Source organism: Dendrobates tinctorius, unplaced genomic scaffold (assembly GCF_039654945.1).
Source record: "Dendrobates tinctorius isolate UK_male_01 unplaced genomic scaffold, ASM3965494v1 ptg000016l, whole genome shotgun sequence".
Classification (NCBI taxonomy): domain Eukaryota; kingdom Metazoa; phylum Chordata; class Amphibia; order Anura; family Dendrobatidae; genus Dendrobates; species Dendrobates tinctorius.
In genome coordinates, this window is record NW_027361684.1 from 2,603,583 (window position 1) to 2,820,711 (window position 217,129).

At 44.7% G+C, this 217,129-nt stretch overlaps 2 protein-coding genes across 4 annotated transcripts; one reads left to right on the top strand and one right to left on the bottom strand.

The window, feature by feature from the left end:
• Positions 1 to 22,955: 22,955 nt before the first annotated feature.
• On the bottom strand, positions 22,956 to 109,491 carry CLTRN (collectrin, amino acid transport regulator). The gene is made up of 6 exons (XM_073565264.1): positions 109,359 to 109,491; positions 105,479 to 105,537; positions 46,761 to 46,843; positions 41,068 to 41,184; positions 27,781 to 27,972; positions 22,956 to 23,762 (listed from the first exon to the last, which is right to left on the bottom strand). Exons 1-6 carry the CDS (start codon positions 109,426 to 109,428, stop codon positions 23,612 to 23,614), a joined length of 672 nt encoding a protein of 223 aa, XP_073421365.1. The 5' UTR covers positions 109,429 to 109,491; the 3' UTR covers positions 22,956 to 23,611.
• Positions 65,687 to 209,481, top strand: ZRSR2 (zinc finger CCCH-type, RNA binding motif and serine/arginine rich 2). Of its 3 annotated transcripts, XM_073565263.1 has the most exons (13): positions 136,985 to 137,062; positions 153,573 to 153,607; positions 153,772 to 153,851; positions 155,822 to 155,888; positions 156,992 to 157,097; positions 157,258 to 157,341; positions 171,226 to 171,264; positions 172,046 to 172,161; positions 172,301 to 172,514; positions 173,912 to 173,967; positions 174,247 to 174,356; positions 183,035 to 183,768; positions 205,403 to 209,481. In XM_073565263.1, exons 1-12 carry the CDS (start codon positions 137,030 to 137,032, stop codon positions 183,754 to 183,756), a joined length of 1,662 nt encoding a protein of 553 aa, XP_073421364.1. In that variant the 5' UTR covers positions 136,985 to 137,029; the 3' UTR covers positions 183,757 to 183,768; positions 205,403 to 209,481. The 3 variants fall into 3 exon arrangements, with proteins under 3 accessions (XP_073421362.1, XP_073421363.1, XP_073421364.1); XM_073565261.1 differs by lacking the exons at positions 136,985 to 137,062; positions 153,573 to 153,607 and adding an exon at positions 65,687 to 65,813; XM_073565262.1 differs by lacking the exons at positions 136,985 to 137,062; positions 153,573 to 153,607 and adding an exon at positions 135,722 to 135,993.
• Positions 209,482 to 217,129: the final 7,648 nt, after the last annotated feature.

Consider the following 217,129-nt stretch of genomic DNA (forward strand, 5'->3'; position numbering starts at 1 on the left):
AAGATGCAGAACAACAAGAGACAGAAGACCAAGAAGCATAAGAACAAAAAGCAGAAGGACCAAAAGCAGAAAAACATTAAGCATAAGACTAAAAATCAGAGCAAAATATATTATCTAAATTATAAGCAGAAGAAGACTAAGCAGTGTATGGGGGTGAGTCGGTTCCTTCTCGTGGTGCCCCTGGAAAATGCCTGCTGCTGCAGGCCAAACTGAACGCGGACAAATCCTGTTGTAAATCTTTTGTGACAGGCAAAACGGAAGGTGTAATCTTCAAACTTTTATAGATAACAACTACAGGAATGCCTGTCACAAATAAGAACATGATGAAGAAGAAGAATAGGAAGAAGATGAATAAGAAGAATATGAAGAATGTACAAAAAAAGAATAATAACAAGAAGATGAAGAATGTAAAAAAAAGAATAATAGGAAGAAGGTGAAGAAGAAGAAGATGAATAAGGTGAAGAAGAAGTTGATGAAAAAGATGCTGCTGCTGAGGATGATGAAGGAGAAAGTGTTGGAGAAGTAAAAAAGAAGGTGAAGAGCATGGAAGTAGTGAAACATACATATCTAGCAAAATATACAAAAGGTTAACATAGTCAATATCTTAGGGGGATGTGTCACAGCGGCGGTGACCCGGTCCATGGCCCTGGGCGCCCAAATCAATGGTGGTTTGTGGTTAATGGAATAGTTTGTGACGCCACCTGTGGTGTTCGGCAAGGGAGGTGTTAAGCCGACGCCGCATGCAGGTCCGCTGGGACTGATGGTGTGGTGCGGCAAAGATGGGGTAGCTCCCCACAGGTGGAGCCATAGTCCCAGGACAATGTAGGTGCTATGGGTGAGGAGAGGCACAGGATGGTAGGGATGCTGGTACCCAGTTGTAGCGGTGCTGAAGGTGTTAGCGCACAAATGAACAGAGGACACCAGAGCTGTAGTTTCAAAGCTTTACTCACAGTTCGTGGTACACACTGGTGCCTGCCTCCATGCCGTGTCCTCCGGGGTAAAGACTCAACCAACCTCCCGGGCAAGTCAGGGCTCTCCTCTCCAACACTCCGCCAACATGTACCTTCCTGAACGACTCCGCCAATGCGCCTTGTGGTGTGAAGCACTCCAGTACTTAGTAACCCTGGAATGCCTCCTAAGAGATGTTCCTAGAACTCTACTTGCACGGCAGACAGCTGTAGCCTGCTTCGGGGATGCCTCACTCCCGGCTCTCTATCTGTGTTGCTGTTGTGCCTCAAGTCTTGGATGGGAGTAATGAATTTACAGCCAACTACTCCACCGGTGTCTGCTGCAGAACCATAAGTGTCCATACAACCTCGGGGACCGGGCCCCGGCCTTGCACTGAGAACTTATAGGCAGGGTTCCTTTTCCAACCCACTCCTCCTCTCTGTTCTCTACTCCTTTGTTCCGTACTTGTCTTTCCTTCCTATGGATGCTTAGGTTACAGCTCTACGTCTCTCCACCCTCCTTACTTTCCCGTGGCAGCTGGCTCAGGTCACTGAGACAGTTGCAGCACTCCGTCCTCCATCCCTTCTTCCAGGGATCCTCACTCCTCTCTGAGTGACTTCCTACTCCGCCGACCTTCTGTTAGACTGAACCTGTAATTCTAAACCTTCCCAATCTTTTATATGGATCTAAACTCCACCCACCTCCCAAAACATCCAGTGTTCCAAGCAGGGAACCACCACAGGTGCTCTGCTACTCTCTAAGCACTGAGCCGCAATGTGGTTGTGCAGAACTACCCTGTTGTGTGGGATGCGAGTGTTGGAGTGTGGAAAGGAGCTCCCAACTTACCCAGACGGAGGGGCGCCACACCTTAAGAGAAGGTGCAGTACCTCTGTGGCGACTGAGCCTCAGGGGCGCCACAGTTGTAAGGTGCACGGAACTCCGTCCTGATGATACGTGAACACGTGGAGAAAAAAGAGGGTTTAATGTTCCAGTTCTTTGTATAAAATTCAAAATGTATTTAATATATACACACGTAGCCAAAATTGTTGGTACCCCTCGTTTAATGAATGAAAAACCCACAATGGTGACAGAAATAACTTGAACCTAACAAAAGTAATAATAAAGGTACTGTCACACTAAGCGATGCACCAGCGATCCCGACAACGATATGGATCGCTGGTGCATCGCTAAGTGGTCGCTAGTGAGCTGTCACACAGGCAGATCTCATCAGTGACATAGCAGCGGTCGGGGGTCATCACTTACCTGTCAGACGAGGCAATCCTGACGTCCTCCCGCCTGCGTCAACGCGTTGCTCGTCGGCGCCACAGGAAGCTGACGACGAGAAATGGCCCAGGCCGTTCTCGCGCGATCAGCGACAGACAGCGGGGGAGCCGGTCAGAGGTAAGTATCACACATAGCGATATCGCTAGCAATATCGCTGCTATGTCACAAAACCAGTGACGTTATAGCGATATTGCTAGCGATATCGCTTAGTATGATGGGCCCTTAAGTCAAAAATCTATGAAAATGAACAAATGAAAGTCAGACATTGCTTTTCAACCATGCTTCCACAGAATTTACATAAAAATAAAATTCATGAAATAGGCCTGAACAGAAATGATGTTACCCCTGAAAATAGTGTGACAAAAGGGACGTGTTAAATCAAGATGTGTCTACTAATTAGCATCACATTTTCCACTTATCTGCCTGCGCTCCCGGCGCCGGGTGCATGTGCAGATCCGGTGCGCTCATATTAAAATGGTCGCCGACCTAGCAGAGGCCAGTGGCTGTCTTGTGTATACCCGTTGCATGCAGTGCATAAAAGTTAAGTCATACGCCGGTGACGTCAAGTACACACTTGTCAGTGTTCATCAGGACGTGTGACGCGGCGGTTCAGGTAAAGAACACTGCGTGCACGTGCCCCTGCACATACTCTGCCTATGCTTTTAAAGGGCCCTAGCCCCTAGAAACCACAGACTTTTTTTTCCTGTACTTCTGGACCATCTCGCTGGTCCAGTTTAAGGGCCCACCAGGCCAGTCTGACCCTGCATTGCTGTCACCTTCATGACAAGGCCAAATTTTACAATTTGGACCCATGTTACTTTATATGGTAATAACTCTGGAACGCTTCAATGGATCCCAGTGATTCTGAAATAGTTTTTTTTGTGAGAAATTGTGCTTCATGATAATGGTAACATTTTCTATATGACTTGCGTTTATTTGTGAAAATATCTGAAACTTAGCAAAAAGTTTGAAAATTTTGCAATTTTCAAAATTTTTATTCTTATGTCCTTAAACCAGAGAGCTATGTCTCACAAAATAGTTAATAACTAATATTTATGGTACCACATGTCTTCTTTACAATTGCAACATTTTGATACAAAATTTTTGTTAGGTATTTGGAAGGGTTAAAAGTTGATCAGCAATATCACATTTTCCAACAAAATTTTCAAAACCACATATAAAGTGACTTTGGGGGGACTATTTGACAGAAAATACCCAAATGTGATAACCTTGTAAAAAATACACCCCAATAACTGCTCAAAACCACATTCAAAAAGTTTATTAACCCTACAGGCTGTTCACAGGAATTAAAGCAATGTGGTAGGAAAAAATAAACATACTTTTTTTCACAAAAATATTACTTTAGCCCCAATTTTTTTTATTTTCACAAGGGTAAAAGAAGAAAATTAACCCCAAAATGTTTTGTGCTATTTCTCCTAAGTACGCCTATACCCCATATGTGGAGGAAAATCACTGTTTGGGTGCATGACAGGGCTCGAAAGGGAAGGAACACTGCTTGTCTTATTGAACGCAAAATTGGCTGAAATCGAGGGCAGATGCCATGTCCCGTTTGGAAAGCCCCCGATGTGCCTAAACAGTGACCCCAATATGGAAACAACACCGCTCAAGGAATGTAAATGTTTGGTAAGTTGTTTTAGCACTTTTTTATTTTCACAAAGATAACAGGAGAAAATGGATCCCAAAGTTTGTTTTGAAGTTTCTTCTTTGTACGCTGATACCCAATATGTGTGGGAAAACTACTGTTTGGGCGCACAACAGGGCGGAAGGAGTGACGTTTTGGAATGCAGACTTTGATAAAATAGTTTGCGGGCGTCATATCGCGTTTGTAGAGTCCCTGATGTGCCTAAAAAGTGGAAACCCCCATTAAGTGAATACATTTGGGAAACGACTCCCCAAGGAATTTATCTAGACATGTGGTTAGCACCTTGAACGCACATGTGCTTCATAGAATTTTAAACATTGAACAGTAAAAATGCAAAAAAAATGATTTTTCACACAAAAATGTTGTTTTAACCCCAATTGTTTTTCATTTCACAAGGATAGCAGGATATAATGAACCATAAAATATGTTTTACAATTTCTCGTGAGTACATCAATGCCCCATATGAGGGGGAAATACTGTTTGGGCACATGGCAGGGCTCGAAAAGAAAGAAGTGACCTTTTGGAACTCAGACATTGATGAAATTGTCTGCAGGCATCATGTTGTGTTTGGAAAGCCCCTAATGTGCCTAAACAGTGGAAACTTTCCCCCCAAGTGATCCTTGAATTTGATTAAGAGTTTGTAATTTGTCTCCAAGGTTTGGAGGGCATTTTGCACGCGTCTGGGGATCCATTTGTCATTTTTTTCTGCATTTCACCTGCACTATAATGGGCAGATTGAACAGGCTAAACAGAATCTAGAGACATATCTCAGGAGTTTTGTATCTGAAAATCATGAGGACTGAGTTACCTATTTACCGTTAGCTGACTTTGCTGTAAATAATCGTTGTCAAGAATCGACCGGTAAGTCCCCATTTTTCAGGGCATATGGGTTCCATCCTCAGTTTAGTTCATTTAATGGATTACCGAATGAAGAACAGTTTCATCTTCTATATCAACCATATGGCGGGGGTTACGAATAATTTCAGGAAGATGGGTTCCAAATATAAGTGTGTCGCTGATCGAAGACGTTTGGTGGGTCCGGACCTGTGTGTTGGTGACTTGGTGTGGCTGTCCTCTAGAAACATTAAGCTGAAGGTCCCATCTTGGAAACTGGGTCCAAAGTTTTTCAGTCCTTATAAGATCGTAGCCATTGTCAATTCCGCAGCATTCGCCTTGTTTTACCGCCTACCTCTAGGATCCATAATGTATTTCATCGTTCTCATCTCAAAAAATACATTGCATCTTCAGTACCATCACCTCTACCACCATCTCCTGTCATTGTCGATTGAAATTTGGAGTTTTAGATTACGAAGATCTTGGACTCTCGTCTTGTTGAGAATCTGGTACATTGGAGGGGGTACGGTCCTGAGGAAAGGATGTGGGTACCAGCATTTGATGTTCAAGCCGCCAGACTGGCCCAGACTTTTCACGTGGCTCATCCCAATAGGCCTGGTCCTGAGGTTCTTGAGGTCCCTCGTAAAAGAGGGGGTACTGTCACGGGGTTACTGAGACAGTGTGGAGCCAGAAGACCACAGCGTCTGATTGCTCCTACTACAGCACTGAGATGAGGCACTTCTTCATTTTAAATGTGTCTATTCCTTTTGGCAGTACAGGGGTTAGTCGGCCATGTTGGAAATCCCTGTGCTCACAGCTGAGCTTGGATAGCCACTCCTTTCCCTTTATAATCTGGGTTCTGATACTGCTCCTTATCAGAGAAAACTTTATTGCTACATGGCTAAAGGAGGGAGAGGAGTTCTTACGAGGAGAGTTGGAGGAGTTATTAGCAACTGTTGCTTGGTTTGTATGCGGGGTAATTCCTTATCCTTCTCTATTTTGGTTTATTCCACTACCTTCACACCCCAGTGCATTCCTCTGTTATATGTGAGTGAATATTTTGTATGCCTGGAGCTTTCTGTTAACCCTTGTTTGTGTTGCCTTGTTCGTCGGGTTGGTGTACTACGGTGCACAGTAGCGCTCCTCTTCCCTGGGTGGGGGAAGAGAACAGACGGAGGGCTAACTCAGGAGATAAGGAAAGGTCGGAGGCCCCAGCATCTTCACCTTCGGAAGTATCCCAGGGAGTAGGGGATGCTAGGGCGTCCCTAGAATTAGGGATAGGGAAGGAGACCTTGGTCTCGGGTCACCCGATATTTGTTGTGACAGGCTCCTTAAGGCAGCTCGAGACACGGCTACTACCACCCCTGGGGATTGTACTGTCCTTGGGGTTCCCCACCTCCGATGCATGTGGAGCCAACGGTGCAGGTGACACAGGGGGCTGTTGCCCATTTCTATATGATGGGGGCTCTGACACTACCTGAAGCTTGTTCACTTACAGCCCAGGCACCTGGAAATCGGGCTTCAGGAAGCAGGTGTAGGCACTTCCCCCAGCCTCAACCAGAAATAGAAGACACCTGAAGAGGATTACTTTATTACCCTACTTATAATTTTTTGCTGGCTTTGTACTGTGCAGTGCTGACAGTTTGTACAGCCTGGGGACAAAGTAAAAAAAAATTGTAAAAATATGTTTTAAAAAATCAATAATAATAATAATAAAAAATCAAAAGATATTGTGCCTATAAATAAATATTTGTATAAAAAAAATATAAGCAATAAAAGTACACATATTTGGTATCTCCGCATCAACAACTCAACCTATACACATGTCCCACTAGTTAACCCCTTTAGTGAACAAACACCATAAAAAAGGCAGAAAAACAATGCTTTATCATCATAGATATCAACAAAAAGTGGAAAAAAAATGCAACAAAAAAGATGGATATAAATAAACGTGGTAAACATGGTACTGCTGAAAACGTAATCTTGTCCAGCAAAAAACAAGCATACAGCTCCATCAGCAGAAAAATAAAAAAGTCATAGCTATCATAATAAAGCGATGCAAAAATAATAATTTTTTCTATAAAATAGTTTTCATTGTGTAAAAGCGCTAAAACATACAAAAAGATATAAATGGGGTATCGCTGTAATCGTACTGACCAGCTGCTTTATCAATGTTGCCTCACACGGAATGGCATAAGCCCCCTCCACAAAACAAAATTAAATTTTTAATTTTTGGGTTTTATTCATATGTCTTCCAAAAATTGGAATAGAAAGCAATCAAAAAGTGTTATGTGCCCGAAAATGGTACCAATAAAAACGTCAGCTAATCCCGCAATAATCAATCCCTCACATGACTCTGTGGGCCAAATTACGGAAAAATTATAGTTCTCAAAATATGGTGATGCAAAAACTATTTTTTGCAATAAAAAGCGTCTTCTAGTGTGTGACAGCAACCAAACATAAAAATTCGATATAAATCTGTAATTGCTGTAATCGCATCAACCCGAAGAATAAATTCACCTAATCAATTATAATACACGTGGAATGGCGTAAAAATTAAATAAAAATATTTCTTAACCTGCTGTTGATTTTTTCATTCTGCCTCCCAAAAATTGCTGTAAGGCTCAGCGCACATTTATCCTGTGCTGAGCGCTTACACCAGGGTTTCCGTGTAAATCTCTGATTTAGACGGAACCTCTGTCTGAAGATTCCCTATAATGAGGCAGATGGAGGCACCGTGGACGCCATCTGACCTGTGATCCAGCGTTGTCCGTCTTTTTTTTAGGATTGCATAAAAGTGCCATCGGCCACAGTTTTGTGCGCTTCTGAAAAGAAGAACATCGCTGAACAGAGGCAAGACGGAGTCCAATGTAACTCTGCTGCCTCATTATAGTGATTGGATCCCTCTGGGGTTTCATCTGAATCTCATCACTCAGATATTTAGATTCAAACTCCAAAGTAAGTGGTCAGCGCAGAATGCCGGATAACTGTGATCCCTAAGGTTATGTACAATGTTCCCAATAAAAGATTCAAGTCAATCCACAAAAAAAGGAAACCCTCACTCAGATCTGTCATCTGTTAAAGGAACTATAGGGGGATTCCAAGTTACTGGTAGTACAAAGGCTATGGAAAAGCGAAATGGCTCTATAACCCTCAAAAAGAAATTCAGCAAATTCTACGCCCCAAATCCAAATGTCCCCTCCCTTCTGAGCCCCTCAGTGTATCTAAACCACATATAGAAATCCACATATTTGGCATTTCTGAAGCGATGAGAGCCCGCCCAACTTACAGGTGCATGTCTCCAGATGCACAGGCTGGGCATAATGTACCGGTGACTGCTACGTACTGGTGATGGCAACGAACTGGTCACTTCAGCGTACTGGTCACTGCAATGGCAGTTTGCAATTTTCACTCGGCAATATTCATTGCTGCTTGCTTCTGGAAAATACCGCTGGAGTCAAAATCAGCACTACACCTGTACATAAATTTCCAAAGGGATATAATTTCCAAAATGGGGTCACTTGAGGGGGGATTCAGCTCTTCTAGCAATTAGGGACTCTGTATATGGAGTCTGCAAACTGTTCCAGGAAAATCTACGCTCCAGGAGGCAAATAGCGCTCCGTTCCGTGGAATTGCCACGTTCATTAGGAATTGTGGGACAAATTATGGTGCAATTTTTACCCACTTCTTGTGTGAAAGTGGTGGTGTCAATATGATCACTGCACCCCTAGATGAATTGACTGAGAGGTGTAGTTTGTAAAATGGGGTCACTTATGGGGGGGTTCTGCTGTTCTGGCACCTCAGGGGCTCTCCCAGTAGGTCATGGCACCTGCACACCATAACAGTAAAATCTGGAGCTCCTTCCTTTCTGAGCTTGGCACTGTGCCTGAAAAATATTTCCCGATTACATGTAGGGTATTGGCGCTCTCAGAAAAAAAATAGACCTCAGTTTTTTGTAAAAATATTTTCCTATTAGCCCTTAGAAAAATTAAAAACTTGGGGCTAAGACAACATTTTTGTGAAGAAAATGTGACTTTATTATTTTCAAAGCTCAACGTTTACAAACATCTGTGAAGCACCTGGGGGTTCAAGGTGCTCATCACGCATCTAAATACATTCCTTGAGTGGTCTAGTTTCCAAAATGGGGTCAATTTTGGGCGGTTTCCATTGTTTAGGCACATCAGGGGTCTCCAAATGGGAAATGATGTCTGCTAATGATTCCAGGAAATTTTGCATCCAAAAACTTAAATGACGCTCCTTCCTTTCCGAGCCCTGCCGTGCGCCCAAACAGTAGTTTTCTCCCTCATATGGGTTATCGGCGTACTCAGGAGAATTTGCGCTACAAATTGTATGGTGCAATTTCTTCAGTTACTCTTATGAAAATGCAATATTCTGGGCTAAAAACATTTGTGTGGAAAATTTGATTCTTTTTATTTTTACAGCTCAACGTTATAACCTTCTGTGTGAAGCACCTGAGGGCTCAATGTGCTCACCACACATCTAGATCTGTTTCCTGAGGGGTCTAGTTTCCAAAATGATGTCGCTTGTGGGGGATTTTCACTGTTTAGGCAAATCAAAGGCTTTCCAAACGTGGCATGGCATATTTTTATGGCTCAATGTTATAACCTGTGTGAAGCGCCTGAGGGTTCAATGTGCTCACCACACATCTAGATCTATTTCCAGAGTGGTCTAGTTTCCAAAATGATGTCACTTGTGGGGCATTTTCACTGTTTAGGCAAATTTTGCATTCAAAAAGTCAAATGGCGCTCCTACCCCCTAGGGAGTCCTCTCTGATTTTTGTGCACAGTAACGCACGCTGCTGTAGTACTGGCAGAGAGGAATTGGGATGCTGGTATAAAAGTTATCTACGTAGAGGTGATAACCTTAATCAAGGAGTGGGTGCAGCATATCCCACAAAATTTTCCCACTCACTCCCAGGATAGGGGGGCATTAAGTGAGTTGAATCTGGGTGGCAGGTATTGTCGGAATGTGACCTTCCATTTGAAATGTATTAAAGACTCATCCACACAGATGTCCCTTTGGGGAGTGTACACCTCAGTAAACTTGTTGCTGAGGTGATCAATGATTGGCTCAACTTTGAAAAGTCGGTCAAAGTTGGGTTAATCTTGGGGAGGACACTGTGCATTATCATTGTAATGCAAAAATTTGAGAATGGCCTCAGAGCATTTGGCCGCAGAGCCATGCAGAACACTGGAGTGTTATATAAAACATCAACACTCCAATATTGCAGAAGTGCTGGCTTCTTCACTATCTCTATGTGAAGAACAAGACCCCAAATCTTTATAATCTCTACAGCATCTATCAGACTCCAGTTAGAAAGTGATGAAGTGGCGTTTTTGGTAAAAAAATGTTGAGCGTACAAATTAGTCTCAGGCACCATGAGGTTTTCAAAATCCTCAGAGAAAAAGACTTTGAAAAAGTCCATTTCTGTGAGGCCGGTAAAGTCAAATTGGATTCCTGATTGCAACACAAAATCTGTGGGAGATGAGGTCCATAAGAGCTAACCAATGGTGGGCTCCGGCTCATTTGCTCTCCTGGAGTGTCTGCGTGGCAGTTCGGTATCACTCGAGGAAGAGGAGGAAAAATAAAGGAGGTGCCATCCTCTCCCTCACTATCAGTGTCGGAGGCAAGAAAGGCGTATGCCTCCTTGCTGAATACTGTGATTGGGACTAGCAGGATATTTTTTCACATGTGTGGTGTGTGTAAAATAATAAGATTTTATTGAGGTGCGTTTGGTGTAAACTTTTTTACTTATTAGAATACAATAAAGAGAAAAAAAAGAAAATAATCTAGAAAGAATAAGATAAAAATAAAATTAAAATTAAAATTTTGTGTAATCTAAAACAAACTTTCCAATCGGACATGAGTGAAAAAATAAAAAAAAATTACTCAGCGTCCACAACTGACATTAATCCTGTATATATTCATAAAAAAATCCTGTAGAAGATGCTGATTACTACAATAAATTTTTACTCTCCCTAATCTAGCCCTATCAACTAATCTAAATTATTATTTTTTTATTCTTTTTTTTACACTTTACTATCTGACACTATCCCTGACTATATTCAGTAAAAAATACCATAATGTACACTGATTACTACAGTATGTTTTTACTGTGCCTAATCTAGCCCTATCAACTAATCTAAATTATTTTTTCATTCTTTTTTTTACACTTTACCAAATGACACTAAGCCTGACTATATTCAGTAAAAAATGCAATAGTATCCACTGATTACTACAGTATATTTTTACTGTGCCTAATCTAGCCCTATCAACTAATCTAAATTTTTTTATACTTTTTCTATAATTTATTTACACTAACCCTGACTATATTCAGTAAAAATACTGTAGTAGATGCTGATTACTATAATATATTTTTACTGTCTCTAATCTAGCCCTATCAGCTAATCTAAATTTTTTTTTTCACAAATCAGTGCTTAACGGATGTAGGATATATGTACGGATGTGGTGCAAAAAAGTTGCCAAAAAATTAGCAATCAAGTACTGATCAGCCCTCAGAGGCAGAAGGTGGGAAGGGGTTAGGGAGGAAGGGGAAGTGGGGAAAAAGGAAAGAAGGGGATTGGGGTGGATTAGAAAAATGCAGGTTACATGCAATGGTCAGGAACGGATCAGGAATGTGTTCTTTCAGCACAGTAGAAGTGATAGCACAGGCTTTAAAAAGTTTGACACCATGTGACGACACTGAGTTCAGTCTTAATTATGCCAGATGTACAGTATTATTCAGTAGGCCCAGGGACATAAACTTTATGAGATTGAAAGTTGACTCTTATTTCAGGTCGTATTGATGTTTGCTGATTTATTGAATTATTGCTGACTACCTATTGTATCAGTCCTAGCAGCTTATTGTTCTGCTATTCTTGAGGGACAAATGCATAGTTTATTCGAACAATTGATGTTTGTTAATACGTTGATTACCCATTGCATCAATTTATGCAGCTTGTTGTTCTGCAAACATTGAAGTACAAGTGTGGTTATAAAAATGGACCGATCTCCTTCTACAGCAGATTCTACAGAACAGCAGTCAGTGAACCATGGTACCAACCAGAGAAATACACCAGCCCGGAAGCTCTGAGGTTGCAGATCTAATTCTCTGCAAGTCAGCGGAAGGGTGAGACTCTGTCACTGGCAGCATCTTATGTACTTGCTGGGACTATACTACATGTTATTGTCTATTGGTGGTTCAATAAAGTATTGCCACACAATGTTACCCTCACCCTGTGTTGTCTGAGTAGTATTCTGCCTACGGGATTGTTGCAAGCAATGAGTCCCGGTGCCCTGCTGTAAGAATCAGTACACAACCCAATGCGATCTGTTGTGAGTTCATTTTCCCCTTCGTCACTGAGGTCTGGTGAACTCCCTATTCTGGTAAAGGAAGGTAATGAGCCTGATTATCAGGCACCTGAGTCTAATGATGATGACTGGCTGAGTGGAGTCACGGACTGGATATAAGGCTGCCGACGCCCTTCTGCCCTGCGGGTGATTTCTCTGTGGACTTCAAGGAAACCAGTCTGATTTCTGCTCCTCTAAAGCTAAGTTTTCTGCTTTGCCTTTTAGCATTTGTGTTTTGTTTTTGTTTGCCTTGCTTTTCTGGATTCTGCCATTCCCTGCTGGGGTGAGCTGATTCTCCTTTTGCCGGTTGCTTTGTCTTCAGAATATTCCTGAGTACTGACATAGTCTTTTTGAAGCCTAGCGTCTTCAGGGAATTTTTCACTGTCAGTCTGTTGGCTCTTATTTTCATAGGGTTTTTCATGGATTGCAGACAGCAGCCTTCCTGTCCTTTCCTATCTAGTTAGCTTGGGCCCCGTCTTTGCTCAGTCTATCTTTCTGTCTGTGTTGTGTTCTTTCTTCTTGCTTCACCGTCATTATATGTGGGGGGCTGCCTTTTGCTTTGGGGTCTGCTCTGGGGCAGTTTAGATTTCCCTTTCTGTCTTTAGGCTATTTAGTTCTCCGGCTGTGATCGAGGGGTCTAGGGCATCGTAGGAACCCCCCACGGCTACTGCTAGTTGTGTTGATAGGTTCAGGGGTCTGCAATCCGATAGCTGCCAACCTCTCTGGTTTTCTGGACTTAGCTAGCATTTCTGTTTTTGCCTCCTACGGTGACTCAATCATAACAGAATCACCCGCCATACCGCAGATCCTAGAGTACTCAATAGCAGGAAAGAATTGTGTTTAAAAATAAAAATAAAAAAAAAAAAGAGTGTGTATATTCTTTCCTCTATATCTCTGAGGCCGTAGGGGGAATTTTTTTTTCTCTCAATGGAGATAAAGCAATTGTCTGATTGTGTGGAGCAGCTCGCTGCAGAAGTGCGGAGAATTTCCACCTACCTTGCTCTTTCGCATGCTGTTGAACCAAAGATCCCTACACCTGATGTATTTTTTGGGGATCGATCTAAATTTTTGAGTTTCAAAAATAATTGTAAATTATTTTTTGCCTTGAAGCCTAACTCGTAAGGGAGTTCCGCGCAGCAGGTTAAAATTGTCATCTCTTTGCTGCGTGGCGATCCCCAGGATTGGGCGTTTTCTTTGAAACCAGATGATCCTATTCTGACTAATGTGAACGCATTCTTTCAAGCCTTGGGGTTGTTGTATGACGAACCTAATGCTATTGATCAGGCTGAAAAGACCCTGTTGGCATTGAACCAGGGTTGAGATTCTGCAGAGTTGTACTGTCAAAAGTTCCGAAAGTGGGCGGTCCTTACTACCTGGAATGATAATGCCTTGGCTGCTCTCTTTCGGAAGGGTTTGTCAGAAGTCGTAAAAGATACTATGGTGGGATTTCCTGTTCCCTCTGGCCTGGACGATTCTATGTCATTAGCCATTCAGGTTGATCGGCGTTTACGTGAACGCAGGATTGCACGAGAGGTGTTGCCACCGGTAGAACAGACGTCTGAACCTATGCAATGTGATAGAGTTTTGTCTAAGGCGCAACGTCAGGAGTTCAGAAGGCGTAATAAGCTGTGTTTTTTCTGTGGAGATGCCTCGCATATTATTTCTGTTTGTCCTAAACGAGAGAAACGCTTTGCACACACGTTTTCTGTTGGTGGTGTTCAACCTAAGTTTCTTCTGGCAATTACTCTGATCTGCTCCCTGTCCAAATTTTCCGCCAAGGCTTTTGTGGATTCGGGAGCAGCGCTAAACCTAATGGACTTGGATTTTGCTAAACGTTGTGGATTTCCGATGACACCTCTGCAGACGCCTATCCCTTTGAGGGGGATTGATGCTACTCCTTTGGCGAAAAATAAACCTCAGTTTTGGACCCAGGTGGTCATGTGGGTCGCCCCAGACCATCAAGAAAATTGCAGATTTTTGGTGTTACATGTCTGCATGATGCCGTTGTTCTGGGGTTTCCCTGGTTACAAATTCATAATCCAGTCTTGGATTGGAAATCTGTGTCTGTGGTGAGTTGGGGTTGTCGGTGTGGCTGTAGTGAGGCTCCGTTTTTTTCCACCTCTCCTCAGTCGCATGATGTTCCTGACTATTTGGCGGACTTTTATGATGTATTTAGTGAGAATGAGTCTGCGTCCTTGCCTCCTCATAGGAGTTATGACTGTGCAATTGAACTGAGCCCGGGGTGTAAATTTCCCAAGGGTCGGCTCTTCAATTTATCTGTACCCGAGCACGAGGCTATGCGGTCCTATATTAAGGAGGCGTTGGAGAAGGGTCATATTAGACCATCCTCTTCACCCTTAGGTGCCGTTTTTTTTTTTGTGCCCAAAAAGGATGGTTCTTTAAGGCCTTGTATTGATTATCGTGCCCTGAATAAAATTACTATTAAATATCAGTATCCGTTACCCCTGATTTCGGATCTATTCTCTAGAGTTAGAGGTGATTGCTGGTTTACCAAGCTTGACCTCAGGGGGGCGTATAATCTTATCCACATTAAGCAGGGGGATGAATGGAAGATGGCGTTTAATACTCCGGAGGGACATTTTGAGTACCTGGTGATGCCTTTTGGGCTCACTAATGCCCCTTCTGTCTTCCAGTGCTTCATGAACGATATTTTCCAAGACTTTGTCGATAAATTTTTGATTATCTATCTGGATGATATTTTGATCTTCTCCAAGGATTGGGATTCTCATGTGGAACATATTCGGACTGTGTTCCAGATCTTGAGGGAGAATTCCCTGTATGTCAAAGGATCGAAATGCCATTTTGGAGTACAGAGGATTTCATTTTTGGGATTTATTTTGTCTCCATTAACTATTGAAATGGACCCGGCCAAGGTACAGGCCATTTATGATTGGGTTCAGCCCACTTCTTTGAAGGCCCTCCAGAAGTTTTTGGGTTTTGCTAATTTTTATCGGAAATTTATATCAAAATTTTCTAGTATTGCCAAGCCATTGACTGATCTGACTAAGAAGGGTGCTGATGTGTTGAATTGGTCTCCGGAGGCTGTTGCTTCCTTTCAGGAGCTGAAGCGAAGATTTACCTCCGCCCCGGTTTTGCGGCAACCTGATGTCTCACTCCCGTTCCAGGTAGAGGTGGATGCTTCTGAGATTGGTGCAGGAGCTGTTTTGTCCCAAAAGGATCCTGTACCATCTAAAATGAATCCCTGTGCTTTCTTTTCCCGAAAGTTCTCTCCATCTAAACGTAACTATGATGTGGGGAATCGGGAACTGTTGGCCATGAAATGGACATTTGAGGAGTGGAGACATTGGTTGGAGGGAGATAAACATCAAGTTGTGGTCCTCACTGACCACAAGAATTTGATTTACCTAGAGTCGGCTAAACGCTTGAACCCTAGACAGGCTAGGTGGGCCTTGTTTTTTACACGTTTTGATTTTGTGGTCTCTTTTCTTCCTGGAACTAAGAATGTCAAGGTAGATGCCCTCTCTAGGAGCTTCTTTGCTGATTCTCCTGTGGTGACCAAGCCTGCTACCATCTTAGGCGAAGGGGTAGTTCTTTCTGCCATCTCGCCTGATTTGAGACTTGCTCTGCAAGAGTTCCAGGAGGACAAACCTGAGCGTTGTCCCAGTGGAAAGTTGTATGTTCCTGACCAGTGGAAGAAGAGAGTGATGTCTGAAGTTCATTGCTCTGCATTGGCTGGTCATCCAGGTACTTTTGGTACTAGAGATCTGGTGAGTCGCTCTTTTTGGTGGCCCACCTTGTCTCATGATGTCAGGAATTTTGTGCAGTCCTGTGGGACTTGCTCCCGGTCTAAATCTTGTTCTCGCTCTAGTGGGTTGTTGATGCCTTTGCCGGTCCCCAGGAGGCCATGGACCCATATTTCAATGGATTTCATCTCTGATATGCCGGTCTCTCAAAGAATGACTGTTATTTGGGTGATTTGTGATAGGTTCTCTAAGATGGTTCATCTTGTACCACTCCCTAAGTTGCCGTCTTCCTCTGAGTTGGTGTCCCTGTTTTTGCAACAGGTGGTTCGCTTGCACGGGATTCCTGAGAACATTGTATCTGACAGAGGAGTTCAGTTTGTGTCTAGATTTTGGAGGACTTTCTGTTCCAAGCTGGGAATTCAGTTGTCCTTCTCCTCTGCTTTTCACCCTCAGACCAATGGGCAGACAGAGAGAACAAACCAGACCTTGGAGTCGTATTTGAGATGTTTTATTTCCGCTGATCAGGATGATTGGGTTTCATTTTTGCCCTTGGCCGAATTTGCTTTAAATAATAGAGCTAGTTCTGCCACTTTGATGTCACCTTTTTTTTGTAACTTTGGGTTTCATCCTCGATTTTCTTCAGGGCAGGTGGAGCCTTCTGCCTGCCCAGGTGTTGACACTGTGGTGGAGAGAATGCACCAAATCTGGGACCAAGTGGTGGATAAGTTATCTCTCTCCCAGGAAAAGGCCCAGCGGTTTTCCAATCGACATAGGACCATTGGTCCCCAGTTTAAGATTGGTGATATGGTGTGGTTATCATCGAAAAATATTGCTATGAAGGTGGCTTCTCCTAAGTTTAAGCCTAAATTTATTGGACCTTACAAGATTTTGGAGATTATTAATCCGGTCTCTTTTCGTTTGGCTCTCCCTGTCACATTTAAAATCCATGTGTTCCATAAGTCCTTGTAGAAGAGGTTTGCTGAACCAGTTGTTCCTGGGGTGGCACCTCCGGACCCTGTATTGGTTGAAGGTAACATGGAATATGAGGTAGAGAAAATACTGGATTCCCGTCTGGCTAGACGGAGACTCCAGTATTTGGTTAAGTGGAAGGGTTATGGTCAGGAGGATAATTCCTGGGTCTCTGCCTCTGATATTCATGCCAAAAGATTGGTGCGTGCCTTTCATCGGGCTCACCCTGATTGCCCTGGTGGCGTGGTTGAGGGTTCGGAGACCCCTCCTCAAGGGGGAGGTACTGTTGTGAGTTCATTTTCCCCTTCGTCACTGAGGTCTGGTGAACTCTCTATTCTGGTAAAGGAAGGTAATGAGCCTGATTATCAGGCACCTGAGTCTAATGATGATGACTGGCTGAGTGGAGTCACGGACTGGATATAAGGCTGCCGACGCCCTTCTGCCCTGCGGGTGATTTCTCTGTGGACTTCTAGGAAACCAGTCTGATTCCTGCTCCTCTAAAGTTAAGTTTTCTGCTTTGCCTTTTAGCATTTGTGTTTTGTTTTTGTTTGCCTTGCTTTTCTGGATTCTGCCATTCCCTGCTGGGGTGAGCTGATTCTCCTTTTGCCAGTTGCTCTGTCTTCAGAATATCCCTGAGTACTGACATAGTCTTTTTGAAGCCTAGCGTCTTCAGGGCCTTTTTCACTGTCAGTCTGTTGGCTCTTATTTTCATAGGGTTTTTCACGGATTGCAGACAGCAGCCTTCCTGTCCTTTCCTATCTAGTTAGCTTGGGCCCCGTCTTTGCTCAGTCTATCTTTCTGTCTGTGTTGTGTTTTTTCTTCTTGCTTCACCGTCATTATATGTGGGGGGCTGCCTTTTGCTTTGGGGTCTGCTCTGGGGCAGTTTAGATTTCCCTTTCTGTCTTTAGGCTATTTAGTTCTCCGGCTGTGATCGAGGGGTCTAGGGCATCGTAGGAACCCCCCACGGCTACTGCTAGTTGTGTTGATAGGTTCAGGGGTCTGCAATCCGATAGCCGCCAACCTCTCTGGTTTTCTGGACTTAGCTAGCATTTCTGTTTTTGCCTCCTACGGTGACTCAATCATAACAGCTATCACTGTGCATTTGGTCATGGTGCCGCATTTTCGCCAGGACGCATCCATACGCCAAGGTCGGGAACAGCTTGCCAGCCAGGACGTATGGATTCGGCCAAGATGGTGAAGGGGTTTAAAATATACTGTCAAGTGTCTAAAAGATAAACTGTCTTTGTTGCCCACAGCAACCAAACAGAAATCAGCTAACATTTTTGAAACAGCTCTGGTAAAATAAAAACTGAGCTGTGATTGGTTGCTATAGCTGTGAATGCTTCAAGTAGGATTCACCTTTTATCCTATAGCATTAATCAGGAGACGGCATGGGTACAAAGGGCTAGCTACTTGATGTTATTTCCTAGAAATTCTTCTCTTACGAGAACAGTGGTTCTCGGAGTTGAATCCTTGGTGCTGGGAGAAGAGTAGAGTCTTCTGTGGTTAAAACTCTATGAGCCCATTCAGTTTTTTCTTCTCATAAATTCATTCAGAAAACCGTCATGTGTGTCCATATATACATATAAAACTGAAGCTGATCTAGATGTGTGCAAGATGCCCAATTGTATGTGCACACAACATTTTTTTCAGGTGGGCGATTTTTTAAGAGAAAAACCCTTCAGGATATGTTGGCTTTTTTTTTTTCCTGAAGAGCCTCTTTAAGGTTTGCTTTCTTTTTTTGCTGTTTCCGAAGCGATGTTTTCACAACTTTTTTTTAGCATTTTCAGGGGATTTTTTCTACTGGCATGTTCCGGACCTTTTTTTTTAACTCCATTTAACAATAAAGAAACTGCTAATGGGTGTTAAAGCATAAGCACTAGCAAATCACTCTAAAAAAAACATCCAGCGTCTTGTGAGTGTCCCCTTTGACTTGTATTTTAAATTACAGAGTGTCTTCAGATTGGAAGTCACCTAAAGAACAGTCAGGTCACTTAGTTTAATCGATTGAAGTCTTTGGAAACCTGAAGTGTTTAAAACATAACTCCCATCCATACTGAATTCAGCGGGATAGTCCTAGTTAGAGGGAGCAGTCCCACTAGGTCAGGACTTTGTCCCGATTTCCACTCTCTCCTTGCGATGTCTTCATTGCTCTGTAGTTCCTCCATATTGGGGATGGGGTGACATATCTGCTCTGCACACAATTACATTACATAAATAAACAATTTATTTTGTAATCTGGTGTCCCAGGGAATCAATCCCACAACCTAGCAAGACTTGGAGGATTTTCCATACTTGAAGCTGCATTGAAGGCTCTGACTCCACAGGCAGATTATACTGATGCATAGAGATATCTCTGTATATATCAGTGTATTTCTATGTACCTGTACAAGTTCTAGAGGGAAAATACAAATTAGATTTTTTTTCTTCATACAAAATTGCAAAAAAATTATGAAAAACAATTACAATAATGCAATACAATAATGGAATCAGCGTGCACAGGCTCGATGACTCCACCACTTGTTACTGAGCCTATGCACGCTACTTCCATTCATTCCCCAGTAGTTTACAGTCGGAGTGATCGCATTAGCAGCGCTCCGCCTGTAAACTGATTAACCTCTGAGATGGATTACGCCATGGGACGTGACCGATCGCCGGACAGGTATGGATATTGTTGGTTTATTATTTTATAATTTTTTACAGGAAAAACAATGGCGTCAATATGGAATTAGGTGTATAATAAAGCTTTAAACACTGTGTGTAGTGTATTCTTTCATTAAAAGACTTTGTTCTTATTTGTGTGTTTATTTAACCCTTGAATAACTCTAGAATTAGTAATAGAGAGGTGTCTTATTGACACCTCTCCATTACTAATCTGGGCTTAATGTCACCTTACAATAGAAAGGTGACAATAACCCCTTATGACCCCACTTGCTATTGCTACAGTGCAAGTGGAAAGAACTCGACAAAGCTCCAGAATAGGCGCATCTAATAGATGCGCCTTTTCTGGGCAGCTGCAGGCTGCTGTTTTTAGGCTGTGGGGGGCCAAGATCAATGGCCCCTTACCAGCCTGAGAATAGCAGCCCTCAGCTGTGAGTTTTGCCGGGTTGGTTCGCAAACCGAGGGGGACCTCACGTCGTGTTTTTATTCATTCTTTCTCTCCTGCTCACTGTTGCCGGCAGAGCAGGAGAGAAGAACAACAGCCGCGTTCAGCACCAGCCGCCGGGGAACAGCGCTTACTGTAGTGCTTTCTCCCTTGCAGCCATCCATGTGGTCCTGATGCGGCACACGTGCGGCACACAGGTGCCACACGTGTGCCACACGGATGTTCCACGTATCCACACAGACACGGATAGCTCCGGTACTGTGTTTTCCAGTACCGGAATTATCTGGACGTGTGAGACTGCCCTCTGACATCGCCTTCTGGCAAGGTAGAAATAGCTGGTAAATGGGTGTGGATTGGGGTGTGGTCAAAATTTGCAGCAATGTTTGTCAATCTGTCATTTAAAAGTTGGGAGGTAAAAGCCTGAACATCTAAACAACAAGGCATTTTAAATTGAAAAAGAACTAGTGTGAACATAGCCCTAAAATCAACAGGAAGGAAGAAATCTGATGTAAGACGTTAGTAAATACAAATTCAGTATAACCAGGATATCTTTATTACTGCAGATACAAATAGCCGCAGATTGGCTCATCTGAGAGAATCAGGTTCATTATGCATTATGGTTTCCATGGACTTATTGACTTGCATGGCAATTTGAATATCTGGTCAAAGTCAGGCATGGTGCATTTTTTTCCTCGGACGCACTCTGTCCGAGGAAAAAATCAGATGTACATGGCCCAATAGAATAACATAGGTCTGAGTGTGTTCTGATGTTTTGTCAGATCACGCTTGGACTGAAAATATACCTATCTGCATAATCCCTAACAATCACTCATATACTCCAATGACTACAAATACTAGCTACTGGTAAACAACATTCAAAAAGAAAAGGCAAGAAATGGTCAAATTTATTTATTAATTCGGATACTACTGCTTATGTAGTTGGTATTAAACTTAAAGGAGCATTTTAAGAAAAATAATATATTGCTGCAATTAAAAAAGGCATACAGTATATACTGTACATATATATACTGTATATACGTATATATATATATATATATATATATATATATATATATATAGATATTTTAAATGATAAATTAATATTTTTTTACATTAGTAAGCTTGTCTCTAATTTACCTCTAAAGGGAAGTTGTCATGTTAAAAAACAATATTAAACTACAGCTATGAGAGTTAATCTGCAGGCTAATAGCACTCTGACATTATGCTGTTTCTGCCCTGAAAGCCCCTCTGCAGGAGGAAATTAACTTTCTTCCTCCAGACGGCCTCAGGCTTTGGTGACATTCACACATTCCGCATTTGGTCAGTGTTTTACATCAGTATTTATAAGCCATAATCAGTAGTGGAACAATCAGAGGAAAAGTATAATAGAAACACATCACCACTTCTGTATTTATCACCCACTCCTGGTTTTGGCTGACAAATACTGATGTAAAATACTGACCAAATACTGAACGTGTGAACGTGGTCTTTTAGTCACAGAAGCGCAGCTTCAGTCACCATTCAGTACATGGCGAAGAGCAGCTTAACCACACCCTGGCACTGACTGACAGCTGTACTGTTGCACTGCTGAGCGGGCTGTCAGTCAGCGCCTGGGTGCAGTTACAGCTGTTGCTCACTATGTACTTTGTGGTGACTGAGGCCATCCCAGTCAACGTCTATGACTGAAAGCTGGAGGCTGTCGGAAGGAATAACGTTCATTGTCTTACGGCAGCGGGGCTTTCAGTGCGGGAACCAAATGGCGTCAGAGCTTTATTAACCTGCAGATTAGCCCCATTTCTGCAGGTTAATAATGTTTTTTCATATGACTGGTTCCCTTTAACACATATACATAGACACTACAGGTCAGTGGACTTAAACAGCAAGGTAGTGGGAGTAAGAACCCACTTAGGGTACGATTTCACAAAGTCAAATGTCATTCAGCAAATAGTGAGATTAATACATGGTATTATCTATTAAAAGATAAGAAAATATAATGTTCTGCCTATAAATATAAAAATTGAAAAAACTCCAGCCTAGGAAAGAAACACCTCTGGCATATGTGGAAGACAATCCTTTTCTCCAGACAGAGCTTAGGAGTTGCCTGTAACACTCTACACTTAAGATGAGAGACCCCGTGTTTGCCTTAGGCCCCCTGAGGAATCAAGTTTGAAGAAACACGTCGGGAAGCACGCAGGGATAGTGCAGGGCCTGTGCATTAGGGCCAGATGTGAACTGTCCTTGTCAGGGTGGGAATTTGGGGAATTAGTTTATTATAGCCCAAATAGGGATCTATAGGACTAGGCTGCCTTCTAAGTTCTTCTCTTTCCTGGATGGAACCATTGGGATTGAACATCTATTAGGGTGAGTGCACACAGTGTGGATTCACCTGCGGATTTTTCCACGCGGATTTGCAGGTAAAGTGACCTGCGGTTTTCCTGCGGATTTGCCAGCGGTTTTCCCCTGCGGTTTGACACCTGGACAATGGAACAGGTGTCAAACCGCTGCGTAATACGCAGAAAGAATTGACATTGACAATCCGCAGCGTGTGCACATACCCTAAGGCTATGTGCCCACGTTGCGTGTTAAAACGCACACTGAAAACTGGACTCCTTCCCAGAAATCGCGCGTTTTTTTCAGCGCGATTTCACCGCGATTTTACCGCAATTCTGTTCGCGATTTTGCCGCAATTTTCTCAAGCACTTTCCAAGCGATTTGAAGCATCGATTGGAAAGTGATTGACAGGTTGGTCACACTCGTCAAACATAGTGTTTGACAAGTGTGACCAGCTTTTTACTTTTGAGGCCGCCTATGCGGCATCAATAGTAAAAGATAAAATGTTAAAAATGATTAAAAAAATAAAAAATCGGGGTATATTTACCTTCCGACGTCCCGCGCTGCCATCCCGGGCCACAGCGTTCCCAGTAATGCCTTGCGAGACCTGTAATGACGTTGGTCTCGCGTTACTATAGCGATCTCGCGAGACAGCTAGAGTCACGCGAGACTACGTCATCACAGGACCTTGCCGCAAGGCATTACTTGGAACGCTGTGGCCCGGGAATGCAGCGCGGGACGTCGGAAGGTAAATATACCCCGATTTTTTATTTTTTATTCTTTTTTTTTTACAGGGGTATGGTACCCAGGGCCTGGAGGACAGTCTCCTCTCCTCCACACCGTGGGTACCAACCGCACATGAGACGCTTAACTTCCCGCATGGTGGGCATAGCCACATGCGGGAAGTAAGCAATTCTCATGCATTCCTATGGGTGCGGAATCGCGGCAATTCTTTGCGATTCCGCACAAAAGAATGATCATGCTGCGATTTTTTCCGCGATGCGATTCCGCCGCTGGAGAAAGCGCAGCATTAGCACAGCATGTGCAGAATGCCATAGGAATGCATGGGGTGCGTTCTGTACACAATTTTTAAACGTTTTCGCACCGAAAATCGCGGCAAAAACGCTTAAAAATCGCATCGTGGGCACACAGCCTAAGGGTGTTTCTGACTGTATTGTTTTAGAAAAGGATTGGCTTCCACATCTGCCAGAGGTTTTTCTTTCCTAGGCTGGAACCTTTTCTTTTTTTATGTTTATAGGCAGCACGTTTTATTTTATTAGTAAAAGCTATGTTTTAATCTTACTGAATCACATACAGGTCTGTGGACAAACAAACAGTATATGGAGATCTCCAGTCATTTTATTCAGGAAAAATGTCCTTCTATAAAGGTGTTATATTCTCAAAGGCCTCATTGTCCACTCCTTCACAAAACTGTAAGCTGTCGATATGAGATCCAGTTTCTACTGCTTCTGTGGATTTCATCCTTTCTTCACATTCTTCGTGGTCTTCAGCTTTTGCACTCTTTCTCTTTCTATTATAAAAATAACAGGAGTCATAAAAATTGTATATGGAGATAATTTTTTTTATATTTTACTCATTTATAATTTGCGATCATATTCCACAGCACTTTACAAACATCATCGCTGTTCCCACTGGGGCTCGCAATCTAGATTCCCTATCAGTAAGTCTTTGGAGTGTGGGAGAAAACCAGAGAACCAGTAGGAAACACATGCAAACATGGGGAAAAGATACAGACTCCTTACAGATGTTGTCCTTGGGAAGATCTGGACCCAAGACCCCTACACTGAAAAACACCAGTGCTAACAAATAGTTACAGCCTCCCTCTTCCTAAAGTATTACCTCAGCCTTTATCAGAGACTATCAAGTACTATTGATTCTGGGAGCCCAATTTACAGCTAAATTCAAACATTATCTGACCTTGTTCACAAATTTTCAGCTAACACATTCTTCATATATTTTAACGGTAAGCTGGCTGTACCTAATCATTTGTACTAAATGTCCATCTGGTGGTCTGTATGTGGGGGAGACAGGGCAAAAACTGAGAACAAGGATGAATGCTCATCGTCACACAATAAGAGAAAAAAGAATGGATCTACCTGTGGCAAAAACATTTTTGTATCCCCGGTCATAACATGATGGACATTAAATTACTTGTATTAAAAGGTAACTTCAAGTCTCAGAGAGACAGGATGATCTGGGAGTATAAACTTATGACAACTTTTGACACACTCAGTGCAGGAATGAATGTGTTGCATGGATTTACGTCTTTTTACATCAATTAAGGAATTTGCTGTCATGATCTCAGTGCGGGTTTGACTCGCACACGTGGGGTTAATGTTTGGAACCAGTGCTGATGACTGGCATTTCTGGGGTTAAAGGTTGTGATCCTGATGCAGGCTTACCTGCACACCTGGGGCTATGATTGTGGCCTCTCCCTGGTTCTGGGGAGGCTTCTTATAGCTTCAGGACGCTCCCATCCCTGTCAGTTATACTCTTGCCCTTGGCATTGTGTGGTGACCCCTGAGTGTGTCTGTGCTGTGTTCTGGTTACTTGATTCTCTGTGTATGACTCGGTCTGTTCTCTGGATATCGCTTTGGATTCTGCCTGGTACCTCCTATGTCTGTTTGGTTTTGATCTCTGCTTGGCCCTGATTATCCGCTCTGTCTCATCCCTGGTACTGTACTGTGATCCTGTGTATTACCTTTAGCTTGTAGCACGCATTGTCACCTCTGCTGCCCTGCTCCCCAGGTAACTCTTAGCACTGCTTCTGTACTCAGGACACGCGCACTGGCTCTATGAGCAAGTGTAGTGCGGTGTCTCTGACATTTGCTCTTCAGACCTTCTGGGGTCATCACACAACACAGAACCAGACCCCAATCAGAGGACGATAAAACTTTCACACTCCTTATCTATGAACTGTTCCAATATTTATGCTTATCCCTCTCCCATAATGACAATTCTGCTTCACATCACTTGTTTTATCTATTGCATTATTTCTGTGCTGTTTTGTGTATAAATATGTGATTCTTCAGATGTTGTACTAGTCTAGCCTGATGAAGAGACCTGAGTAGTATCGAAAGCTTGCAATACGTTACCATCTTTTCTTTTAGCCATTAAAAGGTATCAACCACTGACGACTCTCAATTCTAAATATACCTCTATCTACTGGCTAACATGGTACAAAGATATATATCTTTCCTGTTTCATTGTTGGTTTTATGACAGTAAACTCAGAAACAAAAAAAAATTCCTAGGATTTCCTTGACCCTTGATCAAAAAGTACAAAGGCACATTATTTTACATGCCTGGCAGGGAACATTTGTTTTGAAATAACTAGATAAGAAGCTCACAGGTCATGAATTCTGACTATCTTAAGTCTTTATGACTCAGTAAGTGGAAATTTATACTCTCAGAAATCATTAACTCTAATAGCATTTTCTCTATATTTTGTGTGAACATGGAATAAGTTCATGTTACCTTGATAGGAAAGCAATTAAGATGATCCATAGTTATTTGCTGGTGATCGCATATCAAGCATCAATATTTCTAATTGAGGCCAATTCAACTCTACTCAAAATGAGATCATCGATGACAAATGGAAAATTACATTACGTCATGAATCAAACCTCTTATAATTGAGTGCGCAATATAATTTACCAACAAAAGAAAATATGACATGATCTGGACATAAGCTTTAGGAAAAAATTATTACAATTGTAAAATATTGTGAAATGAAGATGCAAAAGTAATAAAAACTGAAATGTACAATGTATAAATCATTCATGAAAGGAATACCAGAGAGTCATTAATAGGTCCAAATATCAATAGTGCAAAGGTCCATATAATTAAAGACAGATATAGATAAAAAATCAATGTCTTTATTCAAAATTACATAGGTACAAAAACAATCCACAAAAAAGTGGTAAAAGTGTGCAATAGGTTAAAGAACAGGCGGGCAGCTTCATAACCATGCAACAATGGTTAGCAACATCACCATGGACTAATCAATTGTCCATTTACAATGAAAATAGAATTGGTTATAGTAAAAAATACATAATGTAATCCATTGTAAATTGCAATGATATATTTACATAACACGTGTCCACATAGGCAAAGCAATGAGGGCAGAAAATCACAACAGATGCACAATTTAGACTAAGTAATAAGTACAATGATCCCCATGATATGTCCATCCGACACTAGTCAAAAACGTGCAAAGTTTTTGGATCAATAGCTGTCACTGAACAGCCTCATGCAGCACTTACCCATAATAGATGTGTAACCAAAGAGTAGGTGCCCGACGCGCGTTTCGCTGTGGCTTCCTCGAGGGGCAGTGCACTATTGATATTTGGACCTATTAATGACTCTCTGGTAGCTCTTTCATGAATGATTTTGTAATTTTGAGAGTATCCTTGTACTAAGGAATATGTACTTTTCAACCCAATTTTTCCTAAATGCTTTTCAAATGTACAATGTATATAGGTGATGAGAAACAGCTAATTGCTATAAAGTGGAAGACTTTTTTTAATGGCCTTCGGCTCGATTTTGAGCCATGGCGACTTGATGGATGAACGAACTGTAAGAAGTTTGATCTTATTATAGAGCAAGATATATACCGCATTGTAAATTTTACTAATAAACCTAATTTGCCATGGGGGGTGGAATTATTTTTTCTTGATCATACCATATCTCCTGGGCAGGGGAGGAAGCAAAAGAGAGGACACAGACACGACAGCATGGAATCACAAATGATTATTTCAGGTAAAACATTGCTTAAAAAACAGGCAATGAAATGTTTTGCCTCACATAAAAAATAATTTGCAATCCGCTGCTGTTCTGCCTGTGTCCACTCTTTTGCTTCCTCCCCTGCCCAGGAGCTATGGTATGATCAGACAACTGCATGGTCACACATGACCATTACACAGTACACAGCAGGGGCACATGTATAAGATTATCTCAGCACAGGAACATTTTACTTAAACATCCAATTGTGGAAATTATTATTATTCCAAGATCCATTGATTAAAATGTGCTTGTGGGAAAACCCCTTTAATCTATGACTGCAGTGAAGAGGAATGTGAGCTCAGGACCCTAATTTTATTTTTTTGTGGGAGTCCCAGCAAATGATCATATATGTATCACCTATATCTATCCCAGCAAATGATCATATATGTTTCACCTATATCTAGGACAGGTGGTAAATGTGATTTGTGGGGACACTCTTTTAACCCCTCATATAGCTGGCATTTCCTTTTTGTATGAATAATTTTTGAATCAGAGCAGTGAAAAGGAACAGGGGCTGTGTCCCCCTATTTAAGGAACCCTCATCATTCAACATTTAACATCAATCCTGTAGTTAGGTGAAATGTCATTTATGGGGAAAACTCCATAAACCTCTCACATCTGGTATACATCTTAGTTTTCGCTTCAATCATTTTGTGAATCTTTATTCATTGTTAAAAAAAAACCCTTTATTTACAGATATTTTCTACATTGTCATTTCAAGAAGTGATGGATGAACAGACTTACCTCATGCGTTTGATTCCTGATAGCACAAATAAAATGCACACCACTCCGAGAAGGCCAACCACCACCCCAAATACAATCAGCCAGGATTTGCTGGAAGACATAACCTCGGGAGCCAATGTCGGGGGTATAGAAAGGAATTCCAAGGTGTTATCATCTAATAGAAAGGCATTATTTATCCGGTTCCTTCCAAGTCTATAAAAAAAAAATGTACATGAGAGTAAAAGTGGACATGTAATTGTAGTCCAAAACAGTCAAGAAGACACAGCTTAAAGTCCTCAGATCAAAATATAACTTACCGTACATAATTTTTTTCAACTTTAAAATTATTTCATAATATTTAATAATTAAATTATGTAACATTGTATATGGTAATAAAAAATGGTACCAATAAAAACTTTGAGATTCTCCTCGCAAAAAACAAGCCCACAAACCATTAACCATTCCAATGCTCGGAATGCAACAGGGGTTTTTTTTTGCCTGTAATATACCTACACTTTGCAGTTTGAAAATATATTAGAAAAAACTTTAAATATTTAGTATTGTCGGTAACCATATTATGAAATTATGACTTTAGTTACATTGCATGATAAACAGCATAACAAAAATTGCAAAGGAAATTGTTTTTCTCCATTTTCAAGTCCCCAAAGGTTAATAAAAATTAAAACAACAATTTATAAGCAAACCCTAATACAGTTTCGGCACCTGGAAGATAAACTTATGGTGTTGTGAGTTCATTTTCCCCTTCGTCACTGAGGTCTGGTGAACTCCCTATTCTGGTAAAGGAAGGTAATGAGCCTGATTATCAGGCACCTGAGCCTAATGAAGATGACTGGCTGAGTGGAGTCACGGACTGGATATAAGGCTGCCGACGCCCTTCTGCCCTGCGGGTGATTTCTCTGTGGACTTCTAGGAAACCAGTCTGATTCCTGCTCCTCTAAAGCTAAGTTTTCTGCTTTGCCTTTTAGCATTTGTGTTTTGTTTTTGTTTGCCTTGCTTTTCTGGATTCTGCCATTCCCTGCTGGAGTGAGCTATTCTCCTTTTGCCGGTTGCTCTGTCTTCAGAATATTCCTGAGTACTGACATAGTCTTTTTGAAGCCTAGCGTCTTCAGGGCCTTTTTCACTGTCAGTCTGTTGGCTCTAATTTTCATAGGGTTTTTCTCGGATTGCAGACAGTAGCCTTCCTGTCCTTTCCTATCTAGTTAGCTTGGGCCCCGTCTTTGCTCAGTCTATCTTTCTGTCTGTGTTGTGTTCTTTCTTCTTGCTTCACCGTCATTATATGTGGGGGGTTGCCTTTTGCTTTGGGGTCTGCTCTGGGGCAGTTTAGATTACCCTTTCTGTCTTTAGGCTATTTAGTTCTCCGGCTGCGCTCGAGGGGTCTAGGGCATTGTAGGAACCCCCCACGGCTACTGCTAGTTGTGTGGATAGGTTCTGGGGTCTGCAATCCGATAGCTGCCAACCTCTCTGGTTTTCTGGACTTAGCTAGTATTTCTGTTTTTGCCTCCTACGGTGACTCAATCATAACAGAATCACCCGCCATACCGCAGATCCTAGGGTACTCAATAGCAGGAAAGAATTGTGTTTAAAAAAAAAAAAAGAGTGTGTATATTCTTTCGTCTATATCTCTGAGGCCGTAGGGGGAATTTTTTTTTCTCTCAATGGAGATAAAGCAATTGTCTGATCATGTGGAGCAGCTCGCTGCGGAAGTGCGGGGAATTTACGCCTACCTTGCTCGTTCGCATGCTGTTGAACCAAAGATCCCTACACCTGATGTATTTTTTCGGGATCGATCTAAATTTTTGAGTTTCAAAAATAATTGTAAATTATTTTTTGCCTTGAAGCCTAACTCGTCAGGGAGCTCTGCGCAGCAGGTTAAAATTGTCATCTCTTTGCTGTGTGGCGATCCCCAGGATTGGGCGTTTTCTTTGAAACCAGATGATCCTATTCTGACTAATGTGAACGCATTCTTTCAAGCCTTGGGGTTGTTGTATGACGAACCTAATGCTATTGATCAGGCTGAAAAGACCCTGTTGGCATTGAACCAGGGTCAAGATTCTGCAGAGTTGTACTTTCAAAAGTTCCGAAAGTGGGCGGTCCTTACTACCTGGAATGATAATGCCTTGGCTGCTCTCTTTCGGAAGGGTTTGTCAGAAGCCGTAAAAGATACTATGGTGGGATTTCCTGTTCCTCTAGTCTGGACGATTCTATGTCATTAGCCATTCAGGTTGATCGGCGTTTACGTGAACGCAGGATTGCACGAGAGGTGTTGCCACCGGTAGAACAGACGTCTGAACCTATGCAATGTGATAGAGTTTTGTCTAAGGCGCAACGTCAGGAGTTCAGAAGGTGTAATAAGCTGTGTTTTTTCTGTGGAGATGCCTCACATACTATTTCTGTTTGTCCTAAACGAGAGAAACGCTTTGCACACACGTTTTCTGTTGGTGGTGTTCAACCTAAGTTTCTTCTGGCAATTACTCTGATCTGCTCCCTGTCCACATTTTCCGCCAAGGCTTTTGTGGATTCGGGAGCAGCGCTAAACCTAATGGACTTGGATTTTGCTAAACGTTGTGGATTTCCGATGACACCTCTACAGACGCCTATCCCTTTGAGGGGGATTGATGCTACTCCTTTGGCTAAAAATAAACCTCAGTTTTGGACCCAGGTGGTCATGCGGGTCGCCCCAGACCATCAAGAAAATTGCAGATTTTTGGTGTTACATGGTCTGCATGATGCCGTTGTTCTGGGGTTTCCCTGGTTGCAAATTCACAATCCAGTTTTGCATTGGAAATCTGTGTCTGTGGTGAGTTGGGGTTGTCGGTGTGCCTGTAGTGAGGCTCCGGTTTTTTCCACCTCTCCTCAGTCGCATGATGTTCCTGACTATTTGGCGGACTTTTATGATGTATTTAGTGAGAATGAGTCTGCGTCCTTGCCTCCTCATAGGAGTTATGACTGTGCAATTGAACTGAGCCCGGGGTGTAAATTTCCCAAGGGTCGGCTCTTCAATTTATCTGTATCTGAGCACGAAGCTATGCGGTCCTATATTAAGGAGGCGTTGGAGAAGGGTCATATTAGACCATCCTCTTCACCCTTAGGTGCCGGGTTTTTTTTTGTGGCCAAAAAGGATGGTTCTTTAAGGCCTTGTATTGATTATCGTGCCCTCAACAAAATTACTATTTGTCATGATCCCAGTGTTGGATCTGGCGGTATTAAAAGCACAAAGTGAACTTTTTTTACTTTGGTTGAGTTCAAAGGTGTTTTGACTGTCCCCGGTGGTGGCTAGCGGTATCGCACCTTAGGTTTAGGTTAATGTTCACTTAATTAGGGATCAGGTGTGACTCCCTATAAAGGTGTGCTTAGGGGGTTCACTCACGGCTGGTGATATTTCTTTCTGAGTTGTTGGAGAGCCTGGTGGAAGGATGGAGCGGGATAGGAGTCCTGCGCAGTCAGCCAGAGAGGATGAGTGCCAGCTAATTGTGTCTGCAGGAAGGACTGGCATGGCTTGGTGGAGTCGCAGTTTATGGTGTCGGCGGGAAGTGCGGGCATGGCTTAGAGGAGTGGCGACTAGGAAGAGAGTTGCACTCAGCATGTTCGACTTGGTTGCTGAGAACTGGACTCGAGCATGCTTGGATTCTTGGCAGAGGCTGGACTCATCTTGGGACTCTGTGTACTGGACTGCTGCAAGTGGTGATGGACTCTGCTCCCAGGCTGCATGATGGTGACGGATCCAGTTATGTGATGGATCAGGGTGGAGGAGAAGATGCACATAGGTGGTGGGCTCTGTTGCTAGGAGCGCACGCAACAGAGCAAAGATAAGTGGTGTTTCCCCTGTATTGTCTCTTTCCTCATGTGTGTTGTTACTGCAGTGGTGGGATTAGTCTCTGCACCGACCCATTCCCTAGTGAGGGTTTAGGGTCAGGGTGAGCAAGGGCGTTAAGGTACGCGTGCCGCGACAGGTGCGGAGCCTGTTTAGGGAATGTTAGGAGTGCAGGGACACTGGCTCAGGGGAGCTTAGGAGGTCTCCACATCCCCCATTCCCTATCGCAGGGCCCACCATTGTTAAAGTTTACCAGGTTCCCCCCTTATTTAAATTCGCCATACTGGAGGCGGGGTTTCCAGAAATGTATATGTTAACGTGTAATTCCTAAATTCGCCAGGTGGAGGCGGCGTATCCACCTGCACTTTCTATTATTTAAATTCGCCCCACTGGAGGCGGTGTATCCAGGGTCACGTGTGTTATGGGTTCGCCTTGCGGCATCATATGCGTCCTGACACACGTGATCATGACACTATTAAATATCAGTATCCGTTACCCCTGATTTCGGATCTATTCTCTAGAGCAGTGGTCCCCAACCTTTTTTGCACCAGGGACCGGCTTGAACCAAGACCATTCTTCCATGGCCCGGCAGGGCGGGGATGGAGGTGTGACAGGGGCGGGGCTTTGGTCATAAGGGGGCGGGGCTATGGACGCGGTTGTAGTTTAGCAGTGCATATTTATCATTTAATTATAACATTTTTAATGTGACTCAACTCACCATAGGTTTTGAATGAGTGGGAGCACCTGGCTTGTTTCTCTGTTTCAGTGGGAGCACTGGGCTACTTCTACTGATAACCGTCACTGCTAATGATGATTGGAACCTACAAGGAAATGGAGCATTGAGCACTTAAGAACAATTGTACTGGAGTACTGTACATGCTGATTATTTTCTAATCATCAGAAAATGTATGTGTGGTCCCCCCCGTCCAGCTCTGTGTGGCTCCCCCTGTTGTATGCATGGCTCCCCTGTCCCATCCTGTATACATGGCTCTGCTCCCACTCTCCCATCCTGTATACATGGCTCCGCTCCCATCCTCCCATCCTGTATGCATGGCTCTGCTCCCACTCTTCTATCCTGTATACATGGCTCCCCTGTCCCATCCTGTATGCATGGCTCCGCTCCCACTCTCCCGGCCTCCCTTGTATATACGGCTCCGCTCCCACTCTCCCTCCCCTGTATATACGGCTCCGCTCCCACTCTCCCTCCCCTGTATATACGGCTCCGCTCCCACTCTCCCTCCCCTGTATATACGGCTCCGCTCCCACTCTCCCTCCCCTGTATATACGGCTCCGCTCCCACTCTCCCTCCCCTGTATATACGGCTCCGCTCCCACTCTCCCTCCCCTGTATATACGGCTCCGCTCCCACTCTCCCTCCCCTGTATATACGGCTCCGCTCCCACTCTCCCTCCCCTGTATATACGGCTCCGCTCCCACTCTCCCTCCCCTGTATATATGGCTCCACTCCCACTCTCCCGGCCTCCCTTGTATATATGGCTCCGCTCCCACTCTCCCTCCCCTGTATATATGGCTCCGCTCCCACTCTCCCTCCCCTGTATATATGTCTCCGCTCCCACTCTCCCTCCCCTGTATATATGGCTCCGCTCCCACTCTCCCTCCCCTGTATATATGTCTCCGCTCCCACTCTCCCTCCCCTGTATATATGGCTCCGCTCCCAATCTCCCTCCCCTGTATATATGGCTCCGCTCCCATTCTCCCTCCCCTGTGTATATGGCTCCGCTCCCATTCTTCCTCCCTTATGGCTCCGCTCGGCTCCCCCATCCTCCCCATCATACTTACCCTCACGTCGCTGAACTTCCTTCCCGTCGCTGCACGTCCCTGCATCTCGCGGCGCTTCAGCTTCTTCCTGTGCGGAGCGGTCACGTGCTACCGCTCATTAAGGTCCATGAATATGGACGCCACGCCTATGGGAGATGAGTGGCGTCCATATTCATGACCTTAAATGAGCGGTAGCACGTGACCGCTCAGCGCTGGATGAAGCCGCCGGGGGATGCAGGGTGAGTATCAGCTGCTGCACCGCCCCCCGGCTCCCCTTGTGTCCGCGGACCGGCAAGGGCACTGCAACGGCCCGGTGCTGGGCCGTGGACCGGCGGTTGGGGACCCCTGCTCTAGAGTTAGAGGTGCTTGCTGGTTTACCAAGCTTGACCTCAGGGGGGCGTATAATCTTATCCACATTAAGCAGGGGGATGAATGGAAGATGGCGTTTAATACTCCGGAGGGACATTTTGAGTACCTGGTGATGCCTTTTGGGCTCACTAATGCCCCTTCTGTCTTCCAGTGCTTCATGAACGATATTTTCCGAGACTTTGTCGATAAATTTTTGATTATCTATCTGGATGATATTTTGATCTTCTCCAAGGATTGGGATTCTCATGTGGAACATATTCGGACTGTGTTCCGGATCTTGAGGGAGAATTCCCTGTATGTCAAAGGATCGAAATGCCTTTTTGGAGTACAGAGGATTTCATTTTTGGGATTTATTTTGTCTCCATTAACTATTGAAATGGACCCGGCCAAGGTACAGGCCATTTATGATTGGGTTCAGCCCACTTCTTTGAAGGCCCTCCAGAAGTTTTTGGGTTTTGCTAATTTTTATCGGAAATTTATAGCAAACTTTTCTAGTATTGCCAAGCCATTGACTGATCTGACTAAAAAGGGTGCTGATGTGTTGAATTGGTCTCCGGAGGCTGTTGCTTCCTTTCAGGAGCTGAAGCGAAGATTTACCTCCGCCCCGGTTTTGCGGCAACCTGATGTCTCACTCCCGTTCCAGGTAGAGGTGGACGCTTCTGAGATTGGTGCAGGAGCTGTTTTGTCCCAAAAGGATCCTGTAACATCTAAAATGAATCCCTGTGCTTTCTTTTCCCGAAAGTTCTCTCCATCTGAACGTAACTATGATGTGGGGAATCGGGAACTGTTGGCCATGAAATGGGCATTTGAGGAGTGGAGACATTGGTTGGAGGGAGATAAACATCAAGTTGTGGTCCTCACTGACCACAAGAATTTGATTTACCTAGAGTCGGCTAAACGCTTGAACCCTAGACAGGCTAGGTGGGCCTTGTTTCTTACACGTTTTGATTTTGTGGTCTCTTTTCTTCCTGGAACTAAAATGTCAAGGCAGACGCCCTCTCTAGGAGCTTCTTTGCTGATTCTCCTGTGGTGACCAAGCCTGCTACCATCTTAGGCGAAGGGGTAGTTCTTTCTGCCATCTCGCCTGATTTGAGACTTGCTCTGCAAGAGTTCCAGGAGGACAAACCTGAGCGTTGTCCCAGTGGAAAGTTGTATGTTCCTGACCAGTGGAAGAAGAGAGTGATGTCTGAAGTTCATTGCTCTGCATTGGCTGGTCATCCAGGTATTTTTGGTACTAGAGATCTGGTGAGTCGCTCTTTTTGGTGGCCCACCTTGTCTCATGATGTCAGGAATTTTGTGCAGTCCTGTGGGACTTGCTCCCGGTCTAAATCTTGTTCTCGCTCTAGTGGGTTGTTGATGCCTTTGCCGGTCCCCAGGAGGCCATGGACCCATATTTCAATGGATTTCATCTCTGATATGCCGGTCTCTCAAAGAATGACTGTTATTTGGGTGATTTGTGATAGGTTCTCTAATATGGTTCATCTTGTACCACTCCCTAAGTTGCCGTCTTCCTCTGAGTTGGTGCCCCTGTTTTTGCAACAGGTGGTTCGCTTGCACGGGATTCCTGAGAACATTGTATCTGACAGAGGAATTCAGTTTGTGTCTAGATTTTGGAGGACTTTCTGTTCCAAGCTGGGAATTCAGTTGTCCTTCTCCTCTGCTTTTCACCCTCAGACCAATGGGCAGACAGAGAGAACAAACCAGACCTTGGAGTCATATTTGAGATGTTTTATTTCCGCTGATCAGGATGATTGGGTTTCATTTTTGCCCTTGGCCGAATTTGCTTTAAATAATAGAGCTAGTTCTGCCACTTTGATGTCACCTTTTTTTTGTAACTTTGGGTTTCATCCTCGATTTTCTTCAGGGCAGGTGGAGCCTTCTGCCTGCCCAGGTGTTGACACTGTGGTGGAGAGAATGCACCAAATCTGGGACCAAGTGGTGGATAAGTTATCTCTCTCCCAGGAAAAGGCCCAGCGGTTTTCCAATCGACATAGGACCATTGGTCCCCAGTTTAAGATTGGTGATATGGTGTGGTTATCATCAAAAAATATTGCTATGAAGGTGGCTTCTCCTAAGTTTAAGCCTAGATTTATTGGACCTTACAAGATTTTGGAGATTATTAATCCGGTCTCTTTTCGTTTGGCTCTTCCTGTCACATTTAAGATCCATAATGTGTTCCATAAGTCCTTGTTGAAGAGGTTTGTTGAACCAGTTGTTCCTGGGGTGGCACCTCCGGACCCTGTGTTGGTTGAGGGTAACGTGGAATATGAGGTAGAGAAAATACTGGATTCCCGTCTGGCTAGACGGAGACTCCAGTATTTGGTTAAGTGGAAGGGTTATGGTCAGGAGGATAATTCCTGGGTCTCTGCCTCTGATATTCATGCCAAAAGATTGGTGCGTGCCTTTCATCGGGCTCACCCTGATCGCCCTGGTGGCGTGGTTGAGGGTTCGGTGACCCCTCCTTAAGGGGGAGGTACTGTTGTGAGTTCATTTTCCCCTTCGTCACTGAGGTCTGGTGAACTCCCTATTCTGGTAAAGGAAGGTAATGAGCCTGATTATCAGGCACCTGAGCCTAATGATGATGACTGGCTGAGTGGAGTCACGGACTGGATATAAGGCTGCCAACGCCCTTCTGCCCTGCGGGTGATTTCTCTGTGGACTTCTAGGAAACCAGTCTGATTCCTGCTCCTCTAAAACTAAGTTTTCTGCTTTGCCTTTTAGCATTTGTGTTTTGTTTTTGTTTGCCTTGCTTTTCTGGATTCTGCCATTCCCTGCTGGGGTGAGCTATTCTCCTTTTGCCGGTTGCTCTGTCTTCAGAATATTCCTGAGTACTGACATAGTCTTTTTGAAGCCTAGCGTCTTCAGGGCCTTTTTCACTGTCAGTCTGTTGGCTCTTATTTTCATAGGGCTTTTCTCAGATTGCAGACAGTAGCCTTCCTGTCCTTTCCTATCTAGTTAGCTTGGGCCCCGTCTTTGCTCAGTCTATCTTTCTGTCTGTGTTGTGTTCTTTCTTCTTGCTTCACCGTCATTATATGTGGGGGGCTTCCTTTTGCTTTGGGGTCTGTTCTGGGGCAATTTAGATTTCCCTTTCTGTCTTTAGGCTATTTAGTTCTCCGGCTGTGCTCGAGGGGTCTAGGGCATCGTAGGAACCCCCCACGGCTACTGCTAGTTGTGTGGATAGGTTCTGGGGTCTGCAATCCGATAGCTGCCAACCTCTCTAGTTTTCTGGACTTAGCTAGCATTTCTGTTTTTGCCTCCTACGGTGACTCAATCATAACATTATGGCTTTTGGAACTGAATGGTAATGGCAAAAACATTGGCAATAAAGAAAAAAAATTAGGGAAAATCTTTGGCCTTGAAGGCCCAACAAAGACCATATCCTTAAAGAGGTTATCCAGGACTCTAACACTGAAGGCCTCTCCTTAAGATAGGTCATTAATGTCTGATCGATGAGAGTGCGACACCCAGAACCCCCGCCGATCAGCTGTTCCTGGTGTCGGCCGGAACTGCTGAGTTACGGAACTGCACAGCACAGCTCCATCAACGGAATAATGACTGTGGTTGGTACTGCATCTATTGATTTGAATAGGGGCGGATGTGCAGTACCCGGCCGTAGCCAACAGGGCTGAGCTGTGCAGCTGTGTAACTGAGCAATTTCATCTGCCGACACTGTGAACAGCTGATTGGCAAGGGTGCTGTGTTTCGAACCCCGACCTATGAGACTTTGATGACCTATACAAAGATGACAGCATGTGAGCCAACAGCTGTGACCAGCGGGAAAAAGGTTACTGCCAGACACAGGTGTTGGTTGATGGGAGTACTACTCCATCATCCAATAACTGCTCACGCAGATTATGGCGCTTTTCCCAGCTCTTCCCACTTGCCCCGCTGCAGTGGCAAGTTGACTAATATTTGTGGGGTTGATGTCAGCTTTGTAATATCAGCTGACATCAAGCTAACAGGTTAGTGATGGAGAGGAGTCTATAACCATCACTATTCATCAGTAATATAGGCAAAAAAAGTTGTGAAAGTTCCATCAGTTGTATCCAATCTATATAGTAATATATTGCATAAATATATCACTACAAATACTGTAGGATTATGCAGCCATGCTATTAAAGGGGTTATTCCATTAGACCAACTAATCCTCAAAAACACATCCCAGTCTCAACATTTTCATTCGCAGTAGATGGACTCCTGGTCCCCAAAGTAATTAGAGTTTCTGACAGACATCCTGTGAGCAGCGTATCAACAGATCCTTCTAACAAAATGGTATTATCCAAAATGTACAACCCCTTTAACTACCGTAGGAATCCTGAAACTTTCATACGCCTTTCTGCTTTCTAGAACAAGAAATCGTGAAAACACGACAGAGGGATAGGCGGAGGAAGTTACAAGGTAACTGGTAATTCATACCGGTACCAATAGCACCAGTTTATAGAGAAAACCAACTAGCACCAATTCCATGTTACATGTAGGAAGCTTTCCCCCAGAAACCCAGAACAGGTCATTAAAAACTTTCATGAAGGTGACTTTATAACTACGGCTCTGACAAATCCTTCTCTGTAGATTCTTTTAACATTAAAACAAGGTTTCACTAGAGAGGTGATAGAGAGAAATATTTACAAAAAAATTAAAAAAAAAAAAAAAAGTAAAAAAAAAGTAAAAAAAATTTAGATTATCTTTCTCTATAAAGCATTTCACTAACTTACATACACCATTAATATTTTTACTCCGTTTTAATACAGATTATTTCAGTATTGTAAATATTTTACAAAATTCCTTCCCATGCTTCAGCAGGAGCAGATTTTATCCAAAATTCTTTTTGATGTAATTTTTGTGTAGTCAAAAAAATCTGTCACGATTGACCAATTTTTTCCCCCTAGTTATTATTTTGATAATAGTAAGTCACGTGTCACAGGGCTCACAACTAATGAGTCATAGATGTGGAGTCTCAATCTCAACATGTAACCTCTGTCATTACATGGCTAACTCTATTACCTTTTCCACAACACCTAATATGAAATATTCCATTAGGGCAGAGACACACTGGCAAATTTTTCGTCCGAGAATCGGATCGTAAAACTTGCCCTGGCCGGCACCTCTCCTGACCTGAACTTGACAGCTGCATAGTAATCCATCACGCTGTCATGCTCAGGTCAGGAGAGGTGCTGGCCAGGGCAAGTTTTACGATCCGATTCTCGGACGAAAAATTCGCTAGTGTGTCTCTGCCCTTAAAACAAAACTCTCATCAGATTTTTGCCACCCGATCTGATAGCCACATAATGAAGGGACAGAGACCCTGATTCCAGTGATGTGTCATTTACTGGGCTGCTTAGTACAGTTTTTATAAAATCACAACTTTATCAGCAGGATATTATCACTAGAGGACTAGTAAACCTGCTATCAAATAGTCCTCCATATTCATGAGCTATATATAACCCCACCACCACCACTGATTGTCAATTTCAGCCTATGCACAGCGTACACAGAAAGCTGCCAATCAGTGATGTTGGCGGGGTTATACAGAGCTCAGCATTCAGAGAACTGCTGCATCTGCAGCAGTTAAACAGGGATTTTATCAAAATCACAGCATGCAGACCAGTAAGTGACACATCTCAGGAATCAGGATCTCTGCTCCTACATCATGCTGCTCTCAGATGGGGAAGCAAAAATCTGGTGGCAGGGTGACAGATTCCCTTTAAAACTTATTTCAACTGTGAAACAACATGTGCTATTTATTTGTCCCTATGTGAACGTTTTCATACACATCAAGTTGGCTGTACTTCCTCCCCTCTAAAAAGAATTGCGGAACATACCTAAATCTACAGGGTGGGCAATTTATATGGAAACACCTAAATAAAATGGGAATGGTTGGTGATATCAACTTCCTGTTTGTGGCACATTAGTATATGGGAGGGGTGAACTTTTCAAGATGGGTGGTGACCATGGCGGCCAATTTGGATCCAACTTTATTTTTTTCAATGGGAAGACACATCAAACTTATTGAGAATAAAGGATGGAGGGAGTGATCACCACCCACATCAGCTGACCAGCAACAAAGCAGCTGCCAGCAAGGCCATTAACCCTTGTTGGCCTGAAAGGAAAAAAGCTACATTTAAATCATAGCAGAACCAGAGCTGCCACAAATCCAAAAATGAATCGTGACACAGGAATAATGGGAGTTGTTGGTGGGCGTTCAATCTACTTCATTGGTCTTCAGTCGCAAACAGATTTTTATTAAAGGTGCAAAACGACATGTAGTATTATTTGTATGTCTTTTTTGAAGGGAAAAAAAAATGATTTTTACTCCTGTATTGGTGCTGGATTACAATGTCTACATTTTTTTTCTTTTCATCCTTTGAAATAGATTTAAAACCATACACTTTAGATAGTTGTTGAATGACAACAGGTGTATCTCTACTTAATGCAACCCTACGTATGCACGATCATTTTGACGGAACGTGCATGGGATTAAGCTGCTGCCCCCTCTGGATATCGCTTATCTTATCAGGCAAGGTAAAATACAACTACCTGATCGTTCAATGCTCATTTCTCCCCCGAATCTGCCTTTGGGAATCCCTGCTTACAATAGACAGTCACTCCTACCCGAAATTAATATTAATCCAGTGTGTATGTTCAGCCTAACTCCAGAGAACAGCAACTCAAGTGATCTGTATGTACTCTTAAAAGTATCCACACCAGTACCTAAAAACCATGGAGAAGCTGCTTCATGTAGACGAGAGCCAGCTAATGATTACAATATTTCTTCCCTCAGACCGAGATATATATCCACCACCATTACCTTCATCTGGGTATAGTTCTGACAGACGCAGTCTCCTAGCACGTAACATCAACGGTTCCTCCTCTTGCATTATGAGCATATTTTGCCATATGAGTTCCAGTGCAGAAAGAGAATCGGAAAAAATAACAATGGCCGACAGGTGTAAAATCTAAGGCCTGATTCATCAAAGATTTCATGCCAGAATTCTGAAGTAAAAACTTTGAAAAATTGCAAAGTTTTGGTGCAACTTACGCCACTGTCTCCCAGCTCGGATAAGATTGGCAGAGCTGGTTCGGAGCGCGACGCCACAGCTTGTCTAATTCATAACGAGCTGTGCCATTCAATAACATTTCCCTAATCAAGACCGGTGAGAGAACTGACGGTCTTAATGAATTGGGGCCCTAGTGTCCAAGATAGCAATTTTCATGTCTTTTGATAAACTGTACATTACAGAAGAACAAATAAAAGAAAAACATTTTTTTCTGTGCTAGGTAAAGGTAGTAATGCCATAAAATGCATTCACCGGTGCTGTATTCTGGATCTACCTTATAGCATTCTTCACTTCTGCGCTTTGTAGAGGTTCTGAGATGTTTGATGGGGATGTGACCACAAACCAGAAGGACACTCTTGGAGTTACATTGCAGATCAAAACATTTGAAATCCTGTGTATAAAAAAAACAATATAATAAGGTGTGATGATCTTCATTATATGGTACATTAGAAGCTAATCTGTGTGGCGGGGAAATCTAGTTGAGGTATGTGGGTTTACATAGCAGTAAGTCATGCTCCTAAGGCCTCACTCACACAAGCATATACACGAAACTAGTGCTATCCGATGCTTTATCGGATGGCCTTCGGACCAATGTTGTTCTATGGGGCACTGAAGATGTGTGTATTTCTTCTCATGCCATTTCGACATGAGAAAAATATTACAGTATGTTCCAAGTGGATCCGCTAATTGGATGACATCACGACACAAATCTATGGGACCATGTAAAATATCATCTGAGTACAGTCCAATTTCCGCAGACTCAGATAATAGAGAAGATGGAACAAGTTCTCCATCTTCTCCACAGCTGTGCTCCGATTTTCCCATGCGAGAGAATCAGATCGCACAAAGCTGAAAGTCTGATCAAACTCTGCTCCAAGTTTGAGCAAAGTACAAGTATCAGTAAAATAATCGATCCGATTCTCTCCTAGAGAGAAGATATACGATCTTGTGACCCCGGCCTAAGGGTTGATGAAGTTGTGGAAGATCCTTGCGGCTGTGTCCTGACACTACAGAGTTGCTGTAGCTTCCCTTACGGGTACTAAGATTGTCACTGCTGATTTTCATTAGGTCAGTAACATGGTGGCTTTGCAAAGTAAATACATGACGAGTGATATCATGCCCACTTTGCTTCATCCAAGCTTTCCAATGGGACAGAGAGAGAGAAATTAGGCATGTTACATTATAATGCCCCATCTGTCTGTCCACTTGGAAGATGGGACATCTCGCTTCAGCTTACTCCATCCTCCCTATATAGATCATGTGCACATTTGGCAGAACAAAGTGTAAATGTGAATAGAAGGATTGGAAGATATATCTGCTGGCCAAATAAGCCACAGTAGAAACAGGCTAAATGTACAGTTGTGCTCAAAAGTTTACATATACCAGCAGAATTTTTGCTTTCTTGGCCTTTTTCTCCACTCATGGTTAGTGGTTGGGTGAAGCCATTTATTGTCAAACTACTGTGTTTTCATTTTTTAAATCACAATGACAACCCAAAACATCCAAATGACCCTGATCAAAAGTTCACATACCCTGGTGATTTTGGCCTGATAACATGCACAGAAGTTGACACAAATAGGGTTGACTGGCTACTAAAGGTAACATCCTTACCTGTGACCTGTTTGATTGAAATCAGTGTGTGTGCATAAAAGTGGAGTTAGTTTCTGGGATTCAGACAGACTCTTGCATCTTTCATCCAGCCACTGACGTTTCTGGATTGTGAGTCATGGGAAAGCAAAAGAATTGTCAACGGATCTATGTGAAAAGGTAGCTGAACTGTATAAAACAAGAAAGGGATACAAAAAGATATCCAAGGAATTGATAATGCTAGTCAGCAGCGTTCAAACTGTGATTAACAAATGGAAAATCAGGGACTCTAAAGAAAAACCACGGTCAGGTAGACCAACAAACATTTCATTTACAACTGCCAGGAAAATTGTTCGTGATGCAAAGAAAAACCCACAAATAACATCAGCTGAAATACTGGACTCTCTGAAAACTAGCGGTGTGGCTGTTTCAAGATGCACAATAAGGAGGCACTTGAAGAAAAATGGGCTGCATGGTCAAGTCGCCAGAAAGAAAGCCATTACTGCGCAAATGTCACAAACTATCACCTACAACACGCAAAACAGCACAGAGACAAGTCTCAAAACTTCTGCAACAAGGTAATTTGGAGTGATGAGACCAAAATTGAACTTTTTGGCCACAACCACGAACGTTATATTTGGAGAGAGGTCAACAAGGCCTATGATGAAAGGAACACCATTCCTACTGTAAAACACGAAGGTGGATCGCTGATGTATTTGGGATGTATGAGCTGCAAAGGCACAGGAAACTTAGAATCATAGAATCGTAGAGCTGGAAGGGACCTCCTGGGCCATCTGGTCCAACCCCTGCTCAAAGCAGGATTCGCTAAATCATCCCAGTCAGATGTCTGTCCAGCCTCTGTTTGAAGACTTCCATTGAAGGAGAACTCACCACTTCTCGTGGCAGCCTGTTCCACTCATTGATCACTCTAACTGTCAAAAAGTTTTTTCTAATATCTAATCTGTGTCTCCTCCCATTCAGTTTCATCCCATTGCTTCTAGTCTTTCCTTGTGCAAATGAGAATAAAGTTGATCCTTCTACAATGTGACAGCCCTTAAGATATTTGTAGACAGCTATTAAGTCTCCTCTCAGTCTTCTCTTTTGCAAACTAAACATTCCCAAATCCTGCAACCTTTCCTCATAAGACATAAAACTTGGTCAAAGTTGAAGGAAAGATGAATGCAGCACATTATCAGCAAATACTGGAGGCAAATCTGCAATCATCAGCCCGGAAGCTGCGCATGGGACACACTTGGACGTTCCAACATGACAACGATCTAAAACACAAGGCCAAGTTGACCTGTCATTGGCTACAGCAGAACAAATTGAAGGCTCTGGAGTGGCCATTTCAGTCTCCTGACCTCAATATCATTGAGCCACTCTGGGGAGATCTCAAGTATGTAAACTTTTGATCAGGGTCATTTGGATGTTTTGGGTTGTCATTATGATTTAAAAAGAGGAAACGCAGTAGTGTGACAATAAATGGCTTCAACCAACCACTAGCCATGAGTGGAAAAAAAGTTTTTGTGTTACCATTCATTTTCTCTGAAAATAGGCCAAGAAAGCAAAAATTCTGCAGCGGTATATAAACTTTTGAGCACAGCTGTAGCTCTCCAATGCTGGTATGTATGATATAGGTGCTTCTCACAAAATTGGAATATCATCAAGAAATTAATTTATTTCGGTTCTTAAATACAAAAAGTGAAACTCATATATTATATAGAGTCATTACAAACAGATTGATCTATTTCAAGTGCTTATTTCTGCTAATGTTGATGATTATGGCTTACAGTCAAAGAAAACCCAAAAGTCATTATCTCAGTAAATTAGAATTAACAAAAACACCTTCAAAGGCTTCAAGTGTTTAAAAAGGTCCCTTAGTCTGTTTCAGTAGGCTCCACAATCACAGGGAAGACTGCTGACCTGACAGATGTCTAGAAGGCAGTCACTGACACACTCCACAAGGAGGTAAGCCACAAAAGGTCATTGCTAAAGAAGCTGGCTGTTCACAGAGTGCTGTATCCAAGCAAATTAATGGAATGTTGAGTGGAAGGAAAAAATGTGGTAGAAAAAGGTGCGCAAGAAACTGGGATAACCGCAGCCTTGAAAGGTTTTTAAGAAAAGGCCATTAAAAAATTTGGGAGAGATTCACATTCCTTGTGTCAAGCCACTCATGACCAATAGACAATGCCAGAAGCGTCTTATCTGGGCCAAGTTGAAAAAGAACTGGACTGTTGCACAGTGGTCCAAGGTATTGTTTTCAGATGAAAGTAATTTTTGCATTTCATTTGGAAATCAAGGTCCCAGAGTTTGGAGGAAGAGTGGAGAGGCCACAATCCAAGCTGCTTGAGGTCTAGTGTGAACTTTCCACAATCAGTGATGATTTTGGGAGCCATGTCATCTGCTGGTGTAGGTCCACTGTGTTTTATCAAGACCAAAGTCAGCACAGCCGTCTACCAGGAAATTTTAGAGCACTTCATGCTTCCCTCTGCCGACAAGCTTTTTTTAAATGGAAATTTCATTCTCCAGCAGGACTTGGCACCTGTCCACACTGCCAAAAGTACGAATACCTGGTTTACAAACAACAGTATCACTGTGCTTGATTGCCCAGCAAACTCACCTGACCATAACCCCGTAGAGAATCTATGTGGTATTGTCAAGAGGAAGATGAGAGACACCAAACCCAACAATGCAGACGAGCTGAAGGCTGCTATCAAAGCAACCTGGGCTTCCATAACCCCTCAGCAGTGCCACAGGCTGATCGCCTCCATTCTCCATGCCACGCCGCATTGATGCAGTAATTGATGCAAAAGGAGCCCCGACCAAGTACTGAGTGCATTTACTGAACATACATTTCAGTAGGCCAACATTTCGGATTTTAAAATAATTTTTCAAGCTGGTGTTATAAAGTATTTTAATTTACTGAGATAATGACTTTTGGGTTATCATTGGCTGTAAGCCATAATCATCAACATTAACAGAAATAAACACCTGAAATAGATCACTCTTTGTAATGACTCTATATAACATATAAGTTTTACTTTTTGTATTGAAGAACTGAAATAAATTAACTTTTTGATGATATTCTAATCTTGTGAGAAGCACCTGTATTAGTACTGTAGTCATGAACTATAGGAGACCAGATCTTCTCTTAAATAGTTTTGTACTTAAAGGGGTTTTCCCACAAACAAAGTTAATTTTAATCAATAGATCTTTGAATAATAATAATTTCTACAATTGGATGTGTTTAAAAAAAACGTTCCTGTGCTGAGCTAATCTTATATATGTGTCTCTGCTGTGTAATGGCTGTGTCTGACAGTGCAGGAACATGGTCTGATCATACCATAGCTAGTCGGCAGAGGAGGAAGCAAAAGAGACTAAACAGATGGCACAGCACAGGATCACAGCTTACAAACAGGCAATGAAATGTTTTGCCTCACAAAAAGTATCAGCTGTAATCCTGTGAGGTCCTGTCTGTATACTCTTTTACTCGCCCCCGCTCAGGAGCTGATCAGACCATGTCCCTGCACGGTCAGACACAGCAAGAACACAGTACACAGCAGGGGCATATTTATTTAGAAGATTATCTCAGCACAGGAAAAAAAAAGTTAACACATCCAATTGTGAAACTTATTATTATTCACAGATCTATTAATTAAAATGTACTTTGCTCATGGAAAAACCCCTTTAAGAAGACAGTCTCTTTATCAGGATCTCAGTGGGTTTTGGCCAACTTTTGTCCAATGTACGGTCATTGCAGAGAGTGTTGGCACCCTTGAAATTGTTCCAGAAAATCAAATATTTCTCCCAGAAAAACATTGCAATTACACGTTTATTTCATCGTACTGGCACAACACAAAAAACAGAGAAAAAAAGGCAAATTAGACAGAATTTCACACAAAACTCCAAATATGGGCCAGACAAAATTGTTGGCACCCGCAACTTAATATTTGGTTGCGCACCCTTTGAAATAAATAACTGTAGCAGATCTGGAGCAGTTTACAAAAAAAGAATGGTGAAAAATTCCAGGTGAGAGGAGTAAGAAGCTTGTGGATGGTTACAGGAAGCAATTGATTTCAGTTATCTATTCCAAAGGGTGTGCAACCAAATATTAATTTGAGGGTGCCAACAATTTTGTCCGGACCATTTTAGGGATTTTGTGTGAATTTATGTCCAATTTGTCTTTTTTTTGTGTTGTTCCAATACACACAAAGGAAATAAACATGTGTATAACAAAACCTGTGTAATTGCAATAATTTTCTGCAAGACTTACTTGACTTTCTGAAACAATTTCAAGGGTGCCAACACTTTCGCCCATGACTGTATATGGGGGTCTCAAAAGCTACAGTCTTTATTGTATTAACTATTCATGGAACTTACTGAATTGCACTGTCCACATGAGATCGCATGGTAAATACCATCATAGCTTTAAAGAGAAATTCTTCATCAGCGTTCCATGCATACTGTAAAAGAGGAAGAGACAATGGTGCCACAGACTGTACAGACGGTAATACATGACCAACCATATCTGGCTCAACTCAGCACATGAATCCACAGTATAACTGCTCTGTATATATGGTAATACATGATAAATACATCATTGTTGTGTACTGATCAGCAAAAAAATAAAATACAGTTGAGTACTGTAGCTTCCAGGGGACTAGAGGGTGCGGTCATCACAGGCCCCTCGATCAGAGGGGATACACACGGAACTACTGACACTCTTAACTATAGTTAAGCTCTGTGGTAGAACAGGGGAAACTTGATCTACTTGCACGGCCATTCTCCGTTCTGTAGAGCACAAGTCGCTTTAAACCTGCAGTCTACAAACAGCAGGGTGATACAGTGACACAGGATGTCAGAGTCCCAGCTCGGTGACATCATCGCGCCTCTCCGGGACTCTGATGTCCTGTGCGTGCGTCGTGTTATGACATCAGAGAGTTGGTCCGTCCGGGCCTTTCCTGTGGACTTATTAGGATCATGGACTAGGTGACTATATGATGTTTTTTATATTAATTAAAACTAATGGTGTGACTGAGGGGGCATCATAAACAATGGGGCCCCTCATACAGTGTGGTGGATACTGTGGGAGGCCCTGAAAGTGTGCAGTGCCCTCATACATTGTATGAACTACTGTGGGAAGGCTCTCATAAAATGTGGAGGCCATTAAACAGTTTGGGGGCTAAGGCGGGGGGGTATTATACAATTTGTGGGCTGATACGGGGGTCAGTTTAAAGTTTGGGGCCTACCAAACTGCCATTCAAACAGTGGAGACTAATGTGGAGGCCTTCTTACAGTGTGGGGGCTCTCATAGTGTGGATGGGCCACTGATACATTGTAAGGACATGTGTTGGGAGTCCTCATATACTGTGGCAATCAAAGTCTGGGAAGTTCTTTGAAGGACATTATACTGTGTGGGTGCCATTATACACTGATGGCTTTATTGTGGGTTCCATTATACAATGTGAGGGTTACTGTGGAGCGCATTATGCTGAGTTTTGGGAAAGCAGTGGGGACATCATAATATGTATATTGGAGCTGTGGATGTAGCATACTGTGTACAGCGGAGCTATGAGCCCATTATACTGTGTAGAAGGGAGCTGTGGGCCTATCATACTGTGTATACAGGACCTGTGGGGTTATTATACTGGGTATAGGGGAGCAGTTTGCCCATTATACTGTTTATAAGGTATCTGTGGGCCCACCAAACTTTGTATAGAGGAGCTGTGCTCCCATCATACTGTGTAAAGAAGAGCTGTACATTGGGGTACTCAAGGGACTTTATGAAACTCATTGTATTGTGATTGTCAAAGATGCACAGGAGGCATTATTACTTTCTAGGGGAAAAATGTTTACACTGTTTTCTAGGACATTTGCACACGGCATTAATATTTTCTACTTTTCTACGAGGCAATTTTACCATCTAGAGGGCACGCAGGAGGAATTACTGCTATGTAAGGGGCACAGTGGTGGCATTATTATGTGGTTCAGAGCAGTAAGCTGAGCTATTATTGTCCCAAACAGCAGGTGTAGTAATAGGGACACATAACAGCAGTGGCTCAGTATTGGGGTATCAGTATGATGACGCGTTTGTGTACATTGGAGATAGATGAGGACAGTGCAAATGTGAAGTGAAATATGTCTTTGTTGTAATCTATACAGATGAGTCCTGGCTGGAGAAGTTGTCATGTCGGTCTGGGCCATATGGAAAAGACAGGAAAAGTGAACGACTCCATCAGAAATAACGTCAGCTCTAAGTCACTATCTGTAACTGTACTGTAATCACTTGTATGTTCTGCAAGGCTGGTATCTACCACGATACGGTTACCATATGACGGTAATGTGTGTTGGTCTTTTTGTAGAAATTTATTTTTAGTAACGGTTTCTGCTGAAAGTCCCATATACTCACAGATAGGGTGCGCCAACATAGTTGTAATTAGGGTTACCGGTTAGGGGCCCAATCAGATGTTTCGCCTCTCCCACCCGGATCCGAACCCCTAGCTACGCCACTGATACAGTTATACTTTCTCCCAAAAATGATCAAAGGAAAGACAACTGGAGAAAAAAGGCCATCCTGTCTGGTCCAATCTTACAGAACCACTGTAGTTAGTAGTACAAAAAGCTTTCAGCAGAGTGCATTGTGTACTGTATATCACAGACCTGTCAGAGCACCTGTGTTGTGCGGTTTAGAAAGTAAAGGTAACTTTTAGAAAAGGTGCACATTAAATAATGAATAAGGTGAAAACATAAAAGTCACTAATAGAGAGAATCTTTCTAGCGTTTTTATGTGATTTTTTGAAGTCATTTTTTGCAGCTGACCAGCTTAAAAAAATTCAGTGTGCACATACCTTTAGATCCATTTTTACTCCGGACAAAAGGCACAAAAACAATGGTGAATTCAGGAGAATCACATTTTGTTGGTTTTTGGTAAGGAGGGGGGCATCAAACTATCCCTGGAACTGGGACCCTACCCCAGGGTACTCTTAAAGGTAGAGAGGCCCGAGTCTCTGACCTTACTATGCTTCTGTTAATGTACTAAGCTGTCCCCTCTCGCAGAAGGCCTAGGACAGAAGTGTTAATGTATATACACGTAAGACAAGCAGGGATAACAAAAAGCAACTTACATACAAAAACACTCGCCAAGGGTAGAGAGGAATAAAGGGAAGGATAGGAAGGTACAAACCAAATGGGAATAGGATAATGAAGAAAGCATACACTCCAAAACAGCAGACAATCTCCATCAGTAACTATGAACTCCAACTGCAGCACACCAACTCCAGCAAGCCAGGAAGCAAAACTTTTACATGCAGTTATGAGAAGGTCTGGCCAGGTATTATAGAGAGAGAATACAAGCAGGTCAGGATCAGCTGTGAAACGGTGTCTCTAACCAGCATACAAACATTCGTTAACCTCTTCAGTGTCAAAGGAAACAAAATCCATTTAATGATGAATAAAACACACAGGCTAAAAGGAAGAACTATAATTCACAGTACATAAAGATCGCCTAACTCCAAATTTCCCAGGTGGACGTGACACACTCGTGACAGAATCCCCATATACACTGCAAGGTCATTTGGTCCTATCGAAACTGGTGAGTCCATTTCAGTTGACTTTCACATATGTGTATGGTGGCCTTAAATCATTCTTATATTTGAATATTTTGTCCCCTGATAATAGTGAACATCATAAATAAATATACTATATGATGTACTGTAGATCTCACAAGTAAAGCACTATGGAATAAATGGCGCTAAAATAAATAATAATAATAATCTGCAGATCTCAACCATAAATTTGAAGATTGTGTGCCTCTATGGTAACAAAGCTTCTACCACTGACTATTGTTTTGTTTCTTCAACAGATATGAAAATCGTTTGAAATTCAGATTTGCCAGATTCATCAAATTTTTCACAAAACTTTGATTTGCTGTAAATCAATGTGCCATGAATTAAAAATACTGGAAAGCCTCCAATTGACCAAAAAGACATGTATAACACTCTGAGGTTTCCTACGACTGCATCCAACCCCTTTAAAGCTATTTAATGCAAAGACAGTATTAGTAATGTCAGTGACCTAAACATATATGGCTTTGGGTAAACAGATGGTAACTGCTCTGCACCACTGTGCTGTTACACATTACCAAAATAGTCTCTTCAGTATTTTACGGCTTTCTCTTTCTGTCTGTATGAATAAGCTGTGATATCCTCTCACTTTCCAGATTGTCCACAAAATGGCTGCTGCATTCCCTGCCTCTGCTTTTATACAAGCTTTATGAAAGCCTGCTCAATCATTTCTGAGGTCATGAGATCCTTATTCTGCAATGTGTAAAATGACAGTGGCAGTTTTAGGCAAGTCAAGAAAAGCGAATTATGTATTGTTCACATTTGCCAGGTTCAGCAAATTCCTAAAAGTTGATGCAAATTAAATTTTCATTTGATTAATTCAATTTGCTTTTTTTTTTTAGAATAAATCTGTATACTTAAAACTTTTTTTCCAAGAAGTTTTTTAGCTAGTAGAAGCTGTTAATCATCCATGCTATTTGGTTTTCCTTGAACTGCTGTGAATATCCTGAGTCACAAACATATCATTGCCCCTGTGATTTTCCAGATGAATACAATCTTTATCAATCTCAGCAGCTGAACTATAGTCTATATTTTAACCATTTGCCTCGAGGACAAAACAAATATCTACAGCTATCGAGACAATTTGCCCTATTTGACTTCTTTCATTCGGAAAGACTTAAGAACTCTTCACTTATGTCTGATTTATTAGGGATACAATGTGGATGATTTTGTACAGTAGTTTTTCAAGTAGATTTCAAATGAAAAAAAAAACTCTTGGTGCAGAATTATTGGACAATTTTAGATATCATTGCATGTACAGGTGCATAATAAATAAGTGAATACTTTGGAATATTCTATATTAATGTATTGATTACTAATAAATGTGATCTGAGTGTTATCTAAGTGGGATTGAAAAGGAAAATAATAACACATTGAGCAAACATCCACAGTGCAGGAAAAAAGTAAGTGAACCTTTAACTTTAAAAACCTGTAGATCCCTCGTTAACATCAATCACCAGCACTGAAAATTTTTTGTAATCTGCACAATGTTGAACATGAATTTTGTACCATTTCTCACTGTTAACGTATAGCAATATTTCTGGGTTGTTTGATCCATGTTTCTTCTGTCCTGTGCCTGTATTTGCATTGAATAAAGCACATTTTATCGTTTAAAGATTGGACTTGTGACTGCTGTATTCATTCACTCTTTGCTTCTGAAGAAGATATCGTGTACCTCTTCATCTAATGCCACAACATCTCCGTAGGCTTGAGGTCAGGTCGTTCCGAAATCAAATTCTTCTCTTTCAACCATTCTTTAGTGTACTTACTTGTGAGCTTTGGTTCACTGCCTTGTTGTGCCACCCAATGTCGCTTCCGCTTGATGTATGGACTGCTGCCTCGACATTCTCGATATTCTTTTACAATGGCATAAATTAAAGCTAACATAAAATCTCCAGACAGGTGTCCTATCACAATTCATTAATCGTATTGGTCTTCTCATACGTGTTAGAGGGACATTTTTGGTCCCTTTAGGCTTCAGGGTTTGGGTGCAAAGACGAACCCCTCACTCACGGTAATTATACACCTGTTCTATTCCCTATAGGCATAGCTTTATGTATTTGTGCAAAAAAATGTCTTCTTCTTTCCATAGAACATTATTTCCAGGAGCATTGGGACACCATGTCATCCCAGGCAAATTTGAAATAGTCTGTAAAGTTTGTTTTTTCGCGTTACCCTCCCATGAAAATAAGGTCATTAATTGCCAGTCTAAATAATTCATAAATATCAGTGGTGTACCCCAAGGTTTAGTGCTGGGTCTGTTATTATTCAACTTATTAATTAATGATACAGAAGATGGGATTAATAGGGTTATTTCTATTTTTGCAGATGACACCAAACTATGCAGTCTAGTTAGAAGCTGACAAACTGGATAAACTTAGTGTTTGGGCATCCACTTGGCATATGGGTTCAAATGTGGAGAAATGGAAAGTTATGAACCTAGGCACTAATAATATGTGGGCATTATATGTTCTAAGGGGAATAAAACTAGGAGAGTCACTTGTAGAGAAGAATTTGGATGTACTTCTAGATCACAGACTAAATAACGGCATGCAATGTCAATCAGGCTATCATCATGTATTAAAATGAATACTACCATTTTACAAAGTATTCGTGTCACCCCAGGGATCTGGAATATGCAATTCAGTTCTTGGCGTCAGTTCACAGAAAAGATGCCACGGAGCTAGAAAAGGTACGAAGATAAGCCACAAAACTGCAGAGGGGCATCAGGGCCGGTTTTAGACAAAGTGGGACAATAGTTTAAAATATTGATCACAAAACTAGCTCTTGGGTTGTTTTCAGAAATGATGTAACTATATGCTGTTCAGTTTATGAAAAAAAAATATTGCTCACATATTGCCCCATCACACACAAACATTTTTGTTGTTTTTACATGCGCAGAGTTCAGGCCATTAAACGAGCATGATCGACAATATTGAAGTCGTTCAAAGATTGCCTCCGGACCTCTTTTACATCAGCTGAAGAGTAGTGATGGGTACAGAATGATCACTTGTAGATCAACCTGTCCCCATACAGTATCATGTTAGCAGCATATCTTCAGTATTCACCAGGCCATGTGCTGCTGAGAACAATGAGTTTTGTTCCGTTCTAAACAATACAATCACTCAATGAATAGGCAACATTTTGCTTGTTTAATACAACACATCCCATAGTGCTCCATATAGTACAACGCAGCCCCGCACAGGAGTACAACGCAGCTCCACCCAGGAGTACATCACAGCCCCACAGAATGTAATGCAGCCCCCACAAAATGTAATGCAGTCCCACAGAATATAATGAAGCCCCATAAAATGTAATGCCGCCCCCATAGAATGTAATGCAACCCCATAGAATGTATTGCAGCCCCCACATAAAATGTAATGCAGCCCCCAAAGAATGGTATGCAGCCCCATAAAATGTAATGCAACCCCCCAGAGAATGTAATGCAGCTTCCGTAAAATGTAACACAGCCCCCCATAAAATATTATGCAACACCATAGAAGGTAATGCAGTCAGCCCCTATAGAATGTAATGCATCCCCCATAGAATGTAACGCAGCCCCCATTTAATGTATCGCAGCCCTCATAAAATATTATGCAACACCATAGAATGTAGTGCAGCCCCATAAAATCTAATGCAGCCCCATAGAATGTAATGCAGCCAGCCCCTACAGAATGTAATGCAGCCCCCACAGAATGTAACGCAGCACCAATTTAATGTAACGCAGCCCCCATAAAATATAATGTAGCACCATAGAATGTAATGCAGCTCCTATAAAATGTATTGTAGTCTCCATAAAAACTAATGCAGCCAGCTCCCATAGAATGTAATGCAGCCAGCCCCCATAGAATGTAATGCAGCCCCCATAGAATGTAACGCAGCACCCATTTAATGTAACGCAGCCCCCATAAAATATAATCTAGCTCCATAGAATGTAATGCAGCCCCTATAAAATGTATTGTAGTATCCATAAAAACTAATGCAGCCAGCTCCCATAGAATGTAATGCAGCCCCCATAGAATGTAACGCAGCACCCATAAAATATAATCTAGCACCATAGAATGTAATGCAGCCCCTATAAAATGTATTGTAGTCTCCATAAAAACTAATGCAGCCAGCTCCCATAGATTGTAATGCAGCCAGCCGCCATAGAATGTAATGCAGCCCCCATAAGTAAATATTGTACTCACCTCTCCTTGTTCCTCGCCGCAGCTCGTCTCCTCACCTCAGCAGCTCCACTGCCTGTAACAGCGTGGTGCGCAAAGACATCATCACACTGCCTGCGTCAGAGGCAGAGGGGGATGATGGGAGAGGGATCTGACTAGTCTGCCTGCCCCTAACGCCGACTCTGATGAGCCTGGAGGAAAAGCTAAAATAATTAATTTTATTTAGTCTTAAAAATAAATACCTAATGGTATGTTCACACGTTGCTGATTCGTCTGCGGATTTTTCCACGCGGAATCTGCAGAATCCGTAGGTCAAAATGCCTGCGTTTTACCTGTGGATTTCGCCTGCGTTTTTACACCTGCAGATTCCTATAATGGAATAGGTGTAAAAACGGTGCGGAATCCGCACAAAGAATTGACATGCTGCGGAAATTAAACCGCTGCGTTTCCGCGCGGAATTTTCCGCAGCGGTTTTTGCTTTCCATAGGATAACATGGTACTGTTCATCACATGTCAAACTACTGCGGATCCGCAGGGCAAAATCCACTGACGATCCGCAGACGAATCCGCAACATGTGCACATACCCTAAGTGGGAATATTATTAAAATTGTATCAATACAAAAATGGCCCATACATAAAGTATTGTCAATAGCTGTTGCATGTAAAACACCCTAAAAAGATAATATCTATAGAGATGTCAAAACTTCACTATCATGAGAGCTGTTTATCTATGAAACAATTTAACTTATGCTTTAACCACTTACTGAGCCATGACCAATATACCTGTCATTGATCACGCTGGATTTATCGTCTGGGCGCACTCAATCCTTATGGATTAAATGAAAACATGGGCTTTTCTGCGTTTTTGTAAACTGGCATCCTTTTTATGGGTAGGGGTTTATTTGGGTGTTTTTAATTCCTTTGGTTATGATTTGTTATTAACTTTGTTTATTTATTATTTTTAGTATATGAGCTGTCGTTTTCCAGTCATTGATGTTTACAGTTTTGGACTTGATGTATCGGGAACAAGATCAGGGTCCAAAGTTGGAATCTAACATCAAGATCTTTTCCCCTCCCCTTTTTTATTTATTATTATTATTTTCATTTATAATTTTTTTTTATCTTTATTTTATTTTTCCTAATTTTTAATTTTTTGAAATTTTTTTGTTATTTTTTCTATTTCTTCAATTGTTTATTCATATATTATTAGTTGATGTGTCTTTTTCCATATCAATGTACATGAAATTTTATTACATGGCATATATGTTGTCACTGGTCACTTTAGTTTGGAAAAATAAACTGAATATAATTTTAGGTTAGGTAATTATATGATAGTTTAGCACTATATATGTATATATAATTTTTATATACATTGCACGTTTACTATTAATTATATACTCCTTGATGCAATGGATTTAATGGTAGACATTTATCGAAATACTGTCACTTTATGTATAAGCACTGTCTCTTTATTACATCAATTTTATTAATTTTATCTTGTATCGTGCACAGTACACTTTATGACTGTCATTAATGTTAATGTTTATGTTTGTACACTATTTTCGTGTTAATTAATTATATTAACAGTCATTTGATTAATTATGCACTGTCAGTTTAAATACGTTATGCACTGGACACATAGATATGTCCTTTTATATGTATAATTTTGATATTGGCACTAATACAGCAGTGGATTGATTGGAAGAAATGGATGAATATGATAACGATTGAATATATGGATAATTTTGAATTTCTTAGGGAATTGATCTGTGCATTAAGTATTTTAGCTTCAGAGAGCATGGTCTAGCTTGTGCGCATGCACCTGTATCCTTAGCCCCCGTCACTCCCTATGACGCTCTGACACTGACACACAGGGTTCTGCTTGGTGTCATAGAGCGCTGTGAGGAAGTACGTCACAGGGGGCAGGGCTATGGCTTCATGCGCCGCTACGGCAGACTGGATTTCAGCAACATGGCGTTCATATAAAAACCTGCCGCCCCTCACCTTAGACATGCCCCCTGGAAGAAGCTGGCAGCGAAACGTGCGTCGGGGTGGGGGACGCCACAGGCACCAACATATACTGGTAAATATGTTTATTTAGGATAATATACCTCGGACTTGGATGGTTAAGGGCTGGGGGATTTCCCTTCTCGCTATAGTATCTGTCAGTGTTACCTTACACGTGGGTCTGTATTATTTTTTATTGCCAGCCTTCAGTTTACCGTTAGTCCTATCCTTTAGTTACCAAGGCACTCCCTTATGCTATTAATCAGTGTTACCATCTGGCTCCATATGCTAGCAGGCAATTGTGATATATGTACACCAATTTGGCAGCGATTTGGATGTGTAGTGCATGTGAGATTGGTAGCTCATTTGAGCAATTGTTATTTTTTGTGCGTCTATCAGTACACACATGACTATTGTACTGCTGTTTAATAATATTAATTATTTTTACTGTTTCTATTATTAAGTAAGCATGGATTACAGCGTTACTTACATGATTTATGGAGTGATATTAATACAGGTGTCATATTGCTGTATAATTGTGTTTATGTGCTTTAGCGTCCTCTAAACCGTCATTTTGCTTTTTTAGATGTATTTTAATTTCATTTGCAATAAAAATTGTTTTTACAACATTTGGGATCTCTTCATTATCCTGTATAGCGGCATATGGGATTTGTGTTATATCCTCATGTGAAGTGCCCTCAGTAATTAACATAGGACATTGGTTGATTAGTCTTTTTATTAGGCCATCTATAACCTGTCTCCCCCATATGTCTCTGAACTAATCTCCCGATACCTTCCCTCACATAATCTCCGATCCTCCCAAGACCTCCTTCTCTCCTCCACACTTATTCACTCCCCACCCAACCGACTCCAAGACTTCTCCCGAATAAGCCCCCATCCTCTGGAATTCTTTGCCCCAACATGTCCGACTATCAACCACATTCGAATCCTTCAGACGGAACCTGAAAACCCACCTCTTCAAGAAAGCCTACAGCCTGCAATGACCCCACTACATCCTCACCACTACTGGAGATATCACCTCAACCAACACTGGAGCTGCTGCAACCCCCCAACCTACTGTCTCCTTCCCCACCATCCTGTAGCATGTAAGCCCGAAAGGGCAGGGTCCTCTCTCCCCTCTGTACCAGTCTGTCATTGTTAGTTTGTTTACTGTAAGTGATATCTGTAATTTGTATGTAACCCCTTCTCATGTACAGCACCATGGAATCAATGGTGCTATATAAATAAATAATAATAATAATTAGAACAGTTAATAGCAAAGTGTCCAGAGCCCCCACCATAAAGGAATACATTTGCTGTGCATTTTCTGTCCTTTTTTACTGCAGAAATGGGTTTTAGAATGACAGGAATTTGCAATGGTTCAGGCACACTTTCCATTTTTTGCTGGTTGTTCATTGCTGATTGATTAAAGGTGCAGTTACTTCCAAATATTTGCAGTCTTTCCTTTCTCCATTCAGTAAGGGTACCGTTAGCGATGCACCAGCGATCCGACAACGATATGGATCACTGGTGCATCGCTAAGTGGTCGCTAGTGAGCTGGCACACAGGCAGATCTCACCAGCGACATCGCAGCGGTCGGCGGTCGCTACTTACCTGTTAGACGCGGCGAACCTGGCGTCCCCCTGCCCGCCTCCATGCCTCGCTCGTCGGCGCAGCAGGAAGTGGCCGACAAGGAATGGTCCAGGGAGTTCTCGCGCGACCAACGATGAGCAGCGGGGGAGCCGGTCGGAGGTAAGTATCACATGCAGCGATATCGCTAGCAATATCGCTGCAACGTCACAAAATCGGTGACTTTACAGCGATATTGATAGCGATATCGCAGTGTATAACGGGGGCTTAAGTCTCTGATCAATTCAAATGCACAAAGTTCTCCAAATGTTCAAGGGTCTCCTGTCAAGCCCATCTTTCACTAGCTCTGATAATCCTAGCCAAAATTGACTCCTTTGGGCCATCCAGCGATGGAATTCTGATGTATAATAGGAACAGACCGCCATCCTTGGCGTAAATTATGCAATGTGGTTTTGTTGTGGCACGGTGATTAGGGTAATCAAAACCTGATTCATAGCAGTGATAAAACAATTTAAGTTATTGAGGAGGTCACAGTTCTTTTCCGCATAAGGCGAGTCTCATGCAAGAGCTTCATCGGATAGGAGAATAATGATGAAAAATATTTTTTTCCTTTCACTCGTGAATGAAGCGTTTTGCATTTTGAAGTACATACGACGTTGATTGAGTAATCCTCAGTAATGGTGACAATCCCCACTGAACTTTTCAGGCAGCAGCATGCATGCTGTTGACTCTAAGCCTAGGTTGCGCAATTCCAGAAGTTGCCTCTATAATTCAATAATACATATTTGTTGATCCAATACTGTTTGTAAGGTAAAAAATAAATTTTGGTAGGTGGCACCAAAATCCTGAAGTTCAATTACTTGTTGCCTCAAAGTGGCGTAACGTGGCTTCCAAAGTGGATGGGAGGTATGTATCACAGAGGTGTTTTCCTCTGTGATGTAAACCTGGAATATTGCTTTAGTGCACATAGTACTAAGAAGCTTGTTTTGTGCATCTGGACAAGGTTTTACGTACAGCCTGAGAGATGGGCGGGTTGCCGGGTTTGGCTGCCCACATACCCCACCCATGGGTGTGGTTCACAGAGTAAAATGGAGTCTGACAAATGGTTTGTGTATGTGGAGGTAAAAATGCCTCCTGTGTGATATCTTGAGACTGAGCTGGTATGCTGGATGCTATCCAGCCTGTGCGTCCTGAAATGTCTCTAAAATGACTTTGCTAGAACTGTTTACTTTGTTTTGCCTGCACTGAAAGATTGTTTATTTTCCTTTGCATTTGGCATAGTTTTATGAAGCACCAATAAACCAGCCTGTACATTTAAATGGAAATGTTTCCTGTGTTACCTCACCACGCACCCAAGTGAGGAGCATTCTCACAGAGGTTTCAACTCACTCCATTTTTGTACAAGATTATTCTGTAAGGATCTGAGCCTGGATGGAGTTTGCAGTATTGAAACCACTAGAGGGAGCAAAAGCAGATAGTGTAGTCAAGGAAAGACAGGGGTTGGTACACAGAGCAGCAGTGCGCAGTTGGAGGATTAGCAGTCTGCAAAGTTACAGGATAGTCAGAGGTCCGTACACAGGAAACAATAGTGTGGTATGGAGCGTCAGGAGTTGACAGAGCTCGAGTAAAGGCGGGAGGCACAATAATTTTGCAATGCAGGAAATACAAGGCCAGGTTTAAGTAAGGTTTAGCCTATTAGAAACTGGTACTGGATTAGCAAGGAACTGTCCAGAGAGCTGAATAGCTCAAGTGGAAGAGTTTCTGCCTGGGGTACAGGAGTTACCAGGTCCTGACACATGAGCAGAAGCTTTGTGCCGTTTGTTGAGTGTTTAGTAGGACAATTTGTCAAACCCAGGTCTTCAGCCATGCTTCTGTAGCCCTTTCCATTTTCATACCTCTCTATAACATGTCATCTGTTCGTCATCATTCTTGAGAACAGATTTATCAGTAACCAAGCCACATTTTATTAATTATAAATGCAGACATATTGGTCATTCCAAAGGGATAACTTTTCTTTACAACTGTATACTGCTACAAGGTATCTATAAGACTCTTGGGGTAAGGTTTCTCCTTGTGGGACATACCAGCTCTGGCTTGTCAAGGTAAGGAGGCTTATTCTCTGTGCAATGCTCCTCTGGGAAATTTAATATGCAAATTGCCTCTTCAGGGAAAAAGAGGACCTGAACTCTATAGCGCCACCTGTTGGTAGTAGCGATCCTACAAATCACAATCAATCCTTTAACGAGTCTTGCAATATGACATAGGAGAAAAGCCAAATCAGAATCTCAATTTGCAGACACGGTGTTTTGGGCTATTGGCCCCCGTCAGTGCAAAGTATGAGAACTGATTTGGCTAGGTGAGAGGCTCTGGACTGAGGTCTAAGGGGTAAAGTTTCTCCTTGCGGCCTCCTTACCTTGACAAGCCAGAGCTGGTCTGTCACCCTCCACAAGGAGAACAATATCTATTTTGGGGGAAAGTTGTAGATATCACATGACCTTACGCCCTTGTCCAATCATTTTATATACCCATCTTTTTTTTTTAAAAAAAAAAACCAAAAACCCATTAAATGTCTAATCCACGGGTTATGGTTCAATGGTTTTATAGATCATTTCACAAATTATCTCTGCTCCCTTTTTTTTTTTTACAGGAAATCGTTGTGCATCAGATTATATTATCATGTCAAAGAGCAATAAAACCCTTAATGGACCCTGATGCTGGTATGAATGTAAGTTTATTGATATTACCCTTGTATAAAACGCCGGCATCAGAGTTTAGACTAAACGTTAAAGAAAAAAACCTTAAATGGGACCAATAATAAATGTTATATGGGGTAGTTATGTTTTTTTTTTTTATTATTTCTTAGTTATCAAATCACATCTTGGCTGGAGTAAGCCCAAAAACTAATGATGATGAGTCAATTATAGCTATATGGCAAGGCTCGTAAAAGGGTTGGGAATTGACTTACAAGTTAGTTATCTCCAATAGTTGGTGCTTAACAGACAGCTTTCTTCTTCTTGAAGGAGAGACAATTTATATACCTAAGTCAGCAATACCTAGGCTGTAAAGGGCTATTAACGCTGTAAAATTATTATGAATAAGCGCTCCTTATTATTTTGAATAAGAATTAGTTTCACAATTATCTTACAGTCTAAACAGGCAGTCAGATACCTGAAGAAGGAGCAAAACACTCAATCTTCAGGTGAATTGTGCTGCACAAAAGATCATTGTTCTCAGCAGCGCATCACACTGCCTAAACAGGACTCGCCCTGCCGAGAACAATGGTAGCCTATGTACACGGCGCGATCTAATACTGATCATTCTGTGCGCATTTGAAGAGTGGTCGGCCTTTGAAAACAGGCTATTTTGACTGCCAATCAGAAGACAAGTAGCTGATTGGCGGTGATTTAGTGCCGCCGGTAGGTTTGTGTGAACAGACCTTAAGTCTTCCTGTTCTGTCCTCACTAAATGAAGCAGACTTCAGGTAGCTTATACAGGCAGCTAAACCACTATACCGGGGTCCAATAAGGAGACTGTAGGTTGAATCTGTGTTTTATTGAACGTGATGGTATATTGGCGTGGTGAAACTACAAACAAAAACATATATATACACCGAGTCAATACAGGGTACATCAGGGATACATATCATACATAATACATTATGAATCAACATCTGTACTACTAGCTGAGCAAGGGAGAACAAACTGAGCAGGTTGATAGGAGACAAGAATTAGATACAGGAAGCATGTTTACATACCAGAGATGCTGACACAAGGGGAGAAGAGGAATGAGATGCTTCCAGGATGCAGGCTGAGGGAAAATGGAGAACTGGAGGGAAAATGGAGGCTGAACTAACCATAATCCTTTGCAAACCTTACCAGGGTGCATTGTGAACAGAGGGAAATGGGAAAATGAAAGTAAAACACACAATAACACTGCAGTTATTACTTTGGTCACTAGATGGAGCCAGAAAACACTGAAAACATTTAACAAGCAGATAATCAGAGATTATGAATTAAATGTCGGAGACAGAACACTCCCTACACCTTCTAAAGTCCCCAGAATATAAACAGCACCCACTAAACCTAATTAGGTATGACATTTTTAAAGAAAGTACAATGTGTCCCATTCCAGAAATTAAAGCATAACGGTCATTTCAATTTTAAAAATCAATAATACACATGAAAATAATAAAATCTACATATCTGCCAAGACTGATAATTCATTCACAAAATTCTGAATTCCTGGGTAAAATCTGTGTTTAGTGAAGTCGTTTTTTTTCATTACAGAGATAGGAGATGGCAGTGTTTTTTGTTATAAGATTTTATGTAGAAAAGAGAAGGGAGGAGCGATGAGCTGTCTCCAGCTCCTTTCTTCTCTCTCTCCCCTTTACATGCAATCTGATCAGTAGCAGCTCTCATCTTCTAACTATAAAAATCTATCTTCACGGAATACAGATTCTAACCAAGAATTGAGAATTTTGAAAATGAATAATCAGGTAAAAAGAAAAAAAGAAGCAGATTTCTCTAATAAGATAGATTACAAAAGTTCTAATTTCTACATGTATTATTGATTTAAGATAGGACAGTTACTCTTCAAGGCTAAGTTCATATTAGGCATTTTTGCTGCACTTTTTTCTGCAGTAAAACCTGCACTCTTGGCAGAAAAGCAGCTTCAAAAACACGTTTCGGTGCCGTTTTTGGTGCGTATTGTGCTACGTTTTTTAAGATATCATAGTTCAGCTTTGCTTCCACCACAGAAGCATGAACACAGGTCACCAATACAAGACATATATTCATGAAAAAACACACATGCAACTGTAACAGCTGTGGGATGTGAATTGGACTGGAAGAATTTACCTAAGGCATTGGCAGTGCATTGTTTGTAGGACACGGTTTAACTTTCCCACTTTGATCTGCCATTAAATTGCTCAGGCATTGCACATCTCACACCTTGGTCAGCAGCAGGCATTGTTCAATCTCACACCTTGGTCAGCCACAGGCTTTGTTCAATTTCACAACTTGGTGGGCCAATGTTTACTTTGTACGCATCACTATTTGAATTAAACTGTGCTAATCCAAAATGCCATCTCAGGTGACCAAGACAAGATGATAAACTTGGAAAAATCACAAAAGTACTGATGACAAAAAACACAATGTGTGCGCGTGGTACTGTAAAACGCAGCCTAGTGTGAACTGTGACGGACTCAGCTCCTGCTGAGCCCATTTTTTGAGTGGACCCTCTGGGTCATGGCACCCACCCACCGAGGGCGAGCTTACCTTGTGAGAATCCACCCCCTGTACAGGGAGTGTCAGGGGCAAGACCAAGGGGGTGAGCCACCACGACTGCTGGGACCAGACGGCCGGCTCAGGGGACACTAGACGAGTGTCTGACGACAAGGACGAGCAGGAAGCAAGACGAGACAAGACGTAGGTGCAAGGTAACTTCATTAGGATAACATAAAGTGTAAACAAGCAAACGTGCAAGGTGCGCGCGTGGGCACTCCAAGGTCCATAGAATGGTACGTGCCAGGTGGCACGCCTAGGTACAGGTATCGGCACAATGGCATCGGACTCCGGACTGCTGGCAACGATCGACATCATCAAGGCATCAGGCTGCGGACATCAGCTCCGGACGTCAGGCCGCAGTCATCCAGCTCATGATCTCTGGCAGCGATCGGCAGGTTCCGGGCATCCGGCAGGCAAACCAGGTTCCAGGCAAGGAGGCACGACAGATATCCGGGCATGGTGCGTGATAGGGAACACGCCGAGGTCCAAGGCTAGGTGCGCGTGTAGGGGACACGCCAGGGTTCAAGGCTAGGTGCGCGTGTAGGGGACACGCCAGGGTTCACAGACAAGACACGCCAAGGCACGAGACAGAGTGCGTGTGTAGAGACACGCCAAGGCACGAGACAGAGTGCGTGTGTAGAGACACGCCAAGGCACGAGACAGAGTGCGTGTGTAGAGACACGCCAAGGCACGAGACAGAGTGCGTGTGTAGAGACACGCCAAGGCACGAGACAGAGTGCGTGTGTAGAGACACGCCAAGGCACGAGACAGAGTGCGTGTGTAGAGACACGCCAAGGCACGAGACAGAGTGCGTGTGTAGAGACACGCCAAGGCACGAGACAGAGTGCGTGTGTAGAGACACGCCAAGGCACGAGACAGAGTGCGTGTGTAGAGACACGCCAAGGCACGAGACAGAGTGCGTGTGTAGAGACACGCCAAGGCACGAGACAGAGTGCGTGTGTAGAGACACGCCAAGGCACGAGACAGAGTGCGTGTGTAGAGACACGCCAAGGCACGAGACAGAGTGCGTGTGTAGAGACACGCCAAGGCACGAGACAGAGTGCGTGTGTAGAGACACGCCAAGGCACGAGACAGAGTGCGTGTGTAGAGACACGCCAAGGCACGAGACAGAGTGCGTGTGTAGAGACACGCCAAGGCACGAGACAGAGTGCGTGTGTAGAGACACGCCAAGGCACGAGACAGAGTGCGTGTGTAGAGACACGCCAAGGCACGAGACAGAGTCCGGAGCGTGCAATGGGCACGCCAGGGTCAGGCGAGGCAGAGTCCTGCGCGTGCAGAGAGGCACGCCAGGAACAGGGTTCAAGGACCAGGTTAGGACCTGTGCGTGCAAGAGGGCATGACAGGGTACATGGCAAAACCTGCGCGTACTATTATAGAAGCACGGGGAGGTATGCCATGGGCAGGCGAGGGCCTGCACGTGCTTTAGAGAGCACGCAGAGCACAGTGCGGAAACAGCGTGAAGTGCAATGGAGCACAGAGGGCACGGCTGGGGGCACTGGCTAGCTGATCGGGCTGCGGCACAGACAGACGGGCAAGACTCCAGCGAACCCGGCTGAGGCATGGCAGGCGACACAGCTGTCACTGACCGACGAGCACGGCTGAGGCACAAGCAGGCGGGCACGGCTAGGGCGTGCACGGCTGAGGCACAAACAGGAGGCTAGGAAGGCCAGGCGCATGCAAAGAGCATACGAAGAAACAGAGCAAGGGAAGACAAGACGAGAAACAAGGCAGGGCTTAAGCAGAGTACAGAACCAGGAACGGAAGCAGATCAGAGCAAGAACAGAGCTAGCAGCGGAGCGAAGGCCGAAGCCCAGAGCCGGGCCAAGGGAGAACCTTGGGACTAGCCTAGAAACGTGCAAGAGAGCATAATAGGCAAAAGTCTAGCAGCGGAGCGTAGGCGAAGCCCAGAGCCGGGCCAAGGGAGAACCTTGGGACTAGACATGGAAAAGAGAGGAGGAAGGGTGCGTGTGCCAGGGAGCACAACAGAGCACCATAGGAGAGAGCGAGGCAGAGCAAGCAAAGACCATAGGGAGGAACAAGGCAGAGCAAGGCAAGGTACGGAACAAGGCATAGCGAAAGCAGGCAAGGCAGAGAAACAGAAGGACTACAAGTCCAAGCAGGACAAAGAAGAACATGGCACAAGAGACAAACATAAGACAAGGCACGGGACAAGAGATGGAGTACGAACACAGAGCGTGTGCAGAGACGCACGACAGGGCAGAGTGCAAGGGCACAGAATAGAGGGAGCGCCCCACAGACCAAGCAGCCATACAGGGACACCACACAATACTCAGGCCCAGAGCATAGGAAGGGCGGCCTGATATAGGGCATAGCACCTCCTCTTCCAGGTCAGGATCAGGGGAGCACTTCCGGGTTCAGATCCACAGGATAACAGAGCGTAGTCACATGATCGGAGATCCAGACATGACGAGACTGCAGAATCAGTGCTGAAACCTAGACAGGTCACATGATCATAGTTCTAGACATGAGTGCAGAATCAGTGCTGAAACCTAAACAGGTCACATGATCAGAGTTCCAGACATGACGAGATGATTACTGAACCAGACAGTGCACGATCTTTAGGAAATGTCACATGATCAGCGTTCCAGACATAACGAGATGATTGCAGAACCAGACAGTGCAGGATCCAGGCAGGGACACATGATCAGGGGCTCTGGACAAGACGAGAAGATCACAGAAGGCAGAGCAGAAACGCAGGCATCCTGCAGCTCCGACATGAGGTGAGTGTGCACACTGCTCTAGCGATCATGCAGGACAGCAGACAAGATATGCACATCGCTCCAGCAGTTCTTGAGACAAAACAGACATGGCAGACATGACAAACATGGCGGACATGACATGAACTTAGCCTAAAATATGATTCCTTTCTGACCTCTTAGGTGGCAATTTATATAGTTCCCCTTTTGAAGAAATATTTCCTCTCTTCTTTTTTGTCTGTCTCCATCTCTCCGTATGAACTTATTAAACCAGATACAGAAATGTTTCTCCATTGACAGCTAATCGAAGTACTATAGGCTATTATTCTGTTTTATCATTATAACAAGGGAAGTAAATGGTAGAATACATAAAGCGCAATTGTAAAGAGACTGAATTACCTTCTTTCCCGTCTGCTCAGTTACACAAATGTGGTTGTGCCCTAGGTAATATTTGATGAGACAGAAGGGCATAATGCACTGCACATGAATGACATTACAGGTGACTGAGCCGTGAATGTTGACATTCTGAGATGCGGGTTACAACAAGCACATAGGACAGAGATATTTAATTACACATTTAGAGATTTACTGTTTTGTACAGACTCACACGTTGCATATTTATTTATGTAAAAGCAAACATACACACAAACTTTCCACCCCTCTGCTTTATTACTGCGGAGCACAGAGTTCACAACAGCCAAGCATCACTGGGATTCAGTTGTCACGGGGTTACCGCAACGGAGCGGAGCCAGAAGACCGCAGCGTATGGTTGTTCCTACTCTGCTGCTGAGAAGAAGCACTTCTCTGGTTCATTAAACATGTTTATTTCTTCCAGCAGAACAGAGTTTAATCGGCCATGTTATAAATCCCTGTGTTCAGCTGTGCTCGATTAGCCACTCCTTTCCCCTATAAAATCTGGGCTCTATTACTTAGTCCTTGTGAGGCTGTGTGCCCACGTAGCGATTTTTAAGCGTTTTTGCTGCGATTTTAGGCGCGAAAACGTTTAAAAATCATGTACAGAACGCCCCCCATGCATTCCTATGGCATTCCGCACATGCTGTGCTAATGCTGCGCTTTTTCCACGGCGGAATCGCATCGCGGAAAAAATCGCAGCATGCTCATTCTTTTGTGCGAAATCGCAAAGAATTGCCGCGATTCCGCACCCATAGGAATGCATGAGAATCGCTTACTTCCCACATGTGGCTATGCCCACCATGCGGGAAGTTAAGCGTCTCATGTGCGGTTGGTACCCACGGTGTGGAGGAGAGGACACTGTCCTCCAGGCCCTGGGTACCATACCCCTGTAAAAAAAAGAATAAAAAATAAAAAATCGGGGTATATTTACCTTCCGGCGTCACGCGCTGCATTCCTGGCCTAAGCGTTCCCAGTAATGCCTTGCGGCATGGTCCTGTGATGACGTGGTCTCGCGAGATCGCTATAGCAACGCGAGACTACGTCATCACAGGTCTCGCAAGGCATTACTGGGAACGCTGAGGCCGGGATGGCAGCGCGGGACGCCGGAAGGTAAATATACCCCGATTTTTTATTTCTTTTTAGCATTTTAACATTCTATCTTTTACTATTGATGCTGCATAGGTGGCCTCAATAGTAAAAACCTGGTCACGCTTGTCAAACACTATGTTTGACGAGTGTGACCAACCTGTCAATCACTTTCCAAGTGATGCTTCAAATCGCTTGGAAAGTGCTTGAATATCGCACGCGAAAATCGCAATCATAATCGCGGTAAAATCGCGGTGAAATCGCGCGGGGAAAAAAACGCGCGATTTCTGGGAAGGAGTCCGGTTTTTAGTGTCCGGAATAAAACGCTACGTGGCCACATAGCCTGATGGTGTGTGCACACGCTGCGTTTTTTTTCTGCAGATAAATCCGCATCGCTTGGTAGAAACTGCAGGGGAAAATGCATGCATTTTTCCCTGCAGATTCCTATATTTTGTCCAGCGGAATTGATGGACATTTTATTGCGGTTTGGGCTGTGCGGATTAGAGATAGATAGATAGACAGATAGATAGAGAGATTGTTCGTTCTTCCAGTAACGAAAACTGCAGCTGCGGTTCTGCAAAAAAGAAGTGACATGCTGCAGAAAATAAACCGCAGCAAAACTGCGTGGAAATTTCCGCAGCATGTGCACAGCGGATTTGGTTTTCCATACGTTTACATGGTACTGTAAGCCGCATGGAAAACTGCTGCAGATCCGCAGGACCAAAACCGCTGCGGATCCGCAAAAAACGCAACGTGTGCACAAACCCTTAGAGTTAGCACTTGCTGCATGACAATAGGAGGGAGAGAAGTTGGTGTAAGAAGGAGAGCTGGAGGAGTTAGAAGCAACTGTTTTGCTTTCTTCCCATTCCTGCACACCCTGGTGGATTCCTCTGTAATATGTGAGTGAATATTTTGTGTGTCAAGTTTTCAGTTTACTCTTGTCTTTGTTGCCCTGTTTATCGGGTTGTGTACTGCAGTGCATAGTAGTGCCCCCGCTTCCCTAGGTGGGGAAATGGGGCAGACGAAGGGCTAATTTAGGAGATAACGCAAGGGCAGAGGCTCCCTTGTCTTTGCCATCTGAAGTATCCCAGGGAACAGGGATAGCTAAGGTGCCCCCCAGTGTAGGGCCAGGAAAGGAGCCCATGGTCCTAGGTCACTTGACTGCTGTGTCGTGACATCGGTATTCCAATAATCCTGTTGTAAACCTACTTCAGTCTCGTGCTGCCAGGAACACCACACTGCACTTGCTCACTGAGCCAGTGCGCATGTCCTGAGTACAAAAGATACCTGTGGAGCGGGGCAGCAGCGGTGAAGATGCGTGCTTCAGACTAACAGGGCCTGAAGCACGTGACTGCTGGGGGCGTGGCCTAAGCTCCACAGAGCTAGGAGCTGAAGGAAAACTCCTAGAAAGGTACGGGACAAGTTACCAAGGGGAATAGGCAGAGACGTAAACCAGATTAAGCCGGGTCAAAGCACGAGATAGCACGACAATACCAAAGGGTTAGACAGAGCGGATAATCAGGACGTAGCAATAGATCAGAAAATCAGAACGGGCAATAGACGGTAGAATAGGGACAAACTGTAATGGAGTAACGATAGCCAAGCCAGGAGGTCAGAACCAGAGAAGACGATAGTATCAAAACGTGAGACAGAGAACAGAGTGAGGGGACAGACTGGGTCATACACGGGAAGCAAACAAGCAATGCAGTATACACGCACACCAGGGGTCAGACACACAGCCAGAATAACAGTATAGCTGACAGGGAATCCCTCTTAATGGGGGGGCCACTGGACCCCCAGGTTTCTCAGGGTATCTGGCATGAAAAGCCCGCACCGGTCGATCAGCGTGCACCGAACTGGCTGGAACCCATGACCGATCCTCAACTGAATATCCCTTCCAATGAATAAGGTACTGAAGTCTCCGGCGCACCCACCGTGAATCAATGATGCGCCCTACCTCATACTCCCGTTGACCCTCTACAAACACTGGTGGAGCCACAGATGAGGGATCTTCTCTAACTGTCCCCACAGGTTTTAATAGGGACCTGTGGAAGACATTAGATATTTTGAAGGAGGTGGGCAACTGTAATCTGTATGCCACCGGGTTGATCACCTCTACAATCTTGTATGGGCCAATAAATTTGGGGCCCAACTTCATAGAGGGTATTTTAAGTTTGATGTTACGGGTGGACAACCAGACTTTTTCCCCCACTGTTAACGCAGAACCCAACCCCCTCCTCCTGTCCGCAAAATGTTTGTACTTCTTCTGGGCTTTGGAGATGTTCCCCTGAACCTCCCTCCAGAGGGTTTTTAATTGTTGTACCATCCCCTCGGCACCAGGGCAATCAGAATCCATACGGGAAAATTCCCCAAATTGTGGAACAAACCCATAATTGACCTGAAAGGGAGACTTTCCGTTAGACTGATTAATACAACAGTGAATGCAAATTCTGCCATGGGAAATACCTCACACCAGTCTTCCTGTCTGGAGGAGGCCAGGCATCTCAGAATCTGCTCCAACGACTGGTTGGTGCGTTCAGTCTGTCCGTTGGATTCCGGGTGATAGGCAGAGGAGAATGACAACGTAACCCCCAACTTCATACAAAACGCTCTTGAAAACCTGGCCACAAATTGCACACCCCTGTCCAACACCACGTTCACAGGCACTCAATGCAATCGAACAATGTGCTGTATAAACAAGCGGGCCATGGTTTCAGCAGACGGTAACGCAGGTAATGGCACAAAGTGGGCTTGTTTAGAAAATCTATCAACCACTACCCATACCGCTGAGTTGCCCTTGGAAGATGAAAGATTAGTGATAAAGTCCATGGACAGGTGTGTCCATGGTTTATCCGGAATTGGCAAAGGCACCAATTCCCCGGCCGGCCGGACCTGAGAGCTTTTAAAGCGAGCGCACACCCCACAAATATTTACAAACCTTTTTATATCAGTACCCATAGATGGCCACCAAAAACCCCTAGCTAATGCCCCCCCGGGTAGCTGCAATATCAGGGTGTGCACTTAACACAGAATCATGAAATTCTTGAAGGAGTGTGAGACAGAATTTTTCGGGTAAAAACAATTTATCTGGGAGTTTATTCCTGGGAGCTTGAGCTTGTGCTTCCAGAATCTCTCTCTGTAACTTAAAGGAGATTTAGGCTACAACCATTCCCGGTTGAAGAATGGAGAAAGGAGGTTCTGGAGGGGACACAGAATCAAATCTTCAGGATAAGGCATCCGCCTTTACATTTTTAGACCCTGGTCGGAAAGTGATGGTAAAATGAAATCGAGAAAAAAAAATGTGCCCACCGAGCCTGTCTGGGGGTCAACCTCTTAGCAGACTCGATATAGGCCAGGTTTTTATGATCAGTGATGACCGTAATGGGATGAGCGGCCCCCTCCAAAAAATGCCTCCATTCTTCGAAGGTCAATTTACCCACTAACAATTCCCTGTTACCGACATCATAGTTTCTCTCGGCCGAAGAGAATTTCTTAGAGAAAAAGGAACAGAGTTTGAGGTTAGTCGGGGTAGAGGGGCCCTGTGACAATACTGCCCCCACCTCCGAAGCATCGACCTCGACGATAAAAGGTCTTGACGAATCGGGTTGTACCAACACAGGGGCTGTAGTAAAACACTTCTTTAATGTAAAGAAGGAATTTTTTGCGGCCACGGACCAATTTTTTACATCTGCCCCTTTAAGAGTGAGGTCCGTCAAGGGTTTCACCACCTGCGAGAACCCTTTAATGAACTTCCTATAATAATTTGCGAAGCCCAGAAATCGCTGCAACCCCTTCAGATCATGAGGCTGCACCCAATCTGTAATGGCCTGAACCTTCCCTGGATCCATGCGAATCCCTCCCCGGATACAATTACACCCTGAAAAGATAGTTCTTGCATAAAAAATGAGCACTTCTCCAGCTTAGCATACAAATGGTTCTCCCGAAGTCTCATAAGAACCGTACGTAGATGGTGTAAGGGTACCGTTACACCTAGCGATGCACCAGCGATCCCGACCAGCGATATGACGCGATCAGGAGTGCTGGTGCATCGCTAGGTGGTCGCTAGTGAGCTGCCACACAGGCAGATCTCACCAGCGACATCGCTGGGGACGGGGATCGCTATTTACCTGTCAGACGCGGCGATCCTGCGTCCTCTCGCCCGCGTCCACGCGTCGCTCGTCGGCGCCACAGGAAGCGCAGCAGGAAGTGGCCGACGAGGAATGGTCCAGGAGCTTCTCGCGCGATCAGCAATAACCAGCGGGGGAGCCGGTCGGAGGTAAGTATCACATGCAGCGATATCGCTAGCAATATCGCTGCAACGTCACAAAATCGGTGACTTTACAGCGATATTGCTAGCGATATCGCAGTGTGTAATGGGGGCATAAGTGTGACTGACTGTCCTGAGAGTATATCAAGATGTCATCCAGGTAAATTACTACATAACGTCCAATCAAGTCAGAAAAAACAACATTAATGAAGTTCTGAAAAACAGCAGGAGCGTTAGTGAGGCCGAAGGGAATAACCAGGTTTTCAAACAGCCCCTCAGTTGTCAGGAACGCTGTTTTCCATTCGTCCCCCACCCAGATCCTTATAAGGTTATAAGCCCCTCCTAGATTGAGCTTAGAAAACTATTTGGCACCCATGAGTTGATTACAAAGATCAGGAATCAACGGGAGAGGGTACGTGTTATTAACAGTAATTTTGTTCAGTTCCCGAAAGTCGAGGCACGGTCGCAACCCACCATCTTTTTTCTTTACAAAAAAAAACCCCGCTGCCATGGGTGAGACCGAGGGCCGAATATGCCCCTTGCGAAGGCTCTCTTTGATGTACTCTTTCATAGCTTGGCTCAGGCCCGGACAAATTAAACAAACGAGCCTTGGGTAATTTGGCTCCAGGTACTAAATTGATAGCACAATCATGTGGTCTATGTGGTGGGAGCGCCTCAGCCTCATTTTCGGAAAACACGTCTTCAAAGTCTCTCAGGTACTCCGGAATACCCTCCAGACCGACACACGACACAAATACAGATCTTATCGGATTGACAAAAGGAATTGGGTTACCACACAGACCATTATCATTACATCCCCATCGGGTGATCTCCCCCTTCACCCAATCAATGAGAGGATTGTGGCGTTGCAACCAGGGCATCCCCAATACCAGTCTTGCAAGCAGATTATTCATAATGAAACAGCTTAACTTTTCCACATGAGTGGAACCCACTTTCATAGAAAAAACTTCAGACATAAAGCAAATTCCATCCCGGGTAAGAGGGGATGAATCCACAGCCACAATTTTAACAGGGTATTTTAACCTGACTGTCCCTATTTTATTAAGAGTCACAACTTGGGCATCAATCAGATTAATGGAGGAACCACAGTCAAAGGCGGTGGTCATAACAGGACCACCAGCAAGTTCCAATTCAACCTGCAGCACCATCTTTGTACGTGAGAAAAAATGTACCTGGGAGTCTGGACAACCTCCTCGATTGTTGCCCAGACTCGGTCGTTTCTCTGATGGTTACTCTGAAGAAGGGCAGGAGGGGCAATTCCTTTTCCAATATCCAGAGGCTCCACAGTAAAAGCATAGTAGATTGTCTCTACGGTGCCTTCTCTCTTTCTCCTTAATCGAGACTGACCCAACCTCCATGGGCTCAGATACAGGTGTAGTGTCACACAATTTGGGGTACAAGGGAGACTCTTGTTGCATCATTCCTCTAGCACGGAGTCTCCGGTCCATACGGACCGCCTGCATCATGGCATCCTCCAGGGTATCAGGAGGAGGATGTAATGCCAGAGCATCCTGTAGACGGTCAGACAGGCCCCTGAGGAACAACCCCCTCAGAGCGGCGTCGTTCCAGGATACTTCAGCAGTCCAACGTCTAAACTCTGAGCAGAACCATTCAGCAGAGTGCCTACCCTGAGTCATACTTATCACCATATCCTCTGCCAGACGCACTCTATCAGACTCATCATAAATGTGCCCCAGAGACTCAAAGAACAAATTCACAGACATACATTCAGGAGCAGAGGAAGAGAGAGAGAATACCCATGCCTGTGGAGCCCCCCGAAGTAGGGAAATGACGACCCCCACCCTCTGGAACTCGTCCCCGGAGGAGCAGGGCCTCTTAAGAAAAAAAAAAAGCTGACATCCTTCTCTGAACGACCTGAACTCCCTTTTATCCCCTGAGAAAGGGTCTGGCAATTTGACCGAAGATTCGGGGGATGCCAATGACGCATCTCTATCCCCAGCACTAGGAGCCCCTGCAGCGACAGCCCCCTGCACAGTATCCACCAACTGTTGCTGAGTATGGGCCATCGTGCGCTGTTCCACATTAAGTTTGTGGAACATTTGGGTCAGGTGCTTGACCTGATCTACCAAAGCTTGCATGGAATCCATGAAGATAACTTTTTTTTTTCCCTCAGAGAGAAAAAACTGAAATGGTCAGCTATAATGTCAGGAACACCGCACTGCTCTTGCTCACTGAGCCAGTGCACATGTCCTGAGTACAAAAGATACCTGTGGAGCGGGGCAGCAGCGGTGAAGATGCGTGCTTCAGACTAACAGGGCCTGAAGCACGTGACTGCTGGGGGCGTGGCCGAAGCTCCACAGAGCTAGGAGCTGAAGGAAAACTCCTAGAAAGGTAACTATGGAACAAGTTACCAAGGGGCATAGGCAGAGACATAAACCAGATTAAGCCGGGTCAAAGTGTGGGAAGAAGGGCCCCCGTCGAGTGCCCGGGCCGGAACCAAGGGGGCCGTCACCTAGGTTCCGGGGGAAACTGTTCTCGGGGGACAGAGTTCGGGGACGGACTGTTGAGATGGACAGATGGGCTGGGGGAGGAGCCAGTATAAAAGGGGCGGGGAACACTAGTCACGATGAGTCAGCAGACCGGGACAGAAGCAGCAAGAGACCACGGGAGCGACTGAGAGCCAAAGCGACTTACCAGAGCCAGGAGAGACGTTCACCTAGGACATTAGAGGGACGGCACCCAGATGACCGTCCGAGAGCCGCTGCCCCGCTTCAACCCGCGGCCTCTGCCGCTTCATCCCAGCCCGCGGCTGCGGCCTACCCGCGGTCGCTCACGGCCGTTGCTGCCTCGCTCCGGCCCGTGGCTGTGGCCTGTCTCCCACCACCCGCAGCCGCCCTGCTCTCACCCCTGGCAAGTCCAGTGCCGTCGGCGGCCACCACTGTCCCACTCCGGTTCGCGGCAAGGGCTGGGCCGCTACTCGCCGCTGATTCCCTGTCACAACTGTTAGCTGCACAGGTGGCCTGCCAATCGCCACCCTGCTTCGCTGCCGCTTGCCCCAGTCCGGGGGTTGCGGCCCATCCGTCCAAGGACTCCTCCGGGGCCTCTGGTGCCCCGGTGTCACCGGGGCATCGGAACGCTCGAAGACTACGTCAACTCTTCAGCAGCTGGGCCCAGCAGCTGCTACGCCGAAGAACCACCATCCAGAAAGCCGAGGGACGTCAGGACGGCTAAGTTGACTATATAGTTAAGGACCCGTAGTCGGCCATACCGCGGCCCTATAGTGACCGGCTTTCGCCGGACGTAGTCGTGTTCTACTTTGCTCGTGTTTGCTTGTATTGAGCCCCTGCGAGGGCAACTCTTGTTACCCCTTTGGTTGGTCAGGCTATGACTGAGGACAGTTACCTCTAGGCCTATAAACGTTATTACTAAAAGCACTAAACCGTCTCGCGCCTCGTCACCGCGTCCTGCTAGTACCACAAAAACACGAGATAGCATGACAATACCAAAGGGTTAGACAGAGCGGATAATCAGGACGTAGCAATAGATCAGAAAACCAGAACGGGCAATAGACGGTACAATAGGGACAAACTGTAACGGAGTAATGATAGCCAAGCCAGGAGGTCAGAACCGGAGAAGACGATAGTACCAAAACGTGAGACAGAGAACAGAGTGAGGGGACAGACCGGGTCATACACGGGAAGCAAACAAGCAACGCAGTATACACGCACACCAGGGGTCAGACACACAGCCAGAACAACAGTATAGCTGACAGGGAATCCTAGTCTGGAGTGAGTATAAATACCTCTCCCAGATCCAAAGAGAGGCCGGCAAAAGTTAACCCTGCGAGAACAGGATATTAACCATGTCCTAACCATGACACCTGCGTTCCTCTTTTTGTCCACCTGCCCATCTGTTTGCACATCAATCCATCTACGTGACTGACATTACTATGACCATTATCCATACTTTTTTAGATCACTGTGTGCACTACTCTTATACGTCAAGATAATTCTGTGCATTAGTATTGTTGTCACATACTGACTAGGGACTGTAAGCACCTACCCGATCCCTTGAACTAGAGGCACCCTAGTCTATCCCTGTCCCCCGGATTACCCCAGAGGGTGGAGACGCCGGGGTCTCGTACCTATCTATGCTTCTAACTTAACCTTTATCTGTTCCCTCCCCCACCCAGGGAGGTGATGGCCCGGAGTGTATAGGAAAACAATAACCATACAGACAAGGGTAAACAGACAGGTATAAAAGAAAACTACAATCATACAAACACACTTACAAAACAACAAAGTGAAAATCAGAGGAGGTATAGGAAGGGGAAACCTATGTGAGACGATATGTCAGGAACCCCGCACTGCACTTGCTCACTGAGCCAGTACGTGTGTCCTGAGTGCAAAAACAGTGCTCAAAGATACCTGTGGAGCAGGGCAGCAGCGGTGACGATGCGTGTTTCAGAGTATCAGGACCTGAAGCACGTGACTGCTGGGGGAGTGGCCTAAGCTCCACAGAGCTAGGAGCTGCAGGGAAACTCCTAGAAAGGTAACTACAGGACAATGTTACCAAGGGGCATAGACAGAGACAGAAACCAGATGAAGCCGGGGTCAAAGCACAAGATAGCAAAACAGTACCAAAGGGTTAGACAGAATGGATAGTCAGGATGTAGCAATAGATCAGAAAACCAGAACGGGCAATAGACGGTACAATAGGGACAAACTGTAAAGGAGTAATGATAGCCAAGCCAGGAGGTCAGAACCAGAAAAGACAATAGTACCAAAATGAGAGACAGAGTACATAGAGTGAGGGAACAGACCGGGTCATACGTGGGAAGCAAACAAGCAACGCAGAATACACGCACACCAGGGGTCAGACAAACCAGAACAACAGTATAGCTGACAGAGAACCCTGGTAAAGAGTGAGTATAAATACCCCTCCCAGATCCAGAAAGAGGCCACGAACACTTAACCCTGTGAGTGCAGGGCAAGAGCCCTGTTCAAACCATGACAGTACCCCCCTCTTAACGGGGGGCCACTGGACCCCCAGGCTTGTCTGGGTATCTGGTGTGGAAAGCCCGCACCAGACGATCGGCATGCACCGAACTGGCCGGAACCCATGACCGATCCTCCAGAGAGTACCCCTTCCAGTGTATCAGATACTGGAGTCTCCGACGCACCCACCGGGAGTCAACAATGCGCCCTACTTCATACTCCAGCTGCCCCTCTACCAGCACTGGCGGAGTATTTGATGAGGGATCCTCTCTCACCATCTCCACAGGCTTTAACAGGGACCTGTGGAAGACATCAGAAATTTTAAAGGAGGTGGGCAGCTGCAGTTGGTAGGCTACTGGGTTAACACCCTCCACAACTTTGTATGGGCCAATAAACTTGGGGCCCAGCTTTATAGATGGTATCTTAAGCTTGATATTGCGGGTGGATAGCCACACCTTCTCCCCTACTGCAAATGCTGGACCTGGCCCCCTCCTTCTGTCAGCAAACCGCTTATAGTTTTCCTGGGCCTTCCAAATATTCCTCTGAACCTCCCTCCAAAGAATTCTAAGACGTTGTGTCGCACCCTCAGCTCCAGGACAACCTGAATCCATGCGGGAAAACTCTCCAAAATGTGGGTTAAACCCATAGTTGATCTGAAAGGGAGACTTCCCAGTAGATTGACTCACACGACCGTTGAATGAAAACTCTGCCATGGGCAATACCACACACCAGTCCTCCTGCCTGGAAGAGGCCAAGCATCTCAGAATCTGCTCTAACGATTGGTTCGTGCGCTCCGTCTGTCCATTAGACTCTGGGTGGTAGGCAGAGGAGAAGGACAATGAAATCCCCAGCTTTTTGCAAAAAGCCCTCCAGAACCTGGCTACAAGCTGTACCCCTCTGTCTGACACCACATTCATAGGCACTCCATGCAACCGAATTATATGCTGCATAAATAAGCGGGCCAGGGTTTCAGCAGATGGTAACGTGGGGAGAGGTACAAAGTGGGCTTGTTTTGAAAACCTATCCACCACCACCCATATCACCGAGTTGCCCCTGGAAAGAGGAATATTTGTGATAAAATCCATGGACAAATGTGTCCATGGTTTATCTGGAATTGGCAAAGGCACCAACTCCCCGGCCGGCCAGACCTGAGAACTTTTAGAACGAGCGCACTCCCCACATGCAGTCACACGCACACCCCACATGCAGTCACAAACTTTTTAATATCGCTACCATAGAGGGCCACCAGAAACCCCTCGCAATTGCCCCCCAGGTAGCTGCAATCCCAGGGTGAGCACTCAACATAGAATCGTGAAATTCCTGCATAAGTCCGAGACGGAAACGTTCTGGTACAAACAATTTACCCGGGGGTTTACCACCCGGAGCCCGAGCCTGGGCCTCCAAAATCCCTCTCTGTAACTCAGATGAGATTTTGGCCACCACTACTCCTGGCTGAAGAATGGAGGAGGGAGGTTCTGGAGGGGACACCGAATCAAAGCTTCCGGATAAGGCTTCAGCCTTGATGTTTTAGATCATGGGCGGAATGTGATGGTAAACTGAAATCGAGAAAAAAAAAAGCACCCACTGAGCCTGTCTGGGGGTCAATCTCTTGGCAGACTCGATATAGGCCAAGTTTTTGTGATCAGTGATGACTGTAATGGGATGAACAACCCCCTCCAGGAAATGCCTCCATTCTTCTTCAGGGATGGAGGGATTTTTCTCCCAGGGGACTTCTATTAACGCTGCCAGGATTCAGGTAATGGCCTCAGTAGCTTTAATGCTACCTAGTTTACATAGGTATACCATGGATGTTATTATATAACTTTGGTTTATCTGAGCCGATGAGCTTGTGCTGTGTAGTCATTATACTCTGCATGTTTGAGTAAACAGCAGACATTTATAGTATAGCTTTCCAGGAGCATACATTAATTGATTGCTTATTAGCTATGAGGTTCTATACCATGCAGCAGAAAAATACATATAATGGGAGTTGCAGGTCCCTCTCTTTTTGCACTGATCTTGGAAACTTGTATGTCTTTTAATGTTTTGATATTTGTATTAATAAAAGTAATTATATTTTACCATTTGAAATGCTCTGGTGTTGATCTGTACTCCAATTGGAGGTGATCTTGGATTTTTGTACTCCATTCTTCAAAAGCCAACTTTACCGCCAACAACTCTCTATTGCCGACATTGTAATTTCTCTTGGCAGAGGAAAATTTTTTAGAGAAGAAGGCGCAAGGCCTCAGATTAGTAAGGGTAGGAGGGCCCTGAGACAAAACTGCCCCCACCCCTACTTCCGAGGCGTCAACCTCCACGACAAAAGGTCTTGACGGGTCGGTTTGTACCAATACAGGGGCTGAAGAAAAGCACTTTTTTAATGTCACAAAATAATTTTTTGCAGCTACAGACCAATTTTTTACATCAGCTCCCTTGAGAGTGAGGTCCGTTAGAGGCTTTACCACCTGCGAGAAACCCTTAATAAATTTCCTATAAAAGTTGGCAAAGCCCAAAAATTGCTGCAACCCTTTCAAGTCATGAGGCTGCACCCAATCCGTAACAGCCTGGACCTTCTTAGGATCCATGCGGAACCCCTCCCCTGACAAAATCAACCCCAGAAAGGATACTTCTTGCATGAAAAATGAGCATTTTTCCAACTTGGCATACAAATGATTCTCCCTCAGTCTCATGAGAACCATCTGCAAATGGTGCAAGTGAGATTGACTGTCCACCGAGCACACCAGAATGTCATCCAAATAGATAACCACAAAACGACCAATTAAATCAGAGAAAATTGCATTAATAAAATTCTGAAAAACAACAGGAGCGTTGGTGAGACCAAAGGGCATAACCAAGTTTTCGAACAGCCCTTCAGTCGTCAGGAATGCTGTTTTCCATTCGTCCCCTTCCCGGACTCTTATAAGGTTATATGCCCCACGTAAATCCAGTTTAGAGAACCACTTGGCCCCGGTGAGTTGGTTACATAGATCAGGAATTAGGGGGAGAGGGTATGTATTTTTCACAGTAATTTTGTTTAATTCCCGAAAGTCGAGACACGGCCGCAAACCACCATCTTTTTACTTAACAAAAAAGAAGCCCGCCGCCACAGGTGAAACAGAAGGCCTAATATGCCCTTTGTGGAGACTCTCGGTACTTTACTCCTTCATGGCTAGACGTTCGGGCCAGAACAAATTGATCAGGTGAGCCCTGGGTAACTTGGCTCCATGGACTAGATTAATGGCACAATCAAAGGGTCTATGTGGTGGTAGCGCCTCAGCCTCACTTTCAGAAAATACGTCTTCAAAATCTTTCAGGTACTCCGGTATACCTTCCAGATCGACAGACGACACTGACACAGATTTTACTGGGGTGACAAGAGTTGTCAAGTTACAACATAGACCGCTAGCCATACAACCCCACTGAATGAACTCCCCCGTGACCCAGTCAGTAGTAGGATTGTGACGTTGAAGCCAAGGCATACCCAGTACCAGTCAGCCGGCAGATTATTTAGAACAAAACACCTTAATTTTTCCACGTGAGTGGAACCCACTTTCAGAGAAAAGGTATCAGTCATGAAACAAATTCCCTCCTGGGTGATAGGAGAAGAATCAATTGCCATGATTTTAACAGGATCTTTTAACCTGACTGTCCCTATCTTATGAAAAGTCACAACTTTGGCATCGATCAGATTAATAGAAGAACCACAGTCAACAAAGGTGGTAGTCACAACCGGACCGCATGTAAGTTCTAGTTCCACCGAAAGCAGAATTTTAGTAAGTGAGGAAAAGGGTACCTGGGAGTCTGGGCAACCTCCTCGATTGTTACCCAGACTCAGCCGTTTTCCTGGCGGCTTCACTGAAGAAGGGCAAGAAGGACAGTTCCTTCTCCAATGTCCAGCGGATCCACAGTAAAAGCACAATTCGTTGTTTCTACGGTGTCTCCTCTCTTTTTCCTTCAATGACGTAGCACCAACCTCCATGGGCTCAGGACTAGATGCAGAGTCTCTCAGATTGGAGAATAAAGGGGTCTCCTGCAGCATGACCCCTCTTGCCCGAAGCCTACGGTCCATGCGGACAGCCTGGATCATAGCGTCCTCCAAAGAATTCGGTGGAGGATGAAGGGCTAGGGCATCTTTCAAACGTTCGGACAGGCCTCTACAGAACAAACCCCGGAGGGTAGCATCATCCCAGGAGACCTCCGCTGCCCAGTGTCTGAACTCAGAGCAGAACCATTCAGCAGAGTGCCTCCCCTGTGTCACAGTCATCACCATATCCTCTGCCAGACGCACTCTATCAGACTCATCATAAATGTGCCCCAGAGACTCAAAGAACAAATTCACAGACATACATTCAGGAGCAGAGGAAGATAGAGAGAAAGCCCATGCCTGTGGAGCCCCCCCGAAGTAGGGAAATGACGACCCCCACCCTCTGGAACTCATCCCTGGTGGAGCGGGGCCTCAGAGAAAAAAAAAGCTTGCATCCTTCTCTGAACGACCTGAACTCCCTTTTATCCCCTGAGAAAAGGTCTGGCAATTTGACCGGAGATTCGGGGGATGCCAATGACACATCTCTATCCCCAGCACTAGGAGCCCCTGCAGCGACAGCCCCCTGCACAGTATCCACCAGCTGTTGCTGGGTATGGGCCATCGTGCGCTGTTCCACATTAGGTTTGTGGAACATTTGGGTCAGGTGCTTGACCTGATCAGCCAAAGCTTGTATGGGATCCATGAGGATAGCACACTTTTTTTTTTTTTCCTTCAGAGGAAAAAAAAACTGAAATAGTCAGCTATAACGTTAGGAACCCCGCACTGCACTTGCTCACTGAGCCAGTACGTGTGTCCTGAGTACACAAACAGTGCTCAAAGATACCTGTGGAGCAGGGCAGCAGCGGTGACGATGCATGCTTCAGAGTATCAGGACCTGAAGCACGTGACTGCTGGGGGCGTGGCCTAAGCTCCACAGAGCTAGGAGCTGCAGGGAAACTCCTAGAAAGGTAACTACAGAACAATGTTACCAAGGGGCTGTCTAACCCTTTGGTACTGTATTGCTATCTTGTGCTTTGACCCCGGCTTCATCTTGTGAAGCTGGGGTCAAAGCACAAGATGGCAATACAGTACCAAAGGGTTAGACAGAATGGATAGTCAGGACATAGCAATAGGTCAGAAAACCAGAACGGGCAATAGACGGTACAATAGGGACAAACTGTAACGGAGTAATGATAGCCAAGCCAGGAGGGCAGAACCAGAAAAGACAATAGTGCCAAAGCGAGAGACGGAGTACAGAGTGAGGGAACAGACCGAGTCATACACGGGAAACAAACAAGCAATGCAGAATACACGCACACCAGGGGTCAGACACACCAGAACAACAGTATAGCTGACAGAGAACCCTGGTAAAGAGTGAGTATAAATACCCCTCCCAGATCCAGAAAGAGGCCAGGAACACTTAACCCTGTGAGTGCAGGGCAAGAACCCTGTTCAAACCATGACAGGATAATGATAAACATGCAAACAAACTCCACGCACGCAGCAACCTCCACAAAAACTTTCCAACCGCCAAAACTGAACTTTCCCCTTCACCACCAAACCAGGAAGAAGAACTATTGCTGGCAATTCCCAAGTTCCAGTTGGGAGCATATATAGTAGAGAGGAGAGGCCAACACAGAACAGCTGAGGCAATTCAGGATGAAAAGCTGGAAATTAGTAAACAGATTAACCCTTACCTTGAAAGAGCAAGGGAAAAGACTGCACCATTTAATAGGATGGTGAAGCAGTTCTAACAAGTGCAGGACTTCGTGTAACCAGACACCACGATCTCCTGGCCCCTCTCTGTCGTGGTATCCCCGTGACACTTGTACAGCGAGATCACTGTGTGCATTAGTCTCATACTGCAAGAACACTGTGTGCATTAGTCTCATACTGGGAGATCATTGTGTACACTAGCGATGCACTGCAAGATTACTGTGAGCATTGGTCTCGTATTGCGAGATCACTGTGTGCACTTGTCACTTCCGTCGACATAATTGTGTGCACTTGTCTCTTACGGCAAGATCAATGTGTGCACTAGTCCGGTACTGCGAGATCACTATGTGTATTGGAATAGTACTGGAATAGTGTATGGCATCAGATGTGATGTGTTAATGACCCTTGGCTCCGGCTCTGCTGCGAGCATGAGCTGAGTGTCAGTGCTCTGTGCTGCGATCCTCTCGCATTAGAAAATTGCAGCACAGGTGCAAAGGAGATGGAGAAAGTAATTTCTCCATCTCCTCCATGGACTGCACTGGGATGACATCTGAGTGCAGTCTGATGTTTCACACATACTAAGACTTGTATGGGTGCAAGTGAGCCGAGTTTTGATGCCGAATCAACATGAGAAAATAATCACAGATCTGAGATGCCCCATAGTATACCACTGGGCCGAGTGCCATGTGATGTTTTATCTCAAAGCATACGGCTGTAGTGTGACTCTGGCCTTAGCCTCGTCCTGTGAGATCACTGTGTGCATTTGTCTCATACTGCGAGATTACTGCTAATTAGTCTTGTCATACAAGATCACTGTGTGTATTAGGGTCATCCTGCGAGATTACAGTGTGCACGGGTCACATACTGTGAGGTTGCTCTGTGGATTTGTCTCGTACTGCGAGATCACTGTGTGCATTATTCTGGTGCTGTATGATAACTGGGAGTCATTATTGTATGAGATTACTAATTGCATTATTACTTAAAGCGAGCTTGTCATCAGGATTTTATACTACAAGCCTAATGACATTTACGTAAAGGAGCTTTAACGCTGAGTAAATCCTTACCTTCGCTGTACAAATTTGTTTTGTCATTATAGAGAAATCCATAGCTGAAATTGTATGCTAATGAGTAACATACACAGTGTGGTGGCCCTTACACTCACAGCTCTCCGGCCCCCTCTCCCCATTTCCTGCTCTCTCCCTGCCTCCTGTCTCTGACTGACAGATCACTCATGCTTCAGTGACTTGTCATCAGAGACAGGAGGTAGGTAGAGGGCAGGGACTAGGGAAAGAAGGCAGGGACTAGGGAGAGAGGGCAGGAACTAGGGAGAGGGGGCAGGGACTAGGGAGAGAGGGCAGGGACTAGGGAGAGAGGGCAGGAACTAGGGAGAGAGGGCAGGGACTAGGGAGAGAGGGCAGGGACTAGGGAGAGAGGGCAGGGACTAGGGAGAGAGGGCAGGGACTAAGGAGAAAAGGCATAGATTAGAGAGAGAGGGCAGGGACTAGGGGCAGGGACTATGGAGAGGAGGCAGGAACTAGCGAGAAGGGGCAGGGACTAGGGAGAGGGGGCAGGGACTAGGGAGAGGGGGCAGGGACTAGGGAGAGGGGGCAGGGACTAGGTGTCACGTGCCCCGTCCTGTGTGACACAGCCCGCAGGCCGGTAACTAGAACAACAGGACAAAGGGGAAAGTGAAACAGTTAACAACGGTGGGCCCTGCAATAGGGGAAGGAGATGTGGAGACCTCCTGCACTCCCCTGAGTCAGTGTCCCTCACACTCCTAACGTTCCCTATGCCGGTTTCGCACCGGGCGACGCACAGGAACCTGTGACCCTAGCTCGCCCTGCACCTTTCCCTTACTAGTGTAATGGACGGTGCAGAAACTAATCCCACCACTGCACTAACACCAACATGAGGAAAAGTGACAAACAGGGAAACACTTAGCTTTGCTCTGATGCACTTGCTCCTGGCAAAAGAGTCCAACATCTGAGTGCATCTTCCTCCAACCGTGTCCACACCTGGGTGCAGCTTTACAGCAACAGCGTCCAGCACTGGGTGCCGCCTTGGAGAAACAGAGTCCAGCACCTGAATGCAGCTGTCCAGCTACAGAGTCCAACACCTGAGTGCAACTTTCCAGTAACAGAGTCCAACAAACTGAGTGCAGCTCTATACCATAGCTGCCACTCCACCAGTGAGTGAGCTTTGCAAGAATTCTTAGCTGACACCACAGCTGCCACTCCAGGACTCCGACCGAGCCGCCCTGGACTCTCCTCCAGCTCCCTCCTCCACCCAGGCTGGCAGGAATAGACAAACAATAATATCACCAACGTGAGTGAGCACAACTGACATACCTATATTGAGCAAACACACCTGTTAGTGATTCCCATGCAATTACACTAACCACCACCAAGGGCAAACTAGAACCAAAAACACCAGTGCAATGACCATACTGGCCACCGGGGGCAAAACTATCTCTAAGCAAAGAAAACATCAAGTGCAATAACACTTGTGGCCACCGGGGCAAAACCAAACCTGAGCAAACAGCTCAAAGAAAAAAAAGGTTACCAGTGCTTTTATCTGTCATGATCCAGCATGGATCATGACACTAGGGAGAGGGGGCAGGAGAGCTGGAAGTTAAAACTATTTATTTTTTTAAACAGCTAAATAGATTTATACTAGAAAGGTAAGGATTCACTCATTATTAAACCAACTACATGCCATTAGTGTGGGGAATAAAATCCTGATGGCAGGTTCTCTTTAACTGTGGCATTGTTTACACAATAAAAACTATTTTATGAGGGATGAGATGACATTTTCAGCATTATCATTTTAATTTACATTCAACTTTTTAATTGCGTTTTATTCCACCTTTTGTTAGGCAGTATGATGAAAAAATATGGTTTTGGCCTTTTTTATTTTTTTATGGTGTTCACTGAAGGGGTTAACTAGTGTGACAGTTTTATAGGTTGGGTCATTACAGACGTGGTGATACCAAATATGCGTACTTTGTTTATTTTTGCTTTTACATAAATATATGTGCATATATATATATATATATATAACTATTGTTGTTTTTTTTATTTTGTGATTTTGATTTTAAAATATTTTTTCAATTTTTAAAATTTTTTTTTTTTTTACTTAATCCCTCTATGGGATTTTAACTTTCTTTCATTACTCTGACCGCTGGTATAATGCATTTCAATGCATACCTCTCAGTCCTGCACTGACAGAAGCCTCTTAGACCATGCTCCTGGCATTGTCTAAGGCCAGGGTCACATTGCGTTTAGGCAGTCCGTTAGACGGACTGCATTACACCACGGTATAACGCGGTGTAACGCAGTCCATTAAAGCTGCCATTGACCCCCATTATGTGGCGCACCACGACGCATGCCGCAAAGCGGCGCGCATTCGCGATGTGCCATCATTCAGTGACAGAGCCTCGGACGCGGGCTGCAGCGTCTGAGGCTCCGTCACCACTAGCGCTGATGAATCATCAGCGCTAGCGGGTATTGCAGAACACTATGCGTTGAACGGGCTGCAAAACGCAATGTGAACCTAGCCTAACAAGGCCACTGTAGCTTGCAAAACTAGGAGGTAGTCATGACCTCTCTCAGCCTCCTAAATGTTGTGATCGATAATCGATCTCTGCATCTAGGGGGCTGAATGGCCCGGAGTGGTGTAGGAACTGCTCCTATCATTGACATTCGGGTCTGGGAGTTGACTTATGCATGCATGCACTGCTCCTGTGCCCGCATGGTTGGTAAGACGCAGAAAAAAAAGACTAAGGGCAGTTTCTGCTGCGGTGTACAGTAGCATTATATCCTATGGAAAACGAAAACCACAGTGCAGACGGTGCGGATTTTTCCGTGCGGTTTTGCTGCGGTTTTCAATCCGCAGAAAGAAATGACTTGTCAATTCTTTCGGCGGATTCCGCTGTGGTTTGCCATGTGCTCCATTGTAGAGATGATAAACCGCAGGGCAAAACTGCAGGCTAGTCCGCAGATAAACCTCAGGTCTTCTGACCTGCGGATTTACCTCCTGATTTTACTAAATCCTCGTGGACAAATCCGCAGAGCATTCCGCAGCGTGTACACATACCCTAAGACAACAAACAAATTCATGAAAGAAACAAATGACATTCATGGTGATGTTATCAGCAAAAATTGCTGTAAAAAAACCTGTGTGTGAATGAAGCCTATAGGACTAATCTGCCATCACTTCCCACAATTCCCACCTTTCTAAGAATTACAAACAACCGTATACGGTAATTTTCTTGTCTTAATGACGCATGTATATTAATAGCAAACCATAATGAGAATACTAATGTCAACTTTGTTTAATAAATTAATGTATTACTACAAAAGTATTACTAGAGGTGAAATATGTGCTGACTGAGCTGCTGAGTGAAGTTTCATTAACCAGTGTCAAAGCGGACACCTTCTAAATAATAAAAAAAACAACAAAAAAGCAGCCAAACCCCTGGAAGTAAAAACCAAACAAGGAATGAGAAAAGCACGGCAATGTATCTGGGAGATAATAGAAGGAATCAGCTATCACAAAGCTAAAAATTCCTCATCCAGTATGTGTTCCTATGTTAAACTTTGCCACCTAAATTTCCATCCTTTTCTATTCTCATTGTACATTGATTCAAGAGGAGGCTTGGACTGGCCAACAGGAGAGCAGGGGAATCCTCCGGTGGGCCTCCATGTAGGAATGCGTTCTCCACATCACCTATACAGTTGTGGCCAAAAGTATTGACACCCCTGCAATTCTGTCAGATAATACTCAGTTTCTTCCTGAAAATGATTGCAAACACAAATTCGTTGGTATTATTATCTTCATTTAATTTGTCTTAAATGAAAAAAAACACAAAAGAGAATGAAGCAAAAAGCAAAACATTGATCATTTCACACAAAACTCCAAAAATGGGCCAGACAAAAGTATTGGCACCCTCAGCCTAATAGTTGGTTGCACAACCTTTAGCCAAAATAACTGTGACCAACCTCTTCCGGTAACCATCAATGAGTTTCTTACAATGCTCTGCTGGAATTTTAGACCATTCTTCTTTGGCAAACTGCTCCAGGTCCCTGATATTTGAAGCGTGCCTTCTCCAAACTGCCATTTTTAGATCTCTCCACAGGTGTTCTATGGGATTCAGGTCTGGACTCATTGCTGGCCACCTTAGAAGTCTCCAGTGCTTTCTCTCAAACCATTTTCTAGTGCTTTTTGAAGTGTGTTTTGGGTCATTGTCCTGCTGGAAGACCCATGACCTCTGAGGGAGACCCAGCTTTCTCACACTGGGCCCTACATTATGCTGCAAAATTTGTTGTTAGTCTTCAGACTTCATAATGACATGCACACGGTCAAGCAGTCCAGAGCCAGAGGCAGCAAAGCAACCCCAAAACATCAGGGAACCTCCGCCATATTTGACTGTAGGGACCATGTTTTTTTCTTTGAATGCCTCTTTTTTTCTCCTGTAAACTCTATGTTGATGCCTTTGCCCAAAAAGCTCTACTTTTGTCTCATCTGACCAGAGAACATTCTTCCAAAATGTTTTAGGCTTTTTCAGGTAAGTTTTGGCAAACTCCAGCCTGGCTTTTTTATGTCTCTGGGTAAGAAGTGGGGTCTTCCTGGGTCTCGTACCATACAGTCCCTTTTCATTCAAACGCCGACGGATAGTACGGGTTGACACTGTTGTACCCTCGGACTGCAGGGCAGCTTGAACATGTTTGGATGTTAGTCAAGGTTCTTTATCCAATATCTGCACAATCTTGCGTTGAAATCTTTTGTCAATTTTTCTTTTCCGCCCACATCTAGGGAGGTTAGCAACAGTGCCATGGGCTTTAAACTTCTTGATGACACTGCGCACGGTAGACACAGGAACATTCAGGTCTTTGGAGATGGACTTGTAGCCTTGAGATTGCTCATGCTTCCTCACAATTTGGTTTCTCAAGTCCTCAGACAGTTCTTTGGTCTTCTTTCTTTTCTCCATGCTCAATGTGGTACACACAAGGACACAGGACAGAGGTTGAGTCAACTTTAATCCATGTCAACTGGCTGCAAGTGTGATTTAGTTATTGCCAACACCTGTTAGGTGCCATAGGTAAGTTACAGGTGCTGTTAATTACACAAATCAGAGAAGCATCACATGATTTTTCGAACAGTGCCAATACTTTCGACCACCCTCTTTTTTATTTTTGGTGTGGAATTATATCCAATTTGGCTTTAGGACAATTCTTTTTGTGTTTTTTTATTTAAGACAAATTAAATGAAGATAATAATACCAAAGAATTTGTGTCTGCAATCATTTTCAGGAAGAAACTGAGTATTATCTGACAAAATTGCAGGGGTGTCAATACTTTTGGCCACAACTGTATGAGAAAGAGATTGCACAATACATTTGTTTCGCTATGTACAGAAAAGGTTGTCATCTCAACATTCATTTAACAAACTAACCTGTTTATCTAATATATAAAGCTCAAGTGTGTGTATGTATGTATGTATGTATCTGCATAATGGGGAAAAAGTATGCGTGTTAAGCCCCGCCCCTCATTGTGATGTCATAATGGTTGCCATGGCGACGCGGATTCATCATAGGTTGCAAGCCCCGCCGCTCATTAGGATGTCATAATGGTTGACTATGGGATGGAGGATGTGTGATGGGTATATGGGCACTGGACTATGGGATGGAGGATATGTAAGACGGGTTTATGGGCACGGGACTATGGGATGGAGGATATGTAAGACGGGTATATGGGCACGGGACTATGGGATCGTGGATATGTATGATGGGTATCTGGGCACGGGACTATGGGATGGAGGATAATTATAATTTGTTATAACTAACCACAGTTAGTTACTATGCCCGGGCATCGCCGGGCTCTTCAGCTATATATATATATATATATATATATAATATATTTCTAATATATAAAGCTCAATGTAGTTGTGTATGTATGTATGTATGTGTGTATGTATGTCCAGGATTGGCATCTGCACCGTCGCAGTTACAGCCACAAAATTTGGCACAGTCACACGTCTGGACCCCGAGAATGTTCTAGGCTATGTTGTGAGGCGAAATTTTAACCCCGCGCGTTCCAATTCACCAAATTGGCGACGCTGATTCATCATAGGTTGCAAGCCCCGCCACTCATTATGATGTCATAATGGTTGACTATGGGATGGAGGATGTGTGATGGGTATATGGGCACTGGACTATGGGATGGAGGATGTGTATGATGGGTATATGGGCACTCTACTATGGGATGGAGGATATGTATGATGGGTATATATGGGCACGGGACTATGGGATGGAGGATGTGCGATGGGTATATGGGCACGGGCCTATGGGATGGAGGATGTGCGATGGGTATATGGGCACTCAACTATGGGATGGTGGATATATATGATGGGTATATGGGCACGGGACAATGGGATGGAGGATGTGTGATGGGTATATGGGCACGGGACTATGGGATGGCGGATATGTATGATGGGTATATGGGCATGGGACTATGAGATGAAGGATGTGTGATGGGTATATGGGCACTAGACTATCGGATGGCGAATATGTATGATTGGTATATGGGCATGGGACTATGGGATGGAGGATATGTATGATGGGTATATGGGCATGGGACTATGGGATGGAGGATGTGTGATGGGTTAATGGGCACGGGACTATGGGATGGCGGATATGTATGATGGGCATATGGGCATGGGACTATGAGATGAAGGATGTGAGATGGGTATATGGGCACTCGACTATGGGATGGTGAATATGTATGATGGGTGTATGGGCATGGGACTATGGGATGGAGAATATGTATGATGGGTATATGGGCATGGGACTATGAGATGAAGGATGTGTGATGGGTATATGGGCACTCGACTATGGGATGGCGAATATGTATGATGGGTATATGGGCATGGGACTATGGGATGGAGAATATGTATGATGGGTATATGGGCATGGGACTATGGGATGGAGGATGTGTGATGGGTATATGGGCATGGGACTATGGGATGGCGAATATGTATGATGGGTATATGGGCATGGGACTATGGGATGGAGGATATGTATGATGGGTATATGGGCATGGGACTATGAGATGAAGGATGTGTGATGGGTATATGGGCATGGGACTATGGGATGGCGAATATGTATGATGGGTATATGGGCACGGGACTTTGGGATGGAGAATATGTATGATGGGTATATGGGCATGGGACGGAGGATGTGTGATGGGTATATGGGCACTCGACTATGGGATAGAGGATATGTATGATGGGTATATGGGCACGGGCCTATGGGATGGCGGATATGTATGATGGGTATATGGGCACGGGACTATGGGATGGAGGATAATTATAATTTGCTATAACTAACCACAGTTAGTTACTATGCCCGGGCAGCGCCGGGCTCTTCAGCTAGATATTATATAGAAACATAGGCAAATATATGAATGAGGGTAATGTGATATTTGCATGTAGCTGAACAGTGGACCACCAGAGACAATGTTACTGGTGGGCTCTTGGCACCCCAGTCCGGCACTGCTCTTAAGCACAGTGCACAAACGGCAATGAGAGCAGCTCCTCAAGGTTCCTCTTTCACCTGTTGCTGAGAAATCCTATTACTCAGTCCAGCTAGGTGGGCAGAGATTGAGTACACTTTGACTCATGAGCTATTTAATTCTATAGCTGTTCTCTCATGGATGTTCAAAGTAATTACAGCAGCCTTATCTGGTCTAAAAATCCATTTAAAATGTATGAAGAATGTAAAATCTGTTGACAGATTTGCTCTAACCCATTAACGACCGTTGATATGCCTTTTTTATGGCGGCAGTTTAGGCTACTTATTCCTCAACACTGCTTTGTAACGGTCCTGAGAAATAAGTGTATAGCGCCCTCTAGCGTCGCAAAATCTCAGGGATTTCAGGTACCAGGGGTAGCTGAGACCCCGGATCATGATTCGGGTCATCTTTTACCGTCCTCTGTCGCGTGATTGCCGTTATTCACCGAATAACATGGCAATCACAAAAAAAAAGTCCAATTTTCAATTAATTTCTCTCTCCTCTGATATGATCTTGCATAACAGAGGAGAGAGAAATAGGGTCTCTTGAGACCCCGATACTTTTGCCATCCCCGGGCCCTCCTGCTCCGTCCCCCGGTCCTCCACATCATATTCCTGGAAGTAAATGGTGGACGCATGCGCAGTGCGCCTGCCAAGATCTGCTGGCCAGTATCCGGCAACAAAAGGAGATTTTTCCTATTGGTTCATTTTGGTCACTGTGATATACCCTATCACAATGGTAACAATTTTAAAAAAATAGCAGATCAAACCCTCCCTTCGTCATCTTCTTAGTTAGATAAAAATGATACAATTAAAAAATTGTAATTTTTTCCATTCTTTGTATTTAGGGTTGGAATTAGGGCTGTGGTTAAGGAGTTTTGTGGTTTGGGTTGGGGATAAGGTTGTGATGAGGTTAGGGTTGTGTTGGGGTTAGAGTTGTGTTGGAGTTAGGATTGTGGTAGGGTAGGGTTGTGGTTAGGGTTGTCCTGGGGTTAGGGTTGGGATTAGGAGTGTGTTGAGGTTAGGGCTGGAGTTAAAATTGGGAGGTTTCCACTGTTTAGGCATATCAGGGGGTCTCCAAATGCAACATGGTGGCCGCCTTTGATTCCAGCAAATTTTGAGTTCAAAAACTCTAACGGTGCTCCCTCCCTTCTGAGCCCCGTCATGCGCCTAAACAGTGGATTTCCCCCACATATGGGGTATCAGTGTACTCAGAAGAAATTGCACAACAAATTTTTGTGTTTTCTCTAAAGTAAATGTTTTGTGAAAAAAGTTAAATGTTAATTTTTTCCTTCCACATTGCTTTAGTTCTCGTGAAGCACCTGAAGGGTTAATAAACTTCTTGAATGTAGTTTTTAGCACCTTGAGGGGTGCAGTTTTTACAATGTTGTCACTTTTGGGTATTTTCTGTCATAGTGACGTCTCAAAGTCACTTCAAATGTGATGTGGTTGCTAAAAAAAAATTGGGAATGCTTAGCGCATAAATAGGCAAATTCATGTGTACCTGGCAGCCATGATAAGGCAATTCTCGTTGCCAGGACCTAATGCCAATCATCTCTTAGACAGTCTCAATTTTTCATATTTCTAGTGCAGTAATGCAACTCAATTTTCATATTTCATGTTTGCATGCTATAGCGCTACAGAGTACTGCTTTATTTGTTTGCTTGTATAGGAGTTGGCGGCTCTAGGTAAGTAACTGTTCAGACCTAATTTATGTTTGGATGTGACGGTCAGCTCTTTTGATATTTGTATGTATTAGCCTTCTGACTGAGACCTCTGCCCCTTAGCCTCACACATTTTTAATTACAACAGGATCATACCCCTCCATTGAGATATAGACTTTAGTCCAGGAGAGGATTCACATTTGGTTCCCAGATAGATGTAGTCTGTCTAAGGGAGGATTGGCATTAGGTCCTGGCAACGAGAATTGCCTTATCGTGGCTGCCAGGTACACATTTATTGGCCAATTTATGCGCTAAGCATTCTCAATTTTTCATATTTCTAGTGCAGTAATGCAATTCAATTTTCATATTGCATTAGATTTCAGAAATCTCATTCACTTTGCTGGTACAGTAAATGTTGTGTCTTTTTACAGCAATAATGTGTGTGGCAAAAAAAAAAACCCAGCAAAAACGCAATGTGTGAACATACCTTAACACTGAGTTGTCCAATCATGCCGGAAGTTTTTTTTCCAGAAATTGCAGGTGCTTGGCCTATCATTTATTTAGGGCTGGCACAACGGACATGCAAAGGTAGGTACCTACCTAGGGCACTACCTCTTGTCTCCCTGGGGAGAACAATTTAGAAAAACAAAAATTACTAGCTGTGCCAGTGCCTGCCATGCACCTTCCTCCAGCCGCCGGCATTCTATTCCCTGGCCACTATTCCCATTCAAATGTAGAAGCTATGGGTACCATCATATTGTATGGAATGATGTGGGTGATATCATGCTGTATGGGGGGCATAATACTATTTGAGGGATGTAGGGAACAATTTACTGCATGTGAACTGTTTTAGGACCATTATGCTATATGGGGGACATCATACTGTCTGGGGGCTCTAATGAAGATACTGTAGTCTGGCTGTGGGAGACATACTGTATAGGGGCTGTTGGGGACATTATACTATATATATGGGAACTGTGGGGGCCATTCTGTGTATAGGTGGCCTTTACGGACATCATATTGTACAGGAGACTATGGAAGACATTATACTGTGTATATCATACTTTATGGGGGCAGCAGAGGACCCTCCAATTTTTATGGGGGCTGTGGAAGCAATACTGTATGGGTGGCTTCATACTATATATAGGGGGCTGTAGTGTACATCATACTGTATATGGGGGGTTGCGCAGGATATTGTACTTTGTACAAGAGGCTGTGTGGGACACCATACTGTATAGGGGGCTGTGGTGACCAAACTTTATGGGTGGCTGTGGGGGCCATCTTAATATATATAAAGAGCTGTGTTGGGCATCATACTGTATATGGAGGGCTGTGGTGGATACCATACTGTGTGGGAGGCTGTGGTGACCATTATACTGTGTGTGGCATTGCAGTTTGAGGAGAGGTGATGTATTCATGTAGTGATGGTGGTTTTGGTGAATTATTCATGTACTGATAATGATCCTGGTGATGAATACATTACCAAAACTATCTTCACTACATGATTACATTACCAAAACCACCATCTCTACATTAATATGTCACCAGTACCAGAACCACTATTAGTACATAATTACTGCACCAGTTTTGTTTCAAGCTGTATGTGTTACATTACAAACGCAAACAGCATCAGACATATCCCTTTAACTATATAGGGTCTGTTTGGTTTCAATTAAGGCATCCAGCATTTGATAACTATAATAGGGCCTCCATTTGGGTAAGTTATATTGGTTTCCATACTTCCCATGCTAACCTTGGGTTCGCCTTTTAAAATACCATATAGGTTGTGAGGGATGAATAAGGCTTATTTGTTATTTTCTATAGCTAACTGTGACATTGCACCCCCTGTTAAGTCACACTCTTTAAAGTACATCACTTTTTTTTATTACTTTTGCTGGTACTTGTTGGTGGAAAAAGGTAAAAGTGATCATCAGAGATTATCTGATCCATCTGAGTAGGGGAGGGGGGCAAGGGATGGGATGTGTTAGGGGTCCTGTTACCCTACTCCCTGACCAATTCCTTTACTTGGAGGGCGAAGCGCCACTGTCCTCATCTGCCTGCGGCGCCTAAATACCTTGCTTCAGTCCTCTTATTATGGCATGTACAGGTGTATATCACTCTGTTCAGAGAACCTTGTATCTAAATTAATGTTACAGTAGCCCCTGTAGGAATTAACAAGATACAGCAATTCCTATAATATCTACGTCTTCAGGTCATAGTCCAGATTTGAAGATGACGCTGCTAAAAATCTATTTTGTCACATGAAAATAATATATACATATATATGTACTAGATGGAGGCCGGATGCTATCGCATCGGGAGGGCGGTAATGTCGCGATGGGGGCAGGCTTTGCAGTGTTGAGAATCTTTCCCCCCAATGTGCTCCCCCACCTATCCACGTTCTCTTTCCCCATGTGCTGACTTCTCCCGTCTGTGCTCTCTTCTTTGACCTTTCTACCCCATGTGCTATCCCCCTTGTCATGTTTCTGTGGTAACTTGAATATCCGTCCTTTTCTTTGATAGTATATTCTTGGTATTTTTTTTGATGGTGGCGTTGATATTTGCTTTTTAAAGGGGTTTTCCCACGAATGAAAGTTCATTTCAAAAATTGTCTGTGCCTGACCGTGTACAGAACATACCACATTTCCTGGGAAAGGGAGGAAGCAAAAGACAATACTGACATTACAGCAGGGGATCGCAGAGGATACATTTTGTGAGGTAAAATATTTTTTAAAAACAGTCAGTGAAATATTTTTTTCCGCACAAAATGAATCCACTGTGATCCCCTGCTGTAATGTCAGTATTATATTTCATCCATTTTAAGTTTATGCTTAGAACATACAACACTGCCCTTCACCTCTCCAAACAAACCTATTTCAACACCCTCATCACCTCACTGTCCAATAACCCGAAACGTCTCTTTGACACTTTTCATTCTCTACTCAATCCAAGAGTACAGGCCCCAACCACGGAGCTCCGAGCTGACGATCTGGCCAATTACTTCAAAGAAAAAATTGACCAGATCCGACAGGAAATTATCTCCAAATCCCCTCATACTATGCACTGTCCTCCCTCCCCCACTGCATCTAACTCACTCTCTGATTTTGAACCAGTCACAGAAGAAGAAGTAAGCAGGCTCCTTGCATCTTCTCGCCCAACTACTTGCACCAGTGACCCATTTCCGTCACATCTCCTCCAGTCCCTTTCCCCTGCTGTCACCCCTCACCTAACTAAAATATTTAACCTCTCTCTCTCTTCTGGTATTTTTCCCTCCTCATTTAAGCATGCCATCATACATCCACTACTTAAAAAACCATCCCTCGACCAAAACTGTGCCGCTAACTATAGACCTGTCTCTAATCTTCCCTTCATCTCTAAACTCCTGGAACGCCTGGTCCACTCCAGTCTTATCCGCTATCTCTCAGAAAACTCTGTTCTCGACCCTCTCCAATCCGGTTTCCGCTCTTTACACTCCACTGAAACTGCCCTCACTAAAGTCTCTAATGATCTGCTAACAGCTAAATCAAATGGTCATTACTCCATGCTAATTCTCTTGGATCTCTCTGCAGCATTCGACACTGTGGATCATCAGCTCCTCCTCACTATGCTCCATTCCATTGGCCTCAAGGACACCGTTCTCTCCTGGTTCTCCTCCTATCTCTCCGACCGCTCCTTTACTGTTTCTTTTGCCGGTTCCTCCTCCTCTCGCCTTCCCCTTACTGTTGGGGTTCCTCAAGGATCGGTTCTAGGCCCCCTCCTCTTCTCCTTGTACACTGCCCCTATTGGTCAAACAATCAGTAGATTTGGTTTCCAGTACCATCTCTATGCTGATGACACCCAATTATACGCTTCTTCTCCTGACATCACGCCAGCCTTTCTAGAAAACACTGGCGATTGTCTAAACGCTGTGTCTAATATCATGTCCTCACTATATCTGAAACTGAACCTGTCAAAGACTGAACTCCTGGTGTTTCCTCCCGCTACTAATGTACCTATACCCGACATTGCTATTTCTGTGTGTGGTTCCACTATTACTCCCCAGCAACATGCCTGCTGTCTTGGGGTCATACTTGATTCCGAGCTTTCCTTTGCCCCCCACATTCGATCACTGGCTCGCTCTTGTCATCTGCACCTCAAAAACATTTCTAGAATTCGACCTTTTCTTACTTTTGACTCTGCAAAAACTCTTACTGTTTCTCTTATTCATTCTCGACTATTGTAACTCTTTTCTAATCGGTCTCCCTCTTACCAAACTCTCCCCTCTCCAATCTGTCTTGAATGCTGCAGCCAGGATCATATTCCTCACCAATCGTTACACTGATGCCTCTACCTTGTGCCAGTCATTACACTGGCTACCCATCCACTCCAGAATTCAGTATAAACTTATTACCCTCACCCACAAAGCCCTCCATGGCTCAGCACCACCCTACATCTCCTCCCTTGTTTCAGTATACCACCCTACCCGCCCTCCGTTCTGCTGATGACCTGAGGTTGGTATCCTCAATAGTCAGAACCTCCCACTCCCGTCTCCAAGACTTTACACGTGCCGCGCCAATTCTTTGGAATGCACTTCCCAGGTCAATACGATTAGTCCCCAATCCCCACAATTTTAAGCGTGTCCTGAAAACGTATTTATTCAGACTGGCCTATCGCCTCAACACATTAACCTAACCTATCCCTGTGTGGCAGAGCCAAAAGTTTTACCATAACCAGGTTCCCAGCATCATGTTCCCACATGCTTTATGCATCCATTAGCCCTCTGTGTCTGTACTGTTACACACTTAACATTATGGCTGGTCCATACAATCAGAGCAACTGTTACCACCCACCTTTCGTGTCTACCTCTTTCCTCATAGACTGTAAGCTTGCGAGCTGGGCCCTCACTCCTCTTGTTATTTGGTATAATCTACTGTATGTGATTATTGTTATGCTGTAATGTCTATTGTCTGTACAAATCCCCTCTGAAATGTAAAGTGCTGCGGAATATGTCGGCGCTATAAAAATAAAATTTATTATTATTAAAATTTATTATTATTGTATTTTGCTTCCTCCCCTGCCCAGGAGATGTGGTATGCTCCGCACACAGTCAGACACAGACAATTTTTAAAATGAACTTTCGTTCATGGGAAAACCCCTTTAATGTCACCAGCTTCCTCTGCCTGTAGACACATCGTGCATCTGCCGCCAGGATCAGCCGAATGATTCACTGCACCTGCGCCTGCAGCGTGTTTGCGACGGTGTTCGGCTGGTGGTACCGCGCAAGAGGCTGCGTGAGTGTGTGGGAGTCTGTGAGTGTGTGTGAGTGAGTGTGAGAGTGTGAGTATGTGAGCGTGTGAGTGAGTGTGAGAGTGAGTGTAAGTATGAGTGAATGTGAGTGTGTTTGTGAGTGTGTGTGTGAGTGCATGAGTGTGAGTGTGAATGTAAGTGTGAGTGCGAGTGTGAATGTGAGTGTGTGACAGTGTGTTAGTGTGAGTGTGAATGTGAGAGTGTGAATGTGAGTGAGTACGACTGTGAGTGTGTGTGAGTGTGAATGTGAGTGTGTGACTGAGTGTGTGAGTGTATGAGTGTGAGTGTATTAGTGTGAGTGTGAGTGTGTCAGTGTGAATGTGAGTGTGTAACTGTGAGTGTGTGACTGATTGTGAGAGTGTGAGTGTATGTGAATGTGTGAGTGTGATGCATACAGCGTATAGAGTGTGTGTGTCTGTGTGTGGTGCTACGGTGTTCTGCTGGTGATACCGAGCAATAGGTTGGTACCAGCAGCAGTTTCCATGTTGGGACTATGCTGCCCGGGCATAGTAACTAACTGTGGTTAGTTATAGCAAATTATAATTATCCTCCATCCCATAGTCCCGTGCCCATATACCCATCATACATATCCACGATCCCATAGGCCTGTGCCCATATACCCATCATACATATCCTCCATCCCATAGTCGAGTGCCCATATACCCATCACACATCCTCCATCCCATAGTCCCGTGCCCATATACCCATCATACATATCCGCCATCCCATAGTCCCGTACCCATATACCCGTCATACATATCCTTCATTCCATAGTCCAGTGCCCATATACCCGTCATACATATCCGCCATCCCATAGTCCCGTACCCATATACCCGTCATACATATCCTCCATCCCATAGTCCAGTGCCCATATACCCGTCATACATATCCTCCATCCCATAGTCCCGTGCCCATATACCCGTCATACATATCCTTCATTCCATAGTCCAGTGCCCATATACCCATCACACATCCTCCATCCCATAGTCCCGTGCCCATATACCCGTCATACATATCCTTCATCCCATAGTCCAGTGCCCATATACCCATCACACATCCTCCATCCCATAGTCAACCATTATGACATCATAATGAGCGGCGGGGCTTGCAACCTATGATGACATCAGTGTCGCCATGGCAACCATTATGACATCATAATGAGGGGCGGGGCTTGATACACACACACTTTTTCCCCATTATGTAGATAGGGGCAAAAGCCTAGGACGCTCTCGAGGTCCAAGCGTGTGACTGTGCCAAATTTTGAGGCTGTAGCTGCGACGGTGCGGATGCCAATCCCGGACATACAGTTGTGGCCAAAAGTATTGACACTACTGCAATTCTGTCAGATAATACTCAGTTTCTTCCTGAAAATGATTGCAAACACAAATTCTTTGGTATTATTATCTTCATTTAATTTGTCTTAAATGAAAAAACACAAAAGAGAATGAAGCAAAAAGCAAAACATTGATCATTTCACACAAAACTCCAAAAATGGGCCAGACAAAAGTATTGGCACCCTCAGCCTAATAGTTGGTTGCACAACCTTTAGCCAAAATAACTGCGACCAACCGCTTCCGGTAACCATCAATGAGTTTCTTACAATGCTCTGCTGGAATTTTAGACCATTCTTCTTTGGCAAACTGCTCCAGGTCCCTGATATTTGAAGGGTGCCTTCTCCAAACTGCCATTTTTAGATCTCTCCACAGGTGTTCTATGGGATTCAGGTCTGGACTCATTGCTGGCCACCTTAGAAGTCTCCAGGGCTTTCTCTCAAACCATTTTCTAGTGCTTTTTGAAGTGTGTTTGGGTCATTGTCCTGCTGGAAGACCCATGACCTCTGAGGGAGACCCAGCTTTCTCACACTGGGCCCTACATTATGCTGCAAAATTTGTTGGTAGTCTTCAGACTTCATAATGACATGCACACGGTCAAGCAGTCCAGTGCCAGAGGCAGCAAAGCAACCCCAAAACATCAGGGAACCTCTGTCATGTTTGACTGTAGGGACCGTGTTCTTTTCTTTGAATGCCTCTTTTTTTCTCCTGTAAACTCTATGTTGATGCCTTTGCCCAAAAAGCTCTACTTTTGACTCATCTGACCAGAGAACATTCTTCCAAAATGTTTTAGGCTTTTTCAGGTAAGTTTTGGCAAACTCCAGCCTGGCTTTTTTTATGTCTCGGGGTAAGAAGTGGGGTCTTCCTGGGTCTCCTGTCATACAGTCCCTTTTCATTCAGATGCCGACGGATAGTACGGGTTGACACTGTTGTACCCTCGGACTGCAGGGCAGCTTGAACATGTTTGGATGTTAGTCGAGGTTCTTTATCCAACATCTGCACAATCTTGCGTTGAAATCTCTAGTCAATTTTTCTTTTCCGTCCACATCTAGGGAGGTTAGCCACAGTGCCATGGGCTTTAAACTTCTTGATGACATTGCGCACGGTAGACACAGGAACATTCAGGTCTTTGGAGATGGACTTGTAGCCTTGAGATTGCTCATGCTTCCTCACAATTTGGTTTCTCAAGTCCTCAGACAGTTCTTTAGTCTTTCTTTTCTCCATGTTCAATGTGGTACACACAAGGACACAGGACAGAGGTTGAGTCAACTTTAATCCATGTCAACTGGCTGCAAGTGTGATTTAGTTATTGCCAACACCTGTTAGGTGCCACAGGTAAGTTACAGGTGCTGTTAATTACACAAATTAGAGAAGCATCACATGATTTTTCGAACAGTGCCAATACTTTTGTCCACCCTCTTTTTTATGTTTGGAGTGGAATTATATCCAATTTGGCTTTAGGACAATTCTTTTTGTGTTTTTTCATTTAAGACAAATTAAATGAAGATAATAATACCAAAGAATTTGTGTTTGCAATCATTTTCAGGAAGAAACTGAGTATTATCTGACAGAATTGCAGGGGTGTCAATACTTTTGGCCACAACTGTACATACACACCCACATTGAGCTTTATATATTAGATAGAGATAATGATGAGGCCTTTTCAAACATTTTAATAAAAGGATCGCAGGCATTTTGCTGTGTATGGTGTATTAAAAAGAAATATATCACCTATATTTGATTAATATTAATACCAGATAGTGATTCATATTCATTTTTCCAATGCTCTTATTTTCTATATTTTGTAAAACAGCATTTAGAGAAAAGCTTTCAAACAGATAAATGAACATTAGACAGCAAATAATAAAAAAAACCCTGATCTTTAGTGGTTGTCCATATGAGTAGTATTAGGTCAGGGAGGGTCAGTCTACGTGGAGCAGGGGTGCCAACCTCCACTGTAAGGAAGGGATGATGCACTATCTATCTTCTCTAGGCTCTTCCTTGCGTGTTATTTATTAGCGCCAAAATCCACGCGCTATTTTATGTTTAGTTTTTTGTATCCCAGTGGACAATTTCTCTGGGATTACCCATATCAGACCCTCTACAAACTCCTTTTTTATTATATAAGAGGATTTTTTGGTATTTTTGGAAATATTAATAAAAGGTTTCTTTCTCCACTTTGGTTTTCCCTCCGAATAACACTGCAGCCAAGCAAAAAATGTGACAAATTATTTACATGATGTAATGCACGATTCCAAGTCAGCTGCTATGAATTAGTAAAGTAGGGCAAGCAGCTTTCACACAGTACACATTCGGATATTCACAGCTTATATAATAGATAGGATGAGTGCAGAAACCGAGATTTACCAACTAACAAGGCACACAGATATTCAACTTCTATGAAGTTGAGTTTCCATTGTGTAAAACAAGGGTGCACAACCTTTTTTGGCATACTGAACCAATCCGGGGACCGCACTAACAATTAGGGCGCATACTCACTGGAGAGAAAATCGGATGAGTGCAGCACGGATTGCACTCTGACCATTGTTAGTCAATGGGTGACATCTCACTTGCGATTTTTTTCTCATCCGAAATAGGACTGAGAAAAAAACCTCAGCATGTTGCGATTTGCTGCGATTTTTGCTTGAAAGTCACCAATGCAAGTCAATGGGTGCGATTAAAAAACAGACCAAAAACGGACCATCCGTTTTCAACGGACACATCACCATTCTGTGGCATAGAACACTGTAAATGGTCCTGTAAATGACTGTAGAAAAAGAGTTGCTGAGAAAAAAAAAACGGATTGCATATGGATAGAAAACGGATGGAAAGATTAAAAATCGCATAGAAATTGCATGACACTCACATAACACTCCACCCTTTTTTACAGTCCAGAAATCAGACCGGTTTTTTTTTATCGCAAATGGGGATGAGCCCTTAGAGGTATTACCTTCTGTGATATTTGGGGCATATTGAAAGTGTATACCATAGGCTTGATAGGCACAAATCCAAAACTCAGTACTCTAATGGTAAATTCACACTGAGTTTTTTTTTGTTTTTTTTAATGAGGATTTAGAAATAGATTGTGCTGATAAATCCAGATCACAAACTGCGTTAAATACTATTTGAATAAGTTATCGACTGATTTTAATGGCACAAGCTCCTGTAGTGCACACAGTGAAGGGAAGTTTTTGTTCACGTTATTTTGAACATTTTGCAGTTACATTAACTGGATCTTATTTAAAGAGTATTTGAAGCATTTTTTTTAATGTGGATTTGCAGTAAAATCCACTTCTAAGGGCCCCGTCCACACATAGCGACTCACCAGCGATCCCGACAACGATATGACCTTGTCAGGATCGGTGGTGTGTCTCTACATGATCGCTGGTGACCTGCCAAACAGGCAGATCTCAGCAGCGATCAGGACAGCGACACGCGGGTAACAAGCGACGCACGTCGCTTAGTTACCCACAGTGTACGTTAAGATACCAGCGCGCTGGTGCAGGGAGCTGGTAACCAAGGTAAACATCGGGTTTCTAAACGCCGCGTGGCACTTAGATGTTTACCTTGCTTACCAGCTCTAGCTTGCTGATCGCTGGTCTTCCGCCTACCACATGCAGCAATGCGTGCTGGTCATCGGGAGACCAATGATCAAAGAAATGTCCAGGCCATTCAAGCACGAACAGCGATACCCGGCAGGGGGGCCTTTCGCTGATAAGTGTCACACACAGCGATCTCGCTGGTGAGATCGCTGTTGCGTCACAAAACTGTGTGTGACGGGGGCTTAAATCCTCATAAAAAAACTGTGTGACTAGGTCCTAAAGAGGAAGAGGTCATGGATGCACATGGTTGCCTACAATCATGGTTTATCTGATTACTGCTTAAAGCGAACCTGTCAGTAGGATTTTGCTATGTAAACTATAGGCATTGTCAGGCTGGCGTTGTTATACTGATTAAAATGATACATGGGGTGAAGGGTGATATCTTGTGGCTCTTGTGCAATCAGTGTTAAAAGTTTTCAGTTAAGGTACTGTCACACTTAGCGATGTACCAGCGATCCCGACCAGCGATATGACGCGGTCAGGATCGCTGGTGCATCGCTAAGTGGTCGCTAGTGAGCTGCCACACAGGCAGATCTCACCAGCGACATCGCTAGGGACGGGGGTCGCTACTTACCTGTCACACTAGGTGATCCTGACGTCCTCCCGCCCGGCTCCACGCACGTCTCTCCACAGGAAGCGCCGCAGGAAGCTGACGACGAGAAACAGTCCAGGACGTTCTCGCGCGATCAGCGATAACCAGCGGGGGAGCGGTCGTAGGTAAGTATCAGACACAGCAATATCGCTAGCAATATCGCTATAACGTCACATGTTATAGCGATATTGCTAGCGATATCGCTTAGTGTGACAGTACCTTTAATGATGTGCTTAAAGCCCCCGTCACACACAGCGAGATCGCTAGCGAGATCGCTGCTGAGTCACAAGTTTTGTGACGTAACAGCGATATCACTGTGTGTGACAGGTATCATCGACCGCCCCCCCATGCCGGGTATCGCTGATCGTGCTCAAAAGCCCTGGACTTTTTTTTGATTGTTGGTCTCCCGCTGGCCAGCACGCATCGCTGCGTGTTGTAGGCGGGAGACCAGCGATCAGCGCCGCGCATAGAAACCCGCTGTTTACCATGGATACAAGCTCCCTGCATCAGCGCGCTGGTATCTAAGGTACACAGCGATGCGCGCTCGTCGTCACTGGTGCTGATCGCTGGTGAAGCTGCCTGTTTGGCAGCTCAGCACCGATCATGTAGCGACTCACCAGCGATCCTGACAAGTTCATATCGTTGTCGCTGGTGAGTTGCTAGGTGTGACAGGGCCCTTATGCTCAAACTGATGGTGTCACTGTTGGAAGTAACGTCACCCTGCTGTGACCGAGATGAGTGATGTACCATATATTCCATAATGTCTTCTACTTCCTCTTCACTAATATACTAGAAGCAAAGGAGGTCAATTGTGACCTGCGTTTAGTAGTACTACTGCCCAAATGATTAATGGTGGTGGGTTGCTACTGCTTGTAGCGCCTACATTTTTACTGCCAGATCACATGGTTTGAGTTTTATTCTTTTACATTAACCCATTCATTGACACTTTTTCTTTTAGCATGCATTTTGTTACTACACTATAATTAACGTTTGTCACTGTTTTTGACCACAAATTCCACCTTCCCAAAAAGGACTGAACAAGAAATGCCAAGTATGAAATGCTAGGTACACATCCACAAACCAGCAGCAGCAACAGTCTACAATATTAGTATGAGGTGTATGGATGCCAAATCTGACTACTAAAACAGGTGTGCAAAAAGACAGTAATTTATGGTATGCACACTTTGTGAGGCAGACAATCGCAGTCAAATGTCTGTGGATTTTTTTAAATGCTCTTTTGTATTTTCTAAAATACATTTCCCATTTCCCAAAAAGAAAAAAAAGAAGGCTCCAGTATTGGTGGGGCACGGTTGGTACAGGTATCATATTAGACTGTATAAAAAGTACAAGTAGCTTGTGACATGCATGCTTTCTCTGGCAGACACTGAGCTTTGATTATTTTTTCTTATAGCCATATTGTTGATTTGCAAGCTTCTGCATGAACAATGAAAAAAATGTGTAACTGAAATGCAGCAGGTGCCATATGCACTATAAATATGATCACTGTTGTGATCAATCACTGCTGCTGCCAGATCTCCTCCTATCTCTCTCTTCCTGTCAATTGAATTGCTTAATTATTCTCTTTTCTACACAGACTACCACACTGATCTTCACCACTGCTGTTGTACAACAAACACTGTGTGTAGAATCTGTCTACTGTTCTATAACTTTCTCTCTATGTCTGCTGCATTCCCTGCTTCTGCTTTTATACAGACTACAATAGTCCTGTTTGGCTGTGCTACACGCTGTGATGTGAAAGCAGCAAGCCATTATAATGAAGCCTACTTAGCCATGCCCGAGGTAATGTGAACCTTCTCTGGCTGATAGAATTTTACATATACTGTAAAATGGCAGCGAGTATTTTGGTGATTCACTCAAAGTAAATGGCAAATTGTTCAAATTTGCCAAATCCAGTGAAATTCCAAAAATTTGTCACAAATTCAATTTGCATTTATTTGACTTGCTCATCTCTATTTATTATATAAATATACATTTTATAAACCATGAAATTCTAGTTTCAATAAATCGATACTGTAGTTTTTAACCTGTGGGTCTTCAGTTGATGCAAAACACGTGACATGCTGAGAGTTGTAGTTTTGCAACAACTGCAGACCAATGAAGTGATACACATATCAAACAAAAAGTTAAATTCCACTTACCGCCTTATCCCCCAATGCTTTTTTAATATTAATACGGACTTTGAAGGCCCCTGGAGCATCTGGAAGTTAAACATATAAATATTAAGCACTGTAATAATATTATAATGTAGTTATACATTGTTAGTCTCAAGTCAAAGCAATATTAAGGTGAATCTGTGACAAGGTTTTAGCCACCTAATCTGAGAGCAGCATAGCGTAAACACAGAGACCTTGATCCCAGTGATGTGTCACATACTTGGCTGCTTGCTGCAGTTTTGATAAAATCACTGTTTTAATCAACAGGACATTATCACTGGAGGACTAGAAAACTTGCTGCCATGTATTCCAACCCCGCCCCTAGCACTGATTGGCAGCTTTCTGTGTACGCTGTACATGGGCAGAAATCTTCCAATCAGTGGTGTGGGCGGGGTTATACCGTGTTCAGCATTCAGAGAACTGCTAGATCTGAATCAGTAAAAACAGTGAATTTATCAACATGACAAAAAGCAGCCCAGTAAGTGAAGCATCACTAAAATCAGGGTCTCTGCTCATGCCCTCCAACCCAGCACCATTCACTTATGTGTCAGTAAATTCCCTGCCTAGGCAGCCCTGTATAACGTTTATAGGTAAAAGTTAGATTTGAAAAGCATTTATATTGTGCCTGTTTTCCATGCTAATTAGGGCTTTGACTAGTCGATGGGGCTAATTAGGGCTTTGACTAGTCAGCCCTCTTTCCATGTTATCACGCCCTTGTGGGAGTGATAACATAATTTGTGCTCATCACCAGCCCCTGCAAATCTCACGCATGTGTGCCCATTTTGGCAGCATCGCTGTGTCTCTGAAGCTCGGTGTACGCGTCCTGGCTTTAGAGCCGCACTGCGCATTACTAGAAGATGGCTTCCGGTCATGCACAGTGCGCCTCTGAAGCCACAGAACAGTACACCGAGCTTCTGAGGCTCACTGAGCATTGCCAGTGGTTCAAAAGATGGATTCCAGTTATGCGCAAAGTGATGAGAATTGGTGAATTTTTTACATCAGTGTTTGTAATCTACCGAGCCCCAATCTTACAGCTATCCTACCTCTCTCCTTATTTCTTTGCTGCCACCTGTCTCCTGTCATTGAGTGACAGGTCATTTTTGTCTGAGTGACTTGCTTCTGCCACCCGAGATCTTGCGCATGCGCCGTGATCCCCAAGGAATGATGGCACATGCATGAGATTATGGTTGGGGTAGGCAGGGTACTCAGATGCAAGTGACTTGAGGCTGGCAGTGGATGAAGAAAGCGGAAGTGAGGCAGGAGAACTATAAGTTCAGTACCAGTCTTGCTGGCTTGCACTCAGAGGTTACTCTTGATTGAGTGACCTCCCTCCCCTATCCAGAACCCACACATGCGCCATCATTCCCTGGTGTGGCGCATGTGCAGTAAGTTCCTAATGACATTAGAAAGTCAGACTATCAATCTGTGCATGAACTGCCCCACGGCGTAACAGTGCGTGCATGAGATCTCGGTCAGGGGAGGCAGGTCACTCAGACAAGTGTGACTCGCCAGTCAATGACCGGAGGCCGGTGATAGATGGAGAGAGAAGGAGAGAGCAGGAGAGATGCAAGTGCAGTGTCAGCATCATTCAGCTCATTAACATAAAATTTGTATAAGATGTTTCTAAAAAATGATAATTTTTTTTTCTGCTAGAAAGGTATGAATTAATTCTCCTTTAAAACTTAGAATTCATTAGCTTGGAGTAGAAATCCCTGCTAAGGCTAGTTTCACATTAGCGTTTTTTTGCGCAGCGCATCGGGCGCATAAAAAACGCAAAGAAAAACGCAAAACAAACGCGCGTTTTTTTAACGTCATGCGCACGCTGATGTGTAAAAAAAACGCAGCGTTGTTTGCGTTTTACATGCGTTTTTTGCATGCGTTGGCGTTTTTTATGCGCATGCGTTTTTAAGTGTGACGTTTTTTCCATTGTCTAGAGAACATTCTAGACTTGTTTAACTCAAAAACGCATGCGCAAAAAAACGCAAGCGTGCGCAAGACCATGCGCACGCATGCGTTCCCATAGGCTCCAATGTGGTGTTTTTGCGCATTCCGTGCGCAAGCGTGCGCATGCGTTTTTTTGACGAGACAGGGCGGAACCAAAAATGCAACATGTTGCGTCTGGCGCACCTGGCGCAAAAGACAAAAAAACGCATGCGCACGAAAACGCAAGTATGCGCAAGACCATGCGCACGTCATGTTAAGTATAGGTGCGCAGTGCGCATGCGCACGGGTGCGCACGATGCGCTGCGCACAAAAGCGCTAATGTGAAACCAGCCTAAGGGATCCCCTTAAAGTGACAAAGTGTCAATAAAGAAAAAACTTTCAGAGGATGTGATTTGCTGTCCATTCTATCCATTGAGGCGCTGTCTTTTATGAAGCAGTATATAGTTGAAATCACATCAAATACAATACACTAGTTTACAAGATTAAGGATTAAGCTTAATGATTTATAATGCAAAACTTACATTAGTACAGATACATCCAGTAACCAGCTGGAGGAAGGCAAGCATAGGGTGTCCAGATGTTATGGCCATACTCTCCAAACAGAGAAAGTATAATTGAACCTTTTGAAAACTTTTATCCAGTGAGTGCAGGTGCTGAGATCCACTACAATCTATACAACTAAGGGGAAGAAGCGCTCAGCTGAGCACTGCCCTCCTCCAAGACGGAATCTGAGCCATAGACTTTCTATTAAACCTATCTTCAATTTTGAAAGAGCGCAATTTCTATTTCTTCATTTTAGTAGTTGGTGGATCCTTAGCACCCCATATACACCCTCAGGGCCGGCCCGAGAGATTACGGCGCCCTAGGCGAAACTATTTTGTTGCGCCCCTACTATTCTTGGCAGTAGATGAAAACTTGGGATATAAATTTAGGAGCAAAATAAACCACAACAGCAACGATTAATTAACTATCTCCTAACTCTTTAATCTTCTGAGAAGTTGTATAGGACAAATATATACAAAGTAATCAATAACACAAAACAAAAACGACCATAGGTAATTAAAATTTTTGTTTCCTTGCCTTTTTTTTTTTTAAAAGGATGACACTAAGTCACCGAGATTAATTTGTTTAGCAACTTCAGATTCTATCGAAATTGTTGCCAACCCAACCAACCTCTCTTGCGTCATATTTGCCCTTAAATATGTACACTTTTCTTTCCATCCCTAAAACTTTTTGCCTTTGGAAAAGATTTGTTATAATTTTTTCTATTTTTTCTCTGGCGCCCCCTTTGGGTCGGCGCCCTAGGCGGCCGCCTAGTTCGCCTATACGTTCGGGCCGGCCCTGTACACCCTCTTCTTCAAGTCTGATCATATTATTCACTTTTGCAACTTATTCCTGTAACTAAGGCAAATAACTCAGCATTCAGAAGGCAGCAACGAGCTTCAACGTCGGTTACAGCCTCCGACTTGTTCCAATTTTCATAAGACCTCTATCAATCCGAGGGCTCAAGAGACAAAACACAAATTGGTTCAGCTCACACTGAGCAATTTCCTAATGGAGTCAAGAACTCTTCCCAATGGTCTCCTACCACCAACCATTTCCAAAGCATATGCATCCGCAGGGCATTTTCTAATCCTCATCTGGTGCAGATGGATTATGGATAAAATAGAACAGAGGTCTTCTATTCAGAAACGGTTTTAACCCCCGAAGGTCAGATTATGGGCTCGTTATAAGCAATTCCAGTTGCAACAAACAATCAACAGATATTTGTGAGAGATATACACAAGCAGATATTAATATAAATCAGAACTAACCCCTTCACGTCCCCCTAGGACTATGAAATAAATATCAAATAAAACATTAACCAAAAAGGCTGCAGATAAAATCTCCTTCTATGAGATGCAATAATAACATAATTTACCTGGTCTGCAAAGTTCTGAAATTGCAATGCTAAACAAAGAGAAAATCAGAACTAGAGATTTTCCCAGCATCCTAGTAGAATGTAAATCCCTCCGGAAAAAAGACTCGCTGGCCACTGAAAAGCTGTCTTAAAAACTTTGCCTGGAAAAAAGGCTTAATTATTAATCGCTTTTCCTGCAGCCAAATGATCTGTAAAGCTCGTGGTTTTCTTGCCATTTGTCATTTGATATTAGACACTAATGATACAAATTATTTGCGTTGCTTACCATTGCTCGGTACACCAAGATTAGCCAACAATCATTAATAAATGAAAATTATTACACCATCAGTTGTGATAGCGTTGTAAATGGACGGCGGAGAGGGGGCACTACATGTTCAGACGTTAAAACAGATATTTCCACACTTGTGAATTAACTAAATCCAGATGTTGTAGACCTTCTTTTCCAAAAAGGATGGTCATGTTCCATATCAATCAATTGTGGATGCAAATCTCCTTTTTTACATGGCCATAACACATGAACCATGCTCGGATAGCAATAACCAGTCTTCTGAACTGCCTCATACGCATGTTAGGCAGTTAGCTCAGGTCCGACACCTGCTGAGTATTGCGATCCCACCGTGGTTCATGTTTCATCATGAGAATAGTCTATGTAAAGAAATAGTTTCCTCCCAACTTTGAATAATAAAGAATTACTCATGGCATCTTTGGCCTTTTACTTATGTACAGTCAAGATTTCAGATTTCAAATATGAATACGGTGGAAAATGGCTTGATGGTTTTTTTTCTATCTTTTTGAGGTGATCCTAGATGGCTGAAGAAACACAATTCTGGAGTTTTGATCGTCCTTTTCCTTTTGGTGTTTAGTATATATTTCTAAAGGTGCCAGTTACAAGAAATTCTCACCAGATGTCGGTAACGACCAATCCAATCAAAACAGGCAAAGAAATCAAATCATAGAGTTCATAAATGAAGTTATTTGTAATAATGAGAAGTGACACAAAGAGAAGTATTGAATACATAAAGAAAGAGAGGTGCTAAAAGCCATAGCAAATTATAACACCAGCTGAAATCTATCAGTAATTAAAAAGCAATCCTGCCACTTCATGAAAAATAATAACAGCTGGATCAACTGATGGCCTATAAAAAAGTGTCTCATTACAAAAGGTGTCACACAAGAAATATCTCATAAGGCCGGGGTCACACTAACCGACGCAAAATACGGTCCATATTTTACATGCGTAATACGGATGAATGACCCCTAAATAGTGCTCCGTATGTCATCCGTAAGAAATATGTTAGACAAATTTTTACTTTTGCCTTTTTTGTAACATATTATTGCCATTTGATAACTGTGGCAATGGGCCAAATTGGCCTTTTTAAAGATGTGAACATTTTCGAAAAATACAATTTTCACACATATCCCAAAAAAACAGAATGCAATAACAAAATTGCTACATTAGACATTTTGAATCCAAAGGAAAAAAGAGGTGGTCTCCATCAGCCACATTATCTAAAAAAGATAAAACTCACATTTCTTATGAAGGTTTTCTAATCATATTAATATGCCACCATGACAGGCAAGGCTACCTTACGCGTTTCTGACACATATTACATGTCTGTAAAAAAGACAATATTTCACCGCGCTATACTGGGAAAGTCAAAGGATTAAAATACACTACACAGTTGATATTTAGAGCACCATCTCCTGGCCTCAGACCGCTTATGGACACTGATGTACGGTATGCGTAAACAATTTGCATGATTTTATGCTCTTATAAATTGTGGTAAGTTGGGGAAGTAGAAGGCGGAAGAGCAGCCTGTGGTTGCTGCTGGCTACTTTGGCCAACATCTCCCTGTGTGGGAGCATACTGTTGCCCATGCTGTGGGTAGTGTCCTTCCTCCTGGGATTGTTGGGGGTACTGGCCAGAGTAATAATGAAGAGGGGCATCTTCTTGGCTCGGGTAGGCCCGTGTCTCATACCCACCAATATAGCCATGTCGTCCCCAACCAGGTTGGGACCAGCCTCCAACGCTGGGTGGGAAAAAGTGGCCATATTGGTGTGGTTGGCTAGAGGCAGACATATGTTGCTGGTGTTGTAAAGGTTGGGTAGGGGGAGGAAGGGGGTGAGATGTAGGCCCACGTATTTGAGGATCCTCAGATCCTGCTTGAGCAAGCATCTGTGTGGGTGGTCTCATGTGCATTAGATTTCTGGGGGAAAGCTGCCACCTCTCTAGATATTCAAACAGCTCATATGGGGTATTGGGGGGGTGTGCTTGCATCAAGCAGGATCTGAAAACATCCTCGAATACGGAGCCTCACCTCACGGGAAAGGGCACGTAGATAAAGGGCCAGGCTACGTGAGTATGCCTCCTCCCCATCATCAGTATTCACTCTAACCAGATAGTTTAGGACCCCTGTGTTGGTCCGGGTATCTTGGGCAGGGATCTGGCGCCTTCTTCGTCCTCGCCAGGATGTTCCAGCAGGCTGTGGGGAACCCCGGATCTGGGCAGTTAGGCTGCTGCTCATGTTGCCCTGCTCCTCCAATATGGCTGATGGGGCAGCAGCAGATGGTCCTGATGGTGGGGTTTGTGGCACAGGCAATGGGTTCTCCTGAGAGGATTCTTCACCCATGCTTCTTGTAGGGGGAGAAGATGGGCCAGCCACCTCATCCCCTACAGGATCAATGATGGGCTCTGTATCTGAGCCTGTTCCTCTATCCGTAAGGTTGGAGTGAGTTCTGTTATGAAATAGAACAGAGCCAAAAATACATCAATATTTTTGGCCCTGTAAAGTATCGGTGTAATGTGGTGTGAAGTATCTACTTACGGTCTCAGATCCAGAATAGGGGCGAGGAAGGAGAGGCGGTCATAATAGATGTATTTTCGCTTGACGTAGCCCGCATCACCACTCCTGGACCTCTGCTGCCGTTCCCGCCTGTACTGATCGCGGATGCTGCGCCAGCGTCTCATCACATTTTCCACTGCAATGTGACAGGAAATATTCTCAATTTCACATACTTGATCGGTCTAATTTGCTACCAGTAGTCTAGGCATGTGGCCTTCTGGGGTGCGCTTTCTACCCAGGGTGGCATATCTAATTGGGGCATCCAGGCCAGATACACAGGGGCACAAAAGTTCATGTATCAAGTAAATACACTTAATAACTTGGTTGGCTAAGAGGATGAGGAGCTTGTGGGCTGGGCCAAATTATGGCAGTATCAAACCACGTGTCACATCAAAATCTACCCGCCTCATGAGGAAAAAAGTACATGCACAGGAAGGGGGGGGCTGATTCTAAATGCATTTTTTGCTGTGAGGTAAATTTTAATCATTTTTTGGCTTGTACTTACTCAGTTTCTGCTGCTCCTCACGTGGCCGATCACCAAAATCATGGAACATCTGGCGACATATGCGCCTCCATGACGCCTCCTTTCTTGCCCGATTCGCATAATGGGCATCACGTTGGTCCCAGAGTTTTGGCCGCTCCTGCACCAGTACAATGAGCATCTCCACATTTAGGAAAAATGGCGACATGACGCTGCTGTACTCCGTGGAGGCGTACTTCCTGGATGTCTGGAGCGCTTTTTTAGCTCATTTGCATGTCTAGGCTTCCTGATGATGGATTGGCCCATTTCCTGTCAACGGCCAAAAGACCTGCGTATTTCTCGCAAGTCACACGTGTGGTCCGTGTGTAATCCGTATTTTTTGCGCTCCCATAGACTTACATTGGCGTACTACGGGCGTAGTACGCTGACAATCGCAGCATGCTGCGATTGGCACGGACCGTAGAATACGGACGAGAAATATACGGCTGTTGGGAGCTACCCCATAGAGAATCATTTGTCCGTGTGTAATGCGTGCTTTTAACGCCTCTCACTCGTCTGTATTCCTCTCTAGTGTGACCCCGGCCTTATGGGTAAAACCAGTGAGCTGTCTCAAGACATTCACAACCTTATTGATGCAAAACATACTGATGACATTGGATACAGAAGAATTTCTAAACTATTGAAGGTTCCACTACTGTTGGGGCCATAATCCGGAAGTGGAAAGAATGTCATTTCACCAAAAACCAGCCATGATCACATGCTCCCCGCAAGATTTCAGACACAGGCATGAAAAGAATTATCAGAAGAATTGTCCAAGAATCAAAGACCACCTGTGGAGAGATACAGAAAGACCTGGAATCAGCAGGTACAATTGTGTCAAAGAAAACCACAAGTAATGCAGTTAACCTCAATAGTAAGACTCCATTGCCGAACAAAAGGCATGTTCAAGTGCCTTTACAATTTGCTCTACAATATTTAGACAAGCCTGTGAAATACTGGGAGAATATCGTCTGGTCGGATAAAACTAAAATTGTACTCTTTGGATGCTATGATACACAACATGTTGGGAGACCAAAAGACCATGTGATGACCACATGACTGACATCATCGCAGGTAGTGCCAGTACGCAAGCAGGTGTTGGCACTGCAGGAGGAGACCACGCGATGTAAGCAACTTTCGTTTAACCATCTCAACACGTAGTGTGCTGGAGGAAACATCTCCTGGCTTCACATCACTGACGCCATTATGCAGAGTGACACATATCTCCCCTCATATACTGTGCCAGTGATCCTGTCATAAGGACCTTTAAAAATATATTTACTTAGGAAATTGGTGGTGTTCAATACTTATTTCACTCACTGTATGTGTATATATATATATATATATATATACACACACTGTATATATGTACATATATATATATATTACACACACGTGACACCGATGTACTTTTATGTCTGTATCCCCAGTCTTGCTTTGAGGTTTTTAATCATCTTTGTTCTGCATTCAATTGTTATAATTAATGATAATGGCTGTTTCGTGCATATTATATGTATGATCACTCTTACATTTAATGTACATTGCATTCTCTTGTTTTTGAGATGTGTGAGAGACAATACCTTTTTTAGCCAAGCCAGTCCATTTCATCTTGGTTTATCTGTTCATATAAGAGGAACGTAGAGAGTATGGCCGATCTACAAAACTATGGCCGAAGCTTACAAAGAGTTGTTTTAAGTGGGTAAATTCCGTCCCTATAACTTATCAAATTGTGTTAACCGACTGATCCAACAAGGTAATCTCATTCAGATAGGTCCTTACCCTAAATTACGTATCCGACAAGATGGGTCCTTACCATAACATTAGACCTGTACAAAAGATTCCCCTTTTTTTGGCCTATGCCTAGACAATGTATTTAGGATAGGCATGATCCAGTTTTTTAGTTAGCTAAAATTGAGTCATTTAAAGGGGCTATCACTGAGACAGTGAGGAGCCAGAAGACCACAACGTCTGATTTCACTTACTCCTGCACTGATTAGGCTAAATTCCTACAATCAGGAAGTAGCAGCGCTTTGGACGCAGCGTATTTTCAAAGAAAATTTACTGATCATGTGCACAACACATCAGGATTGTCATTGAATTAAACCAAAAAGAGACAAAGCGATCCGCACCGCTGATCTTCACACTCTGCTCTCCATTTCCCTGCTGAAGATGTTTTAAAGATTTGAAATAAACTTTGAATTTTACGGACCGGTGAGTGTCACGCTTTTTCTTCTTTTCTTAGATTGTCATTGAATTAGCTTGCATAAGAATTCCATAGGGTTTATGGCCAATTTCCGCATGGAAAAAACACATAAAAAACGCAACCTGTGCACATAGCCTAGGAGGTTTTCCTGCTTTGATCTCATCTGGTCAGTATTGGCCACTCCACTCTCCTATATATGCTCACCTCTGGCAATCTGGATTGCCAGTGTTGGTCTTATACTGCCTGGTGTGGCGTGGAGGTGTCTATTGTTGGTAAATGTGTTTAGAGTGTTTAACTGTGACTGTTGCTTGGCATTTCCATCTGTGTGCAAAATCCTCATCCACTCCTATTTGATTTTCCTCCTCTTTCCTTGGTGTTCCTTTTGTTGTCTGCAAGTGCACATTTGTACGTTTGATATTTTCATTTATCCCTGTATGTCTTCCTTTGTTAGTCTGGTTTGTGTATATACATATACTATTACTCCCCACTTCCCTGGATGGGACAGATAAAGGACTGATTCAGGAGTTCAGCAAGGTACGTGGCCCCAACTTCTTCACCATCAGAAGTAATCTGGGGAGCAGGGATAGCTTGGGCGTCCCTAGCGTTAGGGAAAGGGAAGGAGTCCCTGGCCCCCGGGTATGCAGACAACAGAATTGGGACAGGCTCACATGGACATCGTAAAAGGAGTTCCAATGTACAGAAGTACAGGGTGAGACATACAGGCGTCCATGTAGACCTCCATGACATTATTCTCTTTATAAAACATAATGATCTCTACTAAACACGAAATGTAAATGCTGCCGTACTTACTAGAAACACACACACACACACATATATATATATATATATATATATACACACACACACACACAAACACATGAATGGCCTGGCCATGCAGGTATGACTGTAAGAGTGTTTAGAAATGGGCCAATGTCTATTCACACATCAGTTAATTAGCAGCCAAGCAATATGCTGAGTATAATATTATAACACACACCCAGAATAAAGTCCTTTATTTAAAATAATGACACACACTCCATTATTGAATCTAAATTTAACCATACTCACCGAATTCCTAATCCACTGACGTCAACGTCTCCTGCAACAAAAATAAAATAATAAACAATATTCCTCACCTGTCCACAGAGAAGATAATCCATAATGTCCCACAACGATCCTGATGACTTTGAGAGCAGTCACTGATGTGACTGTTCTCAAAGATAGCTGGCAATACACTGACAGGCGGTAATCGCTTCCACAGTGTATAGCACTGACAGCTGATCAGCTCCGATGAACTTGTAAAGTTCTCACGCAGTGATGGTGCCGTGAGAGCACCAGAGCTGATAGGCTGATGAACTCCGGTGGACTCTCACGGCAGAGCGATTACCTCCTGTCAGTGTATTGCCAGCGGCCAATTAGAGCAGTTACATCTCCCGATGTGACTGTTCTACACATGAGATCGCTGTGGGACACATGGAATAATGTGGACTACAGCAGACAGGTGAGTATGTGGTGGTTTATTATTTTTGTCTTTTAATAGGAGACATGGGCATTGGGCGTTAGGGTGAGTATATGTTGTTTTTTATGTTACAATTTTTCTAGGAAATGAGGGCATCAGGGATTTGGTGTTACGTGAGTATAATGTATTTTTTATTTTCATTTGAATATGTATGTAATTATGTTATGCTTTTTTTTTCTAAGTGTGAGCACAGGTGCCGGCTGACGAGAGACTACTACTCCCATCAGCGGCTCCTGCCATCACTGTTATCAGTGACAGCAGGCATAGGCTGATGGGAGGAGTAGTCTCATCAGCACATGCCTGCTGATCTGCGGTAAGGTTTTTACCGTGGGTCACTGCTGCGGGTCACAGTTACAGCTGTGGGGTCATGCTGACATTTGACAGTATGACCCCACAGTGCTCTGGCAGTGGTAGCAATCTTGCCGGCGGTAATATTACCACCAATCAGTACTGGCATGCTGGTGTTTCACCATAGGAAGCCGGTAAAAATGCAAACAAAAGCTCAGCAAATCTGCAGGAAATCTGCAAACATTTTTATACTTGCATTTTTGCTGCAGATTTGACTGACTCAATTGAAGTCAATGTGTGGAAAACTAAAAATCCACACAAAGAATTGACATGCTGCAGAAAAAAATGCACTGTAAATACTCAAAGAAAATTTACTGATCATGTGCACAACACATCAGGATTGTCATTGAATTAAACCAAAAAGAGACCAAGTGATCCGCACCGCTGATCCTCACACTCTGCTCTCCATTTCCCTGCCGAAGATGTTTAAAAGATTTGAAATAAACTTTGAATTTTACAGACCGGTGAGTGCCACCCTTTTTCTTCTTTTCTTAGATTGTCATTGAATTAGCTTGCATAAGAATTCCATAGGGTTTATGGCCAATTTCCACATGGAAAAAACACATAAAAAACGCACCCTGTGCACATAGCTGTCACGCTCGCGCCTTGGCTGAATGGCGCGAGCCGGGGGTTGTGGCCCCACTGTGCCACAGACCAGACTACCCTGGAAGGGGCGTGACTGCGACAGCTACCTTGGTCTTCACTGGAGCCTCTGATGGTGAGGTCAGGCTTGTGCGGCAGGTAGCTGCCGGGTGCCACTCCAGGGTGGTGTCTGGCTGTGGCTGCTGATCCCACTCGGGAACAGGACACCTGGACAGGTGCGAGTGACAAGCAGGCTGAGACACTGGGCAAGCAGGCACGGCTTGGTACACTGGCAGGCAGGCACAGCTTGGAGACACGGCTTGGAGACACTGGGCAAACGGGCACGGCTTGGAGACACTGGGCAAGCGGGCACGGCTTGGAGACACTGGACACGGCTTGGAGACACTGGGCAAGCGGACACGGCTTGGAGACACAGGGCAAGCAGGAGTGGTATATGAGAGAACCGGTTTGGACCTGTTCACACAGGAGATGCAGGTATGGATATAAGCAGGAAGGTGTGGTATATGAGAGAACAGGTTTGGACCTGTTCACACAGGAGATGTAGGTAGGCAGAGCCGCAGGAGTGCGGAGCAGGCAGAGCCGCAGGAGTGCGGAGCAGGCAGAGCCGCAGGAGTGCGGAGCAGGCAGAGCCGCAGGAGTGCGGAGCAGGCAGAGCCGCAGGAGTGCGGAGCAGGCAGCGCCGCAGGAGTGCGGAGCAGGCAGCGCCGCAGGAGTGCGGGGCAGACAGAGCGGCTAGGGAGCCGTGCAGACAGAGCGGCTAGGGAGCCGTGCAGACAGAGCGGCTAGGGAGCCGTGCAGATGCACAGATAAAGAGGACACAAGGAAAGACACGGCAGGGAAGGAACCACAAACAAGGAGACTGACAGACAGAGGTAAGACTGAGTTCAGACAGAGGCACAGGGACAAAGACTCAGGGGCCAGGATATTCAGCCTCCCGGCAGGCAGACAGGGTACAAAGCAAGACTAGAGAATCCTCCAGAGAAGGAGACAAACAGAACAGGGCCTGGCTAGCTCAGCAGCGGAATACTAACTGAGTATAGACATTGCTCAGGCAATGTTTCAGTGGGAGTGGCGAAACTAAATAGTCAAGGGCTCCAGGTGGTTGGTCAGGGACAGATTACACAGGTGCACCCAGACCGCATAAGAACCAGAGAGTTCAGGCGCCGCCCCCGTATACACACAGTCAGGAAACATGGAGAGCAAGCAGGAAAACAAGAGGCATAGCACATGGAGCTCAGGGCTGGCAACAGACAGATTTCACAGCATGGTTTGAAGGAGAAAGTAAGTTGGTGCGCTGGGGATGGGAGGCCATGCCGTGATGCCAGCAGGGTTGTTACAGTACCCCCCCCTTTACGGCCCCTCTTCCTCAAGCCTGCCAGAATGACCTGAAGAAGGAGTATGGGACCACACACAGTCCAGGTTGACATGACATCCTTCACGTAGGGTGGAATATGTGTGCCATCAGGAATCCCAGGGTGCCAAGCTTCTTGGTGCCCGATGGAGTCAGCTTCCAACATCGAGGGTATAAGGACTTGGATCTCTTCCTCCAGAGTGGAAGAAAGCAGGGACCTGGAAGCCTCAGACTTGACCCCTACATCAGCCGGCCAACTAGAAACAGCAGACACCCTCACTGAGTCTAACTTCAGCCCAACATGCCAGAAAAATTGGACCTCCTCCTCCCGATTGGTGAGGAACGGAGATACGTAGGCCACTGTTCCAACCTCTTCACCCACCTGCCAAATGGAAGCTGGAGGCATACATACAGGGAGCCACTTCAGCCTGTTACCCTGAAAAAACTGAACCACATCCTTCTGGTTAGAGGATGAGAGAAGCTCTGTCTTGGGACCCTCACCCCTAGGCCACAGGGGAGCTGAAGGCATACACTCTGGATCCATCTTCAGCCCTTTATCCTGGGGAAGACAATCAAGAGGCAGGGGTGCTCTTGGGAGCAGAACACTGGTATAGTCGCTGGGGATGTGTGAGGAGACTGAGACCGCCTCCCCCTCTTCAGAGGCACCCTCACACCTTGACTCGGCGACTAGCAAACCAGGCGAAGAAGACGACCTTGACTGAATGCGACGCAAGGGAACCAGACACCTCTTGTCACTTGATTGTTTCAAGCACGGTGCCCTGCTAGGTTTCCAGACATAAATGGGTGCTAGAATCTCTGGATCACAATGACCCATGGGCATACCAGTCAGCAGGTGGAAGATGAACTTCTTCGTGTATAAAGCTCCGACCTGGAGCTGTAGTTGTCCTTGCAGGACTAGACTATTCTCAAAGAGGGCTCGGCCACCTTTAGATGATGCCCATGCCGGGTTCTGGAGCTGAAGAATGGAGACCACACACCGACTCTGTGTGGCTGGTGGCTCGAACACCCCAAAGCTCCCAGAAGGCAACGAAACAGTCATAGGCTTTAATGGAGAGGGAGGACTCTCACCAGGGGCAGCCTCTCCTACTGGCCCAGGGTTCTGGAGTACGAGCTTCACAGGGCAGAGGCCAGATTCCGGCTGCAACTTGGCCCGCTTCTTCTTCTTAGACCTCTTGGATCTTGCATGGGTGGCCGCATCGGCAGACTGTGGAACGGGTGATGGCTGGACAGTCATAGGAGGTTGAGACGATTCACCCACAGGTTCCTCTTGTCTCTGGAAGCTTGGAGGGGAAGACTTTTCAAGAGCAGCTGGACGAGGCATGTCGAACACTTTACGGAAGGCCACCAGGAAGGCCCCCAGGCTCATGACGACAGGATCCCCTGCTTCCCAAAGGGGACAGATCCACATCAAGGCATCACCAGCTAGGTAGGACATGATGTATCCCACCTTGACCCGATCAGAGGGGAAACAAGCTGCATTCTGCAGGATGTAGTGCAGGCATCTCTTCAGGAACCCTTGGCACTCTTTAGGGTCCCCATAGAACCTAGGCGGGTCTGCTGGGTTGTGCTCTTCATAGGCCAGGAGCTGATTGTAGAGAGCATTGGAGATGATGATTGGTTCAGAGGTCTCCACGATCGGTACCACGCAGGACGGAACAAATTCCTCTGGTTGCTCATACTGGCAGGGAGAAAGTTCATCATGCTCCACAAGCGGAAAGACATGGGACTCAGCGGGGACCATGGCCTGAGCAAACTGTCACGCTCGCGCCTTGGCTGAATGGCGCGAGCCGGGGGTTGTGGCCCCACTGTGCCACAGACCAGACTACCCTGGAAGGGGCGTGACTGCGACAGCTACCTTGGTCTTCACTGGAGCCTCTGATGGTGAGGTCAGGCTTGTGCGGCAGGTAGCTGCCGGGTGCCACTCCAGGGTGGTGTCTGGCTGTGGCTGCTGATCCCACTCGGGAACAGGACACCTGGACAGGTGCGAGTGACAAGCAGGCTGAGACACTGGGCAAGCAGGCACGGCTTGGTACACTGGCAGGCAGGCACAGCTTGGAGACACGGCTTGGAGACACTGGGCAAACGGGCACGGCTTGGAGACACTGGGCAAGCGGGCACGGCTTGGAGACACTGGGCACGGCTTGGAGACACTGGGCAAGCGGACACGGCTTGGAGACACAGGGCAAGCAGGAGTGGTATATGAGAGAACCGGTTTGGACCTGTTCACACAGGAGATGCAGGTATGGATATAAGCAGGAAGGTGTGGTATATGAGAGAACAGGTTTGGACCTGTTCACACAGGAGATGTAGGTAGGCAGAGCCGCAGGAGTGCGGAGCAGGCAGAGCCGCAGGAGTGCGGAGCAGGCAGAGCCGCAGGAGTGCGGAGCAGGCAGCGCCGCAGGAGTGCGGAGCAGGCAACGCCGCAGGAGTGCGGGGCAGACAGAGCGGCTAGGGAGCCGTGCAGACAGAGCGGCTAGGGAGCCGTGCAGATGCACAGATAAAGAGGACACAAGGAAAGACACGGCAGGGAAGGAACCACAAACAAGGAGACTGACAGACAGAGGTAAGACTGAGTTCAGACAGAGGCACAGGGACAAAGACTCAGGGGCCAGGATATTCAGCCTCCCGGCAGGCAGACAGGGTACAAAGCAAGACTAGAGAATCCTCCAGAGAAGGAGACAAACAGAACAGGGCCTGGCTAGCTCAGCAGCGGAATACTAACTGAGTATAGACATTGCTCAGGCAATGTTTCAGTGGGAGTGGCGAAACTAAATAGTCAAGGGCTCCAGGTGGTTGGTCAGGGACAGATTACACAGGTGCACCCAGACCGCATAAGAACCAGAGAGTTCAGGCGCCGCCCCCCTATACACACAGTCAGGAAACATGGAGAGCAAGCAGGAAAACAAGAGGCATAGCACATGGAGCTCAGGGCTGGCAACAGACAGATTTCACAGCATGGTTTGAAGGAGAAAGTAAGTTGGTGCGCTGGGGATGGGAGGCCATGCCGTGATGCCAGCAGGGTTGTTACAATAGCCTAGGAAGTTTTCCTGCTTTGATCTCATCTGGTCAGTATTGGCCACTCCACTCTCCTATATATATGCTCACCTCTGGCAATCTGGATTGCCAGTGTTGGTCTTATACTGCTTGGTGTGGAGTGGAGGTGTCTATTGTTGGTAAATGTGTTTAGAGTGTTAAACTGTGACAGTTGCTTGGCATTTCCATCTGTGTGCAAAATCCTCATCCACTCCTATTTGATTTTCCTTCCTTTTTCCTTGGTGTTCCTTTCTGTTGTCTGCAAGTACACATTTGTACGTTTGATATTTTCATTTATCCCTGTATGTCCTCCTTTGTTAGTCTGGTTTGTGTATATACATATATATATACTTTTACTCCCCATCTATAGGACTGATTCAGGAGTTCAGCAAGGTACGTGGCCCCAACTTCTTCACCATCAGAAGTAATCTGGGGAGCAGGGATAGCTTGGGCGCCCCTAGCGTTAGGAAAAGGGAAGGAGTCCCTGGCCCCCGGGTATGCCGACAACAGAGTTGTGACAGGATCATATGGACATCGCAAAAGGAGTTCCAATGTATAGAAGTACAGGGTGAGACATACAGGCGTCTATGTAGACCTCCATGACATTATTCCCTTTATAAAACATAATGATCTCTGCTAAACACGAAATGTAAATGCTGCCGTACTTACTGGAAACACACACATATGTGTATATATATATATATATATATATATATATATATATATATATACACATATACACACACACACACAAAAACATGAATGGCCTGGCCATGCAGGTATGGCTGTAAGAGTGTCTGGCCCATTTCTAATGTCTATTCACACATCAGTTAATTAGCAGCCAAGCAATATGCTGAGTATACTATTATTCATAGGTGATAAATTAACAGCAGCAGGGCCTGTAGTTACATAGCACCCTCTGAATACTGTACAAATTAACCCAATGCAAACTGCAGCAGTAAAATAATAGTAATAGGATGAGTGTTTATGACGTGGTGGTCACAGAACACTACTGGGGCTTTCACAAGCTTCTACATGCTACTTTTTGGTTGTTCTACATTTTTATTATATAAGTATTCAAGAATGGAGGACTGGAAAGAAGAGTGGACAAAAGAAAGCCTGCAGAATCCACCAATGGATGTCAACTGTGCAGAACTAAACTAGTACAGTTCGAAGTTATAATGTGGAGTAAGCACTTCTACCTTTTCTTAAAGGGAAGGTTCATGTCACTTATTTTTTGACATGTCAGTAGATGTCATTAAAAAAAGGGTTTGTAATCGTGTTAGCCAGTTGAAACATGATAGCTCTCAGTGGGAAAAACAAGATAGTAATGTGGTAGTTGTGATACCTTTTAATAGCTAACAACAATAAAATAAATTATGTTGCAAAGTGAGCTTTCAAGACTGTCTAGGCCTCTTCCTCAGGAAAGGTACAACAAAGTATCTGAAGAAACACAAATACATACGCAAAAAGAGCAGAGGCATGGCATAATAAATGGATATTTAAATAAACATAGTTTAGAGAGTGAATTCTAAAGCCCCCGTCACACTAAGCGACTCACCAGCGATCCCGACAACGATATTACCTGGTCAGGATCGCTGGTGAGCTGTCAAACCGGCAGATCTCACCAGCGATCAGGACCAGTGACGACACTGGTAACAAGCGCGCGTTGCTTAGTTACCCGCTCTGTACCCTGGATACCAGCTCCCAGCACGGGCACGCTGGTATCCAGTGTACACAGCGGGTAACTAAGCAACGCGCACGCTTAGGCCGGTTTCACACATCAGTTTTTTTGGTCAGTCAAAATCCGCTAAAAAGGCGGATAGCGGATCCGTTCTTGTACTGACCACGTTTGTCACCGGACCGTTATTTTAACGCAGGCAGCGGAAGGAGAGAGAGAGAAATTTTTCAGCCGCCAGAACAGAGTTTAGGGTTAAATTTCCGGCTGAGTGAAGTCTTTCGGGCATGCGCAGTGAGAAGTGCGGATCCTGCCGCCCGAAAAAACGTTGCATGGTCCGTTCGGGCATGTTGGCGGACGTCAAAATTTTGGTGGATCCGCAAAAAACCAGATCCAACGGATGGCCATCCGTCAAGATCCGCCGGTAATGCAACTCAATGGGGAAAAAAACGGATCCGCCAAGAAAAATGGCGGATCCATTTTTTTTGCAAAACGGCGGATTTTGACTGGACACAAACGGATGTGTGAAACAGGCCTTAGTTACCCGCTGTTTACCTTGGATACCAGCTCCCAGCGTCTGCTTACAGCAGATCGATGATCTCCCGCTGCCACACGCAGCGATGCGTGCTGGCCAGCGGCAGACCAACGATCAAAAAAATGTCCAGGACATTAGAGCACGATCAGCGATACCCGGCGGGGGGGGGGCGGTCGCTGATACGTGCCACGCACAGCGAGATCGCTGTTGCGTCACAAAACTTGTGACTCAGCAGCAATCTCGCTGTGTGTGACGGGGGCTTTAAATGGATTCGATAAGTGGTGTGAAAGTTTTATAGTTCCAATATCCTTGTAAGATCAGAGGTCTGGTGCCCTCACTGTCTCTGGAGCAGATTCCTCAGATTTTGTAGTGAGTCATAAATCCTCCTGACAGATTTTGTCCTGTGTGGAGTTAATCAAAGACTGTAATAATTTTTTATCCCAACACCTTCAATGTTTTTGTGAATTAAAAGTTGCCTTTTAATATGACAACTTTCATATTGTTTATGTTGTGTCCACCTGGTCCAAAGAAATGTTTGTCCACCGGTAAATGTTTTCATTTTTTTTAAAATCTGTAATGGTGTGGTGGTGAGATCTCATCCTTCCTCTCAATTCCTGTCCTATTTCTCCCACATAGAGATCCTCAGTACTGCTTACAGTACACAGGATTAAGCACACCACATTGGAAGAGGAACATAGGAATGGGAAACCCCAGTAGTGCTAGCAGGGAGTGGACATGGGGGCACAGGTCCTTCCTTCCCTCATTTAATTTGTTGTTCTTGTAATAAAGTTGGTTAAACGTATACAGTTAGGTCCATATATATTTGGACAGAGACAACATATTTCTAATTTTGGTTCTAGACATTACCACAATGAATTTTAAACAAAACAATTCAGATGCAGTTGAAGTTCAGACTTTCAGCTTTCATTTGAGGGTGTCCACATTAACATTGGATGAAGGTTTTAGGAGTTTCAGCTCCTTAACATGTGCCACCCTGTTTTTAAAGGGACCAAAAGAAATTGGACAGACTAAATAATTGTAAATAAAATGTTCATTTCTAGTATTTGATTGAAAACCCTTGTTAGCAATGACTGCCTGAAGTCTTGAACTCATGGACATCACCAGACGCTGTGTTCCCTCCTTTTTGATGCTCTGCCAGGCCTTCACTGCGGTGGTTTTCAGTTGCTGTTTGTTTGTGGGCCTTTCTTTCTGAAGTTTAGTCTTTAACAAGTGAAATGCATGCTCAATTAGGTTGAGATCAGGTGACTGACTTGGCCATTCATGAATATTCCACTTCTTTGCTTTAATAAACTCCTGGGTTGCTTTGGCTTTATGTTTTGGGTCATTGTCCATCTGTAGTATGAAACGACGACCAATCAGTTTGGCTGCATTTGGCTGGATCTGAGCACACAGTATGGCTCTGAATACCTCAGAATTCATTCGGCTGCTTCTGTCCTGTGTCACATCATCAATAAACACTAGTGACCCAGTGCCACTGGCAGCCATGCATGCCCAAGCCATCACACTGCCTCCGCCGTGTTTTACAGATGATGTGGTATGCTTTGGATCATGAGCTGTACCACGCCTTCGCCATACTTTTCTCTTTCCATCATTCTGGTAGAGGTTGATCTTGGTTTCATCTGTCCAAAGAATGTTCTTCCAGAACTGTGCTGGCTTTTTTAGATGTTTTTTAGCAAAGTCCAGTCTAGCCTTTTGATTCTTGATGCTTATGAGTGGCTTGCACCGTGCAGTGAACCCTCTGTATTTACTTTCATGCAGTCTTCTCTTTATGGTTGATTTGGATATTGATACGCCTACCTCCTGGAGAGTGTTGGTCACTTGACTGGCTGTTGTGAAGGGGTTTCGCTTCACCATGGAGACTATTCTGCGATCATCCACCACTGTTGTCTTCCGTGGGCGCCCAGGTCTTTTTGCATTGATGAGTTCACCAGTGCTTTCTTTCTTTCTCAGGATGTACCAAACTGTAGATTTTGCCACTCCCAATGTTGTAGCAATTTCTCGGATGGGTTTTTTCTGTTTTTGTAGCTTAAGGATGGCTTGTTTCACCTGCATGGAGAGCTCCTTTGACCTCATGTTTCCATCACAGCAAAACCTTCCAAATGCAAGCACCACACCTCAAATAATCTCCAGGCGTTCTATCTGCTTAATTGAGAATGAAATAACGAAGGGATTGCCCACACCTGTCCATGAAATAGCCTTGGAGTCAATTGTCCAATTACTTTTGGTCCCTTTAAAAACAGGGTGGCACATGTTAAGGAGCTGAAACTCCTAAACCCTTCATCCAATGTTAATGTGGATACCCTCAAACGAAAGCTGAAAGTCTGAACTTCAACTGCATCTGAATTGATTTGTTTAAAATTCATTGTGGTAATGTCTAGAACCAAAATTACAAAAAATGTTGTCTCTGTCCAAATATATATGGACCTAACTGTATATCTAATTAGGGGATTTTGGGGTATGCTATTAACATAAAGATGGTGCTATTACAATTCTGAGGACTGTTAATAACTTCTTCATATTTCTATTTGTCCGAGCAATGTATTTCAGGAACAAGGATAATGGTTGTGAATGGTTTCTTCCACCCTGTGTGACCGCTGGTGATTGGTCAGTTGAAAAAGGGCGGGAAAGTGAACTATATAAACAGCAGTTTCCGTCAGCTGCCTCATTCCAGCTGTGGAGAAACTGACACCCGCCCTTCCTCCCTGTTGATGTCATTGATCTTCATGGATTCGTCGATGTGCAATATTAGTGAGACTAGTCGCCTGATGGTATCAGATGAATTGTTCTTGTTGGATTAAAGTATCCTTGGGTAAAATCACCCCTTTAGGTTGGGTCGATTGTTTCTTGAAGTTAAGAAAATATGAACTTATTTTTATTAAATTAATTTATTTATGGTTTATTATTTTATTTACATTTATTATAGTGGTTTGAAAAAACCACTATATTGTAATCCGAACGCTGCTAACTTCTTCTTCTTATTATTATTCAGTTGATTTCCGCAATTAATGCGGCCCGAACCGCTACTCGCACAGACTCCGTTGAGGTGTCGTTTCGAAGCCAGCGTCCACGAGAGGTGTGCTAAGTATTTTTCGTGTCGATCGGATTTGTAGTTTTTGCGCAATTTGCGTTTAAAATTTTTTTTCCCGTCATTGGAATGCATTGTCTCAATGCTTTTCAATGGGAAAATGTTGCCACGGTCAAAACGTGCCCTGAGGCGACTGAAATGGCAGTTAAGCTCATTGATATGTGCAGGCAGACCCAGTTACTATGCCAACGCCTACGAACGTCACATGACCTCTCCAGGACACAGTTACTAGCAGATAATATCAGCTCTTAAAGCGAAACCCACAGCACAAATGCAAATCTAGCTTCATCACATGACGCATGCCCCTGAGAGAGAATGTGCGCCAAAGTGGATTTAGAAGCCCAGTGGGCAAAACTAGCTCTTAAAGGGCCGGCGTGCCAAAGTGATTCTTAAAGGGCCGGCGCACTGAAATGAGTCTTAAAGGGCCGGCGCGCCAAATCGAAAGCCGAGTGACCCCAGGCTCCAAATCAGAGGCTGAGCCACCCCAGCCTCCAAATCGGAGGCTGATTGACTCTGGCCTACAAATCAGAGGCTGAGCCACCCTGGCCTCCAAATCGAACCCAGAGTGGCCCCGGCCACCAAATCGGACCCAGAGTGGCCCCGGCCACCAAATCGGACCCTGAGGGGCCCCGCCTACCAGATCGGACCCTGAGGGGCCCCGGCCACAAAATCGGACCCTGAGGGGACCCGGCCACCAAATCGGACCCGGAGGGGCCCCGCCCACCAAATTGGACCCTGAGGGGCCCCACAGGCCAAAGTGACCCCTGAGAGGCACCCACAGTTAAAACGGATCCGGAGTTGAAAGTCTTGCAGGGGCGGCAGGCAAGTCACTCTTAAAGGGGCAGCCCAGGCACCATTTCAAAGCACTATCTGTACTTCATTCAGGAAATACACATCTAGTTATATATGTAATCTCATAATAAAGCACCTCGGCCATTGTTTTTACCATTAAGAAGCGTTGTGTGTCATTTATTTATATATACCATGATGTTCTTTTTTGGGGATAGCTAATGGGCCTTGTGCCCCCATGTCCCGGGAATCTTATAGTCTTGCTGTGTGTTGGGAATCTGTATCTTGTCTTTGGTCTCCACATGAGTGTAGGTTTTTCACCTCTTCACATTGCAAGTAGATGTCATTGCTTGAGTTCTGAGCCCTGCCACATACACTGATGAAGGTTCTGTCACTCTCCTCCAAAGACCATGCTCCTGTGCCTTTTGACTTGGGAGATTTTTTTTTTAGAAAAGTCTAGTCAGAAGTCTCTAATTAATAGAACTACTGTAACGCTGCATTCACACGTTGCAGCTGTGGTGCAGTATTTTGCTACCACAGCGATTTTTGAAAATCGCGCCAACATGCTACTATGACCAAAAGATGATTACAACATGTAAGCAAAGCCTTATGAGAATGCAAATAATGACATACAAAACAGTGATGATCAGAGCACTCACGCCAAAACACAGATCAACTCCACTTCATAGATTGCACACGAGCACCGTACACTGGACACCAGGGTTAAAGATTACCTATCGTTTTGGATTATATATAGTTGTAGCCAAAAGTATTGACACCCCTGCAATTCTATCAGATAATACTCAGTTTCTTCCTGAAAATGACTGCAAACACAAATTCTTTGGTATTATTATCTTCATTTAATTTGTCTTAAATGAAAAAGCACAAAAAGAATTGTCCTAAAGCCAAATTGGATATAATTCCACATCAAATATAAAAAAGAGGGTGGACAAAAGTATTGGCACTGTTCGAAAAATCATGTGATGCTTCTCTAATTTGTGTAATTAACAGCACCTGTAACTTACCTGTGGCACCTAACAGGTGTTGGCAATAACTAAATCACACTTGCAGCCAGTTGACATGGAATAAAGTTGACTCAACCTCTGTCCTGTGTCCTTGTGTGTACCACATTCAGCATGGAGAAAAGAAAGAAGACCAAAGAACTGTCTGAGGAATTGAGAAACCAAATTGTGAGGAAGCATGAGCAATCTCAAGGCTACAAGTCCATCTCCAAAGACCTGAATGTTCCTGTGTCTACCGTGCGTAGTGTCATCAAGAAGTTTAAAGCCCATGGCACTGTGGCTAACCTCCCTAGATGTGGACGGAAAAGAAAAATTGACAAGAGATTTCAACGCAAGATTCTGTGGATGTTGGATAAAGAACCTCGACTAACATCCAAACAAGTTCAAGCTGCCCTGAAGTCCGAGGGTACAACAGTGTCAACCCGTGCTATCCGTCGGCGTCTGAATGAAAAGGGACTGTATGGTAGGAGACCCAGGAAGACCCCACTTCTTACCCCGAGACATAAAAAAAAGTCAGGCTGGAGTTTGCCAAAACTTACCTGAAAAAGCCTAAAACATTTTGGAAGAATGTTCTCTGGTCAGATGAGACAAAAGTAGAGCTTTTTGGGCAAAGGCATCAACATAGAGTTTACAGGAGAAAAAAAGAGGCATTCAAATAAAAGAATACGGTCCCTACAGTCAAACATGGCGGAGGTTTCCCTGATGTTTTGGGGTTGCTTTGCTGCCTCTGGCACTGGACTGCTTGACCGTGTGCATGGCATTATGAAGTCTGAAGATTACCAACAAATTTTGCAGCATAATGTAGGGCCCAGTGTGCGAAAGCTGGGTCTCACTCAGAGGTCATGGGTCTTCCAGCAGGACAATGACCCAAAACACACTTCAAAAAGCACTAGAAAATGGTTTGAGAGAAAGCACTGGAGACTTCTAAGGTGGCCAGCAATGAGTCCAGACCTGAATCCCATAGAACACCTGTGGAGAGATCTAAAAATGGCAGTTTGGAGAAGGCACCCTTCAAATATCAGGGACCTGGAGCAGTTTGCCAAAGAAGAATGGCCTAAAATTCCAGCAGAGCATTGTAAGAAACTCATTGATGGTTACTGGAAGCGGATGGTCGCAGTTATTTTGGCTAAAGGTTGTGCAACCAAGTATTAGGCTGAGGGTGCCAATACTTTTTGTCTGGCCCATTTTTGGAGTTTTGTGTGAAATGATCAATGTTTTGCTTTTTGCTTCATTCTCTTTTGTGTTTTTTCATTTAAGACAAATTAAATGAAGATAATAATACCAAAGAATTTGTGTTGGCAATCATTTTCAGGATGAAACTGAGTATTTTCTGACAGAATTGCAGGGGTGTCAATACTTTTGGCCACAACGGTGTGTGTATATATATATACACACAAAATTGTATCTGCACCTTGTAGAAGCTTGGATGACACTCCGGTGAAAATCATTGATGAAATTGTTCTCATATGTGAAAGCAACTGACGTGTGAATGAGGCCGAACGCACACACAGAGAATGTTCACGCTCAGTAGAAAGTCTCATGAGCCCACCCTCAGTAGCGTACTGATCCATAGACTTTTTACTGAGCTTGCACACTGAACGCAAGAACTGAGAGCTTGAGCCTCTTGAGCAGTGCTCTTCAGAGTTGTTTTTTTGAGAAATCGGTGGGGGTTTCAGGACCTGAACCCCCAATGATCAGCTTAAACCTCCAATAGAATGCTATAAAAAAAAAAAACAGCCCCAATCAGAATAAAGCAAGTGTGAACAGTATGCCACTCATAAGGCTTTCTATTGAGCCTGTACACCGGTCTGGGTGCATATTACGCCTCATTCAAATATTCATTTTTTTTCCTTTACGAGGAAAATAGAGTTTTGTCAGTAATTTTCATCAGAGTGTCATCCGAGTTTTAACACAGTTTGGACCATTTTTTAATTAGTTTTTCTGCCACTGTATGTGAAAAAAAAGTTTATCTTCTCCTGTAAGTTCGGCAAAAATTGGACTGCACTTGGATGGTATCCGAGTGCTGTCTGATTATTTCACTTAACCATTGACTTGCATTGTTGATTTTGACCCAACACTCAGATCAATATCAGACATGTGAATGGGACATTCACTATTACTTAAAGGTACGAGTGGTATCCGTTAAAAAATATGGATGGCACTAACACTTGAATGAGCCCTCATATCCTGCAGATAGAAGAGAACTTGTTTTAATTGGACAATCCCTTTAAATTACCAATCTGAAAGTGATACCAGGACTAAGCTTTTTTTTGTGATCATTCCTAATCATTACTCAGGCAGTAGAGTCCCATGGAACAACACAGCACAACAATGTAATGTGACACCAAACCTGACACTGTTCAATGGTTTCTTCTTAATGGGGATTGTCCCCTTTTAGAAAACTTTGTCATACATTGAGTTAGTTATAAAAAACAAAAAGTGCTTTACTCACCCTCCGCTGCTGCTCCCTTTCTCATTTGTTTGGCTGCAGTGGTGACATCCCGTCAACAGCGCTGCAGCAAATCAGTGAGCTCACTGTTTAGTACTGCCTACAGTACATCACCAGAGTCACTGAGCCCCAGGTCCCAACCATCCCAGATTCAGTGGGACTGTACCGATTTGAGAACTCAGTCCCACCATGTCAGGACTTCTAATACCCCCCTCTCTGCTCCTCCTCAGGGTAGGGGGTTGGAGGGCCATATCTCTACTCGTACATAAATTAAATTAATCTATTCCCTTCTTCTCGGGTCTCAAACTCATGCTCTAGTTGAGCCACAACCAACGATATAGATAGGATAATTTGGCAATCTTGAGCTGTATTGCATGCAGTGAACCAAGAAGCAGATTATACAGGTACATAGAGATAGATTGTATATAACAATGTATTTCTATGTCCCTTGTAAACTAGAGGTGATGAAAAAGTCAGTTTTTTGTTGCCATAAAACTACTAAAATTAATAAAAAAACAATAATAAAAGTAGAATTTTCTCTATTTTTATGTGTCTCCCCCAGACTCGAATGCACAGTCTCTATAATTGCAGACAACAGCTAAAGCCATGAGCCACAGGATCCAATGGTATCACAGGGAGAATTTTAAATACTTGAGCTTCCTTGCAGTCACTAACCCCATAGATAGATAATACTCGTACATAGAGGTACATCTGTACATAGCAGTATATTTCTATGTATTTGTAAAGGGAGAATACAAGATTTTTTTTCTTCCCATACATTACTAAAAAATAATGAAAAACAATTACAATAATGTCACTTTTAATTAGCTTTTTTAAAAAATAAAAAACACAAATGAGCAAATAACATGAACATATTTAGTGTCCCTGTAATATCGCTACGATCCGCACAACTCGGAGATCACGTTATTTATGTGGATCGCTAAATGGTGTAGAAAATGACGTGATTGATATCTTTTCTCTACTAAACCAATAAAAAGTGATAAAAGTGTAACGCTGAGGCTGTGTTCACACGTAGTGTAAATGCTGCATTTTTTCTGCACGTTTTCTGCAGAAAATACGCCGCGATAAGGCTAGTTTCACATTAGCGTTTACGGCCGCAGCGTCGGGCTGCGCACGGCCGCCGCTAAGCCCCGCCCCCTGTCGCGCCTCTGCCGGTAGCTCCGCCTACGGACGCATGAAGCTGCATGCGTCCCCTATCTTTAGCACTGGGGACGCAGGCCGTGCACAGTATGCGTTTGGCGGCGCATGCGTCCTTTTGACACTGCGCTGACCAGCGCCAAACGCAACAGGTTGCAATTTGGTGCGCTTGGCGCAGCGTCAAAAGGACGCATGCGCCGCCAAACGCATACTGCGCATGGCCTGCGTCCCCAGTGCTAAAGACAGGGGACGCAGGTCGCGTGCAGCGTCATGCGTCCGTAGGCGGAGCAACCGGCGGAGGCACGGCAGGGGGCGGGGCTTAGCGGAGGCCGTGCGCAGCCCGATGCTGCGGCCATAAACGCTAATGTGAAACTAGCCTAACAATCTTCTCCGTTTGTTGTGTCTGCTGCATTTCTTTTAATGCGTTTTCCCCCTTATTTGATGAGTTTTTGGTGCAGATGTGTATCTGCATTTTTAGTACTACATAAAAGCTTTCAGTCTGCACGTAAAAATGCAACAGTGATTTTTTGTTTTCAGGCTCCACACAGAGGCCTATAGAGAAAAATAAAACTGCACTATGCAACAGCGTTTTTGCTAAATATTTAGGTCTTGTTCACATGTAGCGCAAATACTGCGTATTTTCTGCTGCTTTTTCTTTGCACGGAAATTCTACTGCGTTTATCTATCCAACTGGATGTTATTTCATGAAATCACCGCCCTCGGTGCCTCTAAAGACGCTGCTGAACAGTGTGGTTTTGGTGCTTTTTATCTTCTAGCGGCTTCTATGTGGAGCCTAAAAAGAACGCATGTAAAAAAAACCTGCAGTTACTTTAAGAGCAAAATGAAAGCGTTCTTGTACTATAAAAAACAAAAACACTGCTTCATATCGGTATGAAAAATGCATGAAATGAGGGGAAAAGACCTAACAAACTGCAGCAGTAATGCAATAATCAAAGAAGAATGTACAGTTTGGTGCTGATCCTGCGGAAAACAAAAAAACCCACAGTATTTACGCTATGTGTGAACACGGCTTTACAGACGCAAAAAAGGCAGATGTCATATATGGAAGCTACATAGAGATGAAAATAAAATCAATGGGTCCCAACTAGAGATGAGTAGGACGCACAGATGACGTCTCACCAGCCCCGGGTGATCAAATGCCGCTCCAGGGACACTGGAAGGTCAGAGATTCGCGGCCTCCCGCCCAGCTGGCAAATACCACTGATCTGGACCGGAGTCCTGTGAATTGATCAGCTCATCTCCCAACTATCTCGGATACAGCGGACAGCCCCGGGATTTGGGTCTACGCCCTGCAGTCTCGAGCGTCTACTAAATGTCCCTCACTACCACCGTCCCTGTGACAGGGGTGAAAGAAATGGCAAATGGGCGTGGATTGTCCCGCATACTTTGTCCCTCTTTCTGTTCTTCAAAAGCTGGGAGGTACGACTGAGCTCAGTGATGGGCTGCAGCACTGTTGACAAGCCTCCCAACCGTCCCGGATCTAGTGGGACAGTCCCGATTTTGACTGCCTGCCCCGCTGTTCGGGGCGGGAGGTTATTTTTTCCCCGCACTGCACTGAGCCACCACGCCCCCCATGCACCGACCCCATCCTCGCCCTCCCAGAGAGACCCACCGCAGTCCCTCACTGATAAATCCCAGCAATGACGTCGCTGGGCTGCTCTGTGCGCACAGGACCTGTGGTGAGATCACAGGAGGGGAGTCAGGGGTCACATGATCAGGGGCCTCAGTGCATGCAGGACTCTGATGTGCTGGTTGTCATGCTGCTGGATGAGAAGAAATTTTTGTGTGGGGTCAGGAGGGGTTTACAGGGTGGATGCAGCAGGGCTGTGTGCACGAGGTGTAAGGAGCGGAGCTGCGTGTGTACGAGGTGTACGGAGCGGAGCCGTGTGTGTACGAGGTGTACGGAGCGGAGCTGTGTGTGTACGAAGTGTGTGGAGTGGAGCTGTGTGAGTACGAGGTGTACAGAGCTGAGCCGCGTGTGTACGAGGTGTACGGAGCAGAGGTGTACGTAGCGGAGCCGCGTGTGTACAAGATGTATGGAGCAGAGCCGTGTGTGTACAAGGTGTACGTAGCGGAGCCACGTGTGTACAAGACGTATGGAGCGGAGCCGTGTGTGTACGAGGTGTACAGAGCAGACAGAGCCGTGTGTGTACAAGATGTATGGAGCAGAGCTGCACGTGTACGAGGTGTACGGTGCGGAGCTGCTTGTGTTCTCAGTGTACGGAGCAGAGCCGCATGTGCACGAGGTGTGCGGAGCAGAGCTGCATGTGTACGAGGTGTACAGAGCGGAGCCGCGAGTGTACGAGGTGTACGGAGCGGAGCCGCGAGTGTACGAGGTGTACGGAGCGGAGCCGCGTGTGTACGAGGTATACGGACCAGAGCCGCGTGTGTACAAGTTGTATGGAGTGGATCTGTGTGTGTACAAGGCATACAAAGCGGAACCGTGTGTGTATGAGGTGTGCGGAGCCATGTGTGTACAAGGTGTATGGTGGGGAGCATTCATACCTCCCAACCGTCTCAGATCCAGTGGGACAATCCCGATTTTAAGAGTCTGCCCCGCTGTCCCGGACGGGAGCTTACTTTTCCAGCGGACACAGGAGTACACAGCGGAGCCCCGAGAACACTTTAAAACTCAAAAGTGACGTTCCACTGAAAGTGATGTGCTGGAAGCTGACTGGAAATGAGGTAATTTCAGAAGGAGATTGTGATGGAACCATGGAGGCACTTCAGGGAATGCTTCAGATCAATCACCGTGTTCTCCTCAACGCGGACAGCGGCATTGCCTTGGAATCGGGGATGCCGGCCACGTGAGCGGATCTTGATATTTCCTGCATCGGGAGGCTCAGGTGGGCATTACAATGGGAGCCGGGCTGCTATAGTATCTTTAGAGAATCTTTCTTTCTCTCTCTGTTTCTTGCTCTCTCTCTGTTCTTTCTTTCCCCTCTTTCTTTCTCTTTTTTCTTTCTCTCTGTTCTTTCTTTCTCTCCCTCCCTTTTCTCTTTCTCTGTTCTTTCTTTCCCCTCTTTCTTTCTCACCCTCTGTTCTTCCTTTCTTTCTCTCTGTTCGTTCTCTCTTTGTTCTTTCTTTCTCTCTGTTGGTGGAGAATCAATAAAGCTACAGTCTGAGCACTTTGCCTACTTCTCAAAAACACATCAGGTCTATTTGCATCATTACTTCCTGCCATCCAAATCACGTGACCCACCAGTCTGTCACTGCAGAAGTAGCCAGGACGTAACGCCGATAACCCATCACTCATCGATTCTATCGGCGATCTGACTTTTTCAGTTCCTCACTCATGACGAGGGCGCTCCCTCCGGCCTCTGCGCGTGCGCATGAGCGACCAGGCGCGTCCTATTTCGGCTTCCGTACTAGAGCTGGAAGCCGAAATAAAGATGGCGGCCCCCGTGGAAGAAGGTTCCGCCGCAGAGCGAATAAAGTAAGGATTTCTATTAGTGCTGCAGGTGTTACGCTTGTACACGTGGCTACAGCGGCCGCAGTCACCGATTATTCTCAGCTTGTAGCTCCTTTTCCCGGGGAATAGCTGGAATTAGGGGCCCGTGACTTGCTCTGTATGGGAGAGGCGCTGCAGCACGTCCTCTGTAGTCTCTATGGCGTGAGAGCTGCTGTCACCATAAATCGTCTGCTCTGGCAAATAATTGTTCTTCCTTACTGCTGTTCCTCTGTTATTCCTCCTGGAAATGCCCCACTGCACACTCCTAGCTTAATCTATGCAGGACCCCATATAAAATATAACCAGAAGCTACTCCCCTCCTGCTCCACCGCTCTTTCACCGTGACTCCTCCTGCCCAGACGTCAGCCCATCCCAGGATTTCATCAGTAATTTATTTATGAAGGCCTGGGATGGGCTGAAATGTCTGGGACTTGGATTTCCATATGTGCGTTAAATGAACTTCAGGTCACAGCCAGGAACCTTTTTTTAGGCTAGTTTCACATTTGCATATGGAGGAGCTGCGGAGGGATGTGGACGTCCTCCGTGAAGCTCCACCCACTGCCACACCTCCTCCGGTCAGCTCCGCCTTCAGCAACATACTTCTGCATGCGGCCTGCGTACCCTATATTTAACATTCAGTACGCAGGTCGTGCAGATGCCTCTGCTTGCGTCGTTTTGATGATGCGGCGACCCGCGTTGAACGCAACATGTTGGAATTTGATGCCGTCGCCGCATTGTCAAAGCGATGCATGTGGAGGCATCCGCACGACCTGCGTACCGAATGTTAAATATAGGGTACGCAGGCCGCATGCAGAAGTATGCTGCTGAAGGCGGAGCTGACCGGAGGAGGTGTGGCAGTGGGTGGAGCTTCACGGAGGAAGTCCACATCCCTCCGCAGCTCCTCCATACGCAAATCTGAAACGATCTACTGCTTTTTCTCCACGAGCACCACTGCAGAAAACATAGTGCCGACCCACTTTTTTCTTTTTACTTGTTCCCAGGACTGTGGAGTTGGTATAAAATGGAGCGACTTCTAAAATATATAATACATTGGGTACAGTAGTACTATGCAGGATGTGCTGTAAATGTTTTAATAACAATTTGGGAAAGTTCTGAAATGTCTGTTCTGTTCCTGATCAAAGGATCTGGGAGAGGAATCTGTGCTGCACTTTATGTCCATGCTCAGTAGTGACCAGTGCTGTGGGGTCATAGATGAGATGAATCTGTGCTGCACTTTATGTACATGCTCAGTAGTAACCAGTGCTGTGGGGTCGTAGATGAGATGAATCTGTGCTGCACTTTATGTACATGCTCAATAGTAACCAGTGCTGTGGAGTCGTAGATGAGATGAATCTGTGCTGCACTTTATGTACATGCTCAGTAGTGACCAGTGCTGTGGGGTCATAGATGAGATGAATCTGTGCTGCACGTTATGTACATGCTCAGTAGTGACCAGTGCTGTGGAGTCGTAGATGAGATGAATCTGTGCTGCACTTTATGTACATGCTCAGTAGTGACCAGTGCTGTGGGGTCGTAGCTGAGATGAATCCGTGCTGCACTTTATGTACATGCTCAGTAGTGACCAGTGCTGTGGAGATGTAGCTGAGATGAATTTGTGCTGCACTTTATGTACATGCTCAGTAGTTACCAGTGCTGTGGGGTCATAGATGAGATGAATTTGTGCTGCACTTTATGTACATGCTCAGTAGTGACCAGTGCTGTAGGGTTGTAGCGGAGATGAATCTGTGCTGCACTTTATGTACATGCTCAGTAGTGACCAGTGCTGTGGAGCCATAGATGAGATGAATCTGTGCTGCACTTTATGTACATGCTCAGTAGTGACCAGTGCTGTGGAGCCATAGATGAGATGAATCTGTGCTGTACTTTATATACATGCTCAGTAGTGACCAGTGCTGGGGAGATGTAGATTTGATGAATCTATGCTGCGCTTTATGTACATGCTCAGTAGTTACCAGTGCTGTGGAGATGTAGCTGCGATGAATCTGTGCTGCCCTTTATGTACATGCTCAGTAGTGACCAGTGTTGTGGCGATGTAGCTGCGATGAATCTGTGCTGCCCTTTATGTACATGCTCAGTAGTGACCAGTGCTGTGGGGTCATAGATGAGATGAATCTGTGCTGTCCTTTAAGCACATGCTCAGTAGTGACCAGTGCTGTGGAGATGTAGATGAGATGAATCTGTGCTGCACTTTATGTACATGCTTAGTAGTGACCAGTGCTGTGGGGTCGTAGCTGAGATGAATTTGTGCTTCACTTTATGTACATGCTCAGTAGTGACCAGTGCTGTGGGGTCATAGATGACATGAATCTGTGCTGCGCTTTATGCACATGCTCAGTAGTGACCAGTGCTGTGGAGATGTAGATGAAATGAGTCTGTGCTGTCCTTTATGCACATGCTTAGTAGTGACCAGTGCTGTGGAGTCATAGATGAGATGAATCTGTGCTGCGCTTTATGCACATGCTCAGTAGTGACTAGTGCTGTGGAGATGTAGCTGAGATGAATCTGTGCTGCACTTTATGTACATGCTCAGTAGTGACCAGTGCTCTGGAGATGTAGATGAGATGAATCTGTGCTGCACTCTATGCACATGCTCAGTAGTGACCAGTGCTGTGGAGATGTAGCTGAGATGAATCTGTGCTGCACTTTATGCACATGCTCAGTAGTGATCAGTGCTGTGGGGTCATACAGTTGTGGCCAAAAGTATTGACACCCCTGCAATTCTGTCAGATAATACTCGGTTTCTTCCTGAAAATGATTGCAAACACAAATTCTTTGTTATTATTATCTTCATTTAATTTGTCTTAAATGAAAAAAACACAAAAAGAATTGTCCTAAAGCCATATTGGACAAATGTATTGGCACTGTTCGAAAAATCATGTGATGCTTCTCTAATTTGTGTAATTAACAGCACCTGTAACTTACCTGTGGCACCTAACAGGTGTTGGCAATAACTAAATCACACTTGCAGCCAGGTGACATGGATTAAAGTTGACTCAACCTCTGTCCTGTGTCCTTGTGTGTAACACATTAAGCATGGAGAAAAGAAAAAAGACCAAAGAACTGTCTGAGGACTTGAGAAACCAAATTGTGAGGAAGCATGAGCAATCTCAAGGCTACAAGTCCATCTCCAAAGACCTGAATGTTCCTGTGTCTACCGTGTCATCAAGAAGTTTAAAGCCCATGGCACTGTGGCTAACCTCCCTAGATGTGGACGGAAAAGAAAAATTGACGAGAGATTTCAACGCAAGATTGTGCAGATGTTGGATAAAGAACCTCGACTAACATCCAAACAAGTTCAAGCTGCCCTGCAGTCCGAGGGTACAACAGTGTCAACCCGTACTATCCGTCTGCGTCTGAATGAAAAGGGACTGTTTGGTAGGAGACCCAGGAAGACCCCACTTCTTACCCCGAGACATAAAAAAGCCAGGCTGGAGTTTGCCAAAACTTACCTGAAAAAGCCTAAAACGTTTTGGAAGAATGTTCTCTGGTCAGATGAGACAAAAGTAGAGCTTTTTGGGCAAAGGCATCAACATAGAGTTTACAGGAGAAAAAAAGAGACATTCAAAGAAAAAAACACGGTCCCTACAGTCAAACATGGCGGAGGTTTCCCTGATGTTTTGGGGTTGCTTTGCTGCCTCTGGCACTGGACTGCTTGACCGTGTGCATGGCATTATGAAGTCTGAAGACTACAAACAAATTTTGCAGCATAATGTAGGGCCCAGTGTGAGAAAGCCGGGTCTCCCTCAGAGGTCACGGGTCTTCCAGCAGGACAATGACCCAAAATACACTTCTAAAAGCACCAGAAAATGGTTTGAGAGAAAGCACTGGAGACTTCTAAGGTGGCCAGCAATGAGTCCAGACCTGAATCCCATAGAACACCTGTGGAGAGATCTAAAAATGGCAGTTTGGAGAAGGCATCCTTCAAATATCAGGGACCTGGAGCAGTTTGCCAAAGAAGAATGGTCTAAAATTCCAGCAGAGCATTGTAAGAAACTCATTGATGGTTACCGGAAGCGGTTGGTCGCAGTTATTTTGGCTAAAGGTTGTGCAACCAAGTATTAGGCTGAGGGTACCAATACTTTTGTCTGGCCCATTTTTGGAGTTTTGTGTGAAATGATAAATGTTTTGCTTCATTCTCTTTTGTGTTTTTTCATTTAAGACAAATTAAATGAAGATAATACCAAAGAATTTGTGATTGCAATCATTTTCAGGAAGAAACTGAGTATTATCTGACAGAATTGCAGGGGTGTCAATACTTTTGGCCACAACTGTAGATGACATGAATCTGTGCTGCACTTTATCCACATGCTCAGTAGTGATCAGTGCTGTGGGGTCGTAGATGAGATGAATCTGTGCTGCACTTCATGTACATGCTCAGTAGTGACCAGTGCTGTGGAGATGTAGCAGAGATGAATCTGTGCTGCGCTTTATGTACATGCTCAGAAGTGACCAGTGCTGTGGGGTCAGAGATGAGATGAATCTGTGCTGCACTTTATGCACATGCTCAGTAGTGATCAGTGCTGTGGGGTCATAGATGAGATGAATCTGTGCTGCACTTTATGTACATGCTCAGTAGTGATCAGTGCTGTGGTGTCATAGATGAGATGAATCTGTGCTGCGCTTTATGCACATGCTCAGTAGTGACCAGTGCTGGGGAGATGTAGATGAGATGAATCTGTGCTGCACTTTATGCACATGCTCAGTAGTGACCAGTGCTGTGGAGTCATAGTGGAGATAATTCTGTGCTGTACTTTATGCACATGCTCAGTAGTGACCAGTGCTGTGGAGCCGTAGATGAGATGAATCTGTGCTTCTCTTTATGTACATGCTCAGTAGTGACCAGTGCTGGAGAGCCGTAGATGAGATGAATCTGTGCTGTACTTTATGCACATGTTCAGTAGTGACCAGTGCTGTGGGGTCGTAGATGAGATGAATCTGTGCTGCGCTTTATGCACATGCTCAGTAGTGACCAGTGCTGGGGAGATGTAGATGAGATGAATCTGTGCTGTGCTTTATGCACATGCTCAGTAGTGACCAGTGCTGGGGATATGTAGATGAGATGAATCTGTGCTGCGCTTTATGCACATGCTCAGTAGTGACCAGTGCTGTGGGGTCAGAGATGAGATGATTCTGTGCTGCGCTTTATGCACATGCTCAGTAGTGACCAGTGCTGGGGAGATGTAGAGATGAATCTGTGCTGCACTTTATGCACATGCTCAGTAGTGACCAGTGCTGTGGAGTCATACATGAGATGAATCTGTGCTGCACTTTATGCACATGCTCAGTAGTGACCAGTGCTGTGGAGTCATAGATGAGATGAATCTGTGCTGCACTTTATGCACATGCTCAGTAGTGACCAGTGCTGTGGGGTCAGAGATGAGATGAATTTGTGCTGCACTTTATGCACATGCTCAGTAGTGACCAGTGCTGTGTGGTCATAGATGAGATGAATCTGTGCTGCACTTTATCCACATGCTCAGTAGTGATCAGTGCTGTGGGGTCGTAGATGAGATGAATCTGTGCTGCACTTCATGTACATGCTCAGTAGTGACCAGTGCTGTGGAGATGTAGCAGAGATGAATCTGTGCTGCGCTTTATGTACATGCTCAGAAGTGACCAGTGCTGTGGGGTCAGAGATGAGATGAATCTGTGCTGCACTTTATGCACATGCTCAGTAGTGATCAGTGCTGTGGGGTCATAGATGAGATGAATCTGTGCTGCACTTTATGTACATGCTCAGTAGTGATCAGTGCTGTGGTGTCATAGATGAGATGAATCTGTGCTGCGCTTTATGCACATGCTCAGTAGTGACCAGTGCTGGGGAGATGTAGATGAGATGAATCTGTGCTGAGCTTTATGTACATGCTCAGTAGTGACCAGTGCTGTGGGGTCAGAGATGAGATGAATCTGTGCTGCACTTTATGCACATGCTCAGTAGTGACCAGTGCTGTGGAGTCATAGTGGAGATAATTCTGTGCTGTACTTTATGCACATGCTCAGTAGTGACCAGTGCTGTGGAGCCGTAGATGAGATGAATCTGTGCTGCTCTTTATGTACATGCTCAGTAGTGACCAGTGCTGGAGAGCCGTAGATGAGATGAATCTGTGCTGTACTTTATGCACATGTTCAGTAGTGACCAGTTCTGTGGGGTCGTAGATGAGATGAATCTGTGCTGCGCTTTATGCACATGCTCAGTAGTGACCAGTGCTGGGGAGATGTAGATGAGATGAATCTGTGCTGCGCTTTATGCACATGCTCAGTAGTGACCAGTGCTGGGGATATGTAGATGAGATGAATCTGTGCTGCACTTTATGCACATGCTCAGTAGTGACCAGTGCTGTGGGGTCAGAGATGAGATGATTCTGTGCTGCGCTTTATGCACATGCTCAGTAGTGACCAGTGCTGGGGAGATGTAGAGATGAATCTGTGCTGCACTTTATGCACATGCTCAGTAGTGACCAGTGCTGTGGAGTCATACATGAGATGAATCTGTGCTGCACTTTATGCACATGCTCAGTAGTGACCAGTGCTGTGGAGTCATAGATGAGATGAATCTGTGCTGCACTTTATGCACATGCTCAGTAGTGACCAGTGCTGTGGGGTCAGAGATGAGATGAATTTGTGCTGCACTTTATGCACATGCTCAGTAGTGACCAGTGCTGTGTGGTCATAGATGAGATGAATCTGTGCTGCGCTTTATGCACATGCTCAGTAGTGACCAGTGCTGTGGGGTCAGAGATGAGATGAATCTGTGCTGTACTTTATGTACATGCTCAGTAGTGACCAGTGCTGTGGGGTCATAGTGGAGATGAATCTGTGCTGCACTTTATCTACATGCTCCGTAGTGACCAGTGCTGTGGGGTCGTAGCTGAGATGAATTTGTGCTGCACTTTATGTACATGCTCAGTAGTGACCAGTGCTGTGGAGATGTAGCTGAGATGAATTTGTGCTGCACTTTATGTACATGCTCAGTAGTTACCAGTGCTGTGGGGTCATAGATGAGATGAATTTGTGCTGCACTTTATGTACATGCTCAGTAGTGACCAGTGCTGTAGGGTTGTAGCGGAGATGAATCTGTGCTGCACTTTATGTACATGCTCAGTAGTGACCAGTGCTGTGGAGCCATAGATGAGATGAATCTGTGCTGTACTTTATATACATGCTCAGTAGTGACCAGTGCTGGGGAGATGTAGATTTGATGAATCTATGCTGCGCTTTATGTACATGCTCAGTAGTTACCAGTGCTGTGGAGATGTAGCTGCGATGAATCTGTGCTGCCCTTTATGTACATGCTCAGTAGTGACCAGTGTTGTGGCGATGTAGCTGCGATGAATCTGTGCTGCCCTTTATGTACATGCTCAGTAGTGACCAGTGCTGTGGGGTCATAGATGAGATGAATCTGTGCTGTCCTTTATGCACATGCTCAGTAGTGACCAGTGCTGTGGAGATGTAGATGAGATGAATCTGTGCTGCACTTTATGTACATGCTTAGTAGTGACCAGTGCTGTGGGGTCGTAGCTGAGATGAATTTGTGCTTCACTTTATGTACATGCTCAGTAGTGACCAGTGCTGTGGGGTCATAGATGACATGAATCTGTGCTGCGCTTTATGCACATGCTCAGTAGTGACCAGTGCTGTGGAGATGTAGATGAAATGAGTCTGTGCTGTCCTTTATGCACATGCTCAGTAGTGACCAGTGCTGTGGAGTCATAGATGAGATGAATCTGTGCTCCGCTTTATGCACATGCTCAGTAGTGACTAGTGCTGTGGAGATGTAGATGAAATGAGTCTGTGCTGTCCTTTATGCACATGCTCAGTAGTGACCAGTGCTGGGGAGTCGTAGATGAGATGAATCTGTGCTGCACTTTATGTACATGCTCAGTTGTGACCAGTGCTGTGGAGATGTAGCTGAGATAAATCTGTGCTGCATTTTATGCACATGCTCAGTAGTGACCAGCAGGGCTGTGGAGTCGGAGTCGGAGTCGTGGAGTCGGAGTCGGTGCTCATTTTGGTGGAGTCGGAGTTGGAGTCGGTATAAAATGGACCGACTCCGACTCCTAAAATATATAATAAATTGGGTACAGTAATTCAATGCAGGATGTGCTGAATATTTTTTCATAGGAGTTTGGGAAAGTTATGAAATGTCCTATAAATGACTGTTATATTCCTGATCTAAGGCTACATTCACACACAGCGTTTTTCCTGTATTTTTTGAGGATACGTTTTTCAGCTGCAAAAGCTGATCATCTTTTTAAAAAACTGTATCGCCTGAAAGGTTTTTGAGCTCATAGATAATGTTTTCAATAGCAAAAGCAGATTAGAAATCTGCTCTATCTATCCATTTATCCATATCTGTCTATCCATATCGTATCTGTACCAAAAAGAATGAAAACCGGGTAGTACACCAATATATATTCTGTTCTATCTAAATATCTTGATTATTGGATCATAAAAAATGATTAAATGTCTGAGGTTCACATTGTACTACAATAAATTTTTCACTTAAATATAAGCAATATGTGTGGGAGTCGGAGTTGGAGTCGGAGTCGGTGTAAGGGAAATTGAGGAGTCTGAGTCGCAGGTTTGGCTTACCGACCCAACAGCCCTGGTGACCAGTGCTGTGGAGTCATAGTGGAGATGAATCTGTGCTGTACTTTATGCACATGCTCAGTAGTGACCAGTGCTGTGGGGTCGTAGATGAGATGAATCTATGCTGCGCTTTATGTACATGCTCAGTAGTGACCAGTGCTGTGGAGATGTAGATGAGATGAATCTGTGCTGCACTTTATGCACATGCTCAGTAGTGACCAATGCTGTGGGGTCGTAGATGAGATGAATCTATGCTGCGCTTTATGTACATGCTCAGTAGTGACCAGTGCTGTGGGGTCGTAGCTGAGATGAATTTGTGCTGCACTTTATGTACATGCTCAGTAGTGACCAGTGCTGTGGAGATGTAGCTGAGATGAATCTGTGCTGCACTTTATGCACATGCTCAGTAGTGACCAGTGCTGTGGAGTCATAGTGGAGATTAATCTGTGCTGTACTTTATGCACATGCTCAGTAGTGACCAGTGCTGTGGGGTCATAGATGAGATGAATCTATGCTGCGCTTTATGTACATGCTCAGTAGTGACCAGTGCTGTGGAGCCGTTGATGAGATGAATCTGTGCTGCTCTTTATGTACATGCTCAGTAGTGACCAGTGCTGTGGAGTCATAGTGGAGATGAATCTGTGCTGTACTTTATTCATATGTTCAGTAGTGACCAGTGCTGTGGAGTCATAGTGGAGATGAATCTGTGCTGTACTTTATGCACATGCTCAGTAGTGACCAGTGCTGTGGGGTCGTAGATGAGATGAATCTATGCTGCGCTTTATGTACATGCTCAGTAGTGACCAGTGCTGTGGGGTCGTAGATGAGATGAATCTGTGCTGCGCTTTATGTACATGCTCAGTAGTGACCAGTGCTGTGGAGATGTAGGGGAGATGAATCTATGCTGCGCTTTATGTACATGCTCAGTAGTGACCAGTGCTGTGGAGATGTAGATGAGATGAATCTTTGCTGTACTTTATGCATATGTTCAGTAGTGACCAGTGCTGTGGAGTCATAGTGGAGATGAATCTGTGCTGTACTTTATGCACATGCTCAGTAGTGACCAGTGCTGTGGGGTCGTAGATGAGATGAATCTATGCTGCGCTTTATGTACATGCTCAGTAGTGACCAGTGCTGTGGGGTCGTAGATGAGATGAATCTATGCTGCGCTTTATGTACATGCTCAGTAGTGACCAGTGCTGTGGAGCCGTTGATGAGATGAATCTGTGCTGCTCTTTATGTACATGCTCAGTAGTGACCAGTGCTGTGGAGTCATAGTGGAGATGAATCTGTGCTGTACTTTATGCACATGCTCAGTAGTGACCAGTGCTGTGGGGTCAGAGATGAGATGAATTTGTGCTGCACTTTATGCACATGCTCAGTAGTGACCAGTGCTGTGTGGTCATAGATGAGATGAATCTGTGCTGCGCTTTATGCACATGCTCAGTAGTGACCAGTGCTGTGGGGTCAGAGATGAGATGAATCTGTGCTGCACTTTATGTACATGCTCAGTAGTGACCAGTGCTGTGGGGTCATAGTGGAGATGAATCTGTGCTGCACTTTATCTACATGCTCCGTAGTGACCAGTGCTGTGGGGTCGTAGCTGAGATGAATTTGTGCTGCACTTTATGTACATGCTCAGTAGTGACCAGTGCTGTGGAGATGTAGCTGAGATGAATTTGTGCTGCACTTTATGTACATGCTCAGTAGTTACCAGTGCTGTGGGGTCATAGATGAGATGAATTTGTGCTGCACTTTATGTACATGCTCAGTAGTGACCAGTGCTGTAGGGTTGTAGCGGAGATGAATCTGTGCTGCACTTTATGTACATGCTCAGTAGTGACCAGTGCTGTGGAGCCATAGATGAGATGAATCTGTGCTGTACTTTATATACATGCTCAGTAGTGACCAGTGCTGGGGAGATGTAGATTTGATGAATCTATGCTGCGCTTTATGTACATGCTCAGTAGTTACCAGTGCTGTGGAGATGTAGCTGCGATGAATCTGTGCTGCCCTTTATGTACATGCTCAGTAGTGACCAGTGTTGTGGCGATGTAGCTGCGATGAATCTGTGCTGCCCTTTATGTACATGCTCAGTAGTGACCAGTGCTGTGGGGTCATAGATGAGATGAATCTGTGCTGTCCTTTATGCACATGCTCAGTAGTGACCAGTTCTGTGGAGATGTAGATGAGATGAATCTGTGCTGCACTTTATGTACATGCTTAGTAGTGACCAGTGCTGTGGGGTCGTAGCTGAGATGAATTTGTGCTTCACTTTATGTACATGCTCAGTAGTGACCAGTGCTGTGGAGATGTAGATGAAATGAGTCTGTGCTGTCCTTTATGCACATGCTCAGTAGTGACCAGTGCTGTGGAGTCATAGATGAGATGAATCTGTGCTGCGCTTTATGCACATGCTCAGTAGTGACTAGTGCTGTGGAGATGTAGATGAAATGAGTCTGTGCTGTCCTTTATGCACATGCTCAGTAGTGACCAGTGCTGGGGAGTCGTAGATGAGATGAATCTGTGCTGCACTTTATGTACATGCTCAGTTGTGACCAGTGCTGTGGAGATGTAGCTGAGATAAATCTGTGCTGCATTTTATGCACATGCTCAGTAGTGACCAGCAGGGCTGTGGAGTCGGAGTCGTGGAGTCGGAGTCGGTGCTCATTTTGGTGGAGTCGAAGTTGGAGTCGGTATAAAATGGACCGACTCCGACTCCTAAAATATATAATAAATTGGGTACAGTAATTCAATGCAGGATGTGCTGAATATTTTTTCATAGGAGTTTGGGAAAGTTATGAAATGTCCTATAAATGACTGTTATATTCCTGATCTAAGGCTACATTCACACACAGCGTTTTTCCTGTATTTTTTGAGGATACGTTTTTCAGCTGCAAAAGCTGATCATCTTTTTAAAAAACTGTATCGCCTGAAAGGTTTTTGAGCTCATAGATAATGTTTTCAATAGCAAAAGCAAATTAGAAATCTGCTCTATCTATCCATTTATCCATATCTGTCTATCCATATCGTATCTGTACCAAAAAGAATGAAAACCGGGTAGTACACCAATATATATTCTGTTCTATCTAAATATCTTGATTATTGGATCATAAAAAATGATTAAATGTCTGAGGTTCACATTGTACTACAATAAATTTTTCACTTAAATATAAGCAATATGTGTGGGAGTCGGAGTCGGAGTTGGAGTCGGTGTAAGGGAAATTGAGGAGTCGGAGTCGCAGGTTTGGCTTACCGACCCAACAGCCCTGGTGACCAGTGCTGTGGAGTCATAGTGGAGATGAATCTGTGCTGTACTTTATGCACATGCTCAGTAGTGACCAGTGCTGTGGGGTCGTAGATGAGATGAATCTATGCTGCGCTTTATGTACATGCTCAGTAGTGACCAGTGCTGTGGAGATGTAGATGAGATGAATCTGTGCTGCACTTTATGCACATGCTCAGTAGTGACCAATGCTGTGGGGTCGTAGATGAGATGAATCTATGCTGCGCTTTATGTACATGCTCAGTAGTGACCAGTGCTGTGGGGTCGTAGCTGAGATGAATTTGTGCTGCACTTTATGTACATGCTCAGTAGTGACCAGTGCTGTGGAGATGTAGCTGAGATGAATCTGTGCTGCACTTTATGCACATGCTCAGTAGTGACCAGTGCTGTGGAGTCATAGTGGAGATTAATCTGTGCTGTACTTTATGCACACGCTCAGTAGTGACCAGTGCTGTGGGGTCGTAGATGAGATGAATCTATGCTGCGCTTTATGTACATGCTCAGTAGTGACCAGTGCTGTGGAGCCGTTGATGAGATGAATCTGTGCTGCTCTTTATGTACATGCTCAGTAGTGACCAGTGCTGTGGAGTCATAGTGGAGATGAATCTGTGCTGTACTTTATGCACATGCTCAGTAGTGACCAGTGCTGTGGGGTCGTAGATGAGATGAATCTATGCTGCGCTTTATGTACATGCTCAGTAGTGACCAGTGCTGTGGGGTCGTAGATGAGATGAATCTGTGCTGCGCTTTATGTACATGCTCAGTAGTGACCAGTGCTGTGGAGATGTAGATGAGATGAATCTTTGCTGTACTTTATGCATATGTTCAGTAGTGACCAGTGCTGTGGGGTCGTAGATGAGATGAATCTATGCTGCGCTTTATGTACATGCTCAGTAGTGACCAGTGCTGTGGGGTCGTAGATGAGATGAATCTGTGCTGCGCTTTATGTACATGCTCAGTAGTGACCAGAGCTGTGGAGATGTAGGGGAGATGAATCTATGCTGTGCTTTATGTACATGCTCAGTAGTGACCAGTGCTGTGGAGTCATAGTGGAGATGAATCTGTGCTGTACTTTATGCACATGCTCAGTAGTGACCAGTGCTGTGGGGTCGTAGATGAGATGAATCTATGCTGCGCTTTATGTACATGCTCAGTAGTGACCAGTGCTGTGGGGTCGTAGATGAGATGAATCTATGCTGCGCTTTATGTACATGCTCAGTAGTGACCAGTGCTGTGGAGCCGTTGATGAGATGAATCTGTGCTGCTCTTTATGTACATGCTCAGTAGTGACCAGTGCTGTGGAGTCATAGTGGAGATGAATCTGTGCTGTACTTTATTCATATGTTCAGTAGTGACCAGTGCTGTGGAGTCATAGTGGAGATGAATCTGTGCTGTACTTTATGCACATGCTCAGTAGTGACCAGTGCTTTGGGGTCGTAGATGAGATGAATCTATGCTGCGCTTTATGTACATGCTCAGTAGTGACCAGTGCTGTGGAGCCGTAGATGAGATGAATTTGTGGTTCACTTTATGTACATGCTCAGTAGTGACTAGTGCTGTGGAGATGTAGCTGAGATGAATCTGTGCTGCGCTTTATGCACATGCTCAGTAGTGACCAGTGCTGGGGAGATGTAGATGAGATGAATCTGTGCTGCGCTTTATGCACATGCTCAGTAGTGACCAGTGCTGTGGAGATGCAGCTGAGATGAATCTGTGGTGCACTTTATGCACATGCTCAGTAGTGACCAGTGCTGTGGGGTCAGAGATGAGATGAATCTGTGCTGCGCTTTATGCACATGCTCAGTAGTGACCAGTGCTGTGGAGATGTAGATGAGATGAGTCTGTGCTGCAGTTTATGCACATGCTCAGTAAGGACCAGTGCTGTGGGGTCATATATGAGATGAATTTGTGCTGCACTTTATGTACATGCTCAGTAGTGACCAGTGATGTGGAGATGAGATGAATCTGTGCTGCACTTTATGCACATGCTCAGTAGTGACCAGTGCTGGGGAGATGTAGATGATATGAATCTGTGCTGCACTTTATGTACATGCTCAGTAGTGACCAGTGCTGTGGAGTCATATATGAAATGAATCTGTGCTGCACTTTATGTACATGCTCAGTAGTGACCAGTGATGTGGAGATGAGATGAATCTGTGCTGCACTTTATGCACATGCTCAGTAGTGACCAGTGCTGGGGAGATGTAGATGATATGAATCTGTGCTGCACTTTATGCACATGCTCAGTAGTGACCAGTGCTGTGGAGTCGTAGATGAGATGAATCTGTGCTGCACTTTATGTACATGCTCAGTAGTGACCAGTGCTGTGGAGTCATAGATGAAATGAATCTGTGCTGCACTTTATGTACATGCTCAGTAGTGACCAGTGCTGTGGGGTCATAGATGAGATGAATCTGTGCTGCACTTTATGTACATGCTCAGTAGTGACCAGTGCTGTGGGGTCATAGATGAGATGAATCTGTGCTGTACTTTATGTACATGCTCAGTAGTGACCAGTGCTGTGGGGTCATAGATGAGATGAATCCGTGCTGCACTTTATGTACATGCTCAGTAGTGACCGGCGCTGTGGGGTCGGAGTCAGGGAAATTGCTAAGTCTGAGGTTTGGTTTACTGATTCCACAGCCCTGCTTGTGCCAATTGCAGCCTATGAGCGGCCCGCTTGTTAGTGTTCGAAAATTTGCTCTGAAAAAGTATAGTTTGTAGCTGACAAGCGGATGCTCGTTTGCTGCAGCCTGCACATGAGACATGACAGAACAAGTATGCTCGGATATGACGTTGCTCGGATAGTTTTGCTGAAGTAGGTAAGTTGAAATTTTTCTTATTTTATAGAGTGTCCTGAATGCTTTAAAGGGAACCTGTCACCAGGTTTGACCAATTTGAGATGCAGCCACCACCTTTCAGACCTGTTAGGGTATTTGCACACGCTGCGGATTCTGCTGCTTTTCCGCAGCGTTTTTGGCTCTGCAGAAACGCAGCAGATTTTGCTGCGTTGTACAGTACCTTTATTTCCTTTGGAAATAAAAAAAAGCTGTGCACATGCTGCGTTTTTTTCCGCGCGGTTTTGCTGCGGTTTACAATCCGCAGCATGTCAATTGTTTGGTGCAGAAACGCTGCGGTTTTACACCTCATCCATTATGAGGTGTAAAACCGCAGGGCAAAACCGCAGTATAAACGCAGATAATCCGCAGATAAACCGCAGAAAAACCGCAGCACTTTGTCCTGCGGATTTCCTGCGGTTTTCTCTACAAAATCCGCAGAGACTAAAAACTACGTGTGCACATACCCTTAGGGTGTGTGCACAAGCTGCGGATTCTGCTGCGGATCCAGCCATGTGGATCCGCAGCAGTACCGCAGGCATTATACAGTACCATGTTAGCCAATGGGATTTAAAAACCGCAGTGTACATGCTGCAGATTTTTCCGCAGTTTTAAATCCGCAGCATCTACATTCTTTCTGCGGATTCCGCAGCGGTTTGACACCTGTTCCATTGTCCAGGTGTCTCTCCGCAGGGGAAAACCGCCGGCAAATCCGCAGGTCACTTTAACTGCGGTTTTAAAATCCGCAGATGAATCTGCACTGTGTGCACTCACCCTTATATGGTATACTGTAATCTATAATGTTGTATATCTGCCCCCAACCCTTCCTGCAAGACAAGAAAAACTCCTTTTTTATTATACTCACATGTCGGGCGAGATTAACACAAAAATGGCCAGAGTTCATGTAGGACTGGCGCTTCAAATCAGTAGTTAAACTATGATTCTGACGACAATCTACATCAGAAATATGAAGAGATCCAGAGAAAATCTAAAATATAAAAACTTTATTATTGCTAATGAATTAAAATCCAACAATACCATAAAAAAAGATAAATAGCGGAATGTCTCACAATAAGAGACGCCACAAAGTAAAAATGAATTAATCAAATGTGTAACCAGGTATTAATGCATATAATCGGGATCTTTTGAATATATAATAAAAAAAGGAAATTCCAATGGTAAAGACCGCCAGTAAATCCCAGGTGGCTCAAGCAGTCTCCAAGTGAGCAAAATACCTTACCGTGAGGGGAGAGAGACAACGCAGCTAGAAAATAGGGTATATGCAGTGAGTCAATGAACTGTGCTGATCTTGGTGAGATCATCGCAGTTCACAGTGTCGCACCAATGGATGAGCGCCGCCTCCAGCAGCCGCCGAAGGAGATCGGCACAAACAGTACCGCTGATTCCCAGGCGCCAGTGCATGTCACACACACGGATGTCATCAGTGACTTATCAGGTCCATTGAAACACACTGACATGTGCAGACCCATTCACTTGAGAGAGACCACGCAGCTAGAAAATGGGGTATATGCAGTGAGTCAATGAACTGTGCTGATCTTGGTGAGATCATCGCAGTTCACAGTGTCGCACCAATGGATTACCAAGTGGGACACTATGGATTTCTTTCACGATAATGACTTCAGGGCATTAGGTGTTAAGGTGAGAATAGTGTGTTTTTTTTATTTTATTCATCATTTTACACTTGAAGTAGAGAGCGGGGGCTGAAGACAACTCTCAGCATTGTCCCTTTCTCGTGATGACCTCAGCACGAGCAGAGAAAATGATGAGCGCCGCCTCCAGCAGCCGCCGAAGGAGATCGGCACAAACAGTACTGCTGATTCCCAGGCGCCAGTGCATGTCACACACACGGATGTCATCAGTGACTTATCAGGTCCATTGAAACACACTGACATGTGCAGACCCATTAATTTGAACGGGTCTACGTGAGAAAATTGTCACCCCGTATACTGGAAACACTGACGTGTGAAAGGGGCTTCATACAGGGTACCTCTTCCATCACATTTTTGGCAGTTCTCGCCTCACACTTAAATTGCAATGGAATTTCCAATTTATTAATAAATTAAAATTTTGTTTTACTTAAATTATTTTTTTTAAATCCTTTTTAAATGTCCTATATATATTTTTTTCTTTTGTAAACTCCAAACGCCATTGTTCTCAGCAGCGATCTGGGAGTCAGAGATGCGTTCAGGGTTCTTCCCCATGCTGTTTTCCTTCCATTCAACACCTTGTAGGGTCTGCCGGAAAAATGCTCGGATTTCCCATTGACTCCCATTATATTCGTTACTCGAAATGAGCATCCTGAGTATTAGGAATTGCTTGGTTCGAATAACGAGCATCCGAGCATTTAAGTGCTCGCTCATCTCTAGTAGTGATATCTATTTGTTCCTCAGTTACAGGTCTGTGGCCTTCCATCTCAAACTTACTGAATCTGAAGTTTTCTTCTAGCTGCTGTTCACCTTCATTATTGTTATTCATCCGTTTAATTGGACATTTCAAATAGCAAGAACCTGTTCTTTTTTTTAGTTCATAATCTTGCAGAACTTTTCCATTAAGGCCACCCAATTTATTATATGTTTTAAGAGTCGGTCCATTTTACACCGACTCCACCAAAATGGACACAGACTCCGACTATGTTGTGAGGTTGGCTCTGGTTTCCTGTTATATGTAATAGTCCTTAAATTTGAAAATCTCCAATAAAAACATTTGATTAAAAAAAACCCCTATGTTATTTACATGTACAATTACTTTTTAGTTACTACAGAGGATACACTCATTTTTGTGGTTTTCTTTCTTGGGTTTTATCTGTGCAGGGGCCACAATGTGAACGTGCTCTTACACTCTGCAGGTATTCCAATTTATAGTCCTGCTCATATCTTTGGTTTTGCTGTCATTTGATACATTGCAAAATCATGAGAAATCTGCTGTTCTTTGCAGCCCAAAAATTTGCAACCTATGAACTCAGTCTTTAAACTTAACGTCTCAAATATCCTGCCATTGCATCTGTTACAGTCACAAAAAAGCCAGATCTTTGTTAAAGAAGGAACGACGGAAAAAGAAGAGACAAGAGATAGCAAAACTTCGAGACACAGGTGAGTGCAAGAATTCCATATACCCCTCTTCTGGGTTCCCTGTGTAATCTGTCCCCCACCACCTTGTCATATTTTTATTCACTTCCCTGGAAGCATCACTTTGATGCTTTTGTCTCTTAAAGGGAATCTGTCACCCCATTTTTGGACTATCATCTGCCGGCACCACCATCAAACATTCTGTAATGCTGTAGATAAGCCCCCGATGTAACCTGCAAGATGAGAAAAAAGAGTTATATTATACTCACCCAGGGGCGATCCGGGTCCGGTTTTGGTCCGATGGGTGTATCGGTCCAGTCCGGCGCGCCTCCCATCTTCTAGCGGAGACGTCCTCTTCTCTGCTTCCCGTCGCGGCTCCGGCGCATTCTGCTCTCCCCTGTTGAGGGTAGAGAAGAGTACTGCAGTGCGCAGGCGCTGGACCAGGTCAGAGAGGTCCTGCGCACTTTAGTACTTTACTCTGCTCTCAACAGGGCAGAGCAGAGTGCGCCGGAGCCGCGACGGGAAGCAAAGAAGAGGACGTCTCCGCTACAAGATGGGAGACGCCGGACCGCGACACCCATCGGACCAAGACCAGACCGCCCCCTGGTGAGTATAATCTAAAGGCCCTGTCACGCACTGCGATCTCGCTAGCGAGATCGCTGATTTTGTGACGCTACAGCGATCTTGCCAGCGAGATCGCTGTGTGTGACGGGGATCAGCGACTGGCCCCCCTGCCGGGTATCACTGATCGTGCTCGATCGGCCTGGGCTGTTTTTTGATCGCTGGTCTCCCGCTGGCCAGCACGCATCGCTGCGTGTGGCAGCGAGAGATCAGCGACGCTGGTTTCTAATGTAAACATCTGGTATCCAGGAGCCGCGGCTCTTAAATACCCGATATTTACAATAGAAACCAGCGTCGCTGGTCCTGTTCGCTGGAGGGGCTGTCTTATGACAGCTCACCAGCAATCAGCCTAACGATGTCCCAGTGATCCCATCATGTCGGATCGTTGGTGGGATCGCTGGGACATTGTTTTGTGTAACGGGGCCTTAACTCGTTTTTCTTATCTTTTAGGTTACATCGGGGGCTTATCTACAGCATTACAGAATGCTGTAGATAAGCCCCTGATGGCGGTGCCGGCAACTGATAGGGCAAAAATGGGGAGACAGATTCCCTTTAAAAACATTTTAAAATGGACCCACGCTGTATAATAAAGAGCACCAAGTGTTCTGATGAGGGCCTCGCTCTGTGCCTGGTCACGTCGCCCTCTTCCTCCGATGTGGACGACCTCTCTTGTGTCATCACAAATTCGAAATAGAATCTTGCGCACTCGTGTTGTTGACAGGACGACTGCTGCATGGGGGGCAGTGCAAAGTAATCGTCAGCACACTATTCAGTCCGAGGTGCAGGTATTGTTACCGTGCACGGGGGGCTCCAGACTTAAGGGCCTGTCACACTAAGCGATATCTCTAGCAATATCGCTATAATGTCACTGGTTTTGTGACGTAGCAGCGATATTGCTAGAGATATCGCTGTGTGTGATACTTACCTCCGACCGGCTCCCCCGCTGATTATCGCTGATCATGCGAGAACGTCCTGGACCGTTTCTCGTAGTCAGCTTCCTGTGGCGCCGACGAGCGTCGTGTGGACGCGGGCAGGAGGACGTCAGGATCGCCTCGTCTGACAGGTAAGTAGCGACCCCCGACCGCTGCTTTGTCGCTGGTGAGATCTGCCTGTGTGGCAGCTCGCTAGCGACCACTTAGCGATGCACCAGGGATCCTGACCGCGTCATATCGCTGGTGCATCGCTATGTGTGACAGTACCTTTAGCTACATATTGTCAAATGCAGACAAGAAATATCCTCTCATCATTGTGTTCAAATATAATGTATGAAAGGAACATAGGAGTGTAAAGAAGGGCATAAACAACAGATCTGCACATTTCTATATCATTTGAATTCGAGATAAAATAAATCTATTTATCTGTTGATTTGGTAGAAGGAAATCAGGAACGTGTCAGTGCTGAGGATGAAGATGAAGATGATTTACAGGATGAGATTGAAAGGTATCAAACCAAATAGTTTTCAGGTATCAATGTGTTTGTACATTTCTTTGTTGCATGAAACCTATCCAGTTAAAGCATATAAAACATATACCTTAACTGACCATTAAAAAACAAAATTGAACATTTTTAGTTTAGTTTTAATGGCTTGAGGAACCCTGAAAGATTATCCTCAAAATCCTAAATTATTCCCTATCCCTACTTTCAGGAAAAAAAAGTAGGACTTGCGCTCTGCCCCATAGAATAACATTGGTCCGAGTGTGAATCCATGTTTTGTCAGTTTGCACTTGAATGTAAAGTACTGTGGTGTGCGCCTGGCCTTAGAGTGATCTCTTCTGGGGAGGGTGATAATGGTCTTGAATGTTGTTCATTTGTACAAAATCTGTCTGGATTGGTGGAGTCAAAACTCTTAAGGGATGGATGTGTAACCTTTCCCAGCTTGATGGGCATCAGCAACTGCCTTTCTAAGTTCTTCAGAAATCACTTTTGTACGTGCTATGATGCACATCCACAAACATTTTGTGAAGATCAACGTTGATAGATCCATGTTCTTTAAATAAAACGGGTCGCCCACTCATACCTGATTGTTAACCAATTGATTCAAAACACCAGACTCTCATTTTGCCTTCAAATTATTTGCTAATTCTAAAGGTTCACATACTTTACCACTAAGATATAGTATATTATATAATTTTCCGCAATAAAAAAAATGTAAAAATTGTCAGTATGATAATTTTGATAAATGTTTTTGACTTGATTGTCTTTATCCTACTTTTAGGACTGTTGTGAAAATCTGATGTCATTGTAGGTCAAAGTTATGCCAAAATATGGAAAATTCTAAATGGTTCACAAGCACCACTGTGTAATATATTATTTTATCTGTCTACGGGGCTTACTGTACCCTTGTATGCCTCCAATTTTATACAAGGGATAGTTGAATTTTATATCAGTCTGTCACCTTCCAGGCTTTGGACCTGTAACAAGAAGTGATCTTGAAGGTTTCACTCTGTAAAGTCCACTAAAGGGCATTTGTGCGTGTCTTATGCTGGAGGTCTTTGGTTTTCCATTTGTTGAATTGAGTAATATGTTTTTAATGGTATCTACAGACAGAGACTACATGAAGAATGGCTTGTTCGAGAACAGAAAGCTCAGGAAGAATTTCGGCTAAAACTTGAAAAACAGGAAGCGGCTCGAAGACGTGAAGAAGAGGAGGTATTGATGAAAAATAATGCACTATATTCCCTTTATGATGATATTGTCTTGTTTCTAGCTAACTAAAATGCTATGTCCATATTTACTAAAGTTCTTGGTATTTTGTTTTAACCTTAATATACTGTGTGAGTGACTTTTGTATTTCCTACGTTTTACACAGAGAAAGCTGATAGAGGAATGGAGACAACAGGAAATAAGGGAGAAGGCGGAAGAACCCGAGCAAGTGAAGAAGAGAGAAAGAGAGGTGATTCCGGCTCTGGGAGGATAGGACAGCTCATATCCTATTTCGGCTGTAGTCATTTTAGTTAGATCCTATTTAGAAATATATAGCTGTCGTCATCCAGAGATCCCCCACCCGGGAGCCCTTCCATGGGACTGGATTATGTAGTCACTCGTTCTTTTCAGTAGGCACCACGTAGTAATCCGTGTGGGGACAATGATGGGTGATTGCCAGGGGTTCGAGTAGATGGGCAATCTTCTGACAGCTGGTTGTCTCAACGGGCCAAATTAATGAGAAAACCTAGTAAATCTGCTGTATTTCTCATGGGTGCAGTGTTTTTAAGCCCTCCTGACATGTTTGGTTTAGTACATAATTACATGCTCTATAAAATTAAAATTTTGGCTGTTGTGCCGTTCCTCTTGTCAATTTGCTACTAAATTGACCATCGTTTGCTACTGATTGGGAGGGTGTCCCTGTACAGAAGCCAGAATTGTTACTTGATGGGGTGTAGATCTGTGTATATACTAATGGACATGTCAGGAGAGGTGACAGGTCCTCTATAGGATAATGCAGGTTGTATCAGTATGTAAGATATCTGCTGTACAGTCAGCTGTGCTCATAAGTTTATGTATCCCAAGTGCATAACCATTAAGTAATCCATAGTTTTTCATGCCCTTTGTTCTTACCATCATGTATTGCCTCCATTTACATTAACCATTTACATTAATTGCAGCTTTTTTTGTGATGGTCATAAATGAGACTCTCTATTTTCTGATTTGGTAAATTCGCCAGATCCTGTAAATGCTTTTAGCATGACCTTCATGTTCTAGCTTTTCCCAAAGCTGCACAGCGCTGTTGAGGTCAGGAGAACTGTGACGGCCCCTTCACACCTTCACTTTCTTTTGAAGAGGCTATTACGGAATCCATTCTGAAGTAAAGTTTTTTTGGTTGTTTCAGCATGCACTATACAGACATGCTTGAATGAAAATGGTTTGTATCGTAAAAGTAATGCACAATATGAACTACTTCAGGACCGCCCATAGATTTTAACCTTCCAGGTGATCCACATATTTGCAATGATGTTCTAAAACGTCATAGCATAATAAGGAGCTGCACGAGATTGATATCCAGCTCCTCAACACCAGGGCTGTACAGATACAGCCAGCTTCCCCTCAGAAAGGTAGAGATGGTTTATTACAACCTTGCCTTCCTCATCACAGATTAGGAAGCGCTGACAGTGCTTCCTCCTCTGGACCCAGCAATCATCAGATTGCCAGGAGAGAGTAGGAGCTGCTGGGTCCTAAAAGACTCAACTCAGATCTGCTGTGTAGGCAACAGGCTCAATTTGCTGTCTAACATGTTAATTTGCCAGCCGCAATTACAAAGCAAATAAAATACATAATGGGTCCTACGTATCATTGAAAAAAATGCTGCAAAAATTCTTTGAATATCTAAATGGTAAAATATTTTTGAGCTCTTCATACTACTGTTATGAAAAAAACCCAAAATACTCCTTGTGAGGAATGGGGGTGTGTAGGCATAGAGGAAAAAGTTTGGTTTAGTGGTGTTTTATGTCTTGTTCTTCCAAGTGTTTCTTCACATTAATGGAAACCTGTCAGGTCACCAAACACCATTAATCTGCAGATATGGGGTTTACTGTCTGTTACAATGCTGCCCGAACGTCTTACTGAAAGCGCGGCTACCGGGCCAAAATAAAGTGAACTCCTCCCAGCAGCCGACGGCTTTCAGTCACAGAGGTGTCCGGAGCAGCTACAGTCATGGCTCGCATCACGAAAAGCGGCAGCTGTAACCACGGCCCCGACACATTGATTGACAGCTCACTCTGCACTGATATGCTGCAGAGCCGTCTGTCAATCAATAAAAAAAACGGTTGTAAACCTCTCAGAAGTAAATATATTCACTCTGTGTATGTAAACTTATGAGCACTGCTGGGTGGATTTTATTTTGCTTTTCACTATACTGAATTTTCCCAATAGCGCAAAGTACAATATAGGTTTATTTATTGGTTAAAGGTATTAACATTTTCTAACCTGATCCTGAGAATGATGGACCACGTGGTCTCTTTACACAGTGGTAGCCCGGTCACCTGCTGTGCAGTGAACTAGCTGCATCACAACCCTAGTAAAGTGAATGGGGCCTCCTGCGGTTCCCAGCTCAGCCGGGTTCCCCACTGTGGCAGTACGAAATCAGCTTCAATCTCACGATCAGTAATGACCCCAGAGGATGGGCCCTGATCAATGGGAGCACCCTATTGAACCTGCCATTCAGTCAGGGTGATGAGGCTGTTGGTTTTGTGACCGCTTATCTCCTTAACTTCTGTTTCCACATTGAAAGCTGCCAGCTAAGCCCTTCCAGGCTCCCTACATCGAGATGTATCTTTTTGGTTACCTCTAGCATTTTATACTTAAATTAATATTTAACTGTTCCTTCTAGACCAATGTTACCTATGCAGCTGGTTTTAAGCATTACTTTATATTGCACAGTTTTTGAGCCACCACCTGCCGCGTAGAATTGGCATCCAATCTCCGTTCATTAGAGTCCAACTTCATGTTCTTGTCGGTATGGGGTATTCCCAACTAACACATTTATGGCATATTCGGGATATATTCAGGTTCCACCTCTTCGATCTACATTTATCCCTCTGACCCCCTGCCTTATAGTCACTGTAAATTAACCAGACAGGCCATACATATGTAACTCTCGATCTTACTGAAAACAGATGGCATGCTTTCTCGTATATTCACAACTCTTCATTTACAGCGGCTGTGATACAGGGGTCAGGAGATTCTCATGTGCAAGAGGGGGAATGGCATCTGTCAGATATCTATTATATAAATAAAGCAATAAAGGGTTATTTCAGCAAATGCAGTCATAGCTGGAATAAACAATATCAGATTTCTATAATACAGAGCGTTCACTTGCTTCTTTACCCGGAAAAATTGCTGAACTTCTAAATAAGACGATCTGTCATACTGAGATTTGCACTGTACATACCTTGGATCATGAGAAAAGCAGGTGTTGAAAATGTCCACCATTCGCATCCAAGCACGCCAGCATGCATCTCTCCATATTGTTGAATGTATTCTGCAGGATGTCTGAGGGCATAGAATGAATTTCTCACTGTATGTTCTCTAGGAGCACCTGTAATGTTCATGGCTTGTTAGTGTACACCCAACCCTTCAAATGGCCCCAAAGGATAAAATTCAACAATAACTAATTCTTTTCTCTTGATCGAACTTTTTCATTACTGACTGACAGCGACTCTGTATGGTCGAACACGACGTTTCTTGGCAGCTCGTTGAATACGACATGCCTGTCTCCTGGTAAAGCTTATGCAACAATTTACGTGGAGATGCCAGAAGTCGCTGTTTCACATCTTGAATTGTTTCCTCAGATGTTTTCTGATGTCATCCATCATGCCTATCCAGTAATGTTTCTGTATATTCCAACTTATTCACCAATGACAAAATACACGGTTTGAACTGTGGAATTCAACCTCCAAACTTCTTTAGACGCACCTCTTTAAAGTCTAAGTTTTCCAATAAGTTTTTGTAATGAAAATATGCTTCTCCAAACTGTATCTGTAAATGGTGAACAAATGAATAAGGAATTCATCAAGAGTGAAATGCAAGCTCCAAACATAAACTATAGACACACAGAAAAGCACTCAGTACGCCTATCTTATAGTAAAGACGACCGTCAGAGCGACAAGTTGGCAAAACTGTTCAGCCTGAGAATGTTTCTCGTTGCTGATGTTTATTGTACTCTCACTTCTCATGAACAAAGGTAAGAACAAGAGAGAAAGAGACATACTACAAACCAGGGATCACCAAAAATTAGTACAAAATATGAAATGCTTTATTCCAATTTTGGTGTGTGTTTTTTGTGACTAATTGAATAAACACAGTTAAAAACAAGGACACTAAGCCCCCAATGATGTAATGTGCCCCCTACACCACAAACCGGTCACGATTGTGATGACCCAATAATAATCGCATATGCACAAAAGTGGTCACACATTATTTCCAACAATAATGCTGAGGATAGAGATATATAGCAAAGTCCTAAATACAGTGGGTAGGTAACAAGGTCCTAATTCAGCATACTCGCAAAGCAAACTACACATATTAGTGCAAATGAGTCAGACCAAAAAGGGTGAAATCATCAGGAGATGACTGATGCAAAAAAGCCAGGAGTGTGGAAACCCACACAGCGTAATTAACCATGACCAGAGTGTATACCAGAACCGGGGGTGCAGGGGGCAGAAGCCCAACTCGTGTCGCCACACTGCAGTGGCTTCGTCAGGGGCAGAGGTGACCTAATGATTTCACCCTCCTTGGTCTGACTCAATTGCCCAAATATGTGCAGTTTGCTTTATGAGTATGCTGAATTAGGACCTCGTTGCCTATCTTGATTCCACCTTTATGCCACATTTATTTGAGCTATCTAGAGGCATATTATTATATCCCACTGTATTTAGGACTTTGCTATATATATCTCTATCCTCAGCATTATTGTTGGATCGCACTTTGCGTCTATACTTGCGAGTATATCGTTCTCATGGTTTTTTTGGGGGGGATTTATAGTGGGATGTGAGTGCCACCTCCAGCATTTACTGCCTACTCCTATTTTTCCAGGAGTACATGCATATATTTAATATGGGCTATTGTACTGCTCCTCAGGCCTTTGGGGGATCCATCAGTGGGATATACAGTCATGGCCAAAAGTTTAGAGAATGACACAAATATTAATTTTTTACAAAGTCTACTGCTTCATTTTTTCTAATGGCAATTTGCATATACTCCAGAATGTTATAAAGAGTGATCAGCTTAACAGCAATTACTTGCAAAGTCAATATTTGCCTAGAAAATTAACTTTATCCCCCAGAACACATTTCAGCATCATTGCAGCCCTGCCTTAAAAGGACCAGCTAACATCGTTTCAGTGATTGCTCCATTAACACAGTTGTGGGTGTTGATGAGGACAGGGCTGGAGATCAATCTGTCATGATTAAGTAAGAATGACACCACTGGACACTTTAAAAGGAGGCTGGTGCTTGGCATCATTGTTTCTCTTCTGTTAACCATGGTTCTCTCTAAAGAAACACGTGCAGTCATCATTGCACTGCACAAAAATGGCCTAACAGGGAAAAGTATCGCAGCTAGAAAGATTGCACCTCAGTCAACAATCTATTGCATCATCAAGAACTTCAAGGAGAGAGGTTCCCTTGTTGCCAAAAAGGCTCCAGGGCGCCCAAGAAAGACCAGCAAGCGCCAGGACCGTCTCTTAAAAGTGTTTCAGCTGCGGGATCGGGCTACCAGCAGTGCAGAGCTTGCTCAGGAATGGCAGCAGGCAGGTGTGAGTGCATCTGCACGCACTGTGAGGCGGAGACTCTTGGAGCAAGGCCTGGTCTCAAGGAGGGCAGCAAAGAAGCCACTTCTCTCCAAAAAAAACATCATGGACAGACTGATATTCTGCAAGAGGTACAGGGAGTGGACTGCTGAGGACTGGGGTAAAGTCATTTTCTCTGATGGGGATTCATTCTTTTCGATTGTTTGGGACATCTGGAAAACGGCTTATTCGGAGAAGACCAGGTGAGCGCTACCACCAGTCTTGTCTTATGCCAACTGTCAAGCATCCTGAAACCATTCATGTGTGGGGTTGCTTCTCAGCCAAGGTAATGGGCTCTCTCTCAGTCTTGCCTAAAAACACAGCCATGAATAAAGAATGGTACCAGAATGTCCTCCAAGAGCAACTTCTCCCAACCGTCCAAGAGCAGTTTGGCGATCAACAATGCCTTTTTCAACATGATGGAGCACCTTGCCATAAAGCAAAGGTGATAACTAAATGGCTCAGGGAACAAAACATAGAGATTTTGGGACCATGGCCTGGAAACTCCCCAGATCTTAATCCCATTGAGAACTTGTGGTCAATCATCAAGAGACGGGTGGACAAACAAAAACCTTCAAATTCAGACAAAATAAAAGCATTGATTTTGCAAGAATGGACTGCTATCAGTCAGGATTTGATCCAGAAGTTGATTGAGAGCATGCCAGGGAGAATTGCTGAGGTCCTGAAGAAGAAGGGTCAACACTGCAAATATTGACTTGCTGCATTAACTCATTCTAACTGTCAATATAACCTTTTGTTACTCATAATATGATTGCAATTATATTTCTGTATGTGATAAAAACATATGACAAACACACATAACAACCAGAGGGCAGCAGATCATGTGAAAATATAATATTTGTGTCATTCTCTAAACTTTTGGCCATGACTGTAAATGCTATCATTTCCTTTGTTTATATTTTTTTCAGCATTTATCTGCTTATGTATCATCATTATTGTACACATATATATTTTTTCTCAGGTCTGGGGGGGATCCAAGAATAGGATATGAAGGGTATTTCTGAGCATTTTTCTGCTTTCATATTATCAAACCTCGATCTGTGTGACCACTTTTGTGCATATGTGATTATTATTGGGTCATCACAATCGTGCCCGGTTTGTGGTGTAGGGGGCACATTACATCATTGGGGGCTTAGTGTCCTTGTTTTTAACTGTTTTTATTCCAATTTTGGTGTGTGTTTTTTGTGACTAATTGAATAAAGCATTTCATATTTTGTACTAATTTTTGGTGATCCCTGGTTTGTAGTATGTCTCTTTTTCTCTCTTGTTCTTACACACATTTTTGACATACTCCAGGTGTGTATCCCATTGTTTACTCTAATTTGATGGTGCCCTCCATCCCCTGTATTCATGAACAAAGGTATGTACAGTCAAAATTTCTGTACAGTAGATTGTCTTTTTTAGAAGTTACAGCAATTTTTCCGGGTAAAGTAGTGAGTGAATTATCCTGTATGTTAGTATTTATTAATATGCATCTTCGGAAATCGGAGATTTCTCCTTCGCCTCTTTGGGGGACACAGATACTGTGGGGTGTATGCGTCTGCCGCTTGGAGGCTGACACTAAGTGAGAAAAAGAGGTTAGCTCCTCTTCCGCCGTATACACCCTCGCCCCGATTGTGGGCGGAAATCAGTTTTTTGCTTAGTGTCCATGGAGGCACACGTCTGTTTTTTTGCTCCAGACTTTTTCCATGAAGATTAGACAGGGGCAACGGATCCTATTGAAAGGGTCCGATTTCCCCAAACCAACAACGGGCGAGCACATGCGAGTGTCCTTCCACTTATCCTTTCCCGCGATGTGGGACATGATGCCGGACTTAGCCCTGACCACCCCTAGGTATTGAAACCATGGGCAGTACAGAGGCACAAGACTAGTCCATGCGGCCCCCACTGCTCCACCAATGCTTAGACTGCGGTGCTGCAAGGCGGCGGACGGTCCCTCTCCTCACCCCCTGAAGGGGTTAGATGGAACTAGGGTGCCTGCACCGTCCTATTTTTCAAGGCGCCCTCACACACCTGAACTGGGAAGCCGAAGAGGATCGTCAGTGAGGAGAGGACCTGGGAGGGCTACTGCGGCAAAGATCCGGGGCTGGAGCCCGGCTGAGCGTGGCTGCAGATGGAGAGCGCGGTGCGGAGCAGTCCGCGCCAGTTTTTACGGCGCCATGGAAGGTCCGTTCCCCCCCGCCCATCACGGGCAGGGGATAAATTTAGGCCGGAGCTAGGCCGCGGCCGGAAGTTCCGCCTCCGGGCCGCGCGTCACTTCCGGCGGCCCGCCCCCCAGGCCTGGGCGGCGGTGGATAAATTTAGTCCCCGGCTTTGGAGCGCGGCTAGGCCGCAGAGCAGGAAGTACCGCCCCTAGAGTGGTTTATATGCTGGCGGCCCGCCCCACAGCTGGTGGCGCGCGATTTTGCTGTGGAGGCATCCAGGAACGTGGGGGCACAGGACTGGGGTAAGTGCTGCCCGAGAGGCCACGCTACAGGGAAAATGAGGTGCTACGTCCCCCCCCCCCCCAGCAACGGACAGATACAGCAAGTCCGAAAAAGCAAAGACGCACACATTTTTTTACGCTGCATGCATCTCTTGTCGGGCTGCGTTTCCGCGGGCACAGAGCAAGCGATTATGCAAAGCCTGCGAGTCCGAACGCGCCCAGGAGCCCTCGACTGCGACCGAGGTCTCGAACCCCCCAGAGTGGGCCCTATCAGTGTCACAGTCCATGGCGTCGCTTACGAGGGCAATCGAGTCCCTTCAGGCCCAAAGATAGGGGCAGGTACAGTGGCTCGCCGGCCTTAGAGGGAAGCTCCACCTTACTAGAGCCTTCGGCCTACAGGGGCCTCTCTCATTCCAGGCAGACCCGGGGGAAGAGAATCCACGCAGTGTCGCCCAGTCCATCCGGTGCTTTGGCATCCGTAAGTTCTGCTTCTTGCTCCCCTTCGCCAGTGGTTGATAGCGAGTAGACCTCAGATTTCGACTCAGACGAGCCTCTTGACCCGGATGCTCCAGGGTCACATGAGACAGTGGACAGCCTCATAGAAGCCGTCAATCAGACCGTGGGGATTGTGGATGATCCCGCAGCGGCTACAGGGCATAAGGTGGCGTTTAAGCGAGTGAAGCGGCCGCACAGAGTTTTTACCTCTCACCCTGAGTTTGAGGACATAGCTTGCTCAGTATATGAGGCGTCAGGATCAGCGCTCTCTCCCTCATTCGCAGCAACTTGGGTAGCCAAGGCCATGATCTCATAGTCAGAATCATTAAACAAGGTTGCGCAGGAGCAAGAGCTACCTGCAGAAATATCGGAGATCGAGAGTCAGATCGCGATGGCCGGAGACTACGTAATCAATGCATCTTTGGACGCGGCCAATTGCTCGTTGCTGCCGCTAACGCAATTTCTATCGGAAGAGCTCTATGGTTAAGGACATGGCGGGCCGATTCTACTTCCAAGAAGTCCTTGACTTCCCTGCCCTATCAATGCGGCCGTCTATTTGGTGAGAAGTTAGATCAACTTATCTCCGACTCCACAGGAGGAAAGAGCGGTTTTCTCCCTCAGCAAAAGGTCAAACCACCTTTTCGCCACCCTTTTCATGCACGTTTTCAGGCCTTTCGCAACGCCGGGTGGACCACAGTGGCCAGTTCCACCGCTTTAGGCCGCCCCAACCAGGATAGCGAGCGGCAGGTCTCATATGGAACCAACCCATTGGGAAGAATGCGTACTCGACAGCCCAGATCGAGGGATCCAGATCCCAAAGATCGTCAGCCAAATGACTCGAGGCGTTTACCAGACGACACCAGCAAGGTGGGCGGCCGACTACTCTGGTTTCGCCACTTCTGGTTCAGTGTCGCAGACGACGCATGAGTAAAGGAGTTTGTGGCCTCGGGTTACAAAATAGAATTTGTCAGAAACCCTCCAAAACGTTTTTTTCTTTCTCGTCTTCCCAGAGTGGATACCCAGGCAAGTGCTCTGTTGGGAGCCATCGAATCGCTCCAGCGCAGCGGGGTCATTGTTCCCTTGCCAGAGCACGAAAGGGCTTCTATTCCAACCTGTTTGCGGTTCCCAAAAAGGACGGGTCTGTCAGACCTGTTTTGGACCTCAAACTTCTGAACAAATTCATCAGGGTCAGACACTTCCGGATGGAGTCTCTCCGTTCAGTCATATCGGACATGGAGCAGGGAGAATACTTGGCCTCGGTCGACATCCAGGACGCATATCTGCATATTCCCATCTTTCCTCTTCAAAGGTTCCTGCGTTTCGCCATCAACTGTCGACATTTTCAGTTCGTGGCGCTACCTTTCAGGTTAGCCACGGCTCCCAGAGTGTTCACAAAGGTTATGGCAGTTGTCATGGCCATATTGCATTCTCGAGGCATAGTCGTCTTGCCTTACTTGGATGACCTATTGTTCAAGGGCCCTTCAAGATGGGCATGCGAGGGAAATGTCAACATCACGCTAGATACTCTTGCCTGCTTAGGGTGGTTGGTCAATGCGAAGAAGTCATCCCTTGTGCCAGCTCAGAGGTCTTCGACACTTGCCGAGGGTTGGTGATTCTCCCTCAGGAAAAAGCCCTAGCTCTCCGGCAGGGAGTTTGGACTCTTCGCCAACCAGTCCCTCATACCATTCGTTTCGGGATGAGGATTCTAGGAAGAATGGTGGCAGCAAAGGAAGCAATACTGTTCGCCCAGTTCCATTTTCTCCCCCTGCAGCACGCTTTTTTGTCAGCCTGGCACAAGAATCCTTTCACGCTCGATCGGTGGTGCAGACTGTCCTCTCAAGTCAGGCAGTCGCTCGGATGGTGGATAACCAGTTCCTCTCTGACCCAGGGGAAACCCTCCCCCCCCCCCCCCAGACCATTGGTTGATGATAACAACCGACGCCAGTCTCCTCGGCTGGGGAGCAGTGTTTCGCCATCACACGACCCAGGGACAGTGGTCGCCACAGGAGGCACGCCTCCCTATCAACTTATTGGAGATACGAGCAATTCGGCTGACTCTGCAGCAGTTTCATCACTTCTTAGCAGGCCGACCCGTCCAGATCCAATCGGACAACGCCACGGCGGTGGCTTACATAAATCACCAAGGGGTCACCCGCAGCAGAGCAACCATGCGCGAGGTGGGGCGCGTTCTTCAGTGGGCCGAAGCAAACCACTCGGTGATTTCGGCAGTCCACATCCCGGGCGTGGAAAACTGGGCGGCAGACTTTCTCAGCCGGCAGGGTCTTGTGTCCGGAGAGTGGTCACTACATCCCGAGGTCTTCCAGTAGTTTTTTTCAACTGTGGGGAACTCCGGATGTGGACCTGATGGCGTCCATAGTGAACGCCAAGGTGCCCACACAGGTCGCTTGGGCCAGGGACCCGCAAGCAATCGCTGTGGATGCGTTGGTTCTGCCATGGAACCAGTTCCGCCTCCCATATCTATTTCCCCCACTGCCACTACTCCCGAGAGTAATCAAAAAGATCAAGACGGAATGGGTTCTGGCGATTCTGCTGGTCCCGGACTGGCCCGTCGAGCGTGGTACGCAGACCTAATGCAGCTGCTCTCCGACGTTCCTTGGCGACTGCCAGAGCGCACAGATCTACTTTCTCAAGGGCCGATTTGCCACCCGACCTCAGGGGCCCTGTGTTTGACGGCATGACCGTTGAATCTTGGATTCTAACCCAGGCAGGGTTTGGGAGCAAGGTGGTCGCTACAATGGTTAGCGCCCGGAAGCCTGCTTCAGCAAGAACTTACCACCACACCTGGAAGGTGTTCTTTGCTTGGTGTCGAGGCCGGAGTGTTTCTCCACTGAGATTCTCGATTCCCAACATCTTGGCCTTTCTCCCGTCGGGCCTAGACTCAGGCTTGGCCCCAAGTTCCCTCAGGAGACAAATATCGGCCTTATCCGTCCTGTTCCAGCACAGAATTGCTACCAATTTGCAGGTTGACTTTCATCCAGGGAGTCTCCCACTTGGTACCTCCCTATAAGGCGCCTATGGACGCCTGGAACCTTAACCTGGTCCTAACTGTTCTGCAGGAAGCTCCATTTGAACCACTTCAGGATGTCTTTTTGAGGTACCTTTCCTGGAAAGTGGTGTTCCTAGTGGCCATCACTTCTATCAGGCGGGTTTCAGAACTGGCAGCCCTATCCTGCCAAGCTCCGTTCCTCACTTTCCATAAGGATAAGGTGGTGCTCAGACCAGCCCCTCCTTTTCTGTCAAAAGTCGTGTCCTCATTTCACATTGAGGATGTTGTCTTGCCTTCATTTTGTCCAGCACCAGTGCACCGTGTGTAAAAGGCTCTTCACACGTTAGACCTGGTAAGAGCCCTCCGGAAGTACGTGTCAAGGACGGCACCCTTTCGTCAGACGGACACGCTGTTCGTGCTCCCCGAAGGGCGCAGGAAGGAACTCGCTGCCTCGAAATCGACCATAGCCAGGTGTGTTGTGAGTTCATTTTTCCCTTCACCAGTGAGGTCTGATGAACTCCCTCTTCTGGCGAAGGAAGGTAGTGAGGCTGATTACCAAACAGCTGAGCAGGTAGATGATGACTGGGTCACAGGAACTGATGACTGGATATAAGGCAGCTGACGCCCTGCTGCCTTGCTGGTGTTTTTCCTGCTGGATTCTTGGAGACCAGTCTGATTTCTGCTTCTCAAAGCTAAGTTTTGCTCTGCTTTTTGTACACCTTAGTTCTGGTTTTGTTTGCCTTGTTTTTTGGAGTTCAGCCATCCCCGGCCGGGGGTGAGCTGAATTCCATTTTTGTCTCTGATCTGTTGATCTCTGGCTCTGTCTTCAGAATATACCTGAGTGCTGATATAGTCTTTTTGAAGCCTAGCGACTTCAGGGCCTTTTTTTCCTATCAGTCTGTTGGTTCATTTTTGGATAGGGTTTTTGCGGATTGCAGACAGCAGCTTTTCTATCCTGTCCTATCTAGTTAGCTTGGGCCCCATCATTTGCTCAACCTATCTTTCTATCTTTGTTAGTGTTTTTCATCTTGCTTCACAGTCATTATATGTTGGGGGCTGCCTATTGCTTTGGGGTCTGCTCTGGGGCAGTTTAGGTTTCCCCTTTCTGTCTTTAGGCTAATTTAGTTCTCCGGCTGTGATCGAGGGGTCTAGGGCACCGTAGGAACCCCCACGGCTCCTGCTAGTTGTTGTGGATAGGTTCAGGGGTCTGCAATCCGATAGCTGCCAACTTCTCTGGTTTTCTGGTCTTAGCTATTATTTTTGTTTTTTCCTCCTTCGGTGACTCATCCATAACACAGGTGGATTCGTTTGACTATTCAGGAGTCCTACCGCATTAGAGGCACGCCGATTCCAGCAGGGATCAGAGCACTCTACTCGGGCAGTCGGCGCCTCTTGGGCGCTTCGGCACCAGGCTTCGACGGAACAGGTTTGCAAGGCAGCAACCTGGTCCAGCCTGCACACATTTGCCAAACATTATAATATCCATACTCAGGCCTCGGCGGATGCGAGCCTGGGTAGAAGGATTCTCCAAGTAGCGGTGGCGCACCTTTAAACAAGAGGTGCATGTAGCTTGGATCGATGAGTTAATCTCCCACCCAGGGACTTGCTTTAGGACGTCCCACAGTATCTGTGTCCCCCAATGAGGTGAAGGAGAAACAGGGATTTTTGTGATAAACTCACCGTAAAATCCTTTTGTCCGAGACGCTCATTGGGGGACACAGCACCCACCCTGATAGCCAAGTTGGCTTCTATTTTGTTTAATTTATACGCAATTATTTATGTGATATAAGGGTGGTCTTTTTCTGGACATGTTGTACCTGTATTAAGGCTGATTTTGTTGTCCTCCTACTGCTTTGGCACCAAACTGATTTCCGCCTGCGATAGGGGCGAGGGTGTATACGGCGGAGGTGGAGCTAACCTCTTTTTTTCACTTAGTGTCAGCCTCCAAGTGGCAGAAGCATACACCACAGTATCTGTGTCCCCCAATGAGCGTCTCGGAGAAAAGGATTTTACGGTGAGTTTATCACAAAAATCCCTGTTTCTCTATAACCTCAAATTTTGATGCCAATATCCAATACATTCAATAGAAGTGTGCTCGACTGCCGTTAACTCTCATAGTAATGAATGGAGAGCAGAGTATTACTGACCGCAGTAGCAGCAGTATTGTCTTACTATGAATGTATGCTGGACAAGGAAGAGTGCACACGTCTGATTTATTACATATGGCTTAAGCCACGTTCACACGTTCAGTATTTGGTCAGTATTTTATCTCAATATTTGTAATGCAGAAACAGCAGTGGAACAATCAGAGGAAAAGTATGATAGAAACCCGTCACCACTTCTGAATTTATTACCCACTCCTGGTTTTGGCTTACAAATACTGATGTGAAATGCTGACCGTGTGAACGTGGCCTTACACACAATACAATGTAGTTTGTTTCAGACTTTTTATCATGGCAATTTTTTAATGTTAGAGGTTCTTAACCCCAAATTCAGATGCTGTTCTTCATGGAGGTTTTTACTAGTGCTGTGTTTGCACCATTTCTAGGAAGCCGTGCAGAAATTGCTGGATGAAGCGGAAAGTCAGGTAAGACCAGACAAGTATTATATGTGAGGTTTGCATTTATGTGTACTTTTATATAAAAAAAAAAAAAAACCCCAGAGAACGAATATTCTACTTACTAGAGACAATGTGGCTCTTGTTGGAAGTCCCGAGGCAGCGGCCACTTCAGCAAACTCTGATCACCGGACTAGAGCCCTATGGATCCCCTCCTACCTGCCAGCATGCCGAGCTTTTCTATTTGATTCACCAACCTGGTGCGGCATCACGTGCTTCATGCCACAACAATGAAGTCACCATGCCGGCTAATCAAAAAAGGAGTCGGAGATGTCCGGAGCTGGGAGGCAATTCACAGGGCAGCTACGGATTACTGACGCGACCACTGGACCAGGTCTTGAAATCCATGATTTGCACCATCTACTGCACATATCAGCTGACGTCTGTGTACAGTTCTCATTGTTGAGATTCAGTACATTGTCCCCCCATCACCAGCATTGATTACTGGAAAGAAGGAACCGATCTTTTGGCATTAGTCTGTTTCATCTTCAGTATAGCTAGCCAAACAATACATTTCTAAATTGTGACCAGATGGAGTTCGCTAATAAGCGGTGTCATCTGTGGCCTGTATCTATTCCTGATGAGGTGGAGGCGGGTGGGAGCAGAGACCACTGGCCAGCACATTTGTTTGACAGGCAGGCTTCCACTTCTGCCATTCCCAAAACCTGTATACGTTGCAGACCTATAGCAATAAGTATGTTTAAGAATGTCTGCCTGATTTTGACATTGGTGGTTTTCTGCTTTATTACAGCTAGAAAATGGTAGCGTGTGGCACAATCCGGAGGCGCCTGAAGGCTACGGCTCAGAAAAGGACCGTGCTAACTGCTCGTTTTATCTAAAAACTGGAGCATGTAGGTTTGGTGACAGGTAAGGGCGACATGTGGGTTTCTTACTATTGAGAGGATGATACAATTATCTGTTGGCGCCAACGCTAGTGATAACTGTAGATAAGTAAGCGTTGTATGACATAAATCAGATCCAATCCTTCTCCTCTCCTGTTTCTCAGGTGTTCTCGCAAGCACTGCTTCCCTTCTTCCAGCCAGACTTTGCTTGTTCGTGGGATGTTCATCACGTATGGGATGGAGCAGTGCAGACGCGATGATTATGACACAGACGCCAGTCTAGAATATGGAGAAGAGGAAATCTACCAGCAGTTTTTAGAGTTTTATGCTGATGTCGTACCCGAGTTTAAGAATGTGGGCAAAGTCATCCAATTCAAGGTACAAACGCATGTAATCGTTTACTTGTGAGAAGGTTTAGGCTGTATTCACACTCATTTTGGGAGCAGAGAAACGATCCCAAAGAGGCCTAATTAGAGGTGATCCACCTGATCACATACTAACATACAGCATCTCGTGGAGTTTGCGTCAAGTTTATTTTTCATGCAGATCCTGTATAGCAGAGTGTCTCCGTACGGCAGTGTGCATGGCCCCCCAAATAATATAGCTACGTCATTTAGATGAATATATTCTGTAACCCAGCATTAGCCAAGTACATCGCATCTACTCAGAGTTGATGAGGCATCACCTGGTTGTTGGGTCACTTGCTGTTTTAGGCCCCTTTCCCACTGCGTTCTTCGCCACGTTCAGTAATCCCATTTGGGCTTGCGTTCAAACAACCCTCCACCTCTCCCGGAAAATGTGGTAGACTGCTTCTTGGTGTCTGCCCCCAGTTGGTGTATCCACCCGAAGATGATGCACGACAGAGCACAGGGTGACTGCACCAGTACGGTCAATGGCCCCATTAGTGCATATGTCTGAAACCCATTTTTAAGGGGGTTCAGACATAAGCCCGACGACTGGACCACTGAAAGTGAAGAAGAACACAGTGTGAAAGCACCGTTATACACAGAAGTGAAGAAATTGCCTCCTGAAAGGTTTCTGTTGCCGTGTTCTAGATGACGGTTTTTTTCCACTGCATTAAACATTGCCAAATTATACAGAGGCGTGGGTCCATACAACATTGCCAAATCTTACAGAGATGGGGGTCCGCCCCGGCATTAGGTGATGCAGGTCTCTCACATATAAAGAACTGCAGGCGTGTCATTGTGCCATATGTGCCTATGCACGGAGATCCCATATGAAAAAAGGTTTGGACACGTTTATTCTAGACTGGACAGTTGTTGCCCCAATAAAACCAAGATGAGGGCTTTCAGTTCAGGGCAATATGGCGGGGCAATGGATATAGGGAAGTGATCAAAAGGGCGTTGCAGCACCTATAGTTCTGTCAGAATGCTTGTGAAGAGAAACCATCCCACTCGTGAAATGTGTATGGCAAGTTACAGAACATAAGAATCTTTACAATTCCCAGACATCTTAGACTGGTATATGCACCAACGGGAGTTTTAACTCTTTATTAAAGGGTTTATTAAAGGCATTGCTGTAATCCCTTATTAAAGGGTTTGTGTGAAAGGTCATGTACACTATAAAAAAAAAAAAAAGTAAAAAAGCGGATACATGAATGTGCTGAATTTTTACTGTTAGAGTAGTTTTGGATAGGATGTACGATTCTAAGGAGCGCAATCTTACACGCGGTATCAAGATGCTGTGGCTCCACAGTTCGGCCCCTGTGTATCATGATGTTCATTTTCACACTTTTTTCTTTCCTCTTTCATCAGGTTAGCTGTAATTTTGAACCACACTTAAGAGGAAATGTCTACGTCCAGTATCGAACGTACGTATTTCATTTTGTGCATTTGACATTTTTATTGCTTTCGGTCGCTCGGATTTCATATGAAGGATGTAGAAGCAGCCGGCAGAAATTTACTATAGTGTAGCGTTGCCACTAATGGAAAACTGTTCAGAAATGACAAACCTTTTACTAGTCTAATCGCTCTTCTACTGGGGATCAGGCCCTTGTGCTGTGTGACTGAGCAGAATTGATAGAAATGCTCAGTGGTTGATGTGTTTGTACGGATCTCTGTATATTACTGTTCATTGCTGTCTTTTCAAGGGAAGAAGAGTGCCTGCAGGCCTTTTCGCGGTTTAATGGTCGTTGGTACGCAGGCCGTCAGCTCCAGTGTGAATTTTCACCAGTCACCAAATGGAAATCGGCGATATGTGGTAAGCAGCATTTCTGACTTGGAGAATGGGATCAATTAACGTCCCTTCATCCCCCTCCTTCAGTGCAGAAGGATTACCATAACGGCTTCGGACATACACAAGGTCAAATTCCCCGTCGCCACCATCTTGATGCTCTTATGAAGTCTGCAAGTCTAAAGTAGGATCGAAGGTTTAAAGGGGTATTCATGTCTCCAGAATCCTATCCCAGTATGTAGTAGGTGTAATAAAAATATTGGCTAATACCTCCAATTAGAAACATAGTATAGTTCTTCTGATTCGCCTTCTCTTTCTTCATCTGCTGGCATTGCAGGGCCTTAGGTATCCATGGTTATGACTACTAGCAACTGGCTACTGTAACTAACTGTTACTCTATCAGTGGCCATAACCATGGATACCTAAAATACTGCAATGTCTGCACACGAAGAAAGACACAGCAAATCAGAAGAACTATACTACATTTATAATTGGAGGTATGCTTATCAGAACCCAGAGAATGACCGGAAACAAGGAATGTATCAATAAGCGAAATTTTATTTAAACATTTACAAAAAATAATAGATGCCTCATGTCAGACAGAAAAAGACGCAGCAAACTCTGGCAACCTTCTGTAGGTTATATATTGAGTTGCATTGAAACAAAGGGGTTAGATTAGTCATATGCACATTTAACCGATATGTACTAGGCAAAGTGTCTTCTAGTACTTGGTCAGAGGTGCATGTAGCCACAACCAAATAATCAAAAGATGATGTTTTGAGTAGATATCTAACCGTATACACATTCATATAAACACATGGCACTGGCGAAATCGTAATAAAGTGCCTCCATGCATATAAATATATAAAGCTATATTTGATGTTTTTGAATCGGAACAGTAAGGTGCAATGGACGCAACAACCTCAATAGCTCATGCCATCACATGTAGTATACTATCAATAGGCACATTTGCAGATTTAAAACCACATTGAATAAAGTGCACAATGAGTATTTTACCTGGGTTGCCAGTAAAGTGAAGGCAAGGGACTGCTGCTTCTCCCACCTCAACACGCGTTTTGTTTATTCTTCCGGGGGGCGTGCTTATTTATAATTGTAGGTATTAGCTAATATTATTACACCTACTACATATTGGGATAGGATCTTGGAGATGGGAATACCCCTTTTTAAGGTTAGAGTGTGGCTGTGTCTGTGAAGGCTCATCACTACCTCCTGAGCTATAATAGTGGATCACCCAGAGTGGGTTGGTGTTATGCACTGACACTTGGGGACCTGTGCAATAAATAGACTATATATACTCCAGGGTTACTATAATGCACTGATACTGAGGGATTTTTCCTTTAAAGGATTAGTACACTGGGAGTAGGAATGAATGCAGGCTCTGTGTTTTAGGCTAAGAGGAGGTATAGGAAACCTGCCATTATTGGTGTCAGTATAAATAGCGCAATTGATATGTATAATAGAGGGCCTTGGATTAATGCTGACAAAAATCCATTTATCCTTGTAATGGTGCCCTGGTGGAATTGAGAGGCCACCTATGAGGAATCCTTTAATCCAGATAGTCAGGCCACACAAAAACATTAATAAATAACATTTCCCTCATGTCTACTTTACATCAGCACCATTTGTAAAATGCTGTTTTATTTTTATTAGCATTTTGGAAGGTTTAAAACTGTAGCAGTAATTTTTTTTTTTTAACCCCTTCAAGCCTATTTTCACCTTCCCGACCAGGGCAATTTTTACAATTCTGACCATTGTGACTTTATGAGGTCATAACTCTGGAATGCTTCAACGGATCCCGGTGATTCTGAGATTTTCTCGTGACATATTGTACTTTATGATAGTGGCAAAATTTCTTTGATATGACTTGCGTTTATTTGTGAAAAAAAGAGGAAATTTGACAACAATTTTTAAGATTTCGCAATTTTCAAACTTTTAATTTTTATGCCCTTAAATCAGGGAGTCATATTGCGCAAAATAGTTAATAAATAACATTTCTCACATGTCTGCTTTACATCAGCACAATTTTGGAAACATAATTTTTTTTGTTGTTAGGAAGTGATAAAGGTTAAAAGTTGACCAGCAATTTCTCATTTTTGCAACAGAATTTGCAAAACCATTTTTTTAAGGACTACTTCACATTTGAAGTGAGTTTGGAGGATCAATATGACATAAAATACCCAAAAGTGACACCATTCTAAAAACAGCACCCCTCAAGGTGTTCAAAACCACATTCAAGAAGTTTATTAACCCTTCAGGTGCTTCATAGGAATTTTTAGAATGTGAAAGAAAAAAATAAACATTTACTTTTCTTTCACAAAAATTTTCAGTTAGTCCTAATTATTTTTACTTTTTCAAAGGTAACAGGAGAAAACGGACCATACATTTTGTTATGCAATTTCTCCTGAGCATGTCTAATATCCCATATGTGGGGGAAATCTACTGTTTTGGCGCACGGCAGTGCTCGGAAGGAAAGGAGCGCCATTTCACTTTTTGAATGTAAAATATGCTGGAAAAATTAGCGGTTGCCATGTCGCGTTTGAAGAGCCCCTGCCTAAACAGTGGAAACCCCCCACAAGTGACACCATTTTTGGAAACTAGACCCCTTATGGAACTTATCTAGATGTGTATTGAGCACCTTAAACCCACAGGTGCTTCACAGAAGTTTATAACGCCGTGGAAATAAGAAAATCTGTTTTTTCCCTACAGAAATCTTTTTTAGTTACAAATTTGGCATTTTCAGAAGGACAAAAAAAAGAAAATGGACCCCAAAGTTTGTTGTGCAATCTCTCCTGAGTTCACTGATAACCCCATATGTGGTCAAAAACTACTTTTGAGGCACAGTGCAAAGCTCAGAAAGGAAGAAGCGCCAGATTACAGCGCAGATTTTGCTGCACTTGTCTGAGGGTGCCATGTTACATTGGCAGAGCCCCTGAGGTGCCAGAACTGCTTAAGCCCCCATAAGTGACCCTATTTTACCAATTAAACCTCTCAATCTATGAGGTGCAGTGATTATATTGACACCACAGGTGTGTCACAGACTTTTATACCATTGGGCAGTGAAGAAAAATAATTCATATTTTTACCACCAAGTTTTACATTTTCACACTGGGAAATTTGGGGAATTTGTCCCACAATTTCTGCTGAATGCAGAAATACCCCATATGTGGCTGTACAGTACTACTTTACCATACGGAGTTATTCGGGAGGGATGGAGCGCTATTTGCTTTCTGGAGCACAGATTTTCCTAGACTCGTTTGCGGTTTCTATATAAGGAGCCCCTAAATGCTAGAAAAGCAGAATCCCCCCTCGAGACCCCATTTTGGAAATTATAACCCTTTGGGAATTTGTTTACAGATGTAGTGACGATTTTGACTCCATGGGTGTATTCCAGAAACAAGTAGTGGATGTTGCTGAGTGAAAATTGCAAACTGCCATTGTAGTGACCAGTGCTTTATGTCCAGCTCATGCGTCTGGAGGCATGCACCCGTAAGATTGGCGGGCTCTCGTCACTACAGAAATGCCAAACATGTGGGCGCTAAGTGTGGTTTAGACGCACCGCGGGTCAGAAGGGAAGGGGGGGCATTTGGATTTGGGAGTGGAGAATTTGTTGAATTTCTTTTGGCGGGTGAGGAGCCATTTAACTTTTCCAGAGCTCTTGCACTAGCAGTAACGTGGAAGCCCCCTATATTTCCTTTAACAGATTATGGACCTGTGTTGGGGCTTGCTTTTTTTTGTGGATTGAGTTGAAGCTTTTATTTGGAACATTTTACATAACATTTGGGATCACATTTATCCGGTGCTCTACGCTGAGCACTTACTTTGGGGCTTCTATCTAAATCTCCAAGTGGTGTGACAGATGAAACTCTCTAGGGATCCATTCACTATAATGAGGCAGCAGATTTACTCTGGACTCCGTCTGGCCTCTGTTCAGTGATGTCCTTTTCAGAAGTGCACAAAACTGTGGCCGACTGCACTTTTATGCAATCCTAAAAAGACAGACACTGCCTTATCACAGGTCAGACGGGATCTACAGTGCCTCCTTCTGCCTCATTATAGGGAATTTTCTGCCTGTGGCTCTGTCTGAATCACGTATTTCAGAGATTTACATGGAAATCCCGATGTAAGCGCTCAGCGTGGAGCTCAGGATAAATGTGCACCAAGCCTTACTACGATCTTTGGTAGGCAGAATGAAGAAATCAACAGCAGGTGATGAATTGGTTTTACGTATTTTTGACGCTGTCCCTCATGCGGTATAAGTGATTAGGCGACTTTATTCTTTGGGTCGGTGCAATTACAGCGATAGCAGATTTATGGCGGGTTTTTATGTTTGGCTGCTGTCACACGCTAAAACACGCTTTTTATTGCGAAAACTAGTTTTTGCATCACCACATTTTGAGAGCTATAATTTTTTTTTCATATTTCAGCCGACAGAGTCATGTTATGGCGTGTTTTTTTGTGGGACGAGCTGACGTTTCTATTGGTACCATTTTCGGGCACATGACATTTTTTGATTGCTTTCTATTCTGATTTTTGGGAAACAGAATGAACAAAAACCCGTAATTCAGGAATTGTGCTTTTTTTTTTTTTTTTTTTTTAATACCGTTCCATGTGTGGCAAAATTGATTACAGCTTTATTCTTCGGGTCAGTACGATTACAGCGATACCTCATTTAAATTTTTTTTTTGTTTTGGCGCTTTTACACAATAAAAACTATTTTATAGAAAAAAATAATTATTTTTGCATCGCTTTATTCTGAGAGCTTTAACTTTTTTATTTTTCTGCTGATGGAGCCGTATGGCTGTTTGTTGTTTGCGGGACAAGATGACGTTTTCTTCGGTACAATTTTTATTTACATCCATCTTTTTGATCACGTTTTATTGCACTTTTTGTTTGGCGGTATGATTATAAAGCATTGTTTTTTGCCTTGTTTTTATTTACCTTTTTACGGTGTTCACTGAATTGGTTATCTAGTGGGAGAATTTTAAAGGCCGGGTCGTTACGGACGCAGCGATACCAAATATGTGTACTTTTATTGTTTTTTTTTTTTTATTTACATAAATGTATTTATTGGAAAAGTATTTATTTTTTTCTTTGTGGGGATTTTTAAAAAATATTTTTAATCTTTGTAATTTTTTTTCTTTCTTTTTTTTTTTTAACTTTCTTACATTGCCCCAGGATGGGACATCACTTTATTATGTCAGATCGCTGATCTGACACTCTGCACTGCAGAGTATCAGATCAGCGATCTGACAGGCAGAGGCTCTCAGCAGGCGCTCACAAGCTACCTTTTCTGCAGGACCCGGAAGGACCTCGTGGCCATATTGGGTCTGGGAGTCTCCATCGAGACCATCAGGACGAGATCGCATTGTGATGTCCTGATGGAATCTTACAGGGAGCCCCCTCCCTGCGCGATGCTCCTCTGTCTATGCCACTGTTACTACTGGCAGCGGCATCAAAGAGGTGAAATGCCTGCGATTGGTGCTAGCATCGATCATGGGCAGAGGTCTCAAACACGTGGGCCGCATGCGGCCCCTGAGGCAGTTATCTGCGGCCCGTGGTCCACCACATGTCTCACTCCCTGAGGCAGGGGGAAGGGCGCTCATTCAGGAGCGCGCTATGGCTTGTTCTGTGTGCACACACTGCACAGGACCTGGGATGAGGTCACATGAGGGGGAGGAGTCAGGGGGTCACATGATCAGGGGCCTCAGTATATGCAGGACAGACGCTGCTGTCTGCTGGTTGTCATGGTGCTGGTTGAAGGTAAGGTTATGTGTGGGGTGGGTCAGGAGGGGTTTACAGGGTGGATGTAGCAGAGCGGTGTGTGTACAAGGTGAGCAGAGCTGTGTGTGTATGAGCTGTATGGAGCAGAGCCGCGGGTGTACGGAGCAGAGTCGCAGGTGTACGTAGCGGAGCCGCGGGTGTACGAGGTGTACAGAGCGGAGTCGCAGGTGTACGGAGCGGAGCCGCGGGTGTACGAGGTGTATTAAGTTTGAAAGGAATGCGGCCCACTTACTCTGCCGAGTTTGAGACCCCTGATCATGGGCATTGCTGCGGGGTGTCAGCTGTCACATACAGTTGACACCCACACCCAATTGCCGTGGTGCTCAGCGTGAAGCAGAGCAGTACTAGTACGGCGCATGTCGGGAAGGGGTTAAGGAAATTTACAAAACTTAATTTTTTAGGGACCTGTTCAGTTTTAACGTGACTTTGGGAGTCCTATGTATAGGAAACCCCCAAAGTGATACCATTTAAAAAACCACACCCCTCAACGTATTCAAAAGAGATTTCAAGTAGTTCATAAATCCTTCAGGTGCTTTTCAGGAATTAATGCAAAGTGGCATGACGGGAATGAAAAAGTTTATTTTTATCACCTAAATTTTGATAACTTCTTAACAGGTCACTACACTGTGTTCCAAATTATTATGCAAAACATATTTCCTCATATTTTCTCTAAATTACCTATATGAATTGCAGTCATTGTTATTTTCCAGTCATCTACTATTCTAGTATAATTGCAATGTTTTTGAACAAACTGCCTATGAAAACAGTATATTTTTAACAATAAGAAACACTCAAAATGCATGTTCCAAATTATTATGCACAGCAGAGTTTTCAACCTTTTTATTATTTTGAACAAAAAAATGGTCAATTGTGAAATGATAAGCATTATCAGCTTATTACAAAATGAAATCAAACCGTTTTCAAGTCCAAACTTAATTCTAGGTGATGTTACATTTGCACATAGGACCCCTTGTTCGAAAGAAGCTTCTGAACTCTCTCGTCCATTGAATTTGTCAGTTTTTGGATGGTTTGTGCTTCAATTGTTTTGCATGTGGACAGAATACCCTCCCAGAGCTGTTGCTTAGATGTGAACTGCCTCCCGCCATCATAGACACTCCTTTTGATGATGCTCCAGAGGTTCTCACTGGGGTTGAGGTCAGGGGAAGATGGTGGCCACACCATAAGTTTGTCCTCTTTTATGCCCATAGCAGCCAGAGATGCAGATGTGTTATTTGCAGGATGAGACGGTGCATTATCAAGCATGAAAATGATCTTGCTGCGGAAAGCACGGTTCTTCCTCTTGAACCATGGCAGGAAGTGCTGTTTTAGAAACTCCACATAGATTATGGAGTTCAACTTTACCCCTTCAGGGATCCTAAAGGGGCCGACAATCTCTCTCCCCATGATTCCAGTCCAAAACATTACTCCACCTCCTCCTTGTTGGCGCCTTAGCCGTGTTTTCATGGGGTGTCCATCAACCAGCCATCCTCCACTCCATCCATCTGGACCATCGAGCGTTGCACGGCACTCATCGGTGAACAAAACAGTTTGGAAGTCAGTCTTCATGTCTCGTTTGGCCCACTGGAGCCGTTTCTGCTTGTGTGCAGTGGATAGAGGTGGTCGACAGGATGGCTTACGCACAGCTGCAAACCTCTGAAGGACCCTGCATCTTGTTGTTCGGGGAACGTTGGAGGCACCAGCAGCTTCAAAAACTTGTTTGCTGCTATGACAAGGCATTTTTGCAGCTGCTCTTTTAACCTGACGCAATTGCCTGTTGGAAAGAGTCCTCAATTTTTCCTTATCAGCACGCACATGTGTGTGCTGGGAATCAGCTACATACTTCTTGATTGTGCGATGATCACGATGAAGTGTCTTGGCAATGTTGATTGTGGTCATGCCTTGACCTAAATACTCCACAATTTGTTGCTTCTCAGCAGCCGACACACCCTTTTTCTTTCCCATTTTGGCAAAAATTGTAGGCTGCTTAATAATGTGGAACAGCCTTCTTAAGTAGTCTTGCCTTTATTTGGACACACCTGCCAAACTAATTTGCACAGGTATCTGCAATTGCTTTCAGTGATATAAAGAGCCCTGACACACATCACCATCAATGAGTTTAAATGACAAACAAAAAAATTCTAACCTTATCACTCCTAAACTCTTTTTGCATAATAATTTTGAACACAGTTTATACCAGGCAAACGCCAATGCTGTTATTTGGCCATGAATTGCTATGGCAAACCTCAGGAACGCACCATCAAGATCTCAGGGTGCCGATGGGGTTAAAGAGGGAGCCCCCAAACTCTGACCATCTAGATGCTGTAGCCACTATTGACAGCAGCATTTAAGGGGTTAAATGATCATAGTCGCTGCCAGTCCCGATTGTGGCTGCTGCAGCAAGTTGTCAGCTAAAGTGTACAGCCAAGAGCTGCTGGATTGTCAGCCGTCAGGGGACGCTAGTCTCTCATATTGCAGGTCAGAAAAAAAACGTATTGGTGGTCACTAAGGTGTTAAAGCATTTATTTACATAGTATGGCGCCACCTGGTGTTCAGTGTTTGGCAGTGTATCATCACACAGGCTCATTCGCCCCTTCCTCTCTGCAGTCAGGTATCTGCATAGTGGCCCACAGTAATTGGCTACACAGGGCAGCAGTGGGCCCGGCAGTGTGGGGGGTGACAGAGCAGGTGTGACTTGCACCATTCAGCCACTTTGGTAGCCATGTACATTGATATCTTAAAACATATTACAGCGCTGCTTCTGTAACACATGCTGCACATGGGCTACTTGGGAATATCCCCACGCAAGTGCTTTGCTGCTGGATGCCAGACCAGATAACTTATTTTGATCCATTTTCAGACATGTCATACCAGGGAGTTATTAATATATATTTTTTTCTCCATAGGATTATTCGAAAGGCAAAAATGTCCCCGCGGCAAACATTGCAATTTCCTGCATGTCTTCCAGAATCCAAATAATGAATTCTGGCAGGCCACCAGGGACATAAACGTGTCACCAGATTGGAGAAACCCAAGTGAGAGGAGGGATCGGTCCAGTCGGTATGAATATTATGGGGTATCTAAGAGGTACCGCAGCCCCGACTCCAGGAGGAACGGAGACTCCAGGAGTAGAAAAAAGAGCCACCACAAAAGCAAGAAGAAACATCGCTCTCACCGGTCGAGAAGCCGTAAAAGATCACACAAGAGTAAAAAGAAACGCAAGCGTAAAAGTCACAGCCGTAGTTCTTCTAGGTCCAGAAGCAGAAGCAAGAGTTCATCCAGGTCAAAAAGTCGTAGCAGAAAGAGCAGAAGCCGTTCAAGGTCCAGAAGCCGTTCAAGGTCCAGAAGCCGTTCAAGGTCCAGAAGCCGTTCTAGGTCCAGAAGCCGTTCTAGGTCCAGAAGCCGTTCTAGGTCCAGAAGCCGTTCTAGGTCCAGAAGCCGTTCTAGGTCCAGAAACCGTTCTAGGTCCAGAAACCGTTCTAGGTCCAGAAACCGTTCTAGGTCCAGAAACCGTTCTAGGTCCAGAAACCGTTCTAGGTCCAGAAACCGTTCAAGGTCCAGAAGCCATGGTAGCAGACGGTCAAAGAGCAGAGAGCGGAGCCCACAAAGTCCCAGTATGCAGAAGTGAAGACCTCACCAGGTATGTGACGTATGTGCATTTCACTTGAAAACATTTAGGAACCAAAATATCCTTCAGTCAAAGCCTATCCTCTGAAACTCTTGCCCAGTACTGGTATGGCCTTGTACAGGCTCTGAGAGAAGCAATGGCACAATATGGCACCCATACTAATCTATGGGCCAATACAGTTTTGGCTTGATTCTGGTTTATACCACGCAGACTGAGGCCAGAAGATCTGAGTAAGAGGTTTGGATGTAGTCCCTTGTATAGTCTTTAATCAGTAGGCAAAGGGAAAAAAAAACAATTAAAATGTACGTAGGGTGGGTAAGTACTGATAATAGAAGACAGATGTACTTAACTTAAAGGGAACCTGTCAGCAGGATTGTGCACAGTAACCTACACACAGTGTCAGGTCGGCGCCGTTATACTGAATAGAATGATTTCTGCGTTAATTAAATCCTACTTTTTTATTCTGTATTTTCAGTTTTGAGTTAATGAGATTCTCGTGCCCTAAGGCGGGCCTGTGGGTGGTCTTCATGTGGTGCGCTGATTAGGTATTCATAATGCAGCCTGCTGACAGGTCCCTGATCCCTTACTGACCTGCCCCCTAGTTTGCATAATGAATGCCTGTACATTCTGAAGGAAAAAAAACGCTTCTGCAGGCAGCGCCATCTTGGAGCAGGAAATTTTTGTTTTTTTCTTATCCAGCAAGATGGCGCCGCCGGCACCTGTGCAATAGCAGCTATTGGATCTCTATACACACCGATAGCTGCTACTGTGCAGGTCCGGTGGGTGTCATTTTCAAATTGATTTTTTACTTGCTCAATAACATCAAAAATAGTTATTAATTTAACACTAGCCATGCGATTTTGCTGCAGCGCAGGTGTCACGGCCGCCACCTGCCTGCAGCAGAAGCGTTTCTTTTTTCTTCGGATTGTACAGGTATTCATTATGTAATCTAGTGGGCCAGTCACTGAGGGATCAGTCTGCATTATGAATATCTAATCAGAGCACCACATAAAGACCTCCCACAGGCCCGACTTAGGGCACGAGAATCTCATTAACTACAAACTGAAAATAAAGATTAAAAAAGAACCGCAAGACGGATTTCATCACCCAGGTATCATTTTAATCTGTATACTGGCGCCGACCCGACACTGTCTGTAGGTTACTGAGCACAATCCGGCTGACAGGTTCCCTTTAAGTGTTCATCTTAAATGATTGTGACGACAACTCCGTTAACAGTAAAAAATCTGTAAGCACAATGAAGCCTCTGCCTTCCATCCATGGCGGAGTTAGTCACAAAACAGCGCCAAGTGGCAAAAATAATACATCCAAGCATAGGTTGGGTCATTCTCAACCAAACTTCAAGACAGGCCTGGGACAAGGTGAATAAAAAAACTTCATCAAAATCTCTATCGTTACACAACGCGTATCTGGGCTCAAGAGCCCCTCTTTCAAGTGGTAGAGATATGGACATAAAAAGCTGTCTGTTATTTATATAAAGACACAGGGCAGCACGGTGGCTCAGTGGTTAGCGCTGCAGCCTTGCAGCGCTGGGGTCCTGGGTTCGAATCCCACCAAGGACAACATCTGCAAGGAGTTTGTATGTTCTCCCCGTGTTTGCGTGGGTTTCCTCCGGGCACTCCGGTTTCCTCCCACACTCCAAAGACATACTGATAGGGAATTTAGATTGTGAGCCCCATCGGGGACAGTGATGAAATGTGTGCAAACTGTAAAGCGCTGCGGAATATGTTAGCGCTATATAAAAATAAAGATTATTATTATTATTAAGACACAGACACCAAGGACGTAGATACAGAAGACATTCCCATAATGCATTAATTGGATCAAACCATCACTTAAATTACAAAAACGGCTGAGCTACATTGTCCCATTACCTCACAGCAATGTCACTCTGATCCCATGCTGTCCCATTACCTTACAGCAATGTCACTCTGATCCCATGCTGTCCCATTACCTCACAGCAATGTCACTCTGATCCCATGCTGTCCCATTACCTCACAGCAATGTCACTCTGATCCCATGCTGTCACATTACCTCACAGCAATGTCACACTGATCCCATGCTGTCCCATTACCTCACAGTAATGTCACTCTGATCGCATGCTGTCCCATTACCTCACAGTAATGTCACTCTGATTCCATGCTGTCACATTACCTCACAGCAATGACGCTCTGATCCCATACTGTCCCATTACCTCACAGTAATGTCACTCTGATCGCATGCTGTCCCATTACCTCACAGTAATGTCACTCTGATCGCATGCTGTCCCATTACCTCACAGCAATGTCACTCTGATCCCATGCTGTCCCATTACCTTACAGCAATGTCACTCTGATCCCATGCTGTCACATTACCTCACAGCAATGTCACTCTGATGCCATACTATCACATTACCTCACAGCAATGTCACTCTGATCCCATGCTGTCTCATTACCTCACAGCAATGTCACTCTGATCCCATGCTGTCCCATTACCTTACAGCAATGTCACTCTGATCCCATGCTGTCACATTACCTCACAGCAATGTCACTCTGATCCCATGCTGTCACATTACCTCACAGCAATGTCACTCTGATCCCATGCTGTCCCATTACCTTACAGCAATGTCACTCTGATCCCATGCTGTCACATTACCTCACAGCAATGTCACTCTGATGCCATACTATCACATTACCTCACAGCAATGTCACTCTGATCCCATGCTGTCTTATTACCTCACAGCAATGTCACTCTGATCCCATGCTGTCCCATTACCTTACAGCAATGTCACTCTGATCCCATGCTGTCACATTACCTCACAGCAATGTCACTCTGATGCCATACTGTCACATTACCTCACAGCAATGTCACTCTGATCCCATGCTGTCCCATTACCTTACAGCAATGTCACTCTGATCCCATGCTGTCACATTACCTCACAGCAATGTCACTCTGATCCCATGCTGTCCCATTACCTTACAGCAATGTCACTCTGATCCCATGCTGTCACATTACCTCACAGCAATGTCACTCTGATCCCATGCTGTCCCATTACCTTACAGCAATGTCACTCTGATCCCATGCTGTCACATTACCTCACAGCAATGTCACTCTGATCCCATGCTGTCCCATTACCTTACAGCAATGTCACTCTGATCCCATACTATCACATTACCTCACAGCAATGTCACTCTGATCCCATGCTGTCCCATTACCTTACAGCAATGTCACTCTGATCCCATGCTGTCACATTACCTCACAGCAATGTCACTCTGATCCCATGCTGTCCCATTACCTTACAGCAATGTCACTCTGATCCCATGCTGTCACATTACCTCACAGCAATGTCACTCTGATGCCATACTATCACATTACCTCACAGCAATGTCACTCTGATCCCATGCTGTCTTATTACCTCACAGTAATGTCACTCTGATCCCATACTATTACATTACCTCACAGCAATGTCACTCTGATCCCATGTTGTCCCATTACCTCATAGCAATGTCACTCTGATCCCATACTGTCCCATTACCTCACAGCAATGTCACTCTGATCCCATGCTGTCACATTACCTCACAGCAATGTCACTCTGATCCCATGCTGTCCCATTACCTCACAGTAATGTCACTCTGATCCCATGCTGTCCCATTACCTCACAGCAATGTCACTCTGATCCCATGCTGTTACATTACCTCACAGTAATGTCACTCTGATCCCATGCTGTCCCATTACCTCACAGCAATGTCACTCTGATCCCATGCTGTCTCATTACCTCACAGCAATGTCACTCTGATCCCATACTATCACATTACCTCACAGCAATGTCACTCTGATCCCATGCTGTCCCATTACCTCACAGTAATGTCACTCTGATCCCATGCTGTCCCATTACCTCACAGCAATGTCACTCTGATCCCATGCTGTCCCATTACCTCACAGCAATGTCGCTCTGATCCCATGCTGTTACATTACCTCACAGCAATGTCACTCTGATCCCATGCTGTCCCATTACCTCACAGCAATGTCGCTCTGATCCCATACTGTCACATTACCTCACAGCAATGTCACTCTGATCCCATGCTGTTACATTACCTCACAGTAATGTCACTCTGATCCCATGCTGTCCCATTACCTCACAGCAATGTCACTCTGATCCCATGCTGTCCCATTACCTCACAGCAATGTCACTCTGATCCCATACTATCACATTACCTCACAGCAATGTCACTCTGATCCCATGCTGTCCCATTACCTCACAGTAATGTCACTCTGATCCCATGCTGTCCCATTACCTCACAGCAATGTCACTCTGATCCCATGCTGTCTCATTACCTCACAGTAATGTCACTCTGATCCCATACTATCACATTACCTCACAGCAATGTCACTCTGATCCCATACTATCACATTACCTCACAGCAATGTCACTCTGATCCCATGCTGTCCCATTACCTCACAGTAATGTCACTCTGATCCCATACTGTCACATTACCTCACAGCAATGTCACTCTGATCCCATGCTGTCACATTACCTCACAGCAATGTCACTCTGATCCCATGCTGTCACATTACCTCACAGCAATGTCACTCTGATCCCATGCTGTTACATTACCTCACAGCAATGTCACTCTGATCCCATGCTGTCCCATTACCTCACAGTAATGTCACTCTGATGCCATGCTGTCCCATTACCTCACAGCAATGTCACTCTGATCCCATACTATCACATTACCTCACAGCAATGTCACTCTGATCCCATGCTGTCCCATTACCTCACAGTAATGTCACTCTGATCCCATACTGTCACATTACCTCACAGCAATGTCACTCTGATCCCATGCTGTCACATTACCTCACAGCAATGTCACTCTGATCCCATGCTGTCTCATTACCTCACAGCAATGTCACTCTGATCCCATACTATCACATTACCTCACAGCAATGACGCTCTGATCCCATGCTGTCACATTACCTCACAGCAATGTCACTCTGATCCCATGCTGTCCCATTACCTCACAGTAATGTCACTCTGATCCCATACTATCACATTACCTCACAGCAATGTCACTCTGATCCCATACTATCACATTACCTCACAGCAATGTCACTCTGATGCCATACTGTCCCATTACCTCACAGCAATGTCACTCTGATGCCATACTGTCCCATTACCTCACAGCAATGTCACTCTGATCCCATACTATCACATTACCTCACAGCAATGTCACTCTGATGCCATGCTGTCCCATTACCTCACAGTAATGTCACTCTGATCCCATGCTGTCCCATTACCTCACAGCAATGTCACTCTGATCCCATGCTGTTACATTACCTCACAGCAATGTCACTCTGATCCCATGCTGTCCCATTACCTCACAGCAATGTCACTCTGATCCCATGCTGTCCCATTACCTCACAGCAATGTCACTCTGATGCCATACTGTCACATTACCTCACAGCAATGTCACTCTGATCCCATGCTGTTACATTACCTCACAGTAATGTCACTCTGATCCCATACTGTCCCATTACCTCACAGTAATGTCACTCTGATCCCATGCTGTCCCATTACCTCACAGTAATGTCACTCTGATCCCATACTATTACATTACCTCACAGCAATGTCACTCTGATCCCATGCTGTCCCATTACCTCACAGCAATGTCACTCTGATCCCATGCTGTCTCATTACCTCACAGCAATGTCACTCTGATCCCATACTATCACATTACCTCACAGCAATGTCACTCTGATCCTATGCTGTCTCATTACCTCACAGCAATGTCACTCTGATCCCATACTATCACATTACCTCACAGCAATGTCACTCTGATCCTATGCTGTCTCATTACCTCACAGCAATGTCACTCTGATCCCATGCTGTCTCATTACCTCACAGCAATGTCACTCTGATCCCATACTATCACATTACCTCACAGCAATGTCACTCTGATCCTATGCTGTCTCATTACCTCACAGCAATGTCACTCTGATCCCATACTATCACATTACCTCACAGCAATGACGCTCTGATCCCATGCTGTCACATTACCTCACAGCAATGTCACTCTGATCCCATGTTGTCCCATTACCTCACAGTAAAGTCACTCTGATCCCATAATATCACATTACCTCACAGCAATGTCACTCTGATCCCATGCTGTCTCATTACCTCACAGCAATGTCACTCTGATCCCATACTATCACATTACCTCACAGCAATGTCACTCTGATCCCATACTATCACATTACCTCACAGCAATGTCACTCTGATGCCATGATGTCCCATTACCTCACAGTAATGTCACTCTGATCCCATGCTGTCCCATTACCTCACAGCAATGTCACTCTGATCCCATGCTGTTACATTACCTCACAGCAATGTCACTCTGATCCCATGCTGTCCCATTACCTCACAGCAATGTCACTCTGATACCATACTGTCACATTGCTGTGAGGTAATGTCACTCTGATCCCATGCTGTTACATTACCTCACAGTAATGTCACTCTGATCCCATACTGTCCCATTACCTCACAGTAATGTCACTCTGATCCCATGCTGTCCCATTACCTCACAGTAATGTCACTCTGATCCCATACTATTACATTACCTCACAGCAATGTCACTCTGATCCCATGCTGTCCCATTACCTCACAGCAATGTCACTCTGATCCCATACTGTCCCATTACCTCACAGCAATGTCACTCTGATCCCATGCTGTCTCATTACCTCACAGCAATGTCACTCTGATCCCATACTATCACATTACCTCACAGCAATGTCACTCTGATCCCATGCTGTCTCATTACCTCACAGCAATGTCACTCTGATCCCATACTATCACATTACCTCACAGCAATGACGCTCTGATCCCATGCTGTCCCATTACCTCACAGCAATGTCACTCTGATCCCATACTATCACATTACCTCACAGCAATGTCACTCTGATCCCATGCTGTCTCATTACCTCACAGCAATGTCACTCTGATCCCATACTATCACATTACCTCACAGCAATGTCACTCTGATCCCATGCTGTCTCATTACCTCACAGCAATGTCACTCTGATCCCATGCTGTCCCATTACCTCACAGTAATGTCACTCTGATCCCATACTATAACATTACCTCACAGCAATGTCACTCTGATCCCATACTATCACATTACCTCACAGTAATGTCACTCTGATCCCATGCTGTCCCATTACCTCACAGTAATGTCACTCTGATGCCATGCTGTCCCATTACCTCACAGCAATGTCACTCTGATGCCATGCTGTCACATTACCTCACAGCAATGTCACTCTGATCCCATGCTGTCACATAACCTCACAGCAATGTCACTCTGATCCCATACTATCACATTACCTCACAGCAATGTCACTCTGATCCCATGCTGTCCCATTACCTCACAATAATGTCACTCTGATCCCATACTGTCACATTACCTCACAGCAATGTCACTCTGATCCCATGCTGTCACATTACCTCACAGCAATGTCACTCTGATCCCATGCTGTCACATTACCTCACAGCAATGTCACTCTGATCCCATGCTGTTACATTACCTCACAGCAATGTCACTCTGATCCCATGCTGTCCCATTACCTCACAGCAATGTCGCTCTGATCCCATACTATCACATTACCTCACAGTAATGTCACTCTGATCCCATACTGTCCCATTACCTCACAGTAATGTCACTCTGATCCCATGCTGTCCCATTACCTCACAGTAATGTCACTCTGATCCCATGCTGTCCCATTACCTCACAGCAATGTCACTCTGATCCCATGCTGTCCCATTACCTCACAGCAATGTCACTCTGATCCCATGCTGTCCCATTACCTCACAGCAATGTCACTCTGATCCCATGCTGTCCCATTACCTCACAGCAATGTCACTCTGATGCCATACTGTCACATTACCTCACAGCAATGTCACTCTGATCCCATGCTGTTACATTACCTCACAGTAATGTCACTCTGATCCCATACTGTCCCATTACCTCACAGTAATGTCACTCTGATCCCATGCTGTCCCATTACCTCACAGTAATGTCACTCTGATCACATGCTGTCCCATTACCTCACAGTAATGTCACTCTGATGCTATACTGTCACATTACCTCACAGCAATGTCACTCTGATCCCATGCTGTTACATTACCTCACAGTAATGTCACTCTGATCCCATACTGTCCCATTACCTCACAGTAATGTCACTCTGATCCCATGCTGTCCCATTACCTCACAGTAATGTCACTCTGATCCCATACTGTCACATTACCTCACAGCAATGTCACTCTGATGCCATGCTGTCACATTACCTCACAGTAATGTCACTCTGATCCCATGCTGTTACATTACCTCACAGCAATGTCACTCTGATCCCATGCTGTCTCATTACCTCACAGCAATGTCACTCTGATGCCATGCTGTCTCATTACCTCACAGCAATGTCACTCTGATCCCATACTATCACATTACCTCACAGCAATGACGCTCTGATCCCATGCTGTCACATTACCTCACAGTAATGTCACTCTGATCCCATACTATTACATTACCTCACAGCAATGTCACTCTGATCCCATGTTGTCCCATTACCTCATAGCAATGTCACTCTGATCCCATACTGTCCCATTACCTCACAGCAATGTCACTCTGATCCCATGCTGTCACATTACCTCACAGCAATGTCACTCTGATGCCATACTGTCCCATTACCTCACAGCAATGTCACTCTGATCCCATGCTGTCCCATTACCTTACAGCAATGTCACTCTGATCCCATGCTGTCACATTACCTCACAGCAATGTCACTCTGATGCCATACTATCACATTACCTCACAGCAATGTCACTCTGATCCCATGCTGTCTTATTACCTCACAGCAATGTCACTCTGATCCCATACTGTCCCATTACCTCACAGCAATGTCACTCTGATGCCATACTGTCACATTACCTCACAGCAATGTCACTCTGATCCCATGCTGTCACATTACCTCACAGCAATTTCACTCTGATCCCATGCTGTCACATTACCTCACAGCAATGTCACTCTGATGCCATGCTGTCCCATTACCTCACAGCAATGTCACTCTGATGCCATACTGTCACATTACCTCACAGCAATGTCACTCTGATGCCATACTGTCACATTACCTCACAGCAATGTCACTCTGATCCCATGCTGTCACATTACCTCACAGCAATTTCACTCTGATCCCATGCTGTCACATTACCTCACAGCAATGTCACTCTGATGCCATGCTGTCCCATTACCTCACAGCAATGTCACTCTGATGCCATACTGTCACATTACCTCACAGCAATGTCACTCTGATCCCATGCTGTCTCATTACCTCACAGCAATGTCACTCTGATCCCATGCTGTCTCATTACCTCACAGCAATGTCACTCTGATCCCATGCTGTCACATAACCTCACAACAATGTCACTCTGATCCCATACTATCACATTACCTCACAGCAATGTCACTCTGATCCCATACTATCACATTACCTCACAGTAATGTCACTCTGATCCCATGCTGTTACATTACCTCACAGCAATGTCACTCTGATCCCATGCTGTCCCATTACCTCACAGCAATGTCGCTCTGATCCCATACTGTCACATTACCTCACAGCAATGTCACTCTGATCCCATGCTGTTACATTACCTCACAGTAATGTCACTCTGATCCCATGCTGTCCCATTACCTCACAGCAATGTCACTCTGATCCCATGCTGTCTCATTACCTCACAGCAATGTCACTCTGATCCCATACTATCACATTACCTCACAGCAATGTCACTCTGATCCCATGCTGTCCCATTACCTCACAGTAATGTCACTCTGATCCCATGCTGTCCCATTACCTCACAGCAATGTCGCTCTGATCCCATGCTGTTACATTACCTCACAGCAATGTCACTCTGATCCCATGCTGTCCCATTACCTCACAGCAATGTCGCTCTGATCCCATACTGTCACATTACCTCACAGCAATGTCACTCTGATCCCATGCTGTTACATTACCTCACAGTAATGTCACTCTGATCCCATGCTGTCCCATTACCTCACAGCAATGTCACTCTGATCCCATGCTGTCCCATTACCTCACAGCAATGTCACTCTGATCCCATACTATCACATTACCTCACAGCAATGTCACTCTGATCCCATGCTGTCCCATTACCTCACAGTAATGTCACTCTGATCCCATGCTGTCCCATTACCTCACAGCAATGTCACTCTGATCCCATGCTGTCTCATTACCTCACAGTAATGTCACTCTGATCCCATACTATCACATTACCTCACAGCAATGTCACTCTGATCCCATACTATCACATTACCTCACAGCAATGTCACTCTGATCCCATGCTGTCCCATTACCTCACAGTAATGTCACTCTGATCCCATACTGTCACATTACCTCACAGCAATGTCACTCTGATCCCATGCTGTCACATTACCTCACAGCAATGTCACTCTGATCCCATGCTGTCACATTACCTCACAGCAATGTCACTCTGATCCCATGCTGTTACATTACCTCACAGCAATGTCACTCTGATCCCATGCTGTCCCATTACCTCACAGTAATGTCACTCTGATGCCATGCTGTCCCATTACCTCACAGCAATGTCACTCTGATCCCATACTATCACATTACCTCACAGCAATGTCACTCTGATCCCATGCTGTCCCATTACCTCACAGTAATGTCACTCTGATCCCATACTGTCACATTACCTCACAGCAATGTCACTCTGATCCCATGCTGTCACATTACCTCACAGCAATGTCACTCTGATCCCATGCTGTCTCATTACCTCACAGCAATGTCACTCTGATCCCATACTATCACATTACCTCACAGCAATGACGCTCTGATCCCATGCTGTCACATTACCTCACAGCAATGTCACTCTGATCCCATGCTGTCCCATTACCTCACAGTAATGTCACTCTGATCCCATACTATCACATTACCTCACAGCAATGTCACTCTGATGCCATACTGTCCCATTACCTCACAGCAATGTCACTCTGATGCCATACTGTCCCATTACCTCACAGCAATGTCACTCTGATCCCATACTATCACATTACCTCACAGCAATGTCACTCTGATGCCATGCTGTCCCATTACCTCACAGTAATGTCACTCTGATCCCATGCTGTCCCATTACCTCACAGCAATGTCACTCTGATCCCATGCTGTTACATTACCTCACAGCAATGTCACTCTGATCCCATGCTGTCCCATTACCTCACAGCAATGTCACTCTGATCCCATGCTGTCCCATTACCTCACAGCAATGTCACTCTGATGCCATACTGTCACATTACCTCACAGCAATGTCACTCTGATCCCATGCTGTTACATTACCTCACAGTAATGTCACTCTGATCCCATACTGTCCCATTACCTCACAGTAATGTCACTCTGATCCCATTCTGTCCCATTACCTCACAGTAATGTCACTCTGATCCCATACTATTACATTACCTCACAGCAATGTCACTCTGATCCCATGTTGTCCCATTACCTCATAGCAATGTCACTCTGATCCCATACTGTCCCATTACCTCACAGCAATGTCACTCTGATCCCATGCTGTCTCATTACCTCACAGCAATGTCACTCTGATCCCATACTATCACATTACCTCACAGCAATGTCACTCTGATCCTATGCTGTCTCATTACCTCACAGCAATGTCACTCTGATCCCATACTATCACATTACCTCACAGCAATGACGCTCTGATCCCATGCTGTCACATTACCTCACAGCAATGTCACTCTGATCCCATGTTGTCCCATTACCTCACAGTAAAGTCACTCTGATCCCATAATATCACATTACCTCACAGCAATGTCACTCTGATCCCATGCTGTCTCATTACCTCACAGCAATGTCACTCTGATCCCATACTATCACATTACCTCACAGCAATGTCACTCTGATCCCATACTATCACATTACCTCACAGCAATGTCACTCTGATGCCATGATGTCCCATTACCTCACAGTAATGTCACTCTGATCCCATGCTGTCCCATTACCTCACAGCAATGTCACTCTGATCCCATGCTGTTACATTACCTCACAGTAATGTCACTCTGATCCCATACTGTCCCATTACCTCACAGTAATGTCACTCTGATCCCATGCTGTCCCATTACCTCACAGTAATGTCACTCTGATCCCATACTATTACATTACCTCACAGCAATGTCACTCTGATCCCATGCTGTCCCATTACCTCACAGCAATGTCACTCTGATCCCATACTGTCCCATTACCTCACAGCAATGTCACTCTGATCCCATACTATCACATTACCTCACAGCAATGTCACTCTGATCCCATGCTGTCTCATTACCTCACAGCAATGTCACTCTGATCCCATACTATCACATTACCTCACAGCAATGACGCTCTGATCCCATGCTGTCACATTACCTCACAGCAATGTCACTCTGATCCCATGCTGTCCCATTACCTCACAGCAATGTCACTCTGATCCCATACTATCACATTACCTCACAGCAATGTCACTCTGATGCCATACTGTCCCATTACCTCACAGCAATGTCACTCTGATCCCATACTATCACATTACCTCACAGCAATGTCACTCTGATCCCATGCTGTCTCATTACCTCACAGCAATGTCACTCTGATCCCATACTATCACATTACCTCACAGCAATGTCACTCTGATCCCATGCTGTCTCATTACCTCACAGCAATGTCACTCTGATCCCATGCTGTCCCATTACCTCACAGTAATGTCACTCTGATCCCATACTATAACATTACCTCACAGCAATGTCACTCTGATCCCATACTATCACATTACCTCACAGTAATGTCACTCTGATCCCATGCTGTCCCATTACCTCACAGTAATGTCACTCTGATGCCATGCTGTCCCATTACCTCACAGCAATGTCACTCTGATGCCATGCTGTCACATTACCTCACAGCAATGTCACTCTGATCCCATGCTGTCACATAACCTCACAGCAATGTCACTCTGATCCCATACTATCACATTACCTCACAGCAATGTCACTCTGATCCCATGCTGTCCCATTACCTCACAATAATGTCACTCTGATCCCATACTGTCACATTACCTCACAGCAATGTCACTCTGATCCCATGCTGTCACATTACCTCACAGCAATGTCACTCTGATCCCATGCTGTCACATTACCTCACAGCAATGTCACTCTGATCCCATGCTGTTACATTACCTCACAGCAATGTCACTCTGATCCCATGCTGTCCCATTACCTCACAGCAATGTCGCTCTGATCCCATACTATCACATTACCTCACAGTAATGTCACTCTGATCCCATACTGTCCCATTACCTCACAGTAATGTCACTCTGATCCCATGCTGTCCCATTACCTCACAGTAATGTCACTCTGATCCCATGCTGTCCCATTACCTCACAGCAATGTCACTCTGATCCCATGCTGTCCCATTACCTCACAGCAATGTCACTCTGATCCCATGCTGTCCCATTACCTCACAGCAATGTCACTCTGATCCCATGCTGTCCCATTACCTCACAGCAATGTCACTCTGATGCCATACTGTCACATTACCTCACAGCAATGTCACTCTGATCCCATGCTGTTACATTACCTCACAGTAATGTCACTCTGATCCCATACTGTCCCATTACCTCACAGTAATGTCACTCTGATCCCATGCTGTCCCATTACCTCACAGTAATGTCACTCTGATCCCATGCTGTCCCATTACCTCACAGTAATGTCACTCTGATGCTATACTGTCACATTACCTCACAGCAATGTCACTCTGATCCCATGCTGTTACATTACCTCACAGTAATGTCACTCTGATCCCATACTGTCCCATTACCTCACAGTAATGTCACTCTGATCCCATGCTGTCCCATTACCTCACAGTAATGTCACTCTGATCCCATACTGTCACATTACCTCACAGCAATGTCACTCTGATGCCATGCTGTCACATTACCTCACAGTAATGTCACTCTGATCCCATGCTGTTACATTACCTCACAGCAATGTCACTCTGATCCCATGCTGTCTCATTACCTCACAGCAATGTCACTCTGATGCCATGCTGTCTCATTACCTCACAGCAATGTCACTCTGATCCCATACTATCACATTACCTCACAGCAATGACGCTCTGATCCCATGCTGTCACATTACCTCACAGTAATGTCGCTCTGATCCCATGCTGTCCCATTACCTCACAGCAATGTCACTCTGATCCCATGCTGTCTCATTACCTCACAGCAATGTCACTCTGATCCCATACTGTCTCATTACCTCACAGCAATGTCACTCTGATGCCATGCTGTCCCATTACCTCACAGCAATGTCACACTGATCCCATGCTGTTACATTACCTCACAGCAATGTCACTCTGATCCCATGCTGTCCCATTACCTCACAGCAATGTCACTCTGATCCCATACTGTCCCATTACCTCACAGCAATGTCACTCTGATCCCATGCTGTCTCATTACCTCACAGCAATGTCACTCTGATCCCATACTATCACATTACCTCACAGCAATGTCACTCTGATCCCATGCTGTCTCATTACCTCACAGCAATGTCACTCTGATCCCATACTATCACATTACCTCACAGCAATGACGCTCTGATCCCATGCTGTCACATTACCTCACAGCAATGTCACTCTGATCCCATACTATCACATTACCTCACAGCAATGTCACTCTGATCCCATACTATCACATTACCTCACAGCAATGTCACTCTGATCCCATGCTGTCCCATTACCTCACAGCAATGTCACTCTGATGCCATACTGTCCCATTACCTCACAGCAATGTCACTCTGATCCCATACTATCACATTACCTCACAGCAATGTCACTCTGATCCCATGCTGTCTCATTACCTCACAGCAATGTCACTCTGATCCCATACTATCACATTACCTCACAGCAATGACGCTCTGATCCCATGCTGTCACATTACCTCACAGCAATGTCACTCTGATCCCATACTATCACATTACCTCACAGCAATATCACTCTGATCCCATACTATCACATTACCTCACAGCAATGTCACTCTGATCCCATGCTGTCTCATTACCTCACAGCAATGTCACTCTGATCCCATACTATCACATTACCTCACAGCAATGTCACTCTGATCCCATGCTGTCACATTACCTCACAGCAATGTCACTCTGATCCCATACTGTCACATTACCTCACAGCAATGTCACTCTGATCCCATGCTGTCTCATTACCTCACAGCAATGTCACTCTGATCCCATACTATCACATTACCTCACAGCAATGTCGCTCTGATCCCATGCTGTCACATTACCTCACAGCAATGTCGCTCTGATCCCATGCTGTCTCATTACCTCACAGCAATGTCACTCTGATCCCATGCTGTCACATTACCTCACAGCAATGTCGCTCTGATCCCATGCTGTCTCATTACCTCACAGCAATGTCACTCTGATCCCATGTTGTCACATTACCTCACAGCAATGTCACTCTGATCCCATGCTGTCCCATTACCTCACAGCAATGTCACTCTGATCCCATGCTGTCACATTACCTCACAGCAATGTCACTCTGATCCCATACTGTCCCATTACCTCACAGCAATGTCACTCTGATCCCATGCTGTCCCATTACCTCACAGCAATGTCACTCTGATCCCATACTGTCACATTACCTCACAGCAATGTCGCTCTGATCCCATGCTGTCCCATTACCTCACAGCAATGTCACTCTGATACCATGCTGTCACATTACCTCACAGTAATGTCACTCTGATCCCATGCTGTCCCATTACCTCACAGCAATGTCACTCTGATCCCATGCTGTCCCATTACCTCACAGCAATGTCACTCTGATCCCATGCTGTCACATTACCTCACAGCAATGTCACACTGATCCCATGCTGTCCCATTACCTCACAGTAATGTCACTCTGATCGCATGCTGTCCCATTACCTCACAGTAATGTCACTCTGATTCCATGCTGTCCCATTACCTCACAGCAATGTCACTCTGATCCCATACTGTCACATTACCTCACAGTAATGTCACTCTGATCCCATGCTGTCCCATTACCTCACAGTAATGTCACTCTGATCCCATGCTGTCCCATTACCTCACAGTAATGTCACTCTGATCCCATGCTGTCCCATTACCTCACAGCAATGTCACTCTGATCCCATGCTGTCCCATTACCTCACAGCAATGTCACTCTGATCCCATGCTGTCACATTACCTCACAGCAATGTCACACTGATCCCATGCTGTCCCATTACCTCACAGTAATGTCACTCTGATCGCATGCTGTCCCATTACCTCACAGTAATGTCACTCTGATTCCATGCTGTCCCATTACCTCACAGCAATGTCACTCTGATCGCATGCTGTCACATTACCTCACAGCAATGTCACTCTGATCGCATGCTGTCACGTTACCTCACAGGATTGCTGTTCTGATCCCATGATGTTGCGTGGCTGAAAAAAAGAACATATCGCTGTGCTCTGTGAAAGTGTAAATGTTGCGCATGTGCAAAGTTCCATTGCCATGTCGCGCGCAAACTATTTCCGCTAAATCTGTGCTTTATAAGCCAAATAACACTTCTTCACTTCCAAGTCCTGAGATGTGTCCAAACTGTAGTTTTGGCCCATATATATTGCCACGCTTTGGTGAATTTGTTTTACAAATTGGGGATCCATTTTCTCCTTTTGAAAATGGAAAAAATTGGGCCAGAACAACATGGGCAAACACTTGGCAAATAAGATTTAATGAAGATAAATGTAATGTACCTAAGACGGAGTAATCCTAATGCTGCATTAGATGGGAGTACAGAACAGGAGAAGGACTTGGGTATTCTGGTTACAAGTAAGCTGAGCAGTAGTACTCAATGTCAGGCAGCAGCAGCAAAAGCAAACAAGATTTTAGGATGTATAAAAAGAGAGAGAAAATCCAGCGATCACAACATATTATTACACCTTTATAAATCACTGGTGAGGCCACATCTAGAATATGGGATCCAGATTTGGGCTCCCCATTTTAAAAAGGATATTCAGAAGTTAGAATCAGTTCAAAGGCGGGCAACTAGATTATTACAAGGGATGGAAGGCCTCATATGATGAGAGGTTGCATTACATTACATTTATCTACATTAAATCTCATTTGCCAAGTGTTTGTCCATGTTCTGTCCTTAGGTATCCTAAGGCGAACTCAGGGAGGCCGGAAACCTCCCGTGGAGCAGAAGGGCTCCTAAAAATTTAGGGGGAAAATGGGGGTGGGTCTCATGGTCGGAATATACTTACATATCCGGTGGTGGCGGTGGTCACGGTTCCGATGCAGCCTCCCTTCCCAGGATGGTGCGGCAGTGGCGGGGCTCCACCGGCATTTCATGAAAGCCCCGCAGCTCTGTTGCTGTGATGCGGTGCCTTGGCTTCCAGGAATATGGCCACCGGGGGCAGGCGCATGCTCAGATTCAAATCTCGTCCCTAGATCTCGTTGCAGAGCGATCTGAATCTGAGCATGCGCCGCCCCCCAGCGGCCATATTCCCGGAGCCATCACATTGCAGCAATGGAGCTGCGAGGCTTTGACAAAATGCCGGTGGAGGCCTGCACGCAGCACAGAGCGGCGCTTCCACTGCCCCAGCACAGAGCACCGCCACCACACCAACCTGGACCACTGAACGACTCCTGTGACCACTCCTCCACCTGTGCCGATCCTTTCCCTGGTAAGCTGAATACGGATTGTAAGACGGACCCCCATTTGACACATTATTTCTTTTTCCCCTATTTTCCTTCTGAAAATTTGGGGTGTGTCTTATCGTCCGAAAAATACAGTACTTATTCCTTCCAAAGACCATACTGAGGACTAGGGGGCACTCATTACGGGTGGAAGAAAGGATATTTTAACAGCTAAACAGGAAAGGGTTCTTTACAGTTAGAGCAGTCAGAATGTGGAATGCCGACCACAAGAGGTAGTAATGGCAGATGCTAGAAAAGCATCTAAATAAGGGCTGGACGATTTCCTCAGTACGCATAACATTGCGGGTTATACCTAGATTAGTGACAAAATGTACAATTGGTGGAGAAAGGTTGAACTTGATGGACTGAGGTCTTTTTTTCAACCTACGTAATTATGTAACGTTTTAGTGGAGAAAATATATTTTTTTTTTCAATGCCCAATTCTTTTAAATTCTTCTGAGGTCAAAATGCTCATCACGCCCCTAGAAGAACTCCTTGGAGAGAGTAGTTTCAAAAATGGGGGTCACTTGTTGTCTGTTTCTGCTTTGTTGGTCTTTCAGGGACTCTGCAAATGCAGCATAGCATCCACAATCTATTTTAGTCAAATTCACGCTTCAAAAATGACTCCTTCCCTTCCGAGCCCTCCTGTATGTCTAAATAGTAGCTCCTGACCACAAATGGGATATTAACACGTTACGAGAAATTGTGCAACAAATCGTGGGATCTATTTTTCTCCGCTTACCACTTGTCAAAATGATAAATTTGGAGCTGAATGAACATTTCAGTGTCTAAATTTTTTTTTTTTTCTTTGCACTTTGTCTTCATTCCTGTGGGGTTAACAAAATCACTGATTACTTTCAGAGGTGCTATGAGGAGTTCCCCAAAGTCACTACAAAAGTCAGTATGTTTCTAAAAAAAAAAATAAAAAGTTTTGGAAAGTTGATTGAAACTATGAACAATTGCTTTTCTATTTTAATATCCTGAAAAAAAACAACCTAAAAAGAACATTGTAAATATTTTAGTAAAATGATGGTGACATAAAGTAGATATATTGGAAATGTTATTTGTTCTCTTTTTTATGCGGAATCTGGCTTAAGGGCATATAATTTCAAAGTTTGAAAATTGCTAATTTTCCAGAATTCCCAGCAAATTTAAGATGTTTTCATAAATAAGCAAAACATATTGCCCTACGTTTATCACTAGCCTAAAGTACGTTTTTTTTTTTTTGTAAAACAAACTTAAGAATCAATGGATAGTTAGAATTGTTTCCAAATTATTACAACAGAAAGTGATAGGTCAGATTGAAAAAAAAATTGGGCATGGTCACCAAGGCTAAAACTAACTGGCTGGAGGTAGTGATGAGCGAACGTGCTCTGCTAAGGTGTTATCTGAGCACGCTCGGGTCTTAATCGAGTAGTTTCGGCATGCTCGAAAAATATGGTCTAGATCCTTCGGTTGCATATATCTCACGGCTGTTCGACAGCAGCAACACATGCAGGGATTGACTGTTTGTATAGGCAACTCCCGGCATGTGTTGTGGCTGTCAAACAGCCGGGAGACATGCAGCCGTGGGGACTCGAGCATAGTATATCCGGGCACACTCGCTCATCACTAGCTGGAGTGAAGGGGTGAAGTGTTTGGGCTATGAAATTTTTCTTATTATGGTTCCTGTTCAAGAAAATATTTCTCTTCAGCTTTATATCTGTAAACCCCGGCTGGCGCCCATCTTGGCTACATACGTAGGACGGCAGAGGTCACAATCCGCTCACTATAGATAAGGAAAGAGAAATGTTCTGTTTCACTGGTCATTTCATGGCTTATAAGAAGCGTCCTGGCTTTATACTGCACATCAAACCCCTGGGAGGAAATCCTGACAAACGGCAAATCTATCGGCTCTTCTTTTGGCGTTCTAAGAGATTAGCTATAAAGGATTACACAGGACTGCGGCTCCACATCACACACACCGCATCCAGCCTTCGCCATTACAGTCACTCATTAAAATCCTCGTCCTCTTTGTTTTCTGCCTTTTACAGTACAGAGAAATAATAGATACATACGTACATCCGTCTTTATAAAAGAGCTGGCGGATTTCAGCGCTGCAGCTAATAATGGCCGAAATCTCACAGCACATGAACTTCCTTTGAACTAAGATACAAGTAAGATCCATTATTGAAGGCTCTGCGGCTGTTCAGCTATAGAAACTGTAATAGGAATGTTTCACAGAGTTAAAAAAAAAAAAAGGACAAAAATAAAATCTTCAGTTTCTTTTATGTTAAAAAAACAAAAAACGTGTCCAGTCGTAGAGAAGTATTTACGGAAGAAAAATACAAAAATAGTAAGTCTTTAAAGGAAAAAAAAGTATGAAAGTACCCTAAATAAATTGTTTATTAGTCTCATGGATTTTGTATTTTATGTACTAAGGTCTTCTCAAATGAAAGTAGGGTGTAGTAATAACAGCTTGTCCAGCTCAATTTTTTTTTTTTAAATGGTAAAACCAGTCTCCTCCTGGCCTGGCGGTTTCCTTACATCCTCACTGCTTTGTACTCACTGGTAGAGGAAACAAGGAGCCCAGTGGGGGACCCTGGTAAATCTTTGAACAGTAGCAGGCGATTGGTAAGGATGGGGTTTGTATGCTTTTGTGTTAAAGGCAATGATGAACCTGGTAAAAAAACAAAAAACGGTTATCTACTTTACTATGTCCCTGAAGTTCCCATAGATTAGTGCTCTTCGAGATGTTGCGGAATTGCACCTCCCAGAACATATTGACACCCACGGGCAATGCTGATTGTTATAGCTGGAGAGCCACAGTTAAAAACCCACTAGTATAATACATAAAATTAATCCAGCTCACCATATGACATATCCTTTGCTTCCACACTTAGAAACTTTTATATTTGAGGCTCTGAACAAGCAATCATTGGGAAAAGAACAAACCTTGTTCCTTATTCTTTTCCAATAAATAATACTTCGATCTCTAAGACTTATCTCGTGCTGCACCAGTTTTCTGGAATGCACTACCCCAGTCAATCTGATTAATACCTAGTCCCCACATTTTTAAGTGCGTTCTAAAACACATCTCTTTAGACAGGCTTATCACCTCACTTATCTAGCTCTCCACTCTTCTCCCTTTCTAAATTTTCCTCTGAATCTGGATCTTGTATTCATGTTCCAACATCCTCCATGCACTGTGCTTATACAGATACTGGATGATGACTGGTTCAGCCCGGATGGATATAGATGTTTGCTTATATCTCATTTTGTTTTTCTTCTTCCGTATTTTCCACCTTTTAGGGTAGGTGCACACTGTCAGTAAACGCTGCGTAAATCAGCAGTGTCCAGATGTTACGGCATAGTGGATGAGATTTCAAGAAATCCTGTGCCCACTATGCGAGAACCGACACCCTGCAGAGACGGACCTGCGGTGCATCTTTCCAGACCGCAGCATGTCTATTTATCTAGCGGAGATGCAAGCCTTTGCAAGATAAATCTCACGTACAATGTATTGGATGCGGTGATTCCGCACAGTTCAATGACCACATGTGGATTCTCCAGCATTCAATAGCTGGCCAATAGCGCATATGTGCTGCATCCAAAGCGCTGCCAATTACTGACCATGTGCACATACCCTTGCAATGCAACGCAACTATTAATATAAAGGTGGTGCCACATTCCTACATATAGGCTATTAGCCCTGTCTGGGGGAAGGAGAGTGACCATTTAATCCAGCCTTGGTTGTCACTGTGTAAAATCCTGACAATGCTGTGTTTCTCTTCTTGCACATTTCTTAAAGTTGAGACTTTTCGTGTCTGTTTTGCAGGTTTGATGTGATCACGTTAAAAAACTGGGGATTCTGTTCTGGCATCTATCTATGGATACAGTGTATCCGCATTAGGAGAACGATTGTGACCCTCCTCGGCTGTGATGACAGAATGGCGTCATCTTCAGGGCTTCATTTCAGTTCTTCCAATCCAGTCAAAAGGAGGCGATTATTTATAAACTGTGTGTTTTGAGAAGTACATGGAAAAGCTTTTTTTTTATGTGAAAGTATAAATATTTTTTAATAAAAATGTAAAATTTGTTGAGCAGAAATGTATTGCCATTGTTTGGGGAAAGCACATTCTCGAGCGATCGTTACACAGAGAACCACTCCAGTTTAGGATGGTATGAACAAAATACTGGACTTGAAAGCTTTAAAGGGGTTATCTGGTCTTCTGATGGCGTGCGCACCGCATACTGCCAGGATTCTCCAGTATTGGCAGCGATAGCAGGTGGTCATGCGACCTCATACATGTGATTGCGTGATTCTGGTCATAATCTGACTAAACGTGCACGGCCTCACTCAATTCACTTGCATTTCAAGTGCCATATTTGCGATTATGCTTGGCATCCCGGAAACTTATCACAAGACCAGGTCACTAGAGATGAGCGAACCCGAATTAAAAGTTAGGGGTTCGTACCGGAAGTCTGTTGCAATGTTTGGAGATCTGGGGGAAGTCCTGGACGAGAGAGAGACAGAGGAGATATTTTCCAGCTCAAAAGTCCGGATCACTCATTGTTTTCATTGGGAAACGGGTTCTGGTTGAAGTTCTGGAATAGGTCTGGTACCTGGACCGAACTTTTGGAATAAAGTTCGGGTTAGGTACAAGAACCCCCGAACTTCCATGAGTCCGCTACATCCCTAAGCTCATTTGTTACTGACAAACTTGCTCACTTTTTCCTCTTCTTTGCCGGTCGTAACGTTGTCCTGTACTCCATATACAGTTCTTACTAATAAATACTTGTTCCTATGGACACTTGACATGTGGGAAGATCTCTTCTATGAAAACTCATCACATTTTGAGATTTTCTTATTTCAAGTACCATTACACCTTAGTGGCACCAAAATTGTCATAATTTTACCAAAATTTTGTTTTAGAGTCAAAACCACATTCCTGATTGTGAACACTGGGGTAAAAGGCATAGGTCTGAGGTCATGTGACCATAGTCATAAGAGAGAGCTATAACGTTCATACAGCAAGTCAGTGTGGAGCTTACACCTAAAGGGATTGTCAACATGTACTAAATAAAAGAAAAAGTATTTAAATTAGAGCAAATTGCACCAATTTACACCAAACATTCAGGTACAGATCCATGAAGACCAGCGTGATTCACACCTGTCTTGAGGGGACATCCTCCGGATTCATGAAGAGGTCCACGCCTCTGACAAGTGGCGTGCTCCTCCTTCAGGTACTGGGGTGACGCAGGGAACGTCACAGCTCGTTATGTAGGAGATGGGCTGTGGCGTCACACCCCAACTTAGTACATTTCATTGGAGCTGGAAGAATCTGGCGTGAAGATGAGAAAAGTTGCCATTTTGCCAACATTATTGCTAAAAATTTTGTATTTCGGTTGCGCCTAATTTTTGCAACTTTTAAAAGCTTTTAATTTACACCAGAATTCTGGCTTGAAAGCTTTGGCTAATGGGGAGCTAAGTGTGTGCCGGGTGTCTGTCAGCACAAAGTAAGTGTTCAAACCAAGCACAGGTGCTCTGTTCGTCCCCGGTATGGCCACATATTTCAGGTCACCTTCCCACTCACTTATGTTTATCTCTGCCTTCCTTCCTTTTCCAGCTTAGACTTTACAGGAGTCAGAGACAAGAAGAAAGATGGAAAACACGTAGGTGGGAAGGTGCACAGAACATTTTGGCCACGTCATGACTGCGCCTAGTGGCTGGTTTCTAACAATCGTTTTATTCTGCCAGACTTCCTTAATTTGTGGTGTATGCAGCTTCAATGAGGCTTATATATTGCTGTTATTGGCTTCTGTGCTCTGACTGAAGATGTGAGATGTTCATCCCACATCTATCAAACATTTTTGGCATATCCTGTGAGTGCCAGCAATGCCTGATAATTCACGACATTCTTTCCCTGACACGACAACTTAGAGAGGGCCACGGTCTCGCTGCTCTTACACTGAAGAATCTCATCTACTTTGGATCTGGGGGCAGCAAATCTAACCCAAAATCTAGTTTGCAAACCTGAGTAATCTAAAGCATGCTGTGGATTTGCCAATGAAATTTGCTAAAAAAAAAAAAAAAAAATACAGTGGGGAAAAAAGTATTTGATACATTGCTGATTTTTCACGTTTTCCCACCTACAAAGAATGAAGAGGTCTAATTTTTATCGTACGCACACTTCCAACTGTGAGAGAATCTAAAAACCAGAAAATCACATTGTATGATTTTTAATAATTAAATTGGATTTTATTGCATGAAATAAGTATTTGATCACCTACCAACCAGCAAGAATTCTGGCTCTCACAGACCTGTTAAAGAAAAACGAAGCCCTCCTACTCTGCACTCAGTACCTGTATTAACTGCATCTGTTTGAACTCGTTATCTGTATAAAAGACACCTGTCCACACACTCAATAACACTCCAACCAATCCACCATGGCCAAGACCAAAGAGCCGTCTAATGACACCAGGGACAAAACTGTAGACCTGCACTAGGCTGAGATGGGCTACATGACAACAGGCAAGCAGCTTGGTGAGAAGGCAACAACTGTTGGCACAATTATTACAAAATGGAAGATACACATGATGACTGTCAATCTTCCTCGGTCTGGGGCTCCATGCAATATCTCGCCTCATGGGTTAAGGATGATTCTGAGAAAGGTCAGGAATCGGCCCAGAACTAGATGGGAGGACCTGGTCAATGAATTTAAGAGAGCTGGGACCACAGGCTCAAACATTACCATTAGTAACAAACTACGCCATCATGGTTTAAAATCCTGTAGGGCACACAAGGTCCCCCTGCTCACACCAGCACATGTCCTGGACCGTTTGAAGTTCACCAGTGACCATCTGGATGATCCAGAGGAGGCATGGAAGAAGGTTATGTGGTCAGATGAGACCAAAATAGAACATTTTGTTATCAACTCCACTCCGCCGTGTTTGGAGAAAGGAGGATGAGTACAACCCGAAAAACATCCCAACTGTGAAGCATGGTTGGGGAAACCTCATTCTTTGAGGGTGTTTTTCTGCAAAGGGGTAAGGAAGACTGCACCATATTGAAAAGAGGATGGATTGGATCATGTATAGCGAGATTTTGGCTAATAACCTCCTTCCCTCAGAGCATTGAAGATGGGTCATGGTTGGGTCTTCCATGACAATGACTCGCAACACACAGCCAGTGCAACTAAGGAATGGCTACGCAAGAGGCATTTCAAGGTCCTGGAGTGGCCTAGACAGTTTCCAGACCTGAACCCAATAGAAAATCTCTGGTGGGAGCTAAAATTCATTGTTGGCAAGCGACAGCCCCAAAACCTGAAAGATCTGGAGAAGATCTGTATGGAGGAATGGACCAAAATCCCTGCTGCTGTGTGGTCAAGAACTACAGGAAACGTCTGATCTCTTTATTTGCAAACAAAGGTTTCTGTGCCAAATAATAAGTTCTGTTTTTCTATTGTACCAAATACTTATTTCATACAATAAAATGCAAATTCATTATGTAAGAATCATACAATGGGATTTCCTAGATTTTTTTTTTTCTTTAATTCTGTGTCTCACAGTTGAAGTCCATTCTTTGTAGGTGGGAAAATTAGCAAAATTGGTAATGTATCAAATACTTATTTTCCCCACTGTATATATTTCTTCAATCTGAAAACATATCATTAGGATGCATCTGAAGTTATCTCAGTACGTAGTTTTATATGATTGTAATTATTCACTCTAAATAAAGACAAAACATGGAATAAAAATGTTTTAGTTTATTACTAACGAAGTGACACGTAACACAGACAACAGGGACACAGGTTATTAGTCACGATTACAACAAGGCTCAACCGGCAAAGCACAAAAAGATGACAAACGGTAAATCAAAGGAAAAAAAAACTGCAAACATCAAGCCATATCTGATGGGCATTTCAAGCACCAGGTGCCAATAACACCACATTGCACCCAGTATGCAAGGGACAACTGAAACCCCCTTCAAATATGGTCCTAATATTATATCCAATGCTACATTACATTTTTATTTTGTCTTTTTTTAGCTTTTTAGATGGTTATCATAAATAGGATGGTGTCTTTCATTACTGTCAAATGCTATAAATGCTTAATGTAAAATCTTATACATCAAGTTAGAAAGCATACGTAATTGTTGCGGTAATGAAGGATGTCAAACACCTGTCACCAAGTCAGAAGTGGGCAACTTTTACGCCGGGATCATACATGCGAGGAATACGGCCGAGTCTTGCATGTCAATACCCGGCACTCAGATCGGAGCGTGCAGCCGCATAGCAATACATGGAGCCACACGCTCCGCTCCTGAGTGCCGGCGGCAGTGCCGGGTATTAACTTGCGAGACTTGGCCGTATTCCTCGCATGTGTGATCCGAGCCATACTCTTATTTTCTTCCAGTGGAGCTCCCGAGCATTCAGTTTTTTCCATTTTAATAATTCGCCTATACGGATCCTGTGAGCCGCATCCCCTTAGAAAAGACTATAATAATTGGCATGTTAAGTACACTAAATAAAAGTTCCATATTTGTTAGACTTTTCAAAAGTTAAAAAAGAAAAAGGAATAGTCCGGGAGGCAGCAAGAATAAAATAAAATCCAAAAAACTGGTCACGCTTGACATTGTGACAAATCCATTTAAAGGGGTTTGTCACCAAGAGTGCCAATTCTCAGTCTCAAGGGAAAAAATGTAAATCAATAGTGCACTGATTATTAATGTCTACTGTACGAAGATCACTGGTACCGGTAACAATGGAGTTCTGACGACTGCCACCTGCGTCCACTATACAAATGTACACATGGAGGTCGCTGCCTTGTGAGCTGACAGCTTATGGCTTTTCGCGATGCCACCACTTGGTGTTTCCTTGGCGTTGCTGTGTGGCATCATTTAGAGATGATTATGCAGCTAACACTAAGAACACGCCATTAAACAAAATGTCTAGTATGTAACAGCAATGAACAAACAGAAACCGCCGACTACACACTACACAAACAGATGAGAAGCTCCAGCGTTTCTGGCTTAAAGGACATAAAATGAAGAAAAAAAAAACACCCTGTAATATTCAGCCATTTTTGTGCCTTCACAGACCACACCCTAATACATAAAGTACTTCAGTAGTATTGAAAGCAGGATAATATTTTTTCAATTTTTTTTTTTTACACTCATTGAATACAACAACTTTCCCATCTTCCAAAAAAAAGAAGAATTTACAGATGCCATGTAACAGCACGATGCAACTTTTCCATTGCTGAAATGTAAGACCAACCGTCATTGTAGAAAATAGAAGGGGTACTTAGGCCAATACCAATCTGGGAGGGCACCATGTCACCTTAACCACTGGTCGGCTGAAATCCTAATAAATCACCCCGTAAACTTTAGGAGCAACTTTTCATAGAACTCTTCTTAGGGTAACAAGGAACCAGTGAATGGCAGCGTAAGCCGGACTTTATAGTAACATTACAGGACCAGGTCTATATAATGGTCAAATGTGCAGATGCCATATTAAGGAAATCAGCATTTACGCACAAGGTTTAAAAACCTCGACATTCTAATGGGATCACTTTTAATAAAGAGGCCGTTAGTCACTCATTCTTCAACATAAAACAGAAATATCACAAAACTCATAAAATACAATTTATACAATGGTACATTTTGTGACTTTAAGTCTGGCCTAATATAAAAGTTAAGTTTTAAACTATTTCCAACATCTTAAAATGGGATTCCCGTAGATATCAGCAAAAAAAAAAAAAATCTGCTTTTTTCACATAAATATCACCGCTATTATCGATTGCCTGTGTCTGATGCTGCAACGTAGCCCATAATCACTTAAGCACTGTAATATCAGACAAGAGCTATCGACAGAAGTGGGGTGGAAAGCCCTTTAAAAAAAAAATTATATATATATAACCTGGTTTGGGTCAAATAGTAGATTAAGGGTATGTTCAGACCGCGCTGCTTTTGTGCGCAATTTTCTGAAATCATAGTTACAAAAAAATGCATAGTTTCTGCAGCGATTTGCAAAAGAATGAGGCAAAAAGGCGTCTGTTTTAGGGTGTGTGCAGACGCTGCGGAATCCGCTGCGGATTAATCCGCACGGATTTTGCAAAAACCGCAGATAATCCGCAGGTCAAAAGACCTGCGGATTATCTGCGGTTTTGCCTGCGGTTTGGTCCTGCGGATTCACCATCTCCACAATGGTGGAGATAGGAACCCGCTGCGGATTCCGCAGAAAGAATTGACATGTTAATTCTTTCTGCGGTTTCAAAACCGCAGCAAATCCGCGCGGATTTTTCCGCAACGTCTACACAGCGTTTTTTTTGTACCATTCATTTGAATGGTACTGTACACCGCAGCTAAAACTGCTGCGGAAACGCAGCGGAATCCGCAGCGTACACACATACCCTAACAGCTATTACAGAAAACTGAGGCCAAAAAGTGCAGCACAATCCCGTCATGTAAACATTCCCTTAGATCTCTGGTTTGGGGTTGTGCCTAGATGAATTCTTATTGAATTTATTGGTAATTATACCATAGGCCACGTGCCATGGCGAGTCTGGGCATAGAAAGGCTTATGGTAGCTTTCAGGTGACCGATCATGTGTGTCTACATGAGGTATAACACTATTTCTGGCCACTTCATATCCTTCATTTTTCACTAGCTTTTCCCCTCCACTGTCTGTGAATTTTTTTTAATTTATACTTTATTATTTTAATTAATTTTGCAAACAAATGTGGCCAGAGTATCCTGCCAGCACACATTAAAATAATTTTCAGGAACAAATTCAGATACGTTCCGACCCCCCTAAGTCTGAGTAACACACAAACTGCCGTAGCAGTTCCTCACTGTGTCTCTCTCCCCTCCACACTTTATAGTCAGGAGGTGTAATTTGATCCCTCACTGAAAACAGACTTGTAGACAACTTTGAGCAAAGCTTATTTCAGGGACAGAAGTGACTAATAAGTAAGGAAAGAGGCATATTTCTATAATAAAATATTAAAAAAAGTTTAATATCTTCATTTGTAGTATTGATTTAATAAAATGTATAGCTGCTCTTCAAGTGACAGTCTGCTGTCAGACATCAGCATGGTGACGTAACGTTTTTGATGCAATTTTGTAAAAACGACAACATGATACCATCACTGCAAAAGAGGAGCTTTCCAATAGTAGGTGCATACCAATAGCCTAAATAAGATTGTGGAGAAAGTGAATACTCCTTGATTGTTTGTCGCACACTTAGGTTTGCCCTAGCGTGTATCCACAACTTACACAAGCTTTACAGTGTTACACGTTCCACAATAACTGCACGCGAAACCACTGCAAAGCACAGTAAACCTGTCTGAGACCGTTTAAACAGCACGCTCCTGCTAGGTGTACCGGCCCCCTTACTTCCCCCATACATTATTTAACCGACTGCACTAAGGTGAACAGTGATAAAACCCAAAAATGGCCTCATTAATAATACAAGCTCAAATGCTGATTTCTTCCAAGTAGATACATTTAATGGGGCCATACACATTGTGCCGCTTGCAAAATCCTTTGCATGCCACCTCATATTTCTATTAAAAGTACAGATACTTGTGCAGCGATCAGCTCATTTACATACAAATTAATATTTGAACCCCTTTTTAGTTTGGGGCAAATTCTGAGAACCCAAAGATGCTGCTTATAGGACACAGAATTATACTCTTTCTGTTCTGATTCCAGTAGCTAAAGACAAGCAATTGTAATACCGCACTCATTCACATGGCAAAGCTGCACGTATGCACAGTGACACACAAAGTCACCATAGGTCCATATAATGACCCTGCAGTCAGGATGGATGGCGCTCTACTTCATGGCCAAGTGGGACACACCTTTACTACAGAACATTCAATGGCGCATACCAATTTTTATCATCCATAAAACTATATATTCCTGTATGAAACTGGGGGCAAGTGTGGGCTACAGTGTGGAACCTAAACGGCTGTGTGGGGTACAGTGTGGGACCTAGACGGATGTGTGGGGTACAGAGCGCAACCTAAACGGATGTGTGGGGTACAGAGCGGAACTTAGCTGTGAGGGGTTCAGAGCGGGACCTAGATGGTAGTGTGGAGTACAGAGTGGGACATAGTTGGCTGTGTGGGGTACAGTGCGGGACCTAGATGATTGTGTGGGCTACAGAGCGGGACCAAGCCAGTAGTGTGGGGTACAGTGCGTGATCTAGACAGCTATGTGGGGTACAGTGCAGGACCTAGAAGGCTATGGGGGCTACAGTGTGGGACCTAGACGGCTGTGAGGGGTACAGAGTAGGACCAAGATGGCTGTGTGGGGTAGTGTGAGACCTAGACGGCTGTGTATGTGGGGTACAGCGTGGGACCTAGACAGCTGTGTGGGCTACAATGCGGGACCTAGATGGCTGTGTGGGGTACAGAGTAGGACCTAGACGGTTGTGTGGGGTACAGTGCAGGACCTAGATGGCTGTGTGGGGTACAGTGTGGGACCTAGACGGCTCTGTGGGGTACAGAGTGGGACCTAGACGGCTGTGTGGGGTACAGTGCAGGACCTAGACGGCTGTGTGGGGTACAGTGCGGGACCTAGACGGCTGTGTGGGGTACAGTGCGGGACCTAGACGCCTGTGTGGGGTACAGTGCGGGACCTAGACGCCTGTGTGGGGTACAGTGTGAGACCTAGACAGCTGTGTGGGGTACAGTGTAAGACCGAGACAGCGGTGGGGGGTACAGTGTGAGACCTAGACAGCTGTGTGGGGTACAGTGGGAGACCTAGACGGCTGTGTGGGGTACAGTGTGGGACCTAGACGGATGTGTGGGGTACAGAGCGCAACCTAAACGGATGTGTGGGGTACAGAGCGGAACTTAGACAGCTGTGTGGGGTTCAGAGCGGGACCTAGATGGTAGTGTGGAGTACAGAGTGGGACATAGTTGGCTGTGTGGGGTACAGTGCGGGACCTAGATGACTGTGTGGGCTACAGAGCGGGACCAAGCCAGTAGTGTGGGGTACAGTGCGTGATCTAGACAGCTATGTGGGGTACAGTGCAGGACCTAGAAGGCTATGGGGGCTACAGTGTGGGACCTAGACGGCTGTGAGGGGTACAGAGTAGGACCAAGATGGCTGTGTTGGGTAGTGTGAGACCTAGACGGCTGTGTATGTGGGGTACAGTGTGGGACCTAGACAGCTGTGTGGGCTACAGTGCGGGACCTAGATGGCTGTGTGGGGTACAGAGTAGGACCTAGACGGTTGTGTGGGGTACAGTGCAGGACCTAGACGGCTGTGTGGGGTACAGTGTGGGACCTAGACGGCTCTGTGGGGTACAGAGTAGGACCTAGACGGCTGTGTGGGGTACAGTGCAGGACCTAGACGGCTGTGTGGGGTACAGTGCGGGACCTAGACGGCTGTGTGGGGTACAGTGCGGGACCTAGACGGCTGTGTGGGGTACAGTGCGGGACCTAGACGCCTGTGTGGGGTACAGTGTGAGACCTAGACAGCTGTGTGGGGAACAGTGTAAGACCGAGACAGCGGTGGGGGGTACAGTGTGAGACCTAGACAGCTGTGTGGGGTACAGTGGGAGACCTAGACGGCTGTGTGGGGTACAGTGCGGGACCTAGACGGCTGTGTGGGGTACAGTGCGGGACCTAGACGCCTGTGTGGGGTACAGTGTGAGACCTAGACAGCTGTGTGGGGTACAGTGCGAGACCTAGACGGCTGTGTGGGGTACAGTGTGGGACCTAGACGGATGTGTGGGGTACAGAGCGCAACCTAAACGGATGTGTGGGGTACAGAGCGGAACTTAGACAGCTGTGTGGGGTTCAGAGCGGGACCTAGATGGTAGTGTGGAGTACAGAGTGGGACATAGTTGGCTGTGTGGGGTACAGTGCGGGACCTAGATGACTGTGTGGGCTACAGAGCGGGACCAAGCCAGTAGTGTGGGGTACAGTGCGTGATCTAGACAGCTATGTGGGGTACAGTGCAGGACCTAGAAGGCTATGGGGGCTACAGTGTGGGACCTAGACGGCTGTGAGGGGTACAGAGTAGGACCAAGATGGCTGTGTTGGGTAGTGTGAGACCTAGACGGCTGTGTATGTGGGGTACAGTGTGGGACCTAGACAGCTGTGTGGGCTACAGTGCGGGACCTAGATGGCTGTGTGGGGTACAGAGTAGGACCTAGACGGTTGTGTGGGGTACAGTGCAGGACCTAGACGGCTGTGTGGGGTACAGTGTGGGACCTAGACGGCTCTGTGGGGTACAGAGTAGGACCTAGACGGCTGTGTGGGGTACAGTGCAGGACCTAGACGGCTGTGTGGGGTACAGTGCGGGACCTAGACGGCTGTGTGGGGTACAGTGCGGGACCAAGACGGCTGTGTGGGGTACAGTGCGGGACCTAGACGCCTGTGTGGGGTACAGTGAGAGACCTAGACAGCTGTGTGGGGAACAGTGTAAGACCGAGACAGCGGTGGGGGGTACAGTGTGAGACCTAGACAGCTGTGTGGGGTACAGTGGGAGACCTAAACGGCTGTGTGGGGTACAGTGCGGGACCTAGACGGCTGTGTGGGGTACAGTGCGGGACCTAGACGCCTGTGTGGGGTACAGTGTGAGACCTAGACAGCTGTGTGGGGTACAGTGCGAGACCTAGACGGCTGTGTGGGGTACAGTGCGAGACCTAGACGGCTGTGTGGGGTACAGTGTGGGACCTAGACGGATGTGTGGGGTACAGAGCGCAACCTAAACGGATGTGTGGGGTACAGAGCGGAACTACAGCTGTGTGGGGTTCAGAGCGGGACCTAGATGGTAGTGTGGAGTACAGAGTGGGACATAGTTGGCTGTGTGGGGTACAGTGCGGGACCTAGATGACTGTGTGGGCTACAGAGCGGGACCAAGCCAGTAGTGTGGGGTACAGTGCGTGATCTAGACAGCTATGTGGGGTACAGTGCAGGACCTAGAAGGCTATGGGGGCTAGTGTGGGACCTAGACGGCTGTGAGGGGTACAGAGTAGGACCAAGATGGCTGTGTTGGGTAGTGTGAGACCTAGACGGCTGTGTATGTGGGGTACAGTGTGGGACCTAGACAGCTGTGTGGGCTACAGTGCGGGACCTAGATGGCTGTGTGGGGTACAGAGTAGGACCTAGACGGTTGTGTGGGGTACAGTGCAGGACCTAGACGGCTGTGTGGGGTACAGTGTGGGACCTAGACGGCTCTGTGGGGTACAGAGTAGGACCTAGACGGCTGTGTGGGGTACAGTGCAGGACCTAGACGGCTGTGTGGGGTACAGTGCGGGACCTAGACGGCTGTGTGGGGTACAGTGCGGGACCAAGACGGCTGTGTGGGGTACAGTGCGGGACCTAGACGCCTGTGTGGGGTACAGTGTGAGACCTAGACAGCTGTGTGGGGAACAGTGTAAGACCGAGACAGCGGTGGGGGGTACAGTGTGAGACCTAGACAGCTGTGTGGGGTACAGTGGGAGACCTAAACGGCTGTGTGGGGTACAGTGCGGGACCTAGACGGCTGTGTGGGGTACAGTGCGGGACCTAGACGCCTGTGTGGGGTACAGTGTGAGAC

What these genes read in the sequence shown, in the direction of transcription:
- ZRSR2 (XM_073565261.1), top strand. Translation starts at nt 65,692, where the DNA reads ATGATTGCAGAACCAGACAGTGCAGGATCCAGGCAGGGACACATGATC. An exon ending in AGCAAAACTTCGAGACACAG is followed by an intron (nt 153,852 to 155,821) that starts GTGAGTGCAAGA and finishes TTGATTTGGTAG; the next exon opens with AAGGAAATCAGGAACGTGTC. An exon ending in ATGGAAATCGGCGATATGTG is followed by an intron (nt 174,357 to 183,034) that starts GTAAGCAGCATT and finishes TTTTCTCCATAG; the next exon opens with GATTATTCGAAAGGCAAAAA.
- CLTRN (XM_073565264.1), bottom strand. Translation starts at nt 109,428, where the DNA reads ATGCTGGGAAAATCTCTAGTTCTGATTTTCTCTTTGTTTAGCATTGCA. An exon ending in CATGTGGACAGTGCAATTCA is followed by an intron (nt 41,185 to 46,760) that starts GTAAGTTCCATG and finishes TTTTATACACAG; the next exon opens with GATTTCAAATGTTTTGATCT. An exon ending in TCAGGAATCAAACGCATGAG is followed by an intron (nt 23,763 to 27,780) that starts GTAAGTCTGTTC and finishes TTTTTATAATAG; the next exon opens with AAAGAGAAAGAGTGCAAAAG.